The sequence below is a fragment of the Ambystoma mexicanum genome, chromosome 12 (genome assembly GCF_040938575.1).
Source record: "Ambystoma mexicanum isolate Mex_15411 chromosome 12, UKY_AmexF1_1, whole genome shotgun sequence".
NCBI classification, from domain to species: domain Eukaryota; kingdom Metazoa; phylum Chordata; class Amphibia; order Caudata; family Ambystomatidae; genus Ambystoma; species Ambystoma mexicanum.
This window is the reverse complement of record NC_090936.1, coordinates 953040183-953328540: the sequence shown is the minus strand read 5'-3', so window position 1 is coordinate 953328540 and position 288358 is coordinate 953040183. Positions and strand designations below refer to the sequence as shown.

Sequence of the window (288358 nt, the reverse complement as noted above, 5' to 3'; positions counted from 1 at the left end):
ATAATATATTCCCTAATTTGAGGAGCTCATAAAAACCTAAGTGGTGATAACCATGTAGAAATAGTTCTAGTGTTTTCCCGTTTTCTCCAAAGATCCGAAAGAGGCGATAACAGTTGGGGAAAGTTTGACTCTATGAGGGAGTTTATCTCTTGGGTCTTATAGCCACCACTCCACTGTCACTCAGTTTTATTCTCCAAAATAAAAACACTATTTGTCCCCTGCATTTCTTAAGTGATCCATGACCCTGAATTGGTCTGCTTTATAGTATTGCTCAAAATGTGGGGGGCCCCATTTCCTTCCTCCTTAGAGAGAACCATAGTTCCACAAGCAGTTCTAGCTTCCTTCTCATCCCAAAGAAAATACAACCCAGATATAGTCAAATTTGAATAGGCAGTTTAGGGGTCTTGAGCATGATGGATTTTGAAAATAAATAATATCCTGGGGAGTATGTTCTTTTTACTGGTGGATGGCCTTTCCATCCTTGACTACTTTGCTAGATCACTGATAAGCTTCACCCACATTGGGTGGACATTTGTATTGTATAGATCCATTAGGGATTATGCCAGCAGGGTTCCAGAGTATTTTACTGACTCCATCTGAATCTCAAATGGGAAGGAGCCTAGATCACACAAGCTGTCCTCCTTAGCACATATCCGGGACATCAGCAGACTTCTGAAAATTCACTTTAAAACCCAAACGACTGACTTAAATCTCTATTTCGTTTAATAGATTCTGAATGGAAGTCATTGGGCCTAATTACGACCCAGGCGGTGGAGGGTTAATGGCACCGGTAGAGCTGCCGGAGCTGTTAACCCTCTACCTCCGCATTACGAGGCCTGCTTGCGGGTCCCGTTAAGGAATCTGGTAAAACCAGGCATCCTTAGAGGGACCCGCTAGCAGACCAGGATGCTAACAGGCCCGTCATTAACAGGCCCATTCTGAGCATCCTCCTCATTCCGATTGAGCCCTATTAGGGCTGAAATGGGAATGGGGATGTACCCGGTCCGGGTCCCAGGAAAGGGAATTATCAGGCCCTCCAAGGTCGGAATGGCCCGGTAATTCCCCAATCCAGGAACCCGGTACCCGGAATGGGGGTAGCCATGATGCTAAAAGTGGCATGGCTACCTCCATACTCGTAATGAGGCCCATTGGGTCTTAGAGGTGTAGAAATACATCATCAAAAAAAGAGGTTCAGTTTGTATTCATTTCACCTACTGAGAAATCGTTGATGGAAGTACCATTACTAAAATCAATTACTAGAGGCTGCATTGGAAGGGTGAATAATAGGGGAGGCGGTGGACACCCCTGTCTCATCCCCCTTCCCAGCATAGGTATGGTATAAGTATGGCTGACCTCATCCCATAAACCAACAGCCCAGTAGATGGGCTTCAATACAAGACCTACATCTATATCCTACGCATTCAGACTCTTACGAAACCTACTTCAACAAGAACCTCTCCCATTAGTCTTCAACTGACCTGGTCAAATACTTTCTGTGCATCCAAGTACAACAAACCTAAGTCAGCTGATCGATCGGACAGAATTCGGACAGAAATTATGACCACATTTCCAGACCCTCAATAATGCAGTTAAAGACTGAAGTGCTTATAAAAATGACATAGTGAAGCCATCACATCCCGGGCTCTTCCCAGAGCCCATTCTCCCTATAGCTGTGAAAACTTCTTCGATCGTTATGGGGGCATCTAGACACATTGCCTCTTCTTCGGAGAACCTTGGAAGGTTCAGTTTGACAGATTTTCCCTCATTTGATCCCCTGTAATCATGACATCCCTAGCGTATAAGGCTTCCTATAATCTGGCAAAAACAACTGGGAATCTCCCTAAGGTGTAATTTCTTAACCTGGGGAGTCTCTAACACTCCTTACTCCCCTCTCTAATGTCTGAGATCGTTAACTTTTTTGATAGCAAGGGATCTGTGTTATCACCATTTTCATGAAATATTTGTTTTAGGAAGTATAGTTTTCTACCTTCCCCTTCAAAATAGAGCTTAGTTCCTGCCTTTTGGAGTATATTTCCAGAAGCCCCTCTCCTGGATGTCCCTTTTCCCTCAGCAACTCATTCTCCAAAATATGGATCACTCTTTGAAATCTAACTTCTAATAAGCCTTTTTCCCTCTTTCAACTGGAGCCCTCTTATCAATAAACCACAAAATGTGGTCTTTGCTACTTCCCTTATCGTACTACTGGACATTTTGTACTCATTGTTTATCACAAAGATGTTTTTTGTTTCCTCCTCACAGCAATCCCTGAACAGAGCATTCTGAAAAAGCTAATCATTGCACTTCCAAAGTTTCTCCATATGAAATAATTCCCCAAAGCCAATTAATCGGGTGACCATGATCTGCCCACCCAAATGTATCTATGGAGCTAAAAAAAACAGATTATTCTCCCGTTCAAGCAATACATATATAAGTCGAGATGTGATAGATGGAGATAGACACATTGTACATAATTTCTTCTCTAAACAATCAAATAGGATATTTAATGTATTCTGCTCATTCTGTTGCAGGGGGAAAGGTGCCTTCCCTCACTGAGAATCAATTCAGTCCATTTGGAGAAAAGGCTGTGTGTGACTTTAATGTTTCCCAAATGTATTTTCCATCTTGCACTGCATATGACAGTATACTACAGTGACTACAGTTTCTGTGCTGTTTATGCTCATTGTTTAAATCTGCCAAGTGCTTGCATGATCCCCTGTGTGTGTATTTTGTCCTGCAGTTAACTATTACATTTAATGCATCACCATACTTGATTGAAACATTTTTTAATCACTGTGTTTTGTACTTTTACTTATAACCACTATAGTTGCTTGTTTTCTGTCAGATTGAACAATGTCCATCATTGACATTGTGTCTTTAGTTAGTGTGTGTGACCCTGCCTTACTTTGTGGACCTGTGTTGAGGTCCTGCAATTGGGTTTAGTCCACTCTGTTCCCTGTGCCTGTGGTATGCGTGGGGGTTTGTGCAATTCCTCCAGCTCTCGGAAAGGACTCAAAATCCCCTTTCGCTAATCCTGTTCCCAGCCCAGCTACCAGAATTCCAGAGCTAACAATCTGGCCAGACATTGTAACCCACTTATCGTACCATTTAATATCCAACCCCACTTTGTCCTGTCCTCCCTGAGCCCTGCAAAACAAGCTCCACATGTTGTGTCCATAATAGGTGGGGGTGTGCTCTAGAAAGGCACTTTTTCCATAACCTGTAACTATCCTACCCTTTGAAAAGTCACCAAGCTAGCTCCTGACCTCTTGTACCCTTTCTGGGAACCTACTCCATTCCCCATTCCTGCAATTGATCTCTGATTGGGGCCCCAACTGCCCTGCACTCTATAATTTGTATCTCCCCTGACCTGGAAATCATACAGAATATAGTTTCCCCTAGCTTGAGAATAAGTGGCAATGGGAACTAGAAGTACACTTGTCCACCACCTTGTAATTACCTGAAAACGTGTGCCCCGCCCTGCATCCCATCTCTCCTCCCCTGGAAACCACACAAAAACTACTCCCTGGCAACAGCCAAACAACACCGTTGCACATGTTTCTGGTTGGGGGGCTGGCCCTGGAAAGGGTGGGCGTGACAACCTTATACAAGCCTGCGGCGAGAGGACTGGTTTGTTCCTTTTTGGCTGTGGTGGTGCTGTGTGCTGACCGTGGCGGTTGAGGGCAGAGAGGCCCTTGTTCTCAGTCTACCCTTACTTTTCTCCCTCTTTCCTAAACTGTTCTATTTCTCCTCTCTCCCCTGCTTCCCCAGACTCTCTCTTTCTCTCTTTCTCGCTTGTGTGCCACTGTGCATGCTCTCTCACCGGATGCTACCCCTCTAACTTGGATTCCCTCAATCTCTCTTGCTTCCTTTCTGTTTCTGCTCCCCCCTCGGTGAGCCCTCTTTGTCTCTACCAACTTCCTACTCCCACTTGCTCTCCAACCAATCCCTTTGGGTCCCTGCTCCCCCTTACATCCAAGAGTACTCCACAGGCCCACAGGTTCCATGCCAGTGGGTGTGCTTAGCTAGTATGCCTGCCAGCAATGCTCTGCCTTGAGCCCGTGTCCAGTGTGTCTATGTTATCCTACTGGCAATAAGTTTACTCCTCTTCCTGTAATAAATATGTTCCTGGTTTCTACAATGACTTTGGTGCCTTCATTGTGTTTCCACTTTTCAGTGTAGCCTGAATGTTATTGCCAGAGGGGATACCCAGTCTGTCTGCATACAAAACGCACCCCACTGGGTCTATTGACACCCTGATCCAAAACTGTGGCCCTGACGGGGGGTCTCCCATGTGGCCTCCCCCATTCTGGCCTACCTCTCACTTCCACAATTTTCTGGTGCCTGTGCCTCGGATCCAGAACCGGGTCCAGGTCCATGATCACCTGAAGAGCACCGGAATGTCTGTACCTTTTCTGACTAAACTCGTCCCTGTTCTGCGGCCTCCACTCCTCTCCTCTGTCCATTTCCTGCCTTTAGCAACAGCCCTCCTAGCCACGTGGATTCTAACTTTACCCTTTTCCAGCAATCTATGGACCAAGGCCTAAGAGTTCCAGAGAAAAGGTGAACCTTCCATCCATGGTGCCTGCTGTACCAATGTCTAGTTTACTGTCTGCCGGATCAAGTAGTAAGGTACAAACTGCCACATCAGTCACATGCACTGACATTACCAGATAATAGCTTGAGAGGAGGGCACCTAGTCTCTGAGGGGGTGGTAACACTGACAGTAGGTCAGTGTACCCATCCAGTCAACCCAGGTCCCACTCCCACACTGGCAAGGCACTGGCACACTGTCAGAGGAGGACCTACACACCCACACAACATCACACAATTGTACTGGCAAATTGTAGGGTGTACCTTTCCGGATAATCTACCGAACTAGTTATAGCATTCAGATCTCAACCCCTAATTTTATTCTGTGTTTGATTTTAACACTCAGAGTTACTCAGAAGAGGGTGGTCACCTATCCCGTAACAAACTCACATTTTATTCCCATACTGGAGTGGCAACAAGGATAGCTATGGCTCATTGCTCACCTTTGGGAACGGCCTGCCGAGAGCATTGTTTTAGAGAGCAGTAACGGGAACGTAATTCATTTGACTAGTCTGTCTGAATCTGGGTGCCAAGAGTGGTGAGGTGGCATCTTAATACTAAGTCCTTCTGTGGATACCTTTGCGGAGTGTGCACTGATAACCTTCAGTTTGCTTATCTAGTTGACTGGAGCCCTCACCCACGGGTGAGTTGGCATCTTAATGGTAAGTCCATCTGTAGATACCTCTCTGGGCTATACACTTGAAACCCTTAATTTTGCTTGTATGGGCGACTAGAGCACTCGCCCTACCAAAGCGCCTAATACACTTCACTAGTATCATCTAGTCTGTACCAAACTCATCTCCTAGACACTCACTATGAGTGAACAAGGCTAGTAGAGGGCCCAAACTCACTCACTTACCCATTTGTATTGTGTCCATATCCTGGTCGTGAGAGCGGTTTATTACTTTAGGAGCACAGGAGTGGGCCTCTCGAGATCATATTTGCTTGGAACCCTTTTGTTTGGAGTGCCTGCCTGATCTGCATGAATCAGAGTAGTTTTCCAGGGACGCTTGGGCATTGTACTTGACACTCTTTTTGGAAGTGGACCAGTAGCTTGGCATTACCGTCCTGTAACAGTTTATCATCCAACCCCTTAACTAGTTCAGTGCCTGTGAGTAATTGTGAGTGTGCTAGAGTAACCCTGGTTGACAGGCGTGGGTAGTAGGGACCCAGTGTTGCTGACCTACACCCTGTAGTGCTTTAGTTTTTGTCAAGAAATCTCAGTTTGTGTACAACATCTTTTTTCCTGTCAGGGAGTGAGCCTTTCCCTGCATGGCCAGACATTGTCAGATGGATGCCAGTATGGCAATAACAGACAAAGCATAAGAACATACTTGTCTGGCCCCTAGAAGGTCCAGTTGATGAGACTAATCTAGCTGGGGAGTATGAGGTTCTTAAAACGGAGAAAGGAAACTCAGCAGTTAGGAAGTAGGAGGCCTGCACATTGTTGTCCCAGCAAAGTGTGCCTGTGGCCAAGAAGTGGCTGAAACAACAAATTCAACCAGAGAAAAAGCTAAAATAGCATAATCTAGAGAAGAAGATAAAAAATGACCCCAGTTATAGATGTGACCGCCGCCTGTTCACAGTGTTACTCCCAATAAGCCCTTTTACCCTATTGGATGTTCTAGATTTTTCTGTGTTTGCTCCCACACCCAGCTATTCTGCTCCCTTGCCCGCCCCTGACCTCTGTGTGTATGCCCTTGCTGCCTCAGCCACTGTACTGTCTGATCCCACTGCACTTGCACCCGTTGTAGTATCAACCACCCCTGAGGATGCTGCACTGGCCAGCCAGGTTGTGGCTACCAGGTCTACTGACCAGGTACCTGCTTTCCCGGTGCCTGTATTTCCACTAGTGCCAACCTCTAAACAGGTACGAGCCCTTCAGTGGTTAGAAGTGCATATGTGATATCCATTCTCCCCATGCGTAGGGATTAGGAGGGCTAGAGCAACCATCAAAATGCATGGAGTGGAACACCCTGCCATTGAGCAGTACCACAAGAGGGCAGGGGAATCTAGGGTTAGCTAAGGATTTCCTGGCCCAAGCCCTGTCTAGCCTCAATGTAAGGGAGGCCAATGTCATTAATTACCTGTTTGACAAGGCCGGGATTTCTGACACTGACTCTTTCTCCTACTCAGAAGAGGAAGAGGATGGGGTGGTAGCACCCATGAAGGCTGTGGCTGCCCCTCAGGCATTCACATGTTCACATTAGCCACGGTCCACCAGCACCACCAGCACTGGTCCCCAGCAGAGATACTCATCAGATAGGGCCAGTTCCCCAATGTTAGAAAGAGCCCTCAGGAATTTGTAGTGTTCCTGAGGGATGTGAAAGCCACCTATGCCCCTTCTCTGGCTAAAATTTGCCAATTACTGAGGACACTCCTGTCCTCTGACTAGTTGGCTACCATTATGAACAAGGCTAACTGGATCAGAGAAATTGACCTTTACAATCTGCCTGAGAAGATAGAAGGTGACAGAGTGACTCCCACTAATCCTGCCCTGTCCCGGAAGTTAGAAGAAATTACAAACGCCATAGCAGAACTCTACCCTGCAGTCAGTGATTTTGAAAGGATCAAATCATTTATTTATTTATTTTTATTTTGCATTTTTTAAAGCGCTCACACAGCCCGCGGGCATCGAGGCGCTGTTACAGGAATTGTTTTTGTTTTCGTTGTGACATTTTTTTTTCCTTAGTTGCGTATTTATAACGCGCATAAATTCCCAGAGGTTTCTAAGCGCGGACCCGGGATCGAACCTGTGTTGCTTCGTGTCGTCTTGCTTCCAAGGCGAGAACGTTGCTGCTGAGTTATCCTCCAGGGACAAAAATCATGTAAGCAGCATAAAAATGAGGATGTGGCTGAGTATCTTGAGAGGGTAAAACAGGTCTTCCAGCAATACCCTGATTGTCACCCAGTTTGTAGAGGGTTTGCTGCCAAGTCCAAAGCAGACATCAAGCAGATGTGTGTGGGTGGGTCTGCATGTCCTATTCCAGCATCTTTGCACAAGCCAGGCACTACTGCAGCCAGCATAGGAAGGAGCAGGAGGACACTAAAGAGGATATAATGCAGCTGAAGTGTGCTACTCTGCAGTTGCATGCTAATGCAGCAACTGCTGATGCTACACCTGCATCTCCAGACCAGGATGAGGGTGCCTTCCAGATGATGCTGACAGATCAAAGACTGGAATTAAGGCATCCAACCATATACTAATGATACGCCAGTCACGAGGATCCAAAGTCAAATATATTTATTCAATAATAGCATTTGATCAAATGGATCTCAGCGCTCCACAATGTGTAAGGCGGACACCGTGAGGGGAGAGAGAGCGAGCACAAGTATAACAGGCACATATATAGCAAACTTCACAGCATTAGATGGCATTGCCCGGCCCCCTTTGTCCAGACATCATCAGGCTATGGTTCAAGGGGTTACTGCATAATTCATTATACTAAAACATTCTACACTCTTGCTGCCAGTGCCAAGACAATTTACTATCTGAGAACCGGGTGCATCTGGATGTTTGGACAAAGGGGGCCGGGCAATGCCTTCTAGAGCTAATAACAGGCCCGCAAATTGCGGGCCCGTTATTAGCTCCATAGTCCCTTAATGGGTCCCGCTAAGAACGGCTGGTCAGACCAGCCGTTCCTGGTGGGACCCGCTAAGGGACCTCGGAATGTGGCAGTAGGGGGTTAACGGCACCGGCATCCTTACCGGTGCTGTTAACCCCCTAACGCCAGGGTCGGAATGACCCCCCAAGTGTCTGAGCTGTTGTCATCGGAACAACCTGAATCATTCTCATCGAAAATGTCATTGGACATGAATTCTTTAATCGTGGGGTATCTTGTACTACCATTACATTGTTGGTGATTTGGGACAGTTTGGGTTTCAGCTTGATCTTTGCGACAGCCTGCGCACAGCTACCCCCTATCATGGTGCAAATGGCAGGTAGACACTGCACGCAGCAACAACAGAATAGTATGATACTGAGTATTATGACCAAGAATGAGAATATCTTCCAACCCCAGGATCTTTGCATGTCCCAGAACCAGCCACCAATGTTCCAATCACCTTTGGGGACATGAATCGCTGTACTTAGTAGATGCAACCATTTTATCGCTTTAAATATTGTGGGGGAGGAGTCAGGTATGAAAACACAGCACGCAGACCCTACTAATTTAGATACACCACCACGCACCGCCAGGATGATGTCAAGCACCATCCTATTTTGAAGGGCCAAGAGCCTGATTGCCTTTTGCTCTAATGTCATATTATACATTATGTCTGTTGTCTCATTGATTGTCTTCTTCAGGACTCTGGCCGATCTCCTAATGTTTTACGAGTTGATTGCCTGTCCCAGAAGGGTACAAAAGATTTTGCCACATCCCCAAAAATGTCCCAGGCTGTATCACCATCTGTGTGCAGTCTGGGGCGTGGTTTGTAAATTTCAGAAGTTGTTGCAAGATATACTCCTGGCAAGAGTATCCCCAAGTAGCAGGCACCTCTCCAATCCCTGGGTAACCATGGGTAAGCCTCATCCCCGCATACGAAATAAGCAGGACGCCCTATGTACAATGGTCTGTCTTCATGCCCTAAGACAGCAGTATGTGCGCACCGATCAAATTTGCCCATTTGGCGAGTGCCATTTTTTTGCATACAAAACGGAACAGATTGTGGGCTATAGTTTATTGTGTAGGAGGGTAGTATGGCATCACTGTTGCCCATGGGAGCCATCTTGAAAGTGATCATAGATTGATAAGGTCTGGTGGATGCAATGTTTGGTTTGCTTTTGTCTGAAAATATCAAACAACCCAATGGTGTCAATACAAGTCTCTAAAAGTCATTAATGTTAGTACCATCAAAGTTCCCTGTAGCACTATCGTTCCATCTTCCAAAAAATAACGCCCTAAGAGAGGCATAAGAGGCAGTAGTCAGAGGGAGAGGATGTATGTACCAACCCAGCCCTCTTTCCCCATGCTGTGGTAGATGTGAGCAAACCCAGCAGTTTGTTTTGTTCAGGATGGCATGTGTGGCGTTCATTATCAGCAAGAGGGTGTTGTCATCATAACTCCCTCTACGTTTAGCGGCCCGAGGACGGAGAGTATGAGAAAGGATGTGTGGGGTAACCATTGTGGTTCTGCTCATAGTTGGTAACATAGTATCAAGCAGATGTAAGTGCTCCAAATACCATAACAGGATTATCAGAGCTATTGCAACACATGCAAATACTGTGATCAATATACATTTGGCCTTCAAGGACCATCGTTTCATTTGCAGATGTCTAACTTCATCAAACTGATCATCAGCATTGTCTGTACAGGCGGCCCCAAAACGAGGCATAGTTCTCTAAAAGTTTCCCAGCGTCCGTTTTAGAGCTTCACTGTCGAGCTCTTACAGTTTCTTCATAAGCAGCACCTTGCTCTCTTTTGAACTTCCAGCAGAGGATCGATAAGGGGGCTGACATGATTCAGGTATCCTTCAATTCTTTGGTTCAAAGAGAATGCAAGTAGATCACAGAGGTGTCGGAACAATGACCTTGCTTGTCCCCACAAGGACTAAAGACAGTACACCTTCAAAAACCACAGAGAAAGCATGTGTCATGTGTCAGGGCCTCCTTGTGGCTCAAACGTCCCTTTCCCTAGCCCCTCTCCCCGGCCCTTCAAGCGGCAGAGACAAAGGTAAAGAATACTGCATATTTGTAGCGTTCTTCTTGTCATGTGGTCGCAGATTGAACCTGGTTGCAGGGAGTGATCAGAAACCAAAATGCTGTTGTCTCCAGGAATAGGTGCATGCGCAGAGACTGCGTTGGTAGAGGATGATGCAGACAATAAGGAAGGCAGCAAAGATGGCGCTGCAATCTCCCCGGGCCCTTCAGGCTTAGGAAGTAGATTCAACTCAGTCTTGGCATTTTGCATGTCGATCAGTGCTGATGCATTCTTCGAGAGGGAGTCATCAACGTCTTTGTCATCCCACTTGTCGTAGGGCAGAGGAAGTGGGATCCGCGTAACATGTGTGGCATGGATCCAGTGCTTTCGGCCTTCAACACATACTGCAGTCTGTGTGGCCAGGAGGACCTGGAAGGGGCCCTTCCACCGTGGTTCAAGGCAGTTTCTTCGATCAAAGTTTTTCATAAGGACCCAGTCCCATGGCCGTAGGCAATGACCCGGCCCTTCGTATTTGGCAGGAAGAGCCTCTCGTACCTGCTGATGAATCAAATGCAAATTTTGAGTCAACTGATAACAGTAATCGTCTAACAGAGGGTATTCTATGTCACTCAACTTCTTGGGCCTGGGTACATTCCATATGTTTGCTGGCCTTCCCATGATGATCTCATACGGGGAGAGACCTGTTCTTGTTTGTGCAGTTGTCCACATTGAGAGTAAGGCTAAGGGCAAGCCATCTGGCCATTTCAATTTGCTTTGGGTGCATATTTTTGCAAGTTTATTTTTCAGAATACTGTTGTGACGTTCCACAAGTCCGGCACTTTGAGCGTGCCTCGCTGAGTGAAAACATTTGTCAATTTGCAGGCCTGCACATATTTGCAGTATTACTGCTGCAACAAAATGTGGGCCATAGTCGGACCAAATTACTATTGGCAACCCAAACTTGGGGAAGTACTCTTTCAACATGGATTTGGCTGCAGACATAGCTGTACAATCTTTCAGTGGATATGCCTCAACCTATTTTCTAAAAGCACAGATTACCACCAGGACATATTTGTAGTTCTGGCAACGCTCCATCTCAATGAAGTCAAAGTGTATCACTTCAATGGCATGGAGGGAGGACCAAAACTACCCTATGGTGTTGGTGTTCCCTTTCCAGTGTTATGTTCCAAACAGACCATACAGTTTTGGACAAGTCATTCAGCAACCTTTGGCATGTTCTCATTATACCAGACAGGGTCTAAAAGCTGACAGATCTTTTTCGCACCTATATGTGTCGGACCATGTGCCATGGTGACTATGGCAGTAACATATGCGTTAGGTAACATCCATCTTTGGTTGGCATGATCAACCCAACAACCCTCATTGTCTTGTCCCGCGGGACCCTCTAACCATTGTTTGACTTCTTCGTAAGTAGCTTTGTCTGAATTTCCTTTATGCTACCAATCCTTTCCTCCATTACGCAAGTGTCAGTGACCCATTTTGCTGAATCTAAAACGTACATTTTGGAGTGCACGTCATTTGCAGTTTGCTTAGCAATTCTGTCGGCAAAAGCATTTCTTTTTCCCACATCGTCCGTCACTTTTTGATGTGCGGCACATTTCAATATTGCTAGTTTGGTTGGGAGTGCGAGTGTCGACAACAACTGTACTATCAAAGTGCCATGCTGGACCTTTGTACCATGCAATGTCTAGAAACCTCTCTCAGCCCACAGACGTCCAAAGTTGTGAACTACCCCAAATGCGTATTGGCTATCTGTAAATATGTTTACACTAAGACCTTCAGATATTTCACAGGCTCTAGTCAAGGCGATTATTTCTGCGGCTTGGGCCGAGTTATGTGGGATTCGTTTACTTTCTACAACAGTAGTCAAAGTGGTGATAGCATAGGCAGCAGTGGATGTGCCATCTGGTAATTTAAACATGAGCCATCAAAAAATAGCCCTCCATCTGGTTCCCTCAAGGGTGTGTCAGTGAGGTCAACCCTTCCCTTGGTATCTTGTTCAGTAACAAAAAGGCAATCATGTGATACAATGTCACAGTTTTCTGTCTCCTGTGGAGAAGATAGCTATTCAGCCGGATTCAAAGCACAACATCTCTTAATTTGGATATGCGGAGCAAAGAGAATCAGCTCGTACCTTGTTAGCCGAGGCGACGTGAGATGTTGTGTCTGCGTTCTATTCAGCAGAATGTCTACTGAGTTAGGTACCATGATGGTTAAAGAGTGACCCAGAACCATCCCCTCACTTTGCTTTACTGAAACGGCGGCAGCAGCAGCAGCTCTCAGACAACGCGGCAAAGCACATGCAACAGGATCCAGTGTGGAGGAAAAATAACCACATGGTCTATTGTTCCCCCCATGGTCCTGTGTCAATACAGTCAAAGCGCATCCATCGCTTTCATGCACATACAGGACAAAACATTTTTCATAATTCAGTGTGCCGAAAACTGGAGCTGAACACAATGCAGCTTTGAGCGAATCGAATGCTGTCTGACAGTCCATGTTCCATGGCAAGGGCAAAGGGGTAGCCTTCTTCATCAATGCCAACATAGGCTTAATCATCAAAGAAAAGTTTGAGATCCACTGTCTACAATATGAGGCCATGCCAATTAAAGCTCTGACCTCTTTCTGCGTATTTGGGACAGACATATCAGATATGCTCCAAATTCATTATGGTGTCAGGCGTCTGTCCTCTTTCGACAGGAGGTACCCCAAATAGGCCACCTCCTTGCGACAATATTGGAATTTCTTAAGTGATGCTTTATGGCCGTGTTCTGCTAAGTGTGTCAATAACAAACCAGTGCCCTCCTTGCAAGCGTCCTCTGAATTTGCGGCTACCTGCAAGTCATCAATATACTGTAATAATGTGCATGTGGAGGGTAGTTCTAATGTATCCAACTGTTCTTTCAGGGCCCTGCTGTAGATGCTCGGACTTTCTGTGTAGCCTTGTGGTACTCGTGTAAAGGTGAAGGAGCGCCCACCTAATGTGAAAGCGAACAAATATCTGATATCAGCATGCACTGGAATGCTAAAGAAAGCATTCTTCAAATCAAACACGCTAAAATGAGTGACGGTAGGCGGGATCATAGTTAGAATTGTAGTAACATATGGAACAATCAGAAACTGTGGAGCAACAATCTTGTTAATCGCACGCAAATCAATAATAAAACGGAACTGGATTGCATTATACCCTTTCTTGTACACAGGAAGAATTGGACTATTAGACACACTGCCTGAAATTTCTTCAATTACACCTCTATGCACCAAATCAGAGACAATGTGCCTCATTCCGAGATTGGAGGTAGTTATGGTGCTATTTGCGCCATGACTGCCTCCAATAACGGTACCGGCACCGGTATGGTTCAATGGGGACTTACTGGGACCTCGTAGTAGGACGGTAAGGGATTACCGACACTGGTCTCCTTACCGGTGCCCTGTATCCCTTACCGCCCTACTCAGAATGAGGCTCAATGCTTTTCAAGGCCTGCTCACCATCAACCGAGATTCTATACTGCGGGATATGTGGCAAGGAAACACCTGGTTTCAAGGTCATGTGGACTGGCTCTACTTGCAAGTCACCGACATCATTATCATTCACGGCCCATAGACATGCTGGGACAGTACTTAATTCAGTTGGCAATGGCATGGATACAAACTGCGAAACAGGATTTTGTTGCCGTGAGATCATCAAATACACTCCATCTGGAGAACAGTAAATCACAGCATTCAATTTCTTCAACAAATTTAATCCCACCAAATTCTCGCCACAATTCTTGGTCAGTAGGAATGGACACTGTTCAGTGAAAGGACCCAATGTTATGGGCACTGGCTTTGAAACCGGGCAGATTACTGGTGTACCTGAGAACCCTACGGAAACATTGCTTTGCCCTGACAGTGGTATATCTGGAACCTGCTGATGTTCGATTGAGGATGTCTGCACACTGGTGTCTCCTAAGAATACATGCTTCCATTTCCCAATTCTCATCTCTACCTAGGGCCCTTTTTGGTCAATGGGAATAGGTACCGGTTCCAGACCCTGTTTTGGGCTGTCCTATGGGAAAAGTACATCATCAGATGTAAAGTCTTCAGTGTAATATGCATTGGAGGGATTATTGAATATGTTCCTGCCACCTGTATTATTCTGTTGTTGGTTCCCTTGACCGTCTTGGGGTTGTGTCTGTGGCTGTGATTGTGGATGATTTGCGTAACTATTCCTTCCAGGGCCCCCAAAGTCCTGGACGTCCCCTCGATCGCCTAGATAAGGTACTATTCAGTCGCTGCTGGAGAATTGGGCACTGTGTATGCCAATGACCTTCTTGTCTACAGTATGCACATTGGTTAATAGATGGGGGACCTAATTGGGCAGCCGTCAATTCGTCTGATGCCTGCATATCCTGAAAGGGAAATATCTTCTGTATCCCTTACTGGAATGCCCTGTCTAAACCCCTGATTTTATCTTCTTGTCTCTGTTGGTCATGCTGTAATTCTTTCTCAGCATTAGTCTTATGTTTGCGTGCATGCTTTTCTCTACTTCGCAAGCGCTGCGTCACTTTCTTCCGCCAGTCCCTGATAGTGTCAAATGCAGCGGGCCTAGCCTTTTTAAATAACAATACAGTTTCTAAGTGTGCTATGCGGGCTAGCTCAAAACTGCCGAAATTTGGCTATTGAAGTTCAGGTTCATGCCTAGTTTGTCTGTGCCAAATCGTATTAAAAACTATTTCTCCTAATCCATATTTTACATACATTTCATATGCCAGTGACCCTTCGGGTGGTGCTGGTTGGCCATTTTCCAAAGATTGACTTCCACAATGCAAATATCTAGCAAAGCAGGATGGCGATTTCCCAGGCATAGTTACAACCTGTACTCTCTTTACCTGGACGTTTGCTTCTTGCAAGGCAATTCTCAACAACAAATATCAGGGATATCGGGTATCGAGGCACAACTCACCTGATTTCAACAATCATGCTGAAAGACGCAGTCATCGTGTCTGGCGTGTCCTGGCTCAAACTGCCTCGATTCCGGGACCCTCACTGCCATGCTCGCAAGATGCGGTCTGCCGGCCAGAGAAGGGCTGCACGCAGATCTGTGGAGGAATCACTTCTCACTTTGCATAGGGGCGCCCCTAAGGCACACGCCGATCTCGGTCCGATCACCTCGTCCTCGCTCGTCTCCGCAATGGGGCATCAGTGGGAGGATCCCTATTCGGGCTCCATCTTCACGGATCAAAGAACAGAATTAAGGCATCCAACCATCTACTAATGACACGCCAGTCACGAGGATCCAAAGTCAAATATATCTATTAAATAATAGCATTTGATCAAATGGATCTCAGCACCCCACAATGTGTAAGGCTGACTCTGTGAGGAGAGAGAGAGCGAACAAAAGTATAACAGGCACATATATAGCAAACTTCACAGCATTAGAAGGCATTGTCCAGTCCCCTTTGTCCAGACATCATCAGGCTAGGGTTCAAGGGTTTAGTGCGTAATTCATTATACAAAAACATTCTACACTCTTGCTGCCAGTGCCAAGACAATTTACTATCTGAGAACCGGGTGCATCTGGATGGAGGAAAACACATCATGTTCCCTATAATGAGGTGGCATTCCTTGTCTTACCAGCCAATGTTATCTCTCTGTGCTAAGGTCAGACAGTTCTGAAGCAGAAATGAATAACAACTCCCGCAGGGGAGCACATACAGCCGTGTATAATTCTTTCTAGCTTCCTGCTATAATGGCCTAACTAGACAGAATGGCACCTGGGTTTGCAGATTACTCGTGCTTATGTTCAGCTTCAAGGTGTTCTCATTATAAGACAAAACAAATCATGTGGCAGCCTAGCATTCCTAACTATGTAAGCAACTAAAGGTTCAAGCAGCGGTCGGTTACTGTGCTCAGGCTGAAACCCAGAATATATATATATGCATTGAGCAGAGAGCAGAACAAAAACACAAAATGGCCTCCTTACACAAAATGGTTTCTCAAGCAATGGTTTCAGGTTCACATGTTGCGACATTGTTTCATGATGCAAAACTGATACGAGTGCGGTTAGGCCAATATATAATCAGACGGCATAGTTGCATTTACATTTCTACAGTGCATGCACCATATAGGGCCCAGTATGTGGCCTCTAGAAGACTGCATGGATTTATCAGGGGAGTGTCACAACCCAGAGGTTGTTTTCTGGTTGTATGCAGTATTTCCTTTTTCTCAAGTAATCCTGGGCTTTTATGGAGATGCGCCCAAGACTTCCCTCCCAAGAGCTCAGCCTTCAGGGATAAATAAACCTGACAGGTTGGGGGCTTGAGCGAAAAGGCCGGAGCAGAATCGTCAGAGCTAGAGGGACAAAGAACAAAACAAAGAAAACAGTTGTTCAGAAAAATGCAGCCAAGTAGTGTTGGAATAACAAACAGCCAACACCACCCCCAATCCCCACTCTTACCTGCACCGTAGAAATAATATACCAGTAACCTACTAGTATCAAATTGTAGGGAGGGAGGAGTGGAAGTTTGCCAGTATCTTAGGATCACCAGGGCGAAGACCGCAGAGCGTCCCAAGTAGGTTCAAGGCAATCCAAAGTATAAACAGCAGAGCGTCCCAAATAAAAGGTTCAAAGCAATCCAAAAGGTAAACAGCAAAGCGTCCCAAATAAAGGTTCAAAGCAATCCAAAAGGTAAACAGCAAAGCGTCCCAAATAAAGGTTCAAAGCAATCCAAAAGGTAAACAGCAAAGCGTCCCAAAATATAGTTCGAAGCAACAGAAGTAAAAAGGAAAATTGAATTGGGAAGTGAGCGTTCACTTCACGCTAATTTCCTTACGGAGATTTTTGAGGTATCGGGTCACCAAAGTTTAAGGATTTAGAATTAGGGGGTCGAGAATGAGTAAGCCGGGTTCAGAATATCCAAGGGGAACAATCGAGGGAGGCTGGCGTCAGGAAGCAGGTACGGACAAGGCGAAGGCAATAAGTTGATTCAGGCGCTGGTTTAGTCGAGGATTCAAGAAACGGGTCCGGGAGCTCGCAACTAACGACAGTTTAGGAGCACTCGATCTCCGGGTAGATGGGATTTATATATCGTTAGCAAAAACAAAGAGGTGATGGCTGGAAGGTTTAGACTGAATCTTAACCACTGGCATTGCTCGGGGCAACCCTCCAGACCATCGTTCTTCGCCTGCCAAGCCATTACAGAAGGGGTAAGACCATATGCAAATCAGGCTTGGCCCCACCCCAAAAGGGGAAGTCCAGCCCGAGCTGCTAGGTCACATCCCTTCTGCACGAGACCACAAGCATCCCCAAACATGTTTCACCCTTGTTGGGGCTCATCAGTGAGGAGTAGCTTGGGTCTCTAGGCCCAGCAGGCACGGGACCCACGTCTGGGCATACCCGTCCCACTCGGGGTGACAAAGCAAAAACAAAGAGGTGATGGCTGGAAGGTTTAGACTGAATCTTAACCACTGGCATTGCTCGGGGCAACCCTCCAGACCATCGTTCTTCGCCTGCCAAGCCATTACAGAAGGGGTAGGGCCAAGCCTGATTTGCATATGGTCTTTCCCCTTCTGTAATGGCTTGGCAGGCGAAGAACGGTGGTCTGGAGGGTTGCCCAGAGCAATGCCAGTGGTTAAGATTCATTCCAAACCTTCCAGCCATCACCTCTTTGTTTTTGCTTTGTCACCCCGAGTGGGACGGGTATGCCCAGACGTGGGTCCCGTGCCTGCTGGGCCTAGAGACCCAAGCTGCTCCTCACTGATGAGCCCCAACAAGGGTGAAACATGTTTGGGGATGCTTGTGGTCTCGTACAGAAGGGATGTGACCTAGCAGTTCGGGCTGGACTGCCCCTTTTGGGGTGGGGCCAAGCCTGATTTGCATATGGTCTTTCCCCTTCTGTAATGGCTTGGCAGGCGAAGAACGGTGGTCTGGAGGGTTGCCCAGAGCAATGCCAGTGGTTAAGATTCATTCCAAACCTTCCAGCCATCACCTCTTTGTTTTTGCTTTGTCACCCCGAGTGGGACGGGTATGCCCAGACGTGGGTCCCGTGCCTGCTGGGCCTAGAGACCCAAGCTGCTCCTCACTGATGAGCCCCAACAAGGGTGAAACATGTTTGGGGATGCTTGTGGTCTCGTACAGAAGGGATGTGACCTAGCAGTTCGGGCTGGACTGCCCCTTTTGGGGTGGGGCCAAGCCTGATTTGCATATGGTCTTTCCCCTTCTGTAATGGCTTGGCAGGCGAAGAACGGTGGTCTGGAGGGTTGCCCAGAGCAATGCCAGTGGTTAAGATTAATTCCAAACCTTCCAGCCATCACCTCTTTGTTTTTGCTTTGTCACCCCGAGTGGGACGGGTATGCCCAGACGTGGGTCCCGTGCCTGCTGGGCCTAGAGACCCAAGCTGCTCCTCACTGATGAGCCCCAACAAGGGTGAAACATGTTTGGGGATGCTTGTGGTCTCGTACAGAAGGGATGTGACCTAGCAGTTCGGGCTGGACTGCCCCTTTTGGGGTGGGGCCAAGCCTGATTTGCATATGGTCTTTCCCCTTCTGTAATGGCTTGGCAGGCGAAGAACGGTGGTCTGGAGGGTTGCCCAGAGCAATGCCAGTGGTTAAGATTCATTCCAAACCTTCCAGCCATCACCTCTTTGTTTTTGCTTTGTCACCCCGAGTGGGACGGGTATGCCCAGACGTGGGTCCCGTGCCTGCTGGGCCTAGAGACCCAAGCTGCTCCTCACTGATGAGCCCCAACAAGGGTGAAACATGTTTGGGGATGCTTGTGGTCTCGTACAGAAGGGATGTGACCTAGCAGTTCGGGCTGGACTGCCCCTTTTGGGGTGGGGCCAAGCCTGATTTGCATATGGTCTTTCCCCTTCTGTAATGGCTTGGCAGGCGAAGAACGGTGGTCTGGAGGGTTGCCCAGAGCAATGCCAGTGGTTAAGATTCATTCCAAACCTTCCAGCCATCACCTCTTTGTTTTTGCTTTGTCACCCCGTGTGGGACGGGTATGCCCAGACGTGGGTCCCGTGCCTGCTGGGCCTAGAGACCCAAGCTGCTCCTCACTGATGAGCCCCAACAAGGGTGAAACATGTTTGGGGATGCTTGTGGTCTCGTACAGAAGGGATGTGACCTAGCAGTTCGGGCTGGACTGCCCCTTTTGGGGTGGGGCCAAGCCTGATTTGCATATGGTCTTTCCCCTTCTGTAATGGGTTGGCAGGCGAAGAACGGTGGTCTGGAGGGTTGCCCAGAGCAATGCCAGTGGTTAAGATTCATTCCAAACCTTCCAGCCATCACCTCTTTGTTTTTGCTTTGTCACCCCGAGTGGGACGGGTATGCCCAGACGTGGGTCCCGTGCCTGCTGGGCCTAGAGACCCAAGCTGCTCCTCACTGATGAGCCCCAACAAGGGTGAAACATGTTTGGGGATGCTTGTGGTCTCGTACAGAAGGGATGTGACCTAGCAGTTCGGGCTGGACTGCCCCTTTTGGGGTGGGGCCAAGCCTGATTTGCATATGGTCTTTCCCCTTCTGTAATGGCTTGGCAGGCGAAGAACGGTGGTCTGGAGGGTTGCCCAGAGCAATGCCAGTGGTTAAGATTCATTCCAAACCTTCCAGCCATCACCTCTTTGTTTTTGCTTTGTCACCCCGAGTGGGACGGGTATGCCCAGACGTGGGTCCCGTGCCTGCTGGGCCTAGAGACCCAAGCTGCTCCTCACTGATGAGCCCCAACAAGGGTGAAACATGTTTGGGGATGCTTGTGGTCTCGTACAGAAGGGATGTGACCTAGCAGTTCGGGCTGGACTGCCCCTTTTGGGGTGGGGCCAAGCCTGATTTGCATATGGTCTTTCCCCTTCTGTAATGGCTTGGCAGGCGAAGAACGGTGGTCTGGAGGGTTGCCCAGAGCAATGCCAGTGGTTAAGATTCATTCCAAACCTTCCAGCCATCACCTCTTTGTTTTTGCTTTGTCACCCCGTGTGGAACGGGTATGCCCAGACGTGGGTCCCGTGCCTGCTGGGCCTAGAGACCCAAGCTGCTCCTCACTGATGAGCCCCAACAAGGGTGAAACATGTTTGGGGATGCTTGTGGTCTCGTACAGAAGGGATGTGACCTAGCAGTTCGGGCTGGACTGCCCCTTTTGGGGTGGGGCCAAGCCTGATTTGCATATGGTCTTTCCCCTTCTGTAATGGCTTGGCAGGCGAAGAACGGTGGTCTGGAGGGTTGCCCAGAGCAATGCCAGTGGTTAAGATTCATTCCAAACCTTCCAGCCATCACCTCTTTGTTTTTGTTTTAGTTATATATCGTTCCCAACAAATGAAATCATCACAACGTCACGCGTACTTCACGCGGCTATGACAGCAGGCGTTGTGGGAGTTGTAGTCTCAGGGACTTTTACTTGCCGAATAGCGCTCGGATAATCGCCATGGCAATTTCCAACCTGGCCGGGTCGTGACAGGGAGGAAGAGGAAGAGAAGGAATCATTTACCTCTCCCAGATGCCCGCTCTGAACTCCCAGTGCTGGGGTTATCAGGACCACCATTACATGCCTCAGCTTGTTCCAGGACAGTATCCACATGCAGGCAAGTACCCATCCCAGTTGGGCCCCCTTGTGCATGAGGACCAGTGTACCTATTGTAAGGAGTGGGGCCATCGGAAGCACAACTGTCCTCAGCAGATTCACCATGAGCAGAACCAGGCTGCAGCCCTGTTTGGTCAGGCCCAAGCACAGCTATCTGCACCATATCCGCCTGGTCCCTTTCAGCTCCCTGCTCAGGCTAGACCCGCGGATCAGAATGCTGGTTCTGACCCAGCACCCCAGCCTGGACTACCCCAGACCAATGCTTCTCACCCCCCAGTCAGCAGTCAGAGGAGCCAGGGTGCCTCCTCTGGCACCACATTTCAACCTTGGCACCGGTAACCAGGCAAGAGTCCATTTCAGTTTGCTCAAGCCTGACAGGAACTGGACCCAGATGAGGTACCCCTGGCGCCCCAACTCCTCACCCTAACCATCCCCTTCCCATACGTTTAAGAAGGTCTGGAGGCGACCCAATGACAGCCCAGGTAGATAAGAAGCACAGCAAGATGTTGATGGACACAGGAGCCACCGTCAGCACATTGAGGATGGGAGAGTTCCCATATACCCCAGTGTCTGGCCGGACGGTAACAGCTGCAGGGGTAGAGAGCACCTGTCACAGATTTCCCTTCTTGTTTGTTATGGAGCCGCTATAAATTCCCTCTAAACAGAGAAGCTTGCGTTCTCCTTTCCAAGATGACACCTTCTATGGGTTGCGGATCGAGGCTGTTGCTTTTTCCAACATGGCAATACTGTTTCTGGTCACGTGTTGCTCTGCGTCTCCATGGTAATGAAAGAACACGGAAGTTACTTGATGCACTGCAGAGAAAGCCACTGCATGTCTAAACACTAAGCTAATCTCTCTTCCTTAGCTCAGCGCTCTTCTCTTTTTTTCATTTCATTGCTTGTTTCCTCATTGGTCCTTCCTTGAACCTACTTTCTCTGTTTCCAGTCTCCTTCTTTTCCCATTTCACCCTGGACTCCCTTCTGTGTACCTTTGACTCCTGCCTATCTCTTTCAGATCCTGGCTACAGGTTTAAACACTTGGAGATCCTAGCAGTAGGGGTTTTCCACTTCAGAGGGTTTTCCCTACACTTGCACAGAGTCTAACTGCAGGTGTCACTCGCCCCATGTATTTATAGATGGGGAGTGTGGCATCTGGAGGTGTCCTTTTCTTCAGTACTTAAGTCTATGTCAACGGCACTGACAGAGACAAGCTTCTTCATCTACCCTTCAAGCCTTGACTCAGGTGAGTTTAGTACCTCACAGTTTGAGATGCCACGAATATCCTGAAGGAATGGAACCAATATAGGATGTAATCCGGGCAATGCAAGAATTATCAGCAGAAATACAAAGCCTTAAGGCTGAGAATGTTGCTCTCAGGCAGATTGTACTGGCCAGAGATGCCTTGTCACTGGAGAATCCTACTTTTGGAAAGGTGTTATAAAATATGATGGGAAACCTAAAATGTGTCATCAATTCCTGGACTTGGGTATGGTTCATTTTAACTTTAAGCCCTTGTTATATACATCTGACAGGGCAAAGGTGGGTTTTGTTATATCTCACCTTACCGGAAATGCACTGTCTTGGACCACACCTCTGGTTACCTCGAACGATCCAGCATTGGATAATTATGCAATATTTCTTACTGCCTTCAAAGCCATTTTTGACAGACCTGATATGGTTTTTTCAGCTCAGGAGAGCCTTTTGGATTGTCAACACGGCTTGCAGGATCTAATGACTTACACAACCAGGTTCAAACAATTGGCTAAAGAATCTTTATAGCTGTTCTGAATAGCAGGGGTTTAAGCGAAGACCTCAAGGATGAGTTGGCTTGAAAGACCAAAGAAATATCGAGGCTTTGTACCACAAAATTAAATACGCCAATCACGGGTCGAAACATACCAGTATCTTTATTTTCTGCACAGAATTCAAGGCAAACAGATAGCTATCTGGCTCCCAACACCTCGCAGTGTGTACCAGCAAACACAGTGAGGGGTGAGAGTGCTGGACATCTTAATGCGGATGCTTTTATACAATTTTCCAAACAGTGTCAGCCCAACGCCAAGCTAATAATTTACATGCTAGGGTTTGTGCCCAGTTCACATAACAAATATTGCAATATTGTACACCGGATTTAACAAGTTTACGTGTCTATGAAGTTAAAATGGTAGAATTGGCTTCCTGGCTCATAGTAAGCCTAGTTTCAAGAAAGAACACAATATATTACAACCAAAGCACAATTTGAGTTTGATCTACATTGTTTTGCTGTTTAAATGAGTATGAGGCTTGGGAGCACAGACAACACTTGGATTGCAGTTCATACAAGTCACAAGGTTCCTTTGTATAGAACAAACAGTCTGCTCTCGGTCAGCCTAAATGTTGACATAACTCAAAAGTCATTCAGCTCGGCTGCAGTCGAAAATACAGTCCACCATTTTAGGACACAAGCAAGAGTTGAAATCAAAATGACGATGATACTTCAAATGGTGGCGAAGTTGACCAGAAATCGGATCAATTCAGATGCAGTTTTCTGTGCAACGCGAATAGGCTTAGGCCAATATTTTTAACAAGGCGGTATTATACGAATACAGTTTAACAGGCTAGAGGACCAAGGCCCAATACCCTAAATACTCTGGTGTCTCTATCTCTTCAGATTGACTTTAGGCTTCAAGAAAGACATCAGGAATGGCATAATACATGTTCTTGTGTTTCCAGAGAACTGGTTCCTCTTCCTTCTCTCTCTTCTGCATCCTCTGAACCCAAACCCATGCAAGTGGGAAGTGCTTGGGGACCTTTGACCCCTGAGGAAAAGGCACAAAGAATCTCTTTGGGGCTTTGCATGTACTGTGCCTCCCAGTCTCAGATAGTAAATGATTGCCCCATAGCTCCTCCTAGATGTTTGGAAAACGCTGCCTCCCATTCCTAGATGGAGCCCAGAACAGGGAGAAGGAATCCAGCTCTGAGATATCAGTTTTATCATCTGTAACCAAGTCTTTTTTGGTGGTCCTGGGAATCACCATTACCGCTCCTACCTTGGAACCTATACCTATCAATTGCGGAGCTGTGGAGATATTTCTGTGCACATATCCTGTTCCCAGAATCATCACATTCCTACACAATGCATAAAGTCGGTCCAGCCTGTGGAAGGCATCGATGATAGCCCCCTCTAATCTGGTCCAACCCTAGAAAATACTCTCCTTCTACGCTGTCAGTAGCTCAACCTGCAGAAGATATTTGTTTCAACCTCATTAAGGCTGCTATTTTCCTTTTGTCTTGGGGATTCCTTGGTTCCAGCAACATAATTCCTTTATTAACTGTACGCCAGGCCTTGAACCTAGTAATGGGCCAGTACCTTGTCTAACTGACATACCACCTGAGGTACCAACTACTGTGGATCATATTCACCAGATACCATAAGAGTATCTTAATTTCCAGGATTTTTTTTCTGAAAATCATGTAAGAGATCTACCTCCCCATCGTCCTGAGGACTGTGGAACAGATACCCTACCAAATGCAATTTCGAAGGGATGTTTATTCTGTCACCTCCGGAGCAACTAACTTTAAAGGAATACCTTGAAACTAATCTAGAGAACAATCCTATGAGGAAGTCCCAATCTCCTGCCGGTACTTCATTATTTTTTGTTGCTAAAAAAGAAACCTCTGAGCTCCATCCTTGTTTGGATTATCGTGGCCTGACTTCTATCACCTTGAAAGATAAATATCCATTGCCTCTTATAACAGACATTTTTGAAGTCTTGCAGGGAGCTCAGATATTCACAAATATCTCAGGGAAGCCTATCACCTGGTTTGCATTTGTCAAGCTGATGAATGGAAGACAGTCTTTCGAACACCTTTAGGGCATTTTGAATATCTAGTGATGCCGTTTGGTCTTATGAATGCCCTGGACATTTTGCAGAGCTTTATGGATCGAGTTTTTTCTGACATGCTTTTCCAGTTCGTCATCTTCTATCTAGACAACATTTTGATATATTCTTCAAATAAGCATCTACATCGGGACCATGTACGCCAAGTCCTAACCAGACTACGAGAAAACCACCTCTTGGCGAAGTCGGAGAACTGTCTTTTCAATCAGAGTTCTATTTCTTATCTAGGCTTCATCATTTCTCCCTACAGAATAGCCATGAATCCACAGAAAGTGTCAGCTGTGCTTAACTGGCCTACACTCAGTTATGTAAAGCATATCCAAAGCTTTTGTGGTTTAGCAAACTTTTATAGAAAGTTTATACTCAGTTTTTCAGATCTTGTCTTGCCAATAACCCTGCTGCTGAAATAAGGAGTGCCTTTTCGATGGGCTGACAAGACAAAGATGGCTTTCCAATCTTTAAAGACGTTATTCATGCAATAACATATCCTATGTCAAACCAATATTAACAGGCCTTTTATAGTGGAGACAGATGCCTGTGAAGGGGTTAAAGGAGCTGTCCTGAAACAGATCTAAGACTACGGGAAAGACCATCCTATCGCTTACCTTTCCAGGACTTTGACAGACAGTGAGCATCACTATTCAGAGATAGAAAAATAACTTTTGCTCATACGGCAAACCTGTCTTGAGTGGTGACTCCTTCTACTTGGTTCAACATTCCCTGAACAAATCAGAACCAATCATCGGAAATTGCAAGCCCTAAAGTCCCTTTAATGTCACAATAGTAGACAGGTCTGTTTGGCTTTCTTTTTTGCTCAGTACCAATTTACTCTGACGTATATCCCTGCAACAGAGAAGTGCATATCTGACGCTCTTTCTTGCCAATATCAAGAGCAATCACAATATGTTATCCCTTACAGTACCCTACTACAGGATAAGACATTTGTTTTTTGTTGTTGATTCTTTTTTGGCTCAGGTTAAACGAGATCCCATGTGTTCTCCAGAAAACCAGAATCTGTTACAGAACAACCCTTGACATCTCCACAAAAAACAGGGATTGCAATTTAACGAAAACCGTTTGTTTATTACTTCTGAAAAGACACAGAATCACATCTTACAAAGCTGCCATGACTCTCATGCATCAGGACCTGGAGGCATCGCTCCCACATACATCCACATTCAACATCACTTTCAGTGGTCATGTCAGAGGAAGTCTGTGCTACAACATGACAAAACTTGTTTCTTATGTGGACAGACAAAACCATTGAAAGGAAAGCCTGCTGGTATTTTGTATCATCTGGCTCCAACATCTAGATCTTGGAAGATAATCTCCACAGATGTTACTGTAGATCTGCCCCCTTACAGAGATTGTACAGTAATGATGGTTACTTTAGGTGTGTTTTCTAGAATGGCACACTTTTCCCCACTACGGAAACTACCAAATGCACTTGAAATGGCTCAAATCTGTTTTATGGACATATTCAGATTACACAGGTTACCCAATACCATAATTTCTGATTGAAGTTGCCAATATGTTTCCAGGTTCTGGTCTGAGCTATGTAGCAAAGTGGGGATCAAGAGAGCACTGTCATCTGGCTACCATCCTCAAACCAATGGGATCACCGAAAGAGTAAACCAGGGTCTAGAACAGTATTTGCCTTGTTTCTCCACACAGGTACATGATGATTGCTGATTTTCTTTACAATACCACAACCTATTCCTCTACCAAATGCAGTCCTTTTGTTTGTTCTTACAGCTTTTGTCCAGCAGTTTTTCCTTCCCTTCCTAAGGATAAATCTAATATGCCTTCCGTGGAATACTGGATTGCCAGCCTCCATCCTATACAGAAAATGACTTCTATAAGAGGCTCAGGAAGCAACCAAGAAGTTTGCTGATCGGAAGAGGACAGAAGCACCACACTATGCCGTGAACGATCAGATAGGTCTTGATTTCTTCTGGATACTTACCTCTGCATTTGTGTCCCTCCAAGTTGGCTCTGAAATATTTTGGTCTCTTCCAGATTCTGCAAAGAGTCAATCCTGTCTCTTTTCATCTCCAATTGCCTGCGCCCTGGAAATGGATTCATCCCGTCTTCCACATTTGCCTTTGAAATCTTTTTACCAGCCGTCCACTCCTGGCAGATTGCTTCCTGTTCTGGTCATTGTTCAGAGTGCACCTGAATAGGAAGTGGCTCTCATCTGTGATTCCCCTTTTACATTGCCAGCAAAATTTGGTGGATTGGAAAGGGTTCCCCCCTTCTGACAGATCTTTGGAGCCTATTTCTTTCATCCATGCCCCCTGACTACTATGTTCATTCCATCGCCTCCACCCAGGCAAGCCTTTTGGAGGGGGCATACGGTCACGGATCACCGTTCTGGGTCGTTATGGCACAGCTGGAGATTCTCTCTAAGGAGAGAAGCTTGCGTTCTCCTTTCCAAGACGGCATCCGCTGTGGGTTGTGGATCGAGGCTGTTGCTTTTTCCAACATGGCGATACTGTTTCTGGTCATGTGTCGCTCTGCTTCTCCATGGAAATGGAAGAACACAGCAGTTACTTAATGCACTGCAGAAAAAGCCGCTGTGCATCTCAATGCTAAGGTAATCTCCCTTCCTTAGTTCAGCGCTCTTCTCTTTGTTTCGCTTCCTTGCTCACTTCCTCATTGGTCCTTCCTTTGCCTGCCTTCTCTGAGTCCAGTCTCCTTCTTGTTCCTGTATCCCCCTGGACTCCCTTCTGTGGACCTTTACCTCCTGCCTACCTCTTTCGGATTCTGGCTACCGCTTTGAACACTTGGATATCGTACCAGTCAGTTTTTCCCTCTTCAAAGGGTTTTTTTCCTACACTTACACAGAGTCTAACTCTGGGTGTCACTCAGCCAAGATCTTTATATAAGGGCAGCGTGGCGTGTGGAGAGTGGTGTCCTTTTCATCAGGACTCAATTCTACATCAACCACACTGACAGAGACAAGCTTCTTCATCTACTGTTCCTGGCTCGACTCAGGTGAACGTATTACCTGACAGCATCCCCTCTAAGGTGTCTGTCACCTTGCTCACAAGAGTTTGTCTGGGTCCCCTTACTGTCACACATTCTTTAGCACGTCCTCCGCTGAAGACTTGTTGTAGATTGATTTCCTGGGAAAAGTGGGTGCAGTGATCTTTTCCAAAAGGGGTCAAGGTGCTCTCTACATCCCAGACAATCCTGATGAGTTCTTCATGGAGATCTGCAAATCCAGAGCCCAAACAGAGGCATTGAGAAATCTCTGCCCTATCTTCTCTGCCATGGTTCTGACAGAGATGGAGGAACAGAAGCTGGCAGCATGACATCCTTTGGTCCACCCAGAGCATGGATGTGGGAATGATCAAATCTGCTTAGCACTTTGCGTGTTCAGGCGATACTTGCGTTCTCCCTGCCTCAGATCCTCCAGTACCTTATAAAGCAAGATGCTGAAAGTGGGCTGGTCCCTGTCATTAATGTCTTGTTAAGACAGGACATCCTAGCTGTGGCACGGTTTCCTGCCAATACCGCCATCATGGCAGTGAAAAAGCCCAATTCTAACACTGATCACCTGGTTGAGGACCTCACACCCATTAACCTTATAGTGGAGCCCCTGATTGCCATCACCCCGAATCCTGCCACACTTTTAGCTGCCATCCCTGTGACTGCTTCCCATTTCAGTGTCATCGATCTCTGCAGTTCCTTCTTTAGTGTTCCTCTTCATCATGACTCCTACCACCTGTTTGCCTTTTCCTTTAAGGGCGTCCAGATGCTTTGGAAAAGAATGCCAATGGGGTGTATCCATGCCCCTACAGTGTTCTCCCAAATTCTCTGCCAGGACCTCTCAGAGATAGTGCTGCCCATCTCCAGTGCACTTTTGATCTACATGGATGATCTGCTAATCTGCTCTAAGACAGAGGAACTGTGCACCCTTGATACAGTTCGTCTTCTCACTGAGCTGGCTAGCAGGGGCCACAGGGCATCAAAGGCAAAGCTGCTGTTCTGCAAAACTGAGGTAAAGTATCTGGGGCATATCATCAGCAAGGGTGCAGGTCCTTGGATTCAGAGATAGTGAAGGCTATCTCAGCCCTACCTCCCCCAGTGACTCAGAGTGACCTGCACCCCTTCCTATGTGTAGTAGGATACTGCCAGTAGTGGATCTGTGATTATGCCATCTTAGTAAGACCACTGCAGGAAGCCATCCTGTTGGGTAAGTTAGACCCCATGCCTTGGAGGGAAACCTTTGTGCGAGTGAAAGCAGCCCTGTGCAGTTCACCTGCATTTGGCTTGCCTGACTATGACAAACACATCATTCTTGCTGTCATGAAAGGAAAGGAATAGTTTCAGGGGTACTGCTTCAAGATCATCGTGGTGCACTGTGTCCTCTGGCCTACTAAAGCACTCCGCTTGACCATGTTGCTGCTGCCCTACCCTCTTGCTTGCACGCTGTTGCTTGCTCTGTGTCTCTGGTTCAGAGGTGCAAAAATATTGTCCTGGACAATGTGCTTCTTTTTAGGGTCCCCCACTAAGTGCACACTCTCTTGACAAATAGCAGGACCCAACATCTTTCTCCAGCATGCAAACTGATATATGAGGAGACACTTTATAACAGTAACATCACTGTAGAGAGGGCTCCTGATTTCAACATCGCCTCCCTAGTGCACGAGTGTGATGAGTACCTCGAGGAGTATGACTGCCTCCAGGTAGTTCCTCAGCAGGTTACTGTTCTCCCAACCTGTCCAGCACTCCAATCCCTGGGGCCCATACACTATTTATGAACGGGTCCACCCAACTAGGAATGACTGATGGGGCCCTCATATCCGGCAATGCCATTGTGTCTTGCGATTAAGTGAACAACACCAATGTCCTGAAAGCAGAACACATGTCTCCCCCTTGTTCTGCCCAAGTAGCAGAGTTTGTGGCCCTCTTCAAAGCCTGCACACTGATGTCAGAGAAGCAGCTTAATATCCTGACTGACAGTAGGTATGCACTAGGAGTGTGTCCAGATTTTGGCATCATCTGGCGAGAAAGGGGATATCTCACATTGGCTGGGACCCCAATCAGGAATGCTTCCCATGTCACAGTTCTTTTAGATGCTTTGCTCCTACCTGACAAGATCTCAATCATGCACTGTTAAGCGCACCAGATCAAAACATCCGGGCAGGCGACAGGTAACAACGTGGCGGACCAGATAGCTAAACAGGCTGCCCAAAGCACTTCTGAGGGGACACAAGACACAGCTCTTATATTCTTCAATTTGCCAGCACAAGATCCTGTCACAGAACCTGACAACACTGCTACACACACTGCAGCCTACCCTAGGGACACAAGAGCTAAATGAACTTTGATACATCCCCTAATTACAATAGGATAATAGCCTGCAAAAAAAGACGAGCCAAATTATTGACACTGCAGGCTTGGAACTTTTCAAGAGGGAATGCAGGTTTTAGCTTGGCGGGTACTATAAATTAATACCAGCAGTGCTTGGTCCCAGCTATACTCTATGGCCTAGAAGAGTTAGCTATGCAGGACCTAAACTGGCTTAATTTCCTAGAAGGACAGTATTGGCGAGCAGTGTTAGGTTTGGAGCCATCTTGCTCCATTCAATGCCTGAGGCTTGAGCTAGGTCTAACCTCTTTGAGGGGCATGGCCTTACGTGCTCGGGGAGTTTTCTACTTAAAATATTGAACTGCACCGAAATGTAAGCTGCTTGCGATAGTGGGAAACAATTATGATGTTGAGAAGGTTTTGCGGGGAGATTATTTCAAAAAACTTAATGAATCACTTTTCCTAGAGATTGGTTGGATTCACACAGAAAAGAAAATGCGACCATTTATCGATTTGAAAAAATCATTCATGCGTAAATTAAATCACTGGGACTGGTGTGAAAATTACTCCTACCTTGAAGGGCTCAAAGGGTATGGGGCTGTTTGTAATGTAATACACAGATAAAGGAGAACGCAGTCCTATTTGTTACTATGCCCCAACCTGGCAGTGAGAGATTTTTTGCTAAGGCTGCGAACAAACCAACAGCAGGTCCTCGCTACCACAGGTGTCTATCAGGGCTCAGCTTTAAGTCATAGGTCCTGTCATATTTGTAAGAGATCAAACACCCCGGAAACTGCCAGACACGTTCTTACCTCTTGCCCTAAATTGGGACCATTATATATGAATTTGTTGGGAAAACTGGTGCATAGCTATGATAGTATTGTTGGAGACTCTTTCTGGGTCTACTGTCTCAATTCATATATAATATCATCCCAACTTGCCCTGTTTACAGGTTAGAAAATGACTGCCACCAATTTAACTTAGCATTGCTAAATCGACTACACTGCTATGGACCCTGTTTTACGGCTGTCAGACCTGATTTACATGGGATACTCTGACAATGCTTTGAGTTACGCGTTAGTTGTATGTACACTTGTTTATTTTTATTAGAGATACTCTTATTTTATATATGTATTTTAGGTTCCTTTCATTGTGAAGAATTATGAAGTTTTTTGTAACTTTTGTAATTGTGTGTAATTATGAAAGACGTGTTTTATTGACTTTCTTAATCTGGAACTCTGTAATAATTTTATGTAAAGTTCTAATATGTGGACTAAATCACAATAAATTATTATTATAAATGAACTTAGAAGGATATGGTGCACCCATCATGAATCAGGACTGTGGTACTGCCTGGAAGGGAAAGCAGTGGCACCAGGTTTTTACCAGGACTACCTGCTTCGCCTGGCACACAACACCGCATATGTGGGTAGTGAAGCCATCACTAGCAATATAAGGAGCACCTGGTTAGCCCCTGGGGTGGGAGAAAGAGCAAAATGCTTTGTTCAGCAGTGTCACATCTGCCAGCTTCATAACATTGGAAAGTCAATGAAGGGTGCAGCTGGCTCTGCCAACCAGCCCCCTGTTGGGCCTTGGTATGAGATCTAAATGGATTTCACAACATTCCCACCAGTGGGTAAACACTGGTATGTTCTGATCTTCGTTGACATGTTCAGTGGATATGTGGAGGTCTTCCCATGTATCCGGGATGACGCTATCACAGAAGATTACTTAGGGAAATGTGTCCAAGTGGGGGAGTGACTTCTGTTCTCTAGTGACAAAGAGTCCCAAATTTTGCCAATCAGGTGATGACTTGCATGGGTGAAGCCCTAGGGATTAACTAGAAGTTGCATGTACCATAAAGACCACAAGGCTCAGGGAAAATGGAAAGGAGGAACGGGGAGCTCAAGAACAAGCAGACAAAAGTGTACGCACAGCCAGGACTAAGCTGGCCAGACACGTTGCTCCTAGCCCTCATGTACACGGGATGTATTCCCAGCCACTTGCTCGACTCCATTTTGGATCCTGAGGGTAAGACCAATTCCCCTGCTGGCTGCAGCTCCTACCTCCGTAAACAGGTTGCCTTTGGCACTGACTGATGATTTAGTTCTGGCTTATTTCAAACACCTTACCTCTGTCATGAAACAGATGTACTGCCAGTTCAGCGAGGCACAGCCCGTGCAAGGCCAGCAAAAACTGCATTCAATACAGGAGGGAGACCTAATGATGCTCAAGGACTTTGCCCGTGACAAAAGCTTACAACCTCGGTGGAAAGGAGCATTTACTGTCATTATGACCACAGACACTGCCCTGAATTTGCAAGGTGTAAAGTCCTGGGTTCACGCCCCCATACCAAGAAGGTTAGGCCCCCTCCAACTCCTGAAGTAGACCCCCCAGTGATGCTTACTACAAACCTGGGGTGGAACGCCGCTATAACCTGATGCCAAGGAACCTGGACACTAAGCTATACATTTACTCCAAAATGTGTCTACAACACCACTCTAAAGCACCACGGGCATGGAAAGAGTGCATCTTCTCTCGCCTGGGGAAGTGACCTTTTCCTCAAAAGACAGCACAGTCTGAACATCGATATTTCAATGTTAATGTTTACATTTTTTGGAAGTGTGATTTCTATTTTTTTAATGTTTATTTTTGATCCGCTGGTTTTGGAACTCAGTTTTAATTCTGGTCTCTTGTACTGTGATTTTGTTGGACAACATTTTCTATTTATTTTCCTTTCTGTTTAATTTTGATATTGTTTAATTTTGGAATTTTTTAATTTTAATATTTTTAAACATTTTCTTGTCAATTTTTATTTTATTTTAATATTTTAAACTTTAATGTTGAATACTATATTTTACATTTCATGATTGATTTTAGTTTTGAATTATAATGATTTATTTTGGTATTTTAATTTTGTAACTTTAGATTTGAATTTTTATACCTCTAAGCCTATATTTTTTACTATTTTTTTTAATGTCAAAATTTGTCAATTGCAATATTTGGAGTATTATATGTTTGCAGTTCAACTTGGGCTTTTGAATGTTCCATTGTATCTCAGTGTGACCTACATACAGCTACAGTGTACCCAGATCACTTTTCTTTAAGTGTATTTATTTAAAATGTTCTGCTCCAGTGTGCCAAACTTGCCTCTCATCTTTCTTTATTGCACTATGCCACCGTCCCATCTTTGTATACCAGCTTTTTGATTTCTTTCCAGCTTGCTCTCTTGCGAGATCTCTGCTTTCCCCTGTATTAAGTGAACTCTTCATCTGCTCCCCGAAGGACTTAAACGACATAGAACCTCTGACTCATCTACACATGCTCTGCACCAACCGGATGTTCTTGCTCCCGGTGGGTCCCCAAAGCCAATCCATAATGTCTGCCATCAGCCAGTTAATCAAGCATACTCTGCTCCTCGCTCCTGCATTAATTGATTACCCCGAGACTCTTTCCTCAAGATCTGCCATTTGGCAGCCCGCAAACTCAATCAAACCGACTGATGGGTTTGTGCCCATATGCCTCCCCATCAGGGCACAGAGTTCCAGCTCAAGCCGTACCTGCCAGTGTTTCCAAACTATTCCTCCACCAGCCTGGGAAGCCAAGTGCAAACCTGGAAAAAGTGTCTCTAAAGGTGTGGTACAAGGCCACCTTCCCTGTGTGCTTTGAGTGGGAAGGTGAAGAAGGGGCAGAAGATGTGAGTACCACCACCAGATGCCAGTCCACGGTACTGTGGTCGAACAAGCGCCCCCTGGTTGTGAAGAAACGGGCACATCTAACATGGACTGTCCTGACAACTCAGCTACAAGAAGGTCCTCTTCCTGTAAGAATGCCCCAACTAATTTTTCAACAATACAGCCTGCCTCCTACCTTATATTGCCTGCAGGTTATGGAAGCTACCCTTGTCTGAGTGCCAGCCAACAGACCTCTGGTTGGCACCTCAAGCCCTCTTCTGGATCTGCAGCAGCAAAGCCTACAAGCAGCCACGTCAACTCAACTCTGGAGTGACAGCTGCGTCCTGGGACATGTGGTGCCCGTCATCAGATTCACCAAATAAAGACCTCTAGGCAAGATCCTAAATGCAGTTGAGAAAACTGGCCCTCCAAAACCGTATAGCCAGAAACATGATATTGACTTCCCATGGTGGAGTGTGTGCACTTGATGTGATTGTAATTGGTTAATTGTAACACGCTTAATACCCAGAGGTTTCTAAGCACAGATCCGGGGATTGAACCTGTGTTGCTCCGCATCATCTTGCTTCCAATGCGAGCGCATTGCCCCTGAGCTATCCTCCCAAGACTGTTGGGTGACAGTGGTGTGCATTTGGGCCAGACTCCTCTGATGACATCTTTGACCATGCCACTCACATCACCTCCCCTGGGTCCACCTCAAAGGATAAAGCCAAACAATTTCAAGATGGAATAAAAGACTGGTTCAGTTCCTTCTGGGGAAAACTGCTTTCATATGTCCTATATGCTGTTGGGGGGGGTTACTTGCACTAATTGTCATCTGCAAACTACTCTAGTGCTTCATATCAGAGTTTTGCCAGACCCCTGACTTGATCATGGCTCATATCCCCTCACATCCTGGAATACGGCCGCCATAAACCAAGAACTTTACAGACTGGCCTGGATTGAGGTGTGATGCTGGTCGCCAATCCAGTTGATGTGGCCACTTTCAGGAACAGAGGAGGGCTGTGGAAAGGGCTATGTGTGACTTTCATGTTTACCAAATATATTTTCCATCTTGCACTGCATATGACCGTATATTCGCCCCTGACTACAGTTTCTGTGCTGTTTATGCATGCTTGTTGTATAATTCTGCTGACATGTTCCCCAGTCTGTGTATTTTGTCCTGTATTTAACTATTGCATATAACGCTTCTCTGTACTTGATTGCAACATTTCCTGATCACTGTTCTGTACATTTATTCATAATCCCTATATTTGCTTTTTTTCTGGCACACTGGATATTGCCCATCATTGACATTGTGTGTCTTTAGTGTGTGTGTATGTGTGTGTGTGTGGGACCCTGCCTTGCTATGTGGACCTGTGTTGAGTTCCTCCCTTTGGGTTTAGACCACTCTGTCCCCTGTACCTGTGGTATGTACAGGGGTCTGTGGAATTCCTCCAGCCCTGGGAAAGGATGCCGAAACCCAGTTACCCCTGTCATTAAATATGTTCCCAGCCCAGCTACCAGAATTCCAGAACTACCAATCTGGCCTGACCTTTTAACCCACTTTTCCAACCCTGTAATATCCATCCCCACTTTGTCCTGTCCTCCGTGAGCCCTGCAAAATGAGTTCCATTTGTTGTGTCCATCATAGCCAGAGGCGGGCTCTGGAAAGCCACTTGTCCTAAACCCTGTAATTACCCTGCCCTCTGCCAAGCCACCAAGCTAGCCCCTGACCTCTTGCACCCTTTCTGGGAACCTCTCCATTCCCCAGTCCTGCAATTGATCTCCTGTTGGGGCTCCAACTGCTTTGTACTCTATAATGTTCATCTCCCCTGACCTAGGAATCAAACAGAATCTATTTTCCCCCATTGTGGGAATGGGTGAGGGTGGGCTCTAGAAGTATACTTGTCCCATACCCTGTAATTACAAGAAAATGTGTGCCCAGCCCTGCCTCACATCTCCCCTCCCCTGGAAACTACACATAAACGTGTCCCTGGGAACAGCCAAACAAAACAGGTGCACATGCTGTGTTACTGGGTGGGGGGCTGGCCCAGGAGTGGGTGAAAGCGACAGCCTTACATGTCTGTGGAGGGAGGGCTGGGTTCTTCCTTTTTGGCTGCTGGCGGTGTGCTGGCCGTGCGGGTTGAGGGCAGAGAGGCCTCCTAAAGAAGGTACCCGTGTTCCCAGTCTCCCCTTCATTTTCTCCCCAAACTGCTCAATTTTTCCTCTCTGCCCGGCTTCCCCCTGGTCTCTCTCTCTCTCTCTCTCTCTCTCTCTCTCTCTCTCTCTCTTTCTCTCTCATGTGCCCCTGTGCACATTCTCTCACTGGGAACCCCCTCTCTTTCTCTTGCTTCCTTTCTCTTTCTGCCCCCTCTCTCAGCGCTCTCTGTCTCTACCAACCCCTTTCTCCCACTTTGTCTCCAACCCTTCCCAATGGGTCCCTTCTCCCCTCTACATCCAAGATTACTCCCCGGCTCCCTGGGTTCCATGACAGTGGGTGTGCCCAGCTAGTATGCCTGCCATCAATGCCCCACCTTGTGCCCGCAGCGCAGTGGAGGAAGTCACCTGTGCCCAGTGTGTCTACTTTTTCCTGCTGGCAATGAGTTTACTCGTCAGCCACCTCTTCTCCTTCTATCATCTCCGACTGTCTGTCTGCTATCCAGGAGTGGTGTGCTGCCAATGATCTCTGCCTCAAGGCCAGTAAGACCAAGATTCTCCTCATCGGCACACCTGCTCCCTCCTTTCCTGTCACTCTCTGGTCAGCCTCTGTTGGCCCTCTTCCTGCTCCCATCTGTGAGGCTAAAAACCTCAGGGTCATCTTCGACTCCACACCTTCCTTCTCTCCTCACATTTCTGATGTCTCTAAGAAGTCACACTACCAGCTGCACCTCCTCAGAGGTATACTTACTCCTCTCCTTCTGCCAGAAGCTCACTGGCTCCAGAGCTCTGGTTCTCTCCAGGCTGGACTACTGCAACAGCCTCTTTCTAAATCTGTCTGCCTCTACTCTCCACCCTTTACAACTCATCCAAAATAGGACTGCGAGACTTGTCCTTGGCCTCAAGCCCAGGGATCGTATCTCTGCAGGACTGAAATCTCTGCACTGGCTCCCAGTGGTGTTGAGGATTACGTTCAAAACTCTGTGCATTGTCCACAAAGCCTTCTGGGGCCTCAATACCTTCAACTCTCTCTTCCTAAATATCTTCCTTCTCGAGCTCTTCGCTCATCTGCCTCCAACTCCCTCAGGGTCAGTCGCTTCTCCAAGCAATGAGTTGGTGGTAGATCTCTTTCTTCTGCTGTGGTCTCCCTCTGGAACAGCCTCCCTGCCTCTCTGACACTCGAGGAGAACCATCTCTGGTTCCGGAAGCACCTCAAGACTTTCCTTTTTGCTTCTGCTTTCTCTCCTCCTCTCCCCTGCTGATCTCCTGGCTGAAACGAAAACTGCACTGGTTACTTGGCTACCCTCTGATCTCTGTCCCAAGTCCCCTCCCCGCCAGTTGCATGCCTGGCTACCCCTGCACTTGGGGACTGTTTCTGTATCCCTATAGCCCCTTACCGGCACTTGACACCTGATGTCTGCACTTACCCTTGCACTTGCCACCAGCTGGCCACACTTTTTATTTATTGTCTAAATTTATTTTACTGTTACTGTTACTTTCCCCCCACAATTTTACCCTTCTGCCCTCCCTTGCACTTGTGTGGTCTCAATGTCACCTGGCCCAGTAAAATCATTGTCTCTGTATTCCCTCTGTTCCCCTGCCTTGCCTCTTCATGCCTTGAAACACTTGTGTATAGGCGTGTTATAAATGCCATATCATATCTTCCTGTATTAAATCTGTTCCTGGTTTCTACAAAGACTTTTGTGCCTTCATTGTGTTCCCACTTTTCAGTGTAGCCTGCCTGTTATTGCCAGAGGGGGGACCCAGTCTGTCTCCATACGCAACACACCCCCACCAGTTCTGTTGACTCACTGGTCGAAAACTGTGGTCCTGACTGGGGACTCCCACAGGGTCTCCACCATTTTGGGCTGCCCCCCACTTCCACACCGGAACCGCAATCATATTACAAGATTGCATTTGGAATGGAGAATTTATAAAGGAAAACACAAGGGCAGAGTTGGGCTAGGTTCAGATGCAGTAAGGGAGGCCGTGAAAGTCAAACAGATCAAACATGACATGGTGGAGCATAACATAACACTGTGTAGCATGCACAACATAAAAGAGCATACAATTTCAAAGCAGTGCAGAGAAGAGTTAAGACACTAGGGAAGCACAGCACAGTCCCATTGCCAATGCATGCCATATGTTAGCATATTGTATGGGAGGATTGGTCCAGGATAACCCCCTCCCCTGCATACTCTCCCCCCGGTGAAGTCCATGGCTCGCCAGGGGTCCCCTCTGCCACCAGGGCCCAGGTGGTGGGTGGGCCACTGGCTGAAGACATTGACCAAACCTGCTGAATTTAGCTAGGCCCTGGAAACCATTTTTTGAAATAAAGACGGTTTGAGCCCTGTGCACCGCAGCGCGACCCCCACCCTTGGAGAGTTTCAATTATCCCTGTGGCCGCAGCTCTCTGGCAGATCGGCTGAGAGCCCGTTCCCACGAACAGACGGACATGAGCTAGTGTTAGATACCAACACTGTAACATTTCACCTTCCGCAGTGTATCGCTGTTTCCAATATGACCCGGCCAGCAGGGCCGGGGTGGGAAAGAACTGTAAAATGGTCTCCTGACAAAAGCAGAGTCCCCAAATACTAATGAGAAAAACACCTGTGATTAAACTTTTCTCTCCACGACTTCTCTGACTAAAAACCTGTAACCTCCATAGAAATGGCAGAATGTGTGCTTGTATAACATTAGGGATGAAGCACCCACATCCCTGTAGCTGTGCGCAAACAGTAAAAGTGTCCGGGGAGTTTTTCATGTTTTGTGTTTTACCAAGAAGCCTGCACCCCAAGGTCCCATGCCATAACTGAACTAATGCTGCTAGAGTGCAAGGGAAGACAAATGCAACCCTATTGGGAGCTCACGTAAGAGGTGCATGAAAATGCACCAGATGTATGCCCAAGCTCACCATGTGTCACTGCCGTCAGTCTTATTGGCGGGTTGATCCTGCGCGCTCCACCAACCTTACTACTATTTCACTTATCGCACATGTATAGACATGTAACAAAATGTTGTGTTTGTTAAATACTTAGTGTATAAGTAATGTGTTCGAATTGGCCATATGAAAGGCACTAACAATGTCAAAAACGTGAGCTTTGAAAAGACTCAATGAGTATTGTATATTATGTGAATGTTCATGTCTCTTCCACCTAAATCTGCAACACACGAGGAAAATACCTTTGTGAGCACATGCAAGGCCATTCCCCCTTCCCCCCAGTGAAGCCTGCCAGATGAAAAATCAGAGGCCTGTGCTGCTCTGCTCCACCTCCCCCAATTCGGCTGGAGACGCTTCAAACATTCACATTCCCCCGCAGCACCCAAGGCCACGGCCTGTCACCTGAATTATTGACAACCCAGCAGTAAACCCTGGCCTTAAAACACAGATCCAAAGGCGCCCTTTCTTAGGCTCCACGACCCACCGGCTCACCTTAGGTTAATGGCCCCTGTAAAATTAGGACACCCAATATTATGGCAACACCACAGGAACACATCCATAATGACTTCTAACGAGACATGATAACGTGGACCGCCTGTCCCATGCCCTGAGACCCAACCTCGCGACCTATGATACCCGGTCAACAGGACGATGGTAACCATGTATTGATGTACCGCCAAAGGACCCCACTCTAGGTGCATTTCTCCTGTGTTGCATTAACCTGTAGAATAACCTATTGGAAGATTTACCAGGGAAGATAATATTGCAATGTTGAATGACTGCAATGTGCGTGGCCCTAGGGCAGAAAGCCAGGAAAGACATTCATCACTGACACTGGTCACGGCTGGCACAACAACACCGTCCGGATGAGCCCAGCTGACCTGCCAGGCCCAGCCCAACCCACGAGGGTAACCAGTGACGTCCTCCAGCCACGGCAAACCACATCGCAGCAACACCTATAGTTAGTCGACGCTACCCAATCCCCACAAACTTGTGCCCCCTATAGCATGTAGGTTCTTATGACGCATTCTGTAAATATATACGCCTGTCTTTGCTATTGTCAGACAGAGCGCTCTTGGAGTTTGCAGAGTTCTTTGCATGCCCTATTCTGATTGATAAACTCCCATTTAAGCTCACCCGCACTTTGTCCTGGCCTTATTCCCATCCTGGGAGAGTCCATTATTGTCTCTCATTGAGGGGTGGATCGTGCTATCTGGGGGACGCTCTCCTTCAGTGGTGACCCCGAAAGCGTGATTATTTTCTGCTAATATTTATATACATCCCTACCGTCCCCTTTGGCACGAAAATCTCCGGTCAAAAAGGGATACACACGGTGCGCCGGCTCCGGAAGGCTGCCCGCCAACGGCGACCAGTACTCTCAGAAGTGCGCACTCAACAGAGAGAGGGTACGGGATCTCGGTTGAAAAATCCCCTTTGAGTACAGCTCGCCAGAGCCGGGGCTGACCGTTGAGCGTACGGCAACACTGCCTGGACGGACCCAGTTTCGGAGACTCTCGGTTCAAGACGGGCACGTGAATATTGAGTGCGAGCGACCATAAAGGGAGTAGGGGAGGAAATATAGGACAAGGAACGAGGTTGGTTGAAAGGGAACATCTTGGGTCTACTAAGGACCACTCTAAACTTTCTTTGCTTTTTCTTCGCATATGGCCATTAGGATTAAGAGGTGAAAAGAGATAAAGAGATGGGAACCTAGCTCCGCGAGGGGGTAGAAGGCGGCGCCGCATAGTGCTATCTTGACTAGTACTGGGAATATATGAAGAAGTGGAAAATGAGATAAAGGTGTCTGGTAAAGGAAGACACGGAGAATACATTAGTGACTGCTATTTTTTCTATTCTTCTCTCTGGGTACGGGGGAAAAAACAGGGTTAGTACAAACAAAGAGATAATCTAAGTAGAAAGACAAGTTTATATCAAAACTAAGGAGACGAATACATATCAGAGTTAGACGGAAAGGGACAGCTAGCAAGGGAGGAAAGGGAGGACAGACTGGGCTATGAATAGAGTGTTGCCTATGGGTGTGTAAGCATTGTATGTGTCAGAACATATTTGTTATACTGAGTGTGTAAAGGTGGTCTGAAATGCATAATTATGGTGTGGTTATGGTAAGTGGGACCAGAAGACATCTTGCAAAGAAGAGTGTAATGTGTTAAAGTGAGTGTTTATTTTTTGATTTGTTGGGTAAAACTGCTGAAGTTATTGATGGTGTACGAAGGGTGGTTTGCTCTTGTATGTGCCCCCTAAAGTGTATACAATAGAGGCTGTGCGCAGCCATTCTCATATTGCACAGGTGGCGGAAAAACATGCAGGTGCCCACGCACAGTAAGACACAAATACGTAGACACATATGGTGATACATCTATATTGGGATATATATAGACATATATCAGTATCGAGCAACCACGAAATATGGGGGCAGAAACACCCTTATCACATATTTGTAAAAGCCTACCTGGGTACGCAGAACGTATTAAGAAATATCATGATCAGTGGATCACAGAGCTGAAGGGAGAAGGATTACCTGAGATATGGCCCGAAGGGGGATCGTTTAACAAGAGTGTCCTAGATATGGTAGCTACATGCATTCGTCTGAAATACAAGGGGAAGCAGCTACATAATAGGAGAGAAATATTAGACCTATGGAGGTTGTTTGAAGAGATACCCCCACTTAAGAAAAGGGAATTAGGTACTGATCTGCCATCTACCACTGACAATCCATTACTGATACCAAAAGATGACAAGGTGTTGCCAGAAGGAGAGCCACCAGTAGAGATAACCAGGTTGTACCCAATACTAAATAAGCCAGTGCCCGCAGAAGGATACAGTGACCCAACATATGTACCCCCAACAACAATCACTACCACCCAAGGGCCAACCGCACCCCCACCGTATGAGGGTCATAGAGAGCGACACCAATAGTGAACATAGAGAAACTAACAGAAGACCTAGAGTCCAGGCTCTCTATAGCAAAAGATGAGCTCTCGAGGATAAAAGGCATATGTGAGCAGACTGCGACCAACCCTGCTAGGTCAGAGCCCATCTCAAGAGCGCAGAGTGAGAATAAAACCATTGAAGAAGGGTGGAAGAAGGGGGAGATATTGCTTAGGATACAGGAAGAACCGACCCGAATAATTGAACTAGAGGGAAGGGAGGGGTGCACTGATGATGAGATCTACAGGAGGTAGAGAGGAGCTACTGTGTGATATAGGAGAAGATTTAGAGGAAAGTGAAAGGCTAAGCATGGCAATGGGAGGGGGAAGCGAGGGGTTGGATGGCGCATGTTCAGGGAGAACCATGGACGAAGAGTGTGCAGGACGACTAAGGAATAGGTTGGGGAAAATGGCACCACTAGGAAAAAACGGAACGAAGGTGAGTGCAGATACAACGACAAAGGGGAGGTTACAACTCCCACTAATACACAGGGGAGGAGGGAGGCCAAATTACATACCTTGGGCCCAGATGGATAAGGCCAATTTGTTAAAGTCGTTGCCCCCGCTATCAGGAGGGGCAAGCAAGTGGATATATGCATTCGAGAAAAACACAGCCGGGGTACCTCTAGCAATAGGGGATGTGAAGAGTCTTCTAGTATCAGCAGTCGGGGATCAAGCTGACAGAGTATGGGTAAAGGCTGGCTTCCCGGGAGTAACTTTAGACTGTGATCGCCATGATGGCACCTCTTTCAACACAGTACGTGCCAGGGTGTGGGACGCCTTAAGAGAGACGTTCCCAGACACCCCAGATTTGCAGTCAGTAATGCAATGTACTATGAATGACGGGGAAGACGCTATGGATTACATTTTTCGGGTCCAAGAGATGTGGAGAGCAGAAACGGGCACGCCCTGGTATCAATCAACATCATTATTCTACTTCATAATAAAGAGGTGGCTCCCAAAAGAGGTGCAAAAGGCACTTGACAAAATAGCAGGTATTGAAGCAAAAGGATGGCCCGAAATACAGAGCATAATAGTTCACCACTGTAAACGAATAAAAGAGAGGGAAAAGGAGATAGAGCAGAAAAGATTGGCAGACGCGGCAAAATTAGTACAAACAAAGCTGGTGAAGGTCGCTGCAGCAGTAGCTGCGCTCCCACACAGCAGGGAGGGAGATGAGGAGGAGGAGGGGCTGGTAGCAATACAGGGGAGGATGGCAACGAGTTGGGCAGGAGTAGGGCAACGGCAGTGGAACGAACAGGAGCAGAGTGGAGGTCCGCAGTGGCAAGAGTGGGCCCCTCGAGGGGGACGAGGTGGGTACAGGGGTCGAAGAGGGGGTGAACAAGGGTACGGGGGAACGGGAAGATATGGATGGCAAGGTCCCAGAGGCGCGCAGGGAAGTTGTTGGAACTGCGGGAGGTGGGGGCACATTTCCAGAGAATGTAGGAGTAGAACAAACAACGGATGTCCAGAGACAGAACACTATGGCCACCCCCACCCGGGAAGCCCATATGGTCTCCCAATGGGACAACAACAAAGGGAACCAGAGCAGGGGTACCCAGAGCAAAGGCAGGGACATCACTACAGAACACAGAATCGTCCACAGAACAACAACACTATGCACTACACCCCAGGCAACCCTTTCGCAACGACAGCAAATGGAGCCCCAGCACCAGCCCCCTATAGTGGTGTATCAGTAGTTTCAGGGAGTGTGTTCAACCAGGGGGGGCAATGAGACACCCAGCATAGGACAGCCCACACAGAACACTTGCGTGTCCTGTTCTATCTACAACCTACGATGCAGCAGAGGAACCATTGGTAGGGGCGCAGATAGGAGACAAGCAGTTCATATTCATGGTGGATTCGGGAGCGGAGAAATCATGTATTAGGGAGGGCCGGTTTCCGTTATCTAACCGGAAGTTAGAGACGCAGGGGTTCTCTGGGGCTGTAATTGAATTTCCTTACACAGAAGCTTTGGATGTGACAGTGGGGGGTAAAATGGTAAAAACACCCTTACTATATTATGAACAATCGCCAATAAACCTGCTCGAAGGGACCTTCTTAGCAAGCTTAACATGACAATATCATTCACAGAAAGAGGATTAGTGTGTTCGACACCAGGAATATTCCCATCACGCGTAATGCTGGTAGTACAGGCTCGGACAACTGCACCAGAAATACGTGGCCTGCCAGTGGACGAAGGTATGTTCATTGAAGGTTTAAAAACACTGGCCCAAGTAGTTCCTGAGCTAAAAAAGTTAGAGTGGAGAATACCCGCAGTTTGTCTTCCGCCCAATAGTGCGCCCAGACATAGCACCTGGGTCAGTGGTATCCTTAGACTTGCATGCTGTACAGGTATCAGCAAAAAGAATTGCGGTGATTGGGATGGACATAGATGGGTGTGAATGGCGCACTGTACTGTGCATCAATGCCAATATTGCCCTACAGGACTTATCTGATGAGGATCTCTTTTCTGATTCAGAAAATGATGGCGAAATAATAATGGAAATAGCAATGCCCTGTGACATTTTGATTCAGACTAGACAAATTCCCGACCAGTTGATGGCAGTGGTGGGAACGCCACCGTCGTTCTTTGACGATGACATGCGACTGGTGCCAAACAATTTGTGGACAACTGGCCCCCATGATGTAGGGTTGTTGCATGGAGTAACACCAGTAGTAATAAAGCTCAAACAAGGGGCAATTCTGCCCCGAGTGAAGCAATATACATTGTCCCGTGAAGCTGAGGAAGGGATAAAGGAGACAATAAATGCATTATTAGCACAGGGGATAATAGTGCCTTCAAACTCCCCATGTAACACGTGTATCTACCCGATCAAAAAAGCAAAGGGAGGGGCATGGAGGATGATCCAGGATTTACGCCCCCTAAATGACGTCATACAGAAAGAGTTCCCTTTGGTCCCGAACCCTGCTTCAATATTATGCAGCATCCCAAAAACGGCATCACATTTCACAGTGGCCGATTTGAAAAACGCATTCTTCTCCATCCCCTTGGCAGAAGAATGCAGATACCTGACACCATTCACATTAGGGGGAAAGAGATACGAACATTGCAGATTGCCTCAGGGATACTGTGAAAGCCCAAGCATATTCAACCGCATACTACACAAAGACCTGGGTAATTTATCAGTTGAAAGCACGATCATTCAGTATGTAGACGATTTGCTCGTCTGCGCGCAGAGTGAAGAAACGTGCAGAAAAGACTCAGTAACACTCCTGACGCTGCTGGCGAATAAAGGGTACAAGGTGGACAAGCAAAAGCTACAGTACTGTCAGAAAGAGGTACTGTACCTGGGGCAGCTGATATCAAGGGACGGAAAAAGAATCATCCCTGACAGAGTGGAAGCAATAAGGTCAGTTAGAGAACCCACAACAGTGAAGGAGATGCAGAAATTCTTGGGAATGTGTAACTATTGCAGAGCCTGGATACTAGATTATGCAGCATACACCAGGCCATTACTGCAAGCACTCAAAGAGGCCCAACAAGAGAACAGGAAAATAGAGTGGTCAGAAGAAATGAGTGACTCGTTTACGCCACTAAAAGAACTGATTTTGAGTGCTCCAGTACTCGCCAATCCTGATTATGAGCACAAATTTTACTTGTTCTCACACTGTAAGGGAACCCTTATGACAGCTGTACTGACACAAAAGACTTCCCTAGGACACAAACCATTGGCTTACTATAGTGGCACATTGGATGCGGTGATGCAAGGACATTTCGTGTGCGAGCAATCTCTCGCTGCCGCCGCGTTCGACATTGAGAAAAGTGCCACAATAGTAATGGGGTGCCCTGTCACGTTATTCGTAGAACACTCATTATTTGCGATACTTGAAAGATCAAAAAGTACACTGACCACACAGCGAGCAACTGCCTATGAAATAATATTGTCCAGCGCCTATATCCACGTGGTACGGTGCAGGACAGTAAACCCGGCAACGTTCATCACAGAACCGTGCACACTAGAGGACATGCAAGAACACGATTGTGCAACTTACACAGGGGAAACAGGGGAGGACACAGTGGTGTGCGAGAATGCCCTGAGCGAGGGAGAGGTGTATTTTGTGGATGGGTCAGCATCGATTGACATGGACACAGGAGAGAAACATGTGGGATTAACAGTGGTGAGGTTAGAAGAAGGTGAGTATGAGATGCTAGTGCAGTATCGCCTTCCATCACATTTATAAGCACAAGCAGCAGAACCTATTGCCCTAATAGAAGCATTACATGCAGCTAAAGGTTGTGCAGTAACAATATATACAGATTCAGCTTACATGACGACGCCATACAGGTGGTCTAGCAAGATGGGGGCGGAGAGGGTTTCGAAGAGCAGATGGGACCCCAGTGCAACATGCAGAACTACTGAAGGAATTGATTGAGGCCCTAAAAGATCCAACAGTAGTAGCAATAGTGAAGTGCCAAGCACATACGTCCAACACAGACGTTGTGTCTTTGGGGAACGTGGCAGCGGACTCTGCTGCCAAGGAAGCCTCGTACTTTGAAAAACATGAAACAGGTGAGTACATATTACAGCACAAGGCAAGCGAAGAGCTCCCAGAAGGATACAATGCCATGCCCATATCACAAATACTGGAGCTGCAGGAAGGGGCAAGTAGTGATGAAAAAATGGTGTGGGGAAAAAAGAGGGTGCAGCCAATCGGCAACAGACTTACTATGGCGACAAAATAACTTAGGAAAAGTAGTAATGCCGGTTAAACTATTATTGATAGCATTTCAGCCTGGTTCGTGCCCTGTCTCCAGGAGCACCTATCAAGATTGACAATGGAGTGCACAACGTGCCAGATATATAACTCTGGAATGACGCTACGTACACTCAGGGGAACAATTCCAAAACAGATAGGGCCCTTCAGAGAACTGCACATTGACTACGCAGATATGGGGGAAAGGTGTAATGGGGCACGCTACATGATAGTGGTTGTATGCCCATTCTCGAGGTGGGTGGAAGCAGGCCCATGTGCACGACCTGATGCTAAAAGCGCTGCAAAGTTCCTATTAAGGGAAGTGTTCCCGTGTTGGGGAATTTGCAACGTAATTCGCTCAGACAACGGCACTCACTTTGTGAACGAGCTTTTCAAAGAAGTGACCACATTATTGGGAATAAAACATAAATTGTGCTCGATTTATCATCCTCAAAGTAATGGCGTTGTAGAAAAGATGAACGGACTGTTAAAAGGGAGACTGTCCAAATTGTGTTTTTCATTAAAGAAAAACTGGATCTACTGTTTGCCCCTTGCGCTGTTTGAGCTGAGGAATCAGCCGAGCAAGGACCACCATTTGTCCCCGCACGAAATCGTGACAGGGAGACGGATGCACACTGCACATTCCCCACTACGCCAACAATCAGACGCACACAGAAGCGCCACGATATTGGGAGATGAGTTCACAGAATATCTGAAGAAGCTAACTAGGGCAGCGCACGCAATCTCAAAGCAGCTCTCTCCACCATTCACAAGGGAAGAAGGAAACACAACAGGATCCCATGTAGAACATGAAGTACAGGGACAATTAATGCCAGGAGAGTTCATTTATGTCCGGAGCTTTGTGCACCGGTGGAATGCCGCACGGTTCCACGGACCATACAAAGTGGTATTTTGAACCTCTACAGCTGTAAAAGTAAAGGGGCTCAAATACTGGATACATTTGACTGATGTGCGAAAGGCATATAATAGTGTGCAGGAAGAGGTGGATGAGGAGGCACAGACAACAGCAAACAATACAAATGAAAATGATGAGTGAACGTGAACATGTGAATGGAGGAGTGTAACTGACAGATAAAATTGTTAACGAGAAACATTATATTACAGGTTATCGATAAAGATAAAAGATTTTTAAAAAAACAACAAAAAACGATTTAAGTGTAAATAATAATGTGAAGAATATGTATATTGTCTGTTCCCTTCTCTGTACATCCCAACCCCCTCCCCTACCCACACCCATCTCCCTTCCATGACCTCTTGGCACTGATAGTGCCAACAAAAATGTTTACATACATGCACTTAATGCACTTTTATATCTCAAACAGGAACTACCATGGCAACTAACGGGCAGCCTGCAACGGATAGATTTATTAGATATAGAGAATTTTTAGCTGAGAGATGTAGATATTTGTATGAGTGTGGATTGTCTGTATGTATTACATTATTTTTTACAATATTGTTTGGCCTGGTTACGTATTGGTTTATAGCGTTAATCTCTATCGAGATGAACAAGGGGGGAGGGATTAACGGGATTAATGTGACAAATGAAACAGCAATTGTAAATACTAAAGAAGGTGATTTTTTGGTATGGGAAGGATCTAAACTGGTATGGGGGTATTACACAACACCACCCAATGTTGCTATCTCGCCAAATGAAAGCTTGCAGGAAAAAATGCGAAACAGCACAACTTCCCCGCCAAAAGTATCTAATTACAATGCCCATAGTTTAAATGATCGTAACCCCTCTGTTATATCATGGTTATACAACACCCCCACCAGCGCGCCCACTCCCGCAACAGAAAACACACTGCTAGATAGTAGGAAGAAAGAGAATGAAAAAATGATAGTGAGATATGAAGCATTATATGATGACTGGGCAAAGGGGGGCGAGAGGGAGAAAGGGGGGCCCACACTGTCCATCGCCCATGAAGCTGGGAAATACCTTAGAAATAGAAATAACAGATGGAAAAGGGAGGCAGGGAGAAGGAAATATGATGAATATTATGGGTTGGCATTGGACAAAATGGAAGACCCACGACACCCCCACCAGACAAATAAATGGTATGCGGACATGAGTGCAACGGCTAAGCAAACAACAAATGAAAGCTGTTATGTCTGCTCCCTCATTCCCCATGCTTCAGGTACACCCAAAGTATTGTTACCCAAAGAGTTGCCTATTGTCGATGCCCAGTGTCTCCTTCATCTCACGTTGTGCAGAATTAAGAACACCTTCCAGGCACATGAGGTGACTTTTAAAATACTGCAGAATGAGAAGACCTGTTATCCGAAGGCGGTAGGAGTGGTATGTTTGGAGGAGCCATTTTTTATAATACAAGGGACACTTTTTTCAGAAAATAAGTGGAAAGACGAAGAGATAATGTGCAAGGCTGAAGCACTGCAAGGTGTGGCACCAGAGAAACTGCAATGGATAGAAGAGACATGCACACCAGTATGGAAGGAATACATCTCAAAATTGACTTGGGTAACGGCCATTGAAAAACCCTTCAAGCTACAGAAAGAAATAAACTATGAACTGTGTTTCAAGGGAGACGGGAAAACCATCATGGGGGTAAACAAAAATTGTAACAAGACCCACACCATCCCAGATATGAGAAAGGGGACAACGGCCCTCATGGACACTTATTGGGTATGTGGCAATCAGGCATACTTACACCTCCCACAATCCTGGAGTGGCAGCTGCTCATTGGCCACCCTACACTCCGCACTAATGGTGATCCCGGAAAGCCACATTGATGGGAGCAAGAAAACGCGAGAAAACCCTCAGCAGAATGAGGCCCAGCCAACTGCAGAGCCACAAGTATATGTCCTGTCTTCCGGGAACAAGGAGGAGGTGCTGTCCCGAAACAAACAATCATCGAACTACATATCCAAGGCATCATCAGAACTGCTGGCACAGATCCCGGATAGATATCGATTATTCAGCTCTGCAGAAACTTTCTTTGCCTCACTCATCCCAAGCATCCAGGCGCGAGCAAATGCAAAGTGGCTCCAAATCACACGCTGGGAGCTGATCCAGCTGGCAAATGACACTGAAGAAGGGTTTAACGTAATAAAAGTGGAACTGCGAGCACTGCGGCTAATGACCATGCAAAACAGGTATGGAAGGTGGAGCAGAAGAAAGTACATTGTTCGACAACATCTTCTCCTGGGTCCCATCGTGGCTGGGAATGACTGTTAAATTGTTGATGCCGGCTGTAGTGTTTCTCCTTTTTATTTTTTGCCTGTGCCAGGTGGGTCTTCGATGTTGTGCTAACGCAGTACAGAATGGTGCAATGATGATGGTGACAATGGGCAACACCCGCAGTACAATACAAACTATGCAGGAAGTACAGGTACAAACAGGAACAGATTACACGTCAAGATTCCAGATGGTGCCCATGTACCACGACAAGGCTATAGTAGATAAGTTATGGCACACTACAATTAAAGAGCCCCGTATACTTGAATGGTATGAGGAGGTGTGGGTGGACTTAGAAGGGGAAAGCGGTTGTATATACCTGACCTGCACCCCAGATGAATATGCTAGGAGAGGTGAAAGCCTGCGAGGGGTGTGCTGGGCATGGATGCCCATAAAAGGCACCCCTGCATGGGATGACGCTATAGCTGACGAGGAAGAGTGCAGGAGGTTGGAGGATTTAAAGTATTCGTTACTTAAGTAATGAAAGGGGGGAAATGTATGGGAGGATTGGTCCAGGAGACCCCCCTCCCCTGCATACTCCACCCCCGGTGAAGTCCATGGCTCGCCAGGGGTCCCCCCTGCCACCAGGGCCCAGGTGGTGGGTGGGCCACTGGCTGAAGACATTGACCAAACCTGCTGAATTTAGCTAGGCCCTGGAAACCATTTTGTGAAATAAAGATGGTTTGAGCCCTGTGCACCGCAGCGCGACCCCCACCCTTGAGAGTTTCAATTATCCCTGTGGCCGCAGCTCTCTGGCAGATCGGCTGAGAGCCCGTTCCCACGAACAGACGGACATGAGCTAGTGTTAGATTCCAACACTGTAACATTTCAACTTCCACAGTGTATCGCTGTTTCCAATATGCCCCAGCCAGCAGGGCCGGGGTGGAAAAGAACTGTAAAATGGTCTCCTGAAAAAAGCAGAGTCCCCAAATACTAATGAGCAAAACACCTGTGATGAAACTTTTCTCTCCACGACCTCTCTGACTAAAAACCTGTAACCTCCATAAAAATGGCAGAATGTGTGCTTGTATAACATTAGGGATGAAGCACCCACATCCCTGTAGCTATGCGCAAACAGTAAAAGTATCCCGGGAGTTTTTCATGTTTTGTGTTTTACCAAGAAGCCTGCACCCCAAGGTCCCATGCCATAACTGAACTAATGCTGCTGGAGTGCAAGGGAAGACAAATGCAACCCTATTGGGAGCTCACGTAAGGGGTGCATGAAAATGCACCAGATGTATGCCCAAGCGCACCATGTGTCACTGCCGTCAGTCTTATTGGCGGGTTGTTCCTGCGCGCTCCACCAACCTTACTACTACTTCACTTACCGCACATGTATAGACATGTAACAAAATGTTGTGGTTGTTAAATACTTAGTGTATAAGTAATGTGTTCGAATTGGCCATATGAAAGGCACTAACAATGTCAAAAATGTGAGCTTTGAAAAGGCTCAACGAGTATTGTATATTATGTGAATGTTCATGTCTCTTCCACCTAAATCTGCAACACACGAGGAAAATTCCTTTGTGAGCACATGCAAGGCCATTCCCCATTCCCCCCAGTGAAGCCTGCCAGACGAAAAAGCAGAGGCCTATGCTGCTCTGCTCCACCTCCCCCAATTCGGCTGGAGCCACTTCAAACATTCACATTCCCCCGCAGCACCCAAGGCCACGGCCTGCCACCTGAATTATTTACAACCCAGCAGTAAACCCCGGCCTTAAAACACAGATCCAAAGGCGCCCTTTCTTAGGCTCCACGACCCACCGGCTCACCTTAGGTTAATGGCCCCTGTAAAATTAGGACACCCAATATTATGGCAACACCACAGGAACACATCCATAATGACTTCTAACGAGACATGATAACGCGGACCGCCTGTCCCATGCCCTGAGACCCAACCTCGCGACCTATGATACCCGGTCAACAGGACGATGGTAACCATGTATTGATGTATCGCCAAAAGACCCCACTCTAGGTGCATTCCTCCTGTGTTGCATTAACCTGTAGAATAACCTATTGGAAGATTTACCAGGGAAGATAATATTGCAATGTTGAATGACTGCAATGTGCGTGGCCCTAGGGCAGAAAGCCAGGAAAGACATTCATCACTGACACTGGTCACGGCTGGCACAACAACACCGTCCCGATGAGCCCAGCAGACCTGCCAGGCCCAGCCCAACCCACAAGGGTAACCAGTGACGTCCTCCAGCCACGGCAAACCACATCGCAGCAACACCTATAGTTAGTCGTCGCCATCCAATCCCCACGAACTTGTGCCCCCTATAGCATGTAGGTTCTTATGACGCATTCTGTAAATATATACGCCTGTCTTTGCTATTGTCAGACAGAGCGCTCTCGGAGTTTGCAGAGTTCTTTGCATGCCCTATTATGATTGATAAACTCCCATTTAAGCTCACCCGCACTTTGTCCTGGCCTTATTCCCATCCTGGGAGAGTCCATTATTGTCTCTCATTGAGGGGAGGATCGTGCTATCTGGGGGACGCTCGCCTTCAATATCCAATAGTGATGGAAAACAGCATCACAAAGATTCATGTCCCAAATAAGATAGTAGTGTGTAACACACACACACACACCCCCCTCCCCCCCTCCCCCCCAGATACTTTCCCATTGGAAGCCCAGCAAAATTGCTATATGGCATTGATTTTAGAATCAAGGCAAAACCAAATCCCTACTCTGCATGTCTGTCTCAGGTATTGTTTGCTACCCTATAACATTATTTGATAGACTGCTCTATTTACCTGTCTTGAGATCACTGCTTTGAGGATGACATATATTTTTTGACAATACTTAATGACACAAAAAAGACTTGTTTCTGATGGACTGTCCCGTGCATCTTAAAAGTAAATAACTGTTCTGTATATGTCTATTGTATGAGTACTTTGCTCTTTACAGAATTCAGTGTTTTGAAAAAAATGGTAACTCAATTGTTTGGGTGGTATGATATTTAGAATGATCTTTTGGTGGGAATGGTGGATCTGCTCCGAAAACCCCCGTATCCCTGTGAATATAAAGGTTCCTCGCCAGACAGTGCTTGCTATTCGCCTGCTCTTCGTATAACGGCCCGTTCTCTATGATCCATGAACCATGTGACCTTGTGATGTGGCTTTTATAAGCAGATCATGCTGATATGAACATCTTTCGGTGACTGTATGACAGTCTATTCGATAGCGCATATAACAGATATTTGGCAATATCCACTTCAGAACTTTGAAATGGCTCCACAAGTCTGTGGCTGGGGTGTGATCTCATGTAAGAATATTTTCGTGTGGGTGTTTTTTGATAGATGGTGCTACTGACATTTTCAGTAAAGGAGAGTTACCATCTATAACCTGTCACTTTTATCCAAGTATATCACTTACTGAACAGCACTATTGGAGCCTATCGGATGTTTCTGAAGCATGCCATCTTTATCTTTGTATTGAGTGCAATGAGTCCTTCTAGGCCGAATGGCTTGTGCTTTGAAGAATGTCTCCATCTTGCCCCACTTGCATCAACAATTTCTCTCAAGCTGGGAAGTAGATTTAGAAATTCATACATTATACAGAATGCAGTGTTGGCTATCCTCCTCATCAGTGCATGTATCTGTTTACTTTTACAATTGTTCGCTAAACTGTCTTTGATCTGTGAGCACTACATCACCTTCTGGCCATGGTGACAATCATCGACCAGCCATTAAATTATGCTATAAAATGATGGGGTCCTGAGGTGCTATTTAAACAAATTATTTTAAATTCTATAGTGAACATGAAAAGATCTGGCTGGATTTATCATGTCCACTAAACATATTTTTGATCCTTAACCTATTAGTTGCTGTATGAATGATGGATGGTGTGACTTTTTGTTTGATTATCATTCAGGGAGGATGACACAGGAGCTTCTCATTACTTTAGGGAGTCCATAACATAATCATACATACCCCCCACTTTTTGCCTCATCTTGTAGGTGGTCTTTCTCTTCCAGGAAGTATCACTCCTACTGTGAGTGGCACATTTGTGAAGTTGACCCTGCATTTGTCTACACCTTTGGAATTCTGAATGGTACAGCAAACTGGCCTGAAATGGGACTCGTCTTTCTCCTTGCAAACTGTGCATTCTTGTGTGCAGTATGGTTATGTAAGGGCTTGTGGGAAGTCTATCCTTGTATCGAAGAGCTGTTTTCTGCTCTTGATATACGTCCGTAAATTGATATGCTGCCATAAAGTCCTCTGAGACTGGGTCCTTATGAGTTGAGGACATGTAAAGTTCTCCCTCCTCTGAATCCTGTTCTTCAAACGGGAATCCTGCTACCTCAGCTATAGAAAGTCTCTTGTTGCCATGTGTTGCCTTGTCTATGCCATGCTTCCATTCAATGTTCTGTGCTTTCAGCACTGTGTGCTTGTTATGATGCCAATGCCATTTTTCTGCGCACTAGTCGTTTTCAGCATCTGTGAAATGTTTTTTTGTTGTTGAACCTTTGAGGTCCATTGTTTCAATGCCTTGTTTTGACTTGGCAGACTTGAACCCATCAATTGTTCGGAACTCAACTCACCTTCAGGATGCAAAGCCATTTTGGCATCTAGGTACTCCACCTCAGTGCGATCTTTTGGCCAACCGGCCTCCATCACATATGCTATTGTTTTTCCTTGTGTATCTTAAGAGCCCTGATTCAAAACCTCCTACAAGTCTCAAAATCAGTTTTCTTTTGGTCCTGCAAAAGAGCTTCATTACGAGGTTGGAGGCAAACTGCCGGTGCCACCGGTGAGCTGCCGCCAACCCCGTAACACTGAATCTGGTGCCTGACTTCCCGGTGCCACCGGAACATTACAAGTCCCAGCGGGACAGGAAGTCAGGCGCCAGATTTCGTAAGTCTCCATACCCATGGAGTCCTGTCTGACTCCGTGGGATTGAGAACTCGGAAGCACCAGCACCATGGCAGATGGTGCCGGTGCTTCCATGGGAACTATGCCTGCCGGGGCTTCTGCACCCGGCATGGTCAAACCTGTTGGGCGCAGCAGCCCCGGCATTGCAGTCTAGTAGTGTTGCGTTACGAAAACAAGGGTGGCAGTGAGATACTGGCACCCTTGTTTCTGGACCGCCACACTTGTAATGAGGTTACACACCCTCTGACTCTATATCCAAGGGAGCATGTGACTAAAAGTAGAAAAGAAACAAAAGGGAGTGTTTTCCATTGTAAGAGGATTCAATTCAACACTACAGCTAAGTCAACGCCTAGTCTATAATACTGAATGAAAACCCTTATTGATATATCTTTAGGTCCAGTTCATGCGTTCTGGATGACTACCCCTATATAACACCCCTCTCTTGGAATCCCCCTGACCCCACTGAGCCAAGAAGTAGTTCTGTTTTGCAAGTTTAAAAGGTTTATTTGATAATTTAAAATATATATATCCCACTTTATAATAAATTAATAATTGAATATCACACTTAATCTGATATGATAAAGATTAACGACGGAGAATCTGGCACTAACACGCTTCTCTATAGTCAATAAGGAGTTGACATGAAATGGATAAGGTAGCACACTGGTAAATAGGAACAAAAGTATAATGCGGTAGAGGATGCTTTATGTAAGCTCAGGTGGATGCAATATTCAATGAATGCAGTACAGAAAATACTCAATATGATTTCAACCAAACAATGTAATCACTTTTCTCTGGCAATCCCCTCCCCCCCTTGATGCAAGGCAAGGAAATGGAAGGAAAACACACAGTTCTCAGAAATGCAATCAATGTAAATCAGTTCACCCCAGCAAGCTTAGACTACAGAAGTTTGAAAACACAGGCAAATGCTTTGATATGTGCTAGCAATGGCTGAGAAATATGCTGGAAATGCTTTTAATTCCCTTTCAGAGGTTCAGGGTGAGTGGTATCTAGTTAATATTAGTCCAGGCTCACACTAGCAATGAGGCAGGGATAGTTAGCAGGTTAAACGAATTTCTGGCAAATGGAAGGCAAGCAGCAGCAGTTTTTACATGTGAAGAAATTTGCAAATCGCGGCAAAATTCGCGGATGCGCCGAGCGCTATTACAGAGGAACCACAAGGACTATCTCTATCGTTTTGGGGTCCTAGGAAAGCCTAGGATCTCGGCTTCAAAATGAAAGTTACTGCAAGTCTCTAGCACAAACAGTTACAGAGTTATGACCGATTTAATAGAGGTCGTTTTTGGTTTTGCAAATTTTAAAGTTCAAAATGACAAGTGGCAGATTTTGCAGCTAAAATGACAGGTGACAGCTAGGAGGCAGTTCTACTTAGATTAAATAGATTGAATTATATTATTTTAACTAGGAGATTGGTTCTGCACAGTTTTCTAGGTACTCACACTATATTCTTGAGTGAAATGGGCCTCGCCATGGATCTGGTCAGGTTTTAAACTCGCCTCTGGTCTCTGCACTTCACAGTGATCTGGGTCAGCTCTCTCTGGTTCTCTGGTCTGGGTCTCTAGTTCTGGATAGATTGAAGTCTCTAGTTTGGCTCTCTGGAGGTTTGATGGAGGTAAAGTATGGATTTTTCCGGCAGAGCGTCCCGCTGCAGATGGAATTGACAGTCCCTATCTGTCCTGTCTGTCTGCTTTTATGTGTTTAGAATGTGGGTGTGTTCTAGCATCACTGACCCTACCTCTCTCTCAGCTTCTAATTGGTCAAACTTCCATTTATCATTTGATTGGGGAATGAACTGTGAGTCAGAGTGATGTCATTTTACAGCCTGCAGAAAGTCCACTCCTCCTGTCAACTTACACACAAATCTAGATTTGAAACAAATACATATTTGCAGAGGTACATATTGTTTTAAAATCATATGCACCCATCATGCATTACAGGAGGTATACCCTGTTCAAACTCTGCTCTTCCTGGGAGCTTGCATTCAGAAATGGCACATATTTCACTTTTTAACTGATTTTGCAATTTCTGACATTGACCCAACTTTACATACATGTGCGCAGGGAGTACGGACATTCACTGATGAAGTTTCAGATTTTTAACATGCATACATTTAGAGTTATATCCACTTTTCCGCTAAAACCCCCCTGAACACGCCACCGGGTCGAAAAACCTCTTAAACTGTGGGCAGAAAAATCACAAGAATTATGGTATCATTTATAAAATGTTCACATGTCCGCTCTATGAGTTATTCATCTTTTTAAAGTTATGTTCTGGCTCCAAAGGGGTGTGGTTTACCCTCAGCACAAGGTTGAATTTCTGGTTTTTCCAGTTCTGCCAAGCCAGCTTGCTCTCACAGGCAGTGCCCCTCCCCTTTCCTCAGGAGGAAGCCACTTTTTACGACCATTTACGACTCCTGCCAATAAAACCTTTGCCTGAGCCAGGACAGGGCTTTGTTCACTTTCCTGCAGAGCACAGGTAATTCAATTATCAGATAGATGGCATATCCTTAGTGTGAGCAGCAAAAGGGCAGCTAGGCCTGGGAACACAGCTGTGACTCAAGTTTCACTCCTGATGGGGGTAGTTGCCAGGCAGAATTCAGTTCCTTAAGCCAGGTTTCAGATAAAAATGTCACTTTTTGTTCCCCAGTTCCTGCATTCAAATAAAACTAAACATTTTCACATATGCAGCTAGAAGGCTGATTCTAAGTTTAAAACTATGACATTTAAACAATTGCAACCTATGTGATACTCAAAAGTAGGTCACTCAGTCAATTTAAACATTTAGATTTTAGTGTCTTTAAATCCAGTGCAACTTAAACTGCTGACTCCATAGCTCAGCCAGTTTTGTTATAAGCATTGTTCTGGGCTCTTCATTTCCCAGATTTTGTAGGCACACAAAACTCCATTCTACCAAATGTCTGCTGGTGTTCAGTGAATATTTTGCACATATTGCAATGTTTGAAATAGGCACTTTGGCTTGCCTTCAGAGAAACACAGGGTGGTTTTAAACTGCCGGCTTTTGGATAGTGGTGAGTACTGGAACTGCACCCATTTTTGGGATTTAAGAAAATGAATTCCCAACAGTTCTAGGTTGCATTTGGCAATCAGCATTGCCATTCCCAATGGTTTCAGACTACTGTGCGGGTAGTCCAATGGTGATTTTAAAGCGCTTTGAAGCTAACCGGCGCTACTGTTTTTCCTTTGGCAACCCATTTCCCTCATGGCAACCCGGCCTTTCATTCTCGCACTGGTGGGTGGCAAGTGAGGCAACCATTTTGGTGGGCGCACAAACTGCGCAGCTTTCCTGGATTTCGGCGCACATGTGGGTTTTCCGCCATCTTGAATTTTCTAAGCCCACAGCACCAAATGTTGCAGCATGATAGCTTAAACGTGGGTCAGGACACCCAACAAGCCCCCCCACGCGACTACACTTTGAATTTGAGTCGATGGGGAGTCGGGTGCACAAGGGTTTTGACCCACGCACCGGTCTGTCCGCATAATCTTCTTCCTCTTCTGTAGATGGCACAGTTCAGCATCTTCTTCTCCATCCGGTACTGATCGATCGGTTCTCCTCGCCAGTCCTGATGGGAGTATTGGGCGGTCCACTGGGCCCATTGGATCTTCGTTCCCGGTCTCCGGATCGTCCTCCTTGGCCAGTCTCAAGGTCTTCTTTCTCCTAGGACGACAAAGGAAGAGCGGCAATACCTACTCATAGACGTTTTTCCACCACTGTTGAGATAGTGGGGCAGCATATGCATTTTATCATAACGAAACATTACATTCTTATTTTGAAAAAAAAAACAGTATAACTAAGAGACAGTTTCATGCAAATCACAATATTTTAGAGACTAGATGTGGTATGTTTTATGATTGGAACAGAATTAGTCTGAGACAGTACCCGCTAGGATTCCAGAGGATTCCTCCAGTTGTTGCAGAGTGTGCCTGGGATGGCAACATTTCAACTGGTTTATGTGGACCCACTTGTCTTCCCCCGCTGCCAAAGGACCTTTGGGGATGTGGATTTTGTAGGCCACAGGGGAGATCTTGTCGATGATCTCAAAGGGTCCTTTCCATGTAGGCAAAAATTTGCGCTGCTTGGCCTGGTTCCTTTGGAAGTTGTACAGATAGACCCGGTCCCCCACCTGATATTCCTTCCTGGAAGTTTTCAGGTCATAATGGGTCTTCATGCTATCAGCTGATCTTTCTAGATTCCGCTGAGCATAAGCAAAAGCATGTTGGAGGTGTTTCCTTAAATTCTCTACATACTCATGAGTAGTGGAGGCATTTATCAGTGTCTGCTCTTGGGTCCTATAGAGCAAATGCTGAGGAAGCACCATCTTGCGCCCAGTCATCAACTCAAATGGTGACATTTTGGTTGCAGATGAAGGGGTAGATCTGATAGCCATTAGGACCAGAGGTAATCGGATATCCCAACTTGGCCCAGAATCTGCCACAAACTTCTTTAATATGCTCACAATGGTTCGGTTATATCTCTCTACTGCCCCAGAAGAAGCTGGCCGATAAGCAATATGCAACTTCCTCTTGACCCCAGTATCTCCCACATCTTTGTCATTACTTCACTGGTGAAGTGGCTACCTCTGTCTGACTCAATCCTTTGAGGTAGACCAAAACGGGAAAAGATGTGGTTAATCATCAAGGCAGCTGCAGTTTCTGCCTTGCAATTTGGGGCTGGGAGACATTCCACCCACTTGGTAAACAAGCATGTCACAGTCAACATGTACTTATTCCCCCTAGCCGAGCGAATCACAGGGCCTACAAAGTCGATTTGTAAATCTGACCATGGCAGGGTCATCCCCCTCTTTTGGAGCGGCGCGCGGTGCGTGAGGGATGTCGGCTGAAATTGTGCACACACAAGACACCCCTTCAAGTATTGGTCGAGGTCCTGCCCCATGTGTGGCCAGTATGCAACCTCTCTTAAGATTTCCAATGTTGTGTGAAACCCCCTGTGACCGGCAGTGGCCGCATCATGGGCGTGACTTAACATCAGGCTTCGGAATGAGGTAGGAACCACCCACTGATCGTGGCCAGCTTTGGATTTCCTTACCAGCAAACCGTCTTGGATTCGGAACATTTTTGGACATTTCATCAACACTCTTAGGTCCTCTTTCCCAATGTAATCGGTATCTGTCAGGGGAAAGTTCTCAGGGTCCTCAAGGTGCTGGTAAAATTTACCAATAATTGGATCCCCCTTCTGAGCGGTAATCAAATCAGCATCAGGGGTCTCCTTACTCCATTGTACAATTGAAAGGTCGTTGTGAGCATTTGTCTGGGACCTAGTGATGGCAGTGACCTGGATTTCCCCCAACAGGGACTCGATCTCAATTAGATCCCCTTGGATGGCCCCGGTTTTGGCCAGCTGATCAGCTAAGTCATTTCCAGTTTTGTCTGGTCCCTCTACTTTGGAATGACCCTTGATCTTCTTCCAATAGATGGTCATCCCATTCGATGTGACCAGATCATCAATGTTTTGGATCAACTTCCCATGTTTCAAGGGTTTGTTGTTAGCACATAACATGCCTCTGGTTTTCCAATTAACCAGGTGCTCCACGAACCCGTTCCGTACATAATCCGAATCTGTGATTATGACCAGTTCGTGGAGTTGATGCTGGACAGCAGTGAGGATGGCCTGATGCACAGCCATCAATTCTGCCACCTGACTACTTCGGGGACCAATTTTGTATCCAGCGGAGGGTTCTGGGGACTCATTCACCCATGCATTCCCTACGCCGGCCACCAGTTCTTTCTCCCCGTCGTTGTCAACATGGTAAGAGCATCCATCCACATACACAGTGGGCATTCCCTCACACTTGTCTTCTTCAAAGACTTTGTGTGGGGAATTAAGGTATGCCTCCATGTTGTCCTTGATTTTCAGACTTTCGTCCTCGAGACAGTTTTCTCTGGCACAATCATGCAAGTCAGCCAGACCTTGCGCGAGGGGACTCTTCTTGTTTTGGCCATATCTGACCTCCACAGGAAAGCCTTGCATTGACAGAATCCAGGAAGTAATTCGGGAATTACTCACATTTCCGGCCCGGATTCTGTCACTTTGGAGATATTGCAGAGGCTGGTGTGGAGTCTCCACTATGATGTGTTCCCCCTGGATAAACGGGCGGTAATTCTTCAATGCCCACACCGTTGCCAGGAGTGCCTTCTCACAATCGTTGAATTTTTCCTCCACAGAGGATAAAGTTTTGCTCGCATAGGAGATTACTTTATTGACCTTGTCATGCTTTTGGTATAATACTGCCGTCAAGCACGTATTAGAGAACCCTGTCTCCAGGAAGAACTCCTTGTTTCTGACCGGGTAAGCTAGGCAAGGCGCTTGTGAGAGGCTTCTTTTGAGTTGTTTTACTGCCTCGGCTTGTTCTGGACCCCATTCCCACTTGACCCCCCCCTTCAGGAGATGAATCAGGGGTCTGGTGATCTCTGCGTAGCCCTCAATGAACTTTCTGCTGTAATTAGTCAGTCCAAGGAGGCTCCTTAGTTCCCGCAGAGTTGTGGGGTCTTTCAGTTTCTGAAGTGCTTCCACTTTCTTTTCCTGGGGACAGAGACCCTGAGGAGTAATCTCATGCCCCAAGAAATTAACACGGGTTCTACACCACTGTGCTTTCTGAAAGGAAAGTTTTGCTCCGGCGGCCCTCAACTGTGTCAGAACATAACGGATCTCCGCTATGTGTTCCTCAACAGTTGAGCTTTTGATGAGGACATCATCTACATAAGCCAGGTTACCCCTTGCACCCAAGTCAGGCATGGCCTTGTGTAGAAAAATGTTGAATTCATTGCCGGAGTTGAGGTATCCGAAGGGAGTCCGGGTCCATGTGTACTGCTGGCCCCCAAAGGTAAAAGCCAGTTTGTATTGGTCCTCCCTGCTGACAGGCACGGTCCAGTATCCATTGGTCAGGTCTATTGCAGTGAATACCTGTGACCCCTGAATCTGGGCCAGCCCTTGGTCAATGTAGGGCAGAGGCCATCGGGAAGTATGGACCCGTTTGTTGAGCTCCCTAAGGTCGGCGCAGAGTCTCCACTGGCCGTTTGGCTTCAATATTCCCAGCACCGGATTATTGAAGGTGCTGTGGACGGGACGGATTATTCCCCGGGACTCAAGGTTCTTAATTATTTCAGTAAGGGACTCCATTGATGCGAGAGGCAAGCGATATTGCTTCACAAACACAGGAGTCATGCCAGGGTCCGTGGGGATTGTTGTTGTGTGGATGTCAGTGCGACCACAGTCATATGAGTCTACCGCAAAGAGATCTTGGAAATCCAAGAAAACTTGTTTCAACTTTTGCTTTTGTTCCAGAGTCACACAGGCATCAGCTAGGTTGACTCTCTCTTCCACCATCTGCCTGAAGCCTGGAAAGACTTCTGGTTTGGCTATTTCCGCGGCCTCCTCCAGCTGGGTGGAGAAGTCCCTGGTCAGAGTGCTGATTTGGACCGGAGGCTTCAGGTGGGAAAGGCAGCCCTCATGGACCTGGAAAATCACCTCCTCCCTCCTGAAATCACAAGTCACATCTTCCTTACCATAGGGGCAGGAAGTGTACACCAGGAAGTTCCCCCCATGCCGGGTAAAAATCCTGTCTGGTGTTGTATTGTCCTCACTGTCACTGTCAAAACAGTCCTTGGGGATTGGTCCTAACAGTTCATTTCTAAGATCAATGGAGAAATGTCGGTCATCAACCGCCATTCCAATAATGGTGCCTGCGGCTAGAGTAATACTCTTTAAGTCGCTGTTATCCACCTCTATTGGAATGGTGTCATGTTCTATGTTGACTAATGGAGTTGGGTTTACCCCCAACCCTTGCTGTTGGAGAGAAGCATTTAGATGTATGTAAGCATCAGGGTTTTTCAACTCTTGTCCCCTTTTAACTTTCACTTCCAGGGAGAATTGTCGGGTCCTTTCTGGGATGGTGACTTCCTCTTTAACCTGAATTTCAACTGCATAAGGTAGCAATTGAGCTGACCTAAATGCTTTTTCTGGATCATCAAAGCCCATGGGATTATCCGCTAATCGGGACCAAGCTTTGAAGTTTATTAGGTCCAAACTAATGGCAAAGCGATTGAGAATGTCACTGCCTAAGTAAAAGGCGGCGGGGACGTCTCGCACGACCCAACAATTGTGGACTATGCTCTTGTTGCCAATGGAGATTTTGAGCATACACCTGCTTGGCAGGAGATGTTTGGAATTAGGTGCTTCCAGGTCCATTTCCCATTTGTCTATCAGTTTGAAGGGGGGAATGGCTGGATCTTTTGGGAGTTGGCGAAACATGGCTTCGCTGATGAAGCTCTTACCGTTGTTCACACACACTCGAGCGAGAACAGAGTCCTTCCCATCATTTAACTGAACAGGGATGAACAACTGCTCTCCAATTTGCTGAATATCAGCCAGGCTTTGAGCTGATTTCACATCTTTCTGGACTATAGGAGTGGGAGTTTCAGATTGTGGATTGGTATAGAATTTCAAAGTGTTTCCTTCCAGCGTGGAGTACCACTTTAGACTGGAAGGAAGGTTGATTTTCAGAAATAGAGAGGACCCTGCATCACCAGTCTGTTGCCCTACTGCTATTACTGTCACGTCTGGAATTTGGCTATTCTGGAAGTGAAATTCTACTTGGTCAGATTTTTGTTCAACCATGTGGCAGGTGCCGTTTAAACTAACATGGTTGACACTCTGTTTTAATTTTATTGGTCGGCTAGTCTGGGTCCAGAGGACCTTGTTTACACAATCTATTAGGGGTGACAACCTTCTCAGGAGGTCATTCCCTAGTAAACAAGGGGTGCCCTCCGGGGTCACAACTATGACCGGGTGTTTCAACTTATGTCGCCCAATTTTAATGTCCAAGTCTGCAGTCCCTTCAACGGGAATTTCCTTCCCGTCAAAGTTCTGTAGTTGTCCCGGAAGAGAGGTGAGAGGAATTTGGTAATTCTCTCCCCTTCCTGCATTCAGTTCGTCAAAGGCCCTTCTGGACAGAAGGGTAGCTTGAGATCCAGTGTCCACCAGTGCCGAGATTGTACCCTGCCCCTGTACTTGTACCGGGGCATAATATCTTCCCTCCTTCTCCTCAAGGGGGCACAGATAATGTACATTTTTGGACAACTGGTGGGCTAACTTTCTGGTTTTGGACATCGCGAGAGAAGAATTTTGGGCAGAATTCTGTGGAGAGCCTTGGGAATCTGAAAGAAAAAGTTGGCAACTGGAGATCAGAGCCATTGTGGGTTCCCCTGGTTCCGGTTCTGGGCCGCCCCCCCCTTTTTGGAGGCAGTCACCAGGATGGGTTTGAACCAGGGGGTTTTCTTGCTGTTTGTTCTGGGATGAGATAGTGGGCGGCGGTAGCTCAGTCTCCACATCTCCCCAGTCTGGATTTGCATCCCTAGGGACCCATTTTTCTTTGGGAGGAGTTCCCCCCTCTCTGAAGGAGAAGATCTTTTTCCCAGGATCCTCTGAGGATCCCTCTCCCTCAAATTGGAAGATCTATATCCTCCTCCTCAAACTGAGTCTGTTTGGGTCTTTTGTTTCTCCTACCCCCCCTCTGCTCCTTAGGAGGCAGACTTTCAGGGGCAAGAGATTTCGTCTCCGGTTCCTGGGTTTCCAGGGGCTGTTTACAAGTGAGGAAGGAAGCTTCCTCCAAGGCTTTACACCCCCCTTCCCTTTGTGCCTCCTCCCTGGGAACCGGTGAGTTATCGGGGTGCTGCCCCCGTCATTGTTCTGGAGCACCAGGTCCAGAGTTGGGTGCGTTCTGCGCCGGCACGCCCATCTGAGGGTTCTGCTGAGCCCTCAGTATGTGACCCAGATCCCGCGCCATGTTTTGAACCTGGCGCTCTAACTGGGAAACCCGCTCAGGCTGATACGGGGCCCTGTTTTCTCCCCTGGGCTGATCCCGGGAAGGGTAGCTGTCCCTTCTTTGGTAGTACCCCTGGTTGGGAAGATTTGGGTACCCCTCCACCCTTGGCCTCCCCTCTCCCGGAATCAGTGGTCTGGGCTCAGGGAATTGGGGAAAGAAGGATGGATGGTTTTGGGGCTGAAAGTCGGGTGGATATCTGGGGAAAAAGTTCTGGCCAGGGTTTGGTAAATTTCTGCCCTCCTGTGGGAAGTTTGGAGGGAAGTTCCCTGGGTTAGGTGCTTGGCTGGATCCCCCCCCTTGGGCTGGAGGAGTCCACACATAACCCAGGATGGGTCGATTTCCCTTGTAACGGGGACTTACATAATCAGGAGAGCGAGGGACCCCATTTGTGGGGCTGCCTCCTTGGCTCCCTGTCTGTGACTGGCCCGAGGACCTTCTGGGCCTAGCAGTATTAGGTGCAGGTAGGTTTTTAGGCCCCCCCATCTCCAAATCTAAAACGGGGGTGACCTTTACCTCTGCCACCTCGGCAGCAGCAGGGGTGGTGTTGGCTTTGGGGTTTTTCTGGGCATTACTTTTGCTATCTACCGGTTTCTGCACCTCATAGATCCGGGTAGCCTGTTCAATGACCCAGTCTAAAGATCTTTTCTCGTGAAAATCCCTCACGAGCTGGGTCATGATATATTTGGGCAAGGCATAGAAAAACGTATTAATAAATTCCCTGCTATCCGTGCGCACCCTTCTGGTGGTCTGCGCAAAGGCACGTTTCAGTTCCTGCACAAATTCTTGTGGGGCCTGATCCTCCCCACATTGTAAATTGTAGGCTGCCTTGCAAGCCTCTTGAGGATTTCTATGAATGGAAAAATGTTTCAGGATGGCCGCCTTATAGGTGGACCATCTTAAATGATTTTGGTCCTCCAGCCCCGCAAAGAAACTGGAGTATTCCGGGGAGAAGGTCCACTTTACATATTGAATACAGCTTTGGCTGTCCTTCAAATGGAAAGTCTCCATCATTTGTTCAAACAACTCTAAGTGCTCCCAAACAGAATACTTAGCGTTCTTATGGTAAGGCGTGATGACGCTCCGGATCGCCTTAATCTGCTTTAAAGGGTCCTTAAGCAAGGCCCTTTTTGTCTTATTGGCCCTTTTGGTCCGGGTAACCCTTGTCCATTCTTCCTCGGACTCAGAGGCACTGCTCCCAGAGGTTCCCGTCTGTTCTTCCAGGTTTTCCCGGATTCTGCGAGCCTGGGAATGGCTGGCAGAATGTGGGGACCTGGTCTCCTGTGTCCTGCGCAGTTCAGAGGAGTCTTCAGATTCCTCCTTGCTGCCAGGATTTGCTGGGTACCCCCCCCACTGACCTAACTGGGCAGAGGTTTTCAGGATGCCCTTAATGGGCCTATTCTCCCGGGGTTCCCCACTGAATTGCACCATGCTTGGGTGCCCATACCCGGATGCCCGCCCCTCCATTCCTGGATGGTACTGGCCTATGAGCCCCATGCTTCTGGCTGGATAGTAATCTGCCATCCCTGTGGCCCTGTGCTCATGTGCGCCAGGGGACACGGGGGTGGCAGAGTCCAGGGACTGAGAGGTATGAGGGCCTCTGGTACTAGGGCTCCTGAGGTTATGCTCCGGAGTTTCCATTTCCCAGCGAACCTCATCTCTATCCGCCCCTGCTCCCTGTTGCAATGCAAGAGCCTGCATTTGTGCCTTCAGTTCCTCAGTTAAGGCCTTACTCGACTCTATCAGTCTCTCCTGCATCGCTACCTGCTGTTGGAGCCTATCATTGTGCTGGCAGATAGCTTCATTCTCTCTCTGTGTTTCCTGATTGGTCCTGGAGCACTGGGCCAGTCTTTGCTGCAGGAGGGTTACCTCCTGAGCTGTGTCCCTATTGGCCTGCTCCTTTCTTGCTAGAGCATCCTCCACCCTCCGGGTGTGCTCTAACAAGTTCTGGTGTTCTTTTTGGAGGTCACCCAGTCCCTGGTGGGCCAGGTGATTTTCTTCCATTTTTCTTTTTAGATGGCAGACTTCCTGGCCTATGGCGTCTCTTTCCTGACTAAGAGCCTGCATTTGTGCCGCCAGGTCGTCCCTCTGCCTTTGGAAGGTACCAGCTTTCTGGCGCTCCTGGTCAAACTCTGTCTGGGTATCCAAGTCTTTCAGAATTAGTTTGTTGCTCTCTGCCTTCACTCTATCTAGGTGGCCTTGCAGGGTGACTACCTGCTCAGCACATACCCTGTTGAAGTCCAGTTGTTGCTCCAGCTTTTTCTGGTTTTGCAGTAGGGAGTCCAAACCTTCTTGGTATTCCTTCTGCAAGGCCAGAAATCTGGTATTCTGTTCTACCTTTTCCTGTTGCAGCACATCCATATCCTTCTTTATTTTAATGATGTGCTGCCTACTATCATCTTCTGACTCCTGGCTCCTCTGCAGCCTCTGCTCAGAAGAGTCCAGATCAGATTGGGCCTTCTGTAATGCCATCTGTTGCCTATTTGCCAGATTTTGGCTTTCAGCACATCTATCCTGCATGTCTCCCATATATAGGTACAGGTATGCTGCTATCCTGGCAATCTTATTGTGTTCCTCTTTGGCTTTAGGAGCCATATATAGTTCACTCAGGGCCACATGTAAGGGACCCTGATCTCTATATATATCTGACCCTGTTTCAGTGACCTGTTGTGTGATGGCCTGCAACCACACATCCTGGCCCTGTTCGGTCCATTCACCTCTCACAAATAGCTTATGCAAGAGGTGCTCTCTGGCTATTTTCATGTCTACTAAGGTCGTCATTCTAGAGATTGGTCTCTGTCCTGACTTACAGAAGTTTGTATTTTATTTTTGCAGAACAGAACTTTTCTTGGAGTGTCCCTTTTGAGGAATGCTTCACAGCGTAATGCAGCGTGGTGATGCGACCGGATGTATGTATCCCGTCAGTTAGCACACTGTATTAAGCTGCACAAGTGGTAAATCTAACCCAACGTCTCGGCTCGAGCCCCCAATTTGTAAGAGGATTCAATTCAACACTACAGCTAAGTCAACGCCTAGTCTATAATACTGAATGAAAACCCTTATTGATATATCTTTAGGTCCAGTTCATGCGTTCTGGATGACTACCCCTATATAACACCCCTCTCTTGGAATCCCCCTGACCCCACTGAGCCAAGAAGTAGTTCTGTTTTGCAAGTTTAAAAGGTTTATTTGATAATTTAAAATATATATATATATCACACTTTATAATAAATTAATAATTGAATATCACACTTAATCTGATATGATAAAGATTAACGACGGAGAATCTGGCACTAACACGCTTCTCTATAGTCAATAAGGAGTTGACATGAAATGGATAAGGTAGCACACTGGTAAATAGGAACAAAAGTATAATGCGGTAGAGGATGCTTTATGTAAGCTCAGGTGGATGCAATATTCAATGAATGCAGTACAGAAAATACTCAATATGATTTCAACCAAACAATGTAATCACTTTTCTCTGGCAATCCCCTCCCCCCCTTGATGCAAGGCAAGGAAATGGAAGGAAAACACACAGTTCTCAGAAATGCAATCAATGTAAATCAGTTCACCCCAGCAAGCTTAGACTACAGAAGTTTGAAAACACAGGCAAATGCTTTGATATGTGCTAGCAATGGCTGAGAAATATGCTGGAAATGCTTTTAATTCCCTTTCAGAGGTTCAGGGTGAGTGGTATCTAGTTAATATTAGTCCAGGCTCACACTAGCAATGAGGCAGGGATAGTTAGCAGGTTAAACGAATTTCTGGCAAATGGAAGGCAAGCAGCAGCAGTTTTTACATGTGAAGAAATTTGCAAATCGCGGCAAAATTCGCGGATGCGCCGAGCGCTATTACAGAGGAACCACAAGATATCTCTATCTTTTTGGGGTCCTAGGAAAGCCTAGGATCTCAGCTTCAAAATGAAAGTTACTGCAAGTCTCTAGCACAAACGGTTACAGAGTTATGACCGATTTAATAGAGGTCGTTTTTGGTTTTGCAAATTTTAAAGTTCAAAATGACAAGTGGCAGATTTTGCAGCTAAAATGACAGGTGACAGCTAGGAGGCAGTTCTACTTAGATTAAATAGATTGAATTATATTATTTTAACTAGGAGATTGGTTCTGCACAGTTTTCTAGGTACTCACACTATATTCTTGAGTGAAATGGGCCTCGCCATGGATCTGGTCAGGTTTTAAACTCGCCTCTGGTCTCTGCACTTCACAGTGATCTGGGTCAGCTCTCTCTGGTTCTCTGGTCTGGGTCTCTAGTTCTGGATAGATTGAAGTCTCTAGTTTGGCTCTCTGGAGGTTTGATGGAGGTAAAGTATGGATTTTTCCGGCAGAGCGTCCCGCTGCAGATGGAATTGACAGTCCCTATCTGTCCTGTCTGTCTGCTTTTATGTGTTTAGAATGTGGGTGTGTTCTAGCATCACTGACCCTACCTCTCTCTCAGCTTCTAATTGGTCAAACTTCCATTTATCATTTGATTGGGGAATGAACTGTGAGTCAGAGTGATGTCATTTTACAGCCTGCAGAAAGTCCACTCCTCCTGTCAACTTACACACAAATCTAGATTTGAAACAAATACATATTTGCAGAGGTACATATTGTTTTAAAATCATATGCACCCATCATGCATTACAGGAGGTATACCCTGTTCAAACTCTGCTCTTCCTGGGAGCTTGCATTCAGAAATGGCACATATTTCACTTTTTAACTGATTTTGCAATTTCTGACATTGACCCAACTTTACATACATGTGCGCAGGGAGTACGGACATTCACTGATGAAGTTTCAGATTTTTAACATGCATACATTTAGAGTTATATCCACTTTTCTGCTAAAACCCCCCTGAACACGCCACCGGGTCGAAAAACCTCTTAAACTGTGGGCAGAAAAATCACAAGAATTATGGTATCATTTATAAAATGTTCACATGTCCGCTCTATGAGTTATTCATCTTTTTAAAGTTATGTTCTGGCTCCAAAGGGGTGTGGTTTACCCTCAGCACAAGGTTGAATTTCTGGTTTTTCCAGTTCTGCCAAGCCAGCTTGCTCTCACAGGCAGTGCCCCTCCCCTTTCCTCAGGAGGAAGCCACTTTTTACGACCATTTACGACTCCTGCCAATAAAACCTTTGCCTGAGCCAGGACAGGGCTTTGTTCACTTTCCTGCAGAGCACAGGTAATTCAATTATCAGATAGATGGCATATCCTTAGTGTGAGCAGCAAAAGGGCAGCTAGGCCTGGGAACACAGCTGTGACTCAAGTTTCACTCCTGATGGGGGTAGTTGCCAGGCAGAATTCAGTTCCTTAAGCCAGGTTTCAGATAAAAATGTCACTTTTTGTTCCCCAGTTCCTGCATTCAAATAAAACTAAACATTTTCACATATGCAGCTAGAAGGCTGATTCTAAGTTTAAAACTATGACATTTAAACAATTGCAACCTATGTGATACTCAAAAGTAGGTCACTCAGTCAATTTAAACATTTAGATTTTAGTGTCTTTAAATCCAGTGCAACTTAAACTGCTGACTCCATAGCTCAGCCAGTTTTGTTATAAGCATTGTTCTGGGCTCTTCATTTCCCAGATTTTGTAGGCACACAAAACTCCATTCTACCAAATGTCTGCTGGTGTTCAGTGAATATTTTGCACATATTGCAATGTTTGAAATAGGCACTTTGGCTTGCCTTCAGAGAAACACAGGGTGGTTTTAAACTGCCGGCTTTTGGATAGTGGTGAGTACTGGTACTGCACCCATTTTTGGGATTTAAGAAAATGAATTCCCAACAGTTCTAGGTTGCATTTGGCAATCAGCATTGCCATTCCCAATGGTTTCAGACTACTGTGCGGGTAGTCCAATGGTGATTTTAAAGCGCTTTGAAGCTAACCGGCGCTACTGTTTTTCCTTTGGCAACCCATTTCCCTCATGGCAACCCGGCCTTTCATTCTCGCACTGGTGGGTGGCAAGTGAGGCAACCATTTTGGTGGGCGCACAAACTGCGCAGCTTTCCTGGATTTCGGCGCACATGTGGGTTTTCCGCCATCTTGAATTTTCTAAGCCCACAGCACCAAATGTTGCAGCATGATAGCTTAAACGTGGGTCAGGACACCCAACACCATCTACCTGGAACACTGAAAAACAAATGAGATCCAAAATCAACAAAACACTTGTCTCCATTGCAACCATCAAAAAGCCCTCACAAATTGTTTCTGCCCACTAGGGGTGCTGGCTTTGATCTCCGAAATGGTCTTTTCCATGCCTTCTCCCTTCTTCTGCATGACCGGATGGATGACAGAGAAACAAAACACTGAAGAAACTCGACCAACAGCAAGCAACATTGTGAATAGTGCACACATCATACATGGATCTGATTACTGATCTGTTCTTAATTAAAAAAAAATAATAATTTAGCATTTATATAGCGCTACGAACCCTCAGGTATCTGAGCACTGCTTATTATTACCCACGGTGTGTGGTGCTCATCTATCGACCTCGGAAGGATGAAAGGCCGAGATTGGCCCTGCAGAGATTCGAACCTGGGTTAGCAAGCTCTTCTTGCCGCCTACTTAAAATCTTATTAAAGAAAGTGTAATATTCAAGACCAATCAACACATGGAGGACTATGCAAAATATATGGCTTGTGGGATGTTTTTACCCATGAATCCAAGCCCTACCATAAAACTGTGCAGTACTGGCATGGAAAACATCATGATGGCCAGACCTCCCCAGAGAGTGCACAGGGAAAACATGAAGAATAGGCTGCCACCCATTTTTGCCTATGTTGTGAGCACAGGAGGGCACTGCCTAAAACCACCAGGCCAAGGAAAGACTTGCTAAGAGGTGGATACAATGTAAAACTATATTCTGAAATGACTTGAAGGAAGTAATTATTTAATGTATATGTAAAAAGTGTAAGTTTGAGTTAAACTGGGAACAAAAAGTGACATTTAGCTGAAACCTGGCTTAATGAAACTGGATTCTGCCTGACAACTACCCCCGACAGGAGTTGAAACTGGATCAACAGCTGTGTTCCCAGGCCTGGCTGCATTCTGCTGCCCCACAAAAAGGAGGTCACATGGCCCTGTTGATTGAAAGGGGAGTGGCAGCTGGGGACTGCAGGAAACTGAACAATGGGCCTTCTTTGGCTCAGTCAAATGTTATATTGGGGGGGCGTAAAGTGGCTTCCTCTTGGGGGAAACTGGGAGGGGCAGTGCCTCTGCTAGCAGCTGAGCTTGGGGGAAGTGGATAAACCAGTTATTCCACCCTGTGATGTGGGAGGCCACACCCCTTTTTGACCAGAGCATAGTTTTAAAAAGATAGATAACCATAGTGCGGACTGGTCAAAATTATATAATTACTATCATTGTTCTTGTGATTTTTCTGTGCACGTTTTAAGAGGCGTTAGGACCCTGTGGTGTATTCTGGGGGGTTGCTAGCGGAAAATAGGGTCTCACTCCAAATGTATGCATGTTAAAAATCTGACACTTTATCATCTGAAACCCATCTCCCTGGTGCACATTTGTGTAAAATCTGGAAAGGTTTAGAGGTCGTTATCTGGATGAAAAGGGGAGAATTCTGTCATCAGTGGACACGACATGGTACAAAGACAGGGATCGGATGGTTTGGTGCTACAGAAAATATGTAAACTGGACCTATAATATGAGAAAAATGGTACATAGATAAATATGTATTTGGATCAGAAATAGATTTGTGTGCAATTTGACAAGGGGAGGTTCCTCTGACCATAAAACCTACAGCATCACTCTGACACTCCATTTCTTCCCCCCAATCAAGGGAGAGAGGAAAGCTTGGCCAATGATAAGTGAGAGGGGCAGGCTTAGGGGTGCTAGCCTCTCCACCCACTTTCCAAAACACATAAAAAGAGACTGCTGGGACAGGTAGAGACATTCAATTCCATTTTCTGCAGGACGCTCTGCCGGGAGACTCCAGACTTCACATCCATCAATCTCCAAAGACCAGAACTTTACTTCAGAACTTAAAGCAAGGGCCTAAACCCACAAACTGAGAACTCTTCTCAGCAGGCCTCAGCATCCTTAAAATCATTTGTAAACTATTCCAGAGCTGAGCGAGCTGTTTGAATTCTTTGCCAAGAACAATTGCCAGAGACCAGACCAGAGATCCAGAGAGACCCAGACCGCTGTGAGCAGAACCGGTGCCTGATTGACCCGACGAGTAGAGAGAACCGAAGTCCAGTCCAGTTGACCAGATCCGTGACGAGGCCCATTAATTTCAAAATTAGGAGTGAGCATCCGCCAGAACTGTGCAGAACCCAATCTCTTAGTTAAAATAATCTAATTCAAGCTATTTTAACCTAATTAGAACAGCCTCCTAGAAATTGTGTCATCTGTCATTTTTAAAGCTGCACAACTGTCACCTGTCAATTCTGCAGCTGCAAGCTGTCACCTGTCATTTTGAGTTTTACTTTAAATCCGAAAATCTACCTTTATTAAATCATCCGTATCTCCGGAACCGTTTGTGCTAGGAACCATATTTTTCATCTGAAAGCTTAGAATCTAGGCTTTCCAACGAACCTAGAACCGACTTCCTACTCTCTATACTTGTTCCGTAATCGCGAGACACGCACTCGCGAAATTTACCGCGATTTGCGATTTGGCCCGATTTCTTCATCTGTAGAAATCAGCAGCTTTTTGCTTCTCTTTGTTAATATCCGTTTGCAATCTACTAATCATTCATAGAGTATTGTTAAAGTGAGCCTGAACTAATATAAAGTAGCCATCACCTACCCTGAACCTCTAGAGGGAATTAAAAGCAATTTTAGCACCTTTTCACTTCCTTGCAAACCACATTAAAGTAATTTGCCCGTGTTTAAAACTCATACCTGTTTTCTCTAAGCTTGCTGGGGGAACTGGAACTGTGTATTGCATTATAAAGTGTGATTTGTTGGGATTCTTGAAGACTGTGTGCTCTCCTTCCATTTCTTACATTGCATAGGGGGGGAGTGAATTGTCAAGGAAAAGTGATTACATTGTCTTTTGTTGAAGCCATATCAAGTTATCTTCTGTACTGCATTTCATTCATCATTGCGTTTCCTTGTACCATATAAAGCATTCTTTCCCACCTTATTCTTCTGTTCCTATTCATAAGTTACCTCTTGCTGATTACTGCTCATATTCACAAGTGTAATATCCATGATCAATTTATTTATAGAAGTGTGATATATATATAGATTGTTTAAATTTTCAAATAAACCTTTTAATTTGCAAAACAAACCTACTTCTTGGCTCAGTGGGGTCAGGGGGATTCTATGAGGGGGGTGTTATACAAGGGTTGTCATCCAGAGTACTGAACTGGACATAAACATACATCAATAAGGGTTTTCCTCAGCATCCCAGACTAGGCATTGACTTAGCTGAAGTGTTGATTGAATATCGCTTACAGAATCAAAAAGAGATACAAAAGGGGGAAAAATCAGTGTTACACAGGGTTACTATTCACCAATGCTTGAATTCCCTTGGATTCCAGTGATTGACTTGGCATGCCATGTTTTAACAGATGCATGTCATGTATTGCATGTCATATATTGTGTCAGAATCTCCTGCTCTTTAAAAGTCTACGATAAGAGAGTGAAAATATTACAAATAAAGTGTACGATTCAATAATAGGCAAGAAACAAGAACATATCCAATTGATTGAACTTTATTTAATTAAAAAAACAGTATCCGATAAAAAATACAAACATTTTAGGTGATTATCCAGCATTTCCCAAGTGTGCCTCCTGGAGCTCGAACTAAACTATCAGTAAAACACAAATTTTGGCAGGAGCTGCAAAATAAGTTGCACCATTTAAATTACACCAAATATATTATACCTTTGAAATGGCTTTCAGAGCAATAAATAAAAAGAAGGCATTGTCAAATAAAAAATACACTTCCGCATTACAAAATTTAATAATAATTAAATAATAAAAATCACAATACTAATAATAACAATGTGCAGTCAAGTTTTTTTTTTTTCTCTTTTCTTTTCTAGGAATGATAACATGCCAGTAAGTCCCTACAGCATATTTCCAGTTTGGCAATGAGCAGTCAATCATTCATTCACATTTGTATTTACGTAGAACAGCAGGCCAAAGCGGACTCTGTGAATCTCAATCTTTCGGGAACTCTCTTGGTTTCTGGAAATTGCTTCATATCTGCCACATTCCACTTTCCTAATATATTAAAAACATTTGCATGGGTGTATTTGTTTAAGGGTGTTCCATTGGCATTTGCTGAAAGAGAACTCATTTATTACTTCCAAAATTGCAAATCACTCTTTTTCCTAAGTGCGATTTGTCACAATTATTTCGGAGGAGTGCAGATACAACTACCGAATCCTTGCAAACTCAGAATGTTCTCTGCTGTGTAAAACTTATGGCAGCAGAGAGTTTTGGGAAAAATGCTTAAGGAATGGACAGGCTTGTTTGTACTCAGCAGAGTGAACACAGACCTTCTCCACAACATGTTGCAGTGGCAATCACTTAGCAGTTTACAGCTCCTTCAGTTTGTATTTGTGTATTGTTTATTTTACTGTACGCTGCTTAATGCACTGCATCTTAATTTAGGAAAGGCAGTTTACCAAATGTTGAATGTATCAAGACATTAAGACAATAGGACAAGCTTGCAAAGTTAAGGTTTTCGAAAATGTATTCGAGCTAAGATTTGCAAGCCAATCCCTCGTAACTCAATTCAGGTGTGAACAACAGATTTGTTTACAAGACAATCAGTCTTAAGTCAATGAATGTGGTAAGGCTTGGGAGAAACAATGGCACCTGCAGGAAGTATAACAATCAGGGAACCAACTGTTTGGCAATGATCCTTTCTGGCTGCGCTATCCAATAATACCAGTGCACCTGAGGCATCTTAGTGTGTCTGGTGTTTTTGGCAAATTCAAAGGTTTTGACGGCTTATTTAGAGATTTGTGTATTTTAACAAAGACATTTAATTTCTAGTGATTCACATGAATTTATCATAGTTATTTATGAAACACTGTTTCAAAACGTAGAAAATCAAACACTATATTTGGGTGATGTACAAAAACCAAAGCTGCTTAACAATTACTGGAAAAGCTGCCCGCCAGGCCTCCGTCGAATTACCCAAATGAATCAAAATGGGGAAGCATTCTATGTTCACATCATTGTCACTCTATGCAATCTGCATGGTGCAACTGGGGAAACAACTATGAGCCAAAGGCCGTGAAATGTAAGGTCTTTCCTACACACAAGGCTTGCGTTCTAATTGTGCATTTAGTTTGGCTGCAATGATGTCACAACATTATGGTCTTATCAAACGGAGCTGAGAAGAAAACACATCCGCCATTAATTTACCCCAACGGCTTTTACATCTGCCTGCTCTCTGAATCCATATTGAATTTTCCAGAGCACACGACATAAGCAGTGTCTTCTAAACAAGAGTAATCCAGTAGAGCAGAGGTAACATGTACCTTTATGGGAAACAAAAGTCCTGTTTCAAATTTGAACACACAGAAAATTACACTACATTCTCTGTTTCTTTCTACCTATCCATTTGACATTTCCTTTCTCATTAAGTACCCTGCGACATCAACATCACATTCATCGAGTCTGATAATATCCCTGCAATCTGGTGCCATTTCATTTTTTCCATTAGTTAACTTGTTGGCCAAATGGCATTTGCCCTGAAATGGTGTTTACCTGACTTCCAACACTATTCCTTCCACGACATACTACATACACCACACCCTCAACCCAACATGCTGTTAGCAAACTTCAGTCCTGTGATACTGCTTTCTTTTATTCCAACGCCCAGTATCTTCAGACCATGTAACATTGCTGACAAAAAAGTTTAAGTCCAGTCAGAAAAGTGCTGCTTATTTTTTTAGCAACAGAACCTGTTTATTGAAGATGTCTGGTTAACTATATTTGGGAAGCATCACTGATTGTGCAGGCAAGCCTTTCTAAAAAGCGTTCGGTGATTTGGGATCCATTTTGGATAGCGGCCTGAAGGCATGTTTCAACACCAAAATAAGGCATTGCAGGGACAGACAGTAGCATTTGCTGGGCAGACCGTCTACACAATAGACCGCTGTGAATGTCTGAGCTCTTTGCCTGCATAATGTATCATGTGTGCTTCCTCCCTCATAAAAAGAAATTGGCACTGAAGGCCCATACTCTAGTTAGCTTATGTAGTCAATTGTTAAATACTACTAAATAGCCAGTGAACAGAATATCCATTGTAGTCCCACATGATAAAAACCATGCCAATTGCTCTGGAGTTAATCCCGCCGAGCGCCCGAGCGGTGTACAAGACACAGCAAACACATCCTTGTTCTTTATTGTCCATGTGAGTTCTGATTCACCAAGACAGCTGTCTTCATAGACACACACGTGCCTTTAATTAATGGGAAAGCTGGCTGGATACTCTAGAGCAGTATGCTTTAAGCAGGCATCCAAGAGGAGAGCATTGCACTTAAATAGGTAAAATCCTAGAGTGTGTTGCCCCAAACTTAAGATGGAATCCTGAGATGATCATACTTCCATGTTTCCCTGTGCACACATCATCAATCACAAGCGTGCAATGGACAGCGATCCAAAGGATAATGGGAACAGCGCCAGCAATATTTAGGCTATAGTATCCAAATCAAAGGGCATTCTCAGGAATGTATTGACAAGAGGTTGGAGTTAGAGGGCTCTGTATGTATGGACTGTAGGACCATACTTTACACAAAGTCATTAACTACTAACTGTCCTCTGGATCCAACATCTACCTCTGCATTCAGTGTTTCAAACTATCACTGTGAATAAAACGGGTTCTATTACAATGTAAATGTCAATAACCCTGTAAAAAAGGGGACATTTTTGGGAATGTCAAGGTTCCAGCGTGGAGACAGTATTTTGTTTGTTTAAAAAACAGAAAATGGAAGTAACTTTTTAAACTAAGGAATACATTCGAATTCTGGATGCTGTCAAATCGTGTTACTGCCTGGCTGGTTAACCATGGAGTCAGCTGAAATGGGGTTGTTTACCCATGCATTTGTGGATGTATCCCGAAAAAGGTTCAACTATGACACACTCTCTAGATTTTGTGCAAATTCTTTATGGTCTATGTCAGACAATCCAGAATATCAGCCTTGCGTGGAAACCCTGCGATTCATTATTGTGCCTGCTAAGCGTTTCCTTCCCGCGGCTTTATGCATGGACACATCATCTGAAGCGTATTAGCCTTTTCAGGCAATACACTGCGTTTGGCAAAAATAAGGCTCTGGAACAGACATACATTTCGGGAGAGGCCTGGCACTTCTTAGAGCTTGTATTATTTAAGTAGAGATTTATGTAATGCCGTTAGATGTCTGAATTTGGTCAAACCACAAGAAGTGGGAATTTAGCTGAAACACAATTTTTAAACTGTCATAAACTTAAATTGTCAGCAATGAACTATTCAACTTTTATTCCATCATAAAGGTACACTGAATAGCTTCCTTTCCGCTGCTCCTACCCGCTCACTTCCTTCTCTTAGTTTAATTTGTTGCAGATCTCCAGCGCTTTTTTATACACCTGAGTCACATCGTCCATATCGGTTAGAAGAGAAAAACTGCTGTCTGCCATCCGGTTTCGATAGCGTTTCAGGTTCTGCGGACGGGTGTATTTCTTCAGTCCTTCGTAGTCCTGCAGCAGGAAGATATTTTCAGCCGAGACACAGCTGCGTATTCGTTGCCTGTTGGACCGATTTCCTGGCAAATCAAGCAAATCAAAGGAGTCACTGGAGAGGACACTATCATCACTTATTATGCTTGATGGACGGCTGTAACTACGAGAGAGACCTTCTCCAGACATGGATGCGCCTTCCATGGACTTTACAACTTGCTCGGCTTGATTGACCATGGTAGAGTCAGTGCTGCAGGTGGTATACTTGCCACTATGTTTCAAGATGCCCTTTCGGCGGTACGAAAGGCTGTGAGAGAGAGTTCTTGTGGTGTCGGCAGCTTTTGGTGAAGTATCGCTGCTTTCCGTTCCATCGTCATTGTTCAGCAGTTCTGAAGATTCACTTCGTTCGGGAGAGGAGTAGTATCCAGACTCTCTTTGAGGCGTCTTCTTCAAGATGCCCTTTTTCGGCATTGCTGTAGACTGCTTGGAACTGTATTTGCCTGGCCTTTCCACTTCTTCAGTACTTATTACGGACACACCAGTCCTGGACAGATCTTTTTCTGTTTTAAAGGAAGAGGGCATTGCAGTATTAATGACCACTCCTTCAATTAAGCCTGTACTGTGTGACCGGTGCTCACTGCTACTTCGTTTCTTTAAGATACTTTTGGGTCTCTTCGAAATGGATTTGGAAACATTTTCGTCGCTTTCGCCCTGAAGAGACTGTGCAATGTCATTTCCCTTTTTCGATTTCTTGAGCGATCTCTGCCGCTCTAGAGTGACTTCCGGGGCAGTAGTAGGTTTGGAAAGGCACTTACTTTTGCTTTCGGTGTCTAACAACCGACCGGCAGAACGATGGTGCCAGTCAATGAACCTGGCAAGCAATGGAGACTCTGAGTCCTTTAAGATGTCACAGTCGCAAACACTGCTCTTGTAACTCCAGTTGACCCACCAATGATTGGCAATGTCTTCAATGGTTGCTCTGCGTTCTGGATTGACCATCAGCATCCACCTTATCAGCCCTCGAGCATCTGCAAAAAAAAAAACAATAATAATGTTATGTCAACTCAGAGGTTCGAGCATGTGCAAAATAAACTGTTTAGTAGGGCCTCACTTGCAAACCCAACAAATAGCAAAGCCCAATCACATTTTAATGATATCTGCAATGAATCTGTATGAGAAACATTCATATGCAATCACTATCTGTGGCAAATAGTCTCTTTTTTTGTCATTCTCAAAAAAAGGAATTTATGATGTGATGAGTTGACAAGCCCCGTCCTATCTTTCAGCAAATTATTTACATTTTAAAAGTAGGCTAGATGGGTAAGCCCTTGTAATTAAACTAACTTTACCCTAGCAAGGCCTGGAACAAAGCAGTCCAGACACATCAGAAGATCAAACTTGTGCTCACTAGGTCAAAGGTGTGTAATGAAGAAAATGTTCTTTTCAGTCATTTAGTACCCACAGGTAAGACAACATAAATAGGCAGTGGACTGTGCTGCGTACAGTACACTTAAAAAGACGATTAGTGCCATGTTTGAAACTCTAAGGTGCCCAACAGCTTTACGTTGTTTGAACTTTGGTTACTTTGTTTAAAGAAGCTGGAATAAGCTGAGAGAGTGGTAAAATGGATTACATCCTCACGCGATAAGCAAGTGTTAGTTAAAAGAAATGCAAAAAGAAATGGCATTTAATTACAACTTGGCCATTTGAGTAATATCTTTTCTTTAATAACACGCTTCCTAGTTTTCAGTGATGGAGCGATACACCTTTGTATCAGCCAAACAGGAGTTAGAGCCTAAGTGTTTTGAAGCGTGTTGAGATGGTGCACAGCTAGACAGACATTGAAGAAGTCGCCCATGAGTGAGTTTTCCTGTATTCTACCATGTATTCTAGTGTGTGATGTGTTCTTAAAAGAAACAGGAGATCTGTCTGCAGGTCGATTCTTAAAACCTCAACAACCACCCGAAGCCTCAGCAACAGCGTGGGGGTGTCCAGGGTATTACAGGTTGCAAACAAGCCCTGAGGTTTTAGTAATGTGGTCTTCCCTTTGCCCCTGTCTCTACTAGATGTACCTTCTTGAGGACTGTTTCTGCCCCTTACCCTAGATAGAATCCAGACTAAAGTCTTCCAAGAGTGTATGTGCTTCAATGAACTATTGCAGTAAGTTGTCATACCTTTTTCTGGGACCTCTAAAGGAATAAATACTGATTTAACGCATGTGATTTCCCAGCAGTTCGGACAAAGTGAATTTTTTCCTTTATGGTAAACAAAAGTTCTGGGATATTTGAATCTCTTTCTGAACTACTTTTGCTTGTAAGAATAATGTGTTCAATACCTTTTAGCGCATGCCTGTTAGCTTTTAAGGGGCACAGCAGATCTGACGGGCAATATGTACATCTTAACTCAGTTTTTATATTTTAAGTCTCTTGTGTGTCCCACCCTTCTTACCATCTTCCTCATCAAATGCCCCCTCAGGCCACCTAAATCTCTTCTTTTCTGACCTTGAGCTGCTACTTGCAAGGCGCTGTATGATGTCTGTATTGTCAAAATGGTGTCTTCAAATTCTCCAATATGACCGAGGACCATGAGCTAGGGATACTCACATATCCTTTTGTTGACCTAAAGATGAAGCCCGAGACGGCCCACTATTCCCACTAAAGCAGTGGTGATAGACAAGGCTCATTTTGGGGTGTGAATAGTTTAAATGTGTTTTTTCCCACGGGACATCGGCATTGAACTTATTGCGCAAGCCCAATTTCCTATGGGAAAAAAAACAAGATGACTGCTGTAACTACGTCCCTTTTCTAGTTTCTATGGCTGCGCCCCGATGGGAAGGAGACTAGCCGGGAGCCCCATCATTTAAGTGGGATGGAGGCGAGTAGGGGATGGTGTGCGGGCCGGGGGTCAGCAGACAGGCTGCTGGTGGGCAGGGGGTCAAAGTGCTGAGGCACCTAACAGAACAAATGGCAGCACCCTTGGAAAGGGCTAGGGTGGCTGGCGGCACATGGGAGACACAGGGACATGGCCAGTTCTCGCCCATGTTTCCAGCCACCTGATTGGCTGATCACCCTACCCCGGGTGCACATGAGGAATGTAAAACCCAACAGCAGGTCCTGCACAACTGGCAGGTCAGTGATGGGACTGAGGGCTCCCAGTCTCAGGTAGTCTCAGGTAGGCCCACAAAGGGTGGTTTTTGTTTATTGTGTGACAATTGAGTGGCACTATGGTAAAGCTTTATATGGAATCCTTACTTTGAATCAGTCACTGTTAATGTATTTCCCATTGCGGTTATCTTCGCCTGCACTTGGTGAACTCTTGTGGAGGGTTGCATGGAGCTACCTTTCCATTAACTGGTGGTGACTATGGTGTCACACTTTCGTGGACTCATCGCCTGTAAACCGAACTATGTCATCACTTTAAGATGTGATGCCTTCCTTTTGTCGTATAATGAAAGGCTACACATAATGGGCCATAGATTGATGTGTATGCTTAGTGATCATTCATTTTCTCAGATTCTGTGTCAGGGAATTTTCTTATTCAATACGTTCCTCTGTTCCTGCCTCGAGTATGGGGAATTCAGCCTGTAGCACCCACGTGGCAGGTAATGCTGCTCTGTGTTTGCATGAATGGGGGTGGGTGGCTTTTGTAGCAAATCTTATTGCCATTAATTTCCTATACATAAGGTTATGTTTTGGGGTTGAAGCATAGAAACAGTTACAATTCATACATAGCAGCCAAAGAAATTGTACTCTGCTAAACCACTGTGAGCAAAGGCGAAGCCAATGTCATACTGGTATAATTGCAGCCTACGTCAGCTATTGCCCAAAGGCTATCGCGATGACCATAGGCCAGTTTTCCCTGTGTGCCTTATGTTAGCCTTTCCACAGCCCTGCATTGTGAATACGCCCTGTTGATGAAGTCATGCAGGTGTGGCTCTTGGGTGGTGGGTTTCAGGCGGATTTCACATTCTCTCCCCAATTCCCGCTATCCCACCTCAGCGCCCCACTTTCACAGCTGCACAGCTAATCCTTGGCCCTTCACTTGTGGCAGTTGGCCTGTAAACTCCCAGATTACACATCTGGGATTTGCAGGACGCACCTAAAAGAATGTTTCTTGACAATCCTCGCCTCCACACTTCAAGGTATGCTGAGCAGCTCTTTGGACTATCACACAACCAGAGATTCACTAATTCTATTAATTCCCTCCCAGGTACTTGAAACTGGCATCATGGGCAATGTTTGTTGCCATGTGAGCTCTCCAGATCAGCGTGTCATCTGGTCTACTGCTACCATTACACATGCACGCATACTGACACACCTATTCTCCCTCTACCACAACCGGTCTTATCTACCATAATGGATTGTTTTTATGCGTTCCTTCTCCTATTTCTACATCATCATACACACCTATCCACTCCCTCTCACTTTTGCTCTCTCTCTTTCTTTTCCTCCTCCACACACTAGGGTATGGCATACCCCCGGCGGGGGCAAAAGATGCCCATTTCCTGGGCAAGGTACAGGAGCTGTAAAACTACTATAGTGGTGTTGGCACAGTATAAATGCTTCATGACATACATAACATGCTAGGGATGGATGCATAGAGAAATCCCTTGTGCATGTGCTACGATGCACAGAGAAAAAGGATTTGAAACAGCACCGGGCCGACTTAAGCCTTCATCTTTCCAAAGTTGCAAACTGGGTACCACAATTGGGGGTAATAATTGGTTATTGTTATTCTTTTGTTTCAAAGCACTCTGACACCACTTCCCCCAGTATGCATCCTGGTACAAAACCCCAAACATGTTTATATTATTTAATTAGAGCTAGAATCCACTCTCTCTGACCACTCCCTGGTCAACCTACATAGCTTTCCCACACACACACACAAGGAAGCTTCCTTGATCTCATCTTCCCACCCCCAACTCCTCAGCTCTCTCTGTCAACCCCTCTCCTTCTAAGCACTAACTTATCCACTTCACTATCTCCCCCGCCTCCCTCACGCCTCCTTCCTTCATCTATTATCAAAAGGATGTTAGAACCTGACTCCTTGGTCCCGCCACCTAGACCAAGTCACATCCTTCCATCAAGTTCTCTCTCCTTCACCCGGACACTTTATTGAGCTCTACTTTGTTGGGCTTAAAAACGCAATGGCTACCTCCTCCAAATGTCACTATTCCTGTTTGAGCATTCATTCCCTCTTATAAGGGCAACCAATCCACTCATTTGACCACTTAAAACGTTTTTCTATGTGCCTTCATTACAGTTCTTGACTTCTCCCATACTGACTTAAATCCTCTCTCCTCTTACACTGCTTCAAACTATCCATGACATTATAGGCCATGTTGTCCATTGCAGTAATATGCTGCCTATCTACCTCTCTCTCTCTCTCTCTGCTGACCAGGCTGCCTCCTACCTCTTACCCAGTCTCTTATCTTTGCCACCACTTCCATCCTCCTCTCCATCCCCTGTCACACATCCCATTTATTCCCCACTGTACTCATACCAAGCCTGCAGTCAGGCATCTCATCGTGTGGCCCAATGATCCCTTTGCACCACAAGCCACACATACATTGCCCCTGTCACCACCTCTCCTCCCCTTTCATTCTCTCCCCCTCAACAGGCATCTTCTCAGATTGCTACTAAATAAACACAGTTGGTCAGATACGTAAGAAACCCACTGCTGACCCCAATAATCCCTCTTTCTAGAGACATGTCTCTCTCTCCCTCTCTTCCGCCACTTCAAAATCATTGAGAACTATCGCTAACCATATTGTCAACTTGCTCAAGGTTCATACACTATGAAATCCACTCCCATCAGGTTTTCAGAGTAAGACAATTCCAACTGATCTGCCCACATCTCCAACTTTTCCTCACCCTCCATATTCTCCACAGACTTTGACACTGTTTCATCCCTTAATTCTACAAATCTCCCCACTTGGTTTTAAGGACATCATACGGAAATGGGTAGCCTCCTATCTATTTACCCACTCCTTCTGCATTTCATGGAACTCGAACATCTCATCACCCACACCCCTTTCATTGGGTGTCCACCAAGAATCAGCCCTCGACCCATTGCTCTTCAACTCCTACCTTCACAAACTCATCTCTTCCTTTGGCTTCCACTACTGCCTCTTTGCTAATGATACTCAGACAAACTTCGCGTTTCCAACCTTCACTGTTGTTTAAATCAATTCATCATCAGCTGTCTCACAGCTATTCGTCACTGGATGGCTCAGAGATGCCTGGTGTTAAACAATGGAAGGCATCTTACTTCACGCCTCCAATGTCAACAATGCTCACCCATCGCCTTCTTTTGGATCCCCTAACTCCATCGCCCAAAGATTGCAACTGTGGGGTTATCTTTGGCAACAGCCTAAGACTCCATTATTTTACAAGAGCCACTGCCACAGCGGCCAGGATTAACCGTCTCAATTTCAGGAAGATTTGCCCATACCTTAACCAACCACTAGGGTAAATCTATCTCTAATCTCATGCTCAGCAAACTGGATGACTGCGCAAGCCTAATTCTTGCTATTTTCCTTTACTACTTCTCTCACCTAAACAAAGTACTTAACTTCAATACACAGTTCAGCCTACCCAGATCCTTCCCAACCACGACATAACAAAACCATGCTGGATGACTCTCTGTGCAAAAATCACTGTCTTTTTCAATTCCTACTCTTTGTTGCGAAATCTACTTATGGACTTTCCCTACGAACCTTGCTGACTGCCTCACTCTTGACCCTCTCATACTCTGAGACTCCCTTCTCTCCATAGCGTTTCACACTCCAGCACCTCCTCCCACTCTGTTTCTCTACTTGCCCGTTCTCCACTGAAAGGCTCTCCTCTCGGCCATCAAAGTCAAAATGTTTAAGGCCCACCTCAAGCTGCCCTTGCTAACTGGGGAGCGCATGACACACAAATATTAATATGTCAAATGTTCCAATGTAGATTCTGGCACCAATCCATTATTATGAATATGGGTTTGTCTGTTTGCTAGTCACAATCCCCAGTCTATGACTCACTATACTACAACTTGGGCACACGGTATACCCGTATACCCTTATACAAACAACCGTTGTATATTTTCAAGGCACCCCATTCAGGGAAACGCACTGTCATTTACAATCTATCCTATGTACATCTTGTCAGTCTGAAATTACATCCTTATTGTTTACTAAATACAAATATATATATATATATATATATATATATCAGTTCAATAGAGGTGTATGATGGATGCACACAATGGCCTTAAATGACATTTTACTCATTCCCTCATGGGTCATCAACTTGGGGGTATCCCACAATGGAATGCAAAGGATAGCCTTTTCTCAATCATGGCACGCAAGCCCTCCAAAAGTCAACTGCAGGCTGTATATAAAATTGCTTTTCTCACACTGTGCACAGTATGGAAATAACTTGCGGTGAAACATGCCAGATAAACTGAAAAGAAAATATTTTTTTTCGCCTAACAGTGAGTGAAGCAAAGCCATGTGAAAGAAGAACACATTAAATCCCAAAAAGTGCCATTTACAGATTCCAAATAAATCAGGCGGAATGACACAAAAAAGGGGGGAGGTCTTCCTAAGTAGCTGTTTCCAGCACCACATCATGGTGGAGGGAGGACCCGTTATTTGGCAAGCACCATTACAAGGTGGAGGGAGAACCCATTAGTTGGGAAGCACCATTACAAGGTGGAGGGAGAACCCATTAGTTGGGAAGCACCATTACAAGGTGAACACGAGAGACCTGCAAACAACAGGAATTGATGATCCAAAAAAGTGAGCTTGGACCCTGCCCTCATTCATGACCAGAGAGAATGAAAAACATTTTTCACTTCTCTCCATCACATATATATTCTGTGTAAGGGCCGGAATCCTGAAAGGTTTTCTGGCTATCCCTCATTAATATACATGAGGTAAATGTGCATACAATGGTTCCAAATTGTGCACATTTTTCTCGTGAATATTAATGAAGGATATCCTGAAACCCCATCAGGATTCTGGCATATGAGGCCTGGAGTTGGACAACCCTGCTCCATATTATTGTAAATGGAGGGTGTATGTTATATACATTTAATTGCCATGTTTCTGCACCTTCCCTGAAGCATATCTATAGATGTATCACCCTCTGTTTGCCTAGTGGCTCCGCTACCCCTACCCCTTCCGTGTTTCCGGAAGTTAAACGCAAATCATATCTGTTTCTATGTATATATCAGTAGACAGATACTCAGGGCAATAGCGCATGCAACTGCTGATAAAACTGACACAGTCTTGGTCCAGCTCGATGAACTGCATTAACAAATTCCCTAAGGCCTTAAAGCCAAAAGTATCTGTCAGTCTGCATTTCATCACATTATCCTCCTTTGGCTAGCGGGAACCGCGGGCCAGGATTGCAAGCATACGATGACTAGAAGGGAAAGACCTGCTTCATTTGCCCTCTGCATGTAATACAGAGAGAAGTCACTTTAATAAGGAACCCAGTGTTCTGAATGCCTGCCATCTCCGAGCAGCTCGCCGGCTTATGTGTATACCTGATGGCTGTGTCGGCTCGCGGTACTCGCCACTGCTGATCTGTCGGATGAGATTCTTGTGATCAAACCCATCAAAAGGCATCGTTCCGTAAACCAGTGTGTAGAGGAGCACGCCGAGGGCCCAGCTGTCAACCTAAAGTGAGGAGAACATTATTAGAAATACAAGAAGACCATCCAACCATAATCCACACGACAGTGTGCATATTTGTACATATTTCTTAGTCATATTCAGGGACAGGTTTAAGGTTCTTTGATCTATTTCACAATTTTGCAATTTTGTTATTTTAAAACTGCAGATCTTATAAAGACAATTGTTATATTAAAAGATAATGTTTATCTCTCTGCCTTAACCATATCTGCTTCTACATAACTGTTTTATGAGACAGTGGGCCTCATTACGAGTTTGGCGGGAGCCGTGCCTGTAAAACAGGCACGGCTACCGCCAAACTCGCTACCGGCACCGCCACCCGCGATTCGGCAACAACCGGCCCATTACGAGTTGAATGGGCCGGTAACTGCCCATTCTCGGGTGGTGGTATTGCCGGGCTCCCGATCCCCATTCTGCCGTATAGGGCAGAATGGGGGTGGGAAGCATGGTTGCACCGGCACCATTGATAACGTGCCGGTGCAATTACAAGGTATGTTCGCGGGCGCCGCACAGCCCGCCAGGTCTGACCTGACAGGCTGTCAGGCACCCGTGAGCAGAACTCGAAATTCGGTGGTACGGTATGAACGGTGCCGGTGCCTTACCGGCAACATTCATACCGTATTCGCCTACATTTTAATGAGGCCGAGTGTCTAGTACTGGATAGATGTGAGTTACGATACAAAAGGGACAATTTAATGATTCAAAGGAAGGCCTTACTACAGTGGGGAAATAAATGATCAATGGGAAACAGTTCTGGGATGACAGACCATAACTTGGGGTAAAGCAAGAGATTAGACTCAGGACTAATGCCACATACAGCCTCAAACTGAAGAGTGATGATTGATATTACTGGTGAATGCCGAATGGCAAAGGCAAGACACCGAGAAATCCTAGTGGTGGTCAAGTGGCAGGAAAGCAGGCGACAATGCAGTGCATTGAGTATTCAGTATGTAAGACAGTCATTAGACAGAAGGGGCTTGGATAGATGTGTGTCCATCAATGTATATGTTTGACTTTTATAAGACTGAATCCTGGGTGACTGGCTAAGTAACTTTATGCATTGTGGACAAAGCCAGCATAACACCTGTCTTCAGTTTTATATCACACCTTACACTTGAAATGGACAAGGGAAACTGAAGGTGGTAGGAGGAGGAGTAGATCAAGGCTGAGAGCGGAGGAGAATAGTGGTCTGGAGTAGGCACAGTTAGAGAAGAGAGCAGGGGCAGGAGAGACCTTTCTTGTGCAGGTGAATTCTGCAAATCACTCGAGGCCTCTAGCTTTACTCCACGCCTTACGTCATGTTATCAGAAGGGAGAAAATGGTGGACAGACGATGACAGAGGTAAAAGGAAAGAGTAGGAGATAGGTGTGGGTGCAGGGTGGCGAGGGCAGTAGACCATGGAGGTAGCATGGATAGGCATATCTTCTCTGAATGGTACAGGGTCATGTTACAGCAACTCCCTTTCAGCGCACTTCATTGTTGATGCCACTCAATAATGCGGCACCAAAAAAAACCAGCAGAACAAAGGGGGCTTCGGGTTACCTTCATAAATACACAGGGATTACAGAAATGCAATTTAGAAAACCAAAAATAAAAACTGAATGCAAAGTGGGGTCACATGGCTGTTAATGTTGCTATCAGAAAACGTAGACACATAGGGCCGCCAAACAAAACAAAGCACAGCGGCGACAGGGCTCACCCGTTATTGAAAGGCAAGACAGAAGGTAGTGAGGAGGGGAAAGAAATGGGGAGGGAATGGTGGTGGGGGCCACAGAGGACAACCCGTGTGGGTTGGGCCAACAGAATAGTGGCAAATGGAAGCACATTACAAATGCTAGCCACAAAGTAAGGTCAGGCCGCAATATGATGATCTATGGTAATGAACACCAAAAACGTATGGAATGCTCCTGGGTAATTATGCAGACACTTTTGGTCATATGAGGTTCAGGAAAATACCTTTTGCATGAAAGTATAAGGGGTTGGAGAAATGCCTATAGAACAGGAGGAAAGAGGAGAGGCGGGCACTGCCAAAGAGAGGTGGCAGGACTGTATGAAGAGGGTGGTGTGAAGAATGTTTCTTCTACTCCTTTTCGGCCACCCTATGACTTCATTCTTGATCTCTTTGGTTTCACTTTGCCACGAGCTACCACAAGCACATTTGCAACACACTCTAGCAGTTCTGTTACTCATTTGCTGAAAAGAAAATGTGCCAATGCGAGTGAATCACTTATAGGGTGCCTGTAAACAATTCAGCTCTGCTAAACCGTCTTGCATGCACAATCATCCATTTGCACATCAGCAATTGCATAATTTATTGACTAACGGCCTTAATTCAAGCATGGCGGTACGAGTAAAAGGCATTTTAAATAGCTTCTATTATAAAAAAAGTACCGTCTAATTATAGATTGGAATTACACAGGGTATGTACGCTATAGTGTACATAGAAAGTCCTGCATGGGGTACATTGCCCATATTCAGCCCATCTCTTTTGTCAGTGTGAAATACAGTCAGACTCTTATAAGCGGAAACAGAGGGAGGGTCATTTTGAGGAAAAGGGACTATGGATTAGGTGTACAGTAGAGCTATGATAATTAACTTCTACTTCTATGTCCTGTCCCCTTTCCTCTGTACTCAGTCGAGATTGAAAATATCCCAACCAATGGGCGGATTTTTTGTCACCGAAATCTGTTGCACATCTTTATGACACATTCATGATACAGTGTCGTAGTTTTGAGAAAGCAGGGTCACAATACAGGTATAAAACAAGAGGTATTGTCAAAACATCCTGTTATGGCGGATTACACTATTTTTAACGTGCATTCAAATGTATTGGACAGTTAACAGATCCATGCAGAAGCTAAAGACAGCTCAAACCTACAAGGAATGTTAAGTGTACCTCATGCCTGACATCCTATGTAAATAACATACATGTTCTCGTTCTACCTTTTGCCATAAAATCATTGTCTAGCTTCCATTACAATTTGAGGCATATTAATCACCTGAGTGCACAGGTCACATTTTGATCTTGGGAGAAGGGCAATCCATGTACCCTGTAAATTCCTGTGAATTGATTTTTGGTTTAAAACTATTGATGAGGCACTGAAAGAGTTAAAAAAAACGGTCTAACACTTGCTGTTCTGTACGATATCTGAAGAGCCAAAGGCACTGGTTTGTGAGTACCCAGTCAATTTACCGAAAATATTTCAGAGTGGTACATTTCACCCTAGACCATAATACCAAAAAACACTGAAAACCTTAAATAAATATATAAAGGGTAGCAGGGTAAGGGGTTAAAATGGGTCAGGATGGGCTTAGAGTGGCGTTATAAGGGTTAAAAAATCATGGGTGCTTGGGGGAGGGTGAATCCCCCAAATAAAATAAAGAAACTGTGTTTTTCGGTATTTTGGTAGCGGTGCAATGTGCCACTGAAATTTGGTCCGTAAAATCACATATAACCTGTTGTGTGATCACTAATTAAAATTACACACTGGGGGTATGTTATGTTAACGGTTCTTATACGGCGCATTGTTGCCACCTGCGTGGTCTCTAGGCACTCTGGTAGATCTGTAGTAGGGAGGGAGGCGGGTAAGTCATTAGGACTAAGTAGAAAAAAGAGCAAGAGAGCTGTGATGTGCTGTTGGCAGCTTTAGTTTGGTGACACCGGTCACTGAGCGTAGGTGTGTTGTTTTGGTTGATAGCCGCCATGTGGTGTTGGGCGAGACTATGTGTGTTTTTTTTCGCTGTTGTGGTGTTGTGAAGCGAGTGCGGTTTGTTCTGCTGTAGAGATATCCACTGGCATCGAAAAATGTGGGACCTTCAGAAACTTACCTCAGGGCCTCGATAAGGCCTTCCATTAACAATTTCAGGGGACGCGTAAAGTGGGCTCCCACAGAATGTCTGAAGAAACTTGTCTTTTTGGTAGAGGTTGGAGAGTCCAAAGTCGGCAATCTAAACACAGGGAATAAACATAATTGCAAATTGGTGATTTTGAACATTCAGAATCTAATGACACAGTTACAGAACCTACACATTATTCATGTACAAAAGGCAACAGGAAGCATTTCTTGGGATTCTTTAAGGCAAAATAATGATCATGGCTTATGAACAATACGTTGTACAAAGTAACTAAAACAAACGATCATAAACTGTTTGCGACAGGTACTTCAGACTTCAAATCATAGAGATAGCCATGATGAAGGCCAGCTTGTCCTATTACAATCACATAATACTTTTCAGCAAGAACATTAAAGAAGCACGTGTGCCTCCACTTGTATACGCTAGTCTGACTTATTCTTTAATATATAAAATGCTGCTTTTATTTGAGTTTCTCACATATAACAAGAGTTTCTCACATTTAACAAGAGAGCGTGTGTGATTGTAATATGATGAAATGACCAAGGGGGTCTAAGCTGCACTTTTAAAGATAATGTATACCAACCAACTCTCGACTTCGCCTTTCCCTTAGTGCAGTATCTCTGTACCTCGTCCGGAGGGTTAGGGGGGGCTATCGCTGTCTCCTGCACATCCTCCAATCACCCACTTTCTGAAAAGGGACATAACCGTAAGAGGATCCAGAGGACATGTATGAATAGACAAAAACAGAAGACTGGATGAGTGCTGAGTCCTTTGGGTTGCTCACGGCGGCACAAAACCAGCGGTCATTGCCCAGGTTCCATTCACCGCAGTATGTTGTGTTGCACCTTCTGGCTGCTAATGATAGTTATCAGGCTTCGTCCATTTTATGGGAAAAAAAGTCTATATAGAGAGGATAGGACGAACGCGTAAGTTATTTACAAGCTCTGAGGTAAACTATGTTATTAGCAAATGAACTTGCCAATACTGACAGCCATCTCTGTCAGCATTTTCAATAAGCAGATTCCAGAAGCGACCTATAATATATCAGAGCATGTTTTCTTCTCTTTAGCCAATCTGAGAGTGTTTAATCCAGGCACTAGCCGGAGAAGAAGTCTGCAGTCTATGCTCTTCTCAACAGTTTTCTTTCAGCTCTCTAGCCAATCAGCAAGATTGGAATGGAGGCTCCAACGGCCGCACAATCTGCATCCCAATCTTCACATTGTGATGTGTACACACTGGGCACTGGTCAAGGAGACATACACAAGATGTGTCAAAGGAAGCTCCAGGTCAGGCTATCTTTTCCCAGCTGTACAAGCTCTAAAACGGTGTTATTGCCGTCACCATCAGGAGATACTGTTCAAAAAGTGACCCTTCCCTTAGGCTTGGGACTACTAATTTAGGCACTGGTCCCCTGCCAAACAGTAGATCCCGCCATGGTGATCTCTAAAGCTTCAGCATCACAACTCACTAGTGAGAGCTATACCAAAATTACAGTGGGCCAAAGACAAAGGCAAGAATCTAAAACAAGGGATCTTAAAGGAGGAGGCAGCAGAAAGGAGATGTGCTGAACTGATGGTGAGGTAAGTGAGGGCGAGGAGCGAAGTGGTCTAAGGGAGGTATGTGGGCAGGCTGGGCAAACAGTGGGAACAGGAGCAGGGACATGGGGGAAGCAGCATACAGGATTACTGGAATGTAGGCTTACAGCAATGGATTCAGACTGATATTTCTAAAGCTGATTGACTGACACCCCGGCACTGGGTGATAATGCCATTTAAGCCCTCTGCCACCCTACTGTCTTCAGTGGACCTCCATGCATTCCAGTTATGGACAGCATTCCGAGGAATCCAAATGGCTGACCTTCTCTTAACATTCAAATAATTGAGCTAAAGCATATTAAAAATGATGACATGGGCAGATGCCCTCATAGAGAGAGCAAAGATTGCCAGGGGATTCTCACTATCCAGGCAATCAGCAATGTCCCCCCTTACGTAAATAGCAAGTACGAAGCCAGGCCTGAAGAAAGGGCTTTTGTGCCACAGGCCGAGTGACATTTTACCACTACTGTCAGCACACAGGTCACCAGAATGCTGTAAATAGGCACCATTTACTGGGGGAACTCGCTATCTCGCTGTTTGGGTCATGAGTCTACACAGAACGGCACTCAGGCAAGACAATTTTTGCAGGAACACAGCTCTGCCTCGTTGCGGCCCAATTCCTTCCGTGGCCGACAGTGGCTATGTGTAGGTCATTCTGAGGTTCCATTGCTGGTGGCACCCTGGGCAACTAACTGGCCAAGCCTTGCCCTGGCTAGTGTCACTGAAAGAAATATCTAAAATGTCAACGCTTCTGCACGTCGCTGCTTGTGTCTAATGTGATGTACCTGAACATGTTTAATAATACTTGGAAATATATGCAATACAAATCATTTCAACCCGAGAAGTATTTGGTCTGAAACCTTATCCGCAGGTCTTTCAGCGGCTTCCGAGCCTTCCATTCAGAGCCCTCCCAGCTCCAGCTCGCGCCTCACAATGAAATCATCTCTGAGCAAATGGAATGTGGCTGAAATGCAAGAGCGCGCCAGTGCACAATCGCAGAGATTGAAGCCCGATTGGCAGAGCTCGCGTTTCCTTTAATTGCGTGGAATTCCATTTCCTTATCAAGACACCCGACCTTGCGTGCAGGAAGTCGCCCTTAAGCCTTGAGAAGTGTGCCTTGTCAATCATTCGAGCAGAATGGACCAATGCCAGTGTTAAAAGTTTAAAGGTTGGCCCCTTCGCTTCATTAAGGAGGCGGGTGCTGTTGCTGGGAGCATGGGGCTGACCTAGTACTGTATGTTTCCCTTAAGAAAACACATTTCCTTTATGCCGAGGAATGCACTGAAATAAAAGACGGCCCTTGGACTTGAGAGAAGGAACCCCGGGCCTGAGCGGCCATGTTTTCATTTGGTCCATTCAGGAAAAGCGTGTATTTATGTAGCAGTCCACTCCCATCCTCGCAGACTGATGCTTATCAGCAGTTCTCATTAAAGCTGTCATATACAGAGAAACAAGATTAATAGGAGTCAAGGTTACTTCATGCTCCCGGCACTCAAGGGAAGCCAAAGCAGGGATTCAAGAGAACTTTCCAAAAGTCGAGCAACAGGATCTTGAATTCGAACCTCTGAAATACAATGTGGTCTGCATACTCTGCTGATTGTGGTCACAAACAGGCAGGTATACTTAATTGGTTACCATAAAAAATAATACTATGACATTCAGTTATTGCTTTTATTATGTATGAAACATTTTGTGCCCGCTTCATAAAGCCTTATACAATGGAATTGGAAAAGGCTTTGTGAATCAGGCTGCAGTTACTTCAGAGCCTGTGTGTGTGCCGTGTATGCATGTAGATAGACGGAGTCGGAAAAGCCGGTATTGATTTGATGGTGATGTATCGGATGACCAATGGGTGCATGGAGATGGTTTAATGAGTACAATAATTTCAAGCGTCTACTTCCTTTCCCGCTCAAGACTACTCCTTTGTGTGCTGAACACGCCCCGTCCCTAGGGAGACCAGACGTCCCGGTTTTCCTGGGACAGTCCGGGGAAATCACCCTCTGTCCTGGGGTTCCAGGAGTTTTTTCATTTTAGAAACCCTGTCCGGGGTTTGCGTGGTTATGGTAATTCAAATTGTAATTATTTTTTACAACACTTTCAAAATTTGAAGTTGGAGGATTGAGACGGACCCCAGACCTTTCAGGTTCAAGTCAAAACACTTGCTGACTGTGCCACAGAGACTGGCTTGGAAATGGTTGTACAGCAAGCCATGTAATATCAATTAGAGCAAACGCTTGTTTTGAATTAACATGCCAAGATTCACAGGCAAAACTGCACAAATGAGATCAATAACAGTTTATAGAAAGGAGAAGTGCTGGAAATATGATTAGGTGGTGGTTGTGGGGGCGTGTTGGGGAGGGGCAGTAATTGGTGGGCTGCGATGGGGTAGTCCCTCTTCTATGTTGTTGATCGTCCCGGTTTTTTGTTTTGGAAATCTGGTCACCCTACACGTCCCTTGTCTTTAGCAATCTGGACAGTGGTCAGAATTCCTAACTGAAGCTACAAGTATTATACTTTAAGATAAGGAATGTACACAATTATGTGTGTAACTGGAATGGCAGAAGAAAATAACTTGTTTATTTACTTGTTTATTACCATTTAATTATGTCACAAGCCATAACCAACTCTTTGCTCCTATCTCTATCACACTTTAATCAGAGCGTATTTCCCTACTGAGAAAATGAAACTGACAATTGGAGTGTTGCCCACAAAAAGAAGACATTATTCGAATAAAACTTTTTAAAAATGTTTTATTTTTTTTAATTTGTTTTTGGTGAAAAAAAGAAATTAATTACACCTTTACATTTATTGAAATGAATTGAAAAACTCACCCTGGCCATTGGAAGGGAACAAAGGCTAATCATGTCATTTTTATGCAAGAACCGAACAATAGAATTAAGCTTTTTCCAGACAGAAACACACGATAGAGGCCCAAAAGCCGCCTCTCTATCTATGAGGGACCATCGGTGCCTATTCATTGAGGAGGTCTGCACAAGCCTGAATATATTCTGGTCACACCTAGGCAGGCGGCAAACCTAGCATCACATGATGGTGCGATGCTAAGGACCTCAAATGAGCATTATTAGTATGGAAATATGATATCATTTTTGGGCTGAATGAAACATCTTACGTTGGGAAGATACTTTGACTAGCGGCTAAGTTGCTGGCCCTGGAACTTGGAGACTGGGTTCTAATCCAAGGTCAAGCACTTGAACAAAAAAAAGTATCCTCTGGGCAAAACATTTCATCACCCTGTGCCTTGAACAGTAAATAGGCTTCAATGCCAACTGTAAACGAGTGTGATAATGTCAACACGTAAAACCAACAATACAGTATGCTCTGTAACACTGCTAGGATTGCACGATCACAGTGCTTAATTTGTGTGGGAGGATGAGGAGCTTGACAGGGCTCAGCCCTAACACTTATTTCTGAGACCCTGCACTTATTGCCGATTCCAGCTTGATTATGCTGTGGTGTTTTGGCAACTGTATTATTTTAACTGGCAGTCAGTCACAGTTATATAACAACAACAGTGTAAGGTTCGAAATTGCTGGGAGCTATTTAGCTCCTACCTCTACCCTAGGAGAGTCTGGATACCTTGGAATCAACAGCTACCAGGAATGATGATTGGCTCCCCAGTCCAAGTGGTGCCATACAGACATGCATATGTGACATTAGTGTGAGTGTTTAAAAATGTTAAAAAAAGAACTAGGACACATTTAAACATAATGGAGCATACATAATAGCCAAAATGTTACTTTGCATCTCATGTGGAAGTTATATTTGTGGGGCACTGTGTACCCGCTCCTGGTTACCTAACCGTAGCTCCTGCTTACCGGGTGATCCCCGACACACAGGAGCTGGATTTAGTTCCTGCTCATTAAACCTTCATTTCGAGCCCTGCAGTGTGCACTGACCAGTTCTGCACGAGCTAACTCATTGTTATTCATGAAATTGATGACCCAGCTGGGCAGCGCTATTTATCCAATGTGTAACAGGCGTGCTAGAAAATATTTGGCCCTGGTACTTATTTTCTTACAAGTTAAGCACTGATGGTCAACCACTTCCCATCACATCCTAATTTCGGTAACTCCTCTCAACCTGATCGCAGGCACCATACGGTTCTACGTACAGAATCTGGTGTTCTTAGTTGCTACTATGGAATCTGCATATGACTCCTAGCCAAACTCTGGAAATGGTCCAGAAATGTGCTTTCAGAGTCCATTTATGGTCTGAGAAGACAAGATCACATTGCCAGAAGCTCTGAAGCTTCGACACCTGTTACACACCAAATAGATTTCAAGATTCATAAAGCCTCCCACAGTCAAACTCCAAACTACATGTTCAAGTTTCCAATAACCTGCAGCCAACCAAACATTTAAGGACACCCTCCCGCGCCATGATGGCCCAGCACCAATCAAAACACACTCGTTATATGGTTATATCTTTCCACCAGGGGGCAAAAGGTCAAGGTGCAGGCTACCAGCTGGCCATAAAAAGTCACTCACTGCCTCAATTCTATACATGCACACAGCATAGCATTATTTACTTGCCAAGAATCCAGTATCACAAGCCAATGGCTACTGGCGAGGGCACATTCTGCACGATGTTTCCAGCATAAAGTCTTCTATTTCTGGAACTGGCTCCCAGTACATGTAAAGCCGAAATATGACCGTATGAAGTACAGACGTGCTCTGAAGACCCACCTGTTCCTCTTTGCATAAGGAACTTACATTCATTTTCAAGAAATCTGCTCTGTCTCTTACTTGGAAGCCACAGCTGCAGTAAGTGTTGTATGTAAAGCAGTGTGATACATCAAATACCTAAGCAAACAAGTTCTATTTCCTAGGCTTGTGCTAAGAATCAACCTTCAACCAGGCCATCAAGTGCTTCCATAGTTTTTAATAGCTTATCATTTTTTGTCATGTTCCCGGTTCACCATGATATGATATGATATGATAGGTTATTTATAACGGACTTAATACCCAGAGGTTTCTAAGCACAGACTGGGGATCGAACCTGTGCTGCTCCGTCTTGTCTTGCTTCCAAGGCAAGCACGTTGCTCCTGAGGTATCCTCCCAAAACAAGCATAACTTTTTGGAATTTGGTGTAAACATGATGTTTCTTCCTCACAAAGCTATCATACAAAAAAGTTGTACTTCCACGCAGACTGGGATTGACTTCATTGTTTTGCCCCCGGAAACACTGTTAGGTTCAGTGGTCAAAGACGTGTGGGTCCCCTCTGAAATTGCTACCTGCTAGACACATTCGTAGGAACGGAGGTAATCTGGGGCCCTGCTGCAGTTCAGGGGGCTGCAGAGGAATCGGCCCATGGCCACGGCATTAGATCAGCCATGCCATAGGAGACGAGCACGAAAGGGCAATCTACATTAAACGTGTTCTCTTTTATAAATAGTGAACCAAAGAAAAGATTCGAGAAATCAAAAAAGCCAGTCCTCGTTCTCCCACTTTATACTGAGGTACACGTTAACACTGTGCAACGATTTGGCTACAAAGTCAGCATGGACGCACACACATCTGCCCTCTAAAACTTATCTGAAAGGATCCTGAGATGGGCGGGTGAGGCGGCGCGCAAGGCCCGCTGACCTCCATTGACTGTTGCTCCCAAGTACTGGACCGGTCTCTTGGGATTACAGGAGCCTTACCAGTCGACATGCTGTCGCCCCCTCACAAAGGAAGCGCAAGCAATGCGTTTTATTCTGAATCCATTACGGCCAAGTCACCAGTCGTGGACCACCTTAAGACTCACTCCCCCCCAGCCCCTGCGAGGAGACAGGAGTTCAACCCAACCCAAGGAAAGTCATGCAACAGACTTCAAAAGCATTTCCACGGCATGTGTTAAAAATTCGCACATTAAACTGTGAAGACAACTGAAAGGTGTCCCAAAGTCTGGATTGGTTGCGGCTTGATTAAATTGGAAAGATTGGTTAACTGAGGGCCAGGCCCAGTACCCGATGTAAGCAACGTGTCTGTCAGCAGAGCACGAACAGTAAATGTTAATGACTGTTTCTCCATTTCTATACACTATCATCTCCAATGAAGTGTGCATTCAACATTACTGCAAAGTGAATGATATGAGAAGAATGCGTCATTACACTACCACCCCTAACGATCTAACCCCACCCGCCCTCCAGCTCCAATCTTCAACCCAATAAACCATAGTCCTTCAAACGGGGTAGGGGCGCTCCTTCCCAACCCATATCCTCCAGTCCCACAAATCCTGCTTAACCCTATCCCAGGATTCAAAAACACTTTGTATTTGTATTTTATTGAATTTTACAGCGTTTAACTCCGAAGCGCTGAACATAGCAACAACGGTACAAAACATGGGAAAATGCCAGAAAAACAACAGGTCAGTGGGATAGAATATGGGTTTTTAGGCAAGATTTGAAGAGGGGCGGGGATGACGTGGAACGCAAAGAGAGGAGTCCCAAATCTTAGGGGCCAAGAGAGCAAAAGAATGGAAACTGGGGCACAAGGAGCTTGGGGGACAGTTAAGAGGAAGATAGAATGGGAACAAAGTGGACGAGTAGGTGAGGAGAGGGAGATTAAGGAAGAAAGATATGGAAGAGCAAGGACATAGAGGGAATTTTGAAATAAATGTGATAATTGATAGTACTTTAATGTTTATAAATGATTTGTTTAGAGTCTTTTGCTAATTTCTGCATGTGTACCCTCACTCTGCTTACTTCGATTGAGTCCATAACGGTTTACCTCGTCCCAGCTTTGCTATTCTCAAAACATGGCCAACAGCCTGCATATCATTGATGAGCATCTCTAAGTACAAAGGGCCCAATTCATGGAAATGTGCATAGAAATACTGCAGGGGTCGGACGCCGAGAAGGACACTGCGCGACTCTGCACGCAGAATGAAAAAAGCGCGTCCCGCAAATTCATGGAATTTACTGTGCAAAGTTTCCGTAATCGCAAGTCACGGCCGGAACGCCCACATGCAAAGCATTAACAGCCAGAACAGCTACCTTTGTGCGCTCCCGCGGGCGCGAATACATGCACCCTTCAAACAGTGAGTGGGGACCCCCACAAGCAGGCCTGCATCCCAGGGACCCTGCGTGGGGTCCCCCATAACTGTATCCAGCACCCCGACAAGATGCGTATAAAAAAGTTATTTGGTAATTACTCAGGAAATCTGCGTGCAAACCCCCGTAAACCATTTCTGCACCCTGCTAAACCGCATAAACGCACCCCTGAGTTAGATCGGAACCCCAGTTGTGTACACTAGCCCCTATATCCCACATGCAACACCTCCTCCATGTTGCGATTCCTACACACAGTGTACTTGCGCCTGCCTTCGGGTGGTCGATAGTAGGAAGGTCTTGCATGGCCAATTCCCACCCGAGAGGTTGCACGATCGAGTCCATTAATACTTGTTGTGCCGTGCAATAGTGGGCGTGTGAGGGCTGGCCTGCAGGCCGTCCCTTGGAACGCCCACTTTTTAGCAAGTACTTCCCCATTTTTGGTGTTCTGCCCCCTTCCCAGCCCTGTGCGCAAGCCACACCCTTGCTCTGCATGGACTCTTGCACAAGTCCCTCGACGGCTCGCAGAGACGTCTCGAGCCTGCACAAACTCCACGCAAGTCCTGGAAAATTCCTGAGCATTCGATTGCATGAATCGACAAACGCAGTTTGGCACGCAAGTACCATTTTTATCACGCAAATAATTCCATGAATCAGGCCCAAAGTCTTTATCTGATTGCTCGGAGCTGGTGAATCAAAAAAGCTGTCAAGTTGGTCCATGGCATGTGTGATACATTCTATTAGTCTTTACATTTCAGATAACAGCACATAAACTTTCATTTTTCCCACAGAAGGTATAGGCCAACAAATCCCAGCATGCACTGTGTTGTTGGCTACAATTCCAGAACTAGTTGCCAGGTGCCAAAAGTAACATGCAGCCCATTGGCAGCTGAATGCATATTTACATGTCTTCTCTATGTGCACCCATGCATATTATCTGTGTTCAAGTCCCTGTTACAGTTAGAAGGTTGAAATCGGGATGAGCTCCTCGCCGCCGCCTTTTGGCAGCATAAGAGACCTATTTGCATGCCAGAGGGACATCTTGAGTTGTGTCTCCATTAAATGAGGGTAATGGAAATCAGTGTAGCTCCTCCCTACTATCACAGTTCAATGATATCTATGTACACGTGGAAGGAATGTCGGGGTCATTCTCCTGAACTGAAGGAGGGCCCCCTGAGGCCGACCTTCACGGCACAGACCTTGGACAAAATCAATTCTCTATGTGCACCATCACCTCTCTACGGGTTCACCACTTTGTCGGGTGACAGGTGGAGGGGTGGTTTGGGGCTTACAGAGTCCCATTGGGTGAAGAGAGGAGTGAGAGGGGTGGAAGAGGTCAATATTCTTGTGTGCCTTCATTTATGGCCGCCTGAGAAAACTCCAAACCGATGCTAATATAGGAGTAACGCTCATTAAGTCTGGGTGATCACAAGCCAAGATGCTGAAATCTGCGACAGACCCCGACATCTCTTCCTGCACGTGCACTGGTGTAATAATTTGCTCGATGGATCTTGGTGCAGGTGAGACTAAGACAAGTCAAGTTGCCGGCGACTTGTCAGAGAGAAAAAAGGCAGCATTTATTGAAGGGTTGCATTTCACTGTGAACAGGTGCCATAGAAATACCGGTTAGTCAACCACCATGGGTGTTGTATCGCAAATGAAGATTCCTTGAAGTAATGCCTGATGTTGTACCTATACTATTTTTCCATCAGTTACATTATATATTTATCTCTGTTCATTTTATAATTCCACACTGTTCCATCAATCTGCACCAAATGTTGCATAGTTACCTGTATGAACCCTCTGGACATACTGGCTGCATGACATTTGGACACCCCATCCCTTTGCCTGGATTCCAGCACCTTCACACATGAGACGGTTGCCTGCGATCAGCCAAACATCAATGTGGTCGTAGGAGGACTACACAACGTCAGGAACAAAACTCGAAGGACAGGGACCTCGAGACCCACATTTCAAGGCCCTAGGAAGCACTGTTTCAGGGGATGTTAGAGCCCCTGCAGGGGGTGCTCGAGGGACGTCCCACATAGCGTGGGCGCCCCTCTGTCAGCCCCTCCCCTCCCCTCATGGCCAGGCAGGTCACTTCCCCCGTCAGCTACATCACGATTAGGGGGCAGGCGTCCCCAGGGTGGGCATTTCCGGCCAGCCCTAGGGACTGCCTAAAAATACAGAGTAGGACTGAAGCAAGGCCTCTTTCAGTCCTCCTCCGTCGAATTACCCACCCACCCGCACCAAATGGTAGGATGGGGAGCACAGTGTGGCTGAACTAGAGTGTGAGTATCTAGGTAGGAAAAGACGGTGCAGGTGGAATATAGGTTGAACGGAGGACCAGGGGGCAAGTGGCAGTGTGAAAAATAGTTTCAAGGGTTGGCTTGCTTTGTCAGGCAGTAATGGGTCAATTCTTTTTTTTTTTTTAACAAGAGAGCGACGTGCCAATGGGGGTGAAGGAAAAGGGTTTCTAATGATTGCTTACTTCAATTTGTATTCATTTTACATTTTCAGAAGAGATCGAGGGCAAGTAAGAGCGAAGGAAAGTGGGTTAAATTGCCTGCTTCGTGGCATACAAATTTCAATTCTTAAGCGGAGGATGAGGTGTGAATAAAGAAAAGGTTTAAAAGTATTTTCGGCTTTCAATTTGTATTACTTTTTCGTTTTCAGCTGACATCGAGGTGCAAGTATGTGCAAAGGACAGTGTTTTAAGGTCCGGGTTTCATGGGGTATAGTTGTTTCAGTTTGTAGCATAGAGAGGGGTGTGCGTTGGGGGAAAAGTTTTAAAAATGCCTTCATGCTTCAATTTGTATTATTTTTTACGTTTTCAGCGGAGATCGAGGTGTAAGTGGGTGAAGGGAATTGTGTGAAATTCCTGGCTTTAATTATGTACTGATTGTTCCATTTCTGTCACAGTCGGAGTTAGGGGCAGTCCTAGCCGGAAAGGAGTTTGCCACGGCTTGAACTGTGGGCGGTTTCCCGATGGCCGTACCCGAGCCAAGGTCAGAATGGCGGGCACTGGATCCCTATGGACACTGGAGAATCCTCACCTTCATGTACAGTGGCCCGAAGGATAAGCGCTCTGTGCACCAATCTGGCGTGGATGTCCGGTGCCTTGCGACATGCATGGAGGCGGCAAGGGGACACCGGAACAGTCAGAAGTTGCCCCATTTTTTGGGGGCTAGGCATTTTTTGTGGTATAGATGGTCATGAACCATGGTGCTTTAGGGCTAGGACTGCCACCTTTGTATTGTATGCTCCAATAAACTGTGATCTGTGTTTCCAAAAATGTAAACTGTTGTCTGACATTCACTGACTGCCTAGGTTTTGGTTACCAAGGTATGTCATCCTCACACAACAGGGGGGGAAAAGCCAATGGGGGGCTGACACCGCTATGAGATATTTGCACTGCAAAGCACTGCACTGCAACAAGTGGGGAGAGCGCACCGAAGGTCCCAGTATGCTGCAGATGCCAAATCTCGCCTCCCCTCCACGTTTGCTCCGGGGTATGTCAGCCAGCCACACGCGCCCATTCTCAGTGCAGTTTACTTCAGGGTGCAGGGCACATCAAGCGATAAGTGACTCGGAACAGCGACTTACAGGATCATTGTTTTTCAACAATTGATGAGAGTGTTATTATGTCTGTCTACAGAACGCATGCGGAGTACGGGTACTTATGCTAGTATAGAATAATACACCAACTAGTACATAATAACTAAGCATTATGGTAGAATCTTGCACATTATCCACCTACACCCCTTTCTGTTATGCAGATTCCACTTTGCCATGGCTCTCTTAATTAACTAGAAAAACGCAGCTGAGTAGAGGCTACTTAATTTCATGAGGTACTTTTATATAGCACTCATATTGCCAGATCCCCGCTTCGCTGTTGCAAAATATAATGATGGAAATAAGGCAAATTCACTTGGACCATGAGGCCTATGGAACTGTCTGATTGGCATTTTTACTCATAGGCTGCAGATTCAGAGTTATTGTATTAAAGTAAGAGTAATATAATTGTACCCATACATTAACCTGTCCTGATAAACAATGTAATACATTCTATTCAACTTAAAAAAGAAAACCACCAATTCCACTAAGAAGAAAAGAATCAATACTGGCAAAAAAAGGAATTAGGGATGTTTTGCACAGCAGGTTTTTATGGATGATCAACAAAAGGCAGGTTTTTAACCCCCTACCTAATCTAGCCTCCGTTGCCACGCTTTCAACAAGATAACACAACAGTCTACCTCTCACTGTAACTAGGGTGTCTTCTGAAAGCACAACTTTACCTGACACATCTGTGCCATTGGTCCCCTTAAGGCTGCACTCCCGCTTTGTCCCACTTCCTGTTACTGCATAAAAGATTACTCACCCACCAACCCTTCATAATTGAAGGTTGGCTGGAAGGCAAGCCGTAGGGTTTCGATTTGAGAGTGGGGGGATGAAGGCCCGTGGTGCCTTTTTCCCAATGCTCCTGGACTGGACGGATCTTTCTCACCTGCTCCCGAGTATTAGGGCAAAGGCGATGAATGCTCCAAAGCAAAAGGTGAGCCGAGTGAACGCGTGAACATTTTGCGGCGCCGACCGTTATCCATGCATGGTGATGACTTGTTCCAGGAATATTGAGTAGACCTTTTAAGATCAAGTACTGCGGCATTTATGAACATGATCACTGCTTTTGCAAGAACTCTTTTTCACGGAGAGGTGGAGGGGTGAAGGCATCAGCCAGGAATGCACTGGCCTGGCCCTGTACCGACCTGCCCCTCACTAACCCTGTGTCCAGGATACAGAGGCAAGGCCGAGTATGGGTGGAAGGTTGAGTCGAGCGCCCAGGACAGCCTCACATGTTTGGGCTGCTCACTCGCATGCCTGTTGGTGACAGGGGACCCACACAACACTAATATGGTTGTGTATACACATGCTTTTATGAGGGGCCGTTCTTATATTAAGCTTTCCATCATCAGTGGTCTTCATGTTGGTCCATTACTTTGTTGCTTTGTGTGACATACCCTAGTGTTTAATAAGAGTCTCTGCTGGTTTCAACCTGTGTTTTTATTATATTGTGTGAAGTGTGTGTGATGAGTTGTGTATTTACACATACTAACAGAAGCTTCCCATTGATGTAGAGTTTGGTGTCCTCACAACTGTCAAGAGGAGGCGGGGTGAAATCTTGGCACGTGCCGCATGAGAAATCCGCATGCTACTTCACTCAGTGGTGTAGAGCAGTTTGGGGAAACGAATCGCACCAGAAAGAATGATTGTCACAAGGACCTTGTTATGGCAAAACCAAAGTGGTCCCACCCTGTGATCAAAAATCCACAGTTCACCTGAACGAAAGGGGGACTAGGGTGCTCAAATAGGCGAATGTAGCTTCTTTGGGATTGTCAACAGGACCCTGTAGATGCAGGGCTCATAAATGGCGCTCATTACATGAATGCGACTTTCTCATGATGGCAGTGAGAACGTGCCTTGTCATCTGTGACAATTTCCTTCATCTGAAACATACATGTGCTGAGCGCGATCACGCTCCTGTGGCAAATAATGCTCCCTAGACACCCAGGGGTGTTCTTTCACCATAACGTATGTGTGACGCAATGGCATCCCTTGACCCACTTATGAGATCACGTAAGGTGGCAAATTAAATGATAAACGTGCAAAATCCCGAGTTTATTCACTTTACTATTGGGAGCGCCTAACATTACAGTAGAAATGTTTCTGCAGTAATGGTTTTCACAAGCTGACTTAAAATAAATAAATAAATAAATAAATACATAAATAAAAGAAACAGTAGTCGGGGGTGGGGGGCGGGGTTGTTCGGAGGGGAGATTTCCTGTGCAATGGGAGGAGTGACAAGCGAACACTTCCGAATAGTAAAACGGGATAGGGGAAAGAGCTCGCGGAATGATGACCCGCGAAATAATGGCCCCAATCCTTACTTTTAGCCGCCCATCCTGGATCGTACCACATTGCAGAAATGGGGGAATAAAAAGCTGTTTCTTTCTGAAGGATGTACATCATGCACAATGTCTCCACCCATCCCCCCCCTCCCCCCCCGCCCCCCTGTGCTTTCTGCTCCGCTGACTGACACATCGGCGGTCAGAATAATAACTGCAGAAAACAAGGGCCCCAGAAAGCAAAAGCTTGCGATCATATACGCAGTCCATGGCAGGCGGCCTGCAGAAGTGGTACCACCGCGGGAAAATGATTTAATGAGACGTGGTCTTTTCAGTAGAACACGGGATGATGATAAGTGAGGAAGTCCAGGCGGGGCAGACCCCCAGAAGGAAGTGTCCTGGTGTCTGGGAAGTCAGCCGCTGGTATCTGGGAATTTCCTGCCCGAGGGGCCGAGGCAGCATATGTGGCATGTCAGGTTGGTCTGGGGAAGGAATGTGATTATTGTCCTTGCACGTTCAAAGGGCTATTCCCTTTCCTGCAGGAGGCACTTCAGCTCTTTAAATTAACAAAGTTCGCCCTGCCCTTTCAAGGGGCTGCTCTAGACTTGAAGAGTTATATGTGTATAGATCAAAAGAAATGTTTATACACACAAAGGTAGCACGTGATCTGACCTTCTCGTTTCTTACATTTTCATATGCAGGCACCAGGGTAATATTTATCTGGCTTACGCTGGGTCAGTAAACGAGAAAACCAGAGAGGGGAAAAAGCCACAACATGAACGCCCTGTGGAAATGAAGAGGATGATTTTCAATGGGTTATAAGGCCGGTGGGCAAGGAACTCCAGGTGGTGGCCACAAGCAATAAATGCACAATTGCCTGATTTAAGATGAATGGATGTATGCTTATGTGCACTTTCAAAGTGCAGATATTTGCCCACTGGGGTATCTTGTCGCTGTACAAGTACCAGAGCGCCCAATGGTATGAACAGTTTAAGAGTGACGTTTTTAACAAGACAGGAAGAGGCAGATTTATATTTTCTTCGAAGGCTTGAGAGGATCACTTTCCCTGCAGAGCAGCAGCACAGGAGAGCTCCAGAGCATCCAATGCAGAAACCACACCCCTTCTGCACCCTACTCTAGGCCTTTTTAAAAGGAGGGCGGTTTAATGACATGTTCATGAATTAGGCTCTGCTGGTTACTGACAACCAGTGCAGTGTGCACATGGACTCACCATGTCCTCTAAACTAGTGCTATTGCTGTGGCATATTGTACTCATAATACATGCAAAACCTTATATGTTGTGAGACCAAAGTAAATAGTATTAATAATCCCATCTGGGGGATCCAAAAGCATATTTAGCCATCAATGGACATGAAAAGCTTAGGACGTGCAGAGGGTTTTGCTTTTGGAGGCTCCACAGACAGTACAAACCGACCTTGAACCAAGCTGGCACTTGAAATTCACAGAGATTGGCCAAGAGCAGATGTTATGATATATTATTGTGATTGATCCCTCAGATCTCTGCCGCTATTAATGCGTCATTTCAAGAAGCAGTGATTCCTAGCCCTTTGAAACATGCTCTGGTGCTCCCTTTCTTAAAAAAAAAGCCATCCCTGGACCCAGGGGTGTTGCCTAATTTTCGTCCCATTTCTCTTTTTCCTTTTTTGATGAAGGTCCTAGAGGCTCTGGTGTCCCCCTGCTCTCATCTTTTCTGGAATCTGCCGGGTTCTTTGATCCTTTTCAGTCTGGTTTTCGGCCTGGGAGGGGGACTGATTCTGTTCTCAACTCAGTAATGGTCGATCTTGCCCGTCTGGTTGATCAGGGTGGGGTGGGAGCTGTATTACTGTTAGATCTGTCTGCCGCTTTTGATACAGTAAAGCACCCCGCCCCCTTATCCCTGCTGTTTGATGCTGGTATCTCTGACCAGGTACTGGACTGGTTTTCTGCCTTTTTGGCAGATTGTTCCCAGTCAGTATCACTTCCCCCTTTTTGTTCTCAATCTCTGTTGTTGTCATGCGGGGACCCTCAGGGTTCCGCACTTTCCCCCATTCTGTTTAACATGTACATTAGACCGCTTCTTCTTATTCTTTCGCGTGGGTTTAGATATTATTGCTATGCTGACGACACACAGATTTTGGTGCGGCTGGACCTCACCCGTTCTGATACTGAGGGTCGGCTAAGGAGATGTTTGGAGGACCTGGGCTCCTGGATGGCGGCCAATTGGCTAAAACTCAATGCCAGTAAGATGGAGGTGCTTGTTCTGGGAACTTCCAGCCCTCTCTCGTTTTGGACGTCAGCGTTTTGGCCCTCGTCATTGGGTCCCTGTCCTCTGCCTTCTGCATCATTGAGAAATTTGGTGGTAATAATGGCGTCATCTTTATCTATGACAGAACAAGTGGCGGCTGTCTGCAAATCTGGACATTTTAAACTACGTACCCTTGATAAGGTACTTCCTTTTGTCCCAAGCAAATTTCATGCCCCAGTGGTGGCCGCGCTGGTGCTCAGCACGGTCGACTACTGTAACTCTTTTTGGGCAGTCTCATTATCTTATCAACTGGCTCCAGCTGCTTCAAAACGCTGCTGCCAAATCGGTGTTGCACTCTCCTTTCTGAGAACATATGTCTCTGCTCCTCAGGAAGCTCCATTGGCTCCCCATTGAGAATAGGATTCACTTCAAGGCTATGTGCATCGTCCATCGGGGCTTTCTACATGCTCGGAGCAGAATATATTCAGGAAAAGTTCCCACGCTATGTGCCTTCTAGTCCCCGGTGCTCGTAGTCCGCTCTTTTGCTGTCTGTTCCTCAGATCAGACTATCTCACATGGGCGGTCGTGCATTTTCTGTGATGGCTGCGAAAGGCCTGGAATGACCTCCCTCTGGCCTTGCAAGCCATGGAGGATCACCTTGTCGTCCTCTGATCTTTGAAGACATATTTATTTTAGGCTTTTCCGGTGCCGCCCTACTCACTTTCTTTAGCGCCATGATGCCCTTGGGCATATGTGCGCTGTACAAATGCATATAACATAACACTGGTGCCATTTTCGGGGCTCCAGGCGGATCTGAACAGGAAGGGGGTTGTTGTCCTTCCCACTAGCACTACTAAATTGGAGGTGGGAAATGACGGGCAAGTTAGTCTGACCTCTACGCAAGGTAAATTATTGGATTCAAATAAAGGAACGACTAGTCAGATACCCTGACATTAGTATTATCACATTCATGTTTTCATATCGGGCAAGCCAAGTGAGAAAAATCGAATTGAGTCTTACCTTACTGATTCAGGAAACACATCAATGACAATATTGCTTTAGATTGTGCTTTATGGTGGACTTCTCCTACTTGTATGATATTTAATAATAAGTGTTATTACCCAGTGTTTTATAAGTTGAAGAGCTGAGTTGGCCTTGCCATGATGCAAACTCGTTTCCTTCAGGTAGAACAGTGACGCCAGAGGTGAGGGTTTAACCGGCTTGGACATTTCACTGGTACTTAAATAAAAATGGTGGATGTGATCTGTATAGATTTATTTCAGTAGTGCCCTTGTTAGCAGCATGCCCAGAAGACTGTTAATCAGCAACCTTATAATGGGAGCCAAGTAGGCAAGCTGGGTTATAAACTGGCTGGCAGGTGGGTAACAAGGTCTGGTTAATGAGGTCCATTTTTAGGAGTTTGGAGTATCTGGGAATTAAACCTTTGGTGTGGTGCCATCACATTACACAACTGGTATGACTTTGGATATAGGTGGTAAATTATAACTATTTGCGGATGCTGGTAAGATCCAGAGAGAGTTAAAACATGAGGAGTCATAAAGTGGAATATTCATCCCCACCATAACAACCTCCCTGGAGCTTTTTAGTCTACTCTTTTAGCCTCAGTGAGATTTAAAGCACTCCATTAACATGATTGGGTCGTGCGAGTTATGCATGCCCGTTACGGTTTTGATCTGTAAGTCCCTTTGAATATTTGGGCACCAGGAATGGATAACATAAGGTGAGGCCTAGGTAAACAGCCACATATTTAGAAATTGTAGTAAAAGGTGCAACACATATGGTAAAGCACTGTCACTGTGTATTTAAAAGCACACCAGAAGTGAGCAAAACCTAGACAAGAAGACTTGTGGGAACACCGAGATAGGGAACCTTTTATTTACAAACAACATTGTGGAAGTAACATGAAACAGCGAAAAGAATTTTGAGGGAATCTAATTATAAGACACGGTACTACACAGATTATAGAAAGTAGTAACAAAGCTGCAGTGAGAGCATGGGGAATGTAAGGGTGAAGTGGGAGAGCAATAACTAGCAGAGAATAGATGTTGTTGTACCGCTAAACACATAAGTACTGAAATCTCCTCTGGATCACTGTGTTCATTTCTGGAGTCCACATCTCCAAAGGGATATGGACAGAGTAGAGTAAGCATAGAGATGGATTGGCTCTACTCTGCATACCTTAAATTAAGTACCAAAACAAAATATAATTTAATATAAAAGTTCCATGAGGAGCGGGTCACAAACGTAAACTGTTATATATTATTGGATTGAATGTATTGCTTTCTTTCCATAGTGCAATGTGAATTCATGTGCAATGTGAATTCATGCAAGTAATAGTCACCCTAACAGGACCACATTTCTTACCGAAAAACTAAATCAGCTACTGTATAGAAGCTGCTGCGTTTATGCTGCCGTGGAACTATCATAAACTATGCAACTTTTATTTTAGTATTCTGCAAGGAAATGATGGGCAGAACTTTAATTAAAAATCACATCAGCGGTTTAGAATATTTATGAACAAAAACCATGTATTATTAAGTGTTATTATGAAGACAATGTGAATATCACATTTCAGTTACCTGCGACAGAATAAGACATGCAGCTGTTGTGTACTGTGGACAAAAGCTGTGAACTGTGGGTCCCCTAAACTGTATATTTATGCAGAGCTCAGCTTTCTGGAGACCAGGAATGCAAGTGTCCGTTTTCTTGAGAACAGGCGCCACCATCCACCACTGTGAGCAACAAATTAAAAAGTCTAATGGCGCGGAATACCTAGGACAAAGGCCTGTGTTCACAATACAAAAGACAGCCTAAATGCATTCCAAACCTGGAATTTTCATGGTTCTATTTATTTAAATTTAGTTGAAAGACACCCTGTTAAGAGATTGATGAATGTATGGTCTGTCAGTAATGGCAACTTCAGAGAAGCAGATGTCTACAAAAACCCTGACCTGTGACTTAGCCGAGGTATTAGGCCTCATGAAGAATGTTTCTGCTCCATCAAAAGCAGCTTATTGCATGACCGTCGGTTCATGGTAGTGCATGTCTCTGTGGATACCAGGACCCTAGCAACCAAGGTAATTCAGGTTCAATAAAACGTGCTGCACAAAAAATGCAGTGCTTTAAGGTGGCATGTATTTTGGCTATACCTTTAGGACCCGTAATCTGATAAAAAAATTAAAAAACAGATACATTCATGCTCTCTCATAGCAGCTTTGTGTTTACTACTTTGAAGGTCAATGGTGTTGGGAGAAAAGCATAGGCAAACATCCCTGATCATGTCATCCTGAGTGCAATGCCTAATGACCCGAGGCAAAGCCATGGACATTTGCAGCTGTACTTGTGTTGGGAGTTCCCCAAGTGATGAAAATCGAGAGTGCCTTTGTTTTGAGCTTTCACTCGTGGGTCCTTGTGTATGTGTCCACTAAGACTGTCTGCTGGCGAAGTATCTGCCACTGTAACATGCTGTGCATGCAGCCACATGCTTCTGTGGGGGCACCAGTGTCTAATGTGCTGCACTATTTGGGAAAGTGTTAAGGAGTGTGCAGACCATGTGTGTAGAAAAAGAATTGCAGTGCTGTTGCCTGTCCTTACAAGAACAATGTTGCTGTGAACATTCTGATATAAGCTCTAAGACATAGATACATCGCTGTGTTTCTTGTTCTGTCCACCTCCCATATATCATATAAGTCTACAAACTCTAAACTGGGATTTAAATTGTACAACGAAGACGGAAAGAAACAGTGAAATGAAAGGAATGAGATAACCCTATAGTCATTATTTCACCCAGCGCGCAGCTTTATGCACCCCTCGTATTTCTAATGATCAACTGTTCAGATTTCTTAAGGGACAATAGCCGCTCCCAATCACCCATTCACATGGCTAGGCTGAAGCCATATCATCTTAATCCCACTTTAAAGTAATTGAAGGCAAACCAAAGACACACAGTAGTAGAACTCTTCTGAGCTTGTAAATTCATCTCCAAGCTCATGGGACAAAACGTGCTAGGCTTATCATTCACATGCCCTCTTGCTGTTGAGACTGACTCAGGTGCATTAGCAGAGTGCTTGTAATTGTGGGCTTTCCTATGAATAGGTTCCCCTGAGAGGAGTGGGCCTTGTAACCTCCCCCAACGCATGCGTGCATGTTTTCTATCTCCTGTCTCCATTTCAAATAGAACAGCTGCATCTTTTTGTGTTATTAACCTTTTTTTCTCTGAACCAGTTGCACTATTCCCATGTTCACCTACAATGCTCACTTCTCATTTCCCTCACATTTATTATTGGCGTTTTTTCTCGGTTTTTATCATATGTGTAGAGCTACATTTAATGGCTTGTTTGCAACCATTTGTTTTGTTCCAGTTAAGGAGATCTTCTGTTCACTAATCAATGAATACTAAATTTCATTTCTGGTACCCTAGTAAGAACACCTGGCATACATTTTCATCAAATACAGTCATTATTTTAAATTTTGATTTCTCTTATTACCCTTCTTTTTCAATATTTCCGTTTTCGCTGTGTAAGCATCTATTTCTAGGTATCACTTTCCTTGCTCAAACGTGATAATGCATGCCTATATAAAAACAAAACACACGTGCACTGCTTGTGATAGAAGTGCTTTTGCACCAGAATTGAACATAAATACCTTGATGTTGCCATTTTCGTCGAGCAGGATGTTTTCCAGCTTCAAGTCCCTGTGCACGACACCGCTCTGAAAACAAAGGATTGAAGTTGCCGTTATTAACACCAATATCACGTGTTTATTTAGTGCTTCGCTCTCTTCTAAGCACTGTAAGAAACGGTGCTATCATGCTCCTGTCTAAAGGTGCTCGGTTTCCCGAACTCGGAAGAATGGCGTGTCGGCCCTTGTACCTCGCAAACTTCAGCCTGGGCCCAGGTTTCATGGGGGCGCTCATCTCTGGCCTAGCTACCCCAGGCCCAGTTTGTGAAGAGAGGGCTGAGCAGACCGGGTGGTCCCTGCAGCTTCTTCCGGGTTTATCTTGACGCAAAGGCCAGCGACAGGAGCGACAGGAGAGGTATTAGTCACGTGCTGTGTGGAGGAGCAGATAAATGGCTGGAATCCGTCCTCCTACAAAGCCATTAACAGCAGGGGAGGGGGGTCTTTTCGGAACTTAATTTCAACTCCCGTCTCACCCCCACTGGGCAAAAGCAATATGTTCTTCCAGGTCAGCCAAAAATAATAATGTTCCATGACAGCATCCCTAAAAAAAAAATCCCCAGTCCCTCCTGTGTGCCTTTCGGGCCCTGTGAACTGCAGGCCTCGGAGACAGCTCTTTTCACCAAAGGTCGGACTCGAGGCCTGCGTCCCTTTCATCCACTCGGCGTCTCGCCACTAACGCTCTGATGAAGTGCAGAGCGAGGGGGAACTCGCCAGTGGGGTGCCAGTGTTGCTCACGGAGGGTTTTTCCAAGCCCTCTGTGGAGTACACAGAGCAACATCGGTAGTTTTGAAGAAGGCCGCCTGGTTTAACACTGCATGACTCAACCAAGGGCCTGGAGAACTGTGCCAAGGCGCACTTGGAGCGAAGGCCAAGATGAAGGCGCCCGGGCTGGGCTTGCTAATATAGACAAGCAGTGACTGCTTGCTACATGCTCATTTGGAAACGTGGCGTTTGCATGTGTTAAGTAGAACATTCGTTTGCAGCGCACACCTCATTGTGACTTAAAGGGTGCAAACATGGCACTTATTTTATTTACTTATTGATTTATAAAGCGCTCAAAGCCCAGAGGAAACTAGGCGCTGATACAAACTTATGAGGAGGTTACTGGTTTGAGGAACTTAGCATCATCATTACGTAGTTACATGTATACACATTGCGCAGTAAATATAATTACGCATTACACAGTGTACATTTGTATACACAGGTGGAGCCGACAATGATCCAGGTCAATGAAGCTGCTGAGGGAGATCTGTCATGAAGAGTAGGGTTTTTAGATTTTTTTCTGAATGACCAGAAGGAAGCGTCGTTTCTAAGGTGGGTAAGGCGTGTATGTGTGTGCATCTAAATTATTAATCTCTTATAACAGGGACCACAAGACATCTATGTAGCGAGTGCCCGCCAGCCCTTAGGATACTACGGAATGAGAAATTGGGCAGTATATAACCTGGAGGGGGTGTTTGTAGAACAGCTCTGGGTTCGTATTTAAACACAAATTAAATATCCTTATTCATTGCAATTTTAGAATTCATGAATTTAGTATTGACAGACTAATTATGATGAAGTAGTTTCTATTTTTTTGTAACAATTTGTAAAATGATGTATCTTTTGTACTGCATTTAGTTGTAACAAAGGTTTGAATTTTATGTGTCAAAAGGTTCTGTTGAGGAACCAAAATGTACAACAAATAAATAAAAAAGAATCTTTTATAAAACATTTAATACAGGAGACCAGTCTCTAAGCGCAGGACCAGGATTTGAACCTGTGTTGCACTGCAATGTCTGGCTTTCAAGACAAACACATGGTCCCTTAGCTAGCCTCCGGGCACTACAGAACAAAAGAGCTCAAAATAAGTGTAATTGACCAAAGTTCATGATAGCCCTTCCCCCTTGCTCGCCTCCTCCTAGGCTATCATGACAGCCCTTCCCCCTTGTTCGCCTCCTCCTGGGCTATCATGACAGCCCTTCCCCCTTGCTTGCCTCCTCCTAGGCTATCATGACAGCCCTTCCCACTTGCTCGCCTCCTCCTAGGCTATCATGACAGCCCTTCCCCCTTGCTCGCCTCCTCCTAGGCTATCATGACAGCCCTTCCCCCTTGCTCGCCTCCTCCTAGGCTATCATGACAGCCCTTCCCACTTGCTCGCCTCCTCCTAGGCTATCATGACAGCCCTTCTCCCTTACTTGCCTCCTCCTAGGCTATCATGACAGCCCTTCCCACTTGCTCGCCTCCTCCTAGGCTATCATGACAGCCCTTCCCCCTTGCTACCTGACAGCCCTTCCCCCTTGCTTGCCTCCTCCTAGGCCATCATGACAGCCCTTCCCGCTTGCTCGCCTCCTCCTAGGATATCATGACAGCCCCTTGCCCCTTGCTCGCCTCCTCCTAGGCTATCATGACAGCCCTTCCCCCTTGCTCGCTGACAGCTCTTCCCCCTTGCTTGCCTCCTCCTAGGCTATCATGGCAGCCCTTCCCCCTTGCTCGCCTCCTCCTAGGCTATCATGACAGCCCTTGCCCCTTGCTTGCTGACAGCCCTTCCCTCTTGCTTGCCTCCTCCTAGGCTATCATGACAGCCCTTGCCCCTTGCTTGCCTCCTCCTAGGCTATCATGACAGCTCTTCCCCCTTGCTCGCCTCCTCCTAGGCTATCATGACAGCCATTGCCCCTTGCTCGCCTCCTCCTAGGCTATCATGACAGCCCTTCCCCCTTGCTCGCTGACAGCCCTTCCCCCTTGCTTGCCTCCTCCTAGGCTATCATGACAGCCCTTCCCCCTTGCTCGCCTCCTCCTAAGCTATCATGACAGCCCTTGCCCCTTGCTCGCCTCCTCCTAGGCTATCATGACAGCCCTTCCCACTTGCTTGCCTCCTCCTAGGCTATCATGACAGCCATTGCCCCTTGCTCGCCTCCTCCTAGGCTATCATGACAGCCCTTCCCACTTGCTCGCCTCCTCCTAGGCTATAATGACAGCCCTTCCCCCTTGCTCGCCTCCTCCTAGGCTATCATGACAGCCCTTCCACTTACTCGCCTCATCCTAGGCTATCATGACATCCTTTCCCCCTTGCTCGCCTCCTCCTAGGCTATCATGACAGCCCTTCCCCCTTGCTCGCCTCCTCCTAGACTATCATGACAGCCCTTCCCACTTACTCGCCTCCTCCTAGGCTAATATGACAGCCCTTCTCCCTTGCTTGCCTCCTCCTAGACTATCATGACAGCCCTTCCCCCTTGCTCGCCTCCTCCTAGGCTATCATGACAGCCCTTCCCACTTACTCGCCTCCTCCTAGGCTATCATGACAGCCCTTCCCCCTTGCTCGCCTCCTCCTAGGCTATCATGACAGCCCTTCCCCCCTGCTCGCCTCCTCCTAGGCTACAGGTAGTTTCAGAGACATTATCTATGTGGCACTGGATGGCAACTGAGTAATAGCTCAAAGATGTATCATCCTACTGACATCACATATTTAATCGAACCCTAATGGGCACGGGCAGGATGGGGAGATATGGGCCTGGAAGTCAGATTTAGTAGATCAGGATAAAGGTGTGGGCGGCCAGGAAGGGTCAGAGCCATAGCTCCCAGTTTGCCTGCCGCAGGTGCACTATCACTATAAGGACCAAAGCTTTGACCCTCACCTTTCTACTGTCACGCCCCTCTGTGAAGGACAAAATGGAGGGTCAACAAAAACGGAGGAAGTAAAGCTCTGCAACCAAGGGTGCAGAGTCCCCATTTCTATTCAAATGTTTTGCCAAGGGCGGCAGGAGAATTGGAGAAGAGGGGTACGGTAAAGGGGATGGGGGATGGTGGAAGGTGCGGCGGGAACCCCGAATGAAGACAAGGTTCCTGCCAGCCAATGGGGGCTACACCAACACTTATTACACAGATGCCTCAGGTTCCAATTGGCTCTCAGGGCATTAGGGTTCCCCTCTGAGTGCTACTTCCTATTCTTCCTAGCCTGCGTGAAGCAAAAGACGCAGGGGCCAACATGAAATAGTGCTTAAGGAGGTTGCTATCGAAATTCAATTCCTTTTCATACCCCCAGCAACGGACATGCCTCTACAGAGTTAAATGGGAGGGTACTCTTCCGCTAACCTGGAGCATCCTTCCAAAATCTGATTATCTCCATGAGCTTTACAGGAGAACACAGGCCCCAAAACGGTGACCCCTGAAAGTCAACATGTGAAGCTGTATAGCGGCCCCATAGCCGTACAGCAAATGGATTAACAGCTGATCGAACCAATTCCAATGGTATCGTAAATAAAAGTAACAATATTAGGTTCAACTACAGAAAGCAGGCGGTGCAAACTTCCTAGTCCTTGCCACAAAACTTTGGAACTCTTTGTCCAACCCTCTTAGAGCGGAACCTTCATTCCACGCCTTTAAGAGCAAGGCCAAAGCGTGGCTTTGTACCCAGGACCCACCTAGTTAACCAGTCAGCTGGCTAGTCCCCGCACCATTTCCACTGTTATTATTCTGTCTGATTAGCTCCATGACTGTAAATACACTGTAAATTATTTGTAAGTAATCTGAATCTGTATATATGTTATGTTTTTATGCTCTCATTGCCCTTCACGTTTACTATTGAAACCTAAGTTGTTGCCACTATGCTTACTATGCCACTGTAACCTAACATATGGGCCAGATGCCTTTGGCCAGGCGCGCTATACAAATAAACAAAATACAAAAGACAAATACAAATTAAAACATACTCTAAATGTGAAGCACAATAGAAAACTGTGCCCTATGATCATCTAGATAGAAAATTAATGTTTCCACTTCAAGTAAAGATACAATACATTGCAAACAACACAGAGGGTAGATATGTACACGATGCAAACTATGGATTTTTCCATATAAAAAATCATGGGGGAAATCATTATGTATTTGGGAATATTTAAGGGGCTTTCACATACAAATAGGGTTGTCTCTATTGGAAAAGGTAGTTTGATATCTCGCCTTTCTAGACATAACAGGAGTATTGCAGAAATGGAGCACCAGGGCAAACATTGTGCTATTCAGTGATTCTACCAATCACATGTACATTTACCTGGTGGTCTTCTGCTTCAACTTTTCGTGGTCGACTTTTTTTCATTTATATGTGTGTGCATGTATGTGGGTGAGGTCCGGGTTTCTGAAATACAGCACAGAGCACCGTGTCCAAGGAGCTCCTGCAATAAACGTTCCATGCAAAGTGCTCTATCATGTCCTGAAGCTAGGTCTGCCCTGCATTAAACACCTAAAACATCTACAATGAAATACAGGGGCATCAGCAACAGTGGAGCGAACAGTGGGGTAGTATTTATGTGGGAGGAGTGAACCCTGAGGGATATGAACTGAGAGACAGGCTTCTTTTGAGAGCACCTTAGCAAGCGATGAGTCTGAGGGGGCAGGCAATGGAGTGTGGCCGCAGGAGAAGGAATAAGAGGGTTGGAGAGGACACATTGTGTTGAGAAGAAGTGAGAGGAGTGTGGACCGGAACGGTATGGGCCGGGAGAACAGACTATCCCGCTGATATGAAGGGCCGGCAAGAAATGTGGTGGGGGATGGAACTATGGGGAGACAGTGACAAGTCTCCAGGCGATGTTTCCTTGCAGTGGGTTGGAAGGCTGGGCTATCAGGAAGGTGCATCATAAGAACTTGCTATGCACAAATCAGCCAGGGACCACATGGCAGACGTTACTGGAATTTAGTGGAATAAGAGATACAAAAGAAGTAGCCCCAAGGAAGAATTATTTCATACATGGGGATGATTTCATTACTTATCCAGCAATTAACTAGACGCTGAATTAGCAGGTTTTTTTGCGGCATGTTCAGATAAGTAGGATTAAGAGCCGTCCACCATGTGTAGTCGGTCCTTGTCCATTAGAATGGCCTTTCCCTTCCACCCCTCCTCACCTTGTGGCAGTAGTGCACAGCAGAGACAATTTGCCGGAAGAAGTGCCGGGTCTCCCTCTCGGTGAGCCTACGCCTCTCGCTGATGTAATCGTACAGCTCTCCTTTGCTGGCATATTCCATGATGATGACAATCTTGTCCTTATTTTCAAACACTATCCAAAGAAAAGAGATAACAACTATGTCCAAACCATTGTAAAGAGATAGACCTTTGACAACACTGAAACACAAGCCACACATGTGTTCACTATAAACTAATAAAAGAAACAAATTGGCCATTTAACATTAATATACAAAGTTTGCAATGCTTCATGATGACATCATACGTGTGTGCTGCCTCACTTACTTTGTGATGATAGATTTCAAGATTTAGAATAAATGTAATGTCTGGCATGCTGTATTGGCTAATTCCCTTCAGCCGGGCTGCAGTCACAAGGGTGACAGGGCAAGAATGATGGGTTGCACGCCAGCCTGGCAAAGGTGGTGTCTGTTGTTCTTGCCTACCTTTATTACATAGCATTTGAAGAAGCAGCAAGTAATGATCCATTAATCAAAATAAAGGCCCGCAACAGGTAAAAGCCAAAGTGTAAAGTTACTTAAATACATCCCTCAGGCCTGGTATTGCTGGTTTTAAATGTTGAGTTGGGGTTTAACGTTAAAAAGTTCTGCTTTTTCTTGAAGAAAATGTTAGCCCAAGTTAGCTGGTGTTCATAATAGTTAGAAGTCGCTTGGGAGTGGCTGCTTAGTTGGGGAGTGAGAGCATTGGGGAACAGTGGCGTGTCCAGACTCTTTTGACTGGGGTGGCCCAAGTGGGGCACTGACTTATGCAGGGATGGCATGAAGTATGAGCACAGTCAGATAATTATCATAGTTTAGGATAATGGGGTGGCACCTGTAGTGGCCAATCAGTTTCCAGGGATAGCACATGCCACCCCAGGCCACTCCCTGAACACGCCTATGTTGGGGCAATCATTCAACAGCTACCACATGTAGTTGTGCTATTCCGGGGGCATTCAGACACTGTCCACACATTAGGGTGATTTTATGAACAAGAATGGCAAGTGTGGGTTAAGTCTTCAAGTTTTGAGCCTGTTTCTGTATATATTCTGTACTGCTCCTGAGATCTATTTCTTTTCTTTTCTTTATTTGGTATTTACAAATGGTGTTTCAAGGCGCACCAAGACAATGGAGGGGCGGTACAGAGGAGAAAAGAAATGTTCTAAGTAGTTCTTGAGACATTCAGATTGTGCAAGTGCTGCAACAAGAAAGAAGTGAGGGGTTCCGGGCTGGCGGGGGGAGCAGGGAAGAAGACAAACAATTGTGTTTCTGCTAGGTTGTGAGACAGAGCGTGCAAGTGCCGTAACAAGAAAGAAGGGGAGATGGGGGACGAGGGGTGAGGCTAGGGGGGAGCAGGGAAGAAGACAAACAATAGCATTGTCTTACTAGGCCATGAGACAATTTGGAGCATGCAAGTGCAGAATAGAAATGAGGGGAAAGGGGGACGAGGAAGTACAGGACGTGAGGAGAGGGAATATAAGTGCAAGTGAGCAGGTTCACTTGCACTTAGTGGAAAGGGTGCACAAGGTAGTGCATGAGGAGAAGCAGGAAGGAGCCAATGACAAGGAATGATTGCAGAATCCGCCAAGGCAGGCTGGGGCAACGGAGGTAATGGTGTCCATGAAGTTCAGGAGGAGCAGGGGAAACGTGTTAGGATGAGACTCACACAGAGCGGGGCAGTCCACAGACCTCATCAGTTGACACGGGAGTGAAGGGAAAGTAGGAGGGAAAGAAGAGGGTGACCAGGGGAGGCCTGCGAGTGGGTGAGGGAGAAGCATAAAGCCAACTTATACAACAGCAATGCAACCATCTAGATTCAAGTGCCCAGGATAAATGGAAAAAACCTGGGTTTCAACATACATCAGAACAAGTAAAATCACCTAAATACCAGATTCATGGAAAGAGGGAAAAAGACTAGGTTTGAACATAATCAGAATAAGCGAAAACACCTAGGTGCCGGAATCCTGAATAGGGCCTAAATGTCCAACATGGACAACATACAATTGTGAGGCGATGGTGTATTGATAAAAAGTAGTAATAAGAGAGGTGGGACAGTTTAATAGGGAGCAGTAATGACTGTTCCCCCTGCCAACACCTTTCTTACCTTGTCAGTCGCTGCTGGTTGATGGCTGTGCTGCATGCTCCACCAGCAAACACAGGCAAACATAGTCTGGAGGTGCAACTGCAGCAGCTGCCCTTTGCATCAGGACCTATGCAATTTGTGACATAATTAACTAAATGTATTTGAATGAATTAAAAGTTTATATAAATGCAATAGTCTGAGGTTATTTTTGCCGGTTTACTGCTTGGAAAAGGTCATAGCTAAAGTCTGTTTTATACAATAAGGGTCGGATTCATGGAATTTCTTGCACGGTTCAAAGTTGAATTTGCACTGCTGAAAAGTGACTTTGCAGTGTCGACACAAATCCTGATTCATGGAACTGTGCAAATTGCATTTTTGCAGTACAAAGTCGGTGCAAAGTCATTTTGTACTGCAAAAATGACTTTGCGCTGCAAAAATCACTTTGTACAGTTCCATAAATCAGGGTTTGTGTCGGCAGTGTAAAGTCACTTTGAACCGTAAAAAGAATTCCATGAATCGGGCCCTAAATCAAGAAAAGCTGAGCACTGATGTAAAAATAGAATAAAATCATGAGAAAGCTTTGTACATTGTTCTCTTAGGTTTCGTATGATACACTGTCTTATGTTGTGCTATGTCATTTCATGTTTAATCTGCGGTGATATGTTGTGCAATGTTTTTTTTAAGATATATAGAAAGGTTAACTTGAAACTGTGATTTTGAAATATACCACAATCACACCCATTTTTGACTTGCACATGCATTCTAACCCTTGTGTGTCTGTCTTTTTTAATTCCTCCTTCCCAATTGCAATCTTGTAACTGAATTTAAGGGAGTTTTGCTCATTTTTATTTTAATTAATTTTTGGATATTGTTCTATCCATTCACCTCTTATTTTTGGGACATGATGCCAGTGTTGTTAAACTAACCGGTTAGGTTGTATTATGTCAGGTTATATTATGTCATGTTTCATTATGTAATTTCACATCAATGTCAATTGTCAAGCACTTTGAAGCAGCCATAAGGTGTCAGGTACTACTCCACAAACCACACAATTAAACAAATAATGAATGTGAATGGCGCTCAGTTCATAAAAAAGGCCATAACCCCTAATGTAGAACTGAAAATGAAAGCCAATAAGCAGATTCTACACCCCTGTAGGACCTAATGGTCCCATGCTACCCTCTATTAACAGGAGAAGGTAACTGTAGCCCAAGTTGAGAAGAGTAGACAAGGCCAGATTATGCAGATTAACTTCCAGAAGAGCTCAGCCTAACCCCAAGAGCAAACGTTCCTCGCACATCACTATAGCCACCTCACTGAAGTTCCTAGCAGACTTCAAGATCTCCCACAAGGCCAGGTCCAGTGCTGTAGACTCAGAGTAGCCACAGTTGAAAATCCACCCTCATTTAAAAGTTCTCTTAGATTCTCCCAGAAGTCCTGTCTAGTCCAACATGCAGGCGGGTTCATGGTCTAGGGAGCAAGTAGAATGGTGTTTGCTCTCCTGTTTCATTGTGCATAGGGAGGGCAGGGTATATTTTTCATTATAAACGTGTATGTATTACTATCACCACACAATGATCACAACACTTAAGGAAACATTCTCCTCCTATCTTTTGCAGAACTATGGTCCAACTAACAGGACTGCATACGTGCATGCTACCACAAAACAGTTTCCCCGCTGCACCCCTCCAACCAACTAACAGGACTGCATGCGTGCATGCTACCACAAAACAGTTTCCCCGCTGCACCCCTCCAACCAACTAACAGGACTGCATGCGCGCATGCTACCACAAAACGGTTTCCCCCGCTGCACCCCTTCAACCACATATAAATACATTAAAATTGACATACACCACGAACCATGAAAACACTCATACACACACACACCCACACACACACACATATACACATATCTGTTTTTATATCATAACAATTGTAGTATTGGCTCTACAGCACATAGCAACAATGGAACATCCCCCTATGGACTTAAACAGACAATGTCATCATTAACAACCCAATTACACTCATTTTTTAAACCCCAGAAGTTAAAAGGCAGAGTCAGCCATGCCCGCATTTGAACAAATGAAAAAAGGTTGCGCACAGTTATTTTCCTCAGGCTCAAAACACATTGAAAAATCTCACAAGCGCTGTATTATAGTGGTTCTCATTACGAACAACCGTTTTTTTTCTTTTTTTAAAGTTATTCATATTAAATGTTTGACTTTTTTTAAGTCAACATATTTGAAAATCTATGGCGAAATGCGTGCCTTCAATGAGTACATACACAATAGCATGTACTTTCCATTAATCCGAACAGCGTTTAAAGGCTCTAATGCTGTGCAAGTTTGAACCGAATCCTCCCACCTGAGCACCTGAAGACAGCACATGTGTATTCTTTCAGGAAGTTTCATGACAGGCGTCTTCTTTTACACCCTAAACAAAGGCCTTCTCAGCAGGTTTCTGACGAAGCACATGTGTTAGAACAAGTTGGGCAGACCTGCCTCCCATTACTGAGCCAAGCAAAACCGCAGGGCTAACAAGTTGTGGCCGGTCTGAAGAGTTGGGTAATGTTTTCTGATCACCAACGTTTCCTGCTTAACAGTGAAACGACGGCCTTTCCATTCGGTGTATCTTCTGCAAGGGTGCACCGACAAAGCTCAGACAATAAAACAAGCTGGACCTTGGCCAATAAAGAAACCCTCTACACTTTGTGAGCAGAGTGAGCCCGGATACTGCACATGCTACTCCTCGAAATGTACACACCTATCGACTGTCTTCAACCTCACACACGTCGCATCCTTCTTTGTACGCTGAGACTTCTAGCTCTACTCTTAACAAAACAAAAAAGCAACGACCAAATTCCAGCATACCAAGTGCTTTCGACTAAAACAGACAGAGCTGGATGAAGCTGACCCCAATTAATTCCAGGGGACACATTCTCAACATTGTATCTGCCATGTAGAGTATCAACTATCATGCATGATTTTCAGCATTTCAGTATGTGTGTTAGAACATGCAACAAAGCATTATTTAAAAAAAAGGGTTGTCTGGGAGTTTCTTTAACAAAGCATTATTGTGTGAGAAAGCAATATTTCTTGATGTGACCAAGCCACTTCGGTTTAACTTCTAATATGTCCATAATATTTAAGGTGGACTCCATGGCAAGCCCTTGCTAGTAAGAACTGCTACCAACAATCCGTGCCCGCGGATAACAGACGTTCTTACATTTTGGTAAACACCAAGACTGGTTTGGCGAGCCACTGAGGAGGTCCAGAATACCCATCTGGATTTCATGTGGCATCAGACTGCGCACCCCTATCAAATAAAGCTTGAGGTCTATATCACAATGAGTGGTGCTTGAGTATTGTACCAAAGCAGAGGGTAATGCAATCAAAGGGTAACCAGAGGGTTAGAGCACTATTGGGCATCTGCAGACAGAAGCTAAGGGGGCTACGAAGGAGAGCGTTGCCCTAAGCGGTGACACAGGGTGCTGGAAGAGAAACTAAGCTGCGAGGAAAGAAAGACACCTGGGGAACAGTTATCAACCAAATCATATGTGATAATCTCATGGGAAAAGGGTGGGACAGCAAAGAAACTGCTGCCCCAATATGTAGACCAATGTTAAACGGATGTGGAGCGACTACACTGCCACCTCACAGAACGCACGTCTCACGTCACCTTCTAAATGGACACGCACACATTCGGGGTTCCAGTCACAGCTACGCATTCTGGTTGGCTGGCTCCCTCACTAATCTCCCAAAGCTTAGCTGATAAAAATGAGTTAAGCTTTCGGGATCCAAAGTTTGAGGAACATGTAAGAACCTGCATTGCTGTCATTTTGTCTCACGCAAACTTGCTTTATTCTGGTAAGGTTTCCTGGTTTAAATGAAAGAAAGACATTTAAAACTGTGCAGGTACTTAAGTTAGCCCATACAGTTGATTTTGCATTGCAATCCACTCCTGCACATATATTCATTAAGATGAATTATGAGGTATTATTGCTTTGACCATCACTCTTGTCTTCCATCATCTACTGAGTGTGCTCGGGATTTATGGTCATTGCATCTAAACGCATTTGCATCACCTTTTTTTCATCTAAAAAATGTTCATCGAATGCATTTCTTTTTCTTTCTTTTTTTTGGGCGGGGACACCTGTTTTTCACCCTTTAAAATCCTCCTAAACAAAAATGTAACCCCCCCCAAAACATGCATTCGATGCACATTTTTTAGATGGAAAAAATTTGATGGAATGGCCTTAGATGGAATGGTATTAGATGCAATGACCAGATACCGTGCTCAGCATCTGTCATATAGGATACTTGTCAATCGGATGCGGTCCTGCTGAACTAAAGTAACATTGTTGATTCTATGTCAAGACCTGAGACGTGCGTTAAGCTTTCTTTCTTTCTTGAAGCTTTGCCTCATTGTCTTTAATAGAATCAAGACTTTCCAATAAGCTATTCTGTAAAATCTTTATTCTTGGTACGCAGTCACTCCTATCTTGGATGAGGGAGGACATGTTAATTGTTGTCATTTCTCATTGTCTCCCCTTGTTAAACGGATTCAAATTGACCATCTGTACATTCTCCCGAAACCACTTAGGACATTGATAACCGCAAACACATTCTGAAAAGCTGTATTATCTATGAGCAAGTCAATGCCATGTCTGCATTGGGTCAACTGAGGACTGTGTTCATTTTATGTCGATTGAGGAGCGTAACTAATACCCTCTGGGGGGCCCACATTCCAAAATCCATCTTCAACGTATGTCGCATTCAGAATATTGATGGCTTAGAGCAGGGTGTGTTATCTGAATTTTGGAAAAAAAACATTTCTATATTTAAAAAAAGGGATGTTGGTGAGTATGATTATCTGTAAAATAATAAGAGAAGAGACTTCGGGAAGCTGTAAAGCATCCAACAGCTGCAGCTTCACCTTCATTGATAATAGGGGTGGTTTGAAGTTGTAGCCAATGGTTAAAGTCATACATTCAGATATGCAAGATAAAAAACGATGACAACATATTTATATCATTAATTTCACAGAGGATTATTTCTATTCTTCTCCGGTTTGGAAGACTGATTACATTTAGATGGGGGGATGAGCCCAGCCAAAGTTATTGGATTGGTTTGTGCCAATCATAGGGCAGCCCTAGAAGAGATGTCCAACCACTTCTGACTATGCCATGGCACACAGACTCACACACGTCTTCCGTAATCTGAAAGACGACATTCATATGGTTTGGAGTGCTGTGTCCCTCAGGCCACCAAAGAGTCAAATCCAATCAGGTTTTCAGAATGACCAAAAAGATATGAAAGTATTCTCCAGTGTATGAAACCTTTTATCATATCTGTCGATATCGTGAAAAACTGGCTGTATTGTACAGTATGACGGTCCACAAGCTCAGTCCGATTTACCCCTGCATCTCTTCATAGCCTCATCCAGGGTGTACTTTCCGATGAAGGCGTCTGGTCCAACTGCCTTGAATGTGCCACAGCAAGTCTACAGAAGTGGATTTAGATTATCCTGACCGGGAATTCTCTTTATCCCCTGGCCTATAGCGTGTCTTCTTGTTGCATTGTCTTGCTGCCCTGGTCTAGTAAATGCTCTTTTGTTAACTTCATTTAAGTGTGATTGTGTTATCTGCATTCTAATACTATACGCTCCTCACAAGATATCTATGCAGTCAATGGAAAAGTGCTTTTTTGGGTATGGAATGCCGTTTAAGTGCAAAAACTAGACGAAGATCAAACGTGAAACCAAAGTCAATGAACAAATGAGTGACATCATCTCAGCACAGCACTGACTCCACTGCTGCGCAACATACCCAGGGAATAATTTAGTTCAGCCCCTCCATCATGGGCTCAGCTCCGTCAGCATCACAGATCTCTGCGCCTCAGGAGCAACCTTCAGCCTCATTAAGAGAGGCAATTGTCCCGGTAATTGAACCACCAGGAGCTACGCCTGTCTATACAGCTCAGCAATTACCACATCAGTGAACATAATTCCATACACAAGATATCCTATTTGTACAAGGGTAGTCATCAAGTGGCTGTTTCCCATATTGGCTTTGCATATTACATGAGAGAAAACAAGAGCTTATCTCGTTATCCATGAATTGACTCGCTACCTCTTGCTGGAAAACAGCCCCGTGCTTGATGTCCTACAGTTCAATATGATTTGCTGCCTTCACTGTGGATTGCAGTTAACGATTAAAGAACACACTTGGGCTACATCACCTGATATCATATTTTTCTTCTATCCATCTTGTCCCTTGAAACAGTTCTTCTTGTTTTGGCAGCTGTTAAAATCTAAAAGACGAGCAACTAAATCACGCACATTCCTTCTAGATCTCAAATCCTTTCTGCCCATCACTTTAAAGCACCCTCCACAATTATCAGCCAGTCTCCGACAACGCTTTGATTACTTACCTTCAAATCTACATCCCATGATTTCCCCCCTTCCTCATGTCAGGCAGGCCTTACATATCTTGAGGTGGGTTCACATATCAAGACCGGCATGACCGCTGCCCAAGCTAAAAGGAAAAAACCTCGGAAAATAGAATAAACCAACCCTCTCCCGCCAACCTACACAGAATTCCTCTAATTAGTGGTAGAGCGAGGAAAAATGCCTATAATAAGTAAGGGAGAGTCGGATAATGAATATTACGAGTAAACCGTACCTGGCTGGTAGGGGGGGTGGCCTCCCAGCCAATCAAGAGCAACTCAGAACAGGGGATTTACCACATGGTAAAACCGCCGTTCCGAGCCTCCTCAGAAGTGGGAGGCCGTCATCTTCCCAGCCAGGAATCAGGTAAGTGCACCTGAGCTCCCTTTCCCCTCCTTCCACCCACTCCCAACCTCAATTTTAACATAGCCCATCCACCCCTATCCCCTCCGATCTTAGCTTGCGCTCCTCCGTTCCTCGCCGGCGCACGGAACACTCAGTGTTCCCATTGCATCTCGTTTCTGGCATTGGCCACCATTGAAAGGGAGAAACGATTATGTTTAGTTCCCTTCTCTTCAATCCATGGCAGTCATCTTCGTTTGTAGTTTTTTTCAAGTTGATAAACGACAAACATGCTGTTTCTCCACTTGAAAAAAAATAATTAGCATCCAGGTACAACATACCAGGATACTAATAGCAATACACCCCTCACTGAGGGGGTGCATTACAGGGTCAGGTAATGCCACAGGGGCTAAAGTTAAAGCCCTCAGAAATTCTAACTTATGACCCCCAGCTCTGGATGTATTGCTTAAGTAAATGATGAATTATCTCCCATCCCCTTCCGCGTTCTAGTTATTATTTATATTGACAGTGGCGTGACGACCGGAGAAGGAGACAGAGGAACAGCTTGCCCGCACACAGGTTCCAGTGTAGAGAATGGGTATGTTTTTGAGCAGGGCTGGGAGGACAGCTCAGGGGAAACATGCTCATCTTGAAAACAAGACTAAGTGAGCAGCATGGGTTTGATACCCAGTCCTGCGCTTAGCAGCTGGAATACGGCATGAAGCGTGATATAAGCACTACTACCTGTGCGAGATCCATCAGGATGGCCCGGCAGATAGTAGAAAGTGTTAATGTTAATGTTAAAGGATATTTGTACCGCGCACTATCACCACCGGAGTGGTCCCCTGGCACTCTGGCGGCTCTGAAAATGGAGAAGGGGGGTGAGTTAATGGGAATAAGCTGGAAAAGTGCAAGAGAGCAGTGATGTGCTGATGGCAGCCTCAGCCCGGTGGGATCCGTTGGCTGGGCCTGGGGTGTTTTACGGCCAGTTGTCGTTGTGTGCTGTTGTGCAAGTCTATGTGTGGTTTGTTTTGTTGTTGCAGTGTAGTGAGGTTTGTGCGGATTGCTGCCTTTGAGGTTTGTGGTTGTGTTTGGTTAGAGTTTGAGAGGTGTATGCAGAGGGATGAAATTGTTAGTGGATTGGTTGGTTGGCTTTGCTGTCCTGGCACGTGCTAACATTCATATTTCTATCTCGATCTGATGCAGGCTATGTTAGGAATTCCTTCTAAGTGTGGCATATGCTAACATACACATTTCTATCTTGATCCGACGTAGGCTAGGTTAAGAATTCCATCTAAGTGTGGCACATGCTAACATTCACATTAATATGTAGGTGTGACGCAGGCTAAAGTTGAGGATGAGATCCAAGTGTGGCATATGCCAACATTCACATTTCTGTCTAGATCCGACGCACGCTAGGTTAAGAATTCCATCTAAGTGAGGCATATGCTAACATTCACATTTCTATCCAGATCCGATGCAGGCTAGGCTAAGAATTCTATCCCAGTGTGGCACATGCCAACACTCACACTTCCATCTAGGACCGACGCAGGCCAGGTTAGGAATTCCGTCTAAGTGCGGCATATGCGTATTACTGTCTAGATCCGATGCAGGCTAGGTAAGAATTCCCTCTAAGTGCGGCACATGCTAACATTCACATTTCTATGTAGGTGCATCGCAGGCTAAAGTTGAGGAAGATGTCTAAGTGTGGCATATGGTAAAATTCACATTCCCAACTAGATCTGACGCAGGCTAGGTTAAGAATTCCATCGAAGTGTGCACATGCTAACATTCCCATTTCTGTGTAGGTGCGACGCAGGCTGAAGTTGAGGATGATAGTTAAGTGTGGCATATGCTAACATTCACATTTCTATCTAGATCCGATGCAGGCTAGGTTAAGAATTCCATCTAAGTGTGGCACATGCTAACATTCACATTTCTATGTAGGTGCAACGCAGGCTAAAGTTGAGGATGACATCTAAGTGTAGCACAAGCTAACATTGCTATACCTGTCTGGATGCGACGCAGGCTGATCTTGACCGTTCTCTATAGGTGTGGCACAAGTTAACATTGGTTAGTACGTTAGTGTGTAGTGAAGTGCAACAATTACAGTTCAGGCAAGGATGGATTTAGGCTGGTGGTCACAAATCTCTCTAGGTGTGCATGGTGTAAATCTATGGTAGTTTATGTTATGGAAGGTGAGGTAGAGTGGCAAGGGTTTTCTGGAGTAGAGTAATTGCTCTACTCCCCACCCATGCCACACTTAAAGTTTTGTTGGTGTCTGTTGGATGCTGGCTTGATTGGCTTCCCCTGGACATTTGCAGACACATCTTGGAGCCGCCCTTTGCCTTGGGCCCTTATCCGCAGGGGCTGCCAGGTAGAGGGCTGCCTAGGTCAGGTCAGTGAAGGCCAGACAGTCAGCCAATCACGGGTGGATGGAGGTCCGGGAGGCGGGCGGAGGGAGGCGAAGGGGAAGCAGGGGAGACGGGGAAGCACGAGGGTGTGATGGATACGCCATATCGGGCCTTCAATGCAGAAAATAATTTTCTCACACTTACCTTTTTTTCAAGTGGTCAATTAATCTCTAAAGTCACAACTCCCAAGATTTCAAACAGTGACTACAAGCAGAAGGGAACATCACAAAGGCTCTTCTGGGAGTTTGAAAGTCTTGAACTTAATGAACAAGTGCAAGATGTTCTCAAGTTTTCCAATGTAGGTTGGGAAATAATTAACAATTTCTAGCATTTAGGCAAAAAAAGTTACATTTAATAAAATTTGTTTGTTTGCATGCATGATTGTGTAACTGTGTGTTTGCATATGTATATGCTTGTGTGTGGACATAGGAGTGTGTGAATATATACATGCCGGGGCAAAGGCAAAGTTTGTAGACACTGAGAGAAGCATGTTGCAGAAACTTAGTGCAAGGGAGGCATATTTTAAGACAGTGCAGGATTTAATAGCAACCGCTGCATGAAAGGGGTGGGCATATATCTTTAAGGCTAGTCTTATGTTTTCTTTGGGTACTGGCAGCATGGAAATGTGTTTTACCGTGGCAAAGCTGGCATGTATTGTTGAGACCAGCCTCATTACTTTCTTTGGAAACAACCAGCATGAAAATGGGACAAGCCATCATGATCTGATGTGGGCAGATCCTGCTTGAAAGCAGGGCAATGCTGGCAGATATTGTTTAGACAGGCCTCATTTTTCTTCGTTAGGGATAGCTTGCATAAACACGAGATGGGAAATGGTCTTGTGTACTGTTGGTGACGTGGCATCTATTGGAATGTGCGTCCCTGCAGAACCGGGTGTAACTTCAATGGGTTTTTTGTCTGTTTTTTCGGAATCTGGTACAGAGCGCAACAAAAGGAGCAGGACATGAAAGTTCAGGGTTCAACATTTCTGGGAGCTATTTAGCTCCTGCTTCTAGCATAGGAGAGCCTGGTTAGCTTGAAATCAAAAGCTACCAGGAGCAACATTTAGCTTGCCAGGCCAACTGGTGACTTCAAAATATGAACACGTGACATTAACTTTGAGTATTTGAGAAAGTTGTTAAAACATGTTTAGAACACATCTACCTTGACATTTTTTATTTAATGGATCATACATAATGGGGGGAAAGTAAAAGTTTGCATCTCATGTGGAAGTTCTATTAGCTGTGCGCTGGGTACCTGCTCCTGGTTCTACAGCGGTAGCTCCTGCTTACTGGGTGATGCCCGACACCTACGAGCTGATTTTTTTGTATCTGATCATTGAATCTCAATTTCGAACCCTGAAGCTGATAACTCAACCCAGGCAAAATCTGTGATTCGAAGACTCAGTAAAGCTTCACTGTGTGGCACCACACTTGATGGATGCAACCTAAAATGTAAACAAGGAGCCCAGAAGACAGTACCTCCGATAGGGAATGGGCAACTGATGACCAAGCACACATGGAAGTTAACATTTTGTAAACTGGACCCGATTTCCATGATAAATATGGCAATGTTGTCCTGGCTTCTCGGATTGTATTCTGTGTTTCCATTTGGAGTTATGTTTTAACACAGACTGGCATTACATGGAATTTCACACGTCTTGGTAGAGTCACCCCCAAGGAATGGAAGGACCAGTGATCTGAGGGACCTTCACTTCTAGCAAATTTGCATTGTCTTGAAAGCTTTTTTGAACATGTTTGTGCCAGAACTGGGCATGAACTGTATGACGTTTGTTATTATTGATGTGGTGCAGTGTATGTAATAAATAGATTTCAGAATAAAAAAAATATTAAAAAAAAAAACATTTAGTAAGTGCTGATTATATTGGAGGAATCAGAAATGAGATTCTAAGCCTCAAAAATATCACAGGCCTTTGTCTCCACGGTATCCATGCTGAAAAGGGGAAGGCATAATGTAGATAATAAGTGCCACTGACACAGTGTAACCCAAAGGTACTGTGCAGGAAGCCTGTAGGTGCCCCTCTTGTCAGCAATGTAGCGCCAAAACCAGGAAGTGCCCTAAGTGCCACCAAACCCTTCCTACACAATATGGAGTCTAGGTGCCTAAAGATTCAAAGCAGGTGCTAGGATTAATGTCAGACACAGCTACCTTACTCCACAGGATCAAGTACATCTTTCTTAGGTCAAACACATTTTACGATAGGATGCTCTACTTATTCTCAAAATAAATCTAACCTGCAAGCACTCAGATCATATTTTGTTGCAAAATGTTTCGGCATATTATAAATTCACTGCCTTCTTCAGGACCCTGCATATATACATGTATCTGTATAAGTGGTTCATGCTAATGAGTCAAGTAAGATATATCAGTATTAAAGATTACCAATAAAAAAGAAAGATCCAAAAGCTCACCATTTACTTCCATTTTGGTGTACCGATTAATATTTGTCAAAGACTTGACTGATGTTAAGGCAGAAGACATAATTGTTTTTTAAAATACTTAAATAAATTAGGAGCTTTTCTCCTGGAATGTAAATACAAAAAATGTATAGGAAACGAATTGTAGGCTAGTTATAGACGGCAGAGACATACCTGGAAGGTTTAAAGCAGGGCTCTCGCTCACAAGGGCAATTGAAAGAACAGACAAAGGTGATATAGCCCCTCAGTTATAGGTCAGTATAGACCCCAAGTTGTCATAATTAAATTGTAGATGACACTACACATCTGTGTCTTAACTCAACATTAGATGAACAGCAAAGATGCTAACAACAGCACAGCTCCTCCATTACCCTGGAGCTGCTCAGTTCCCTGTAGAGAATGCTGTGGCCCACACATAGCAGCCTGAATCATCAGAAAGGCTGTTGCAGTTCCACTGGTAAGAACCATTAGGACGTATTAAAGGAAATATCTCAGGGCTTTGAATCAATGCATATTTGTTGCCAACAGCCCATTTTACTTACGCTCTGGCATAGAAAGTACAATATTACAACCTCGCCAAGCTGATGCACCACCACCCACAGACACAGAAGGTCCAGTTCTCTGACAACAGAAACCTAACCTATGCATAGGCCCTTTACTAACCCAGGGAGATCAGTAAACAGGCCGGAAGGCCCAAAGCCCAGCAGGAGACCATGCTTAAGTTAGCAGTGTCACCTATATAAAGAGAACACAGGCTAGCCAAGGCCCCGGGGGGATTCTGTCATGAAACAGACTAAAATAGAATTAGAATTTGTGAATAGGTTGGCTTTGGTATGAACTTTTACAGAAATGGGCATAGGGCATACTATTATTTTTCTTTTAGCTTGGGCAGCGGGGGTGCCTGTCTCATGAGGCGCACCCACTTCAGGATAAGTTATAACTGGGATGAGGCGCTAATACAAGGGACAAGGGACAAGAGCGAGCAAACAGCATCACTTCCGACAGTATAACTGCGCAGGGCCTTGACAGTCGTCCCAGTCTGTGTGCATCCTTGAAGGTCACGCATTTATGAAACCTTATGAGCTGAATTTAGTATGGATGCCTCCCTTGTGCTCGGTGTCCAAAACTAAAAGAGAACTCGATCTGGAAAGGAGTTAGTGGGATATAATGACTTTCCCATTTCAGTGCTCTCTGATGCCATACGTTAGTGATACACTTTGAGCAGGAAACGGCGCGGGGCATGCAGATGCAAGCAGCAAAGCAGAAGCAGTTGGCGAGCGTCAGGTAATCCCTCCCTTTGGGCCTGATAAAAAATTAGATGAAGTCATGCGCCTCTTACCTCCACAAGTCCAATCACCTCCAGCAAACCAATCCAAACCGTGCAACTGCCTTTGGAATAGCACTCTGTGTATATATGTAGTGCCAACAATGTTCTCATCTCAGTATAATTGAAACAAGTAGTAGCACACCTTGGATCCCAGCCCAATGAAAGTGCAATCTATTATCACTTCCACCTAATGGAACTGAGCTAAACCAGCCAATCAGTAATTGGAAAAAGGGAGGAAGGGGAATTCTTTTTAGGGGTTTCTGCCTTCGATTATTTCGTAAGAACTAAGGAAACACATTTTGTTAAGGCATACCATGTCTTTATTTAAAACATCTTATAGTGAACTGAGAATTGTTTCATTTCATAGGAACTCAAATTATCTGAACCAAATCCCTCTTAAATATGTTGTTGCGAGACAATTTTAGACCTACCACTGCATGGGGATACTGAGAAGGCAGACGGGTGGCTGAGCAAAGGTTTTTCACACTTGATCTTACTAAACTCTCTCTAGGCAGCCCAGGCTGAGCAGTATGGCATACCTAGGAGATCAAAGGACTGTTACATAGCTACAATTAACAACACTTAGAGAGCAAAGTAAAAGAGGTACACACGGAAAAATACTTTATTTATTAGGCACAAACACACATGTAGGTAAACGGTAAGAATATTATATACTACATAACACTGATATATACTCTGCCCCAGCAAGCCCCATACCACTTAAAGCCCTATGTGACACAACCATCTTAGGTAAATGTATAAGGAGAGTGCAATCCACTCCATGCAACAGTAAGGGCAAAGGGCGCGTGGATTTCTTCAGTGACGATTGCCATTTTCAGCCCAAAGCACTCCATCCCATTGAATGTACTTCCGGGCCTCGAGCTGGGGAGCATCACAAATTGAACATGAAGACGTAGCAAAGGGAGCGGAAAGGTGCTTTTTTCTAAAAAATTAAAAATGTAAATGTTTTGCATTTCTATTCATTTACAGAAATTCTTGGCAATGGGGCTACGTTACATCACAAAGAGAAAAGAAGATACATTTCAAAGTTATCCCCCAGAGAGGCTGAATGGACATGGTTTGGAGCCGAGGGTAAAACAGGAATTTCCACTCTGTTCCAACCGGGAAATATGCCAAAATACAAATGCCCCTGGTGGAGACTACATTAACGTATCTTAAGGGGCCACAGTGCTTCTTAATTAACCCTCGCCCTCACACTAATGTGCAAAAAGCACATTTCTTAACACCAGGATGGGCTATCTGACGGAAACACTCCAAGTTCCCTTGAATAATGAAAACGTTTTCCCCAGCTTTTAGGTTGCACCCTTTCCGTTTCCGTCTGTCACTATGCAGATTTTAGTTCAGAGTGCATTTCCACACCGCCATGCAAAGTGTACACCGAAGGAGCTGGTGGAACTGTTAATGCCACACAGTAGTGTGCCCTGCATAGAGTTGCCAATATCACCTGAAATGGGCGCTTTTCTGGCGCCATGCGGGTTTGTCGGATTTCTGTTACTTTCTACCGAGTCGTATCTGCTGCTGCAGTGTGAGGTTTATCCTCTGTGCTCGAGCACACAGCTGCTCACTGGTTGTGATATGAGGACTGCTGTTTGCCGCCCAGTCAATTGTTCCATATTTATTTGCTCCACCCCCAGGTGTGAAACACTGAGAACCTTGGTATCAGGGAGGAAACCCGGTAGACTGTTGTCCAACTATAAGTTGGCAGGGTCTACTCTGTCTAAATCCGGGAGGATCAGTATCAATATATAAATAAGAGACAGAGCTACATGTACAGGTGCTGGTCACAAAGGAATATGATCTACAGAAGGGACCTGACACATATAAAAAATTACCACACCATTTTTAATAATAAATCGGCAATTTTAAAAAAACATGATTAAAACATAGGAATACGTAATAGGCAATCAATTGCTAACTAAAACAAATTCAAGAAAAAACAGTATACACTTCGGGCAACCTGTTGTGTATCAGAATCCATTTGGATTAATATGCCATTTTATAACGTCTCTGTTTTCAATCCAGAGGGCTGTCTCGACATGTTTCTGTTCACAAACACAAATAACGAACATTCATCAGGAGAAAACAGTTTCAACGGAAAACCTAGTTCTTATAGATTCACAGACTTGATCTGAATCAATTTCATAGCACCTGCAGGTTACAAATATATAAAAAACAAAGGGTAAGCTGATAAATAGCTAATTTGATTTGTAGAGTTCTAACTTAGTGAACTAGAGAACCAAAAATGGTGAATTACCTTATGGTATGCTTGTGGGAGCTCACAACTTCAAAAGTTCAGTTGAAAGTAGGACGGTGAATCTGTCCTACAAAGTATTAAATATAAGAAAAGCAACTATGTCAGCTTTTACCAAATAGCAATATCAGTGCTCACAGCACTAGAACTGAATGCATAGACAACAAAACGGTAAAATGAAGACACTCGTGAGTGTCTAGAAAAAACACTAACCTGCCTGTTGGACTTGGAGGCTGGTCGTGAGTGGCTAGGATCAGGGAAAAGTATCCAGTATCCTTATGTAGTGCGGCGCTACACAAGTGCTGAATCTGCCTATCAGCGATCAAGAAAGGTGTCCTGCAAACAAGCGGGCCCAGAGGCTTCACACCAAAACATAGGGGACAAACAACCCAACAATGTCTAGTACAATAACAACAGTATGATCAGTGGAGACCGGATTTCCCTTCGGGTAAACAAATGGACAAGGGAAGAGAAGTGGAAAAATTCCAAACAGTGGAAAATTACCAGTTTTTACACAATGCACGATGCCGGCAAGAACAAGAAACATCAAGACACAGCCTAACACATGGGTGCCTATAGAGATAAGAATACCTCAAGTCAAACATGCTACCGATGAGGAAGCCAGGTAACATGCACCAATGGACCATGCAGGTATCAAATGCAATACGTGATCTCCCATTAACCACATTATGGAAGAGAACACCAGTGCTGTAATTACCAATACCTAAGTCGCCCCCAACATGACCTAAAAGTAATGTACCGAGGGCTGCAGACACGTACCTGTTGTCAAAATGACGCGGCACCAAGGTGCTTAATAAGCCACAGAAACTAACGTGAAGTGTCCATACTAAGGCTTAAACTACTTTCTCCCGTAATTAAAGGATGCAGAGGTTAAAGTCGGCAGCTCTGGGGGAAACAAGAAAAAAAAGTCAGTCCAGGTCTCTATAAAGTGTTCATGCTAGTGGAGCCTGAATGTATCGGTCGGCTAAAGGTGGTAGCATACCGGAGTGCTGCGAACCCGTTCGGGAATGTGCCGAGTCACGCGAAAAAAGCTGCGCGGAATGGAGGTCGAACGCACTAGGCAAGGAGAAGAAGTGTGTACGCGTCGGCATGGAAACGGCATAGTCCATTTTCTATGTCTGGACTACGGGCAGCGATCAACACTTAGTAAGAAACAAAAAGGTGGCCATATTGGAAAGGCAGGGCGGGCTCGCTCGTAAGGTAAACTCCAAAACTGTCCTACAGTGAGGAACATAAAATGAACCCTCACAAAAAGGAAACGTAGGCTAAATAATAGCACAACAGTCAAAACAAGCATACTATCCCAGTTCTGGTGAGAAAATCTCCAGGGCAGGAGGATAGTTGTCAGCTCTCCAAGTGGGCTCCCCAGGTCGGCACCAAGCTATCAGAGCACAATGCACGCCCACACAGAGCACAAGAGAAAAATAATAATGTGCCAAGGTGGATCAACAGTGCGAGCACACTAGAGCGATGGGAAAGTGTAACCATAAATGTGGGCAAATAGAGTCAATCAATGGCTCACATCCAGAGAAAACCCACCACTAGAAACATAAATACAAGTAAAAGGGTACCTGAGTTAGCACTACGGCAAAAGCCGTGGTACCCGAGAGGAGTCAGCGGGACCATCAGGAAAGGTCACGGCTACATCACCATACATTAGCATATAAATCAATTTTTGTTCACATTTAAACAGCTTTTTTTCAAGAGAGTGGGAATTGCCCCCTTTCAAAGATATTAGAACAGTCCACGTAAAGTCCTCATAACTATGCTTTACAGAACAAAATTGCTTCACCAGAGGTGCATTCTCAATTTTGTTTTTTACACAACTTCGGTGCTCCATTATGCGGGTTTTAACTTTCCGGATGGTCTTACCCACATATAGTAATCCACATTTGCATGTAATGAGATATACCACAAACTCAGTGTTGCAATTAGTAAGACTTTTTTGGGTACAGGGTTTGGGGAAACCTATATCGATTTCTTTACTCCTAGAGGTAAGTTTGCAAACTCCGCAAGAACCACAAGGATAATGTCCAGTGGCTTCAGGCAGGCCCCACAGGGTGGTAAGTTTGGGGTCCGAAGTGGTTATGCATTTCAATTTGCTGTTGTTCACTCTATTACCTACAGTTGTGCTTTTTTTATAGGCAAAGTTAGGGAGTGGAAGAGGTAGAGAAGACGTGTTAGAGATTTTCCAATGCTTCTTGATAATGTTCGTAATCTTTAGACTCTGATCCGTGAAGGTGTTTACACAGACTATTCGTTCCTCTTTTTCTTTGGCCGCTTTCAGTTCCAAAAGTGCTTCTCTGTTATTATTAAAAGCCCTTTTAGCGGCTTTATTAACTAGCTGTTTTGGATAGCCTCTTTGTCTTAATTTTTTAGTTAAGGAGCCAGCCTCTTTCTCGTATGTATCTTTGTCTGAACTGTTCCTTTTTAAGCGTAAAAATTGGCCAAAAGGCAAATTGTCACGCAGATGTACATGTAGCTCTGTCTCTTATTTATAAAGTGAAACACTGAGAGCCTAATTCACAGAATGTTTAGCGGAGAGAAAAGTGACTTTGCACTGCAAAAATAACACTTTGCACCAGGACTAATTCACAGAGCAGAGCAAAGAGATTTTGCACTACAAAAGTACTCTATGCACTGTGCGGAATGGGCCTAATTCACAAAAAAAGCATTAAGTCTGCGCAGACTAAGGGCCCGATTCATGGAATATTTGCCTGGTTCAAAGTGAATTTGCACTACTGAAAAGTGACTTTGCACTGCCGACACAAACCCTGATCCATGGAACCATGCGAAGTGTATTTTTGCCGTGCAAGGTCTGGGCAAAGTCAGCGCATAATCATTTTTGCAGTACAAAATGACTTTGCCCGAACTTTGCCCAGAAACAAAAACACTTTGCACTGTTCCATGAATCAGGGTTTGTGTCGGCAGTGCAAAGTCACTTTTCAGCAGCGCAAAGTCAATTTGAACCGGGCAAATATTCCATGAATTGGGCCCTTAAGTGCTTTTTTTGTGTGAATTCCTGCTACTTCCTGCCCAACCAACTTGGCGTAATTATCTCTTTGTTGCATGCACCCCCTCACTGTGGGTCTCCACCAGGAATAGGACTGAATTGTTTGGCAACTAAACGTTTAATTGCCCTTAGCGGGTGCTACTGACAACAATGCCTACCGGCGCGGGTGACATACAGCATGTTTCCCTTCTTTAATTTCATTCATGGCGAAAAAAATTATGGAATGCGATGCGACCAAGAGGAATAAATGCAGGGAAAAAGGGTTGGCTTATGAATTCCCATCCATCAATATGTTTAGTCTCAGAGCTACTGATCGGCGTTTGAAGCTGGAGGTTCTACTGATCTGCTTAGACATTGTGCATAAACAATCCACAGTGTAAGAGCAATTAAGCAAAATTCCCAGCACGCTTCATGCATGGCAGCTAAGAAGGAGCATCATGAAGACATTCACCTATAATGAATGCAAGACAACAGAATGAATCCCAGGATTTGATATGATATGGCATTTATAACGCCCCTATATACAAGTGTTTCAAGGCGGACAGAGGCACGTTCTAGCTTCACATTCTCTCTCGTGTTTCCGGCAGTGAAAGGAAGGGGTTTTAATTGCTTCCTGGATCGGGGTCATGGTTTGGCCACAACAAATGAAATTATTTCACAGTTGGATTTATTGCTTCAACAAATGCTTCTTTAGTTCAGGTTGAGTCTGAGATAACATCACTCAGGAAAGCAGGTGGCAGTGTGCAAAGAAACCTTTCAAGTGGAACTCTGCTGATTTAATTTTTTATGGTTGGACATCTTGCCTTCCTCCAAATTCTCGAGAGCCTTTTTGTCCTAGTCTAGCTCTGTGAATGTGAGTCTGGGGGAAGGACAGGCAGGTGGGTGCCCGTCTTACGGGCCCTGCTCCTTCAGTCCACCATTTATTTGCTTCTGGTTGATGGAAAAACGGGTATGTACCACGCTCTTCCAGCGGATCTTAGGGGACTAAAGTCAGTGGAAATCTTTAAGAAAAAACTGAAAACATTCCTGTTCTATTAAAAAAAGGACTCCTTGGACCTGGATTTCACCTAGATTGTTCTTAGGTGTGTTTAATCTGTTAAAGCGGCGTTAGAGCTGTTCTGTTTTGTTTTGTTTGTTGGCGCCCGTAAGCCTTGGGGTCATTGGAGTGCAGTACAACTAAGTAAACATAAACATAAACATGTGTGCTGGTCCATGTCCTGATGCTATTTAGAGGTCACTCAGTATGATTCTATAGAGGTGCACAAATAGGCAGTCATGTTGTGCACGCACAATGCAGGCACTATTTATGTGTTGACTCATAGGTGTTGATTTAGCAGCACCTTGTGGAGCAAAACCTATTTGTATGGTCAGTGACAGATTGCAAGCCTTAGTGATGTGTCATTATTCCCCCCAGCTGTATAATTCGCGCATTGTCATTTGCTTAAAGGTGAACATTCTGTGGGGTCTCACTACAATCCGATACCACTGTGGTCAATTTAATGTAAAGGACCTCTGATATTGGGAGTCTTGACAAAACAATGTTTTGTCTTGTGCTACTTTTTAGTTTTTGAATTAGGTAGCACCTTAGCACAGCAACACCTATAAGCCCTAACTATTGTAGTGAAACACAGCATGTCCGCGTTGTTTGATTATTAACCTACGCACTGACTACCAATGCCTATGCTAATCCACATGGCCATTCCCACCCACCACATGCCCCTCCCCATTCAAAACAAACCCTCCTGGGAAAAACTTTAAATAGACTTATCACACAGTAACATCACATTTTGTGCTGTATAGGACCAATCAGTCTACTTCGAGTTAATGGATTGACTACAGTTGCAAATGAGCTTGTTGTGTCTTCATTTATAAGCAACACAGCATGTATGTCCTTGCATCTTTTCTTTGCACCGAAGTCCTGTTAAAAGTCCATAGTTTTGCCATGTGTATAGGTATTAGATTACAATTGCATCACACGCCAAGTTAAAAGTATTTTCCAGATGTGCCCATGTTATGTTCAGGTAGTATCTTTATGGCAGGGTGTGGCAAAAGCCTATGCCATGCCAAAACAAAAGCCAAAACTGTTGCTTTTGCCAATACTTGTGCTACTTGAAGGGTGTTCCTCTTTTGAATTAAGCACTTTAATGACTGTTATCACTTGTAATTGCGTGAACCTCATTACAGTCCTAAAATCATGGGTTGAAGTTAACAGGCCAATGTCAGGCTGCACTGGAAATAAGACGAAACCAATCACCCCTGTCAATACCCATTTCTCCTAGCACATAAAACCTATCACCCCTGTCAATACCAGTTTCTCATAGCATGCACAACCTATCACCTCTCTCAATACCGATTTCTCCTAGCGCACACAAACTACGCCTCAGTCAACATCGGTTTCTCCTAGCACATAAAACCTATCGCACCTGTCAATACCTGTTTCGCCTAGCATGCACAACCTATCGCCTCTGTCAATAACGTTTTCTCCTAGCACCAGGATCACCAACCAATAGATCGTGAGCTATCAGTAGCTCCTCGCATCAGCCACCAAAATGAGAACTGTGTGTTAATTTTAGTGTCTGAAGTCCCTGTGCCTCTTCCCCTGCCTCTCCTCTTCCCCTGCCCCTCCTCTTCCTGCAAATCAAACAGTCAAAACCTGTGTGCACAGGTATAGGAGGGGTTGCATGTGGGCTGGAAGGGCTTGGGCCAGTGTCCAAACAAGGGATTAGCATTCAATAACAAAAGTAAATTGGAAATGTGTGTTGTGGCCATTGTTACGATGCGGTGCAAATGATGGCTGATTAGAAAGTGATCGGGTGCATAAATCTGCCAGCAATGTGAAACAAAACGGAGTGTGTGATCGTTTCAATCTCACTCGGTTTCTTTAAATTTATTTCAGTAACATTACTTTCTATGCTGGTAATTGTAGGCTTTAAATAAAAATGGGAAAATAAAGCTACAGCTGTACTCGCCTTTTGATCAGAGTGTGTGTAAGATAATTGTGTGAGTCCCAGCTTGCAAGAAAAAGGTAAACCAATAGCTATATGTTGCTGTTTATGTAATTTTCATTTTAAGATACTGAGTTCTCTGTTTTAAGGCAGTAGTAGCCCAATTGTATTAAAGGTTAAGATGTAATTTGCCGTGATATGGAGAAGCCCATCACTATGAGTGTCTCAAAACAGGAATTCAAGCACCAACAGCATTTTTACATTTAAGTAAATGTGAGAAACTACAATTTGCACTGCATTCTGGTGATTGTCCACTTAGATTTATAAAACTAAACAGGAATGCAAAATGATATGTGCTATAAATGCCAGTACTTAAAAAACATGATTTACGAGTTCAGTTTCAGCCTATGCAGGAATTAATTGAGGAAAGTGAGCAGTTGTTTGTATGTATATATTTTGAGAAGTATAGGATTAATATAGCTTAAACCTATTTACAAAGTAACAGAGCGTGGGACAAAACAGGGTGGTGCATCCAGTGAGAGAAGATTGAGGAGAGCCATGGGATGTGAGATCAATTAACAGAGTTGAACCCCTTTAGCTTTGTACACAAACTGGGAGATCTACAAAAAACTGTCGGGAACCTGTATGCATATGTTCAAATTCTGGCAGGGAATTTTGAGCCTTTCAATGGTGGGCTGAAATGGTGCAATTTACAAGCACTGTTTTTGTGCACAATTTGGCAAAACACCATACAATGTACAAGTAATTCTCTAACACATGGATAATTCCAGTATATGTCTGGTCACTACCAATACGCAGGATATGCCAGAAATGCCACTGTAAAACAAATCTTGATGCCATTGTATACAATATGTCAAAATTGTCAATTTCAACCATGTTTGTGATGCTCGAGCACTCTGTCTAAGAGAGCTGCACATGCAAGCCAGGCATGGCCCATTGGTAATGCACCAGACTGACCTGCATGATTCCAGCACGGAGACGCAGCGATCTTGTGAGCTGTTCTCTGTGATACCAGGTTGCCAACCATTATGAATAATTCACCCCTCGCTGCAAGTATACTCTCTTTGCTCAAAATGTTACTATAACAATTTGTATACTGTCTGGTTGGGTTGCTATACGATTTGTGCACGATTCAAGTAATCTCCATGAAACTGATATTATGTTATGCCTGTGATTTACACTTTTTTTGCAAATAACTTTGGTTTCAACATGTTGATTTTTTTTAATCTTGCCAATTATTTTGGCAAAAAAGCGTTTAAGGGTAGTCAACAAAATAGGTTTTAGCTTACTTTTCCTTGGCTGAAACGTGACCTGGCATGTGAGCAATTTGCATAATTTGGTGATATGCTAAACTGGCAGTGGATTTTATTTTTTCAAAGCAGCACGTGGTACATGCTACGTTATTTTGAAAACCGTTAAACACATTAATTGAAATACTCCTCAAACTGTTTTTGCACATGCAGCTTTAAAAGAAACAAATAAACTACCCATGTTGAAATCCTGGATGCGGATACAGGCGCACCACATCATCCAACAAAAGGCAAAGGATGTACCACTTCCATCCAGAGTGGGAAACTGATTTTCTTTCTTCCAGGGTAAAAAGAAAATGTTCATCTTTAATCTAAGGTGCCCAAGATACAGTCAGTAGGTAAAAAGCATAATGTTGAGAGGCATTTTTCAATAAAATACACACATTATGAAAATCATTTTCCCAAAGGAAGCTGTCTGCAATCCTTAAAAGGAGGCAAACTAAGCACTGCAATGCAAATGCTATTACATGGGCAGCCTTTAAAGTTGCTAATTATTTGAGGAAGAACAAATGTACTTTTGCAGGTATGAAATTGTGAAGGGGGCAGTGACTATGTGGCAGAGTCCGTTGTAAGAGGTTTAAAAACATGCAATGAATTTATGTCTCCCATGTTATGTGTGCAGTTATGTGCCACCACTATGGCAAGGAGGGTATTTGCAACGTGATTGCCTATCTTTGTGAATCTGCCTTTTTCACACATGAACTTCCTGAAATCAAAACCTCGAATCTGCCTGAGAGCATCGGAGTGCTGTTGCTGTTTCAAGCCACACACCAGATTACTGAGCACTGCTGGATAGCAAGCAGAGTCAGCCTTCATATAGAATTTTCGATTGGTTTCCTACATTCTGATATGCTTCACACATTTTTAAGCGATAGCTACAATTACAAAATAAAGATATTTTTAAAGTTATTACTATTATGGTAAATGCATATGTTATTCCTTTTTTATATAAAGAGCACATAAACGACCCAAAAGAATCTTAGTACAAATTGTCATACTCAAGGACATCACCACCCCAGTAGCTCTCGCCAGTAGCTCCAGCCTATTGCCCATTAACTACAAGTAGCTCTTGCTAACGTAAAGGTTGGAGTCGCCTCTGTCAATAATGGTTTCTCCTACGACACGCAAACTATTGACACTGTCAATTCTGTTTTCTCCTAGCACACAAAATCTATCACCTGTCAATACCGGTTTCCTCTAGCATGTACAAGTTGAAAGATCTTTTTTGATTTATACCTAGTCCACTGGCATCCTCACTATTAGGTAGGAACTGCTCAAGGTGCTTGACCCATCTGCTATACTATTTCAAAATGTACACAATATATTTTTTGCAAGAGCACTTGTCCCTTTTCAAATAACTGCTTGCATCTTTGATTTTCTCGGGGAAAAAAAAACATATAGCTCTTGTGCCAGGTGTGGCTTTACATTGAATTTACATTGCCCTGATGAAATTGATGTAGACCTGGGCAGAACTGATATATTGGCAGAACTGTGGACCTAGGCTTGTGAAAGGCAGTAGTGTGGGTTGCAAACCATTACTCTAACTAAAGAGCCAGAGCAATGTGCGTTAATGGTGTTGGTGATCATTTTGTATTCGTAGGTTGAAAAAAGGGTACCACGCTTATTTTCCGACTGTCTTTTTACCGAAGTACGTTCCGACGTCAGAATTACTTTGAAAAAATCTAATCAAAATATATTAGGGGAGAAAGGGAGGGTAAAAATGGACGATGGATGTGGTTGAGGTAGGGGGTCAAACAATAGCGAAAGCGGGGCTTGGTGAGGGGAACCCTTGCAAAAAACATGTTAAATGTCGATTTTTATTTACATAGAACCGAAAAATACTGCGGCTAATGCCAAAAAACTACAAAGTCTATGCATTTTGGACCAGTAGTCCATCATCAGGGCATATAGCTTTACATGTCATTAAGAGTCATTTAGAAGGCCATCAGGATCCCAAACAATCAGTGGGGCATGGGCAACCCCATGCTGATAACAGAAAGATACATCAAAGATACATCAATAGTGAACCGTGTGGAAACGTTGCAAAATGCATTTAGTGGTTACATCCCGCCACCACAAATACATATTCGATATGTCAAATAGCATGGTTAAAAAAAGACAAAACGTTGCGAAAATGTCAGTGATCACATGGTCCAATGATACAATATCACTGTGTAGTGGGCATCAATAAATCAAACTCTACTGAACAATTATTGAGGTCATTATTTGAGGAATGCCTTCAAAAATTAAATTATTCAGAGCTCCTAAAGCTCCCTGGTAATTTATGAGAGTAAAGGGTGCAGGGGAAAGTGAACTGACTCTGGTATCAAAAGTCAAGGAAATAATGAGATGAATGAATTACCCATAATCCATGGGCACTCCCGTCCCCTGCACACCTATAAAAACTGGAGATAACTTCCAGTCAAGATTAATTCAAATGTTGACTAATTCATTCAATACTTTATATATACATTTCCATAAATCAATTCAACACATTTGTGTCTTTTAGACTTGAAAAAAAGAGAATATATTCTAATTTGTTTCAGGATTTGTGTATTGTTGTCATACACCTTCCATACTACTCATACATTGATGGGTTTGACGGTTCAAATAATATTTTTTCACAATCAAATTCAACATCCATAAATAAAAAAATTAAGAGCTCAACGCGTTTCGAGAGGTGAACTCTCTTCTTCAGGAGCAAAAACCTTATACACAATGTTCAATACACTTCAATTGTACTGTAGTACACAGTTTTAATACATTCGTTTTTCTTTTGTAGAAGTAGTTCCATGTAGTTCCAGGCCTCTGGATACGTTGAGCTTCTGTGGGAAGGTGAGGAAAGGTAGAATGCCCTTGAGGAGGTACAGCTGAAAGTTGCCCTTCTTGGCAAGGTCAGTGATGTGTGGAGAGAAAGAGAGAGAAGAGTCAAAGATGATCCCAAGGTTTTTTGCCTTGCAGGTGGGGAGGGGACCCAAGGAGGCTGGCCAGAGAGTGGGGTGGAGGGAGGAGCAGGTGTCCCCGTGAGAAGGATCTCCGTCTTACTGCAATTAAGGCACAGATCATTGGCAGAGCACCATGCTGAATAGCAGTCAGCTAAGAGGGAGGAGGCAGAGGGGGTAGAGGATGGCAGCTTGAAAGAGAGCTGTGTGTTATCTGCATAACACTGGAAATGAGGAGAGAAGGTAGACATCAGGTGGGCCAGAGGGGCCAAGTAGATGTTGAAGAGCCATGACGATAGGATAGAGCCTTGAGGGATGCTACAGGTAGAAAGTGAGGTGGATGAGAGAAAAGGACCCATTTGCACTTGGGCTAGTCTGTTTTAAAGTAAGGAGATGGGCCATGCCAGTGCCCTGTCAGTGATGCCAAGGGTATCATGGAGACGGTTTATGTGGATGGAGTGGTTGACTGTGTCGAAGGCAGAGGAAAGATCGAAGAGGATCAGAACAGAGGGAGTGTTAGAGTCAACATTAAAGAGTAGGTCCCTCACGGGTGTTCAGGAGAGCAGTTTATGTGACTCTGGATGACCTGAAACCGGACTGGTGGGCATGGAGTCAGCCAGCCATTTCGGTGTGGAGGGTCAGTTGGGGAATTACCAGCTTTTCCATGGGTTTGCTCAAAAAAGGGGTGATATAGATAGGGCGATAGTTAGCCAGGCAAGAAGGGTCAACAGACAGGTCTTTCAGGCGAGGGTGCACCAGAGAGTGCTTAAGGGGCTGTGGGAAGGGGGGCGTGGCTTGGCGCCGATGGCGAGCGGTAGCTGATCCGCCGAGCTCCGGCCGAGACGCCGTTTCCTGATCCTTTTTCTCCGGCTCGCGTGCGACCCCGACTTCTGAAAAGGAACGAGCGGTTGGGCGAAGCAGCCCTGCACCTGAATAGTTGTTGGGCCCACCAAATTGGACCCCCCTGAGACTCCGGTGGCCCTGAATCGGTTCTCCCCCCCTCCCGTTCTTACTGGATCCAAGATGGCGCCCCGCACAGCATAGCGGTGCCTGCGAGGGGTACCCCCTCCCCCAACGGATTCCAGGGCCCGGCGGGGAGAGGCAGCAGCAAAGGAGAGGCTCCGCTCTTCTAGAGACCACCTCTACGGACCACACCATCACACACGGGGGCAGACCACAGCTCACGGCCCGATATTTGGCCAGGTGAAGGGCCCCACCAGTGATCTCACAAGTGAACTAACTTTTGAGGCCTAAAACACCCGCAACCATCGCCCCAAGATGGCCGCCAAGAACAAGACCAGAGCCGCCACCATGGACTCCTTTGTTTCCACCAGGGCGAAGACCCCCACTCAATCCAAGGCCAGCTCCTCTGAAGTTGCCCAGTCGAGCGAAGAGGTGGCGGCCGATAACCACTCTCAGATACTTGATGCTATAGCCTCGCTAAAGACGCATATCGACTCCAAGATCGACGAATTCAAAGTCGATATTCAACTGATCCGCCAAGACGCTCGCAACTTAACGGAGAGGGTCGCGACCGTCGAACAGTCGGCAGAGGAAGCCTCCACGGCCATCACAGCCATAAAGTCCGAAGTTGTCCTCCTGAAGAGGAAAGTCACCTTTTTGGAGGAAAAGGCGGAGGAGGCCGAAGGTCGGGCCAGACGGAGCAACATCAGGATCCTGGGGGTCCCGGAGGGGAACGAGGGAGTAAATACCACATCCTTCGTCGAAACCCTTCTGCTACAAGAAATAGGGGCCGGCAAATTGACCCAGGGATTCTCTGTCGAAAGGGCCCACAGATCCCTTCAGAGGCGCCCTCCCCCCGGATCGCACCCCAGACCCATAATCGCTAAGATACTGAACTTTCAGGACAGAGAAACTATCTTACGGCGATCCAGGGAGGGGGGCCCCATCGAGCGAGGAGACTCCAAAATCTCCATTTATCCGGACTACACGCAGAAGGTACAAAGAGAGCGGAACTCATTTGTCCCGATAAAAGCCCGGCTCCGACAACTGAACCTAAAATATAGACTACTTTATCCATCGCGCCTAAGGGTTGTCTACAAGGAGAGAGTGGTGTTTCTCGAGAACCCAGATGCGGCCAACATGTGGCTTGAGGATAATAACCTGGCGGATGGCAAGGACAACTCACAGACTGAGACCTAACCCCCCAGCGACCCCCATGTAAGAAACATCGCACGTGAGACCGGAATACAGAAGATAATCCAACTACAGTTTTTTCACTTGGAAACGGCCTCGTTCGGCTCTGCCGCCAGGCCCTTGCCCCACCCCCAGCGTAGTATTTACCCGGTCTGGGCACCCGCCTGACCCAGCTCGCGCCCGACTCCCGGATGGGCTCCGACGGCTCGAGAGCGCCTGAGCACCGCGACAATGTTGTAGTTGCTGGGCGCACCAGTTTAAGTTTTGTTGTTAGTTTTATTAGTTGTACAGTCTTCATGCCTCTTTTGCCAACGCAGACCGAGATGGGTCTGGGACATGACACCGATGAACGAAATGCAGTGGTATCCCCCCTGCAGCCCACCCGAACAAGACTAAAGTGGAGTCGGACCCCAGAGTCCCACACCAAATCTGAAACTCGAACCGGATGGCGACACAGCTTACTGTAATGACCTGGAATGTGCGGGGCATGGGCTCATACCTCAGGCGCAATCGTATACAGTCCTACCTCAGGAGGAAGAAAATCTCCATTGCACTCCTTCAAGAGACTCACCTCACGACGGAGACCATGTCTAAAATTGCAGACCGATGGGCTGGGACTGTTAGAGGGTCCCCCTACTCTAAATACGCCAGAGGGGTGCTAATATGGATAAGCCCGGACGTCCCCTTTCAGATGGAGGGAAGTGAACAAGATAAAGAAGGGAGATTCACAGCGATTTGGGGCACATTGGAACAAACCCCAGTCTGCTTCATCAACTCTTACTTCCCTCATCACGGGATATCGGCGTACCTCGCCACATTGATAACGAAGCTGACTCGGTACCGGGACCGCACCTTCATATGGGGAGGGGACTTCAACTGTGTTGCTGACACGAGTGCAGACAGATCGCTGCCCCCCCCACGCCCGAGCAGCCTCACATCCGGTGCCTTGAGGGAAACTCTGGAGCAACTCAACTTAGTGGACATCTGGAGGGAACACCATCCGACCGACAGGTCCTACTCCCACTACTCAGCTCCACATGGAGTTCACACAAGAATTGACTATCTGTTCATCAATAAGGAACTCACCCCACACATAGCAACCACAGAATACCTGGGGCGGACGATCTCCGACCACTCCCCACTGACCATGTTATGGCAAATGAGAGGCCCCAGACCCCCGATCCCCATGTGGAGGATGCCGACCGCGGCACTTGCGGACCTCGAGTTCAGGGAAACCCTTGCCGAAAAATTGGAAGAATACTTGGAGAACAACATCGGTTCGGTCCCCTCCTGGGGCACATTATGGGAAGCAATGAAGGTGGTGACCAGAGGCGAAATCATATCGAGAGCCGGCGGAACTCGCAGGCAGTTGCGGAGCACCCTGGAAGCACAGGAAGCTGAGATCTCCCGACTGGAGTCCACATGCGACAACTCTATGGAGACAGAGACCAAGCTGAAGGAAGCCCGCACAGAATGTCAGCAGGCATGGGAAAGACTGGAAAAATTTGATTTCGCCACGCACACCGCCAGATCTCATAAAGAATCGGACAAACCGGGAAGACTACTAGCATGGCTCTGCAAACGGGAACACCCCAAACATCTCCCAGTGGAGATACGGGACGCTAATGGGTCATCCCACTCGACTCAGCTAGGGATCAATGAAGCCTTTGCTAAATTCTACACAGAACTGTATACCCACAAGACCCAGATTCCTGCTGCAGACATCATAGACACACTCGAGGAGATAGAACTTCCCCACATTTCGCTCGAGCAGAGAGAGGAGCTGGAAACCGAGATCACTCTTGAGGACGTTCAAGGGGCAATCAGGTCCCTCTCCAACAACAAAGCCCCTGGCAGTGACGGCCTCCCACCTGAGTTCTATAAAGCGTATGAGTCCATCCTTGCCCCAGTTCTCCACGAGGTCTACCAGGAGGCACACACGGATGGGATTCTCCCCAACACCATGAAGGAAACCATAATAGTCCCCATGCTCAAGCCACACAAATCGCCCACCGACTGTGAGTCCTATCGCCCTCTGGCTATGCTAAACTACGATGCCAAGATCCTCACATCCATATTGGCCCGCAAGCTAGCCAGGGTGGTGGGTTCCATCGTTCACGAAGATCAGAACGGATTCGTTCCTGGGCGCAACACCACTGCTAACCTCCGGAGGCTGCAGCATGTAATGGCCGAAACATATGACAGGGACGAGGACCTGGCGGTGTTGTCGCTCGACGCCATCAAGGCCTTCGACTCCATATACTGGGAGTGGATCAGGGAGGTCCTGAGAAGATTTGGCTTTGGAGAGGGCTTCATCAGGTGGGTTGAGGTCCTCTACAATTCCCCGACGGCGAGAGTAAGAACGGGAAGAGTGGTTTCAGCGGCTTGGGATATACAAAGGGGAACAAGGCAGGGCTGCCCGTTATCACCCATGCTGTACATACTGGGCCTGGAACCGATTGCATTATACTTCAGGCAGCAGCTCTTCGATGCTGGCATTAAGGTGGGCAGTGCACACCACATAATATCCTTGTATGCAGACGACGTCCTTCTTTACCTAAGCTCCCCCGAAGTTAACGCGCCAACCGCGTTGGAGATACTGGACAACTATGCGAAGTACTCAGGGATCCGCTTTAGTAGGAATAAGTCCTCTGCCTTCCCCTTGGCGGGCTTACGCAACATTCCGGAAAACAATCTCCCAGAGATAGGAATAAGCTGGCAACTGGTCCAGTTCCGTTATTTGGGGATCAACATAAGCCACACCCCGCTACTCATGCATGAACACAACACCGAGGCCGCCATCACGAGTCTCCGAAGTTCTATAAAGTTTTGGTCCAAGCTCCCATTGGCCATGGTGGGCAGGGCAGCGATTGTCAAGATGATCGTACTCCCCCGATTCCTGTATTTCTTCGTAAACATTTGCCATTACATTAGACCGTCCTTCTTCAAGAAGCTGGAGGCCATCTTCAGGGACTTCCTTTGGGGCCCACACAGGCATAAACTGTCGCTGTCCGTCCTCTCTCTCCCACACAAAGAAGGCGGAATAAAGTTACCGGATCTCCAGTTGTACTACCTGGCTGCCCAGCTGAGTCACATAACGAGATGGCTCTCGGATGAGCCTTCAGCAGAGACCGAACTGCTGAGGCAACCCTTGGACAATGTGATCCCCAAGGAGATCCTATGGCACCCTACATGGCAACCCCCGGTCCCCTCCATGGTGATTGACCTGGGAAGAAAGATATGGGCCAGGTCCTGCTGCATCAGGCGAATACGACACCCATACTCTCCGGACAATCCCATCCTAGCAGACACCTGTCGAACGGCTGCAGACATCTCTACGGCAAGGAGGTGGGAAGAGGCCGGCATTTACACATGGAGCGACATGTATGAGGAGGGAGAATTCAGGGATTTCGAATCTCTTAAGGCTGCCGATGGAATTCCCCCGGGCCAGTTCCTCTGGTACCATCGCCTCAAACAAACTGCTAAGAAACAATGGACCGGATGGCCGGAGGAGCCCTCCCCTGACCCTCTGCTACAAGAGATGCATGACCTCTCGGACGGCTGGAGACCTGTCTCCAGGCTTTACAGCAGACTATGTGATAAAACCAACCCTAAATGCGAAGATCTGAGGACAAAATGGGAGGCGGACCTTGAGACCCCGATTTCAGATAAAGAATGGGAAAGAGCGCTGATATTTCCCAAAAAAGTATCCAGGAACACCAGGTTTGGCCAGATCCAATTGAACGTTCTTTACAGGACATACATGACCCCACATAGGGTTGCCTCCTTCAATAAGACATCCTCCCCTGCATGCCCCTGGTGCGGGAATGATAAAGCAGATGTGATTCACATGTTCTGGACCTGCACCAAGGCGATGGCACTGTGGTCCAAGGCCAAACAGACCTGCATGGACGCCGGAATGACAAGATACGAATGGACTCCTGGCGAGTGCCTCCTGGGGACCTACCCCAGACCTAGCAAATCCAAGCACGCTGTTAAATTAATGGACATCTCATGTATCCTGGCTAAAAGAACAATAGCGATGGCCTGGAAGACGCCGTCGGGCCCCAGGCAAGAGAGATGGCTCAAAGAACTCGAGAGATGGACAACAGCTGAAACCAGGGCCTGGCAGGAAGGAATCACGAACAGTGGCGAAACCGAAGGTGGCACTTTGGAATCATGGAAGGCCCTCCTCAGAGACATACGCTTCAGCGCTGACTACAAACCCCCCTGAAGTCCCACACCACTGCATTGACACTGCTCGGATGCCGGCATTGGTGGAACCACCTCTGTGTTTGACCCCTCTTGCTTCCTGAAACTGTGGGTCATTGCCCCTAACCCACCCGTCCACTGTAAGTTTGCTACAACATGAAGACTGTTGTTGATTTGTTTGTTCCCCCCCCCTTGTTTCCCCCTCACCGTCTCCTCCCCAGTTCAAACCAATGTTGATTTCTTGTTGTATTGCACGTTTTCTTTTTCTTTTTTCTATCAAAATCAATAAAATACGTTTTAAAAAAAAGGGGCTGTGGGAAGGAGCCAGTTGAAAACAAGTGGTTGCATAGGTCAGCCAAGGCTGGGGACGAGAGAAGTGATATTGTCCTTCATGGTTCTGGGGGAGCAGGGGAGCACCTGTTTAGAAGAAACTTTCACAGAGTGGACAACTCTAGAGATCTCATTTGGTGCGATGGGAGAGAAGGAGGAGAGTATGGGGGGAGGGAGCCCAACAGAGGCAGTAAGGTAACAAAATACCACAATTACAACTTCAGTTCAACCTGCACCCAAAGCTAATGGCCCATCCAGGTCTGACATTTCCTTTCCTGTGAAAGCAGTGGGGGGGTCTGCATCTGACTCGCCTAGAGAGAAATGCTGTAACCTGGTTTAAGTCTAGCGTGTGCCTAATCATGTGATCATGAGGATGACTCAGTAGAAGCTGCAATGCCCCATTGAGGGCGTCCTCAGCAGTGCCTGTTCCGTGTGTGCATGTAATCATGAAGATAACTCAGTAGAAGCTGTGAGGTACCCTAGAGGGTGCCCTGAGCAGTGCCTGACCCGTGTGGGTGAGACAATGTGCATTTGAAATACTACGCATATGTGGATAGTATTGATACTGCAATGGTTAGAACTGAAGGCCAGAGTGAACTAGTCAGGAAAACCAGTGCAAATTACTTGTACGATTAGTGCAATTATATGTCCAATCCACTACTAAAGTATTTGAACAAGACAAAAGGTACCTTATCTTAGAATCAGCTAGGTATTTTAATGCCTCATATGCAGACTCAAGTGCTGCTTGAAGGTGCAAAGGTGGGTGGGTAACCTAACTCGGCGAGGGTGGAGTTAATAGCGGTTAGGGTATGTGGTAAAACTATGAAGTACCGGTATCATGTAGACTTAAGAGTGCAGTTTGTGAAGGTGATGTCTAGTTGGCACAAGGTCCGCTCACCACAATGTGCCAAGAACAGAGCAATAACTTGCTAATCATATGCGCAGTGCTTTTGCATGAGGACGGTGACAATCAGCAATTGTATCTCTGAATAAAAGATACATATTACAAAAAACAGTGTAGGTTCAATTCTTCATGAGCAGCTAATGATTTTGACACCTTGAGACACCCTGACCACCACGCGCATAGGTGGCAGGTAGATGGAATTTTGGAATATATGTGTTATTAAGAAACATTAGCCACAGTTGTGGTGCATTTAATTTCCGGTCAGTTTCAGCCCTGACATTGGTACGGTTGGTACGGTTCATTGCCTAATTCCAGTCTGTTGGTTTTTCTCCTTTCTCTTTTTTTTCCATTTTCCATTGTACTCTTTGCTTTGATTCTCCAGCATAGGGTCTGGCATGGATTTACATGCTCATGAATAACAAATACACAGCAGTACACATTACACAACCATTGGATGTGGCAAGGCTCAACAGAAGCAATTAACACTTACCCCTGGGACAGACTCACCTCAAGCGAACAGTTTGCGTAGCGGTGCCTGGGTGACTCTGGACTCCACCCGTGAAGGTGTGCATGGACCTCCACTGCAGATGTCAAGCAGAGGCACACTAGAAAGGAATGCCGTTATCGCAGCAATCGCTCTGGTTGAGTGGGCTCTCGGACGGCCCGGCAAAGGCTGGTTAGTCAGCCGATGACAGTGCATGATGCAGCCAGAGAGCCATCTTGAGATGGAAGCCTTAGACAATGCCTTCCCATGATTCACAGGTCCAAAGTTCACCAACAAGTGAGAAGTCTTCCGAAAACTCTTTGTGTGTGCAAGGTAGAACTTCAATGAACGAGCAACATCCAGCGAATGCAAGGTCCTCTCTGCCAGTGATGAAGGGATCGGGAAGAAAACAGGCAACAACAAAGGCTCATTGAGGTGGAATTCCGACGTGACCTTCAGCATGAAAAAGGGGTGCGTAGGCAACACCACCCTCGATTTGTGAAAAGTCAGATACCGCTGCTTGCAGGACAGGGCCTGGATCTCACCCACTCATCTGGCTGAGGTGAAGGCCACAAGAAACACTGTCTTCCACAAGAGAAACTTGAGTGGAGCCTGATGCATAGGTTCGAAAGGTGCCCCCATGAGTCTTGTCAGGACTACGTTGAGTTCCCATGCTGGGGCAGGTGCCTTCATTGGAGGGAAAATCGAAAAAAAAACACTTGAGAAACTCCTTGACGAGTCTGTGGGACCATAACAGGGATCTTCCCAGGGATCTGGGGTAGCCTGAGATGGCCACCGGGTGTAACTTGATGGACGCATGAGCCAGACCAGCTTTTGACAAGGAAAGCAGGTATGGAAGAATCTGTGGGACTATGACTCTCAGAGGGGTAATCTTCTGCAACCGGCACCATGTCAAAAAATGCTTCCACTTACGGCCCCAGCACTTTAGTGTCAGCAACACCTCTGCCTCGGCCACGCCGGGGCAATGAGTATCATCTTGCACCGACACTGTCTGAGTGTCGGTGCAAGATAGGAACTTTTGGGAACTATTTGGACAGCCTGGTTAACTTAACCTTGGAACCAACAGCAACCAGGAGCTACGTTTAACTCCCCATTGGAAGTGGTGTCAAACAAACATGTGTTATTAACTGGAAAGATTTGAGGAATGTACAAAGAGTTTGCAGCTTGCACACAAGTTAGATTTTCTGCACACTATACACCTAGATCCTGGTTCCCCAGACGTAGTTCCTGCCCAACAGGTGATTCTTATATCCAAAAGCTGCTTTTAGCTCCTACTCATCTAATCGCAATTTCGATCCCTGTTCTGCATACCTTTATGCAGATTCTGCACACGCATCATGACAGACCCAACATACCCATAGTAATAGAAAGAATGTGCTCTGGGAAGCCCACCAACCCACTCTGCGTGCATTGGTGGGGTGGGGTGGGGCAGGGCAAGGTTAGGTGTGGGGGAGGTTTATGTGGGCATAGTCCTAGCCTAGGGTGTGCATCAATTTGCATAAAAGCAAAGAGCATTTTGGGAACATGAGAATAACCACATCATTTTATATTTGAAATATGTCTGTAATAGTGATTCTGAAAGAAACCCTTCAGTGAAAGTTACGCAAGTTGGGCTATCTGCTCTTTTCATTTGTCTCAAAACTCACCCTAACAGAAAAGAAATTCTGAATTGCAGGGAATATATAGCTATTTGGACAGCTTATGCAAACAGAAAGAGCAAAGAGCCCAAGTTGCATGTGCCACTTATACTGTTTCTAAAGGTAGTTTATACATTGAGGGCTATATTCATGGAAAAAAAAGCATTCATCCCGCAAAGGCTGTGCGCCGAGAGTGACATTGAGCAAGCCTGCACGCTCTTCGTATTCATGGGATTGTTTGCGCAAAGTAATCATATACACAAGTCGTGGCGGGAACACCCGAGACGCCCCCACGCCAAGCCAAAACAGCTACCTTTGCATGCTCTCCTGGGCGTGAATACATGCACCCTTCAAACAGTGCATGGGGACCCCTACAAGCAGGCCTTCATCTCGGGGACCCTGCGCATACAACAACATGCGTACGATCGTAACTCGGGTACAATTCAGAAAATCTGTGTGCGAACCCCCCGTAAACCATTCCTGCACCCCGCTATTCTTAGTACACGCACCCCTAAGTCAGATCGGAACCATGGTAGCGTACATGCACCCCTAAATCCGACACCTCTCGCAATGGTGAACCCTATGTGCAAGTGTCTGTATGCCTACCTTAGGGTGGCGGATAGTATGAGGGCTTTGCGTGTCCATTTCCCCACCGAGAGGTTGCACGATTGGATCCATGAATACGTATCGTTCCATGCAATAGTGGGAGTGTGCAATGGCATGCCTGCGGACGTCCCTAGTAACGCCCACATTTTGCCTTGCTCTTCCTCATTTCGCTTGTTTCGAACCCCTACCATGCCCTCTGCACAAGCCACGCTCGTGCTCTGCGTGGTGTCTCGCCCAAGGTACTCGGCCTCTCGCAGTGATGCGCTGAACCTGCGCAAAGTACGAAAACATGCCACGCAGTCGATTCCATGAATCAACCAACAGGATTTCGTACGCAGATTGGCACGCAAAGTCCCAATTTCCCACGCAGAATATCCTATGATCGGGCCCTGAGTCTTCGGTCTCGTCAGGAATCTTCTAAAATGCTACTTGTGGCTAAGTGCTTCTGAGCACTGACTCAGGAGCAGATTTTGAAGACTGCTGGGCTAACCGAGCCTATAGGATTTAGTCCTTAGGGTGGAATTGTGCTTGGGCAAAACAAACTTGCAGGAGCACAGTTCCGTCTTTTACGGGCCCCATGTCCTACCCTGACCTTAGTCCCATTTTACTAACCCCAATGCCTCTGAACAACCTTAACTGTGCGCATTTGCATTTTTTGGAATCTTTTCATTTTTTGGACGGTTAACATTGCCTTCCATTGCTTCCATTTGCAGATTTTTTAACATTCCTGCAGATATTCTTCACCGTTGCACTTTGTTCCCAACGATCCACACAAGGATGCCGTCTCTTATGCACATGAGGGGAACAGTTCTGCCCTTGCAGAAAGGAAGTCTCCTGCTTTTCAGATTGCGTTCTGCAGCCCCTTTGTATGGAGGATTTCCTATGATCATATCTTTAAAAATACAAGCATTGGAAAGACCAATCGTTTGAGCTTTCCAAAGGCGGATATTTTCCACCAAATTCAAATAGAATTACCTCTAGATCTTTTTATATTACAATTTGCCAATAATCATCCCCATAAAGTTAATATCGGGTTAGTTGTTATGCTTTCTATACAAATGGAAACACAATGTGACATGTTAAGTATTTTAATTCGGGGACTTTGTGCTGGGAAGCTTTAATGATATGAAACAAAATGGCCGAGGTAGACTTGGTTAAGCCGTTTTTATTAAACGAGGGGATGCTTCCTAGCGGCAATTAACCCATCACCTTTCAGACATAAGGATTGCAGGAAAAAATGGCTTTGTTTATTTACATCATGAGCAGCTTAATAGGCGTAAATAATAAATCCCCTCTCAGAGAGCTATTCTCACTGACACCATTAGCTATTTAAAATCATCTTAATGTGACAAAGATGTCAATATCACTGAGAATGTGCCACTGGTAGTTTACATAATTTATATACAAATAGATTTCTTTTGTGAAAAGGCGGCTAGAGCTACCTACATGAGTCAAAGCTAATTAGCACTTGGAAAGGCATGAGTGCCACGTTCTCAGACAGCAGCCAATCCCAGTGGCGTCTGCTATTATAGGGCGGCAGGGCGCCGCCCCCAAAAAGAAGAAAAGAAGAAAAAAGCAGGAAAAAAGCAGCAAGATTCAGAAGAATCTCTTCTGAATCTTCTGCATTTGCCAACAGCGCGGGGGCGCTGTGGCAACAATACTGTGGCAGCCGGCCCGACGCCCATGACTCCTATGGGCGTCGGGCCGGCTGCCACAGCGGGGCGCATCCCGTTTTACACAGATTTTTACAATAGTAGAGTGCGTGGAGTTCATAGCTCCACGCACTCTACGTAAGGCCCTTTCATTAGTAGGCTGCGGGGCGCTTGAGGGGTGGCCCCGCCAGCATAAAATGTGCGCAAACAGTGCAGTGAAGAATCCCCCCCCCCAGCTACAGTAATGTCATTGGCTGTTTTCCAGCCAATGACAGACCTTGCATTGGCTGGCAAACAGCCAATGACATTACTGTATCTATGCAGGTGGCGCAGGGTGTGAATGTGAGCCTGCGCCAACCTTAACACTTCTCTTTCTCTGCCCGACGAGCGACGAGCGAGTGCCACAAGACGACCGGACCGGACCCGACCCCTGCTCAGACGGAAGAGTTGTCCGACCAGAGACACAGCTTGGGCCCTGCTCTGCCTGCTGCGGTAAGTTAACTTAGTTAACACAGCCCCTACAATCAGCACTGAAAGACGTGCAGGCCAGGGGGGTGGGCTTGCGCACTGCGCGAGCTCGCTACTAAATTCGTCCTGGGAAATTTACGCCCCACTAGCTTTCAAACTCACCAGCCGCCACTGGTCAATCCAAAAACATTACAATGACCCTGATGCAGTGGCAGAGATTAGGAGGGTCACTGCCCTCTCCGACTATTCCAAGCAGTGAAAAAGACACGATGAATGGCTGACCGATCGAAAACAAATATAAAAGGAAAATCAAATGTGAAGTTACACCTGATGAAAAGGGACGGTGGATAAAAAATATAAATGAGTGTGAGGAGTAGTCTCAGCACAGACAGTGGCAGCACACTCCAGACCTGCAGGAGAAGGCTATGCTGTTGCTTGGAATCACATTTGAGCCGCGATTGATGGCTAAGCATCCAGGGTACCTAGAGGAATGAAATGTCCTCTGTTTTTAAGAGGTTCCCACACTTGCCCCAGGGATTTTCGGGAAAGAGGCGCCGTTTTGGGGCTGAAATGTACAGCCAGCTGTAAATCAGGAGGAGCAGATTTGGCAAAGTAACCCTGTGCTTTTCATTGCTGCAGATTTAAGACCATGCGGGCAATAAACTCCCCTCCCAAATTGTCAGTCACTATCTCGCTGGGAGCTGGGAATTACTCTGCACTCGTAACTCAGGCTTCCCACTTCCAGGTCGAATTGACAGTGTATTCTTTCTGATTGGGTCACGGAAAGGTGACGACTAAATGGAAGTCTGCGCATGTCCGCTTGTATTTACCTAGCATCCAATACCAAGTTTTACAGGTTTCAGGTTTGAGCCAGAAAGGCCAAAGGGATACCAAAACAGGAGTCCTTCTGGAGAAAGACACACGTGTGTTGGCTCTGCTGAGAGAAGACACAGATTTCGGTTCCTGCTGCAAGGTGGCGCAGAGTACCCAGCAGCAGCAGTCGATCACCCGCGCAAGCACACAGTTGCTTCACAAGTGTGATTCTCTGCTCTGAGACTTCCCGCGCTGGCCTTCGCAGGTGCCAGAATCAACTGGGTCTTGGCTGGAGGACCTACAGAATCAGTAAAACTCAACCACTTTTATCCGATCCCCAACAATTAAGATGCATGAGAAGAATCTACACAGATTACATTTCAGTGGCATTCATTTGCATCTTTTAGTCAGTATGAAAAGCCGACTGATTTTATTTTTTGGCGGGTCCACAAGCTCAGGCCTAAAATAAATTTGACCCAACATTAGCGTAGCGACGTGTGAGTTCAATTTTCAAGCACTGTTTTCCTAATTCATTTTGAATGAAACACCAAACAGGTGCATCATTTTGGACACATACACAGAGCGCCTTGAAATCAAAGTGAGTGTGTCTTGGATGCACCCGACCCCTGCAGGCCAGAGAGGTGATCGGCAGCTCCGCAGATAGTGGCATGGCTCTTGTGGTGTACGTACCTGTACTAGCAGACGCAGCAAAGTTCAGAGAGCTGGTTCAGCATACGATATAATAGGTTATTTATAACGCTCTTAATACCCAAAGGTTTCTAAGCAGCGACCCGGGGACCGAACCTGTGTTGCTCTGTGTCGTTTTTCTTCCAAGGCGAGCACGTTGCCGCTGAGCTATCCTCCCAGGACTATGTGCATTTGCATTCAGTTAAAAGAGATATTCAATATAGACAGGTTCACCAAAGAGGTGAGTTGGACATATGGTGATGTGGCACATACTAGTGAAATTCAGGAAACATTGAAGTGCCTCACTGCTAGCATGATACAGGATTTGTGCTCAATAGGGTAGACTGACATGTTGCCACCTGCCCCATCTTGGTAATAGGGTCAACATTTGTAACTTGTAGTGCCAATCTGGGGCCTTCTGCTGGTGGTTCCCTAGGCAGATACCTACTATGACTTTCCTGTGGAATCGACCCATATCTGTTGATATGACTCTAAAAGACCTGTAATTGACCACTGTGCCCTTGACTGGTGTGGAAAATCCAAGCAGTCCATCCCCACATTGTATGGTGTGAGCAAGCATAACAAGTAAGTCCCAGCCTCAAACAGGGGTTTGGGGATTAGGTGTTCATCCCTCAAAACGTTTTTTAAATAATGGATCATTCTACAACACATTGTTTTAACAAATATTGCCTATTAAGGTTTATGTTTCTGAAAACTGGCAGTGAGAAAATGGTGTACCCAGTATAAGTGTTAAACCCTCAGAAGGTGTGTCTGTGTGTATGCCACAGATGATATAGCTGGTCCCAGTTCTTACGCAGATAATGGGAAAACTGCTTTTCTGTATAATGATATAGCATCTGATGGATATGGTACTCAGTGCAAATAAGATAAGATAAGGCCCTCTGCACAAGGAATACACCAATAATAAACATTGTGATAGAGGATGCAATGGGGGTCATTACGAGTTGGGCGCTAATACAGCAGTAAATCTGCTGGAATACTGCCCAACGCAATTACTGTTACCGACACTTGGTCCGGCGGTATTACCGCCAGATTACAAGTGGTGGTATAAATCCCTATTTCTTTTTAGTCCATTGGACTCAATGGGACATTTTCTGTGGAATTACTGCGGTGGTAATACCGCTGCGGTAGTTCTGCTGAAAGTAGACAGATTTACCTCCAGCTCAGAGATAATGCTGTTACCGCCGGTAATGCGGCAGTGACAATATTACCACCTCATTTTTACCACACCACCCAACTCGTAATGAGGCCCAATGCCAATAAAGTTCCTGCATCATTTCATAAGTAAGGAAACCAAGCACCAGCATCGTCCAGCAGAGAACTATACAAACCAATACAAATCAACTTCAGCCATTACAGACAGATGTCCTACATGGGTTTCAGTGGTGTTTATGTTTTCTCTGAAATCATCTGTAACACTAATGGCTGTCACATTGTCACCAGGAGCAACACCTACCCACCTCCAAGTGTTCACTGTATTTCTTTTATGGAGTCAACAGAACCAGGGCAAAGAAACACAGAGAAATAAATAGGCTTTCCACTGGTAGAAATATGTGGGAGGTATGCGGGGGGCACCCAGAGCTCTCCCAGATCCATACCCTCGATTGGAGGTTTACACTGCCCCCTATCCCTGGAGGCAGAACTTCTACCGAGTGATCTTAAGGACCACTTTAGAGAAATCAGAAATCACTCAGAGGTCTGCATGAAAACTATTTTGCCATCTTTCCCACTCACTGAGGCAAAATAGGACTACTGGCACACACTGCTCCAAAACATAATTAGCATGACCTGCTGTCCCTCAGACCTCCCTGCATCCTCCCGGAGATCCTTATCCTTCTTTGGATCGCCTCCAAAATAATGACCAGCTTTTATAGCCAGGCAAACACCTGGAAGCTGTACCCTCTATTCACCCGAACACCTGATGACATCACCCTGCAACACCCACATCACCTTAGGTTTCTTCAAAATGTGGACGCGTACCAGCAGCAGCGAACAGGTTGCCCAATCTGCTTTGCATCGCCACTTCAGCTAAAGCTACCCTGCTCTCTTTCTTCTATCCCGCTGCATCCGCTACCATTTCCCGGAACAAAACACCAAGAGGGCTTGCAAACGTAATAAGTCAAGTCACCTTATAAACAAACTAATAATATGTTTTTTTTTGGAAAACCAGCAGTTTCGGGCGAAATTTGACAAAATGTGAAAAGTTCCAAATTCAACCTGTACATCTTAGCATGCTCATCTCTAGCTATGCATTTAGATGCATTGATTGTAGCGCCTAGGGCTGGGCGATATATCAGGTTTTGGAGATATATCGATTTATATTTTCAAAATCGATATCGGATGGGACCAATATCATTAACATCGAGATATACACACACACATATAAATATATATATATATATATATATATATATCAGTACATATACTACAATTTTATATTTACATTTTGATATTTACACAACTGTGTGTAGTCTCAAACAGGAAGAGGAACCCTGTATTTGCACTTCATTTTGATCAATGTCCTTTAAATAAAGGTTTTTGTGGCATCTCACATGTAGTTGGTGGCTTACAACTGAGCATTTAACTCACATAAACAATATCGAGATGTATATCATCATTCAGCAAAAAAATATCAAGATATGATATTTGGTCCATATCGCCCAGCCCTAGTAGGGCCCATATTTGATGGCTTGTTACCAGTCTTGAAATCTATATCACTCATGGATTCTGTTGGCTGTCATGGATATCATCTCCGTACTCCCTTTCCTCCACAGACTAACTTCTGGATACCTTGGACGTGGGTACAATACCCCAACCTCCAGGCAAGCCAGTTGCTCTGAGACTATTACGATGGTGATATTGAAGAGTATAAAAGCCTTATGGCATAGCATAACATGGACACAGGTATCACATGCCTGGGTAAAGATATACACTTCCCCCGCAGATTACAGTTGGTTTATTATGCGGTGTGGTGGGTCTCACGGGGGAGCTACCGAATCCCTTCTATTAACTCCATGAAGTACACCATTCTAGAGAAATGGCGGCATATATTGACATAGATCCAACTCCACTCTTGCCAGGACATGACAGTCGTAAGATCAAGCAGGAACACATCGCAGAAGAGGCAAATGGCATGATTTACTCACTAACCTTCATAAATACTGATGATGTGGGGGTGGCTGAGAGAGGACATGATCTCGATCTCCCGTCTGATGTGCACCATATCTTGTTCATCCCTGATTTTGTCTTTACGGATTGATTTAATGGCCACCTGTAAAATATGCGAAATCCAACATTAGGCTAGGACATAAACACGTGACCCCCATCAATTATAATAGTTTAGAAAACAAATACAGACATTCAAATAGACCATAGAGACAGCGATTGTGAATGTAAACTATTAACCATTGCAATACCAGGTAAGACACAGAGCAGGATTAGCTGTGCTATGTCATCTGGGACTGCATGACCGTTAAACTAACTAGGGTGAGGAGTGCTTCCGTATTAAATCTTTGTAAAACACATTAGGGTGTACTGTGGATCATATCACAGTGCAATACCAGTTTGGATGAGCATGTCCACCATGGCTCAATTTCTGTATTTCAGAGTGGGGCTTATGCTACCTCCTTTAATCCCAACATGTGCCAGCCCACTTTGTGCACCTAAACACATTAGAGGGGAACGGAGTCCCATTCAGTCGAGGCACTGGATCCTTGCTGTGGGACATGCATATGGCATTATGTGGGTGCATTGCTCACAGGTAAAGGGCTAGCCTCTCATATGGAGCCAAGTCTGGACTTCTCAAGTTTGAATCCTGTGGCTTGGCAGACTTAGCCTTCCATCCTTGCAAGGTCAATAAATGCGGCGCAGCACTTCGAAGATGGCGGAATCTGTCACAAAGTGCAGCAAAAGAACACAAATTATTATATTTTCAATATTGTTTATGAATTCGATGCTTGAATGTTCCCCACTGTCAGGTTGAGAATCCTCAGTACATAATGAAAAGCAATGATAGTACCTAGAAGCATTTTAAGCTGTAGCCTATCTGTAGCGTGACCGGATTTTCAAGACAAAAGAACGGGACGACCAACAACATAAAAGGAGTAGCCCACTCCCACCTCATAGTCACCACCCCTCTCAATTCTCCTTTACACCCCTCTCTCCTTCACCGACCCCGCCCCACACGGTATTTCCTGTACTGCTCCAACATATAAATTGTGCATTTTCACTGTGGTTAAATTAAGCATGGCAATAGCATAGGAGCGGCTGCTCTGATTGATAAAAGATGCTTTCCTATACACTCGTCACTTATCCAGTCTCTGTGGCGCAAGGCAGTGAATGCATGTGAGGGAGACTGAGGAGGTTCCCGGTTCGAGCCCGCCCCGAGAAGGCAACATTTCGGAAGTTTAATGATGTTTGTTTAATTTAAAATTGTTGCCCGATTACGTGGTACCCCCCCCCTTTCCCCGAAACCAGGATAATCACCCTCCCTTTCCCCAAAACTGGGATGGGGTTTTTAAATTAAAAAAAAAACTCTCGGAACGAGGGGACAGAAGGCCCAAAACCAGGACGTCTGGTCACTGACCTATCTGCCTCATTTTCGTTCTTTTATCTCTCGACCAATAAGAGGCAGTGGCTTAGCGTCCACCACTGGAAGCCATTTCACAATCTTGTAATATATGTTTGTGCATAGAAGTCCTCTTTATGCCGCTGACCTTTTCTCTCTTTTTCCAGTTTATCTTTCGGCAGTTGTCTGCTGTGCACCTGCAGAGGGTCGCCAGTTGTTCCTGCTTCCCGGACGCGATGCCATGTCTGACCTTTGCTGAGTGGAAGCTTCACAGGACCGCACCTTTCGACCTCTGGTTATAGCAGAATTAGGGCAGGGGAAGAGTTTGGGGTTGAATGAAATCCCTACTCAAGGACAGTTTATTGGTGAATAGCTATCATCAATGGGGTTATATTCTAAAAGGGGCTTCAAGTGACAGTCGTAAAACACGACCTATCTGTACATTTGATATTGTGTATGGTACTCCTACTTCCCCTGTGTCACCCCTGTACTGCCCCTTATGCGCCTGTATTGCATGGGGCATAGAGTGGATGCATGAGGGAACTAAACAAAACAAAAGCAATTGCAGGTACCCACTTGCCCTCTACCCACAACAACCCCAAAAGGGACATTCCAAGAATCTGTACATAGAAAATGTTGTATCCCCCTTCTGTGGTGTCCCAGCAGGTTGTTATGAATTCCATAATCCACGGAAGGAGGATACAGCACTCCGAAAGGGAAACAACGGCTGGTGGCTTTCTACAGATGCCATCCAAACCAACATCCTATTCAAAGCCCAAAAGATATACTGCCCAGATGGAAAGCATCTCACCAATAGGCAGCCATAATACTGGATGCATCTCACCAATAGGAAGCCATAATACTGTATGCATGTTCAATCATCTATGCCAGGGGTCTGAAACCTTTGGCACTAGAGCTGTTTTGGACTCCGACTCCCATGATCCCTCATCATTATGCTGGCTAGGGCTGATGGGAGTTGTAGTCCAAATCATATAGACAGTCAACGCTTGCAGGCTATTGATCTATGCACAGGAGACTTGTGGTGATGCACGGTGTACACCTCATATGATCATAGTTATAAACACATATCTAAGGAGTAAAGAGAAACCACTCGCAGTGCCAGTATCATAGGTATGTCGTGATCGTATAGATTTGAATCACACATGTTCCAAGCAGGCTACTGAGCATGATCTTTCACATGCCATATCCATTCTGCAACTTAGAAGAATGAAGGGGTGGCCTCGTGCAATACACTGCACCAAAAACATGCAGCACCTATTTCCCGTGCTCTGGGTTCAGGAGTGAGCACAAGACAGATTGTTAGAGGTTGTATTTGGTTCTGAAGGCCTGAGTTTGCTCCGTGTTCCTTGATGCTCTTCTGAACGCTTGCATTCAGGGCATCCACAAGGCGTAAGTACCAAGGATGATGGTAAGCACCAGCAGGGATGTGTTTTACTGCGTTATATAGTACCACCACGGCGGTATTTGGTTTGGACCTCTGGTTTGCTTTTTGATAATAATATTTCACACTGGCATGTGCCACGCAGGTGGGATCGGTGGGTGGGGCTTGGCACAGAGTGCTTGGATCATTGAAACCTGTGGGAGACATGGAGGTGGGTAGGGTCCCTCTGCCTAAGGGATGCCTTGCTGTTTCCAGGGGCTCGCACCACAGAGCCAGAGGGGGTGGTTTTCAGCAGCCTGGTTCGACTGCTGGTAGGTTTGGCATGGAATTCAAGGGTGGAAGAGCATTTTTGGCAGCCTCTCCCCATCCTCTTGCCTCCATCGTCCCTTCACTCTTTTCAGACCTAAACTCTCGTTTCTGCCCTTACCCCTTTAACCACGTTCCACCGTCATCTCACCTCTCACATCACCCTTTCATTCCCCTTTCACTCGTCCCCTCACCCCCTTGACCCTCGTTCATCCTCAACGTGTCTGTCCCTTCATCCCTCTACCTTATCTTTTATCCCCTTCACCTCTCCTCTTGCATGTCCCGTCTGCCTTTCCCCTTCTCACCTCCTCTCATCTTTCCCTTCACTCATCCTCTCTCTTGTCCCTTCACCGGTCACTAATCCCGACTCTCGCCTTTCTCTTCACTCATACGCTCTTTTGTCCCTTCACCCAGTCACTACTCCCGTCTCTCGCCTGTCCCTTCACTCATCCTTTCTCTTGTCCCTTCATCTGGTCACTACTCCCGCCTCTCCCTTCACTCATCCTCTCTTTTGTCCCTTCACCCAGTCACTACTCCCACCTCTCGCCTGTCCCTTCACCCATCCTCTCTCTTGTTCCTTCACCCAGTCACTACTCCCGCCTGTCCATTCACTCATCCTCTCTCTTGTCCCTTCACACGGTCACTACTCCCGTCTCTCACCTGTCCTTTCACTCACCCTGTCTCTTGTCCCTTCACCCGGTCACTACTCCCGCCTCTCCCTTCACTCATCCTCTCGTTTGTCCCTTCACCCAGTCACTACTCCCACCTCTGGCCTGTCCCTTCAGCCATCCTCTCTCTTGTTCCTTCACCCAGTCACTACTCCCGCCTGTCCCTTCACTCATCCTCTCTCTTGTCCCTTCACACGGTCACTACTCCCGTCTCTCACCTGTCCCTTCACTCATATTGTCTCTTGTTCCTTCACCCAGTCACTACTCCCGCCCGTCCCTTCACCCATCCTCTCTCTTGTTCCTTCACCCAGTCACTACTCCGCCTGTCCCTTCACTCATCCTCTCTCTTGTCCCTTCACCCGGTCACTACTCCTGCCTCTCCCTTCACTTATCCTCTCTCTTGTCCCTTCACCCGGTCACTACTCCCGCCTCTCGCCTGTCCCTTCACTCATCCTCTCTCTTGTCCCTTCACCCGGTCACTCCTCCCACCTCTCACCTGTCCCTTCACTCATCCTGTCTCTTGTCGCTTCACCCGGTCACTACTCCCGCCTGTCGCCTGTCCCTTCACACACTTCCGCCCCTTCAGCACTTTACACTTGAGCTCCCAGACCCAGGCTCGACTCTGGGAAAGTGGGTACTCCATGAACAGAGCGGCACTTTCATCCACCGCAGACTCTATAGCCCAGCAGCAGGTCCTGCGTGACTGGCAGGCTAGTGAAGGGAGTGACGTCTCCCCCGCCTCAGGTAGGACCACAATTGTAGATGTGTTGTTTTTTTTATGTTGCACTGAGGCGAAGTTATGCATGTAATTATGATCGCCCACCGTTAATTTCTTTCACATGCAAGCTTCTCTTCGCCTGCAGGGGCAGGCGTGGCGTGTGCAGTCTCCAAACCACAGCATAGAGACAATCAGTTTGGTAAAAGATAAATACTGTCAGGTTCTAATCGTCTGCCAATTTCTCTTGCTAATGCTTGCATGCATATGTTTCATGGTCTTCCGCTTTACACTTGCTGCTGTCTACTCCATTTTATCTGCGCTAGGCCTTCATCGACTGTTATTTACACAATTACTAGAGCCTAGGTACTAACACAGGGGGTAACATGCATTTTGGTTTCAAAGGAGTTTGCCCATTGTCAGTGTATGCATTTTTGTATTTACTCACTATCTGCCCAGTTTATTTGAATCTGCAGGCCACTGATAGGCTCCACATCCAACAGCCTCACAGTTTATGTGTATTCCTGGGAGTTAAAAGCCAGTTGTAGCATTACATGAAGATGGAACACATACCTAACAATAACATCTCACGTTCCATTTGTGCCAGGCTGTCAGTTTTGACGTAGTCACTGGACTGTGCTGGATTGGTAGCCTCAGGGTTAATATTCTCGTGCTTGACCTGTAGTGCGGGTTAAAAGGTATAGCCCAGCAAAGAAACGCCAAAACCTGAAAGGATTGCCGAAGAACATCTCGATCTCCTCATGCATCCAAAGAATACACAGTATACTAATTTCTCCAAATCTGCCTTGTAACACATTTCAATTACTCCCATATACCTTAAGAAAACACCCCCATTTTCTACATCTCAAATAAATGGCCCATCCAACTGACTTACATGCACCCATGATATCACAAAACATTCTTCCCCCCTGTATCCATCCCACCTTGCCACAGTGAGAACTAGCCAGACTAGCTGCACCGGAATGCCAGTTTAGCCACATAATGACACTTATCATGCTTGCTTTATCTCAGAAGCTCAGTAGAAAATGTCATGCCACAGTAAGAAATAGCTATATTAGCTACACCAAAATGCCAGTCTAGCCATGTAACAACACCTATCATGTTTTCTTTACCCTTGATGCCAAGTAAAAACATGCCGCATTAACAAAGTAAATACAGACTGACACTACTAATATAGGCCAGTCTAGGGATGAAATAATACTTATCAAGTTTGTTTTACCCTTGATGCTTACCATTTTTGCAGCGACTGGCATGGACAGTAGTGTGCATCAATGGTAAAGCAAACATAAGTGGTATTACTGGATAGACTGGCCAACATTGGATGTAGACCAGTCTACCCAGTAATCACGCTTAACATGTTTACATTAACCTTAATGCACAGTAAACATAGTTTATTGTGCATTAAGTGTAAAGAAAAAAGAACTGCATGGCAGGGCCCACCCCTAAATTAAGTGGCTGCTCCCCTTCATTTGCAAACACACACTCACATACATTCTCTCACATACATGTCGCCCGCGCATTCACTCACCATTCAAACAACTCCTTTCATGCATGCTAACATAAAAACAAATACACCAACATACACAGGTACATACATACGTACATACACACGTCTTTAAAAAAAAACACTTACCTTACCTACTCACACCCTACCACGTAGCTGCACCCATATGCAATAATTATTAATGGACAGTGATCACAGTCCACGTTACACTATGTAGCACCATGCAAGTGAAATGTAGCCAGTCACACTGGCCAACACAAATGGCCCCATAGAAGCAAGATAAGGAGTCGAATGCACTGAAATAGCTGGTAAAACAGGGACAATACCAGTATGCAATGAGTACCATATGGCTGGAGGTCAACCTTACCCCTGCTGTTGGGCTCATGTTTAGTTCTCAAAAGAACAACAATCTTTCCTTGAGTGGGTCAAATGGGAAGTATGCTTGTGTGCTGTGTTACGAAAAAGAAAAACTGGAACTAATCAGTCGTACAGATCAAAGCCAGCGTTAAGCCATACAATAAATGGGAAACATGAAAACGGTAATGCCATGTGGATGGAACAAAATGTGAAATGGAAGGGTGCATCCTGTAGGCCATTATGGAGATTGGGCTCTGGGATAGGAACAGGGGCCACTTACAGTATTTGATTACACCCCTCACTTTCCACATCTTACTTGCAAAATGGTGCTTGTTGGGCATATCTTCTTTCTTTCTCTGTACACAAAGGACAGGCCAAATCCCTGCTATGGCCTTTTACAAAGCACAGCTGTTAATCATAAGGGATCTACTTACCACGAGCTGACTCCAGACAACATGGATTTCCATAACAGTTGCATGATGTGAAATCTTTGCGAATAACGAATGACATGCACAGACTCTGAGTTTGACACAGCAATGCACATTACATGCACGAAAACAACAGGGTCACATCTGTTTGCACGAATCCTGGCATATCAAGATTCACATGGAAACAAGTATGCCATGAACCATTGGTAAATGTCGTGGTAGGTGAAAAGCATATTGAATGTGAATCTTGTTACCATGCAGGCAAGGTAACTCGGCGAGTTAACGACACTCCCGCCAGACATATATGCTCAATGAAAATGGCGCAGGTTGGAAATCGGGCAGAGCGGTCCATCTCAGACTCACATCTATCTGTGTTCCATAAACCGAGTGCCATTCAATTCAGTAGTAACAACATCTATAACTAACTGCAGCACTTTCAGGCAGGGGAATAAGGCCTGGCGCAGAACACAAATGTGAAAACAACATCACTAGTATGATGCATAAGATGTGCGTGTAGTGGTAGAGCTAAAAAAAGGCAGCATGCGTTCTCTCCCACATAGTTTATTGTAACTTCTAATAACATCACTAGTATTAGTAATACTACAGTGTATGTTTGGCGCGTGAACGTTTTTTCACTCCCACTGCCCTTGCAATGGCATTTCATAAATAAAATCTGAAAAAAGAAAGGTACAAGACGTTGTTCCTTATGACATAAATATACCCTTCCCGGGATCTTTTTGCACAGGATTGGGCCCAGACCATAGCCTAGCAATGAAGCCCAAGAACCGACAAATCTACCGCACTGTTAATAACAAAGGCAACAACTGTATTTGGAAGAATCATAATCCACGTGCTTTACTTTGACCTAATTCTGGGCTCACCGGTAACCCGACTGGCTCGTCAATAATCAGCAACTTGTAGACGACTTTAAATTCCTTCCAAGTCAAAATTTTAATTTCCGGTAATTAGCTACTTCCGGGTCATTGTGCTCACTGACAGTGGATCCGTTTCTGGATTCAGTGCTACGACTGTTAGCATACCGGTCTTGATTTGTGGTCAGTTCTGCAATTGTTCATCGTCAGCCAGCCTTCATGTACTGGATGAACGTTTCCAACATTTTGTTTACATTTCTACACCTGAAAATAGGAATGGTAAGGAGAAGGCTTCATGAAGGCCATATGCAGCAAATGCACCCACCAAACGCATGTGAGCAGAAGGCCGATCACATCTCCAACATATGTGAGTTAATTTGGCAAAAGGAGAGATATAGGGCCTCATTACACGGTAGGCGGTAAGGGTTTACCGGTACCGGTATTTTACCGGTACCTGTAAATCCTTACCGCCTTACTACGAGGTCCCTTTGCGGGTTGGGGTTGGGGAATTTAACGCCTGCTTTTTGCAGGCGTTAAAAACCAACCCGCAAAGGGACCAGTGGAGCTAATTACGGTACCGCAATTTGCGGTACCGTAATTAGCGCCTTCCCCATTCCCATAGAGCCCTATGGGGCAAAAATGGGAATGGGGAAGGGCAATGGTGGAAGGGGGAATTACCGCCCTGCCAACCTTGGAATGGGGCGGTAATTCCCCTTTCCTCCAAGGCGGTACCGGTAAATTACCGGCATGAACCATGGCGCTAACAGCGCCATGGTTTACCGCCTACCGTGTAATGAGGCCCATAGTTGTGGGAAACAACCTGATGCTCAGATATACAGGGTTGGGCTTGCCGTGCGTCTCTTGAAACCACAGCCAATCCCTTTCCCTGTATGAAAGTCCTTGTTATACATAAGAGTCTTCCATCCAGGGATATTCAGGGATAGAATGACAGCAAGGAGTTCCTTGCCCGTCAGGTTCTCTGAGTACCCTTATGGTGGCTTTTATTCCAGGAGATGACAGAGCAATGTAGGCATGGATCCCAGCAACAGGCAAGTATAACTCCTGCAACAAGTGCCTCAGTTCAAGAGGTTATGTTTAACAAGTTGAGGACAATCAAAGAGAAGATCAAGGTTAAATGGAGCCTGTTGGCTCTCTCCAATGAGAAAGAGGGGGTTGCAGATGAATTTAAAGAAGCATCTCAGGATACAGGGAAGGTAGTTTTTAACTTCAAACCAGTAACTGGGTTGCAAATGACAGATATTGTTACGAAGCTGAAGCCCACACATTTCTTGGGTGATGTCTGCCTGGTAGCCACACTCAAAGCCTGCTTTCCCATACTGATACCAACAATTACTAGATTTGTTAATCTTTCGTTTGATGACTGTCAGATCCCAGAGAGCATCAAGGATGCCTGGATTCCTCCTTTGCTATAGAAATCTGGTCTTGATTCACTGAACCCGCTGAACTATCATCCTATCATCAATGTGCCGTTCCTCTCAAAAATACTTGATCGGGCAGTCTATATTCATGTTTTGGAATATCTTTCAGACAACTATGACCGTCTGGTTTCAGGTCGGCACATGGAAGGATATTCCAGTTTATGGATGATGAGCATTGTGTTTTACTAATGCTGCTGGACTTAACAGCAGCCTTTGACCTGGTGGACCATGCCTGGCTGGTTAAGAGACTTCAGCAGACTGCAGCATTTGCTACCGTGGCGGCAGCCTGTGTTAAGTCCATCTTGGAAAATCGCAAGACAAGAGCCAGTTGTGGAAGTGCAGCAGCAGAACCCATACAGATTCAGTATGGTGTACCGCAAGGCTTCTGTCTGTCTGCTTACTTGTTTAATCTCTTCACCCTCCCACTATTCCAACTGTTAGAAGACCAGGGAGTGATGTTTACAAACTGCACGGATGACACCCAATGATATTATTCCTTTGACAGGGGTGTACGAAGCTTATTTGGAGACTATTAATAGAGTGTACCGGCTCATCCAAACTAGGATGGTAGAGAACATGCTTGCCTCAATGATAACAAGACAGAGGTCATGATCATTGGCACTTCAGGTGGGATACTCAAGTTGAGTGCTACGCAAGTTGAGTCGGGAATATCGCTGGTTTGAGATAGCTGACTGTAAAACTACTGTGCAGGAGAAGGTCAAAACGCTTGGTGTCATTCTGGATTAAACTATGAATATGCATGCTTCAGTAAATAGTTTGGTCTGCTTTCACAGATTCGGCCATACTTGTCGAAACCGAACTGAGGTACTTTGGCTATTATAAGCTTGAAAATAGACTACTGTAGTAATCTATTTGTAGGTATCCGTAAAGGAGACTACAATATTTTATAGGAGATCCAGAACAGTGCATTGTGGGTGGTGGAGGGTTTAAAGAGAAACAAGCATGTGTCTCAAGCTTGAAAAAACCTTCACTGGTCCAGCAGCACTTCCGGCTAATGATAATCACACATAAGTGCTTGGCCGAAACAAATCCTGAATATTTAGCTGAAAGAAATAGATTAACCGGAGAATGTTAAGATGAAACAATGTGAACCTTCAATTCCCCCCGAAAACCAAGCTGAAGAGTGTCAGTAAGGAAACTTTTTTTGTTGCTGCTCATGTCGCATGGAACACCTTGCCATGGGATTTAAGAGCTATTCAATCTCTGGAAGAGTTTAAGTGGAAACTGAAAACCTTGCTCTTTGTATGACCTGGTTTTGTGGTCCGACTTTGCATAGTTTTTTTCTTGGATGTATTCCTAATGTCTGTTTTTCTGTATGTGCCCTTATGCCTTCGAGCCAACTTGGTGTGCTTTAGAAATGTATAAATAAATAAACAAGCTCTACGATTCATTGCCCACCAAATAGAGCGGTCAGCTACACCTGGTCGTGACAATGCTATACAACTATTCAGGGTACTCGCAAAGAGATACCCCGTTTTTATTTGTTTATTTAATTGCATACAGCGCAACATTTCTTCAAGGGCAGTGGAGCGCTTTACAACAGGAGGATCCCAGCATTGGGTTTGGCATATTAAACAGTAGCGCAATACTATTGGTGGAGTAAAGGAGGGATTTTTATTCATGTGGCAGGCATTATTGAAAGAGCCACCTTTTTAGTGTTTTGTGGAATTGGAGGATGGTGGGGGCATTTCCAGCCTCTGTTGGGATTGAGTTCCAGATGGTCAGGGCATGGCAGGAGATGGACTCTTTGCGATTATCCTCTTTATGGGATAGATTAGACCCCAATCTTTTGATAGTTTTGCTACGTGAGATACAGAGTTTAGCCACTAAGCATTTGGTGTTCCATTCGAGACTGCTTTGTAGGTGATACATGCAGTTTTATATATCACCCTGAAGGGGATGCAGAGCCAGTAAAGCTCACACCGGGTTGGAGAGATATATTGAAATGTTTGGCCACCTGTAATGAAGCAGGCTGTCTTGAGGGGGGCGAGGTGTACGGGTGGAAGCCCCATCAGGAGCGAGATTCCCTGTCGACATGAGGGACCACAAGAGCTTGGACCACCATGCAGAAGTCATGCAGGGGGATGAAGGGATTGATTTTTCAGAGTGTGGAGGTCTGCAGCCACGCTGTTTGTACCTTTTTGGCTGTGGGCATTTGGAAGGAAAGGTTACTATCAATAATGAAGACCAGGTATTTGGTTGAGATTGACAAGTGAGAATGAAGCCCATGGATCTGGTTGAGTATGACAGGTGAGGGGTGAATCCTTCCAGGCACACGTCATCCAGCCATTTTTGCATACGTTGTTCTTTGGTAGGGAGACTGATGAAGACAATTTCAATCTTGGTGGCGTTCGGTTTGAGGTAGGCGTTTGACATCCATGTGTCCATGGTAGCCAGGCATTCATGGCAACAAGCAATGTCCTGGGGGCTACTGACCTTAAGTTACTGCAGAATGTCATCAGCTTGCTAATAGATGGCTATATAGTGGTCATTTTGAGGAGTTCTCAAGAGTTTCATGTATAGATTGAAGATGATTGGGGAGAGGGTGGAACCTTGGTGGACCTCACACATGACCGGGAGTCAGTTGGTTCTGACTGAGCCCATCTGTACGTCTTGATGTATGCCAGTTAGGTAGGGCATAAATCATTTTAGGACAGTCCCAGAGAAGCACATCATGTTGGCGAGGGGGGGGAGACGATTGTTAGGTGGTCAAAAGTGTTGAAGGCAGCCAAGAGATCAACGAGCACTAGGAGGGATGAGTCCCCTGTGTCAGTGATTTGCAGCGCAGCAACCACCACTTGGATGTTTGCAGTATTTTGGCAAGTAGTTAGTCACAACTACTTTCTCAATGAACAGTTGGCTTGTGATAGTTCTATAGTTGACTAGGTCCTGTGGGTCAAGCAAGGGTTTTTTGGAATCAGATCATACGAGACCAGCCTTTGACATGTATGGGGATGCAGCTTCACTTAGGGAGGCATTCACAATAAGAAGGAGTGAGGTAAGCGCTTGGCAGTGAGTTGTTTAATGAGGAAGGGATGAGGAAGTCATAAATGTAGGCAGTAGGTTTAAGGGAAGCAGGTGTGTCTGAGAGATACTTAGAAGAGAGGAGGTTGAAATTGCTCATGGAGGGCGGTGCCGGGGGATGGATAGTGGCGCTCTGTATGGTTTTCAGGCATCAATGAGACCTCTGATCTTATCGATTTCTATAATGAAAAATGTGTGGATTCCGTCACATTTTTCTTGCGAAGCTGGCACCTCAGGCACAGGTCTAGGCTTTGCACAGTGCTGGACTACTTTGAATAAGGCTTTGCTTTTGTTAGAGGCTGTCTCAGTGGTGTAAGCCCACTTAGCCTTGGAGATCATGTGTCTGTGTGGACAAGGATTTGAGAGATGAGTTATCCTCTTTGTTGTGGTCCTTGTACCACCACTTTTAATTAATCTGATTGAGTGTTTGTTGGTGGTGAGTTCGGTGTGTACTAGGCTGTGGACGGTTTGACTTTGGTGAGACTGGACATTAGAGATGCCTAGGGCATACACTGGTTCTTTTGAAAAGTGGCAGAAGTGGTTAAATGTATCCAGAGGGCTGAGGAATTCCCTGTGGCGGAGAATGTTGTGAACATTGCCTCTAGTGTGTTTAGCAGGAAATTATTAGAATTAGAGAAATATCTTCACTCTTTGTCTAGTTGCCCTATGATTAAGTTCAACATTGCCTGACTGAAGGTTAAATCCCTTTATGGTGCTTTCCCTCCATTACCTAGTGTACAAATGAGATGCTCCACTCAAGGACAAGTGCTTGGATCTGAAAGGCAAGATATTCCGGTAGTACCTCACTACACTGTGTCCAAATATCCGAAGGAGGTTTCCAGGAGCAGGCAGACCTAACCGGGAAAATACTCACTGGCACTATAACAGAAGTTAAACATGCCACTTTCAAGAAAAAACTGGAAAAAACCTATTCTGCTAACATTCTGCTGCAAGAGGAAAGGGTGGGGTAACCCCACCCTCTTGCCTTGATTGGGATGTAGCACAATCCCGATACAGTATTTGACACAAGGTTACCACTTTGGGCTCCACAGGTCACAGGTGTGACACATAAACTGGCTGTATATCCCCTCTTTCATACCTCCAGAGGCACAAGACTGATATGTTCATGATTGTGCTACCACTGATCTTGTAAAGGGACTGGCTGGACATACCAAGCTTCAACTGGACTGCACATACAAAGACGGACATATATATCACGGTAGTGGCAGTGTAGTTACGGTTAACTTGCTGTTTCCATAGGAAGAGCACTTTTTGAGCGACTTATCACTCCGCTCCCCCTGGACGAATCCACGCCAAACTTTGCAAAACTATAGGCCACTGTGAATTTCTTTGAAAAGTTTGGTGATGTTTGGTCCAGGGGGGGAAAAGTTATAGGGGGGTCCAAAAATGTCTTTTTTTCCCATAGACTGAATGAGGGAAAAACTTTGTGCATGCCTACAGCCCAAACCGCCCAAATTTGCGGCAGGAGCTTGGTCCCGAAAGCGTGCTTTTGTTAATTTGGTTTAAAACGACCAAAAAATATGTCTCAAACAATTAGTGATATCTATGTCCACTCTGCGGACACACTTCTCTGTTCGCTTCCCGGAGAAGATACTGACTGGCTAATCCGTAGCGTCATGTCCGTGGACATGTGACACGTTCACGGATTGGATGTTGAACGGCGTGAAGTGCGTCAGGTTCTTTCGCTGCGGCCGCAATCTTTCATTCGTGTTTTGGTGTACGCGGACATCGGCGCTAACACACATAAAACAACACACCATTGCACTTGTTAAACTTATGAAATACTGTTTCGGAGGGTGAGGGTTAATGAGGCTGGGATGGGATGTGGCAGCAAGAAGTAAAAAAGTGGTGTTTTCTTGTCACCAAAGTCATACAGTAAATTGGAAGTTGCTGCTCAATATAGTGTCCATTAAGTACAGGCGAACATTTACTGCGTCTGTGTTACAATGTATTTAAAATAATATTGCAGTCAGACTGGCGTCCTAGAGTTTGAAATCTGAGGCAGCCACCTGCGCTGTTCGATGGAAACAGCAGGTCTGCAAGTGTATGGGAGTAGCAGTTCTTATGAATGCATTCAGATATGTTGTTGCAAAGTCAGAATGTATTTTCATTCTGAGTAAAGGTCACTTGCTTTGCTTTTTTGGTTGCGAGCTCAGTAGGCCTACGCATCCGACTGAACCCATAAGGGTCAATTGTTTTTTGACCTTGAGTGAAAGGGAAAATTCAGTAAGAATGCAGGGAGTGAAACTTCGGAAAAAATACCATTTGATAAGGTTATGCATTCAAAACGTATGTAAGACACATGTAATATTAGTTCAAGAAGATTCTTTGGTACAAGTACATTGCTGTCTGAGTTTAACAAAGACAATGGAGACGGTAAATATTGTGTAAGTTTACTTTTGACGACTCTACACCGGAACGAGTTTTTATTACCAGAACAATAATTTTGGCAATGTAACTGTGGTACTATCTTTCTGTGTAGTTGTCATTTTCTTTTTTACTTATGGAGAGTGCAGATTCTTGGCGTTTGTAAGCTATCCCTAGATTCACCCATGTTCAACACTAATGTTTCTTTAAAATGTCATGTATGACCACATCGATTTGTGTATCAGTTACCACATTCTTTTTGTCTTTTTTGAAATTGGTTGGTAAAGGTTGGGTATTGATACGTATTTTCTATTACGTTTTCCGAACAGCTACATTCTGCCGTACTGTGATTGCCATGGATTCCAGATGCCAAGTGATGGCTTCTTTGCATGCCAGATGCAAGTACTCATGACCGGCTGCCTAACCGTCACTGTTTTGTGGGACGACCGGCCCAGACCTATTTGTCCATATGCTGCAGTGGCCATTAGGAGTAACATAACATCTTTTATGGTGGTGTAGGCCGAAGTTCATGCCGACGTCTTGGAAATCACTGTGCGACTGAAGCGGTTGCTTTATCAAAAACGAATACTTTGTGTATGCAAAAAGAACGTGTGCCTCACGATTAACATTTTCGATGACCACCGAAGAAACAAAGTTACTATTTGATCGAAAATGAGAATAGTCTGATGGTCTCGGACAGTTTATTGTGAAATAAAAGTACTTTACAAATTCTAAATTGTTAATGTTTTCTTTTAAAAACGAGTTTATTATTTCAAAATGTAACGTGCTATGTTGTACGTCGCTGTGTGTTCATTTTCAGGTTCTGCGTCACGGCACATAGGTGCTTATGGGCGCATTTGCCTACGCTGGAGGGGAACGTCATCCAAAAAAGGTGTACAATATCATTAGGGTTGGTTATGTGACGAGATGTGGGAGTGTTTTCGTATTACACAAGTGTCGTAATGTAGTTAAAAAACTTAGCAGTATACGTTTACTGACTAAGGGGTAGGCTGCAGCCATGGGGAGTGGGCAGAATGACGGGGTCATGGTATAAGGTCATGATCCGCACAATGTGGCTACTGGCCATGACCAGAAGGGAGAAAAGATAGGATTACAGTGGCCATGTCCACCTGGGACTGGCTTTGTGGTAAAGTTGTTCGACATTAGGATACATTTGAAAGGGAGGAAAAAAGTGCTTGTGGTAATATGTTAACAGGGTTTCCTTTTTGCTTTTTGCAGGCTGCCATGAAAAGCGAAGAGGGGCCATGTATGGAACAACCGCCTTCCCTTTCTATGGCGGCCATCTTGGCCATTAGGCATTGACAATATTGCCATTAGCATAACACAAACTGCAAATGGAAATGTTGAAAAATCTTATTGCGTCTATGTCCTTTACTGAGAAATATAAAGTAGATGGAGTGTATGCGATTTTTTTAAAAAAAAAATGTAAATTGTGAATGGTGGTTCTTAAAGGAACATTTACTTTGTTTACGAATGGCTTTTTTTTGGAAGGACAGCTAAAAAGGAAAGTTGCCGAAGCAAATGAGCAAAGAGGCACCAAACTGTAATATGGCGGGGTAGGTGGAAGGGGGAAAATGTTATGCGTGTGTTATTTGTAAGGTAGGGGCAGTGTTTCTCAGGCTCCTTCATTACAGCAGTGGTGCTGTTTCTTGGGGAGGAGGGATGGCTTTAGCTCATGTCGTTTTCAGATAAATAGTACTTTTGCTAAAAGTATGTACTGTGTACTACATTGTTAATGGCTGACTACGAATAGGTGTTGGAGCTGTGCAAGGGAAATGTTGAAGGTGCAAGTTCCTACATCAGTAAAAAATGTATTTCCACACTGTCCATGAGGCATAGATCTTATTAAGTGTGTACGGATTCTCGGACACTTCACCGTGCTGTGCGCCAGCATATGGTCATGTGGCATTCTCTGCAAGGTGTGCAATGAAGTCAGATGTTAGTTGCCACTACTAGAAACCGATGACCTTTACTAAAAAAACTTTGTTAAAGCGACGTTATGGTTAAGTTGCGCTACTAAAAACCTATCAAATTCAGTAAAAACAAAACTTTATTAAAGGGACGTTAAGGTTAAGTTGCGCTACTAAAAACCTATGAAATTCACTAAAAAAACCTTTGTTAACGGGACGTTATGGTTCGAAGTAAAACCAAAAAACCCTTGAAATTCGTCAGTTATGGTAAGCTAATCAACCATAACTCGCGCCACCACTGTGCACTGCTAAGACTAACACCCAGGACATCAAAGATGACAGCACAAATGTCATTGATGACATCACTGATGACATCACATGTGCATTTACTTTTCATGAAAAGTCTGTACAAGGGATTCTTATTATAATGTTGACAAAAAAATGTCAAGGGTCATTGGAATAAATATCATGAGCTAATTAGTGCATTAAGCAATGCATTGATATAAATACCATTCTATTATGAAGTTCTATCCAGTATACTAAGCTACTCATGCAGACACATAGGTATTCTGTGTAGCATACATGATGAAGGTGCACTATTCATAATCTTGACATGTTGAATAATGAAATGATAACTGCTTTCTTATTAGAGTTTTGCGTACTGTAAAACATGCAATGAGTAGCTAATAAAACCCACTTACTACATAATTGCATTATTACAGACAAAACACAAAGAGACAACACATACAAATATGAGTATATACAGGGAAAGTGAACTAAGCAAAAAAGCAGCAGTAGTACCAGAAAATGTTCATAACGTGACTGATTATCTTTATGCAGAGAAATGATTGCTCTGTTTCAAAGCTGCTACTTCCCCTATGTATATGTATCACATGATGTGACTGGACCCTAAGGAAAGTAGTGTGAGTACAATGTATACAAATATAAGCATATACAGGGAAAGTACAGTAATAAAAAAACAACAGAACTATCAAAAAGTGCTGATAACTCTACTGATTATCATCATGCACAGAAAGCATTGCTGTCTTTCAAGTCTGTGTCTTCTCCTATGTATATGTTTCATATGATATGACTCGACCATAAGGGAATCATTGTAAGAACATACCAGAAGGATAAGTGTACAAATACAGTACCTTTTCAATTTTTAGTTCCTGACTGTTACTGAAGAAAACCATGTAGCCTACATATGTCAGCAAAGGAAAAAAGGGGGAGCCAGACATCTGATGTCGTCAGTGATGTCATCAATGACAATTGTGATGTCATCTTTGATGTCCTGGGTGTTAGTCTTAGCTGTGCACGGTGGTGGCACGAGTTATGGTTGCTTAGCTTACCATAACTGGCGAATTTCAAGGGTTTTTCGGTTTTACTTCGAACCCTAACGTCCCGTTAACAAAGTTTTTTTAGTGAATTTCATAGGTTTCTAGTAGCACAACTTAACCATAACATCCCTTTAATAAAGTTTGTTTTACTGAATATATATATATACATATACACACTTATTGTCCTTCTAAATTTACCATTTAGCTAATTCTAAACTTAATACCTTAACTCTGACGGCATAATCATGCAGGGGGACTGCAGTTTTTTTTAGTTATGTGACCAGTTTTGATATAATGTTCTTAAGACATGGAATATGTAATGAATTTACTTATTTGTTAGCACTTGACAGAATTATATATTGTGGGTCTGTGTGGTTGCCAATGTATGTAGTTTTAGTTTTTGTATTCTTACCTTTTGATTAATATTCACTGTAAGATCTGATCATTTAGTGCAAACATCTATTCACGATCTAATAAGATTCAAGGATAGGGGCGATGCAGCATACTGAGTGCTACTGCGTGCTTTTAGGCGCTATGTGCGGTCCAGCCAAAGAACTGCCAATAGAGTCAAGGGTAGGTACCTTTTATAGAATGGGGAGTGGTGGCTGGAGCACATATTATATTTTGAATGTATGCATGCTGCATTTTAAACATAATGCAACAGTCTTAACCGCAAAGGATGGTCATAAGCGTTACCTTCATTTTCATTAGCATTCAGATAAATACGGACACGGCTCTAAATAAGATTTTGACTTTTTTATTCCCTACTTTTAACATTTTGGAGCACAAGAGGATTTTTGAAGGATTCAAAACGTTCTCATTGTTGACTGGAGCATATGAAAGTACGAAAAAATACATTTACATTTAAAAACGTATTTTTTTGTTTTGTAGTAACACATACTTGCTTTGTGTCCAGTAACAATTTTTATAACGGGAAATGCTTTTTAAAAAAAAATATTGTAGCCCCCTCCTCAGATAAGATAAAAACCGACAGTAGAGCTAACCTCTGCGTCATGCCCTGGTGGAGCCCCTGCTCTGAGCACATCAGCAGAGCAGGCGACACGCAGGGGCTCCTGTGTACTCTTTATTGGCCTCATATGACTCATTGTAAGGAGTAAAACTGGCAGGTACGCTGCTTATCTAGGGGGGACGGAGAGGGTCGGGGGGATTGGGTACACATACTGAAGATATTGAATTTAGTCATAGATGATATAATAGGCTATTTATAATGCGCCTCACACCCGGAGTTTTCTAAGCGCGGATCCGGGGATGGAACCTGCGTTGCTCCATGTCGTCTTGCTGCCAATGGCGAGCACGTTGCCGCTGAGCTATTGTTTGTTTTGTTAACAACGCGCCTTCCACTTAAACCCATGACTGCACTCTGCATTTAAATATGTGATTTGAACTTTTAATGCATCCCATATGACACTCTGAGGCTGCATTAAGGCAGTTTATTCGATGTTGTGATACCACATTTACTGTGAGTGCCACTTGTGGGATGTCAGAGACCAGGGGTGGACTTGGAACCAAAAGAGGCCCTGGAATCAATTTACAAAGTGGCCCCATCTTACACATTTTCGGCAAGCCCAACCATTAGCCTCTCTTCACTGTGTTTGTCACTTCGAGGCTGCTGCAGATTGCTTCCTTAGAGGGAAGAGGGCAGTGGCGTGACTAGCCTTGAGGAAGACTGATAACCAGCCGAAACGCGTTGGGTCTGCTTTCCAAGACCCTGAATGAAACACAAGATCTCAAGCTGTTTAACAATATAAGCCCTTTGAAGTGTGGCCATTTTGTGCTTTAGCCATACGCCAACAACATTCCCTAACTTACTTCATGCAGTCGCTAAGAATACCGTGAAAAGTGGACACAAGTTCATTTCATTGAGTTAATAATGAAATAAAAATATGCTGTAGTCTGAATGTAACCTTGAGAAGGAGAAATTCTAGATTAATGGTGAGAGATTTATTACAATCACTGGGTTCAGGCACTTTGTACTGAATGATTAAACTCTCGGGAGAGCCATCAAAACACAGCTTGCAGCCCCTTGCACGAGCAGAGACTTGATGCATGAGGGGAATGGCAGAATGTTGGCACCATGACCTAAATGTTAAGGCCCCCTCCTCATACCTCAAGAGGCAGAGAGCTTGAACATAGGAATCGCTGCTAAACAGATGGGGATGCCGTTCTTCACAGGGAACCATTTTTATTGGTTCGTTTATATTCATACACTTAATGTGTTGGTTATGTTATATTATGTGACAGGATTTATACTACGCACCCCTAAAAAATGATCAGAAAGAAAATAAATGTTATTGGCCCTGCAAACTCCTATTCCTAGATGTCTTTAGGGTGTTGCTTTTTTCATCCCATGAGTTCCCTTATGATTCGTGTGTGTGTGTTTATACATATAGGTATGTCGTAATAAAGTATGCTTATATTGCTCCTAAGACATATAGATACATCCTCCTAAATTCCGGTGGGCAGAGGGGAGCAAGATCTGTGCATCTCATTGCATCTCAAGATCTGTGCATCTCATTTTATCCTGGGAATTGGGGTTGGCCAGGGGTGGGGCACTGTGTTGGAGTAATACAACACATGCAGTGTTCATATAGTCTTACTGTTTCCGGTGCCTGACACCACGGGAGAGAAGCATTTGTGAGAGTGACTGGTGAAGAGCAAACGCATGTACATGGGAATTCTGAGGAGAGAGTTACAAGAGATGTGTGTCAGTGCTGCTGAATGCTTCTCACTGTGAACTTTATATCCAGCCCCTTGCTAGCAGATTCAGTTATGGTTCCAATGACAATAAACCCCAAAATGTCCTCAAATTCATACTGGTTTACAGACCACCGACGTACGATGCAGCATTCGTTGACACCTTCATAGAAACAATCACCAGCCTAGCCATCAAACATGATCACCTGGTAATACTCGGAGACTTGAACATCTGGTTTGAAGAGGAAAAGCTAACTCGCAAAAATCCCTAACCGGGCAACTCACCACAATGAAACTATGCCGACTGGTTAAAGGAGCAACACACATGGCAGGACACAAACTTGATGCAATCTTCACTGACAAAAAACCTTATCACCACTCCACTGCCGATACAGATACTCTGGAAGTACCACCTATCATTCCTTTCGTGATCACTCTACCAACTAAAAGCAGCCGAACATCCCCAAAAACTTTCTTCCATTGTCAAAAGAAACTGGAAGACCATAAAAGCTAGCAACTTAACAGAACTATTTGAAATCACAAAACCACCGATCAACACGAAAGTGAACAGAACAACTGCATAGATGTAACACCGAAACAATCAACAGCACCTCCCCAAAAAAGCCTTTCATGCCCTCACGAAAGAGAGCAATGACAAAGTCGTTTACCCCCTTCCTCAGCACAATGAAAAGGAACAATAAGAAACTTGAACTAGAATGGAGGAAAGAATATGACCAGACAAAAGAATAGCACTACCAACGACAAATCGGGTCCTACAAAAAGGAAATTAAAAAAGCAAAAAAGAAATACTACAACAACAACAGAGTAACCAAAGCTACAAATGCCCTAAAAGAACTATTCAACATTATAAACCCACTGGGATGCAATAATAAACCTGTACCCCCCAAAAATCTATGCAACAACCTTACAAACCACTTCAAGAATAAAATCAGTGACCTCCACCGGATCATACAAAGCAGACCAGCCAACCAAATCACACAACCCAAGCCACCAACAGTCGGACTACAAAATAAACTCAAAATATCCCACAAATATCAATATAAAGCAGGTTCCCCCATTTTCCATGCCCTCCGGACATCTACAAAACAATCCTCACACAGGACACACCACTGGAATATTTTAGAAACCTCTTTAAACTGTAATTTGCAACGGGGAAAGTACCACAATCTTTCAAATCAGCATAAATTAAACCTCTCCTCAAGGACACGACAGGTGACGTGGAAGACCACTCTAACTATATCTCTATCGCAAACAGTCCTTACTCAGCGAAACTGCTAGAAACCTATGTCTACAAACTAGCACAGGAACAGAAAGAAAAATTCCAACACCTGGACCAAGTTCAAGTGAGCTTTAGACCCACGAGAGGAACAGAGACGGCACTCCTATCTATATGGGACAACTTAAAAAACAATGCAGACTCTGACACAAACTCTGCCCTGATACTACTCAACCTCTCTACAGCGTTCGACACAGTCAGCCATGAAATCCTCATCAAAAGGCTAGAAAAAATAGGAATAGCTGACCTAGCCCTGCTCTGGATTAAATCATTCCTAATGGACAGAACAGAAACAGTCGGGATGAAACCCTTCAAATCTACTCTACGAGTCACCAACTGTGGAGTACCACAAGGATCATCCCTATCCCCATTGTTCATCAATATCTAACTGACCCTACTAATCAAGCTCATCAAAAGACACAGTCTCACCTGCTACAAATATACAGATGACACACAGATCATCTATAAAATCAAAGACCCACAAGAAGGGAACACAACGCTGGAGGAGTGCCTTAAAGAACTCTACGAATGGATGAACACAAACAGCCTCAAACTCAACCCTGGTAAGACAGAAATTATGAATGTCTCCAAAAAGCAGGACAATAACCAGTACATCCCCTGGCCCAGAGAACTAGGAACAGCACCCACACCATTCAAAATAATCAAAAACCCTGCAGTCCTAATGGACAACTGGCGGACACTTGAACCTCAAGTAAACGCAAGAAATGTTTCTTCCTCCCACACACAATAAAAAGAAACCTACCATTCCTCTCATTCACTCACAAAACACTGACCATCATCACACTCATCATGTCCAGGATAGACTATGCCAACAGCCTATACCTCAGAATGCCGGAATATCTACTAAAGAAACTACAACAAACCCAAAACACAGAAGCTAGACTTCTCAAACTATCACAAAGAGACCACATCTCCCCAGCGCTAAAAATGCTACACTGGCTGACAATTAAACAGTGAATTAAATTCAAAATGATGTGCATTACGCACAGAGCTATTGATGGTGATCAATCAGAATTTCTACAAAAGAAGATAACCATCTACCTACCGACAAGAAACCTCAGATCACGCAATGACATCCGCCTGGAACCAGGACCATACACAAGGAAAAAACTTGGAGGATCTTCTTTCTCCCACCTGGCAGCCAAAACCTGGAACACCCTTCCGAAAGAAATACGTAACACAAAGGACCACTTAAGAATCAGCTCAAAATGGGACAGGAATGAATAGAAACATTAAGACAGCACAGAAAATAAAATGGACCACAATGATCACACATGGAAGGCAGAAGCAATGAACAAAGGGCATACCCACCCCCAATACGCCTCCCAACCCTAGGCTGCTCTAAGAACAGCTGTCCTAACTGCAGACGAAAGAGCACTAAACCATGAAGGTAGCCAGCGAGAGAGGGACCACCTATATCTCGGACGGAGGGAATCAGCCATAGTAACCCAGGGAACCAATGACAGGCAACCACATGGAGACCCACAAACGATCCTAATACCATACACCTCTCAACCAAAGGGGGAAGGGAGTCTTCACATCCTCGAAAAATGACCCTAGATCCCCAGAGAGGCGACAGGCATCCGCTGATGACCCACAAACATCCCAATATCATACACCTCTCAACCCTAGAGGGAAGGAGACCCCACCTCTTTCCTACCCCCACACAGCCTAACAGCTCATAAAGATGAGCCCACCGGCGCAGTACATGCCGAGGGACTAGGTGAGTGCCGAATGCCCAAAGCGACAAGGTACAAAAAAAACACAAAAAAGCCCCACTATCCCAATTGCTAAACCCCAACTCTCTGCTCTGCCCAAAATATATAAATATATATATGGCTGCGGTTAGAAAAGGACATTTCGTAAAAACCGGCTATTGTGTAGGCAACACAGGCGGCTCCAATGATAGGCGCTGTCTCACATCTCTGCTCTACATGTGAATAACCTGATAACTTGATAAGTGCAAGGGGCCTTAGCTTCCAGAATCCTGTCTTGCGGGCATCTACTACCTACCTTGCATCTCAAGCCCTATCCACAAATCAAACCTTTCGGAAAAAATACTGTAGGGCATGAAGGTTCATCCCTCCACATACCCTGCTGGGCAAGCCTGACCTTCAACACCTAGGCAATTGGTATCCTTGCAAAAGGGGATGCTTGGTAGCATTATTGGATGAGATTAAACACCTGTAATGCCTGGTAGTGAGAAACACGTTGTCTATGCTTTTTGTGAACTGCTAATAATGTGTGGAATTGGATGCGTCCCGAAGTTCATGGGAGTTGAAATAGCCTCAGCACACACAGGTATTGTGATGGAGGTATAGTGATGGATCACACTACAGAGGAAAGAAAGCCTTTGTAATTGTTCATTAAGACCTCTAAACTATGCAGCCGCCATGCGTGCAGAGTCACACAAAATAAGGTTAAGCTGCAGTATTAGCTGGAGCACTCTCTGCTTTTATTAAACATCTTTAGAAAAGAATCGCCTGCTCCTATGCCAAAAGATCACCATATACATGCATGAAGGTCCCTCGCTCTCGGCAAGTGATGCAGGAACTAGGAGAGGGCGTTCTCCCTGCTTATGCTGGAGTGCCTTGGAACGCCAGGCGCTACTAGCCTTGCTGTGCACTTGCTGGAATCATAGTCAGAGAGCCACCTTTAAAGCATTATAGACCCGATATTATTTCAGCCAAGCAACTGTGATAGTGACTTGCATCTACTGGAGCTCGTTTTTGAAGGTGGCCTATTTTATCTCTGCCCCCTACGGATCTATGTGAAAATACTGCATCCGCCACTGCTAACCCGAAAATATCCAATATTTGTGACTAATTCATGTGAAAATGAATGCAGGGGCAGAACCCCTACAGCCCACCCCCACTTCCACCCACTTTAATGAATACCCCAACCCCATCTATATTTTTGCATTAATTACTTGTAAAAGATGGGAAATTTTTCGGTTACGCAGTGATGGTTTGTGCCGTAACGGGGTGATACCACACCGCAGTGGCCAGCCTCGGACTGGCTTATAGGGCAATAGGCCCATGGCCGAACCAAAAAACTCAACATGCTTGTGTGGGCCAGTTTGATGAGTTACTTCACTATGCGGCTCATAGTTGTGACCAGTGTTGCTGAATAAATATTCTCTAAAATGTACAATTTGCATCACATTTCATCAAAAACCTCCTTCTTGGATACTATACAAACAGCGTCATAAAAGGAATGATTCCCATTTGCAACTGTGGGCCATTTTTGTGTTGGTGCCGAGAAAATGTTATGCCCCAGTCCGACACTGACAGTGGCAATATGCATCCAGATGTTTCCGGGAATGCTGGCTTGTGTGTACAATGTTGGTTTCCTACAACACCCTATTCAATTACTTCAGCAGCAGTGAAGCAGAGCCATGGTCTAAATTCCAGCATGAAGTGCCTAAGGCCTGAAAGCCCCAGGCACAATCCATTTCCACGCTCTGTGTTCAACATGAGCCAGAAACACGACTTACAAAAAGCTGTGAAAAAGCAACACGTGCAGACGCGTAGCCGGATAAAAGACACAGAGAATGCATGTAAACTAGGGTCCGGGCAACGGGCGGGTTAAAGGTCACCACAGGCTCGCCCTCATTAAGTATTGGCCATTGCCAATTGGATTGACCCGAGAAACAACGTTCCATTTTCTTTCATCTTTAGGTCCCGAAGTCATCACAAAATCTCTGTAGCGGTGGCAACTCCCTTTCAGAAAAAGCAATCCTAAATATCACCATGGCGATGGGCGCCTGGGAGACAAATGTGCTGGGAAAGCCTTATCAATTATTCATTAATGGCCGCCCCTTCTACCGTGGAAAGTGTGACAAGCTTTCGGTGGACGTAGGGCATCTCCTCAATGCTTGTTTGCGAGTAATTGGGGGCCTGGGTGTGAGGACTGTCACGCGATCTAAGCTTCTCTTCGAAACCAGGAAATGGGACTGGACTGAGGGAAAGCCGCTTAGATTGTCACTAGTCACAGAAGACATCCCATACATGCTGCTTAAGAAGCTGATGTCCTTTAGGGAGATCCTGAACCCTGTTCCACTGGTATGGCCACGCTTTCTGGAGAACAATACAGCCCGTTCGTTTATTTTGACATCCATGCACAGTAGGTCATAGAATGTGCACTCGCCACTATAGCGACTGATGTCTCCTGGGCTACCAGGGTCACTAGGCACTTGAACAAATGCAAATGTTCTAAAATGGCCATCCCATAAGGCAGTTGCATCAGTGACGGGAAGACAAGGAGCTGATCCAATCCCGCAGCTCCTAATGTTACTTATTTATAAATAGTATGCTCGGGCAAGTACTGGCAGACTACTCTACAGGCGAATCCAGAGACTCAGCGACACTCTGACACCTCTTAAAAGCCGCTGGCTCTGAGTCAGTCAGGCTTTCCCTGACATGTGATCTGTCGTCCTGTGAACTATCGACCATTCAGCTCTGCGGCAGAGTCAGTCAGGCTTTCCCTGACATGTGATCTGTCGACCTGTGAACTATCGACCATTCAGCTCTGCAGCAGAGTCAGTCAGGGTTTCCCTGACTTGCGACCTGTAGACCTTTCAGCGCTGGGGCGGAGTCAGTCAAGCTTTCCCTGACTTGCGACCTATCCACCATTCAGCGCTGGGGTGGGGTCAGTCTGGCTTTCACTGACATGCGACCTATCAACAATTCAGCACTGGGGATCCTGACATGTGACCTACGGACCATTGAGCGGTGTAGGCCCATAGTGAACTTTCCAGATTTCCCTATGGGCTGCTTCACAACTGCTGACTACAGAACCAGATATATTGCCAGGACGGCACCTTGGAAATAATAGTATTGTTCATTATGGACTCCTGCTTCCTCATCTCCAGTGCTACATGATAGGTCAAATATTGCATAGTTGCTGGTTTGTGCGTTTGGTACATGGCCATATAGCAAACCTCCCAAATAATGACTCTCAAATGGTGAACAACTTGAGTTAGGAGAGAGGAGTTCTTATTCCCCAATGTAAGACAGTTTGAACAGATGGATTCCAAAAGGGGTAAAGAGGAAAGGTGCATACAAAAAAGACAAATGATATTTCCTAGGACAAAGCTTGAACTCCACGGCGTAAAGATGGACTGCTGGGTCACACCCCAAAGGGAATGGATCAAATATCATCAGGTGCGAGCTGTCTGTCACAAAGCCTCCGAATTAGGCAGTACGCAAAGGGTAGAGAACAAAAATCTACATGTTCAGTTTCAAGTTGTGGCTCCTAAAAAGGCAGAGTTGGGCAGTGCACTAATGGCTAAAGATCAGAACTAACTGTTGCCCCTACTGTAGTAGAGATGGGCAGTACTCCAATGAGCACAACTTCAATATATGTATCTATTACATGAATGACCACAAAGTTACGTACAGATACCATGCCAGTAACACCCAACTGTTAGAACTAATCCTAATGTGGATTGGAGACTTCAAGCAAGCCGTGCTGCGAATTGTTCTCAAAATGTCAAAAATCAATTAGAAACAAATACAAAATGAGCAGTTGATTATAACAAATTTGTTTCTGGCGCGTGGATGTAACTAAAGGAAAGTAACGTGCATTGCTTCATGCCGTGCCAAGTCTTGGATTTCTGGGCCTGCCTTTATAACCAACCATGGACTCAAACGATCATCCCAGAGCGCATATTATATTAATATAACAAGAGACACATCTCACAAACACACACACCAAATAGTGGAACAACAAGAATCTTAAAAGTGGGTAAGGCGATATTTGCCATTCATAAATGAGTCACCCAGTAACGAGTCATAAGGAAGAGAGTTGCTTTTTTAGCACATCCTAGAGAAAATGCAACACGGACGAGAACACAAAACAATATATTCATCCAGTTAACATCCCAAGGACTATAGGTCACAAGATATCGATAGGATAAGTAATATCTATTGCTTTTTTTAAAAAAGGGGCGGAAATGGGTTATCTAATATTAACTTGCTAAGCTCTTTTCTTGGATATGGGTTGTCTGCCCGTGAACGTTTTATTCGCGGGTGGACTGCCCGCAGTGTAACTGCTTGGGCCTCCGTTTTGACCGTTCATTAAAAACGGGAGCCCGATCAATTTTTGTCCCCTGCCGCCAATGTTAAGGATGCAGGGGACACTCCAGCATCCCCCAAGGCCGAAGATACCGAACATGGGGAGTAATGGAAACACCCGCAACCCCGGTTCTTCATTTGTGGTAGTTTAGGCTTCAAATTGATTGCAAAAATTCGAACCAATGGTAGTGACCGAATTCGATCAAATCTACCATTCGTTTTAATTTTTTCGATCAATTTGGGTAATACCCTTTTCTTTTATGTCAGACTAGAAGTACAGCTTGCACAAGATGCCAAATCCATAAGTATGCTGGTCATTGCACCCATTTAGCCAACAGCACCTTGCACGTGAAAAACCATATTCATTTTAGAAAGGGGAACGATTTCACAAATGACAAACATTAAGATAATAGGTACATAGGAAAATCCCAACACAGAAGCCATTATTGCATGCAATATGGCTCACCACGTTTCAGCAATTTAGTGTTAACGTGCTATGCTTCTTACACCATGTCGCTAAGGGGGTAATATAAAATGCAGTACCCGGGAACCCCCTGGTTTGTTTACATGCAAGTCCAGCAACTGAGAAGCTGCTTCTGACCTCCAGCAAGGCATGAAGGCTCCTTACTTCAATTTACTTATCTCGCTAATTTCAATTTAGAACCAACCCCTCCGACGAGGCTCCCAGCAAATGTTCGAAATCCTTGCTTCCTAGCAGAGGTCCACCAATTTTAAACACTGACTATAATACTGTTGAGGGCCTATCCAGGCATTTACAAATATTGGATAGTGAATGGATGCTCTTGAAAGTGTTGATAGTCAACAACATATTATTTTTGTTTACACAGACACTACAAGTATAACTCGTCTGAAATATAACACTATTGTTTCGGATGAATGGTAAGAAGCAGATGCTGATAGTTCAATAAGTACATTCCAAATGGGTGGCATATTTTAACAGTCCTAGGATTTTCCAACTGAGGTTCATAGGTATTTATCACAGATATGGGATCCCTGTGAGATGTTTTACTTATTTATTTGCTTTTATTTATTTAGCACTTGCACCAAAGCGCTTTGACAATAAGAACAAAAGTAAAAACGGTATAAAATAAGGGCATGAAGAACATAACAGCAGAACACTAAGCAGGGGTAAGTGACAGAAGGAAATTGGTTTTAAGTGAGTCAGAAAGACATGGAAGGAAGCGGAGGAGCGAATATGAAAAGCAAGAGACTGTCAGGGTTTAGGGGCGAGTAGCATGAAGGAACAAAAATAAGAGGAAGCAGAGGGTGGTTTAAGGACAGTAAAAAGAAAAAGGGATTAACAGAGAAGGGAATGTGCTGGATGTATAAAGTAACCAGAGACCAAAGATAGGGGGGAGAAGAGCATGCAAGGCTTTGAAGATGAAGCAGAGAAAGTGACAGAGAAGAGAAAGCCCAAAGGGGGAAGAAAAGCCGATATGAGAGAAGGGGGTTAACAAAGCAGCGAGGAGGGAGCTGAAATAGTAAACTGATAGCAGAGTGAAAACGGAATGCAGGGGAGCAAGGTGAGAAGAAGTGAGACCAAGAAGCTTTGTGGCATGGAAAGACAGGAAAGGCCACGCACGGCGAAGATTATACAGCTGATAGCGAGCAGAACAAGCCGTAGTAGAGATATGAAGAGAGAAAGACAAGGAGGGATCAAAGATAACCCCAGGATTGTGAGCAGAGGGGGGAAAGGGAAGTATAGTTTGGGGAAAATAGATGCCAATGGGTAGTGGCGAGGGTCACGGAGAGGCAGAAGGAAAGCAGAGAGCCTCGGTTTTAGAGAAGTTAAGATAAAGAAAGCAAGAAGACATCCAGGCCTTAACAGCAGATAGACAGGAAGAAACAGTGACTTGAAGAGAGGGAGAGAAGGATGAAAAGGAAAACAAACGTTGAGTGTCATCAGCATAGAAAAGACAACACAGATTGAAAGAGCAGATAAGTGGGGGTAGGGGAATGGTATGCAAGGAGAAAAGAAGGTGGCCAAAGAGAGAACCCAGAGGGATTGCAAAGGGAAGCAGAGGGAGGAGGAAAGTTGGCCAATTCAGGAGACCGAGTAAGAATGGTTTGAAAGATAGGAGGTGGGATAGGAGGGGAGACATTTAAGGTCAGACCCAGAAAGGCCCTGAGAAGACAGAGGAAAGAAGAATAGAATAATCCACCGTGTGAAAAGCTGCAAAGAGATGCAGTAGAATACGGATAGAACAAAGCTTACATGCTGAGCAGGGGGAAGCATGTTTGAGATATGGAGTGAGCCAGACAAAAGCCAGATTGTAGAGGACGAAGACGGGAGTGAAGGTGAAGGTAAGCAGAAATCTGAGCATACACAACCCTTTCGAGGAGTTTGGATAAGAAAGTGGGGAGAGAAATTGGATGAAAGTTACAAGATAGAGAAGAGTCAACCGTAGGCTTTTTGGGAACAGGATTAATGACATTGTGCTTGAAGCAGGAAGGGGAAGGGGAAGAAATCAGAGCTAGACTGAGAAGAGATGTAAGACAAGGAATCAAGGACGAATAAATGGAGGGAATCAAGGAAGAAGGAATAGGATCTCCAGGAGAGGCCGTGGGGTGGGCACGGGCCACATAAGAGGTGGTATCAGAATCAGTAAGAAGGAGAAATGAGGAAAAAGACAGAGGGGAAAGGGAAGAGGGGGAAGAACAAGGGAGAGAGACAGCAGGGGAGAAAGAAGGAGGGCCAGAGGGGGAAGGAGTAGAAGAAGGGGAAGAAGGGAGAGAGCACTACTGTGCTGTTATATTGCTATAGGAGTGACAAAACGATACGCTGTAGTTCACTCAAACATAATGTAGGGTACATAATTAGAATGCAGTGGTATTATACAGGTTTGGTCACCTTTGTCTCAGGAGGATAGCCCAAGGGCAACATGGCTCGCCTTGGAAGCAAGACAATACGGAGCAACACAGGTTCGATCACCAGGTCCCCGGTTAGAAACCTCTGGGTATGAAGCGCGTTATAAATAACCTATCAGATCATATCATACCTTGACAGACGGCATTTAACAATGCACACATGAAGTGACGTACATGGGTATTTATCACCAGCAACTGTAGCTAATATGTTCATCAATGCACTAATATCTGTTATCATAGGACTTTAAAATAAGCCCTGCCATACTGAAAGTTTGAGATCAGGGAAACCACGCCAGAAATTGTCAATAATAAAGCATTTTGCGTGTTTTTAATACACGTTCTTTCTCTTCATTGTTCATTTTTCTTTTTATTCCTTTCTCGCCCATAATTTGAGGGCTTCTCATTTATACCAGCCGATACAGAATATCTAATTAATAGATTGCAATATTATTTCTTGTTAGGTGACTACTCTTCACCTATCCTATAATGTCCTTATTTTATATGATTTGATATATGTACATATTCCCAATCAACGAAGCACATGTAAGCAAAGGAATAAAATATACGCGGAGGAATAGGAATCGACCCTGCATCATTAAAACTAAATTGGTATTGGAAAATATCTGTACATAAAGAGCTGGGCATGCAATAAATGCATTATCAGTTACATCAAATTCTCATCTAAACAACAATTTCTTCAAGAGTTAGGTGCCAGCACAGGCATAAATGCACCCTCAAATCAGCAGATCTTGAATTCATAATTACACGCTCTGATCTGTCCCTCCTAAAATGGAAAGGTGGGGCCAGACCCCAATGGACAGAGAGCACATGTCACCAGGATCACCTGCCAGCGATCCTTCAAGAAGGCAAATAGAGCAATATTTGGCAGTACACCAATGGACAGAGAACACATATCATGACGATTAGCTGAGAAAGTATGTAGGTGTACCCCAACCGCTGGGGATCAAGCTCTATTTGGTACAGCTACTGAACAGCCGGTGTGCCTTTCCATTTAGATGCCTTCACAGTAAGGTAGATATGCTAACAGCATTAGCAGGGAGAAAGTGGATCCAATGGTTCAGGGTGGATCATGAACTTACCTACTGCCCATCAGTGGTGATCCAGTCCAAGAAGGGTTAAGTCTTCAACTAAGCACAGTGGGTGGTTGGGCCCCACATAACCATAAATAGCACCCTAAACATGTGCCATTTTCTGCTGTGACACTCCAAAACTGGAGACTAAAGTTAAACAAAGCCTTTTCAGGTCGAACGACCTTCATTACAATTTTCATTATAAGTTAAGTAGTCTTCGGATTGACAACTGCAAGCTTTTAACAATGAAAGAAAAAAGAAAATGTATAAAATCAACAACAATGCAAATAAACAACAAGGACTTTGACATTTAGAATGAGGAGCATAAGGCTCACAAAGCATAAGGCGTGCAAATATAAAATCCCAAAATCAACAATGGACGCACCAAAGCCCATAGTCTGAGGACCAGATGGTGGTCAGAGAGGAAAAGGAGGGGTTCTCTGTCCCTGCCATAGTGTGATCTGGGAGGAGTACTCCTTACTTCTCTGTGACTTGTCTTACACAGGAGAGGGGAGAAACCAAACATCCAGCATGCAGTTCTCACTCCCCATGTACCTCTTCATGCTTAGAGCTGCTCCATTTCTGACCATCGGCCATCTACTTCTGCTGACATACTGCGTGAGCAGAAAAGTAAGAAGTCAGGTGATCTCTCGCCACACGTACCCTCTTCTCAACCAAATGGGCTTCTAGGCGCCTCTTTTTCTTCCACATCACTAAAATGGTGCCCCACCTCTCTCAGTCCCATACGCTGATGGGTTATTACACCTATGTCTATTTATTAAAAGGTCCCTAAGGAATCCCTGTTGTCTAACCTGAATAATGTAATTGTTAATACTTTGAATGGCCAGATAGCATTCAAACCTATTAACCCGTGGCATAAAATAATTATAAGGGCAGAGCACCCGGGTCTTAGGAGCCCATTATAAAAACAGAATGCTAGAGGGGTATGGCGTGGATAGTGCACTTCAGAGTCCTAGCGCGCAAGAGCAGGCCGCCCTTCAAAAAAACATGTATTGGAAACCACCTGCTGCGTACCCTACTGTCAAGTGAATCCAAAAAGGAAGCGCATTAGGGAATGCCACAAGGGGAACGCCAACCTCCTCCTCTCAGGCAAATCACAAAGGAAGGAAGCGTGGCTGTTGGGAAGCCCACACCTTGCTAAGTGCATATTTACCAGCTGCCTGCAGGCTCGGACTGGCCTATAGGGCAATAGGCACATGACCGAACCAAAAATACAAAATGATGGTGTGGGGCAGCCTTTTTGGTCAAAGTGGGCCACTGTTTTGGCCAATGTGGGCCAGTTTGATGAGTTAATTCACTATGCGGCTAGTAGTTTTGACCAGTGTTGCTAAATAAATATTCTTTAAAATGCACAATTTACATCACATTTTATTAAAAAACTCCCATATGGGTTCTATTCAAACCGTGGCACAAAAGGAATGAATAGCCATTTGCACCTGTGGGCCACTTTTTCATTGGTGCCCAAGGCAATTGTATGGCCCAGTCCGACCCTGGCTACCTGCCACGCAAATCTGCAGCTTCCCGAGGATGGAGGTAGTTGCTTTCTCAGTGCACGGTGCAGGGAGTGTGGTTGACCCGTAATGGACCATAGAAGCATCCAGCATCTCCTGGTGAGGAAGAGAGAATTGGGGCGCACAGGGGAAGAACTTTGGAGGGCTAAGGAGAGCGCTGGTCTGATCTGCAGCAGCTAATTGGTGCTGACCTGGACTTAGCCTGTTGAGTACCCAAGCATGCAGCCAGTGAATCGCATTAAGAAGAGATGGGCAGGAGAGCTGGAACTGAATAAGAGCAAGAAAAGAACCATGGACAGGTGCAGAGACAAATGAACGAGTAAACTCTGTCACAGTCATCTCACCCTTCCAAAACTGGAGAGAAATGGATAAGGAGAAGTCCCCTGGGCTGTGCTGGCTCATTTCTGGTGTTTGATTGCTGGTGTTTGACCAGGCCGATGCAGTCGGAAATGTGAAAAGAAGAATCAAAATGTCAGCACTCCTGAGTACGGGGTCAGACCTTGACTAGGAAGAATACTACTGACCCCCACCATTTGCAATAAGAGAGAAGAGCAAGTAGGTGAGCACTGCAACCCTGCAACACTACTCTAGTAGTATCCAAGGGCCACCATTGCCATGGTGCAGTCTTTTACATACCCCCACCTTCACCTCCTACTCTTGCATGCCCGCTCTTTCCCATACTGCACTGTTTTGTGTAATTGGGGCATGAAATGAGGCGGCATCAAAAGGCTATTTGTCACAGTGGCTCAGTGGGATGGTAGTAAGTCATCTCACCCAGATGCACGAAGGGACTCATGAGCCAAGCAGACTGACCTCTTCAAAGCATGCCCAGTAAGACTCAGATCTCAAACATGCAGCACTGTCCAGTTTTGGCAAGTAGTCACATGAGCGTGTTACTAGAGCAATGCCTGCGCCTCCTTTTTTGAGATGGAGCATTTGAAGCAACTAGCTGAGCTTAGTTTTTGTAGCTCACCCTTCCACTGCTTCTAGACCACACACATCTTAGTATCCTGTAACCTATTAACAGGATAGCAACTGGGATCTCTGTCCATGTAGAGCTCTGGTTCTCTCTTGGCTGGACTACTGCAACAGCCACTTTCTAAATCTTCCTGCCTCTACTCTCCATCCTCTGCAACTCATCCAGAACAGGACTGCGAGACTTGTCCTTGGCCTCAAGCCCAGAGATCGTATCTCTCCAGTGATGAAATCTCTTCATTTGCTCCCAGTGGCTGCAAGGATTAAGTTCAAGACCCTTTGCATTGTCCACAAGGCCTTGTGGGGCCTGGGTCCGCAATCCCTTTAACTCTCCCTTCGGAAATACCTTCCTACTCAAGCTCTTTGCTCCTCCACCCAACTCCCTCGAGGTCTGTCACTTCTCCAAGCAACAAGTTGGTGATAGATCTCTTTCTTCGACTGCAGTCTCCCTCTGGAACAGCCTCCCTGCCTCTATGAAACTTGAGGAGAACCATCTTCGGTTCTGGAAGCACCTCAAGACCTTCCTCTTTGCTTCTGCCTTCTCTCTTCCTCTCCCCGCCTGATCTCTATCTGTTTCTGCACTGGGCACCTTGCTACCCTCTGAATTTAGGCCCAGATCCATGCCCACCCAGCTGCATACCAGCACTGCCTCCTGGCTACCCTTTGCACTTGGGTCTGTATCTGCAACCCTACAGTCCCCTTACCCGCACTTATTAGACACCTGTGTCTGTGTTTAATTCTTACACTTGCATCCTGTTGGCCGCACTACCTGTTGTGGTTTTGACCACGTGTTCAGCACTTCCCACTCCTCCCCCGCCCCTTGCACTTGACCTCTTCCCTCTCCCCTGCACTTGCACATTCTCAATGTCTCTGAGCCTAGTAAGATTGCTGTTTTGTCATCCCTTGTACCCCTCCCTTGCCTTGTTGCGCTTTGAAACGCTTGTGTATGGGCGCAATATAAATAAAGTATCATATCATATCATATCATGTATTAGCTATGGGTGATCAGAAAACCTGCTCTGGCATGCATAGTGCTACCTTCCTATGGACCACAGAACAGGCATCGATTGTCATGGCATACAGCACTAAGCCTAATGCGGGCCCACCAAATACTAACACTGTGCAACACTGATATGCCTCAGTGCCGCCACGCAACGTTGTCTGGGCAGGATTGCAAGGGCAGACACTGCAGCATTGATCCAAGAGCACACATTTATTTTGAAAGCTGAATTTTATGATAGGATTCAGGGAATCGGGGAGAGGGGCCGAAAGATATCCTGAAAAGTGGGTGATAAAGGAGGACGTTGAATACCCTTTCAATTTGTGATTAATATTGCATAGGCAATGATAAGGGAGGGATCAGGAAAGTCAAAGTGGGTGTTGAGGTATGCAGAGCGAATCAGGCTGGCACAGGACAACTTCGCATATGAAACAGGATTGCAGTAAAGGGAGAGTTTCTACCAGCTGAAAGGGAAGGATGAACCATGTACCAATAAGATTGCACATGCATCAGTGCATTAACCAAGGGAGCAATAATAACGGTATTTAGAACATACTGCTTAATAGCAGCGATGTTTGCTGTTTCGTTGCACTTTATATTACAGGCACTCTGATTACCCAAATGAGTGCTACTCCGCTTATGAAACGAGCAAGGGTGAACGTGTTAGCCAACCTTGCTGGGATTCAGATCTGGGATCTACAAGTTCAATACAGGTCACAGAAACATCTGCTAAACTCACTGAGCCATCCACGAGTTATGTACAAGTGCTTTACAGTAAACTGAACAGAACAATTCAAAGACCACATTGATAACAATTCAACCATAATGGTTAGCAGACACATGTACACTCTTTTGAAAATGAACACACTCTATTCCAATGCGACCTCTTTTATGAGACAGCCTATAGTGTTCTCCTAAGCTGTGAGAGCTGCTCTGGGGCGGTCGTTAATGCGAGGCACTCTCTGCTGGGCTGCGTTTGCCAAGTGGCCGCATGCTGAGTAGACTTGGGCTCTGCTCGTGTGGTGATTAAGCATCTCGCCTTCGTGTCCCAGGCTCCCTGGGCTTGTACACGATGTCCGGCTCGGAGAGAGCGCACGTCAGGAGGAATCCGCTCAGCCTTTGGACGCAGCGGGCGTGTAACATTAGACCGGAGGAAAGTCACAAGACCCGTGTTGTCGTCTGGGCTCTAGAATCTTAATGCGGGGCTGCACTCTCCCCGTTTACTGGGCATCCTTGCCCCGTCGTGGCATTCATTTTTCAACTGGCGACATCAGTGGTTTATGTTTGTCACCTGAAGCATGCAATGACACCATACACTTAGAACACATGGAAGGACTGCAATGCATACAGACACATGTGTACATAATTACCCCCTAACAGCTTAGCTGTGACATGAATGCTCAGAACTACATCCCTCATCTACTGCTGTCACATGTTACTTTTCAGTTCTGATGTAACACTATCAGCATGACGCGTGAAGCACAGCTAACTAAGCACAATAATGAAATGCATATATTTAATTTAATGGCTGTATAGTTTTTCAGATTCCTTTCTTCTGAATTTTCCCGTCCAAAAGTCAGTCATTTGGTGGAAGAATTAGACCTTATGTTAGTCTCTTTGTTCGGCACACAATCTGGTGAACTATTGAACCTATCTGCATGTTCTCAAACATTCTATGTATTTTCTTTGGATTGCCGTGAAATGATAACAAAAAAAAACTACTGAGAAATGACCGAATTCCCCCTTCCTTAATCTGTCCCCTTACCCCACCCACATCTATTTTTAATAAAAAATGAACTGAAACACCTAATAAATTCGACCATTTCTCATTAGGTATTTTTGTATTAGGTCATTTCTGCAGATACCTTTTCTTTATATGGAGCCAGTGGCGGGTCCAGGGAGTGGCCTTGGGTGGCCCTGGAATGTGATTGGCCACCCCAGGTGCCACCCCATTATCCTAAACTAGGATCACTATGAGTGTGTGCGCTCGTGCTTCATGCCACCCCTGCATGCGTCAGTGCGCCACTTGGGCCACCCCATTCAAAAGTGTCTGGACACACCACTGTACGGAGCTTGCTACCAGCAGGTTGCCATGCAGTAAATTATATATGTTGGTATTGCCCAAATGAATTGTGCTCTACTTATCGAACAAAAAGGTGGAAAGGCTGAGATGGACCTCTCCAGGATCTCAAACTGTGACATGCAGGTAGCAGAGCGATCTCATCACCACACAACCTCAATGCACGCTGTATTGCAGAAACATAGGTCACCCACACCGCCTTGACGTCCTCACCGCCTCGTGCCACAGAAAACAAGCAGATCAAGCGGAAAGGAACAACCAAAGGAGGCCTCACGATTATCCACAGGACCTCATGGTCACGCCCTGCACGAGAAGCCTCCACATTCAACTCCATGTGGCTTTCCACTTACACAAAGAACAACCATTTGACGCCAGAGTGACATTGCCGTGGAGTGGAGTTTGCTCTTTTCTTGCCTGTCCCAGAAGAATGCTGGCGCTTCATGCAATGGTCCAAGGATCAAACAATTCGAGCACATATCCCTCTGTACCTATTCTCATGAAGTCCTTAAAAGTAGCCAAGTTAAGTGAGCAGCAAAAGTTTTTTTTTATCACATTTTGAGCATAAAATGTTTGTTCACACTGGGAAGCATTTAAAGGAAAATAGCAGGTTTTCAACTAAATGTAAATAATTTGTTTATTGTCATACCACAGCCTTATAGAAGCCAGTTACATGATAGCAAAAGATAAGGGTGGTTACTTTACATGGAGAACACTGCACTTGAAGGGGCTGGTGTATAAACCAGGGATTAAAATGAGTGGACATTGTTGGTCCCAAAGCCCCTAGAATTAGGCACCAGCTCTTCATTAGTTTTGTTCAAGGAGACCGAATGGCTTCTTGCATTTCAATAAAACCCAATATGTCAAATTGCCAAGGCTTAGCCCACAAGAAATGTCACCATCAGCTGGTCGCCAAATATCTCAGCTTAACATCCTACCTGGTTATGATGTTGATCCAATGATCCTATGTGATCTTTTACAAAAATGCAAGCATTTCACAATCCCCGTTTCACTGGGTCTCTTGAGCAAAGAGAATTGCGAAATGGATCCTTCATATGCTAAGCACCCACCCAACCCAAGTCCTTTTACTGCTTTTCTCCTATGCCTACTCTGGGATGAAGGCTGGGCTCGGGTGGCACAGGTGGCCATCTTATATCACTGACATTTGAGGGTTCTGCTATAACCCACAGGTATTTAAAGGGAAACCAAATTAACATGTGGGGGTCTGTCCTCTCTAGAAGGGCTTTACAAATAAATAAATAAATAAATAAATGAATAAATAAGCTGGCTTGAGTGCTTTCTGCAGAGATCTGTGGGCAACCTGAAGTCACTGGTTCAAATCCAGGCTTGGCCGTCTCAGCCTGTTATCTGTATGATGGTGATAATTTGAACTGCATTAAATTCCATAACTCTGAATTCACCTGCATTTGGTGGGTGATACATGCATTGGACTCAGTTCATATTTACTGGAAGCCTGCCCCATTGCCGTCCATGGACTTCAATGACCTCTCCACCCGCCAAAAGCAAAACCATCAGATTCACCTGGCTTGGAGTTGCAATAGGTTCAGAGATATGGTATTGAGTAATAACAAATATGATTACACATTGGAAAAGAAACACAGTCCGTTTTTTCCAGGTTCACTCAGCTCAACAGCTAAGTTCATGCCATGGTTTAATGAACCGGGAGGGAAGTTGGCCTTGCCGCTGTAAGGTGTCTTGACCCACGTTTGAATTATTATGCTACAACATTTGGTGCTGTGGGCTTAGAAAATCCAAGATGGCTGAAAAGCCCACATTTGCGCCAGAATCTAGGAAAACCGCGCAGTTTTGCGCACACCAAAATGGTCGCCTGACCTGCCACCCACTAGTGCAAGCGTGATGGCCCGAAGCGCCATGAGTGAAACGTGGTGCCAAGGGAAAAACAGCAGTGCCTGTTAGCTCAAAAAGTGCTTTGAAATCACATTGTTTCTCTGAAATGCAAGCTAAAAATGCCTATTTTAAACATTGCAAGATATTCAAAAATCTCACTGAACACCAGCAGACATTTGGCAGAATGTAGTCTTGTGTGCATACAAAATCTGGAAAGATGAAGAGCCTAAAGCAATGTTTATAAAAAAAACTGGCTGAGCTGTGGATGTCAGCATCTTAAGTGAAATTGGATTTAAAACCACTAAAATCGAAATGTTTAAAATAAATGAGTGACCTACTTTTGAGTATCACATAGGTTGCAACTGTTTAAATGTCATAGTTTTGAACTTAGAATCAGCATTCTAGCTGCATGTGTAAAAATTGTAAGTTTGATTTGAATGAAGAAAACTGGAACAAAAGTGACATTTAGCTGATGCCTGGCTTGAAGAGATTGAATTCTGCCCAGCAACTACCCCCGACAGGAGTTGAAACTTGCCCAGCAACTGCATTCACAGGCCTGGCTGCCTTCTGCTGTTCCCACCAAAAGGAGATTACACCTCTCTGATTGAATCAGGGGAGGAGCACCTGGGAGCAGGGAAACAGAGCAATGAACTTCCCTTTGCTCCAGGCAAATGCTAAATCAGGGGTCATAAATGGCTTGGAAGAAACTGGGAGGAGCATTGCCTCTGTGAGCCACCTGAGCTGGAGGCGGGGACAGACAGAAATTCCCCCTTGTGCTTTGGAACCTAAACCACACCCATCTGGGCCAGAGCATACTTTTAAAAGGATGGATAATTCATAGTACGGAAGTGTCAAAAGTATGTAAAGAATATCATTATTCCTGTGATTTTTCTGTGCACATTTTAAGAGGTGTTAGGACTCTGTGGTATGTTCTGGGGGGTAGTAGCGGAAAATAGGGTATTACTCCAAATGTCTGTATGTTAAAAATCTGACACTTTATCATCTGATGCCCATATTCCTTGCGCACATGTGTGTAAATTCTGGAAAGGTTTAGAGGTTGTGTTCTTGATGAAAAGGGTAGAATTCTGTCAGAAGTGGACACGACATCTTACAAAGACAGGGATCAGAAGGTTTGGGTGCTACAGAAAATATGTTAACTGGACATATAATATTAGAAAAATTGTACCTAGATAAATATGCATTTGGATCAAAAACAGATTTGTGTGCAAAGTGGCAAGGGGAGGATCCTCTGACCCATAAACATACCTCATCACGATGACACTCCATTTCCTTCCCCCAATCAAGGGAGAGAGGAGAACCTGGCCGATGATAAGTTGTGAGGGGCAGGCTTAGTTATGCCCACGCACACACCCATTTTCAAAAGACATAAAAGGAGTCATTGAGATCCAGGTAGGGACATTCACTTTCCACTTCAAACTGATTCCTTGCGAAGCATTTTGCCAGACCAGACAATATCCAGAAGACTCCAGAACCAGAACTTAGAATCCCGACTTCAGAACTTGCAGCAGAGAGGCCTAGTCCAAAAGCTGAATCCTTCTCAGCAGGCCTCAGAATCCAGCCACCTAACCAAACTATTCAACAGCCGAGCTAGCTGTTTGATTCTGGCTAGAACCCTGTGCCAGAACCCAGAAAGCAGTGCTGTATCCAGAGAGACCCAGACCAGACCGCTGTGCAGTGCCAAGAACTTTTGCCAGAACCAGAGACCAGACCAGGCCAGACCAGACCGCTGTGCAGTGCCGATAGCAGACCCAGACCAGATCGCTATGAGCAGAACCAGTACCAGCGACCGTCCGTGGCGAGTGAAGCCCAACCTGATCAGATCTTGATGGCCTATTTCAAATTTATAGTGTGAGTACCCAGCCAGAACTGTGCATAGTCATCTATTGGTTTAAAATAAGCTTATCCCATCCAATTCAACCTGCCTAGAACTGCATTAGAGATCGCGTGTTCATTCTGTGACTTTAAAGCTGTGAAAGTGTCATTTGCCATTCTGAATCATTATTTCATTTCTGAAAATCTACCTGCACAAAATCGTCCGTATCTTTTGAACCGCGTGTGCTAGGAAGGAGATTTAACTTTCATCTTAAAGCTAAGAATCTCAGCTTATAGCTTTTCCGTAATCGCGCTCGGCGCACTCGGATAAAGTGCCGCGAATTGAAAACTAGCTCAAACTTCTTCACCTGTCAAAAATAGCTGTCTTTTGCTTGCATTGCTGAAATTCGTTTTCAACCTGATAATCCCTCATGAATCATTGCTAGTGTTGACCTGAACTCATTCAAAGTAGCTGTCACCTTCCCTGAATCTCCTATAGGGAATTAAAATCATTTTTAGCATATTTTCACTTCTTTGCAAATCACATTTAAAGTATTTTTGCCTGTGTTTTAAAATCATCCTTGTGCTCTAAGCTTGCTAGGGGGGAACTGAATTGGTATTGCATTTGATGGTATTCCTGAAAATTGTGTGCTCTCCTTCTATCTCTTTATACTGCATAGGGGGGGGAGTGAATTGTCAAAAGAAAAAGTGATCATATTATCTCTTGTGGAAACCATCTCAGTTATTTCTGTTCTGCATTCTTTTCTATCATTGCATTTCCTTGAACCCATAAAAGCATTCTCAGCTACTTTATCCTCTCCATACCAACTCCTAAGTAAAATTAAAAAAGGTGTGCCAGTGTAATACTATCCATTGTTGATCACTGTCATATTCATAAGTGTGCTATCAAATATTATTTTATTTTAATTTTTCAATAAATCTTTTAATTTGCAAAACAAACCTACTTCTTGGCTCAGTGAGGTCAGGGGGATTCAAAGAGAGGGACGTTATACAAGGGTGTATCATCCAGATCTATGAACTTGTCATAAAAATATATAATTAAGGGCTTCCCTTGGGCATCCCAGACTCGGCATTGACTTAGTTGGACTGCTGAATTGAAGTCACTTAACATTGCCCAGAGCAGTCTGCAAGGCCCAGCAATAGACCTGGCATAACACGGGTTTCATATGGGGTTGTTTATCGAAAGCGAAGGCCTACAGATCAAATCAGACCACATAAAATAAAATGCCTGCTTTTTATATCATACGGGACCTGCATTTTGTTTCGAACTAGGGCCGACTTTCTGACATAACCCTGGGTACATTAATATATGGGTGTGCCTGTGGTTCACTCCCCGTGATGCCACTGCTGTACTTTTGATGATCTTGGAGCCAGCAAGAGAACATCCCCTTGCTTATATATGTTGTAGAAACAGGGCAGATAGTGAGGCTCTCCCAATATATTGAAGAAACCTTCTGCCTGTGTGGTGAAATTGCCACCTGTTGCGAGCGGCATTGAACCACTATCTTTCGCTAAAGACATTTTTGAATAGTAGACCATGGGCCTCATTACGACTCAGGCGGTAAGGGTTTTACGGCGGCGTAAACAGCGCCGACCCTTACCGCCTGAGTACGAGGTCCCTTAGCGCCATGGCGGATTTAACACCTGCTTTTAGCAGGTGTTAAAATCCATGGCGCTAAGGGACCATGGAGTTAATTACGCCACCGTAATTTACGGTGGCGTAATTAACGCCTTCCCCACTCCCATTATGCCCTATGGGGCAAAAATGGGAATGGGGAAGGGGAAATGGGGATTGGGGACTTACCGCCCCGCCAACCTCGGAATGGGGCGGTAAGTCCGCCAACCACCATGGCGTAAACGTAGTTTACGCCATGGTGGTAAAGTCACGGCCCAGGCGGTAACTTACCGCCTGGGTCATAATGAGGCCCCATATCAGATGATGCAACAGATGCACGTGTCCTTCTCAAAAGACTTAGATGTAACATGTTATTCGTGGGTGAAGCAAGAGGGATGCGGCAGCTAAGAGGGGGGCATGGGAGAGGGAGACTGCATGTTATTGTTATCATGTTACTACTAAGGTGAGCATCTACTGCAGTTTAGCCATGGTATAGTGCTAAGGAAATGGATTGTGTCATTCCATTGTATTTTACTGCAATTACTGTGTGTAACTGTAATATGCAAAGCACATTCCAAACTATTTTATCAGTGAGACTAGAAGTATTTTTTTAATTCCTGTGTACATTTCTTTTAAGGCGATTCTAGTATTTCCTAAAATGTTATTTTTTAAGAGGAAGTTGATGGTAATGGTCTGATTGTATGCTTCATTGTGTAGTGCTTTAGGGCGATTTCTCAAATAAAGAAGCTGGTTGCATTGAATGTATTTGACTTGCACAAGACCAAACGAGGCCAGGTCTACTCCAGCAACGTGCGGCGCCGAGCAAAGTAGTGCTTTAAACACATACACGACCCTTCTTTTTAGATGCTCGAAAGAGTTATATGCAATAAATCCAAGAGATGCAAATCCAGTTGTTTCCGTATTGCACCCTCCTTTTGTTACGATTAATCACAAATGTTTGCTGTGTGCATTTTTAAAAAGACGGAGGTACAGTTGTGTACCTAGCTACATGTGTGTGGCTGCTGAAAGTGCCCACAGCAGGCAAGCCCCGCCCTGATTATCGACATAGTCAAATTCAGCTGTCTACTGCTACAAGACTGCTCTTCACAATAGCTTAAGACCATTGCGCTTATTGACAGTCTCAACACCGCTGTGGATATTAGTCCTCCTTGGAAAAGTATCTGCAAACTATTCAATGGCTAGTGATAATTGTCTCTTGGCAAGTAAGACATTTTATGCTTTGTGCATGTGGAGAACTGGAGTGGGAAGTCACTTTTTAAGCCTTGCTGGGATCTTGGAACTTGACATTTCTACTCCTGGGTGATGAGAAGGAATACAGTGTTGAGGCTTTTATGATAGCATATGATTTATTATATGGTTAACAAGCATTTTACTGACGACTTACAGATCTACCTACAGCTGTAGCTGTAGAGTTCAACAAATGCTAAACAAAATATAATATTTCTTCGGAAGGAAACAGTGTAAATAAGAAGATAGAATTAAAGCATCATTCACGTAAGAAATCTGTCATTAATGGCATCCAAACCTCCTGTGAAGCAGAGCTGGTATCATAGCAACGTGCACCAGTGACCCCCGATTTCCATCAGATTCTGAGAATCTGTTGTCAATCAAAACACCAGTGCAGTACATTCCTTCAATACACAGTGGGAGGTTAGTTCATATGCTCACAAGATGGCATCGCAAAACACTTCAGTGAACTCTAACCACGTCTCTTCCCTTTGCTTGTTCTACTGTGTTACTCGTCGTGTACCATGTAGGAGTGATCAGTACATTGAAAATGCATCGAGACTGCTTAAAAGGTTTCCACAAGCATCTGTTTTGTCAAAATAAAAGTGATCAGAAATAATGAATTTAGCTTCTAACACACCACCAATTAACAAGGGTCATCAATAAGTGGATCTATTACTTGTCTGTCAAATAATAAACTGTTGATCGTGACTGAAAAAGAAATTAAGTCATTGTAAGCAACCCAGCCGATATTCATGAAACCATACGGTTGCCAGGTTGGTCTGTTAAGATGGCAAATAGACGGTCATTTTATCACACACATGTAAAGTCAGATGACAACATACCTTAAATCTCAGAAATTAAGGAAGAAAATCGAGGATTTTGCATGATAGGGTATTGCCTCCTCTGAAAGACCATTTTTCAGGTGGTGTTTGTACCCGAAAAACACTAAAAATATTGGTCTTTTCTCTATGACACACGCTCCACATATGAGATGTATCCTCATTCATTGCTCACTGACTTGAAATGCAAATGTTGAGGTAATTTCCTTAGATTGGTTCAGCGTGGCTCCTTTCGGCCCCTTGGAAGTTTAGAGTAATGTGGCATGCCTCAAGGATCACCTTTCAACCCAGATCTTTTTAATCTCTATATGATCCCCTTGTCAAAACTCTTTAATACCTTGGGCCATATTTGTCATTGCAATATAGGTGATATTGAAATCTTACTTTACATAGATGGCCTTCAGCGTGGCTTTTCTTTACCTTCTACTGACTAGACGCAAAAAAATCTATAATAATAATAATAATTTGCCATTTATATAGCGCTACGAACCCTCAGGTATCTGAGCGAGTTGAGAGTGACTGGACTAATGTAGAACTCTTGAAGGAGAGAACTGTTTCTATTGGTCCACCGCCATCTTCTGCAGCATCCGGCACGTCAACCCGACACTCTTGCACGTTTAGTTCACCTGGCTAAATTTGCAGATTAGACAGAAAACATTGGGACTATATTTAGGATGCAAATCTTGAATATAAAGTTAGCTCAGTCTTCAAAATCTCCTTTACATTCCAAGTAATCTTCACAAGTTAATTGCAGTGCTGTTAGTCAACTTCAAATTAGATTAGGTGAACTCTATTGAGGGCATTGATAGAAACCAACTTCAGCATTTGCAATCAGACAAGGCAGCTCGGCGAATCTGTGGACGTTCCAGATTTGACTGTCTCATCATTTTGACACCATATTCATTGGCTTCTCTTTGAAAAATTGGTTCAGTTGAAACTATGATGCCTGTTTTTTAAGTGCCTCCATAGGGTGGGTCCTTAAAAGACTTGCAACAAAGACTGTTCCCTATATCCCCTCACTGCCCCCCACCACCAAGTCATCTGTGTTCTTTGGAAACTGCTATATTTGTTGTCCCCAGATTTAAATTAGGTTTTTCAGCACAAGTGCGTAAACTTTGGTACTCGCTTCCAGTGGAAACTTAGACTTATGTCAATTTTATGGCCTTTCGGAAATCATCTAAAGCAGTTTTATTCTGTCAAACACTGCCTTCATGGAAAGTTCTTATCTCTCATGAAGTGGATGCTAATATAAAAACTTCAATCAAAGCAAATGGATACAATGTTTAGTATGAAGTTATAATACCCTGAAGTGCAGGCCTAGTGCATAACATGTAATAACTAAGCGACAGAGTTAGCTATGAAATTCAGTTAATGCTTTTTCAAACTGAAGAATAGTTGATCTCTTGCTATCACTCTCTCTTTATTTTCTTACTCTCTCTCTCTTGTGCACTCTTTGCTAACTTTAAATCGTTGTATAATGTAATAAATAATATGAGGACTACATGGACAGACAATACCTGATCTCCATTCTCATAAAGTTTGGCTTATAATTGTGGCACTAGTGAAACACAAATATTAGTAGAGTTTCAAGGGGGTGAGGAGTTTTTAGTGTCGGGACAGCCGGTCCTCTGCGCACCTCCTGTTGGTGTTTGTAGTTTAGCCTACCGCCTGGCACATGGTTTGTCTGGGGACCAACTCCTGGGTTCCCGGTTGATTTGATGCTTGGTGGGGTGACAAACCCTTGTTAGTTGTGGGCGCTGGCTGGATTTGATAGTCCAATTTTGAAAGTTGGGACAGTCTAGTAATAGTCCAGTCATTGGGTCATATGCCTGGTAGTTTATTTGTGTTTTAAGAACAACATAGCCAATACGTATTGGGTGCCAAAGTGGTGAAACAAAAAGCCGACGAGCGTTTCAACCGAAGTCTTTATCAAGGCAGAGGTGATGTGGCAGCAGACTCGTGGTAGAGCTGGTGACTGGTTGGCCCAGGTTGGGGTGCCAGGTGCAGGCTTGTAAGCCTTGTCTGTCGCCGGGATCGGTGCTTCGTTCCAGAGGCGATCAGTCCGGAAATGGCTATCAAACCCAGCCAGTGCCCACAACTAACAAGGGTTTGTCACCCCACCAAGCACAAATATTAGTATTTTGTGTGTGTGTGTCTGTCTGTCTGTGGTTGTGTGTTTGTATGTGTGTGTGCGGAGAGAGGGATGTTATCCTTATTCTACATGCTCCACCGAGTGAGGCCACATAGTTTTGGATCATAGGATCATAGGTAGTGATTTAGTAGAGCCATTCGTTTTAGCTATTAGGTGGGTCTATAAAGGCAAACAGAGGGAGACTGCCAAGGATATTGCTATAGATAAATGGTGTTCAGCATGCACCAAACTCTGTATGCTAAAAGGCGCTTGGCAGGGGGGCGGTGCTGCGTAAGGCATTTCGGTTTCCAGGGCAGGTCTCTTTCCTAGGGTGGAAGGAGAAGGCTTATATAGCCGAAAGAGTTTACTTTAGCAAAGCGAAACCATTTGGTTTGACCAATTCTTCATGATTCTTTTTTAAGCACAACAGGTATTTGCTGTAAAATAACAGTGCACATGTTTCATTTTATTGTGGCTGTGCACTTTACCATCCTTTGGCCAATCCTGCCAAATATGAAGAGCTGTACCCTGACAATCCCACATCACTTAATTGTTTAAGACAGCTTGAGACAGGAAGTGGGTGCTTACGAACCTACATTTTGCAAATCTTCACCACGACAAATAAAGTCATCATAAACTCCTATTTAACTTCTTGCTACAGATCACCATATTAATCGGACACCGTAAAGGATGTGAGCAAGGGCTTCTCGCATGTTTTCTATCGTGTCTGGCGAGATCAACTGCCAGCGAGTCAAACATACCCGTGGAGCTACACCTGTTGGATTTTGCAACATTGAGAACATTTCCCTAGGGAGTAGAAAACAACACTGCACCATCCAGGTGTCATTTTAGGCTGATTGCAACCCGGTTGTGTCAGGCGTGAGTCTTGCAAGTTGAAACAAGTTCATTTGCAAATCCATGAGCTAAAGCGAAGATTCTCTGGTCGACCATTGACTGAATCTAGCGCCAAGTCACAGCAGGACAAGATATCTCCAATGTTCCCCTAACAGAGGAAGGCTCAAGAACCTCTGAACTCGATCCAGACATACACACACGGACATGCTGTTTGCTTTCCTCGGAGCATATTTTCATTTGAAGTATTTCTCTATCAGGCACCCCTTCATCTAAAGCCAAGACAGAGTCATCCTTCAGAACATTTTTATGAGTAACGAGTGAATGGTGCAGGCAGTTTTCTCCAAAATTCAACAAACGTATTATTTTGCAAAAAGTAATGTTGCTGATGTTGGCCGCCATAGCATAACAATGGCACGTTGGTAACGCCAGGAAGCAGCACGCAAAATATCCTAACTAACCTACAATGAAATCCTAAAATAATGGTAGCCCCCAACGAAACATGAAAAGGCTCTTTTTATTAACAAATTGAAAAGGACATTAAAGTAACATAGGCGCATTTTCTATTATAAACGCGGGCATGGCATTTGCAATGTTCCTCTGTGCAGAATTTAACTAGGTTGTGCAAAAGGGCGGGGCTTAGGGCTGCCTAGAGATACCCACTGTGCTAGCCCGGCTTGTGCCGCTTCTCCGCTAGACTAGTGCCGACTTGGACTGTTGAAGGTGCAAGCCAATGGCGCAGAGGTGTCTCAGACAGTGTCTGAAGTCTCTGAAGCCTTCCCTTGTGGCATTCAGAAATGAATGGACGGTGATGGTGTGAGACAGTTCCTTCAAGCACGCAATTGCAATCTGTGCATTGAGACTGACACTGCTGCATTTAACAGACTGCACAGCTGCATGGTGGCCTCATAATCCTAGCACGGGGTGCCAAGACATTGCTGAACATTCTGGTGTAAGTGAATCTATCGACGACATTCAGGGAACGGGTAGGGTGATATTTGTTGGCTGCAGGGTTCCTTCAAAGACACGAGTGACAAGAGTATGCATCCAGCTACTGGGAGTATAACAATGTGATTTTCAAAACGCCGGTGCACAGATCTAGTTGTTTGCCCAGAGCTCCCAAATAACCCACGCCTGTGCCGAGTTCTCTCCCCAAAAGGCAACTTCCACCATCACCAAAAGCCCTTACGTGCCCGGTAGATCTTTCTCTCTGGAACATGCACCTCCAAGGGGTTCATCGTCTGCTGCGGTGCCAGTTTGTCTGTTCCTTGCTTGTTTTTTGCAAACTTCATCTGCTGCTTGAGGGGAAATCTGCACTGGAGGTCTGGTAAACTTTAGCTCATCTCTCACCTCTTCTCCACGCCCGGGGTAGACTTGGGTTGGGGGTGAGACAGTAGGGGGAGGGTGATGAAAAAGCAACAGAGCTTGTGCTCAACACTTCCAAGAGTTTGTCAAGATGCCCTCTCTCTAGAGGCTCGCAATGATGCGGTTGCGTTTGCTGTTGTCATTCCTGCTTCAAACTAAACTGAAGGAAATAGACCGGTTTTCCACAACCATCCTGCACAGTTTGGACATTGGTCCCTTCCACGATATCCTTCTTGCTCTGACTAACCTTCATCTTTATTTGTGTACCTTGGGTTGCTGTTTTTCTTCTGACTCCGATACTGACCGCTAATGTTAATACAGGTTACCCTGGTTCATACCGATGGGTGTCTTTGCCCATGCTTGGATGATGGTAACATTATGATAATCCGACAATTCGGAAGATGCTCTATTTTCCTCATTTAGATATTTTACCCATTCTAATGATGTGATGTCCTGCCTACTAAGGGCCTGACTCACAGAAGGGTTTTATAATGGTGCAATCCCATTGGAAATCGCTATGTAAATCAGGCCCTACGTGTTCACCACCGAACAATGGGATGCACCCATTGAAAAAACACTCTGTGGTTCGGTCCCTAAGGCAGGGTATTTTGCTTGCCCACCCTGCTGCCTGCCCATTTTTCCAAAGACCCGCCCTACTGTTTGCCTCTCTTTGGTAGGTCACCATTGCATTTATGCACGTCCCCTGCTGACTAATAGTGATCAGTGCGATTCACGAGCATGCAAACTGAATGAATGAACATCATATGACTTAAGAGAAGCCAGCAGAGAAAATGAAGACAGCTTGCAAACAGGACAGCCACCAAAGGCCACCAAGAGAATTGCTGGATCTGCTCCGGGTGCATAATTGCGACCAGCATTGACCACTCTGTTTACCATTTTCCCTATTCGCCCCTCCCTCCTCCACCACCCAACAGATACAGCCTTTTTAGCGTATATCTAGGCTCCACATCCTGGTTGAACCCTGTGTCACCCCATTGCATTTTGGTTTATTCTTACAATTTTCTCCCCACCCAGCTTGTGTGGTTTTGGTTGATCGCCCTGGAGTCTGCAGGAGCTGACTCTTTGCAAGAAAGGTCTTAGGGCTGAAAGTGTTAAAACAGGATCAGAATTCCAGGAAGTTTAAGACTGGGGGAGGGGGAGGGGCACATGTGTGTGCGTGCGTATCTTGTTGATCGCATCTGCAAATCAGGACTAGCTGTGCTGGTAGTGTTCAAAGCTTCAAAAAGATGTGTGGCGAAAAGCTGAACCTCGAGCGCAAGAATCTTAAAAATGCAGGATAACAAAAACAAAGTAAATATTTTTAGATTAGGGCTGTTGTAAGTGTGTGGATTTTTGTGTTGTTCAGCTGTGGATATTTTTAAATTTCCTAGGAACTGTTATGAAACCCCCTGGACATTTGGCAAAAAGTACAAGATTTTTTTGTATGAAACATTCCAGGAAATATTTGTTTTCCTGCATGTCCAAATTCCAACTGCACTCTGTTTACCCACGGCCAGGCCGTAGCCTGGCACAGCCAATACACGCTCTTGCTTCTAACCTGCCCGCAACCTTCACAGAACACTGCGCATTGAATATCCTGAGCCGCGCAGGGCAAGTCCCACTTGCGCAACGCAGTCCAAAATGTAACCAAAGCAGGTGCTGCAAATGATGTCTCACTCAGTGCAGCTGTTTTACAATTACCATGCAGTGCGAACTGCCGCCTGCCAGTGGGCGGCCTTTAACTGACTGCCAAGTCCATGCTTGGCCCTGGAAGAAATAATCCATTCTCAGATGAAGGATGGACATGAAAAAAAGACTATTACTAAAAATAGGGGGTCACATGTTAATGCGCACCCTAGAACTGCTTCATGTAGAATTACTTTCCATGTATGATATGATATGACATTTATAGCCGGCCTATACACAAGTGTTTCAAGGCGCGACAAGGCAAGCCAATGTGCTCGAATAGCTCAGTACTCTAGCCACTGGTAGCTACATACAAGAAAAATAGTCTCCAGCCAACAAGAAATATTGAAACTCTGCTATGCGGCCCAGCAAATGTAATGCTGTGGCAGTCTAAAAATCTGTAAAGCCAAATTCAAGGAATATATTGGATTGCACACTAAACGGCCAACTCCTGCTGATTATCTCCAGCCGTAGACTAAGGCACTGATTCTGGACAGAAGGTAGAGGCAGCCAACTGTCCCACATCCAAGCACGCGTCTGCAAACAAATGATCAGGCTGGAGAGGTTGACTTTTGTCTCAGGTGCGTTGTGTGATCAGGCTGGAGAGCCTGACCCGGCCATGGGCTGTGCAGTGACGGCAAGACAGATCGGGCCAGAACCGAGGCCAAACCTGGTCCATACGATGACCAAGTGCCTGGACCTGGACACCAAACAACAAAAACCACGCCTCGAAATGTGAACTCGCCGCTAGCCATTCCATAGTGAAAATCCATTCTTGGAGAGTAAGACGCGTGTACACATGGAGAACCGAGCGCGGGTGAGGGAATTTCTATGCCTGACTAGTATCTTGCAACTTGACCTGTTTACCCCCGACATAAAACGCTTTCTGCTAATGATGTCATGATGTGATGACGGACATACTTTCATTTTATAGCTTTTCTGTCATCATAACTTTAAGAAAAATAATCATGAATATCATTCTGCTGGGGTTAACCTTAGGGCACATGGCTGGTATTGACAGCACAAACGAAGGAGGGTGTAAGGGAGCACGTGTGAAGAATCACATACGAAGGGCAGGGCTAGTGGGAAAGGATCCTGCAGTGAATTCCTCTCCACATGGGCTGAAGTGAGTTACTTGACTTTTAGAATCGGGAAGATCTAGATCATTCATGCAAACGTGATTGACTTCCAAACTCTTTGACTTGTTTATTCAATGGCGTAACCGTGGATGTCAATTTAGCAAATGGCAGTGTGATGTCATCAGGTATGGTGAGTACTGCATGCTCATTCGTCAATACTTGATGTAGAGTGGCGCATGAGGAGAACGGTTTGGTTGCGCGGTCACTACGGGATAGACGCCAACAAGGATAGTTGTATTGGGATTCCAGAGGAACAGCTGTTCCCTTACATAGATTACTGGGTCACTTGGAGACATCCCCTATCAACCGCTGCACAAAAGCGTCACAACTTTGCAAACCAGCATATCCAGCCATGAAAATAATGCACGTGTCTGGGACGTGGTGTGTCTCAGGACGTAACTTGCGTTGTCCCATACATAGTGATCTGCTTCTTTCCAAAGCCTGGTCCGTGCTATTTAACCAAACGCCGGTTGTATGCATATTGCCAAGAAGGGCAAGCACTCACACAGAGATTAGTTACACAGGGAATTAGGCCGAAAAGAGCAAACTCACACCAATCATATCATGTACTGAGAAAGCAATTCTTTATTAGCTCAACACATAACATCCATAAAGGGCAACCTATTGTATGCCTATTAATGGCTACCCTATTATGAATCGCATAGTGCATCGCATAGTGCAGTGATATAAATATTGCACATGATGGAGTACATAGATAAATGCTTAGCATGTCTCCAAAGGGCTGGAGAACCCCATGTCATGTCAATCGGTCTAAAGGAGGTCTAAGGGAGGTGACATATTGTGACCGATATTGGCAAACAACTAATACAGAATAAAGTGCATTAAATGCATAGCCTAATCCTACAAATGAACTTCATCCACAATGAAGTGCGAAGCATAGCGCATGGCATGTTGCCAAGAAACTCTGTCTTAGGCACAGTTACATAACCATTACGAATACTTCCGAACGTTGAGAGGTCTATGGGGTACTAAGATAGAAATGAACAAAATACTGTTATGTTCATGTATCAACAAGGGTATTTAATTGTACTGTCAAGTGACGAAAACTGATTAGCACTTAAATTCAAAAGATAACAAATATACACAGGGCAAGGTACTTAACACATACTGTAGACGGACACTTTCAAATTCTTTTGAAATACCATTGATACAATACTCTGGTTAATGGAGGGATAGGTACCACAGTGAGATGTTATATCCCAATGGTACATTGCAGTTTGATCAGTAAGTTTATCAATATTCAGATATTCTCAACAGTGATGCTGAGATTTCCACCGTTCAGAAAGTGTGTGACACTTTAATTCGTAAAAAGGCTTGATAACCTTCTGAGATATTGAGACCACCAGGTGCCCTGGCATTGCACCGAAGGATTCCTTTACTCTCTAATTGTCTCAGCAGGGATCCTACATCACCTCCACGTGGTAGTAATGCTGCTTGCTTTAAACCAACCCATTTAATGCTGTTTTGATTGTGAAAACCATTCAAATGAGTAGCCGCTGGGCAGTTACTGAAAGTGTTACAGTCATTGTTGTTAATTGCCCCAATATATATCCCAAATAATCCCAAATATAAGTAAGCATGTCCCTGGCTGAGCTAACACACTCTATTTTTGTTAAATGCATTATCTTACCAACATCCTTTGACAAATTATTGTTGCAAATGAAATAGCAAAGCAACCTATCACAAAGTACAGTGAATGAAATCTGCCACTTCTTGTTCTAAAATGAGAAACATTACCATGTGCAGTAAAGCATTACTTAATTATTTAATTGTTTTTTTTAATAACCCGCCTAATACCATACCTGGGTTCGGTTTCTAAGCACGGATCCTGGATTCGAACCTCTTTTGCTCTACATGGTTTTGGATCCAAGACCAGCACGTTGCCCCTGTGCTAGCCTCCATTCTCAGACCTGACGGCCTAGTCCTAGATTTGACTGTCTCTTATAACGTGCCTAATACCATACCTGGTTTCGGTTTCTGAGCACGGATCCAGGATTCAAACCTCTTTTGCTCTGTGGTTTTGCCTCCAAGACCAGCACGTTGCCCCTGTGCTAACCTCCGTTCTCAGACCCTAGATCTGGATTTGGCTGTCTCTGAAATCCGTAGCAAAGGCTTTGCTTTCAATGCCCTCCAAGTTCGATGTCAAGTTACCTTTTGGGAACTTTGCATTATACATCCATCCAAAAATATTTCAGAAAAATGGTTTTGGCCATATTTTAGGTGCAATGGGATCTCTGCACAATTTGTGCCCATGCAGAGGTGCTGGTGATGCACATTCTCACTGGGGATAACACACTTTTTAGCATGGGGATTCGGAGCAAAAGCCCCAAAGAAACTATACTTAGCCAAACACAGAGATTTCTCAATAACAGTGCACATCTATGCATGTACCCGACTGGAATTTATTTTGATAATTGGTTTGCTTAGCTCCATGCGTGGGTCAGTAAATGCAAAGCAGTTGAACTACATTGTGCCAATGAGCACCACAGATTCAAGCACTGTTTTGGTTGTGGCTTTGTCTAGGCAATGTATAGTCGGTTGTCAGGCATTCACCGGTTGCCAGCCATTGCCATCATATGCCCTTGAATTAGTTTAATTTTCTGCAGTAGCCACAGCATATGGATCGGTGTCACCTGCCAACTATTACCATCAAATGCTCCGGTACTTACCTGGTTGCCAGGTGTTTCTATTAAACGTCCAGGTAGTCACTGCATTACCATTGATTGCCATCAAATGCACAGGTAATCAGCTTATAAGCTAGGTTTGATGAATCTAGTGTGCAAAGTGAAAATGTGCCTTCACAGATGCAGCACTCTCTCGTACTTGGTGTATTGCTGGGGCGACCACCCCAATAAGATTACCACTGGCATCCTTATCAATACGGTTGCCTGCAGATATAAGGCGGTCCAGAGCCACCTGTCTGGCATAAGCGAGGCCAGCACTAAAACAAATATTGCTTGTATTTGTCTACAGGAAGAAGCCCCTCCAAATTGTCCAACACCTTCCATAATTCTAGGTTGGCCAACAAGGCGTCAGACTTCACCGGCCTCTCATGTAGAGAAGCGTTCCGATACACCTCACGCCCCATCCTCTCCAGAAGCTTCTTTCCCAAGACTGAAGTGGCAAATCCTGTTGAAGACTTGGAGTGCAGAGTGGCTGCAGCAACTACAGAGGGCAGCGGTTGAGAGTGAGTGGACAGGCACACCTTTTAAGAACCATGCGGCCTATACTACATGTCTATCCTTGGATTTACGACTGAGGTGGAGTGGGGCTCTTGCTAAGGTTTCACAGCTTCCACCAAAGCATCCTTATGCATGGGTACCCCCAACTTGCTTACACATTTGCAGGCTAGTAATGCCTCGAGAACCCCAGCTCACTGGGAGGGGTCTCAGTCGCTGGAACATCTAGTGATTCCAGAAATAGGTCCATGCAATCATAAAAGGCAAGAGCCGAGAAGGGCTTGTCAATACCCTCATCAGTGTCTGGGGCACCAAGTTGAAGTAGAAGGCAGGACAATCAAAGGCCCCCGGAAACCCCTGATGTGAGAAACGGCTGCCAGAGGCTGAGGAAATGGGAAAGCCTGAGCTATCATTTCACATATGATATCTTTAAGCATCCCAATGAAAATTGCTGGTGCCTGTCAACAGTTGGAGGATGAGAACGATATGATAGGTATGATATGATGGTTATTTATAACGCACTTAATACCCAGAGGTTTCTAAGAACAGACCCGGGGATTGAACCTGTGTTGCTCCATGTCGTCCAGAGCACGTTGCCCCTGAGCTATCCTGTGCTGCAGGAAGTGTCCATGTGGCTGTAGAAAAAGGAAACCAGGATGGCCCTCTTCCACCAGACAACCACAGGTTGGAATAAACTAGTTGTGATGAAGTGGGGGGAGGTCTATCATAGTTGGCAGTAAAATATTTCTTGGTGCTACAGTGAGGGTGCAAAGGGATTCCTCCTTACTGAAGAGGAAACATGAAACTGTCTGTCCATCAACAATTCAGAGGACCGTAGGAGTCCTTTGGTGGCAGGGTTGCACTGATGGTGGCCTTTTTGCAGACTATTGGTGTGCTGTCGGACGTTTTCTTGACATACCTCAAATGGTCTGTAGAGTGACTTAGAGGGACCTAGGAAGGAGTCCCCAGACAATGGTGCCCTAACGGAAGTAATATCACTTACCCCAAGTCTCTACTTGTTGTCCCAAAAAGTGTAAGGAGGTAGCTCCGAAAAGATGTCCTTTCATCACTGAAGTCTACTAAATGAGAATCAAACCGAAAGGGAATCACGGCACGCGCAACAGTTCTACTGGTCCTCCGGCCCCATGTACTGCACAATGAGTGAGCGTCTACAGTGGGCACCTGGCAGTCCCAGCTGGTGCAAGAGGAAAACCTAAAACCTGCCTTTATCTGGCATAGAGAGGGGGAGACTGCTTCGAACCCAAGGAGCAGGAGGAAAAAGAATAACATTAAAATCAAGGGGCAAAACAGAGTTAGGACAGCTGTGCTAAAGACTCCAAACTGTCCATCAGGGGGCAAAGTGTGAGGTGGTGCCTGGAGTCATGGGCTTGTGGAAGGAACTACATGACCCCATCAAATGTTTTTTCTCAAAATGTCTCCTGCCTGGTCCCCATGAGAAGCAGCTCCCAAGAGCGTGGCGGAAGGGGGACAGGACATAGGAGTAGTAAAAAAGGAATTTTGTTTGAATGACCGTTGCAATAGTTATGTTGCAAGAGGAATGATACCGTTAACGTTCAACCATTTGAATCTTTCTCCACCAGGGAAGCAAACGGCCCTCCATATATAGGCTCTAAAAAGTAGTTAATAGAAAAACACATCTCTACAAAACATTATTTTCTGTCATTGTACATTGAAACACATAGCACATCATTTGTTGAGACATGCACATAAATTCACTAGCTAAGGTCCCGATTCATGGAAAAGTATGCATTTATCCTTGAATGCCTGCGTGCCGAGGACGACTCTCCGCGAGCCGGGGCGCAGGAGTTAAACTGCACACTCTGCATATTCATGGAATCCTTTACACAAATGAACCGTATTCGCAAGTCGCGACCGGAACGACCCCGAAACGCACCCAACCAAAGTCAAAACAGACAGAAACAGCTACATTTGCGTGCTCCCCAGATGCACATACATCAACCTGCAATCAGTGCAGAGACCCTGCGCAGTGGGTTCCACGCAACTGTCACCAGCAGCCCGAGTACATGGGTAAGATTTTTCGTAACTTGGTTATAACTCAGGAAAATCTGCATGCGAACCACCGTAAACCGTTCCTGGACCCTACTATGCTGTGTATGTGCACCCTAAGCACAAGCAGGACCCCGTCTGCATGCACGCACCCATGAATCCGATATGCAGACTCACCTCGAAAATTGCAAATCCCCTGCGCAAGTCTGTACACCTGCTTTCAGGTGGCAGAGATATGGAGTGCTTTGCATGTGCATTTCGCAGGCGAGTGGTTGCGTGGTCACATTCATGAATATGCTCTTTTGTGCGCACTACAGGGCGTGTGATGGAATGCCTGCATGCTGTCCCTCCTGACGCCCACTTTTCGGCATGTTGTTCCCAATTTTCCCTGTTCCGCCCACAAATCCGCCCTCTGTGTAGGCCTCGCCCACATCCTGCGTGGTCTCTCGTACAAGGCACTCAGCTGCTCGCAGAGACGCGCAGCATGCTGGAAATACACGCAAGTCAGCAAAATATCCAATACAGTCGATTCCATGAATCGACGGATAGGATTCTGCACGCATTTTGTTGCGCAAATCCACTTTTTCTGTGAATCCCGCAAACTTTATTTTCCTTTACATATGCAGAGAAAGCAAATGCATTTGTCTGTGTGTGTGTACACACGTGTAGCATGTATGCATGTCTGCATGTGCCTGTAAATGTGTGTATGTGTGTGGGGGTGTATGTGTGTATGTGAGGATCTATTTATGTGTGTGTGAATTAGGGTGACTGTGTGTCTGGCACACACCTGTGTATTTACACATATGCGTGAGAATGTGGGCACAGAGTGGGCCTCTATGGATGTGTGGTTGCCTGCATTTCTATTTGTGTGTCTGTTTTTATGCAAGAATCAGTGTGTGTGCATGTGCGTTTGGGTGCCTGCATATAGGTGTATATGCATGTGTGCCCGTGTGTGTGTTTGTGCATTTTATCTCTGTGTACGTGGGGCTGGAATGAGTGTGCATTTGTGTGTGAATAAGTATGTGTGCCTCTATGTGCACGTCTGTGTGTTCACATTCACTTTGTGCCTGCACTGATATAACCAGACATAAAATGTTGTTATGTTTTGGCCGACGTTTACCCTGATAATTGTATGCTCGGACTATAGTGAGAAACAATAGGGCGTGGGCCTTACAAAGGGGGATTCCTTCTGGGGGCCAAGAGCCAAGAGCCCTCAGCGTATGGCGAAGCTTCACAGGAAAGCGTCCCTAACAATTGTCATATTTCGCAACCGCCTCCCAGGCAACCTCCCAGCTGAGGTTTGTGATCTTTCATGCACACAAACACGAACATTACCCAGATGTTCTCCATGTACAGCATTTGGATTTAAACACATGTTGCCTCTTTTCCAGAAAACAACGCCAACTGTATCCGCTCGCCCATCCCTCCGCTGCATGTTCCAGGACAGGCCTTTGTTCACTGGTAAAATATACACGCCACATGCAAGTGTATACAAGTGTTATTTTCCAAAGCTTTAGGCAAGGTTTGCTAACTTTATTGGTGCAATTAATAAAACGATGACTGTCCAGATTCAACAGGAGCGCTGATTGATTCCACATGGTCGTCACGTGTCTTGACTATGTGATGAGCAGGCTTATGTAGAAGACCTACTAGGCCTCTATCCCACTAGACAGGACACTCAAATCTAGGTGCAACCTCTATCCCCGCCTATTATATTGTGCAACCTACTGTATTGTGAACCCTAGGCCTCTCTCCCACTATACAGGACACTCAAATCTAGGTGCAACCTCTATCCCCGCCTATTATATTGTGCAACCTACTGTATTGTGAAACCTAGGCCTCTCTCCCACTATACAGGACACTCAAATCTATGTGCAACCTCTATCCCCGCCTATTATATTGTGAAACCTACTGTATTGTGAAAGCTAGGCCTCTCTCCCACTATACAGGATACTCAAATCTAGGTGCAACCTCTATCCCCGCCTATTATATTGTGTAACCTACTGTATTGTGAAAGCTAGGCCTCTCTCCCACTATACAGGACACTCAAATCTAGTTGTAACCTCTATCCCTGCCTATTACTGTATTGTGAAACCTAGGCCTCTCTCCCACTATACAGGACACTCACATCTAGGTGTAACCTCTATCCTTGCCTATTATATTGTGTAACCTATTGTACTCTGAGCCCTAGGCTTCTCTCCCCCTATATAGGACACTCAAATCTATGTGCAACCTCTATCCCCGCTTATTATATTGTGTAACCTACTGTATTGTGAAAGCTAGGCCTCTCTCCCACTATACAGGACACTCAAATCTATGTGCAACCTCTATCCCCGCCTATTATATTGTGTAACCTACTGTATTGTGAAAGCTATGCCTCTCTCCCACTATACAGGACACTCAAATCTATGTGCAACCTCTATCCCCGCCTATTTTATTGTGTAACCTACTTTATTGTGAAAGCTAGGCCTCTCTCCCACTATACAGGACACTCAAATCTAGGTACATCCTCTATCACTGCCTATTATATTGTGTAACCTACTGTATTGTGAAAGCTAGGCCTCTCTCCCACTATACAGGACACTCAAATCTAGTTGTAACCTCTATCCCTGCCTATTATATTGTGAAACCTGCTGTACTCTGCAACCTAGGCCTCTCTCCCACTATACAGGACACTCACATCTAGGCGTAGCCTCTATCTCTGCCTATTACTGTATTGTGAAACCTAGGCCTCTCTCCCACTATACAGGACACTCACATCTAGGTGTAACCTCTATCCCTGCCTATTATATTGTGAAACCTGTTGTACTCTGCAACCTCGGCCTCTCTCCCGCTATACATGAATCTCAAATCTAGGTGCAACCTCTATCCCCGCCTATTATATTGTGTAACCTACTGTATTGTGAAACCTAGACCTCGCTCCCACTATACAGGACTCTCACATCTAGGTGTAACCTCTATCCCTGCGTATTTACTGTTGAAACACACTGCACTGTGAAACCTAGACCATTTCTACCTATCATTCTGTGGAACCCCTCTGTACTCTGAAACCTAGGCCATGTCTGCCTCTTATAGGTGAACCGATTGTACTGTGAAAACTAGGCCTCTCTCCTACTATACAGGACCCTCAAATCTAGGTGTGTCTCATCATTACCAAATTATAAGGATGTGACACTCCTGCACTAGACAAAGATCGATCCAGCCGAGCAAATTCCTCTGCCACTAGCATACAGCGACTAAAAACCAAAAGGATCTCTGTATAGCTGGCCACACATCGACTCTCTCAACAATAGCAATCTATTCCAAACCACCAACAGCACCCACCCACGTGCCTGGCCTCTCTTTTGGGATGCTTAGTCAAGCCTAGCCAGCCACCCAAGTCCTAGACCGGCAAAATGCAAACATGCATCTCTTAAGCTAAACCCTTTTGAATTTTCACGCACATTGACTATGGTCACTGAGGGCGTTCCACCGGAAAAGCACATTGAGGCCACACAAGTGGGGAAAGAGAGCTATATAAATAACCAAATACAATACAACACAATACAATATCCTAGCAACGGATAGATAGAAAGCGAAAATCTTATCAGTAACGACCAAGGACAGATCAAGATGGAAGGGGAAGGATGATATGTAAATAATATCTCGACTTGCAAAGTAAACACAGGGATTTGAAAGATAGAAAGCAAGAATCTTACCAAAGATTGAGCAGAGAGAGATCAGTATGGAAAGGGAAGGATGATATGTCAATAATATTGTGACCTGCAAAGTAAACACAGGTAGCGATGGATCACCAACAAGGAATGGACAGGAAGGGAACCGAGGATTGTAAATAACCCACTAACCCAATAGCTCAATCTTCTACATACCTATCTCACCCAAAAACCAATAATATCTTGGCCTGCAAAGTAAACACAGACAACTGAAAGAAAGAAAGCGAAGTAAGGGATCACTGACAGAATAGATAGGAAGGGAAACGGAGATCATAAATAACCCACTAACACAATAGATCAAACTTCTGCCTACTTATCTCACCCAAAAACCCACACAACCACCCTCTCGCACAGCAAACCGCACGCACTTCAGCACATCGCAACAACAAACACTCAACACATAAGTCACACCAACAGCACATGAGGTCTTGCATCGATCCAATATTTGCACCCAAGCTCAGCGCACAGTGAAAACCGAACTGAAGCGCCAACAGGACACCACTCTCTCACTTTCCTACTGCCTCTCCGCCCTACTAACCACCCCCCAACCTACTTCCTTGTTTGCAAATCCGCCTGAGCGCTTGTGGACCAATTCCGTACGGTGTGCGGTATAAATACCTTTAACATTAACATAAGGATCGTGGCTCCACATTCAAGAGGGTGAGTAGCAGCCACAGACGCGTCACGTCAGTGGACATGAATTCCCTTTTCTTCAAACATACAATATACATTATAGTTACATATTTTATCAGTATGCATAACGTGTGACTATCTTATTCATAGATCCTCTAAAGTGATACCAATATCATGAAATCAATATTTTCAATATGAATTCCAAGCTGTTATTGTATCTGGGTTACAGGCATAGCTGCCTGCCACAGAATGACGCCACAATGATAGTAGTGGACGTTCTATGCATCAAAAATGTTGCCATAGATAAAACATCGCAACATATTCTTTATCTCTTCTAATATTTTAGAATGATCTTTTGTCTCCTCAATCTTTGAATTAAAAGTTCCATCAATCCACATGGATCCATGGCAATGCAGACAGGGAGGGGGCTGGTAATCAAAGAAGAAAACCGCATTGCCTTGACTATCTTGCAGTACCTGTGCCTTTTGCACTATTAATGTTCCATTATGTTTGTTGGTTCTTCACAGACATGATACCATCCTCAAATGTGTGTATCACGATAGACCTGATCGGACTGCCTCAGATCCAATCAAAACCGTTGAGAAGAGGCCAATCCAAAGGTCGTGCAATTGGTTGGCCTCTTTCCTGCAGTTTCACTGTAGGCATCAGAATGAGGCCCTCACCGGTGAAATCAAATTCTGAACTACTATCCCCAATGCCCCCTCCCTCGGCCACTAGTGAAATCACATTTTGATCTATGACCCACCCAATGGCCCATGCCCACTCTGTTGTAAGGGCGGGGGCATAGCTCAAAGGCTTGCAGTGCATTAAAGAGTACCAGATGGGAGCCAAGACTGAGATGCCCTGTATGGATTCAAAACGTATGTCTTGCAAAACATGAATTTAAAGTTTTCAAATGTATACACAAATACTGCTGTCCTTCTCTTCTTTGCCTGACTCTATCCATTCTACTCTAATTGTCCTATCCATTCTACTCTAATTGTCTGCTCTCCATCCAAGCATGGATTTCTTCACACTATGTGCATATAAATACTTCCAAAACAGAGGTACACTTCTTTCCTGCTTCCACTATTCCCCATCCTCTTTCCCTTGTCAATTTCTTTCCCTCCTTCTCTTCCTATCTCCTCTTCTGCCCGTAATTTGGGCGTAACATTTGATACTTCTGTCGCCTTTACTTCGCATATTGATTCCATCTCTCGGTCTTGCCGCTTCCAGCTTTATAATATCCACAGGGCCCTTCGCTGTCTTACCTTGAATGCTGCTCTTCCCTAGTGTCCTCACGTCTGTTGTATTGTTCTAGTTTCCTTCTTGGTATTCCTGCCCATCAGCTTGGCCCTCTTCACTCCATCTATCATGCTTCCACACCTGTGCTCTGCACTCTCTCTCCTAGTGATTCTCAGCATCATTGCTGTCTCTTTGTCGGCTCTCCTTCGAGGCCTGTCGGATATTCATTTTCATGTGTATGGTGTTTCAATATCTACATGGCCTTGCTCCTCCTTATCTCTCTTTTCTTTTCCCATTCTACACTGCGTCTCATCTCCTTTGTTCTCATGCTCTCTTTCACCTAGCTGTTCTTCCTCCTCCCTGGTCTTCTTCCTGTTCGTTATCATTACTAGCTCCAAAACATTGGAATTCTCTTCCCTTGTCTCTCCGGTCACTCTCCTCTCTGCCATCCCGGCTCAAGGACCATCTTCTTTCTGCTTAACTTTGGCTTCTTGTTTTATTTTGCATTACCTCAACTATAATACTGTGATTGTGTTCTTTGTACAGCACTTAGGCGCTAAATAAAATGAATTAAAATAAAATACAAATACAAAATTCAAAAATGCTACTTAAAGTTCAGAGAGAGAGCTTTCAATCGTATGCATTGGCTCATTGAGACATTATTAGGTGTGTGATGGGCTTGAGGTATGTTTAGGCATTCCCATGAAACGCAGAGGTCAGTGGGGGTATGGGAAAGGCTATCATCCCAAAATTAAACACCAATGCGTTAATCCTAGGGCTGATTAGCCTTAGGCTGACATACAGGACAGATTCCTGCGGTGACAACGTAGAACGGAGAAGTAGGGACGCCGCCGAGAGAGGAAGAGAGAAGAAAAAGTTCAAGGAGATGGAGGAGCCCAAAATCTGTGTGCCAAACCTACGCTGCCACAGTCGGAAAATAGACTGGTCCGCGCGGGTGTAGGAGTGGTCAGAGAAAGTATGCTCTGGACGAGTAGATAGTCCATGTTCAGTGTGTATGGGAAGGGAGGAGTAAGTGAAACATGCATGCTTAAGCAATTAAAGATATAAGGATTTCACGTCTAAATTTTAACATGTATCCTGAAAGAAGAAAAAGCCATTTGAGCCTAGTCACAAATTCTACCGTGCCGCCAAGTAACCCTTGCTGGAAGTTCACCTCCAGTTCAGAGCCTCATCAGCAAGGCATTGTGGGTATGCAAATTAGCTCAAATGCAAGCCTGTTGCTCCATGACATTTTCTTTGTCTTACAGAGCCGTGCTATTTTAGATATAGATATATCAACCCAGAACAGACATTTCTCAAGGCTGGAGACAACCCATGCCTAAGTAAGGCTGCTTCCAAGTTCTCTCAAATGATAAAATACTACAATGTCATCAGGAAATGCAGGGACCTGGTGCAAAGGCACTGTACAAGCTTCCCTAGAATCACGGGTAGTGCAGGAGTCTCTGCTATCACAGTCCACTTTCAAATGTTAAAGTCCTTTCACAATAGCATACACAAGGTCATTTCTCAACATCCTGATGAATTAAATGAAGGCTGTGCTGACACATTTCAGCTGCTCCCTTAAAACAAAAAGAAAATCACTTTCCCAAAAGATCTGCCTTATGTTTGTTTGTTTGTTTGTTGAATTTCCAATGCGCACCAGACCCGGAGGTAACAGGGCGCAGCAGAGGATATGCAAGGCTTACAAGGTTACATAATGGCAAACAGTATAAATTGACACGTGAAAAGCAAAAATAGGTAGGGCTCAGAATGTACAGGTAACACATTTCAAAAAAGTAATTACATCATAGTGTACAGTAGTGTGCAATGGTTTACTTATATAGTAGATATCAAAGACAATTATTTACATCATAATATACAGTGGTTTACAATCTTGGGGGTAAAGTGTGCTGTTGTACAGTAGTTAGAGTTGGGGTTAGTATTCGGTCAGATTGAGGTGGGTGATGAGGTTCTTTCTAAAAAGTGGGTATGGTTGATCAGCTCTCAGCTCGTATGGCAATGAATTACAAAGTTTAGCGGCCTTCACAGGGAAGCTATTGCCACCAATCTTGGAGGATTTGAATCTTGGTACCACCAGGCAGTTTGTATTGACGGCTCTGGTGGGCCTGCTGGAGGTTTTTCTGGACAATTTATTAATTAGGTAGCTGGGGGCAGCATTGTGTAATGCTTTATGTGTCAGGGAAGCAATTTTTAGTTGTATTTTGTTATGGGTAGATAGCCATTTATATAACTTCCCAAATGAAACAAAAGGGGATAATCATACATAAAAGAAAAGCAGCCCTTACCCCACTTTACACAAGAGTAAATTGCATAAACTTCACACAGTGAAATGGAAGAGCGACACCGTTCCCTGAACCTTCATGATTCGCGGTATGGCCGGTTGCATTGCAATGTCATTGTGTAATTCAGGTGCATATGGCTCATGCGTACATTACAGGTCTGAAGTGGGGGCGAAAGTGCTGCTTTCCATTTGCATTCAGCCCCCACACATGAACTGGAACATGCAGTTGACAGATGAATCCTCATTTTTTAGTGGGAACTGAACCCAACTCGGCTCTTTAGGGCGGTTTACAAAACTTGCCTTCGTACCCGTTAACTGAGCACCCTCTGAAATGAACATGTGTTTCTTGTTGATGTTGCTCTGCTCGAGATGAACGCAAAAGGAATGTCCGTAAATTAAACAATTGGATGGATGGATAAAACATCCTCTAGAGGGCTCTACAAATGCATGTTGATTTGGTTCCCGGGCTCCCACTAATTTAATAATTGAGCATGTATGGGCTGTTACAGGCCAAAGTATTAACGGAAGAGAAGTTAGTGTGTCAGAAAAAATCTGAAAAGGCAACAAATATTTTATAATTTAATTAGGGGCCATCTGGCACAGGGACACACCACGAAAACTGTGTGGGTTGCTTAACAATAAACTTCACCACATTAAGTAACCATGACAACAATAACAGCGCTTCCACTTTATCCAGCTTGTTAAGATGAGACCACTGCAAGGATGGGGTGACCTGAAGGAGCAATGGGAAAATGGGGCGGGAGGAGCTTCACCAATAAGCTCCAGCGTCTCTGTTATATCTTCCAGAGAATTTAGAAACATGTGTCCTGATCAGGAATTGGCAGGCAGTGGTTGGTGGCAGGGGAATGGTTCACTCATCGGGTCACAAGAGCAGCTTCTCACTGCCATACCCTTCTTCCATGTTCTTGTTTCATGGTGGATTGTGGGGGCGGCCAGCAAGAGCTCCAGGGGACAAGGGCTAGAGAAAAGGCAGAGCAGAGGGCATCTGGTACTATTCTGAAGCAGTGGGCCATACCACTCCTTATTCAAGGGGGGCAATAAAAGACAAAGTATTTTTTGGGGAAGAGGACAGTCTTATGCTGGAGAGAGGGGCCCAGAGAAGAGAGACAGGGCTGTTTCATGCATGGGGCAGGGCAAGAGATATAACAGATGTATTCAACCTTCTCTGCAAGCAACTTCTCCTCTGCTTCCCAGTGACGCTGGAAAGAATGTCCATCGAGTCTCCGGGTGAGGGGTAAAAAGGGAGCGGCATGTATTTTATGTGTTCAGGAGGGTGTTAACGCGCTCGACCTGGGTCTGACAGCCATCTTGCAAACCGTGCAACTGCATGTACTCTCATTGTAAGTCGCAATGAGGAAAAGAGCCCTGTTCCTCATCTTCAGCCACCCTAAAGTCTACGGGGCCGATTTTCAAAGACATTACCATGAGTAAGCTGCATTCCCCCTTGCCCCCTTGATTTAAATCGGAAGAGGGCCACTTGACTCGCAAATTGATTACCATGCATCACTGTGACTACGAGTAAGTTGGGGTTACTCAAACTAACTTCTTTGTAAATCAAATATCTCTCTCCAGATTTAAATCAAGGCTAAGTGAAAGCTACTTCTCTGTGAATCAGCCACTATGTTTTGACAGATTAGGCCGCAGATCATAGAATACGTTTGACCATATAGCCTGTATGTCGCACGGGCAAGAGATGCTCTACTCCCTCTCTGCCAGACATTAATGAGAGAGTAGAGTGGAGCTGGATCGATGGCCGAATGGCACCTGAAATAACAAGCACTGTCATAACGGTAGTACCTGGCCATAAATTGGCAACAGATGGAACATGGTGAGATTACCTGAGCAACCAATGGCAGTGTCTGGCAAATGTCTATCCCATGTATGTCATCGGTGCAAGAAACAGATATGAATCAAGTGGCTAAAGATAGCTTTGGCTAAGACATTTTTCTTACAACAGCAGCACATTTACAACTGCTCTCAAAGCCATTAAATCCAGGGAGGCTGTTTAGAAATAACAATGGTGGGGCAAAGTTTGATGTTACTGCTTCAAAAAGCTATCTGAAAGACATCCCAGGATGATATGTTTTTGTTGGGGAGGGGCAGGTAGGGGTAGGAATTCCCATAGGGAATAGTAAGGCCATGGGCAGCCAATGGGTGAGGAAATAACCAAACACCCATAAATTGAATGTCCCTCCTCACATGATATGATATAAATATGATAGGGCATTTGTAACGCGCCTGTACCCAGGTCTTTCTAGGCAACTCCCCCCTTATCTGTACTCCAATGCAACAGTTTTGGCTCTTAGGTGGCGCTCATGTGCAACCTAATAGCCAACACTAAAAATGTAGAGAATAAGGCTTTGCCCCTCCTTTGTCTACTGCAAGGCTAGTCGCTATGCAGAATCATTATACACGTTAGTACAATTTACCTCTCTCTACAGCTCCCCTCATCCACAAATAAAGCAACGTCGGCCAGCCCTATTAAGCATATAGGCCGCAAACGTCATCCCATTTTGCGTTGCCTCCAGAAACGTCAAAGATTGGGCTATCCATTGCCTACTTTCTGCCACTAATTAGCTAATATACTCAAGTGGTAAGAAAGAAGAGGGGACTGCTGGCCTTGTATTTCAGATAATAGGGCCTCGTGGACTTGCAGACCTGAAGGACAGCCCTCACTCAGCAGCACCTGAGACCTCCCGCTTGGCAGCTGCCATCTGTTACTGAGACAGGAGCTGCAGTGCCCCCAGCCACAGCCTGCACTGCTCAACTCCCCGAGGGAAGCCCTTTGTCTTCTGCTGGCTTCTGCCAGGAAATGTTCCCCGGGAAGCCGCAGTACGGGTCTCCTGAATGTTCATGCATTGGTAAGGGGTGCCACGCTGCCCTCTGGAAGTTTCTATGGTGCCATCATAGGGTTTCACAGGCTGTAAAAGTGCAGGTCACTATGCGTCAGAATGTCCTTGTGCGAAATGATTCCGTAATCATTTTTCTATAAAAACGGGCAAGGACATTCTGACGCATAGTCTCAGACCCAGGATCAACGTTTGAGATATGGCCGGCCTACTTTGGCAATGTCCCCCCGGCGTTAAAACGGCGTCATTATCCTGAAAAGATGAAAGCCTACAATGGCATCATAGCTGCCAGGGCTTGGACTTCCGTCCCGTGCAGTGTACCAGTTTTCACTGTGACATCTGGAGATCATTTCTGCCTAGTAATCCGGCATGCAACACAATCGGCAGAATTTTCATTTTACACGCCAGCCAAACAAGAGCCACAACACACAACATTTTAACATCCCACGCGTAAAGCTAAAAAAAAACAGGGCCAGTGGGCACAGGAGTGAGAGATTAGATGGCAAAGAGCATCAGAAACAGCAGTGGTTAAGGTATAGGGCTGGGGAAGGGAGTTCGCTCAATGGAATGGAGGGCCACTACCTGAGAGCTGCAATCATCCAGGCTGTAGCAAGGCTCTCGACGGATTCTAGCACGAGTCAATATACTGATGAGTTTGAAGCGTTATTACTATTGGCAGAGAGTATGATAGGAGTGATCATGAAAATGTCCTCAGGGAGGATATGCCATAGCTCCTGAACTGAGGTCCCTAGAGTGCCCAGTTGTGCGTAATCTATTAGAGGCCCGTAGTACTTGGCCAGTATACAGCAGATCTGAATTCAAAGAAAGACATAGGGCGACTGAGACACAATGCTTGCTCTGGTTCTGAAGAGAGCCTGGGAGATTATTAAGTATACACTGATGGACTGCACATGGTCTTAGGGCTGCAGAGACTATCATAGTGGGGGGAGAGGACACATTCCCTGATGCTAAATAGGTACTCTGGGCGTCATTCCTGACACCGGTCTGGCTCTAGCCATCTGAATAGCCTGCGGAGGCGATTACGCGGGCCTGGCTAACCCCGCGTAATGCAAGTTGGCATAATCCAACCAGATGGTAACAATGACGCTAGCAAGCAAATGGTGGAAGTTCTTTTTACTGAGGGGCGTGAACCTTTGGAGAAGAAGCAGCAGTTGGAGCGCTGTTTCCTACTTGTAGGCAGAGGACTCTGATTAGCAAGGCACCAGAAGCTCTGAGGAGCTTCGTTTGACTCGCCAGGCTAACTACTGCCATGCGGCATCACATGTAACAATTCATGCAATTGGCAATGTTTATGAGGGGGCGATAAGTCCATCTAGAAGGCATTTAAAGGATAATGTGGCATATATAATGGACACAAAAGTATACTTTGCAGCTCAAGTGGAGGTTAGATCGGGGGCAGGCTATAGGCTATGTACGAGCAGCTCGTTCTCCAGATGTTTGTAGCTCTTGTGTACTGACTGATGCCTCATTCCCAGTAGCTGGGTTTAGCGCCTGTTCATCAAATCTTTACCTCAATCAATGAAATGGCTGTGGACGGATCTCGCCAGAGCACTTATCCAAAGGCTGAGAGTCACGACACAGTCAAGAATTACTCCAAGGCTCCTCCTGATCATGGCTTTGCACTCAATGGTCTGACTGTGCGTGAAGCAAGGCACCTGCCATTCAACATTATCTTTGACCCCGACAACCAGCTGTGTTTTCGGTTCTATCTGATAATTTTGCTTTTTGTAAGTCGCCCAACAAAAAGACTGATTTTTTTCGGCCGATTTTGGGTGGCCTACAAAAATCAAAAACCCACAATGCCGTGCCTCCCAACCCCAAACCCACCCTCACCATGCCACAATAGGATTTGTTAAAAAATGAGGGTTTCATCCCCCGTATCCTCCACCCTCAGCACCCCCCACACTCCCTCAAAACAAAAAACATGCAACACACACACACAAACACACGCGTAACACACGTGCAACACACACGCAACACACAAACTTACCCGTTCACTGTTGCGTCTGCTTTCGGTTCATTTGGTGTCCGTCAGCCCCTGCGGGCACTCGTGTGCGTCGCAGGGGCGTGACAGTTCGATTTAGAAAGACCGCTCCGTGCGGTCACAGAGTGGTCTTTCTAAATCTATTTTGGGGTGAAAAGATCTTTAAAAATTGATATTTTCAACTAGAACTGTGTTTTCATAGCATCAGGCTCCAGGTACTTCCTGGTTATCTGGTTGAGTTAGGCAGTTTTCCAGGGTGCTTTATATAAGGATTTGTCTTGATAGTTCAGTTGCGATAATTGTGAAAGGAGTGATAAAGTAGGATATGCCGACATCCTCCATTCACCCAGGGGGAACAATGGGGACATGAGCACCTTAGTGTTGACCACCCAGGAGGCAGTCAGTCCCCTTTTGTTTTAGTTACCTTGCTTTCACCTGACTACTCCTTTTCAGTGTTTGGGGGTGGGGGAGGGGGTAACTCGAGACCACCTTTATAAGAGGCTGACTGACCCCTTAACTCATGCTCTTTTTCAGGCAGAATTTTGGAAATCCCTCTTCTTTAGGTCAATATTTTCAAGGTTGTTATAAATTGCATACACGTCATTTTGATTTCCTCAGAAGTCACAGATCTTGGAATGGTGGTGTTGCATGGCAGTCCAAAGCACAATGTAGCAGCTACCATAACACTGGAAGGAAACTATCCTGTAGTGATCCTGACCCAGAACAACTAGCCAAGAAGTGAAACATTTCACCTGGAAGTGATTAACATTGTCAGTGTGGTTAATCAGCTTGATTGTAGGATTTTCATCACCAATTCTGGCTGGACCTGAAAAATGACTTTCTCTGAAATTAAAGCCTGCAGCCTTTTAATAGCCCATCAACAATGTGCCAATGTTTTATTATTTACATTGGGTGGGGGGGAAGGGTGAATCGGGCGGTTATCACCGCTATAAGAGTAAACAACAATTGCTCAATGTAGGTATTAAAAGAAGCAGAGGCGAGGGTGAGCTCCATAGTGTTTCCAGGTTACGAGAAAGGCCCTGTAGTGGAAATCAAGCACTCTGATCAACTGACAATCCACAGCCAGGCTCGAGTGTATCCAGTGCCTGTGACCAGGACAGACACTGTTGCAAATAGGCTTCACTCACGCTTGGCTGTGGATTACCCACCATAATTGTACATTGGGGCCTCCCACATCCACCTCAGGACAATAAATTCCTTGAGTTTTCAGTGCGTACATGGTTGGTCTCAAACCCAATTGTCTTGCAACCAACAGGGATAGTGGGGAACTTCCCTAGGTGACCGGTTCCAGATGCAGCAGAATATATAGCATTCTAGCTACCAAGCTCGGTGGTCCTGCATTTCTATGGCTCCCAATTTCCAGTTCATAACTCTGATCAACTGAGCTGAAATTGGCGGCAATTGGATACCTACCTCAAGCAGTGACATACCACACACCTTTATTGGCCCCCTCCAGTTCAAAGTCAGATATTGGTAATACATCTTCTTTTTCTCTTGTCTGGAAAGAACTTAAGTTGAACTTTACAGGCAGAGTTGTAGCCAGTGGAAGAATGTCAGCTTTATCTCCACAGTGAATAACGCTCGTAAATTATATTATTGGAGAAAATGGTTAATACGTATAGACTCTAGGCTGGGATAGGAATGTATAGAACTTTAGACACTTGGGTTGATGTCAAATGTAATGCAGCATACAATTATGGCTTCATGTAGTCCTGAGAAGTTTACATCAAGTAACAATAAGCAGGACGATAGTTAGGGGAAAGAAGTTTAAAGAATTTAATTTGTAAAATAAAAGTGCTGTGAGGGTTAAGGTAGCACATACTCGATGCTACAAGCAGACAGGACACCAACATTTTCTGGTCTTTTGTGGTAAAGCATACTACACTGAAAGTCTGGCTTTGTAAATCATTTTATTGATGAAAAGGTTTTAGGAAGTTAATTAATCCACCAAGCTCCCAAGATTGCCCAAGAACACTCTCGAGCTCCCCATGCATCCGATGTTGCATTGCATACTATTTTGCTTTTCTCCAAATCTGCCTTTGAAACACAACCCAATTATCACAACACTTTAGAACATATCGACCTCCTCTGGTCTGCAGCACCACGGTCCAACTAACGAGACCGTCACGCACCCATGCTATCATAAAACATTCTCCCCCCACTGCATCCTTCTCTCCCTGTGTTTGTAGCAACTATTTCCCAGTTCCCCACACTCTTACCTTCTGCTCGCTCATTTTCTTTCCTCCAGCAGACTAAAGTCTGGAAATCTGTGGATCGGGCACAATACGCTACTCAATGGACAAACCTAGACACGCTGATTCTAAAACGGTGATGATTTAGTACAGTATAAATGTATATTGAGTTTACTCCTCTTCCTGTAATAAATCTGCTCCTGGTTTCCACAAAGACTTTGGTGCCTTGATTGTGTTCCGACTTTTCAGTGTAGCGTACCTGTTATTACCAGAGGGAACCCAGTCCATCTGCAAACACAACGCATCCTCACTGGGTCTGTTGACTCGCTCGTCCAAAACTGTGGCTCTGACTGGGGTCTCCCACACGGCCTCCCCCATCTTGGCCTGCCTCCCACTTCCACAAAACAGACACATAGAACCTTGTTCCCCTGCTTTTACCCATAAAGCTTCAAAGATATGTTTGGACCACTAGTGCACATAGTACCAGAGGAAGAAACTGCTATTAAGCATTATCGGAAGTAGTAAGCCTGTATCTTTTAATGTGCATGAATAACTAGGTACAAAGAAATAATTACTACAACAACATTTTGGTTTTTCCGTTTACTCGCTTATAAAATACTGTCATTGGGAATTGGACTTGCATTTTTACTGCCTAAAAATCATTTTATTCACAATTTTAAAAGATATGGCGGTCACATCCCCCGAATGATTCCACCTTGTGTTTTTAGAGTTTCAAATTCATGAAGAACTGGGAAACCGCTATTACGTAACTGATGTTGTCTCCCTCGATTAAGCGGTTCCACCAGTCCTCCTCGTTGCACGTTCTTGACTCCTTGAATAAATGGCCCAAGTGTGCCATTCTCAGCCTTGTTAAAGCGCCGCACACTAAGAGTAAGTGGTGCAGCGTCTCTGGTTGCATCTTGTTTTTACAGAATCGGCAACTATTGTCAGATGTTAATTTCCTGATTGCTTTGATCTCGTTTGTTGGCAAGAGGTTAATTCGCATTCTTAGAAAGGTTTTACGTAGAGTTTTACTTGGAATTTTTTTAAAGTAGTTTGGTAGGTCATTTAAGCCTCTCGTTATTGGTGGCAAGTGGCTTATCAGTTTACTTCTTTGGTCCACGGATGTTGACTGTATCCAGTCATGTTCCTGCAGTTTTCGTTTTACTTTATTCGGATTCGAGATAAGTTCTTCCACAGAGCTATTTATTTCCACCAGTTTTTTTTTCGTGTTCTTTCATCCAACACATCAGAATTTTGCTTTTCTGTGCTTCAATTTCCGTGTGAATAATAGACATTACATTCGGGCAGGTGCTAGTCAGTGATTTCCTGTATAGCATTAACGAGTTTCTAGCAACCATCGATTCCAATGATTGCAGACAAAGTTCCTGGCGTATGGTCTTTGCCGGTGTGGATTGCGGTAGGTTCAAAGTATGTTTCCAAAACAAACCTTCTAGTCGTTTCCAAAAGTCTGAGGGTATCGCCAGTAGTGCGTCTGCACCGTAGATCAAGGACGGGACCACCTTTCCTTTGTAAAATTGAATAAGTGGAGTTGCTGTAAATCGGCCAAATCTTCTGTCAATTATTTTTGCTTGACATGCCAAGCCTCTAATAGGTGCAGTTGCATAGGGTGCTCTTGTTTGTTGTTGCTGAGGATTACCCCAGATATTTAAATTGCACCGCTTGTTCTATTTTCTACCTTCCAGGGTCCAGCTAAAATTCTCTGTGCGGGTAGTTTGTTTCTCCATGATCATAACTTTGGTTTTGGCCCTGTTGATCTCCAAGCTGCTCTTCTCTATATATAGTGCCAAAGCGTTTAGTTGGCGCTGGAGACCAATCGGAGTGTAGTCCATTAAAATAAGGTTGTCCGCGTAGAGTAATCTTGGGATATTGACCTTCCCTACTGTAGGTGGAAAGGACCGTATCTCCTGGCCTCTTTCCTCAATATCCCAGAGATAGGAGTTGAACAGTGTTGGTGCAAGAGGGCATCCTTGCTTTACTCCTCTCGCCGTGGGAATTAACTCAGTTAGCATCCCTCCTTGGTTTAAACGCACTCTTATAGAGGTGTTCTGGTGCAATGCTCTAATGGGCCCCAAGATGTTTTCCGGACAATTTCTCGCTGTTAGTTTTCCCCAAAGTATTTCACGATTGACCTGGTCAAAAGCCTGGACCAGGTCAATAAAAGCAAGGTAGATCTTTTGGTCTCCTTCTTGTGTCTTGCTTTTTAGGGTGGTTAGTAGGACAATGTTTGGTGCCGTTCCCCCATCTTTCACGAACCCGATTGTAGGGGGTCCTCATGTCCTGATTCTCTAGACCATTTTTGAAAATTTTCTAACAACAGTGAGCCGAACACCTTCCCAACAACGTCTAACAATGCGATCGGTCGGTAGTTCTTAGGTTGGTCTCTTGGCCCCGACTTATAAATTGGGACAATTGTTGCTGTAGTCCATGACACGGGTATCGATCTTGTTTCGTTGCATTTTTTAAGTACCTCATATATAAAATGTGACCATTCTACAGCATTTTCCTTCAGGTCTGCGTTAGTGATACCGTCGGGCCCAGGGGCTCTTGAGTTGTTCAGTCGGACACGTTTTCTTCTTATGTCCCCCCGATCCCATGCATTTTCCCAAGTTGAATTTGGCAGTTCTTGGTTATAACGCAAAAATCCATGTTCGTTGTTGGGAAGATCGACATAGCCCTCTTTCCGGAATACTTTTGTGAAGTGGGTTGACCATGCTTCTTCTCCCACATAATTATTTATCAGATCTTTTTGTAAGTCTGACGTATTCCTGATTAGGGTCCAGAAATCTCTAGTTTTCCTACTGCATATTGTCTTCAGCATACCTGCTGCATCGGCTTGGTTCATGCTTTCTCTGTGTTGTCTTAGCCAGTTTTTATAGGTCCTTGTTCCTATTTTCATTTCGTTAACTAATTCAGCAGTAGGTGATTTCTTAACTTGTTGCTTTAGTTTCCTCATTTTTTTTCCTTTCTTCCACAATTCTTTTGTTAAATTCGTGTTGGTGGATTTTTGATTTATTGTTTGGCCGGAACTTTCTTTTGACTTCATATACTTTTAGCAAAGGCTGATAATCAATATTATTTTCCGTGTTTGCTCGATTGTTTACTCTGCTGGTATTTTTGTATGAGTCTGTTAGCTCCACAACTGCACTAGCCGACAGTCTTAATTTTGTACCGCTACTGTCGGTCTCAATTTTTGCTTCCATGGTTGATTTTATTCTTCTTGTGCACGCCCATTTTACCTTTAATAGGTTGTGATCACTATTGACCGTTCTCACAACCTCGTACTCTGTTATAATTTTAAGTAGCTCATCGGAAACAAAGATGTGGTCTAAGTTTGCTGCAGAGTTATCTCTCTCCCATGTCGGTATTCTCCGATTGTCTCAGTGTACTGATGTTTGTAAGCTCTGCAGACCCCAGGCAGGCATTGCCTTAATCCAGAGATGCCCACGTACCATGTTCAATGGCATCTTCTTACCAGTCCCGTATTTGGAGTTGGGTTTTGGGCAGATCGCGTTAAGGTCTCCACATAAAATGACAAATTTCGGTGTCCATTCAAGGTGTATTCTTTCCAGAATGTTGTCTGCCATTTCCAGGTAGTCCTCGTTTTTAATCACTGCGGGATTCCAATATGTGTTCAACACATCTATTACTTTGTCCTTTGCAGTGTTTTTACTGTTTACTGACAGCTGATTCGACCAGTTCAAAAGGGACCCCTGGAAATGGCTGTTTGAGATCAGCGATTCCACGTAATGTAGTCCCGATCCAGATCTAATGGCGGTCAGCAGGCCTGAAGAGGGGCGTCCTTTGTTTGAACAATCCGCGGGTGCTAGATAGGTTTCATACCCCTCCAAAAATGGCTTCTTAGTTAGCCACGTCTCCTGCAGACAGATGACGTCAAACTCTCCCAAGTTGACGTCACTCTCTGTCAGGAGGTGACTAAATCCCCGAGTATTCCAACATGCCATGACAATGTTATCCTCTTCCAAAGGCCTCACGACGTCAGTCCCGGGTCCTGCCTTGATATCCTTCCGTGTCTTGCATGGCTACCATCTTTCCCCTGATGCTTTAGTGGGAGCCGTCTTAAGGTTCAGATCTTCTCCGTCTCCAGGGTTAGTGCTTGCTGCTGGTTCATCGTTGACCGTTTCACTAACTTCTTGAACAAATGTGATTTTTATCTTCCATAGGGGACCTTTTGGGTATCTATCGTTGTTCACAGCATCATGATCAATACTTATGTCTTCATTCACGTTGTTTGATTTTACTCTTTGATCATTTCTATCTAGGATGCTTGTCTGCTTCTCTATCTTTGTTCCTTCCTTTCTCTGTATCCGCTCTTTGGTTGAACCAAAAGTGGTCTCGTCCTGATTGTTAAATGAATCCTTTTGACTTAATCTCAGATTTGCGTTTTGTGACTGTTGTAGTTTCGCACCAGTTGTTCGACAGTCCGATAAGTCATAGCCCAACATTTGAAAGCTTTCTTGTTCTGAAGTCAGCATTTGTCTGATTACCGGGGAGGGAATATGTAAATAAACACAATCTCTTTTACCCGTGGTACTGAACTCCACGATCTTGATGTCATCAGTGTTGATCTGCCTTAGTTTTGGAATGCAGTTCAATAGGGCCATGATGTTTTTCCGATTAGGATCAAGTTATCTCTGTTCTCCCCTACCCGTTCCAGTTTAAAAGTTCTTTCGCTGCCTAGCTTTTTACTGTACGGGGTGTGGGTGTCTTGTTCTTTGACTCGAGCTTGTTTTCTATCAGCCTTTGTATTGCGCTCCTTAATTTGATCCAATGTGAATCTGCTCTTTTCCTCTTTGTTGTTGTGAGTTGCAGATCGCAACTTCTCCTCTATACGGGAGTTTGCTTCTCCCTTGGTGTGTGGGGCTATAGACTTTGGATTTGTTGCTACGGCTGTCCTAGTGCTCGTTTTGTGATCTTTCTCTGAGTTCGCCGATTCCAGAGGATATCGATTCGAAAGTTGTTTTCCGCCGTATGCCTTAGCTACTTTTTCCCGTCTTTCTGCCAAAGTAAGGAAAGGGCTCAAGTATTGGGCATCTTCATTTGCTTCAATTCCGCAGTCCTTTCTCGGAGCACTAGTTTTCTGCCTCTCTGATAGGGATTCTAGTTCTGAGTTTTCAACCGAGTATACCGACAAATCCAGTAAATCGATACTTTCTGCAGACTCATCTATAATCTGATAGTTCTTGGCTGGGTTGTCGGCCAAGCTCGTTTCTTCTGTATTCGATGGTTCCGTATCCTGGAATACCACTACTCTGTTTTCTAGTTCTTTGTTTTCCCTAACTTTTGTTTTCTGGTTTTCTCTTTGGTCCTTTCCTGCTGCTACCTTAGAGGGTTGGAGGTCCTCAGTTGTTGCATTTTCCCCTCTCTTGTTCGGTGGTCTTTTTCCCTTTGCAAAGAGCAGGTATAGTTTCGTGATCATCCCTCGATTGCCGAGTTCTTTTTGATCCCTGGGTCCGGGATTATTTGATCTCTGAGATTTAGTTTGTGGCTCTGTTTCCGGTTCCTCCACAATCTCCTCTATAGTGAATGAATCGTTTTCTGCAAACGTAGTTACACAGCCATTTGATGGATGCTTCTTGGATATAGGCGGGGCGGCGAGCCTCTGTTCTTTGCGTGTTTTTGTTGGCTGTGCTTTTTCCAAGGTTTCCTTAACTTCCTCTAAGGGTTTTGATTTAACTACTTCATTCTGTTGTTCCCTTAGTAGCTGCACGTCTTCTATCACAATTGTATCTGAGGCTACTTCTGTAGGTGTCTTCATTTGTCCAGCCAGCGTGACTTTCCCTAGTATCGTCTCATTCTCCACTGCCACGGCTAGATTGTCCGGGTTTCCTGTGGCATCACCCTGTGGTTTATTAGATGGCATAGTTCTCCCATTTCTCATTTCTAATGCTGTGATATACCCTTCAATAAATGTCATTTTTGTATAGAGCATTTCCACCAAAGTTGTCTGGTCCTTTAATGCCTCATGGATGGATTCGTACAATTTGCAGTATGGTGTCAAAGCAATAGTTATTGCCGACATTACTGTCAAGATGTCGACTTGTTTTGTGGAGGTTTCTTTCTCATTATTCGAGTCCATGGTTGAAGATCCCCTGTTCCTCGATGGGGATTGTAGATGGGTATTGTGCAAGGTGTTCGACCCCTGTTCTGTGTTCTTTCTGTGTTTCTCAGCGTCACTAATCACGTCCCATGGGACTCCCGATGGTTCCTTCCTTCGGTCCAGGCCAGTCCTTGGCGTTTCCTTCGGGCTGGGCCTCGAGTTTGTTTCTCTTAAAGGGAAATTTTTATCGGATATCGTTGTATGGAATGCTTCTTGTCTAGGGGTTGATTCAAAGCTCTTGCCTATATTTACCTTAATAGTTTCACTCAGGGCCAGAACACGTCCGTTTGTCGTGTGATTTTTGCTCGTCCCCGGACTGTCAGTCCGGGGCTTCGTTGAATCCTCGTGTGATTCCTTGGGTATTGACCATTTAGAGTGTTGGTTACCTTCCAGTTGTAATTCGGGGTCTTTGAAGTACCGAATTCCTGTTTTTAGGAGTGGACCGGAAGGGTACATTTTAGTTCCTGGCCAAACACACTCCCCCCTAAGTGGGGTTTCATTTGTAGACATGGTGGTCCCGTCTAGTAAGTCCGCGTCAGACACTTCCTCCAGCATCGTTAGATCCTTCCCTAGCGTGTTTTGGAAAATTCTTGTCGTTGAATTTGAAGCTGCAGTCTTTGCTCTCCCTCTCAGAGTGGTTTTTCAGGTTGCTCTCCTATTGCTTAACTTAGAGGATTCAAAAAAGGACGTTTTGTACGTCAATTTAGCTGTTCTTTTTGTGCTGCCTTTTCTTGCAGGATTTTCCCTAATGTGTTTCCTTTAGGGTTTAAAGTCATCGGTTTATCCTCTGATAGAGGAGAGTTGTTGCTTTGTTCTGCTTCTTCAATTTCATCTCCATTGCGATCTCCTAATCCATCTTCTTTGTCTATGTTTGGTCCCTTTCCGTCAGTGAACTTTAGTACTTGAATGACCCCTGGCAATAATTGATTTTCTTTTCTGGGTTCTTCGCTTGGACTGATTAGGTCTGGTCCTGTCATTTGGTGGTGAATCTGGATAATAACGTTCGACACGTTATTCGGGTTCACTTTAACTGCACCAACGCTTGCAACTCTCTTAGATGTTGGCGTGCCTGGGGTCTGTACCGCCCCCTCCACGGGCTGGTCTGGCGAGAGCGTCTCTTGGGCCACGTCCCCCCCGACTCCCGGCGACGACGGACCCTGGAGTGCCGCCCCTCCCGCCTCGTCGAGCGGCTCCGCGTCGCCCACTGTTTGGTCCGGGCTCCTCTCTCCCTCCACACCCCCTCCCGATGAAAACCGCAGCTCCGGCAGCGGCTCCCGCAGAGAGGGTGAAGACGGCTGCTCGTCCACGCCGGGGAGCACCGGAGGACTTCCCCCCGCTCCAACTGGGAGCACGCCGACCCCCCCGACTCCCGCGCCCCCCGCCCCTTCTCCAGACCCACCACCAAGTAGGGGGAACTCCAGGGTTGGGCGGGAGGGTTGAGGGGTGTTTGTGGGTGTTTGGGGGTGTTTAAGGTGGTGTTTATGTTTTTGCCAACAAGGAGGAAGGAGGGGGAGGCAGGGGAGGAGGGAGAGACTAACTCATGAGCGTTGTCCATATTCTCCCTTTCCTCCTCGTTTTCGATCGTGGAGTTTTGAAATGTCTTAATTGTTTCGGATGTTTCATCCAAGAGTGGTGGGGAAGAAAAAAGGCCTGTGTTGTGAAGAGTCGATTTTGGAAAAAGAAAAATGTTCTGTTGCATACCTGTCTCCACTTGTATGTTTATAGGTGACGGCGAGACCAGTCGTCGTTGGCGCAGTCGGGGTAACTGTTTCAGCGGACTTCTCTTGTTCAACCCAAAGTCCTCACGACCCGATCGTTTGCTCCGCATGCTTCGTCCTGTGTCCTCCATTTTTGGATACAGACAGACGGGCAGGCCGCCCCCGTGCAGCCCCGGACTGCACCAGACTGCTTCCACCTCAGCCTCCAACTCCGCGTCCGCCCCGCGGTGTGTGGTGGTTTTTCAAGGGTGGGCTCCTCCTTCAATAGCAACGGACAACAGACTGCTCAGCACAGGGGGACTGCACCAGACTGCTTCCACCTCAGCTTCCAACTTCGCGTCCACTCCGCGGTGTGTGGTGGTTTTTCAAGGGTGGGCTCCTCCTCCAATAGCAATGGACAACAGACTGCTCAGCACAGGGGGACTGCACCAGACTGCTTCCACCTCAGCTTCCAACTCCGCGTCCGCTCCGCGGTATGTGGTGGTTTTTCAAGGGTGGGCTCCTCCTCCAATAGCAATGGACAACAGACTGCTCAGCAGAGGGGGACTGCACCAGACTGCTTCCACCTTAGCTTTCCAACTTAAAGCATTATACCTGTATGTCACAACCACAGTGACAGAGCAAAGTAGAGACTGATCGGGGGAACCAGGTGGGTGCCAGGACCAATGGGAGAGGGAGGAAGAGTGTAAAGGGGGACATAGGGAACATGGCAGTGCAGGCTGTTCGAGTAAGGTCATGGGACGAGAAGGCAGACCGAGAAACAAGGGCGGGAGCAGGACAGTGCAGAGGATTCTGGAGCAAGACACAGAGAAAGTGTGCATGATGAGATATTGGTTGATAAGCAAAAGTGGGGCTTGGGAGTGAGCGAGTGAGTGAGTGAGTGAGTGAGTGAGTGAGTGAGTGAGTGAGTGAGTGAGTGAGTGAGTGAGTGAGTGAGTGAGTGAGTGAGTGAGTGAGTGAGTGAAGAGGAGTAAGTGAGGTTGAGTAAGAAACGTGAATGAGAGAGTGAAAGGGGCGACGGGGAGAGGTGGGGTGAAGTGTAGTGTAGGTTGAGTGTACTGGAGCGTAGCGGGAGGAGAATAGAGAATATTAGGAGTAGGGGAGAATGGAGAATAGTAGAGGGCAGCGTAGTAGTGTAGAGTGGAATGCGGGGTAAGAGAAGAGTGGAAAGTAGTGGGAGGAGGGTAGAGTGGTAGGAGACTGCAGAGTATTAGAGGGAAAGTAGTAGAGTGGAGTGTACAGCGGGAGGCGACTGAAGTGGACATTAGTGGGACGAGAATAAAGGACTGTAGGAAGGGAGTGGAGAGTAGTGGGGAGTAGAAGGTGAGGAGAGTGGTAGAGAGGGGAATTACCAGCAGGATACCGGCAAACTCCTAATGACCCCCATTGTCTTTCTAAAACATCTCATAATAAGCATCCTTTCAATGGCACTGTCTCACATCCTCCAATGCAGTCCTCAGAGGGCGCTGACATTTCTGGCACCAGAAGTGAAGTGGGCCCATGAAGCACAGAAAAGAGGATGCAGCAAGCACCTTCTCCGCAAAGACCTTCTCCGTGGCAGGGATCCAGTGGTATTTTTGGTCTATTTAAAGGAATCCCCACCTCCGTAATGCGACCACAGGACCAAACAGAAAAAGGCTTACCACAAGTCCCTATGCAAACGAGTTATCAGCTAGTGCCACCTGCCCTCCGCGTAATGGTGGGGGCGATGCCCCGTGCCTGAAGCCAGATATGGTCAGGACCGCAGAGGTTTTCAGAGGGAGGGTGGGAATAGGAGTTATTGGTTGAAGTCAGGGTTCTTATTCGGCATGAGTGTGCATAGGGAGTGGGCAGGGGCTGTCGGGAGTGACAAGGCGTAACGGGGGATCAATGAGACCGAACGGTGGTCTTCCAATGCAACCTAGTGCATGCTTTCTTCATGCGTGTGGTCTGACGAATCACTGAGTGAGTTGTGGTCACAATGGGACCTCTTCATAACATACTCTTACTCATGCAACCAGTCCTTGCATTAGCGGGAGTCATTTGCATAACTACACGCACCGCAACATCCTCCGTGCAGATCTTGAATGCCAATATACATTGCCAGTCCCAAATAAGGATACATTTGAGTGCACAGAAGGACAGGTCACGTCTATTCACTGAAAAGCAGTTGTGGGTTCCACGCAATGAGTCATATACCTCAATATGCAAATGCATTGCAAATCTTGGGAACGTGTAAACAGCGAATTCACAGCTGATAAAACAAATGACAGGGCGGATAGGAAGGAGAGCAGAGGCGTATAGACAGGGTAGGCACACCCCACATCTGTAAATGCCCACTCAGCAGCGCTGTGTGGGCATGGACAGAGGTTAATGTCACTGTGGTGGGCCCAACTACGTTAGCTGCAGGCCCCACTTGTTAGACAATCATGGCTACGCCTCTGAAGCAGAGAAGGGCACATGATATCTAATGCAACAAATGGCGGTGTCAAATCCTCCTGAATATTTGTCGAAATAGAGATTCAGAACTCAGTAGCATTGCTCCGAATGTAAATTCCAGAGAGTGTCCAAGAATCCCCCTACGACGCGGGTTGCTATGGATACACAACTAAAATATATGCAGTCTGAACAGCTATACTCTGAGGTATTTCGTTCAGATCGAAAACGCATTTAAAGGTTAGGAGAGGGCCCGGCATGCCTTAAACATCTGCTATTATTGATGGTGTTCCAGAAAGTGTTATCAATCTATGGCAAGCCCCGTTACAGTAAGGGGCACACCCAGCCCGCCTCCCACTGCTAATAAGTTCAGGGTCTTAGAAGCCATTAACGTCGAGAGCTTTCCACCCAGATAATATGAAGTGATATTTTCCCGGAAAGCAGATGCTTCGGCAGCCATAACTTGCAGATGCCGGAGGGCTTTCATGTAGGGCTGCGCAATGAGCGCCACATTGATCGACTCGATTGAGAGTGACTGACACACGGCGCAGGAAGCACCGGCGGGCAAGCACAATTCCAAGTCTGGATGCACTTACATCTGTAATGAGCTGGTCGTGAAATATAGTCCACATTTGGCCGCGGCTCACCCTATGGTTTTGGGTAGACATCCTGTTATCGATACCATTTCAAAGTATGCGATGGATCTCATGTTCACGCACCGCCAATAGCTGCAGCGGTTAGTAACTCTGCCTTAAAAAAACATTGAAGATTGCCCACATGAAGTGAAGAGTTTCTACGAGTAAAATCTCCTTATTATGACGCAGCCCAGCTACTCCCCCCACAGCACACACATCTGCAGCAGACCGGGAGAAGGCGGGTGGACACCGTGTGGAACCTTACACTGTAACAGGGTGCATGAAGGGTAAAGGCCAAATCCATGCGAAGTTTTCCCCCTTATTTGTGAGCACAAAAAGCACACCCACACATTAGACAATAGGTTCAATTTGCGGAGTAAGTGGTTCAAATAGGGCATATGTGCAATTTGTGATGCTTGCGTACAGATTACTCTGTACCTGTACTATGGTCTACAGCCCGGGTCTGCAATCTTTGGCTCTCAAGATTTTTTGGACTACAACTCCCAGTAGTCCTAGCCGGCATTGTCCAGTGGTGAGGGATCATGGGAGTTGTAGTCCAAAACATATGGAAAGCCACAGGTTGCAGACCCCTGGTCTACAGTAATTACCAACTCCATGCCCCTCTTCCTCGTACCAATACGTATTCTGTGTACCCCGCTCCCTTAAAGCTCTTTGACTCCCATCATGCATTTGATCTTTTAATTCCTGCCTATTGGTAAGAAACCTGGCATGCTGTTGGGCTCTGCGCTACACCATTATCCTTTGAATGAGGGGCGGGGTGACTTGACCGCTACTCTGGGTCCCTTTTGGCTGCGGATCAGACATTGGGTGTAAAGCCTTCCAGTCACCCGAACGAGTAAGGGCGCTCGTTTGAGAACAACTGCTGCACCGGTCTGATTGAGTCAGAGCAGCATTACTGGCTGGGAATGCTGGAGCAGAACATGCCCTTGGTGGAGGAGCGTCAAGTGGGTCTGATCAGGACAGATACAGGGAGGCGGACGGATGGAGCAGGGCGTTTGACCAGATAATGGGGTATCTGGTAGGGATGGGGGTGTGGGAACCATATAAGTGAAATGGGAATACATTCCTGTTAACCTATAGCCCGAGGATTTGTCTGTGCAATTAGGCCGACGAGCGGCCATGTTGGGTGAGGATGTGACTCAAGCGCAGGCACAGCGTGGACGGTGTGTTTGACTGTCCAGGAGGGGAACAATGTCTCTGTGTTTGCCAGTGGCAGTATCAAAGAAGATGAGTCACAGGAAGATGACACAAAAAAGAAAAGCACCTGTAGGTGTTGTCATCCTTCAGCTCCACTTTTCTACCCTCACTGGGAAAGGAGGAAGGGAAAATAAAAAAAGATCAGCAAAAAATGAGAAAGAGCTCATGTAGGTTCTTAAAGTGGCCCTTAAAGGGGAGCACAAGAAAAAAGGGGTTCCTATGTCATCTTCATTCACCACCTGTATCTGCTTCTTCCATCTCGTCCTCACAGGGGAAAGAAAAGGAGCATAGGGGAAAGCATGAGCGAAGAGGCCATCGTCAAATGTTATTTCCAAGATCGCTAATCATATGGAAGTCCAAGAGGCGGCAGAACCCAGGACTCAGGTGTGGAAGCATCCTCGTCGACAACAGTTTAAGAGAGCTACTAAACGAGGGCTTTCTCTGCTCCCAGAAATCAAGGAAGAGATATTAAAGTGCCTGGTGGGCCGGTCGTAGGTCACCCCAGAGGAGGCAGCAGTAGGAGATGTGGTCGAAAGGGAAGCAAATTCTACGATGAAAGAAGCATATGCAGGGCCATATCTAGTCCTGCGGATGACACAGTGTGTCTCTTGCAGCAGAAACAGCACTTGGGGGATTTGCACAACTCTCCCAGGCAATAGAGGAAGGGTCAGACTGTGCACCCATTTTGGAAAACTTGCAGTCCCAAGTGAAGCTTCTATCGGATGTGACATATTATGAGGTAAAAGCATCAGCTCTCACCATGGGGGCAGCTGGAACCGTGAGGCGACACTTACACCTTTGATACCGGTGCATGGATGCAGATGCAGAGAACTGCAGCCCTGAGGTCCCCCCTCAAGGTCTCTTTCTTGTTGGGGATACATTACAGGATAAAGCACACTGAGCGTTTAAACTGGATAAACATGTGAGAACATTGTGAAGATGACCAAACTTCAGGAGATCTGACAGAATCCCAAAAGAGGCATGTTTGCCCTTGGTCTGGGACATAGTCAGTTTCAGTCGCTCATTCAGCCTAAACCCACATTGCAGCAGTCGGCCGGGAACCCCTCTCCTCCTGTAAACATCCATAAGTCCTAAGCCAGGTCGGTCGGAGCAAGGCAGCGAATGGAAGGCATTATCATCAGACATATGGGTCAACAACATTGTGAGAAAAGGTTACAGGGTAAGAGTTTGCAGAGTCAACAGCTCCATCCGGTCAAGTAGTCACTCCTGTTCCCTGAAACAGAGCAAAGGGCCTTTCACTGTCCAAGGCAATCACAGTTTTATGGAAGAAGAACACAATTTCCTGGGTACCACCGACACAGAGTTGTGTTGATTCTACTCCACTAAATTCATGGTTCTGAACCGAACAGAGAGTATCAAGTGCTGCCTGATCTAGAGAGATTGAGGCCCTGATTCACAGAGCTTTTTTTCTAATGTGGGTTTGCCATTATAAAACGGTTCTGTGAATTAGGCCCTGAATGTCTTTATAGCCTCCAAAAGATTCAAGATGAAAACGCTACAACGTATTATCCAACTGATCAAAGAATCCAAATTCCTGGAACCTTCAACCAACGAAATGACTGCTTTCATGTACTCGTCCATCTTTACCACCAACATTTCCTAACATATGTGGTGGCAGGCTCTCACCTACCGTGCAAAGTCCTACCTTTCCCCCTACAAACCGCTCCAGAGTAATGGCATCATGGAGATGGCCAGTAATGCTGATGCAAGGTAGCCCGTCAGGCAGAATTTCCAGATCTGGTGTGAATTCATGCCAGGGGTTAAAAGGGGGTAGTTTACCTGCCCTGCTGACCATTTATGATTCGATCAACAACCTCAGCCATCAACTCACTCCAATCCCGTTTCTACCCTGGACACCAAAGGGAATGACTCTTGAATTCCTAGAGCCAGCCACTGTGGGCAAGGATTGATTCCTAGTGCTTCTAGCTCTCACAAGGAATTTTGACAATGTGGATCAGATCAGGCGATTTTCCACCTTTCTGAAATATCAGAAGAAGGAAAGTCTCCCTCTCCTGGTTTGCTTTTGGGCGATAAACTGAATCTCAACTATCCAAACGAGAGACTTTCCTGTTGGTCACCTTTTGGATCTCACGTGGAGTGCTCCAAGGATTTTATCATTCACCCATATTCGTCAACATCTACCTATGATGTTTCATGAAGGAAACTGGCAACCACAACCTACCCTACCACTTCTGCTAACAACATATTAAAAACGGATGTATCACCAACACTGCAACTAATACCAGGCTTTACAAATTAACTGAGTGCCTTCGAAGCATGGACGGCAACAAGATTCTTAAAACATAATGGTTCCAATGAGAAATACTCTTCCTCACTTCCAGCAACAAAGTCAAAGCCTATGAGTCATTCTTGTCAACAAAGTGATCTTCAATATTGAGATCAGATCAGTAGTTTGCACATCCTGCTTTCCTTCATCAAGTCCATCATAGCCTATGATGTTTCCCCTGAAGGTCCAACCGGAAAAAGTGAGAAATAACATCAGCTTCCAACTTAGCCTCACCATCCCACTTCACCTGAGCTTGCCAAAACATCACATGGTTTGGCTCCAAGTGCTCTCAAATTTCACACCCGTGCCACTAACCAAAACAAGGCCTTAGGCTAAGTCTTCACAACTCTGCCGTCACACCGTGGTCTCAAGTCAATGCAGGGTCAAATGAAAAGCTATCATTCTCCCCTCACAAATGCACACACAGGGGAAAACATTACACACATAGGGAAACGCCATAACACTACAACCCTGTGCTTTGCCTGCGCTCCTCCAAAGAAGCTTTCTCAACAAAACCAAAACACAGTGGCGCTCAAAAGCTGGTAAACACTTCAGTTTGAGGACCACGCTATGAAATGCTCTTTAGGCAAACAATGAGACTTAGCAGAGTTACACGAGGAGGAACTTACCTGAAACTCTCCAAACACCCACTCTTTTACTATGGAAAGCCCTTGAGGTGATTCAGTTTGCAGAGCTGGCCAATGTGGCCAGGGTTCATAGCAGCATTTGGGTCTCCCTGAAGCTTAGTTTAGCCTCCGCATTAAACCGTGCTGCAATGATATCCACTGCAGTTGGACAGTGCATAACATTACAGTATTTCTTAACACAGTGCACAATGCATCAATATAAAATGACACTTGGTGGTAAATTCACGAAGGAGATAACCATGTTCCCATCTTTGGCCTCCCTCTTATATTGTGTCTCTGCTGCTCTTTCTTATGGGAAAGGAATCCTCTGATTGTACTACTCAAAACAACACCCCTGTGTGCACACTTTCTGCACCCCTGCTCCCCATACAATCCATCTCATTTGTCTGAGGACCTAGGTAGAACATCTGGACGCTACACGCGTGTCAAGAAGACAAAGGGACCTTACTTTGATTAGTGCAAATGAACTACCCCCACTACAACACAGACATCTTGCTCTAGAAACTCCACTTACTGTAATTCTGACAGCCTCCAAGATCTCTTTGAAGACATTGGCTGTTGTGATAAATTGAGGAGAAAAGCCCTGAACTCATGCCTTTTCTCCGATCCTAAAGCCGTAGACATTCAGTTTACAATACTCATTTGAAATCTGGTGAAGCCTCGTACTTCTCACAAGTCACTGGTGCATTGAACCAAGGACTGGAACTCATTTGTATGCTTACAGAGTGCCTCACTCGAAGATCTCTGCCAGTTCCTTTTCTATCTAGTTCCCACCTTATTGCCAAAACAGCCAGCAAAATCCTGAACTTTCCTCTCGTTTCCTTCATTATGTAACCCACAGTCGTGCCCGCCTCTGATGTTTTTTCCTCCCTTATCTCACAAGTTTTTTCTCTCTTTTAAACTTCATGAAAACCTCATTCTTCTACGTTGACCCATCCCTGCATCTGCATTGAAAACTATTCCTCCTGCCAATACCCAATTTCAGAAACCGCTTTTTCATCTCTCTCTTTCTTCTGGGCGCTTCCCTGGACTTTTAAAGTACGGTAGAATTTCCACTTTTAAAAGACACATCCCTAGATTCTGACAAATTGAACAATGAATGTCCAATTACTGGTCTTTCTTTTCTGTAGACGTGCCTTGAGAAATGTATTGGAAAAATACAACTTATCCTTGCTTATCTGTCACATTTCAGATCACAAACTCATCAGTTTCTACCAGTCAGGCGCTTTCGGTTGTCAGTGGCAACAAGCCAGCTATCCAACAGATAATGGGTGATGACCTAACTATTCTGGGCTGGGAATCCTGTCAACTGCTTCTACACTTATTGGCAGCCTTTGACACAGTCTATCATGGGGTAACCCTATTCACCATTGCAAAGTGAATAGGGATAGCTGGAACCTGTCTAGGTCCCTAAATTGCAGGCCACCAGCAAGACAAGGGAGGAATAATAAGGAGGGGAAGGTTTATGGAGAGAATGAAAGACTAAGCAGAGAAGGTTACATTTTAAACGTGAGTGAAAGGGAACCCAGCGAAGAGATAATGGGGCAGAAGAGATAGTCAGGGGGGAGGGAGGATGCAAGAAAAGAAGGTGAACAGAAGAGCTATAGATAGATAGGGGGTCACGCAGCAGGCAGGGAGTCCAAAGAGAAGACAAAAGCAATAGAAGAGATGCGAGAAAATAAGAGAAGATATCAATAGCTTAGAGGCGTGGAATGTCAGAAAAGGCTGTGCTGTACAAATATTAAAGACATGGGACCTCATTACAACTCAGGCGGTAAGGGGTTTACGGCGCCGTAAACAGCGCCGACCCTTACCGCCTGAGTACGAGGTCCCTTAGCGCCATGGCGGATTTAACACCTGCTTTTAGCAGGTGTTAAAATCCATGGCGCTAAGGGACCATGGAGTTAATTACGCCACCGTAATTTACGGTGGCGTAATTAACGCCTTCCCCACTCCCATTATGCCCTATGGGGCAAAAATGGGAATGGGGAAGGGTAAATGGGGATTGGGGACTTACCGCCCCGCCAAACTCGGAATGGGGCGGTAAGTCCGCCAACCACCATGGCGTAAACATAGTTTACGCCATGGTGGTAAAGTCACGGCCCAGGCGGTAACTTACCGCCTGGGTCGTAATGAGGCCCATGGGCTCTAAAGTGCGAAAGAGAACAAATATGAATGGTGAAAGAGAATGGTGAAAGAAAGGGAGGAGTCGAGGTATACACCAAGATTACGGCAGACAGCGAAACAGGAAGAGTGGAGGAGGGAAAGTGGAATCAGTGAAGAAAAGAACTTGAGTTTTAGAAGAGGGAATAATGAGATAGTGATCAGCCCTCAATGATGGAATGGCCAGAAAACAAGTAGCAAGATATGCAGGGATCAAGGAAGAAAAGGATGAGAAGGATAAGAAGGCTGGAGTATCACCAACGTAGAAGTGATGAGACAGCCTAAACGAATTAATCATAGAAGAGGACAGGGCTAGAGAGAGAAAAGAAGAGGACCAAGGACAGAGCCTTGGGGACTCAGTGATAAAGGGGGATAGTAGTAGGTGGGCTCTAGAACCAAGACCACGTATGAAAGTAGCCTTCTTTTCTCCAGGGAAGATTTTGTTTCCCATCTTTTCCAGAGAATGTTAGAAAACCTAGACTAGTTGAGTAAACTGGATTCTAGACACATTTATTTTAAAGAGGCTAGACAGCTGCCAGCAGGTAAACAATCTTTATAATCACTGCATCTGAAATGTAAGAATGCTTCGCCATGCAGACCAAGCCGTGGCTCCCCTGTAGCAGACACATTGCTATGATATAGTCTCGCAGAGCGTCTCGCAATGCTAAGAGACTTTACAAGGCTCACTCCCTGCAACAGTAGGACACCATCGGCACAACATCAGGATGAGCCGCTACACACAGCGTTGCAGCGCCATCTCCAGTGCTTAAAGTGGGCCGGGGCCTGCCGGGGCCGTCTCCAAAAAGTGTGACTGAGCCGGGGCCCTGCCGGGGTCCCCGTCCAACCGCAACATTGGCGGAATGCATTATCCCGTCGCGGCCGCAGCCGTGACGGGAGATGCGCCTGCCATGAAGTCAGGCGAGCCGACAGAAGTGGCAGCCAGCCACAGCGACGCTGTGACTGGCTGCCACTTCTGTCAGTCATAGGAACTGCCTTTGGTGACCCCTGGCGCGAGAGGTCACCAGAGGCAGTTACTGTCCCTTTGTTTCCCCAGGTTGCCGAGGCGTCTTTAACCCTCGGCGAACCTGGGGATTCCTCGACGTTTATAAAAGATGGCTTTGAAAGTACACATTTCAAGCCATCTTTTATAAAGCTTTGTGGACGGACAATTTTGTCCGTAGTCAAAGCTTTATAAAAGATGGCTTGAATTGTGTACTTTCAAAGCCATCTTTTATAAACCCGAAATCTTTAAAAAAAAAAGATGGCCTGAAAACTAGGCAAACCGTATGGTATGCACACAAATATATTTTAATCTTATATATTTGTGTGCGCACCTTACTATGGTTTGTGTACTTTACAAGCCATCTTTTATAAACGTAGAAATATGTTACATATCTCTATGTTTAGAAAAGATGGCTTGCATAGTACACAAACCATAGTAAGGTACGCACACAAATATATAACATTTATATATATTTGTGTGTATACCCTACGGTTTGCGTACTTTTTAGGCCACGCCCCTCCCACAAGCCACGCCCCCAAATGAGGCCCCCCCCTCGATTTCTTACCCCACTTAAAGCCCTGGCCATCTCCTTTTGCTAAGAGACACCTCGGCATGTGCAGGCTGTGTGAGGATATGGCCCTCAATGGGAAGTACTGCTGTTGCCAAGGCCTGGTCTGCAGTCAAGAGCATAAGGGAGGAGGTCAAGCGTTAACACTGGGCACTGAAACGAGCACTACCTGGAAGGAGGGGACCAGCTCACACCACAGCTAATGCTGCTGCGGTAGTCAAGGCCAAACGACAGAGAGTGCAGAGAATGAGTACAGGAGAGGGACACAGACAGACACTGCCTGGGGGCACAGCCACAATGTCTGAAAGATGGACCGTACTCACAAGCGGTGGTGGCCTGTGTGAGCAGATGCCAATCCGGAATGACGTGCAGTGAGGGTTGCAAGCCTCAGTCCCTCTACCTTCGGGAGAATTCGCGGGAGACCTGTCACCACTTGTGCTAATGAAGACACAGTATGCCGAAGTAAGAGGAATAAGCAGTTAATTTGCCAGAGAGGCAGAGAGCCACACGCTCATTCTCCCGTCGGAACCCGCACCCTGCGGGGAATCCTCGTGTAATTGCCACACTGTCCCTGACATCCCATTGGTGACCGCTGTGTCTCGAGCATGCAACATACAATAGCGGATTACACTGCAACTCTTCCATGTGTCTCGGAGGGGGGAGTTGAAACATGTTTACTCCACCTTTTTGGGTGAGGTAAAATATGGGACCAACTCAAGGTGGATTTCCGACTCTTAATCATGAGGTTTTTACAGCATGCAGTACATCCCTGAAATACCACCAGATTTTAAATACCCCATGCATTGCAATCAGGCAGGGTAAACACTGTTTTTACGGTTACCACCAGTCTCCTACCAGAGTTATGAGGGCCTCAGAAACCCCGCTGACTGGGTGTTGATCACTTACTTGGGGAAGCGGGTGTCTGGGCGTTCAGTCTGACATGGGAAGGTCCCGAGCCTCATGTTCCTGGGGTCACATCAGGCAATGCTCAGAAACTGCCATAACTCTGCCACCACCCATTAGCAGGAATGCGAACAGCACTGTAGGTTCCTGATCAAGATCATTTAAGGAAGTGTAAGAGCCTGCCCTTAAACGTGGGCTATAATTATATCTCGGGGCTTCTGGCAAATAATAAATCATGGACGATTTGTAAGCTTCAGTGGTTTCTAATTGTCCTATAATTAGTGCCTCACAGCAGCCCATGCATAATGGCTCACATATGACAACTGCTCCGCGCTCTCTCTGGATGTCCTGTGTACAGTCACCGCCTATTCCTCTCGCTTTCCCCCTCTACCCATCTATCTCTCTTCCCAACCTACCCCAATACTCCCTCTACCGATCTATCCCCTCTTTCCAACCTACCCCAATATTATCCCTCCCTAACTTTCTCTCTCTTGGGCCCCTCTCCCCCACCACGTTGACATGCACTCTGTTCTATCTCCATCCTGATAAGTCTCCTGCAACTCCATGTATCTCACTCTCACATGCCATATGATCTCTCGCTCTTTCTTTTTTTATGTTTAATACATGTTTATTAAGATTACTGATACACAGAGATAAAATATCAAAACAGGATATAAATGGCAGTAGTAGATGTGTCAAGCAGCACCATGTGAAACGAAGTTACGAACGCATACCTCCTTTGCAATGTGAGAAGAAATGTGAACATAGTAACAGAATACAAGTTAAACAGTATATTGTGTTTTACACTTTGCTTCCCTCACCTGTCTGTGTATGTATTGAGTGTTAAAATCTGCATATGGAATCTTATGATGTAAGGGTCCTGGAGCTTCCATCTGGTGTCAGTTGGGACCTGTATCTTGAGGGAGTGGGGGACCGGTGGATGTCTCTCTAAGGATGAACGTAACCTAACTGTGATGTACTGATTTCCTTATGTACTTTCCTGCTGTCTGTGAACCCAGTAAAGTTGTGCCTGTCACTTTGGTCTAAGAGTGATCTGTCACACACTAGAGGCACATCGCAACATATATACAATATCATTTATGAGTAGACCTATGACCGTATGTTAGTTAAAACATGAGAAACAGGAAGAGAAGAGACTCTATCACGGCATATTGTCTCTCTCCGTTCCCCTCCTTTCTTCCCACACACTCTCACGCCTTTCATCTCCACTCCGCTCTCACACTCTGTGTCTGATTCTCTCCTTCACATCCCATGCTATCTTTCATTACATCCCATCGCTCTCTTCCTCTCATTTGTTTCCCCTTGCTCTCCCTCTTATCTCAATCCCGCCCACCCCCTCACTTCTCTATTATCACTTTCTTTCTCTCTTCTCTCTCTCTTTCTCTCTCCACATCCCACACACAGAAGTAGCTACCTCTCACCTGCGACTGCCACTGCCATGCATGGAACCCAAAGCCACTTAGGCACAACCCGTTCTGTTTGATTGCCAGACTAGAATCCCAGATTATTCTTCATGTGTGCGTGGTGATGCACTGCAGCCCTTTATCACAGCATTTCATCCAAGAATCGAAGCACAAAAAGAGACTCAGGGTACTCACATTCTCGATTGTTCCCTATAGCGAGTCCTATAACCATTCCAGGTAAAGGCACACCCTGGAGCCTTCTGAACCCGTATGTGTCTAAGATATGTACAACTGTGCGGCATAGTGCCAGCAGAATGCAGTGAAACGATGGAACTCTAGAACAGGATGACGCTGAAGAGAGCAAGCGAGAAGTTACGGTTGGAGCCAGGACGAAGGAAGCAGGGCTTGCATTTAGATTCCCTTCTACATGTATATATTTGTATCCCGTTTAAAAAATAAATGTTTCCCCATTTACACAGTGTGTCCGTGTACCCTTGGATTACAAGACACTACAGAGTGGTGACGAGGACTCACCAGCACCAAACAAAAGTGGTGTAGGAAGTGCGGCGACCCCTGCATCCCGGTAAACTGAAGGGGCCCACAAGACATGAATCAAGGCAATCCGCTCCATAAGGTGAGAGAGCTAGAGCAGTGCAGTGACTGCGCAGCTATCTGTGTGGATTAGCGGCGGCTGATGCTGAAATAGAGTCAAAGAGACTAAAGGAAAGAACCCTACAATGTAAAGTTTCGCTCATGTGACAGGCGGCCATTTTGTGAGATCAGGCACCTCTGACAGCATCTGCATTGGAAATAGGACATCTTCCTCATCCCAGTATATGTGTAAAAAAAGAAATGTTCTCTTTCTGAAATTCATTGGACATTATAGTGAGCAACATCACTAGTAATACAGCAACATTTTTGGGGGGAATTGATTATCTCTACAGCGGAAATTTATAAGCACAGTGAAACCAATGTATTAGAATATGCTCACCACGGGTACCCAAAGGGGTGCTGGAGACATGGCTAGTCACAGTGTGTCCCCACGACAATGTTTCTACCAGAGGTTGGTAAACTGGTTTTGCCCTGGAAAAGATGGCTCAACGCATTTGAACATTATACCAATGTAGTGTGTGGCACTAATTATGGTGGGGAGAGAAAGAAATCTCTATTCTTACATTGCAGCAGCAGGAGTAATTTGAAAACCTGCCCAATTTGACGGCCGATGAAAGTGGGGATATGAATGAATATGAGAAGCCCATAAAGAAAATGAATGAACACTATGAAAAGAAACTGAGCACTATCCTAGAACGTTATAGGTTTTGGAAATGAATACAAGAAGAAGGAGAACGTGTGGAACAGTAGATTACAGCTCTGCGGAAGTTACCCAGGATGAGTATGTTCAATCAACATCTGGAGGAAAGATTGAGAGATCAATTTTTGTTAGAATGCAGCAGCAGCAAGGTACGAGAAAAACTTTGGCCGGAAGATGATCCGCTTCTGGAGACGGTCCGATGAATGGCTAAGGAGGTTGAACATACCGAGGAATGTGTGAAGACACTAGAGGGCAGAGTGAAAGAAATCACAGTTAAAACTGCCCCGGTTAGTACACCGCAACCACCCAATGGGGAAACAATTGCAGTAGTAGCGACTCAGAGTGCAAGAAGAAGGTGGTACAGTGATAACAGGGAGTCCATAACAGTCATACAACAAATAGAGACAACAGAAGGGGTTCTACTATGGAATTTCAATGAGGACAAGGCAGACAAAGAGAAAGGGGCGAACTTCATCAAGAACATGCTATGGGTGTGATAGCCCTTCCCATTTGGCTAACAGTCCGATTTATCCTGCTCTTAGGATAATTTGCAGGATTTGCAATGGAAGAGGGCATCTGGCTAGGTGTTGGAGGAACAAAACTACATTCACAAATTGGATTGGAAATAAAGACAGTGATGAAGGTGAAGAGTGTGTTTCAGCAGTAGGAAGTGAAGAAGGAGATCTAGAAAGCCCCAAAACTATCATTCATGTGAATGGAGTACCGGTCGGGATGATGGAGGATTCAGGAGCCAACTATACACTCATTCCAGAGGTGGAATGGAAGAAATTTGTATTTACATGAAGTGGACATTATTCCAAGAGTTTATGGTGGAGTGAAAATTGACCTAATTGGCCGGTTCAAAGCAACTTTGGGTTTCAAAGAAAGACAGGCTGAAGGACGTGTATATGTCTCAAAGGGGCATCTCCCCTTCTGAGCTCGGCACATCAGAGGTTGCTGAAGGTACGGCTGGATCTGAATGCAGTGGAAGCAGTTTTTTTATGATTGAGAGTCCAGAAAATGGTAAAGAAGTAATACAAACTAAGGTTTTTAAAGATTAAATTGGTAGTTTGAAGAGGTTCACACATCGTATAATGCAGAAGCAAGGCTGAAAACTGGTAGCACAAAAACTACACAATATTCCAATATTGATGAGAGACGCAGCAGGAATCAAAGAAGATGGAAGAGCAGGGAATCATAGAGTGCATTGATGCATCTGAATGGGAGTCACCTCTAGTTGTAGTGAGGAAGAGCTCGGGAAAGGTCAGTCTGTATTGACCTAAGAGAACTCAACAAATGTGTGATTTCTGAAAGGCATCCTCTACCAATCATACAAGAATTGATTTCTAGAGTGGGTCCAGCTAGAGTGTTTTCGACACTTGACCTTGCATCAGCGTACCATCAAGTTAAGTTACATAAGGAATCCAGGCATATCACTGCCTTTATTACGCCGGAAGGATTATTCCAATATCGCAGGATGACGTTTGGCCTTATATCGGCGGCTTCAATGTTTCAGAAGATCAATTACAGAATATTTGATGGAGATGAGGGTGTCATCTTCTTTCAAGATGATATTTTAGTGTATGCTGAGAATAAAGAAGAACATGACAGAAAACTGGAGAAAGTCTTCAAGAAGTTGAATGACATAAGAATGAATCCCAGTAAGGAGAAATCAAAAATCAACAGGAAGCAAAATTAATACTTGGGACATGTGATCTCTAAGGAAGGAATTTCATCTAAGAAGGATTTTATTAGTGCAATAGAACATATCGTTACACCTAATTGCAAGGAACTGGTCAGGACATTTTTAGGTATGGCAGAATACTATTCAAAGTGTATTAAGGCATTTGCTGAACACACCGTTTCCTTGAGAGGAATGATGAAAATGGACAAGAGATTTGCTTGGGATGACAGCTGTTAAAATTAATTTCACTGCAAAAAAAGGGCTTTAGAAGCAGCGCCAGCTTTACAAAACTACATAAGGGGAAGACGTACAGTGATTACGACATATGCAAGTCATGTTGAAGCAGTCTTAAGGCAAATTGATGAAGGAAAAGAGTATGTCTGGAGAAAGCGTATGCGAGCATAGAGAAGGAAGCTCTGGTTATCAGATAGGCAGCAAACAAATTCTGGAGCTTTGTCTGGGGAACCAGATTTGAGTTGCACACTGATCACAAATCCCTGGTTGAAGTGTTTTCCATGAAGGGCCTGGACAAAATGTCTGGTAGAATAAGAAGATGGGTGTCCAGGTTACAGGAATAGGATTTTACAGTGATGACATTCCTGGAGTGAGAAACTACACTGCAGATTGTCTATCTCGGATGAAAACAAATTTGGAGACCAAAGATGTTGATGAGGATAGGGATGTGATATGTGAAGTATCAGAACCTTCAATTTCTAAGCAGGAATGATTTGAAGAAATGGCGAAAGATGATAATATGAGGATCATCATCAAAAATGTAATGGAGGGTGGATTCATTAAAGAGACTGTGCAAAGATTAGGGATGGAAGGATTTTGGAACATTAGAGATGAACTGTGCATTCAGGGAGGCATTGTTATGAGAGCAGATAAGCTTGTGCCGCCAGAGGGAATAAGAGAGAAAGTGATACATCTTGGGCATGAAAGACATTAGGGACTAGTGAAGTCTAAGCGCAGGATAAGAAACAGCTCTTGATGGCATGTGTGTGACACCCAAATTGAGAGGATTGTCAGGAATTCTATCCTTTGTATCAACAGTGACAAAGTGTGTCTGAGTGAGAAATGTCCACTGGCTCTCACCGATATACCAGGGATACCATGGGACAAACTAGCGATTGATGTGATTGGACCGATATGCAGTGGTGGATGTCAGACATATTGTATTGTAGTTGTGGATGTGTTGACTAGAGAGCTCATGATGACTCCACATGTTACAACCAGAAGAGTAATTGAGTTTTTGGAGGAATTGTGTGAGCGTGAAGGTTATCCTGTAGTAATTTTGACTGACAATGGGTCTCAATTCAAGTAAAAGGATATGGGAAAATACCTTAAGGTGAGAGCCATTGTTCACAAGACCAGTGCCATATATCATCCTCAAACAAATGGGGTTGTGGAGAGATATAACAGTGTGATAAAGGAAGCCATTAGATGTGTATGGTCTAATGGGAGCGATTGGAAGGAGGCTGTGAAGAGAACCGTTGTGGCCCATATATTCACACCGCACAGCTCAACTGGAGTTTCTCCTTTTGAACACAACAGAGGAAGAAAGGCAAGCACTAAATAAATGGTGACCGATATGGAAGTTGTGTTAGATGGCGTGAAGGGTAAAATCAGAGAAAGACAAATACAAAACAAGACATTGCAAGATAATAGACACTACAAGGAATTCAAGTTCCTGCAAGTGGGTGGCCGGGTCAGAATCGAATTGCCTGTGGTGTTGAGAGGAGATGGTTGTCAGTGGTCTAGACCAATTGAAGTGATAGAAGTTGTTAAACATGCTGTGAAGACAAAGGATGGAAGGTTATGGAACCTGGAGAGAGTGATGGTTGAGAAGCCGAGGCATGATGGAGTCACGAGTGGAAAGAAGGTTGTGAGGGGGAACAAAGGAGACTTTGGTGGATTTTCCTTGTCAGACGTGACAGGCATTTCATTGGTGACATCAAGATTTGGAAGAGGCTACAGGAGACCGAGATATCTAGGTGACTATATTCAAATGTGACAGTCTGAAGGAGAGCTTGTGTGAAAGAAGGGGGATGTGTGGTATCGTGCCTGCAGAATGCAGTGATAAGTTGGAACTCTAAAACAAGGGGATGGTGAGGAGAGCTAGCGAGAAGTTACGGTTGGAGCCAGGACAGAGGAAGCTGGGCTCGGATTTAGATTCCCCTCTACATGTATATATTTGTATCCCGTTTAACAAATAAACGTTTCCCCATTTACACAGTGTGTCTGTGTACCCTTGCATTACGAGACACTACAGGTATCTGTGCGACTGCTAGATTGATGAATGGCTGGCCTCTAACTTGGGAAACCACGCGTACTAACGCTTGTGATTCGCAACATCTGTTTGCCTATCCATATGGCAGGGTGCAAAATTTCAAGTATTAAAACACTACCCAGGCATAAAAGTCACTTGCTCCATTGGAACAAATGCCAGTTCTTCACATGCAAACAGTACACAACTTATTACTCGCCAAGAGCAAAAAAATCGATCATCAGTAGCAAGTGCACATTTTGTGGCCGGTCTATGAACCCCCAAGAACCTAGGATATGGACAACCTTTGTGTGGCTGGTGTACAGTTTGCCTTCGTCTTGGAATGATTGTGAACCTGTCAGATTTCAGAAAATCTTGACTGAGATACACAATACCTATGCTGTTGTCATATAAAATGTGCTCAATTCAATTTGAGGGAGGTGTATACTATCTGTGTGTTTGCTACATGATCTACTTATGGACCTATGAGATTCACAGTACCTGTGTAAGGGATGTATAGAATGCATGTGTCTTTGGAAAATTCTTAGACATAGGAGGGGTACAATATATGTCTGAGTGATGTATAATCTACCAATGTATTTGAAACACACGTTGACCATGATGTGGTCGACATACGTGTGATGTAACCACTTAGTCCTTTATTATTGCTAAGCAGAAATATGTCCTAAATCTGTTGGGTAGTTGAATTGACCTTTCTCCCCCTAATGTTTTCCCATTACCTGGCTTTGCACATACTAAGAATTAAAAGAAAGTGTACTCTTCTCTCCTGTCCTTTTCTATTACTATACATTCCTAATACCTGCTGACTTGTTGTAGGTGCACTTTCAGTAGCTTAGATACGAAAAACCACACAACTTGATGGATGTCAATTTAAGAATCCGCTGGAGTAATTATAACTCAAGTGCAAATGGAAATGTATTCAAGCCACTTTTCCCCTACAGCCCAGGACCATGTTGGGAGGGTCGTATTTTTCTCAACCAGACGCTCCGGTTTTCTTCATTGAATGATCCTTGTTTTGGCAAGAGCTAAGCCTATTTTCACAGTTGATAGTTAATCGACACCAATTGGTATTCAGCACATGCACACAAAGTTGGTCAATACTCAAACATATGCATCACTTGTTCTACAAAAATTCACTAGACTTTGCTTTTCTTAAGTTCTGTACGTTTTTCTGATGGACGGGCCCCGTCCACGAACAATGTTAATGCTTGGGCGATATGCCATATCCTGCTATATAACCAACACACTGGGAGATCCACAGTACCGATTACAGTTTGAGATCACTAACTCTTAAAGACTAATTTTCTTCCAAACACGACTCTCCTCATCAAGGAGTCAAGCAGCTCTGGCCCTGGAAGGGGGCGATTATTATCTCTTCTTTCCCGAATCCCTCTCTCCTTTTGGGTGCCCTTCATTCACCTTTATAAGACTATCCCTCAGACCGGCCTTTTCCTTCCGTTGGCTCAGCGCCTCCAGATCATCCTCGATGTCACTGCTAGGAAATTTTTGTAAGTGTTTTCTGGGTATAGCCTGCATCCTTCAAGGATACAGCACATATTGAGTCTATCTCACAACCACTGTCTTTATCCAGTATCACTCAGCAATGTACTGTACAATGCAATCACTGACACGGCTCAACTTTGTGAGCAGGGTTTAATTGAATAACTAATGATGCACTCCTTCTTCCACAGCCATATCCCCCTTTCTCCAGTCCCACTGTTCCTGTCCTACCTATCTTTCTGGCAGTTTGTAGTTTGCCTCTGTTGCCTGCTCCACCCTGTCCCTCCCGTGCTCATCCCTTCGTCCACAGGCCACAGTTTGGTTCACCCCTGGAGGGAGCACAATGCACCATCTCTTCAGACAAGCTATGAGCCTTAAGACCCCTGTGGTTGTGATAGGCACAGTATAAACGTCCAATAACATAACATAACTCTGATTTTCTATTGGTATACTACTCTCACCCATTCTACAGCATTCAAAAGAAGCATTCCGTAAATCGGCACATTAAAATCCTATAAAATTAAAGAAAATTAAGTGTCTACCTGTGTCCTTTGAATGTTAGTGGACGTATGGGGTGCAAAAAATCTGTGAGAGTGTTGTATGTTCTTCCTATGTCATTGGCATGCACGTGCACCATGAAATGCACAATATCCATGTGAATGACATATAGTATATTTGTGTCTTTTAAACATGTGTCGTCATTTAATGAGGTTTGCAATATCTACATGCAGGGATCGAAATTAAGACTAGATAAGCAGGAAATAAAAGCAGCTTCTGGGTATCTGGCATTAACAAGTGAGCAGGAGCTACCATTGGGGCATCAAGAGCTAGCCCAAGAACAGGTCAATGGGCTGTGTTTGTGCCAGTAGAGAGACTCCCAGAACCCCCTTTGTTTTGCATATTAAGTAACTTGGGTCTTACCCTAAATTACCAGGGGAATCCAAATGTGGACCCGTTGGTCACTGTTCACAGAGAGGCACAGCTCCACCTCACTGGTCATGCCCAACAAGGCTGAAACACGTTTATGGGGTTGCTGTTGGTACTCTTGTTCAGAGGAGAATTGCAGAGCATTTTGGTGCTGGACTGCCCCTGGGCAGGACAAAGACTGATATGCAGGGATATTTCTCCTCTGTGAAAGGGACAGTGAGCTAAAGACTTGGTTGAGACTCTCCCGGGGGCCATCCACCCAAGAACACGTCAATGGGCTGTGTTTGTGCCGGTAGAGAGACACCCAGAACTCCCTTTGTTTTGCATATTAAGTAAGTTTGGGTCTCACCCTAAGTTACCAGCGGAATCCAGACATGGACCCCTTGCTCACTGTACTCAGAGAGGCACAGCTCCACCTCACTGATGATGCCAAACATGGCTGAAACACTTGTATGGGGTTGCTGTTGGTACTCTTGTTCAGAGGCGTATTGCCTAGCATTTCCTTGCTGAACTGCCCCTGGGCAGGACAAAGAATGATATGCAGGGATATTTCTCCTCTGTGAAAGGGACAGTGAGCTAAAGACTTGGTTGAGACTTTCCCAGGGGCCATCCACCCAAGAACATGTCAATGGGCTGTGTTTGTGCCGGTAGAGAGACACCCAGAACCCCCTTTGAAGAGCTAGTACACAGCGGTCCGCAAATTTTACTTCCACATAAGATGCATACTTGACATTTCGCGTATTGCTTATGACCCCTTATGCCTTAAATGTCACACAGATCTGTCCTAATTAGTATTTATCGTTTATCCCAAATGCACAGAGTTAAATTCACATAGGTGTGCTTTTCTGCATCAGATGGCCTGGGGAGTCAAAAGTAGCTCCTGGAAGCTGCTGATGGAAAGCTGGCCAGGCTCTCCTGGGCCACAAACCGGAGCTAAATAGCTCCCAGCACCCCTCAATTTGGAACCCTGATGTGACGTCTGCATGAGCTACCTCTGTCTTTGGAACTCATATGAGCCTATGAGATGCACTATCTGTGTGAGTGGTGAATAGCCCACCTGTATCTTAGCAACACTTGAGATACACATTATCTATGTGGCTGAGGTAAGTCTGTATCCCAAGTGGAAGTGTGCTGCGGTTATTGACGTGTTATAACTATGACAGGCGCGGATCAGGAAGCAGGAATTCTTGCCATTCACTGCAGCTGATGCAGCCCATTCGCATTATGTCACGTGAAATGTCAGAGGGCCTTGCTGGCAGACGGCGAGAGTTAAATTCAGCCCTATGAGCCGCCATCTGGAAACACTGCCCCATCATCAGTGCTCCCAAACACCCTGGGCTAAACTGGAGCCAAACAAGTGCTATCTTCACGCTTAAGGAATTGTAATGTCTGTCGACTACAGGTGCCACTGATTAAAACATCCCCAACACATTGTGACATGACATCATTGGCCACACGCGTAGATGAAGACCAGCATTAGCATTAAAATAATGATTATCAGTGCGGGAACACTGACGCGTTCCCTGTGCAGAGCTTTTTTGCATTGTATTTGTATTGGGTTTCATGTTTATGCTACACAACATTCATGTAATCATTCTAATAGAAAGTTCTGTGTGTGGGGGCGGGGGGTCTGTATATGTGTGTGTCTTTGCATAATGCCATACAAGATGACACTTTACATAGCAAATTGAGAACAACTGACCTCCTCCATGTAAGTTCACCAGATTTGACCAAAAATCGTGTCTTGCCACACCCAAACACAGGTGCCAAATTTGGTGAACTTTCAAGAAAGTCTCATATGAGCAGCCATGTGCCGAAAGTAATGCACGTCCTGCGTCATTGCTTGCTTGTAGTCACCTACATGTTGGTATACGCAACATGTGTAGACTACAACTTTTTTATATGTAGTAACAGTATTCCTGATGAAATGTGTTCCCCCGCTGCACTACACAAACACACACTCATAGATTGTACCCCTAAACAGATATTCACAGTGCTCTCAAACACGCCCTTTTCAGATGTCCACTACTGAGTTGCTCTTTACATTCAGACACTTAGGGGGTCATTACGAGTATGCCGGTCCAGTAACAACGGTGCTGGTAAACTACCGGCACCGTTGTTACCGGACCGGCATACTCCGAGTCCTGCGGGCAGGTGCCTTTCCACGCACCAGGTCTGACCTGGCGGGCAGAACGGCACCCGCCCGCAGACCTTGACCGATACACCGGCACCATTCATGAATGGTGCCGGTGCATCCGTCCTCCCCATTCCCATTGAGTCCAATGGGACTCGAATGGGAATGAGGAGTAATATTTTCCCGGCTCCCTGCAATGGGCAATTACTGGGACAGCCGGGGCTGTAATGCCCCGGTAAGTCCCCATTGCCGGGCGCCGGAAAAATAATGGCTCCGGCAGCTGCTATGCCGTTTTTAGCGGCATGGCTACCGCCAGACTCATAATAAGGCCCTTATAGTTTTGTTTCCCAATTTGAACACAGGACTCAATACACTACAGTAGGCAGAAACATCCGGTCTGGATGCCCTACTCACACCTGACATGGGAGAACTTCCAAGCGCTAGAGCCACACCTAAAGCGCTACAGTATTATCTGTGTTACCAGGTACCAGGATGTGGGGAGGGCGAGATTAAGATGAAAAGAAAAGATAGGATTCGTCCTTTTCTTTCCTACCAAAAATGCCTAATTTAGTGGAAATATGCGGAAAAGAAATGCAGTGTACTGCCACTGCCCCAATTACTTTCTGACATCTCAACTTCAGACTGTGGTGCGTTCTAGGCATCACCATGCTGCCTGCCTGCCTGTCCCTCTTCGTTCCCAGTCTACTCCTGCTCCAACTCCTGTCTCTGTGCCAGAGGAGGCCTGGGACATCACAACAAGATGGCTGGCCCTTGAGGGAGAAGTGCTGGACAACTGCACGGCTAATCGACTGCGCTAGACTGTACTTGGCTGTGGTATTTATTTATTTTATTTTATTGAACATTTGTAAGGCGCTTTATGCAACAGAATTGTGTTTCAAAGCGCCACAAGGCTAAATGGGAAGGGAACAGGGGAAATAATTACAGTGGCAAAAAATAATAATAATAAACAACAGACTATATACACAGTCGTGGTCCTACTAGGCCGTGCGGCATTCGGCCGTGCAAATTCATTGAAGAGACGTGCTGGGAAAGGGGATTGAAGGGGGAGCAGAGGAGTGGGCAAGTGCTGGAGGAGGGCCCGGAAGGGAAGTGCTAAGTGGAGCCAGGAGGCGAGCCTCCGGCTAAGTGCTAGTATAGGCGACTCACGTGGGAGGTATATAGAGCCAGCAGGCAGGGGGCCGCAGTGGAGTGGGGGGGAGGGGTGCTGGCATTGACCGGGAGGAAGGGCCTGAGATCCTGTGAGGTTTAAGAGGATCAGGCCACTGGCCACAGCGCCAGTGGGGTGATTATCAGGGAAGGGAAAGAGGTAGAGAAGAGCCGAGTTAAGGTAGAGTGAAGGGGAGGATGGTGGCTATGAAAACAAGTATAGTCATCTCCATCCCTGTGTGTTATTTGGCATTTGTATAGCATACATTTTCCAACTATAAGGCATCATAATGCTGCAGGTTTGTCCATGTAGGCTTTGCAGCATCGTTCTGGGATTCCACCAGGCTTTAGTCTGAACACATGCGTGAACGAAAGAAGCACGGCTTATGCACTAGACAATGTCAGATATAGTGCAGTAGGGTTAGAAATGCGATATGATTGGTGGAAAGCACGCTGGTCCTGGTTTGTGCCCGAAGTGAGCAGCAGTAGAGTGCCAGATATTGGAAGTATTGATTGAGGTACTGCAGGATAGTTCATGCGCCTACGAGCATGGATTCTGGAGCATGGGTGTATGGGTGGACAATGTCCATGGCGTCCGAATAGTGTCGGGGGTAATGCGCAAGGGCCTGAGATGTGCTCTGATCATGGTGCTTTGTTCTTTTGGTGCTGCATTTTGGGAATGCATGTGTAGCGGTAGAGAATGTCATTCAAAATACTGTGCATGAAATATATTAAAGTCATGTGGAGATAGTGTGTCTAGAATGTCTTTGTGCTTACCGGATAGCACGGTAGTGCTGTATCCGGCCTGTTTCAGGCAGTACGCTCCAGTATCTAGGTGCGCCTGGTCAGCAGACTGGAAGGCCTGCAAAAGAGGCGCATTTAGGTGACCGCTCGCTCAGGGCAATGGTTTGCCTGAATTCTTGGAGGAAGTGTCCTGACTAGCAATAGTGATAGTCACGGGAGGATAGCTCAAGGGCAAGGTGCTCGCCTTGAAAGCAAGATGACACGGAGCGACACAGATTCGATCCCCGGGTCCGCGCTTAGAAACCTCTGGGTATTAAGCATGTTATAAATAACCAATCATACCAATCATCATATCATATAGTCCCTAGTTCTGCGCCATTTGTGGTCAAGACCATGGTGACTCAAGGTCCACCTCTTGCTGCAATTCCAATTTGGAAGAGTGTTCATTGGTTTAAAAGGCTCTGCTCAAACAGTATATGAATGGTGGTAGACTAGGCAAACTGCAATAGCACCAGGACGGCACTTCTAGATGATGTCGAAGCAGGATACCCACATGGCTGCACTTGGTATCAGCCAGCCTGGGTGTAACCATGACAAAATCCATGTGGGGGTAAAGACAGAAACAACCAGGAGCTATCCAGCAGAGCGTGTCGGTGTGGTAAGCAGCATGCACAGTTTGCATATCCACCACCGTTTGTCTGACTGAGGAGTGATGCAGAAATTCCATCTTTTTTTGTGGGGTAGATGACGTGCTTCTATCTGTCCGGATGCCTGTCATTAAGACTTGGACTTCTTGGCGTGAAAGAGTAGTCTATTCTCCACTGCATGCTTCCTTCAGGTTACTTATGAAGTGACCTGTGTCACCTGCGATGCACTCGGATCACCGTCCCCCATCAGCCCTCACAGGGACACTCAGAACAGTGCCCAGGTGGTTGGTGAATGTCATCAGGAGATCCCCTTTGACAGCACAGGATCATGTTCCATTAGAAAGGGCACTGCGAGATCCATTCCACAAGAATGGATCTTGATGTGGATCTACTCACCACGCATCTGCTCAGCACCAAACTGCTTTTATTAAAGCTCCTGTGCGGAACAGAAATAAACCATTCTTGGCACTAAATATTATGATTAGAGCAGCACCATGAGCAAATCTCACTAATGGAGGTGGTGATCCCTCAATGGATGGCAGCGTCGCTGGCCAAGAGGCTCCTGGTGGCCACGAAATAAGAGCACCTCGAGACATCCACATCCAACTCGGGCTGTCGACTGAAGGGGAATTCATTGCTGTGGCGGTCGAGGCACGGAGTGGCCTGGAGAGGTCTGCCATTGCTGATCGCGCACCCTAATTATGGCCACTGTCATCGATCACCGATATTTACCAAGCTTGGCATAGATCATACTGAGCTTCATTCTCCATATCGATGCCTCAAGGCCCTTTTTCTTGGCATATTGGCGGAGCAGTGTTAGAGCCCTAGAGACACACTCGGACGCCATACAGCAGCACATGTTTGTGAATGGTGGCGCCCATGACTGCTACCATCTAGGCTTTGCATGTAATACTCCTGGTACTGTAAAATATTTGGGGCACATCATTACATCTTTTTGACCACGCATCTCTGCGTTTAAAGGTCCAGCCCGAGGTCCACTCTAAAGAGCGGTGCCGCAACGCTTAATCGCTAATACTCCTGAGAATACGTTTTTGTGTGCACCCCCAATTTAGTGGAACATCTATCTCTAAAAATTGCCTGTTGTTTTCGGAGGAGGGAGACCACCTTTGAAGCATATCTGCTAAGCCTATTTGAAATTTGTGAACGTGTACATGCATTTACGTTTAGAAAATAGCATTATTTAGAAACAATTAGGGATGTGCATATATCTACACAGAACCATTGGAGAATTATAATTGTTCTTTTATAACGCGCTTAGTGAGACCGGAGTTCAAACGCATGTTGACCATGGTGTTGCACCTGAGCTTTCCTCCCAGCCGCGCATGACTGAAAGTAACTATGGTCCTGAAGAAGTCACGGTGACTGTAAATCGACTAGATTGTGTGTCTTATTGGTGGTGTGCTGTTTCTTCCCAATTGTGTTTATCATCAGAAACTGCATACCTTACTCTGGGGGTCTACTCAGTGAGATATCAAACAATCTCTTTGTGTAGCGAGTTTTATGTTCGATTATGTTGTGAGTTTAGAGGTGTTCGGGGCGTGTCTAGGTAGGGTCGTGTGGAACGAATGCACTCAATTGAGATGTATATATCTTGAGAAGTGTAAGAAAACATTCTATTGATTTGAATAAGCGCAACATCAGAAAAAATATATATACTTAATCATAATATAAAACATGAACGTTTAATGTGTTTTGTACTTTTCTTTGTGCTGTGGAAGTGACACTTGGGAAATGAGTCTTGTTTAATGGACTCACTGAGTGTACCCAGGTTACTGCTGTCGGTGGTTACATATGCAGGTGCCGCACTGTTCCATGGGAGCAAACCACCTGCCTGCCTTGTTTTTTAATGTGGGCTTCTGGGCAGAAATGAAAGCAAATTCTCCATGGCAATGCCCATTTGGGTCTTCGTTCCTCATCAACATATAAGGCTCACTTTCACAAGTGATCGGAAAGCGAACCCCGAGGAGACAGTCTTGGGGTTCAAACAGGGATAAACCCGTTTCACCCGTGAGTCGTACAAAATTGCATTATAAATGAGAAAAAGATCTTCACCCGTAAAAGGAAAAATGAACTATTAGGCAGTGGCAACGTGTTACTTCAGCAGAGTTATCTGTATGGCAGTGTGCGATATCCTGCCATGCCTGTAGGACTGACGCTGGTCAGTTTCCTGTCATCGACCCCTGTCCCTCATGCCCCCACCCTCACATATCTAACGCTTGTACAACATATTACGCACGGCATGGTTTACATTCGCCGTGTCTGTCGCGAGACGTGTATAGAGCTGACGTCAGTTCTGGAAGGGTCGTGAAAAGCGCGTTGCCAGGCGGGCATGCGCAGACGGTTATAAACGTGCGCCAGCGGAAAATGAAGATTCACTGGCGCCGTTACGTTTGCTGAGCTTGGAGATCTTCCCTATCACTAGGTTCCAGGGGTCCCCACGTCACTGGAACACATGTTTATCGAGTCTGCTAGCAACCAGACCATGCCTTTTACGCTACTTCTTGTTCTCTTGAATAAGGTTAATCCCCACACAGGTGTGCGTGCACGGTGTGGCATGTGTGGCAATGCACACTCTTTTCAGCAGGGCGCATTCTGGCACACCACAGCATAGGGCCCCTGCCATAAGATCAGGTGTACCTACTGTTTTCTCTTATTGCATTGTATTTACTGAACATTGGGGATGTCACTTCTCACGAAAATTACGTATACAGGAGGGGAAAACAGATGACAGAGGCATTCCCTATGTAGGGTGTCTTTACAGTAGGTGAGTGTGAGCGAAAGAAGGGTGTATTTACAGTAGGCGCGTGGATGTCTGAGCTTAAGACCACAGGGTTCAAAATTGTTGAGAGCTATTCAGCTCCTGCTTTTAGCCCAGGAGAGCATGGTTAGCTTGAAAGCAACAGCTATCAGAAAGTACTTTTGCCTCACCAGGCCAACTGGTGCCTTACAAACACATATGTGACATCAACTTTGAGTATTTGAGAATGGTAATAAAAAAAGAATTAGGACACATCTAGTACACATTTAAACATAATGAGACACAAAAATAAAGTGTGCCTCTCTTGAAGACGTTTGATTAGCGGAGCAGTGCTCCTGGTTCCCCCGGCCATAGCTCCTGCCTGCTGGGTGATGCCTCACACCCAGGAGCTGGTTCTAGCTCCCATGGGTCAGGTGACAAAGGCGTGGTATAGAGCTATGCAGACTGGGGACAGGAAAAGGGTCAGCCATGAATAAGATGTGCGTCTATATCCTGAAACCTGAACATGCAAGTATTAAATAAATATACATCAATATAAAAGGAGCGTTGCAGACCGGTGTAGACTGGGATCGCTTTGTGGGTGCTGATAAGGCGGAGGGAGGTGCCGCACTGCTGGCTAGCAGGTGAGTTTTAAAGTAATTCCACTCATGGGCTGTCTTTAATGTTAATGGGTGGGGCACTCCAGTGGTGAGGAGCAAGTACAGCGAAGGAGCCGATGCAGAGGGTTGGGAAGCTGAGCAGAGAGGAGGTTTGCAGAGCGAGAGGAGAGTAGAGAGAGAGATGCAGTTACCTTTTTAGAGGCAAGCATGACCAGAGATAGATTGGTAGACAAGGAGTAGGACCTCAGAGTGATTTTGCATGGAGAAATAGCCAGCGGTATGCAGCGATTTCAACAGGAAAAAAAGTACAAATTAAATGAAAAATATATATATATGGGGGATGGGGTAAAGGGTTAAAAGGTTTGGGGAGAGCTCGGGTGGGGTTGGAAATGTGGGGAAATGGGTGGTTTGGGGGACAGCCCCCCAATTAAAAATAATTTTTTTTTTTGTTGTTAAAATTTAAATTTGTTATTTTTTCATTTGTTCAAATCACATGTAACCCTATCCAGCTTGGTGAGAAGAGACGGGGAGGATCTTTGCAGGTTTTAGAGGATGTGTGCAGCAAAGTTGAGAACTTTATTTGAAGGAGAGATGGAATAGAGGGGAGACATTCGGACAGTGGTCCTCTTTGCTTGGCACAAGGATAGAGATCAGGGTTTTAGTTGAATGTTGGGTGAGATGAGGGAGGGCAGCTATTTCTTATGTTGAGTAGGTTAATCCTGGCAGAAGGGGGAGTATCCATGATGAATTTCTGGAGTCTAATATCACTGTCAAAGAGAAACCCCACCCATGGTTTAAGGAGCACAGAGCTATCCACTGATGAATTACTGAGAGGCCGCTAGTCATGAGATCAGTGATGGCGAGGGAAGCGCGACAAGGAAGATGACTTGCAAATCACCAGCAAAGAAAGAGGTGGCAGTGAAAGCCAAAGGATGAGATGAGTTTGAAAATGGAGGAGGCGTAGAGAGCAAAAAGGGTTGGCCAAGGACTGAACCTTTCGAGACTACCACAAGGAGGGTTGTGGATAAGAGGTGTTCCAGTAGAGGTGTTCCAGTAGATAGATGGTCACCCAGAGAAGTGCCGAGCACCTGAAGCCAGGGGCTGAGAGGGTTGCAAGAAGGGAAGGATGGTCCTCTGTATCAAACGCTGTGGAGAGGTTAAGTAGAATGATGATGGAGTGGTGAGCAGTGGGTGCATAGTTGGGTATGTGAGTGAGAGCAGTTTCTGTGAGGTGTCTGCTCCAGAAGCATTACAGGGTGATTTTGTAGTTGGCAGTACGGTGGAAGATTACTCTTTGGAGGATTTTGGAGTGATAGAGGTGAAAAACCGATCTGTCGATGGAGGGATTATTAGGGTCAGGAATATGGTTCTTAATTATTTGGCTATTTTGAAGCAGGTGGAGAAGGAGCCATTGGGGAGGTAGAGACGGAAGAGGGAGGGGAGGTAGCAGTGGGTGACAGGTGCAAGCTTTTTCACAGTTAGCAGTACAAAGAGGTCAAGGCAAGGCTGAAGTCGAGGGCAGGTGCACGCGGATGGACAGCGTCCACCCACTTTTTGAAGAGGGTGGATGCCATCTCCCTTGGTATATTAAAGGCTGTGTGTAGAATAATAACCAATTACTGTCTTTGTCATACTTATGCCGTTCCTGGCACTCAAACCACAGTCACCAGGTTTGTAGGCTTGGCACGTCACCACTGCACCAGATGACCTAATGCCAAAATGGCATTCAACTAAAGGTGAAATGTCACAATTCTGGACTGCATGCACCAGGGAAAATCTGTTATTGATTCTTGGAGTTTAAAACATGCACACCTTTTAACATTTTCAAAATCATATTAGAAGAAAATATCCTCTCATGTTTTTTTGTGTTTGTTGATTTTATGAAATGCCAGCGTCCTTCGTGCGGTGTAATTTATATGGTTATGCAAAGCCAATTGAATGAAATGTGCATATTTCACCTTGGTATGCTAATTTCTGGTGACTTCACAACCCTTTGCATATGTTAATGATTCCCACCACTTTTTTTCATAGGACTTGACCCCTGGGTCAAGCGGACACCAGAGGGGTTAACGGAGCATATAGGATGGGTGGTAGTTCAGAGGGGGAGAAGTGCGAGAGAAAGCTAGGGGTGGGAAGCAGGTGGCAGAGGGATATAATTATAATTAGTTATTTAGAACGCGCTTAATACCCAGAGTGTTGCTCTGCATCGTCTTTTGCTCTGAGCTATCCTCCCGGGGTTGAGAGAGATAAGAGGGTAGACGTGGTGTCACCTATTTTAGTGATTTTGGTGGAGATGTAGGAGGAAAAGTCGTCCGCTGTGAAGAGAAAAGGGGACTTTTTTTGGAGGGGATCATAGCCTGGAAAATGTGCATGGAGGACACCAAAGAGAACATATAAGGACAGTATACTATAATAGTAGGTCAATTTGACAGAGTCGAGAGCATTGGTAAGGGCAAGGAGAGAATGTCTATAGCCAGGCAGAAGAATGAGGGAGCAACCTTTCAACCAGCGACACAGGTGGAGATGCAGGGTTGTCTTCATCTGTAAAATGGCTGGGGAAACACAAGGTGGAGGGCAAGAGACGGGGTAGTGGGTGAATAATGTACGAGCAAGAGAGTGACATTTGACGGGGGTGCAAGTGCATTATCGATCTCTGTGAAGGCACATTGGATGTTGTGGACGAGTAGAGGGGGTGGGACTTGCCTTGTCCGGGTACGAGACTCTAGAGTTAGTTCTGAACTTTCTTTTTTGTGATGGATGAAGGAGGGGGAGTCCCAGTGTGAGGAGGTTGAGATGGTGATGAATGGTCCGGAGAAGAGGGGTCCGTGCAGCAAGCCGAAGAGTTGAGAGAGCTGGCTAAGAGGAAAAGATTGAGAGAATTCCCATGGGTTTGGGTAGAAAGGGTATGCAGTCTGACCAGGAGTGGTCGCGGGCAGTGGAGCCAAGCTGTAGCAGGCAGACCTTAGTAATGCTGCCGAGGATAGCGCACAGGCCCACACTGCCATCATTTCCTGGCTACACCACTGTTACCGCATACAAGGGTCGCCTATTTGCTGGGGCTTCTCCTTCTAATCCACAGACCTCAGATGCTGATCAGGGATTCCCTTCTCTGCAGATGTGTGAAGTAACCCCCCATTCTTCCACCGTGGAAAAAGTCTACAGCGGAGAGAAGCAACAGTATCAGATTCACTGGTGTACACCACCCCACCACAGCCCACTCCTCTAAAATGACTAGGAGTGGGGCAGCACCTGCGGTATGCAGATCCACGTTCTACACGCCAGTGACGCTGTGCAACACAGCCTGCGAGGTGCGTCCCACCACAGAGTGTGCACGTGTGGAGGAGGCGCGCGTGACCATCCTTTTCAGCGTATTTTCCCATCCTCCACCGTCAGCAAAATGGGGGGGAGAACTGTTCATAAAACACTTCCCTGTACCTCGAATAAAGAAACGCATGCTCGTGCAGTCAGATGAATGTGTGCAAACATGGCGCCGCTCTGCGTGATGCTGGTACTAGCCTCCCGTTATCTGCAGCACTCACAAGCCTGCCGACAGGCTGCAACAGTTGACAAATCACCAAGGATCCATGGAAAACTATGATAGGGGCTTTATCGCCTGGGTGGCGTGCCAAGCATGAAGTCAGGCGATTGAGCGTGGGCTCGGCAAGGCGTGCAGCGAGCTTCGAGAAATGCCATGTCAAGGAGTTTGCACAGTACACCAAAGTGCTAATGTTAAACATACTTTGGGGGTGGTTTTCGAAATGCGTGCCAAGTCCTGCACAGAGAGGTTAACACGAGCGAGGGTGCTGTCCAACATTAAAATATATAGACTTGATAGGGCACGCAAGATGCTTCCATTATAGACCAGGGCAACTGGCCTAGCCGGCCTCCAGTGAGGTCACAGTGCAAAAGAAAATGAAATCAGGCGTCCATCACAGAAGTTAAAACTTGGGCTCTTGCGCGAGAATATCTAAACTGGTGCACCCCATTTGTTTTATTTATTTATTTGTAAAGCGCACCTTCACCAACCAGGGCTTCACAGCCTACTGTGAGATAGACAAGAAAGAAAAAACATGTAGAGCAATAAAAGAGAAAGAACTGGAAAGTCTTTAGGCCGCAGCGAAACAGAAAATGATCCTGTGTGGCAGAGAGTTCCATAGCCGAGCGACCTCAACAGAAAAGGCCCGGCCACCCGATCTGGAGCGGTGAAAAGGGCGCTGCTACCTAACTGTGTAAAACTAGGCTGTGCCCGACATCCCTTTCCTTTCAAACTAAAAAATGTGCGGCGCTTAATAGCAGAGCGTCCCTGAGAACTAAATGCTAGCTACAGTCTGGACAGTCACTGCAGCAGCAGTAGAAAAAGACGAACACTCTTAAAACACACGTGTCCGTGCGATCCATCTCGGGCCGAACAGAATGTCTGACAGCACAGCCTCAGGACCTCCAGTGTCTGGACTCGGGATGCCCCGATGGGAGATAAATCACCGTCTGAAACCTGGGGGTCGAGTAGTCAGCTGCAGCCAATCAAGCGGTGCTACAGGCCTGTGTGTGTGCTGTGTACCTAATAAACGGCCATCTGCAGCCAATCAGTTCAGGCATTCAGGTCACACGGCGCGGAACGGGAGGGTGGCTCACAGTCAAAGCAAGGAAAAGACAGGGTCACAAAGACAGGGACGCCAAGGAAGAGGGCGGAGAGGAGGACGGGCACGTAAAACAGGGAGGCATACAATAAAATGGAAGCAAATGGGATGGTAGACTGCGAGAGAGAGGGGGTGGGACAGCAAGGAAAAGGATGGGGTGGATATAGACTATTAGAGAGGTGGGGGGAGAAAAAGTGTGAGGCAAAAGAGAGCAAGATGGAGATTTGGGGCCTGAGGGAGATTGGAATGGGAGAGTGATGGAAAGGGAGATACAGGGGGCGGGGAATGGTGACCAAAAAAAGGGTGAGCTAAAGCGAGGCAGAACAGGAGTGCCAGGGGCCGCAGGATAGCTGCGAGCGTTGCGTGTGCGCTTAGCACTGCAGGGGCTGGCATTCTAAGGGCGGGACAGCCCGGGTCCAGAATCCAGTCGTGTTCACCAAAACGGAGCTGTGGTGAAAATGCGAGACTATCCAAATCAGAGACTCGTAAAGTGTGAGTAAATTACCACTGCAATAGTGGCCCTGTAAAGGAGCATCAGACCTATGGCTTGCTTTTTGCACGGGGGCCATTAATGAACCCATTCAGCTATATCTGCTCATGTATTTTTCCCATGTAAATCCAAGTTAGGTAGTGTTTTAATGCGATTTGGGGGGAGAGATTGGGCGAATGCATGGGGTAGGGGCGGATTTCCCACCCGGAAGTACTCTTCCCAACTCGGAGCTGATGCACCCTTGCACATGGAAAGCTGGAGATACGTGAGGATTCTGTGGGCGTTCCATCCTGTGTGGGCTGCCTCCGGGGCTTCCTATCTGCCGTTATAAAGTGATAGCGTTCAGCGGGGAGGTGAGGAAGGGCGAGGAAGCCTGCGGGCACAGCACTGGCGTAGGTCTAAGGCACGGAGCAGCGAGGGAGGCTGGCGGCATAGCTGAGGCCCAGCACCAGAGTTAGGAACTCTGAGCTTCGAGCTGGACCAATCAGGACATAGTGATGGGGGCACAGAGGTGCTTATGCTCACTGGTGTTCGGTCAGAGAATGGTGGTTCTGTTTCAGCCCCCTCGATGCACCGGGAGGGGCATACCACCGCCCCCGGGCACCGCCTCTTTTTCCAGCTGCTGCGAGCCCCGGCAGGCAGGTACTTTCACATGGCAGCGCTGCCTGAGACTGAAGCTCGGAAGCAGCTGTATAAACGAGGCGGCCCAAATCGGCTGATGTGCTGTTCATGTCACTTCTAGCCTCACGAGGTGATGCACGCGCTCCCTGTCGGCCAGTAGCTAAACTAATCCCGGCGTTGGAACCAGACAAGCAAACTGTGTGATTCTTAACAAATCGCACATTATCCCTTGTGACTCGAAATATAAATGTTTGTATTGTAATGTAAAAAAAAAACTGAACATGTTATGTTATAGCATGTCAATAGGCTTTTAAATTGCGACAAATCACCACTGTGCTAGTTTCAACGCGACCATGACTGTTCTCGGAGGGTGCAGCGTGTCCGCCCCAGGGGTGTCAGACATCAGGAAAGGGAGTGAGCGAGGGGCAAACAAGAGGACTGGGCAATAGATGGGAGAAAGCATAGCAAGGAAGGCAGGGATGGTCTAATTAAGAATGGACGGTGTAAGAGTGACTGCTGTCGCTAAGGAGACGGAGGAGGCAAGCCAATAGGGCAACCTTGATGTAACACAACGTTCTTCAGACTTAGTGAGGTGTCATGTCATGCTAGACTTTATTTCGTATTTTAGAATGCAGTATAATTACCGTCCCTGTCACAAGTCCCCAGCCTGCTTATCTCATCATCACATCCAAGTTCATACAGTATGGTCTCCACCCGGGACCCCTGTGTAGCGCGCCTCACCTGCGCGAGGCTAGTGTTCGCTCCAAAGGCTGCATGTCGCAGCTCATCGCCACGTGCTAGTCACACGGCTCCATTCCACAAGCAGCCACAGGCCACGGAAGACAGGAGTGCGGTTTAGACGTCAAGAAGTGGCGTGGGTGCAAGGAGGGTAATTTTACTGGCGAGTTCCCACACACATATTACCACCAGTGTGAGCTGTGAAGAGGGCACTGGCAACGCTGTGGATGGATATCAAGACGTGGTCTTGTAGGCCTTTCCAAAATGGCTATACAATATAATTACCAATACCATCGCACAACCAACACATTGGCATGAGTTCAGCAGTGTCCTTAAATAACGGCGTCGGTGGGTTAGAGCAGCCGTTCTCACTCACCCCATCATCCGAAATAGCACTGAGTTGGGTAACAGTGACATCACGTGTTCTGTGTAGCGCTACCTGGGCACGCAGCAGTGAAACAAGCACTACATCAAACATGAACTAATAGCCTAGCTGGCGTGACCGAGTACAAGGGATAATAGCCGACACAGGATCCACAGGCGGGCCGGAGCCCGCCTTCCCAAGAGGAAGCGGCGTGCAGAGCTGCGGGGGCGTGCGCAAATGGTTAGCATTCTGGGGAAACAAAGACTGAGAGGAAAGAAAGCAAAGTGCCTCATGCAAGAATTGCCTGAAACCGCAGCGCGAGCTGCAAGCTACGTCTGGGCCACGGAGCCAGCCACCGGCTGCCCAAAACAATACGCCCCGGGGCACATTTCAGCCGGCCACTAATTAATCCAGTTGTGTCATATAGTCTTCTTAAGGCCAGACAAACACAGCTGAAATATTGCAATGATTTGCCAGCATTGTATGGTCGTGTATTGCAATGCATTTGATTGCAATCGTGTCATTGTATTGCAATGCATTATATTACTTCAAATTGCATTGCACAGCATGCAATAGATGTGCATTTCATTGCATGGCACTGGATTTCCATGCACCGAATTCGACTGCAAAGCATTGCATTGCATTTCACTGGGTCAATTTCATGGCATTGCCCTACAGCACTCACCACTCGGCCGGAGAACCTCTCGATGGCCCGCTTCACCTTGCCGTAGGTTCCTTTGCCCAGGGTCTCCTGCAGCTCGTACCTGTGCTTCAGGTTGTGCTTGTGGTGGTGCCTCTTCACCCCGTGCTGCTTGCGAAGCTCGGGGGGAGATGCCGCCGGCTCCGGGGAGGGCGAGCTTTCCGGGTCCCCCATCACAACGCCCTTCTCCCCGCTCTGGAGATCCAGCCCGGCCGCGGCTCCACCTGCAGACGGATCCATGTCCAGGAGGAGAGAAAGAGCAAGCGCCGCCGCCTTCCCGGTGCCCTGCCCTCAGGCCGGGCACGGCGCGGCACCCATGCCGCCCTCTCTCTTAGCGCAGCTGCATACTTGGCACCTCTGGAACATCGTGCACAAAAGGCACCGAGGGCAGACTGCGGCGGGGGAAGCCAAACAAAAAGAATACAAAATGCATGCAAACTGGGGGAAGGGGAACCCCCTAATCGGTTAGGAGTGCTGCTGGAACCAGCCAGAAAAAGAGAGCAGGACGCGAAGGCACTATTGAGAGCGTCCAGCAGCGAATGGTCAGCTGAGAGCAGCCTCTGCGCGTCAACCTCTTCCTCGCAGCTTTCCAGGCAACATATGCTCAGCGCCCCCCTTCACCTCAGCATCTGGCGAGCACCCAGCCACCTCGCACGCCCTGTCACTCCGAGGGCGCCTCCGGAATATATCTAGCCGGTCAGACAGCTCGAGGGGTAAGGCTGCCGCCCCAAGTCTTGGGTTCCCCTCTCCCCGCCTCCTCTCTGGGGGTACGGCACGGGCACTGTGTGTCCGCCTCGGAACGTGGCGCCTGCTCCAGAGTCCGTGGTGCCGGTGATGTGCAATATCTGGAATACCCCTCAAGTCTTGTATACCATACCTTCGGCTTTCTCCGGAACTCCGCCCCCTTCAGTTCCTATTGGGCGGCAGCGGTTCTGCTCTGCAGCCTGAGTCTAGCAGGAGAAGGAGGGACCGCAGTGGACCTGCTGCTGGCCTCACCCTTTTGCCAGGGATTTTGCTAAGGAAGGCAGGGGGGAGCGGGGGGGTTTCGTCACAGTTCAGCTTGAGGAGGAGGCGGAGTCACGGTTCTCATTACAGTTGTGGTGGGGGTGGGTGAAGCGCATGTCCTCATGTTAGAGTTCTTGTTCAATCTTCGCTGAAGTGTGTGAAATTGTATTTCTTGCAGCAGAAATGGCACGCAGTTGCCGCCCTTAGGTGGCCGACACCGGGCTCCTTACCGCAGCTTTGCAAAGTTCGGTCGCTTTAGTAAGACAAACAGCTGCTACCTGCACCGATATGACGTTATTTTCACAGGTATGCTGCGGTCCCACGTTCCCCCCAGGGATCCAGAAAGAACACATATTGTCTATGAGTGTGTGGCTTTTTGCCTTGGGCTTCTCCTGTCCCTCAAGGCTCCCTGGGGTGATTAAGTGTGCAGACATAGCAGTCCTTTATTTTTTCAGAAAAAGACAAGAGCGCCTTGGTCTCGTGGGTATGGCAAGGGAAGTGTGCAGTTTAGGTAGGTGGAATGGCTCATATTGCCTGACTTCGCCCAAGGATTTGGGCCAGAACAAGACCATACATGCCAACATTTTGGATCACATGGGAGCAGAGGCGTTGCTAGGGGGCTATTGCCCATTGTCTTTTGGTTGTAGCCCCGGATAGAAGCTCAGCGGCTACAACCAAAAGGCTATAGCTAACCCTGAATCCCGCCAGTCCTGACATTAGCTTAGCCCCTGATCTTTTCCAGACCTAGCAACACCCCTGCCTGGGAGGGAGATTTTGTTTCATAAAGCGGGAGAATAAAATGTTCCGATAAAATTGCATTGACTTAGGCTTATTTTAGGAGGGTGAATGTAAACAATAGCAATATTTGTCATCGAAAAATCTAAAGTCTCCCGCTTAAATGAATGAACACATTGGGAGAATTGGCATGTATGCAAGACAAAGCTGCCCTCCAGGAACATTTGACTTGACGGACTGCCTTTCAGTGGTGGTGTGATGCCCAACCTCCCCACGAGTCCCCCGCTCTCTCTTCGTCTCCTAATCGGGCCCCAAGATTAGTATTACCATGTCTGCATATAATAGGCGACTTTGGGCTTGCTTTTGGCCAAAGTCGCCTAGAAAACTTGGACGTCGTTTGTTGTGTTTTTTCCACATATTTTAACACATGTGCACTTGTAATTGGGCTTCTTCGCTCTCCAGCAAAGCATATTGCTTACTTCACAGTCACACACAGCAAGGCATCCAGGTCTAGGCTTTAGTAGCACCTTAATGGCCTGAAATTACTTTCGTAGTATGTTTCATTTGTTATCAGCATACCCTCCTCAATAGTGAATGTTTTGGAAATTGGCACGGTGAGGAGACCTTTCCAGCAAGAATACCCCACACAGCTCCAATTACCTATCAAATCAGTGTCCGCTTCCAAGACAGCTAAATTGAGTAACGCAATTAGTCTACCTTATAAAGGTCACTCTATATCCATGATGCCTACTAGATTGACATGCTAGTGTGTGTCTTTTAAGTGAAGAAAGTACAGTGGTGCAAAACAAGAGATTTGTCAAGCTTGTATTAGTTTGCATTCTGGAATTTCTAGTTTGGCCTTCAGGATGTGGAAAACAAAGCTACATCAATATCCGTTTAGCTTAACATAAGGATTTACATATTGTCAGGTTGCTTTAATATGTGATCAGTGTATTTTGCAAGTAAACTCTATAAGACAGTATTATTATAGTTCTTGAAATCCAAAACATTAATATTTGTACCAATTAGAGTTTAGAAGGTATGTGTTCAATTGCCTAAATTGAAAGGTAGGTTAAAATTCTGTCTTCAAAGTTTACCCAAATTGTGGGGTTGTTGGAATGGGATTGAGTAACTCCCACCACCATTAGCGCTTTTAGGTGAGGCGAATCCCCTATGAGGTAGTCTAGTGTATAAGGGGGGAGAGAACCGCACTATGAAACTCGGTGTGAAAGCAATACAGCGTGAACAGCAGATGCATTGCATTAGGAGACACATAGAAAGAAAGCCATTTTGTAGTTATGGCAAAAACACAGGCTTGAATGACCGTGTTGACCAGCCGAGCTCCATGGAAAGATTTCACTAGGCCCGACATCGTTAGGGCAGAATGAATGCACACTTCCAGTTCCCACGGAAGTCCACTTCCCTCCATGTTCCATCACTGTTGCAAACATTTAATATCTTTCAGAGCAATGCGCCCCGCAAGAGTGTGAGACAACACCAGGCTCCGCGCAGCACCCATTCATCACCACCATCAAAATAAGAAAACTACCTGTTTTAAAAGTGTATGTTGAAAAGGCCCTGTCCTAGCAATGTAAAGAGGTTTTTGGGAAACATATATGGGATGTTTTATTTCAAAAGGTTTGCTTCTGATTCAGAACAAAATCAAATAAAATAAAGAATTAAATACATTGGTTTGACTGAGGAAGCACCAAAACAGGTTTTTCTGCTGGCTAAACTGAGGCCTTGCCCCAAAAGGAGCCATCATACAACTTCTGGGACACCTGCGTGTTAATTGCTACCTTTGAAAACTTTGAATGACCAAGAGAAAGAAATATCACACGCTCGTCAGACTTTTGTCTGTGCTCCAGGCTGAGACAATAGATTCTGGGACACCTATGTGTGAAGTGGCAATAAACATTCAATCAAACTGGGAAACCCCCATGGCCACCCTGGGCTGAACTGACAGTTGGTGGTAGCCTGGAAAGACATTACCATATTAGGAGGACAAAGGCAGCCCCATCTGTCTACTGTTAATTCTGTAACCGGACAGCGCAGAAATGTAAAAGTTGTACAGTTTAAGTGTAATTTTTGTGGCTTTTAAACAAGACGTAGCATTCACTGGTGTATTGTGGACAGAAATGGCAGAGAATTGGATATTCTGAGCAAAGTGTATCTGATGCCACTTTAAAATTAAATATTCACTTGCCTTATGACTATATATATATATACACATGTATAAAGTTATAGAATTTTGGGTAAAGTAATTTCATTGAAAAACCGCTAAAAACGATTAGACGGACGAAACAATGTCCTACAAACATGAAAATTGGACTGCAATGCTCTGTGTGAAATATGGAATCCGCCTATATAATTTGTTAAAGTGCCACAACAAAGTGCACCCGAAGTGAAGACACCAAGTGAGACGGCTGTTGGGCTGCGGATGCCGTTGCCACAAGGTGCTTGTGGTTCTTGTGCTTTCTCCTTTCCTGGACCTTTGGGACTTTGAGCATTTTCGGACTTACTAGAGAGCTATATGCGCAAGAGGAAGCACTTTTCAGCTCAAGGAGGTGAAACTGGCATGATCTTTATGTTTACTGATTCTTTCTTTTGGAAAGGCATTCGGCTGGCAGTCAGCTTTTGGTTGCTGGCAGCCAGTGCCCTGTGAATGGCTTTTGGTCTATTCTACGCCAACTGACAGAGGGCTTTGTTTCTCTCTACTGCAGATTGAACGCGCAGCGTTACGACACCTGTGGCAGCCCCGCCCCTGACACCCAATAAGCCCTCTTTATGATGTCTTGCGCGCACCCGTGCGCGCACACCCGAAGTGAGGACACCAAGTGAGACAGCTGTTGGGCTGCCGATGCTGTTGCCACAAGGTGCTCGTGGTTCTTGTGCTTTCTCGTTTCCTGGACCTTTGGGACTTTGAGCATTTTCAGACTTACTAGAGAGCTATATGCGAAAGAGGAAGCGCTTTTCAGCTCAAGGAGGTGAAACTGGCATGATCTTTATGTTTACTGATTCTTTCTTTTGGAAAGGCATTCGGCTGGCAGTCAGCTTTTGGTTGCTGGCAGCCAGTGTCCTGTGAATGCCTTTTGGTCTATTCTATGCCAACTGACAGAGGTCTTTGTCTCTCTCTACTGCAGATTGAACGCGCAGCGTTACGACGCCTGAGGAAGCCCCGGCCCCTGACGCCCAATCAGCCCTCTTTACGGTGTCTCGCGCACACTGGTGCACCCGAAGTGAGGACACCAAGTGAGATGTCTGTTGGGCTGTTAGGGTGTGAAGGGGTAAGGGGAGGTCTATAGAGATACATTGGGGTATTATACTGTTGATGCTTCACTACTAATACAGAGGAGAACTGTGTCTGTGTGATTAAAGTAGTACAGATTTGTTGATTGCTTTAGCTAATTATTAAGAGAAACAAGCTGCCGGCAATCCATAAGGAAGCAGGAGCAGATTTCTTTAATGCTGTTAGTACTCGCAGGGTTAGCCTGGTGCAAGCAGCGGCTCTTACGCTTCCTCTGCCTGGTGCGGAGGAGGAGGAACTGCTTCAATGCGCACAAGACTGCTCGGCGATTTTGAAAAACACGGACAAGGAGACCGATTCCTCTTTACCCCTATTTGGGGAGGATTCGGGTGATGCGTACTCAAAGGAAGGCCACCACGAGAATAAAGATCTTGGTGCAGAGGGACATGATTTCGACATACCGTCGATTTTCACCTCTGACAAGTCACCAGTTAACCCAGTGTATGATATCCAAATGGGGATGGGGGTTGATTTTCCAAGGAATGATGACCTAACTACTATGCTGGGTATATGTAATAGAGCCATGCTGCAGGAAACACGTAAACAAACAGATGTTCTTATCAGGATGGAGAAGATTGCAGAGGATCTACCATCTCGAATAGCTGATTTTATCAGCCCGGTATTTCAGGAAACCTTCCAGGTCTGGAAGGCAGCTATCGACGATAGAACATTAAGGGCTGGAGTGGGGATTGGAATGGAGTCTGGTGTAGGTACAGGTCAGTCATTCGTACTGGATATTACGGAGCTGATGCCGGTTTCGGACTTCCCTGATCAAGATGTTTTAAATGTGGGAAACCCGAGTCCGACCCCAAAGATGAATGAAGGGGGTCCCCCTGTCTCGGAGGAGCCCTGTGGAAAATTAACCAATAGAGCAGGCAAAAAACAGGCCAAAAAAAGAATAACAAATAAAAAAAATGATTAAAAAAATAAGATATCGAGAAAGATTTTGAGGGATGTAGATTTTAGACATTTGATAGAAGATGAACAGAGTGACTTGAGAAATCAAGGAAATGTGGCTACGAGACCAATTATTGAGAAAGTGGATTTAACTAATACTCCTCAGATTAGTCACTCGGTGGAACAATCTACACAGAGTGAATATTTTGTGGTTGAGGAGGGGCTCTATGAGGTTATGAAAAAGAAAATAGATCCCATATTAAAAAAAACGAAACAACCTGTAATGCGGCTTAAATGATATATTTGAAATATTAAAAAATCCAATGAATGTAATAGAAAAGAAACCGATGGGAGGGGCGAGTATTTCCATGGGCATAGTGAAGATGGATGGAATTGGTCTGATGGCTGACCAAATTAAACTACCCTCTGAGGTTAAAACTCAGAGAGTAAGAAAAGGTAGTGTCCAGACCGTAAACACAGGCCTTGGTCATAAGGCTAAAAATATTTGTAACTCCACTTTTGAAGATAACAAAATCATTGTTGTGGATTGGGAAAAGACCTCTGATGAAAAAGGTCCATTAGAGGGACCTATTAATCTCTCCATTGAAAAAGACAAACCAACCACGAATGAAAAAGATAATAAAATTGAAGATCTTTTAAAGGTGGCTCAGGGTATCCTGGCGGAAAGCCAACTTTTGAAGGATAAGGAGAAATTGGATAATCCGATAAAAGATAAAAATGAACTTAGTAAAAAAGAGAGTGCACACAGGGGGATGGGTTGCTAGACTCATGCCCTTTAGGGAATGAGAAAGGAGGGAATGTGAAAGAAACGGGAATAGGAAATTGGGCCCACGAGTTGAGAAATCCAACATATCCGGATCAACCAGGGCAGTTTTTATGTTCCGTGTTTTCTGAATATGAGAAACAACCACTGAATGGGCCCTATATCCTTTCGCTTTTTGTTTCAATTCCAGAATTGGGTCTTATCTCCTCGGCGGACATCCAATTGATTGATTTCATTCAAATGCATAGACTTGATTTTGTAAGGTTAGTGATACCTTCCGCGCTGGTAAGATCTCTGCTCATGAAAGAGGCAGAAACACTCCATCGAAAGGGCTTTGATCTCTTTCCATTCAAACCCCAGCTGATATCCCAGGATGTCAAAAGGAGGGGTTTGTACGGTTCGAATCACCCTGGTTATGAGGAGATAAACGATCAGGGCAGTCCTAGATCTGATGATGTGTCCGATAAGCAGGACGTGAGATGGTTGGCTCATTCACTGAGAGATGCAATCAATACTTTGAAACAACTGGGGAAGCCACTCTAGCACACATACATAATTTGAAATTACTTGGCTGGAACTCGAGAGGGTTTTATCATCTTATGAACAATGTAAAGTTGATGGATGAGATGAGAGACTTTGATCTGATTTTTCTTCAGGAAACCTGGGCTACCACTAAGTTGGGTTGGGAGGGGTTTGCGGTGGATGAAATTTGTGCAGAGAAGGGCCAGAGGGGGCGACCGAGGGGGGCCTTATTACAGCATTCAAAGATAACCCGTCAATAAAGAAAACAGGGGGGAAGATCTTTAGGCAGGCATTCTTAATAACCACTTTTATTGTGGGTGTGGTGGGAGATGTCTATCCTCTGTTGACTGTGAGTGTTTACTGGAATGCAAATGTCCTTTCTGACTTGCAGCTTGTAAATGAGATGATATGTCTTGAAACTATGATTGATTCCTGGTTAAATGACAACGTAGGTGCTCAATTAATTATCATTGGGGATTTTACTGCTGATTGTTCAGTTGATAGATCTGTTGTTGACTGCCTGGTGTCTGATGGGGCGCACCCGGAGGCAGCGGGTGGGAATGCTAAGCTTAGGGATGCCCTATGTCTGCAGTTTGGCGAGTTATGGGGTCTGGAACCAATTTATAATGAACAATCTACTTGGAGGACTAGAGGATGTTCGTTCATAATTGACTACATTTTTCTTTCAGACAAGTTATGTAGCCACCTTATCAGGTTTGAGGTCAAAGAAGTAGTGGAGAGAGATCACTGCATGATGATCTGTGAAATCGATATTAATGTTCAGTCAGATAAAGGGAATGTGTATAACAAGGGTCTTATGATTAATCCGAATGGGAATAGAATCAAGTGGTCCTTTAAGAAAACAGATAGGTTCACAGCAACTATGATTCATGAGTATGATGGGCCATCATTATGCCAACGCATGAATATGTACTCTGTTACCAACTTTGAGCCCTGTATACATAAGGAAATTCAGATTATGGAACAACAGTTGCCTAGTAGAAGAGGAAACTCTAAATTGCAGAAACACTGCTCTGATTTTGAGGTGCATAAGCGAAAAGCCCACTTATTAAAAGAGTTGAGGACAATCCATAAACAGGGATGCTATGACATACAAACTATTGGAAAAATAAAAAAATTGAAACAAGCCTATAAGAACTTGCTGATTAATCACCGTAGTATAACCAATCAACTTGATAGTGAAAAGATATTCTGTGCCTTGAGGGAGCCAACCTTGTCTAATTTTTGGCAGTTGATTAACAATGTTGAGCAAACTCAAGATGAAATATTGTTCAATCCAATCCCAGAGGAGGTTGTAAGCGATATTCAATCAACACTACAGCTAAGTCAATGCCTAGTCTGGGATGCTGAGGAAAACCCTTATTGATGTATTTTTATGTCCAGTTCAGTACTCTGGATGACAACCCTTGTATAACACCCCCCTCTTAGAATCCCCCTGACCCCACTGAGCCAAGAAGTAGGTTTGTTTTGCAAATTAAAAGGTTTATTTGAAAATTTAAACAATATATATATATATCACACTTCTATAAATAAATTGATAATGGATATTACACTTGTGAATATG

General features: G+C 45.4%; 1 protein-coding gene across 1 annotated transcript; it reads right to left on the bottom strand.

The window, feature by feature from the left end:
* Positions 1–74073: 74073 nt before the first annotated feature.
* Positions 74074–280525, bottom strand: NUAK1 (NUAK family kinase 1). The gene is made up of 7 exons (XM_069629431.1): positions 279509–280525; positions 162733–162853; positions 117965–118116; positions 112055–112120; positions 90565–90684; positions 86589–86721; positions 74074–79081 (listed from the first exon to the last, which is right to left on the bottom strand). Exons 1-7 carry the CDS (start codon positions 279761–279763, stop codon positions 77922–77924), a joined length of 2007 nt encoding a protein of 668 aa, XP_069485532.1. The 5' UTR covers positions 279764–280525; the 3' UTR covers positions 74074–77921.
* Positions 280526–288358: the final 7833 nt, after the last annotated feature.

Excerpts from the sequence above, each read along its gene's own strand:
- NUAK1 (XM_069629431.1), bottom strand. The coding sequence starts at position 279,763 with ATGGATCCGTCTGCAGGTGGAGCCGCGGCCGGGCTGGATCTCCAGAGC. Across the intron at positions 112,121-117,964 it reads CTGTGCACTACTGCCACAAG|AGCGGTGTCGTGCACAGGGA; the intron begins GTGAGGAGGGGT and ends CTTTGTTTTCAG. Across the intron at positions 86,722-90,564 it reads GGCCTTATCGAGGCCCTGAG|GTTGACAGCTGGGCCCTCGG; the intron begins GTAAGTTTCTGA and ends TCCTCACTTTAG.